This window comes from Scleropages formosus, chromosome 6, assembly GCF_900964775.1.
Source record: "Scleropages formosus chromosome 6, fSclFor1.1, whole genome shotgun sequence".
NCBI lineage: Eukaryota > Metazoa > Chordata > Actinopteri > Osteoglossiformes > Osteoglossidae > Scleropages > Scleropages formosus.
In genome coordinates, this window is record NC_041811.1 from 16905137 (window position 1) to 17133676 (window position 228540).

Below are 228540 nucleotides of genomic sequence, written 5' to 3' on the forward strand. Positions count from 1 at the left end.
ATGTTACAATAAAAGTTGTGCGTACGCCTCTATCAGGTTCTCCTTGTCTGGTCACTGAAAAAGCCATTAAAGTCAATAGTCAAAAAACTGTGTGAAGTTTGTCAATGGGATTTGCTTTGCTTTTGCTTTCTTGGTTTGTTGCAAGAATTGCATAAACTGGTTCCATCCCATCTTCAATGGGAGTGCGAGCAAATGTGGAACTAAAAGTCCTCGAAGGAAACTGGTATAAAGGTGTACCCTAAGGGCTGACAATAATTACTTCTTCAGAACCAGAAGTCATAAAGTATTTGTGTTTTGTAGCATTCAGCATAAAAGGCACCTAATAACAGCTAGTTGATCTGCGCTGTTTGAACCTGACAAAGTGGTAAATTGCAGTAATACTCATCTACCCTGAGGTAATTTTAGAAATGTCTTACCTGTTAAAATTACAGGCAGATTTCTCTCCGAACTTAATCAATTACAGATTTAACTTCCTTACAGAAAAGTTTGCAACCCTAGGACATTTATGGTGCATTTTTATAATAGCTTTGTGCGCACTAAAATGGCTATAGAAATTTGCATTTAAACAAGCAGTTTTCAGATGTTAAATATCCAATGGCGTTTCACTGGGTGGGCATCAAAATCAATTCAGTTTAGAGGAAGAAAGCCAATGGGGAGATGAAAAACATATGCTGGATAATTGAGCTCATTTATTTAATTTCTAAAGAGACTTCAAAATATAATGCTATAAAGAATCACGAGTTACATAGGAGAGAAGCTCTGACAGCAACAGGAATGCTGTAATTTTTCTTTTATAAAAGACTTTTCAAATGAAGCTCTCTCCTGCTTTATCGCAGAGCGTTAATCTTACTTGAAACAAGTGCCTTTACATCTCAATACTGTTCACGTATTGTATGTGATCCTAATGGTTTCTGACTGAACACTCACAGTACGTTTAGAATATTAGTGCATTCAGTGTCATTTGACTTTTTTTACCTATCCCTAAATTTGTAACTGCTTCGTTACTGCTTTATAGACATATATACTGTATAGAAATTTTCGCTACCAGCAAGAGAAAGGCCAAGGAGTTAGTCGGCTTTCTAAAACCGATTTGGAAAGCCCAAAAAGAGCCACAGACAACACAGGAATTTGGAAAGTACCATGGTGGCAGGGAGTGACAATTTTTGTTCACTAGTGTAAACTACAGAGGTGTGAAAGGACATCCCATCAATAATCTACATTATAACACAGCCAAGTGCCTTCCATGTGCTGATCCAAAAGGCACATTACCATTTCCTTAATTTCCCAGTTGTGATATTTATTTGACACCACAGACATAGCCATGTCAAGTAAAGATTGCTATTAAATTAATGCTTGAGATAAAGCAGAGCGCTAAGCTAAAAACAGCACATAGTGTAATGTTCAAGGCTCTCCCCTTGACGTACAAAGCTTGTTTCCAAACCCATCCATGCTGTAGTACCCTTGGTCAAGGTACGTTCCCTGAATTGATACAGGAAGAATAACCTGCTGTACAAATGATTAAATCATTGTAAAGCTGCTTATCTAATATTGCAAGTCACCTTGGAAAAAGGCGTGAGCGAAAAAAAAAAAAGGATAATAATAAAAAAAAAAAAACCTTGCGACCAAAAGAATGTAGCAGTAAAAATACAGCTAGCTCATTCAGCATGTTATTTTGTAGGGGTGGCCCTGCAGTGTGTAGCACAAGTGCTTCACGTTTCCTGGGCTGTGGGTTTGAATCCAGCTTAGTCAGTATGTAGGTAGTATGTACTTTTGTAGGTACTCTTTGTTTGTGTGGGTTTCTTCTGCTTTCCTCTCACAGTTCAAATAGAGATGTTTCTGGCGTACTGGTAACTCCAAATTGCCCCTGGTGTGTCTTTGTGTGAGTGAAAGAGTGTGTGATTGCACTGGGCTAGACTGGAGGCTCATCCAAAGTGTATCCTGCCACACACCCTATGCTTTCAGGATAGGCACCAGACTGCAGTGATAGTTGATAATGGATGAATGGCTGGTTAGGGAGGGGTGTGTGATGCAGCGGGTTCAGCCGGTGCCCACTGTATGGCACGTCTAGGGTTCGAGCTCTGTTTGGGGTGCCTTGTCACGGACTGGCATCTTGTCCTGGGTGCGTCCCCTCCCCGTCGGCCTCGCACCCTGTGTTGCCGGCTCCGGTTCGCCGTAACCCCGCTCAGGACAAGCGGTTGGTGACAATGGATTGGTCTTGAGGGGTCCAACAGCTAGTCTGAACTTGACATTAACTATGTTAAATTCTCATTACAATAAATTGGCGTATCTATTTGTGTATCCATCTATCTGCACTTGTAAAACACAGACTCGGGCTCACAACCATCAAAATAATGTCTTGTTACAAGAAGGTACACAAATTATTTAAGAATATTCCATTTTGAAAATTTTAAAAGTCACACATGTACAGCATCCTGGATCACGTACACTGAACAACAAAATCACATATTAAACGGCAGACAGCAGAAGAGAAATATGCTGTTTGGCATATACATTGCATATTAATGTAACCATGTTTTTTACAAGAAGAAACAACAAAAAAGCGAGTTCACTCCTTAGAAATATCTGTTTGCTATCCGAATGTTTGGAGCGTGAGTCCCTGATCCTGCTATGGTACTTTTAATCATTCGCGTCTATTCATATTGCTGACACTTTTCTCCAAAGCAACTTACCCATTTGTACAGTTGGGCAATTTTTACAGGAGGAATTCAGGGTAAAGCTGGACCCTTGCTCAAGTGTACTACAGCCAGAGGTGAGATTTGAATCTGCAACCTGTGGGTTCACAGGGAGCATCTCTAACCACCACACACTACCAGCTGCCTATAACATAATGCATTATCAATTATCAAGATATAGTACTTACCGTGTATTATGATTACAGCTCAAATTCCCCAGCTGTACAAACAGGGTAAATAATTTAAGCAGCTCAGTATTCAAACATAATACTGTAAGTTACTTTGGAAAAAGGCTTTTGATAAATGAATAAAAACGGCAGTGCTGAGGAAATGGCTCCCACCCTTCCAGCACTACATTTCCCACAATACCATAGTCACTGAAATGTTGAGGTTAATGGACACTGCCACAGCTACTTTTACATTTACATTCATTTATTTAGCACATGCTTTGCTCCAAAGTGACGTGTCCCAGAAAACAATACAAACGTGCATTACACCCACAGAAGGAGATCTGGATGCAGAAACGTGACTCTTGAGTACAGCCATTTTGTCATCATCATCATTATTATTATTATTATTATTATTATTATTATTATTATTATTATTATTATTATTTAACAGATAGCTAACCGACTCTGTAGGAATGACAGGACGTAACAATAGGCAATTTGTGATGAAAAGAATCACTCAGTGTCCAGTAAAGGAACCGGTGTATTGTCCCATTGGGCCATTGGTTTACCTTATTATTTTGTCTTATTATTGTATTTTATTATGTTGGTGTGAGGGATGTTGGATCCTGGAACCCAAAGATTTGTTTCTGTGCTTGTGTACTTGCAGCTTCTCTCTCGTCATTCTCCATTGCACAATCAAACGTAGTGTGTAGATTGTGATTCCTCTCTGTTTTCTGCGTCTGGCCGTTTCTGAGCTCACCATGTTGCAAAAGCAGATGTCATGGTTGGGAAGTAGATTCCATTATAGATCAAGGCCTGGTTTTTACAAAATTAATTCTGCAGCAATCTTTACGTGGTTTGCCTCCAGTTCTCTGAGAAATTCTTATCACACCTAGCGCAACTGTAACTTAAGGTTGCGAATTTAAATATGTGATTCACTGTCATGAATATAGGCATGTTTATTAATACTGGCAAGTATATTTAGTTTTATCACAGTTTAATTAATTTTAGATTTGAAAATGTAATTTGAAGCATTTGAATAACTGCAGAAAATTCTGAAACTAATCCCTTGAATTATAAATGTAAACAGCTTTCATGAATCATATTGCATTTTAAAAAATCATAAAATCAATATTCAAAACGTGCAATCATCAGTATTTTTGTATGTGCAAAATATGGTGAGGAAAAGTTTTTGCAGTTATCCAAAAATTCTTCTTGTTGACTTTTTTGTAATATTTTGTTGTTCTTCTGTGACAATAACTATATTTATTATGGAACTTAGAAATTAAAAATATGAACAGTTTTTGTAACATTACATTTGCAAAACAATTTCCAATATAATGAAACCTGGGGAAAATAATTTATAACAGCATGAAGCTTAAAACGTATGATTATATTGACGATTGCCATAGGGCTTCTGCAAGTAGCTTTCTGAAAAGTGTTGTTTTGGTGTTATACCTTTGTCTAGAAATTATATGAGGAAGAATTTAAGATTGCATCAACAACATCAATTACTTTCTTTTAATTCAACTGACTTTAAATTCATGTTCAAGAAACTCAATAGCAGAAAACACAAATGGGCAAGAATGAGGTGAGACTAATTTAGAGAATGTAGAATCATTGCATCAGACAAAAATTTTCATAATTTACTTTCAAAATTAGGTATTTTGTGAATTAGCATTCCTGAATATTTTGTCCAAAAATTTGACAGCTGGACAGAATACAAAATACATTTAATTGGTTTGTTTTTTCTCCAGCTTCCAGGTGTGTGTTTAAAATACAGAATTGTCTGTCATATTAAAAAATAATTACTTAAATTCATTTTAATCCAGGTCTGCACAGATTTGTTTTCAAGGTCTATTCGTTGTGACATTTACCTGGAACCAGATACACTCGGAATTTGAATATCAGTTCTGCAGAATTTGAAGTTACTTCGTGCGCAAGCGAAAATTGTGAGGCATAACCCCTTGACATAAGGAGGAAAATATGTGTGCTAATCTACAAGATGTGTAATATTAACAGATCTCTAGCCAGCATGCATATCTAGGGGCTTGTTTGAATTATTGAACTGTCACTGGGTCCAGTTGTCCTCAATATGTCCTTGTAATGTGGTGCATGCAGAGTACTACAAGATAAGGAACGACCCTTAAATGCTGATAAACTATGGTTTAAAACACAGAGATTACTCACACAAGCCCAAACATTCCCATAAGTTATGGATACTCTGGAAGCTCCATCATCTTAAGAGCACGAGGCATTGTTTTAGTAGGGAGTCACACAATGTTTCCTCTTCGCTTGTTTCTTGATTGTTCCCAATGAGATGAATGCTAAGAGGTGAGCAAATACAGCACAGTGTTTGATGTGATTTATGTTGTTGTTTTCCTAACATTGTTAAAGATGTTGAGCTGTAGAGATGTCTTTGAATTAGATGTCAACAAACGGGAACATGCAAAATACCACTCCACCGCGAACATTTTTATTTTTGCTCATGTGTTTAGAAAGATCCCATATGGCATTAGACACTCAAAAGCAGATACATGCTTTATGACTTCAAAAATTCTTACAATGTGTTGGGTGACATAGTGGTGCAGGAGGTAGCCTTACAGCTCCTGAGGTGTATGCTCGGATATGGGTTTGAATCCATCTTAATTTATATATAGTTAGCGTGTTCTTTTGGGTGTGCTCTGGTTTCCTCTCACAGTCCAAAGACACATGTTCTTGTAAATTATTGACTCTGTGTTGCACTTAGTGTGTGAATATGTGAGTGAATGCGTGTGTGTTGTTGCCCTGAAATGGACTTGTGTCCCGTGCAGGGAGTACTTTGCCTTATGCCCAGTGCTTCGGGGTAGGCTATGGACCACTGTGACCCTGAAAGTGGTTATTGATAACGGATGGATTGTGCTCTCAGTTGTTTTTTAATAAATAATCAGACTACTTCGCTTTAAAGTATCTATGTGCAAAACACACACAGACAGGGAATGCAAAATTATTTAGCACAAGGTAAATTGGTAACCCAAACCTAACCTTCTTGGGAAAAAAAATGTGTCTTATTTCTACCTACAACATGGCTACATAAATGAGAATGGATAGTTGTGTGTATGCATAGTTAGAAATGTTGTCAGTGAGAGACAACACACATTTCAGTGCTTAACAATGCTGAAAATGAAAAATGTGAGCTGGAGTTTGATGAATGTGATAGCGCTGGTTAAATGTATTATTAAACTTCATGGCAGGAGTATAAGATGCTTATCAGATAGATAAGCTGAAGGTCAGCGAAACAATCTCTCATTAAGTAATTGAGAGATTTTTCACTAATACTTTAAAAAATTGTGTAATTATTAAAATGAATATTGTATGAAAGTCAGCTGTTGAATTGTGAATGAATGGCATTATAATGCCTGTTTTTTTAATTAATATTAGACTATTTTGGTAACTGTAAATTAATCAGAACTGTGTGCTTCCACAAAAAAAAGCTTAATTTGTGCAAGGGTGGTTTGTGTCATAATAAGTTCACCATATGGCGTATATAACATCAATCTTTCTCCAAACTAAAAGATAATACAAGGATGTTAGGAGCAGTTATTCCAAAAATTAGCTTTTGGAACTCTTTATTCTGTGATTTAGTCCAAACCCATGAGAACAGTTATTCTCAGAATGATCATCTTAGAAAATATTCCCCCTCTTCGTTAAAAGCAATCCTTGCCTTTTGGCGTTCAATTCCGAGAGAAACGTCAAGCGACAAAGTCCCAGTGCTGTCATTATCGTCAGGCGAGGGAGAGGATTTAAAAAAAGATGCAATTAGTGCTTTAAGTAGAGCACCCATGAGGGCGGGCCCACTTGTCCTGTCCATGTGATTCAGCTAAATATTACATGGAGCAGAGGGCAAAAATCCAAACACAAAAGCTATGCCGTCAGCGACGAACAGACTGAAATTAGAAAAAAAAATATAGAGTTAATAAAGTCTTAGCTGCATTGACGCTCTGCAGGGTTTAGTGCTGTGCCCGAGGAAACACTGCCCTTGTGGCAGAGAGGGTCCACTAATACATAGACGCTGCAGTGAGGGGTGTATCCTGCACTGGAAAGGTCACATCGTGCCTGTAATACCCAGCTTAATTTCATGGAGGGATATCCAAGGCAAGCTCTAAATTGCTTCTTCTACAAAGCACAAATTGGTGAAAAGAACATGAGGACTTAAGTTTGATAATGAACATTTTTTTATGAAGTACTTGATACTTGGTGTAGTAATTTTATAGCCTTTTATAAACACAGTCGAGTAGGTGGAGGCCAAAAGCGTCTTCAACACAAATTAAGCAGAGACACCTAAGGAGATTAACAATGACAAAGAAGGATAGTAGTGTTTATGACTTTTTTATGGATGGTCTATTCTTTAGAATTCTTCAGTAATTAAGAAGTATATGAATAGAATACAGAAGTGTGAAATTTCAAGGTCCACCCGCTTTTCCTTACTGAAAGTAAGTCATACTGAAACTTGAAAATCTACAAGTATATGCTCCGCCAAGACACACCAGAGGGCTTTAATTAATGAACATACTCAAGTCTTTGTAAATGAAACACAAATCAAGCATAAATATTGTCACGGTCTTGGTTACAAAGAGCACTTTAGCTACAAGAAACCACTAAATATTGTGAAGAAATAAAAGGAAATAGTCTGTAGCATGCACCCTCAGTACGTAAGGGAGATTGCGGTTTAATTTTGCACTCGTTGCAGCTCTTATGTGTCCAGCACGTATGCAGAGAATTTGAAATAAACCTGTTCCAAGGAGTTCCCATGCTAATCTGGACAACAATGGAATTACAGTGTTCCCCCACCTTGCAAAGGTCATGCTTTCCTGAAAAACCCTTCGTAAGTTCAATTCTCGTGACTGAAATTATTTTCAATGATAAAAATTTGCATGCGTTCATGAGCCTGAAAATTGAGAGCCATTTATGCTAAAACATCTTCAAATCCCATTGAAATGGACACAATTACATCAGTAGTTAAGACTGGTTATCATAGCAGCATGACAAGGCAGTTTCCCTTCATTAATTGTTCTCTAATACTGTTGGCTGTCTACCTGCACCCATACATGGTCACAGTTTCAGACTTTTTCAAATCATAAGTATAATATGAATCCTAGGCTTTTGAGGATGTATCAGGCTACACCGCTGAAGACAACGTTTGTGAAAGTCAAGTCTTCTCATCTTTCAATTACTGACCTTTGTGAAAAAATCAAGCTCTATGAAGGTCATCAGTCAAGTGTTTTGTGTTTTATTGAACAGGTACAGTCATAAATTCTGTACATACTTTACATGACACAGAGGGAGAACAGATTAACTGACTATAATGTAGTGGCATAAATGAAGATGACTAGATCGTTTACCTTTTTTTTGATTTTAATTTTCATTGGTTTTTTGAAAATATCAGGATTAAATCACACAAATACTTACAATGATTCTATCTGTGCAGGGGAACGGTGGCGCAGCGGGTTTGGCTGGGTCCTGTTCTCTGGTGGGTCTGAGGTTGAAGTCCCGCTTAGGGTGTCTTGTGATGGACTGGCATCCCACCCTGGGTGTGTCCCCTCCAGCCTTACGCCCTGTGTTGCCGGGTTAGGCTCCGGCTCGCCATGACCCCGTTTGGGACAAGCGGCTTCAGCCAGTGTGTGTGTGATTCTATATGTTACCACAATACAAAATATCCTGCATTATAGGGCACAAATTGTTGAACTGCAACATTTTTAATATATGCAAATTGTAGTGATATCATCTGTGTATTCTCCATGAAAGCTGCCAAATTGTTCTGAAGTTGCTTTAGTATTCTTTACACAGGCTTAGTGCTTTGTAGCTGTGAAATAAATTCAAATCATCGGATGTCAGCTGTGATTACTTCAGGGAACATAAAACCATTTTTAAATCAGGCTCTGTGAGTTTTAAATAAATATAGATTGATATACTGTATACTGATGTTCTTGGTATTTGAAAACCTTAGCCTATGACTCATGTGTTATGTAAAACATACACTCCCCTCTCATAAGTGTGTGAACTCATTCACCAAAAAATCCTCCTTTGCAAATCTTGAAATGCAAAACAGAAAAGGGGTTTAATCTATGTATGTCACAGGATTAATTATTTGACCATTAGTTTCAAATGTGGTAGGATCGGGGCACAAAGGGAACGCTGACGTGACATTTCGACATTTCGGCAGACAATTCAAAATATGACACAAAAAGTAGCCCTTTGGAACTTCAGTACAAAGTTTCTGCCGTAGGAGAGAATACAAATGAGTGAGAATTAAACGAAAAATTGATTTTAAATGGTTTAGTAAAATGTTTGGTATAACGCGTTGGGAGTTTTCTGCGTTTTTACTCCAAGGGCTTACATATATTGAAAGAAAACAGAACTGCAAAGTTGAAAGTGGGAAATGCAGAACCCTAACTTTCTGGAATTTTCATGTTTGCCCTATAACATTATCTGTCAGACAAATATTCACTTAAAAATAAACAATGCTGCTGTATCTGTTCTACAATAAATGACTACACTATCACAGACTTTTATTTTGTTTACTTATTTGGAAAGTAAACATTTGAAAAACTCTATATTATTGTTTACACCTCCCATTTATAACACAGTGAGCATTTTCACTCCAGAATTACATTACAGCACACTTTGTATTCACGACTCAACATGAAATCTGCTGTAAAGGAATGTCTGATGGGGATTTACCATAAGCCAAGAGGCAGAGAATGCTGTTATGTACAACTGTCGTGCCTAACAAAACTGAATAGTGAGCGTAAGATGTGTTTTTCTCTGCCATGTACAAACCCCATCTCCAGAAAAGTTGGGACACTTTCTAAAAATGCAACAAAAACTAAAAACTGTAATTTGTTCATTCGCTTGGACCTTTGTTTAACAGACGAAAGGACAAAGAAAAGATTTTCACTGATGAACTTAATTCTGTTTGTTAAATATAAACAAATTTAGAAATTGATGCCTACAACACACTCAAAAAAAGTTGGGACAGAGGCATGTTTACCACTGGGTCACATCACCTTTTCTTTTAATTACACTTTGTAATCGTTTGGGAACTGAAGAAGTCATTTGTTGCAGTTTTTCTAGTGGAATTTTGGCCCATTCTTGCTGTATGCAAGACTTGAGCTGCTCAACAGTCCGTGGTCGCCGTTGTCTGATTCTCCTCTTCTTGATGCGCCATACATTTTCAGTTGGAGACAGATCTTGGCCTTTGCGCACCGAGATTTTCCCTGACTCCCTGAATATTTTCACGATATTATGAACTGTAGCTGGTGAAAGACCTAAATTCTTTGCAATCTTGCGCTTGGAAACACCGTCTTTGAACTGACTGACAATTCTCTCACGACGTTTGGCACAAAGTGGTGAACCACAACCCACCCTTGCTTGCAAAGTCTACGCCTTTGGTGGATGCTCCTTTTATACTCAGTCTTGATAACTTCATCTGTTACCGGTTAAACTGCTAATTGGAACCTGGTAGAACCTTCCAGAACAGTGTTACTTGTAACCTTTTCAGTCTTGTTTTGCCTCCGTCTCAACTTTTTTTGAGTGTGTTGCAGGCATCACATTCTGTTGTTTTTCATATTTACAAAATACAATTAGCTTTGTCAATGAAAACACTGAAACAGTTTTCTCTGTACTTTTATCAGTTAAATAAAAGTTCCATCGATTGGACAAATTACAGTTTTTAGATTTTGTTGCATTTCTAGAAAGTGTCCCAACTTTTCTGGAAATGGGGTTTGTATATAGAAGTAGGGATCAGAATGAGATTTTAATTACATTTATTCATTTAGCTGATACTTTTCTCCAAAGCAATTTACAATGTTAGAATTATTTGCCCATTCATACAGCTGGCTAATTTTAGGGTAAGTACCTTGCTCTGGGGTGGTACCGCTGGAGGTGGAGCTTGAACTCGCGACCTTTAGATCCAAAGGCAGCAGCTCGAACTATTACACTTATTTCGTTCACCATATGCAGTTGCAGCATTAACGTATGAAAATTTCATTACGAAAACGTACTTAAAGTAAATACTTGTTTCAGTAAAAGCAGCTGTTTTGAAGAATTCCGATGAAAACAAATCTTTTTCTGTGTTTACTGAAAGTTGCAAAATGATCAGAACAATTAAAAATTTGAGACTTGCACTGTTGATAACTGTTTTGCATCTTCTGAGACGTACATCACGTATCTAAAATGATACCCTTTAATAGACTGCCTCATCCAAGAGACAACACATTGCTTCTATCCATTTATCTGCGCAGCATGGTAGTACAGCGAATAGCGCTGCTGTCTCACAGCGCCTGGGTGGTGCAAGAGAACGTGGGTTTGATCCCTGCTCAGTCTGTGCGGAGTTTGCATGTTCTCCCTGTGCCTGTGTGGGTTTCCTCCAGGTGCTCTGGTTTCCTCCCACAATCCAAGGACATGCTGTTCAGGTTCCCCCATAGTGTGTGAGTGTCATGGAGTGAGTATGTTTCACTGATGCATGGATGAGTAACCCCTTGTAAGTAGTGTATCTAGTAGCATAATCACCTTGGTGAATAAGGTGTGTGGGCTAGTAACACTACATAGTATCCATTCTAAGTCACTTTGGACAAAAGTGTCTGCTAAGTGAATAAATGTAAATCTATTTCCTGACCAGAGAACTCCTGTCCCTTGTTATTGGTTCAGAGGAGCCATTCAGGACAACAACAAAGTAAACATAGAATAAACACTCATGGGAACATTTAAGAAAGTTAAATTAATGTAATGTGTTGTTTAACTTTGTAGAGAAACTTAATTGTGCTTAGTGCAAGGCAACATAGGGGAACAACTCCCAAGAGCCTATAATACTGACAATCTGAAAGTCAACCACTGAATAACGTATGTGGCACAGTGCAGCCCATTGCGGGACTGGACCATCCAGACACACCAGTAAATAGAGAGCCCATAAGAAACTATTTCATTTCATCACAAAGTAGTCTGAGACAGTGAGAGAGGGAGGAGTCAAACTCATGATCTACTTATCGGGACTGCTGACATTTCGGACCTTTGCCTTGCCTAGCCACATCCCCTGAATCCCCTATCACATTTATATGTCTATTTGGCTGATGCTTTTCTCAAAACTACTTACAACCCATTTATACAGCTGGGTAATATTTATTGTATCAGTTCAGGGTAGGTATACCCCTCAAGGGGGTTATAGCAAGAGTTGGATTTGAACCCATGTTCTTTGAGTCCTAAAGAAAGAAATATACCCATAGAAACAGAAGTCTGCCGCTCTTAAACAGCTTACAACATGAATGCCCTTGCCCTATCATAAATAAATCCTTACACATGAAGAATATCTAGCGGCACAGTATTGACCTGATTTGCAGAGCGAAAGGCAGGTGATCTTGTGAACTTTATACCTTTATATCGTAAACATACAGACAGTCAAAATTTCTTCATTCCAGGTGTACTCTGCTTCATACCTTATGTGCCCATGAAAGGCTTAGCTTCTCCATGAATCTACTTTGGACAAACAGTTAATAATAAATGAACATTTAGTATTGAGGGGGGCGCAGTGGTGCAGTGGGTTGGACCGGGTCCTGCTCTCCAGGGGGTCTGGGGTTCGAGTCCTGCTTGGGGTGCCTTGCGACGGACTGGTGTCCCGTCCTGGGTGTGTCCCCTCCCCCTCTGGCCTTACGCCCTGTGTTGCCGGGTTGGCTCCGGTTCCCCGCGACCCCGTATGGGACAAGCAGTTCTGAAAATGTGTGTGTGTGTATTTAGTATTGGCAAAATAATTTTTGTTGTAAATATATAATATATTGGTGTTGCTTTTAACTGCAGCCAACATGAAAACTAAAGATAGCTTAAAATTACACAAAAAAACTCATTTCCATAACTTCCAAATCAATCACATCAGTTGATTCATCGCTTAACTGTGTACAATGTTTGTCAGCTGCTGGTCACTCTCAACTTTTATCTACACAACCAAAAGGTTAAAAATAAACACCCCGTGATTCATACACACGTTAGGTTTTCTAAAAAATCTCAGATAAAGCAGCAATAATGTATAAAAAAAAAAAAAGAAAACTTGAATACATTAAAACTGAAAAATTTAAAATGACATGAAAAATATGCCATCTTCAGAAACTCAGGGTTTTTTTTGTTGTTAGATATTCATCCCTTAGATATTCATCCCTTAAACAAGGTGAGTGTAAGTTACTTTGTTACGTTATTACTTTGTTGAAAAAAAAAAAAAACACCAGACAAGCTATTAGCTCTGCATAAGGTGGTCCCGCACTCTTACTCCCTTTTTGTGTGTTTTATTGCTCAGTATTGGCTGGAGAGGAAATGCAGGTAATGTTCACAGGGAAAAAAAATGTTTGAAAATAGACAACATAAATGCAAATTACAACTTGCCATTTATTTTTGCAAAAATACAACTAAAATATAAAAATGGAAAAATATTCATATTCTCAAAAATTAAGTCATATGTGTAATAAAAGTTTGAAAACATTTTGTAACTGAGAAAAAATTGTAATTAATGAAAATGTGTAGATGGAAAGAATTTTAGGGACACACCCAGTAAAAAAAAAAAAATAAAAATATATATATATATATATAATATATATATATACACATACTATATATAATAAATTTTAGTAATAGTAATATTTGCTACAAAGTAGTCCTAAAATTTGATTTTGAAGATAGAGTTACATTACAGAAATGTTTTTTGAAGACATAGGTAACAACCATTAGTATGCCCTTTTATCATGCAAAACTCAAATTAACACTATTACTCATTATTTCTTATTGTATAATTATGTAGTTTTATATATACACCATACTTGGATATTGTTAACTCAGGAAAGGATATAGAACATACTCACTGTAAAATTATCCTTTGGTTAAAAAAAAAAATCAAAGTTTCAATAAAAATAAAACTGCTGAAACGCAGAAGTTCGTCAGCTGACTTCAACACTTTGATGGCATGGCTTAGTTCCTATCACACTGAGAAAAACTGAAAAGCAGAAAAATCTTGGAGGACCCCCACAAAGGCAAAGGCTTGTTAAATTGCATACAGTGAAGTGAAATGCCATTACTCATTATATTTTGGCTACATACTACACATCCGTATCATTGGCGTTATATAAGTAAACCACATTCTTGGGTGCATTTAAGCAAAGGAAAATCCTACTTGAGAAACCCTCTTGTATTAAGGTATTACTAAATGTGTAAACTTTCTGATTCTTTTCTTTCACTGCCTATCAGATGTTGGAAAATCATGAATCTGTGAGTAACAACTCTCAAAAGTAAAAATTAAAATGTGCACCCCAAAGGGAGCGATGTGGTGTTTAAAGCTATTAATCCTACTGCCATACAACAATGTTGCACTGCCACCCAGTGGCAATAACAAAATTTAGGGTTTTTGAAACATATATTTTATTGTTTTATTATTGCAGCTATGTAGAGTATTGACTATTTAAGACAAAAACACAGCGGTTATAAATACACAGCCCATGTACACATCATCTGCAGTAGAAACCGCTCCATGTACACACAGATAAACACCTTTTGCCTTTAATATTAAACATCTTCACACATTAGGCACATTCAAATATAAATCCAAAAAAATATACAGAGAGCAGAAAGTAGATCCCTCCATCAAGTTCTTCTGCAGATACAGAATATATGATCAAATACAATGTCTTAGGATTTTGGTTCTTCTGAACAAAATGTGTACAGTATTTGTATATTTGAAGTTTGCTGAACAAAGGAACAGCACTCATCACATATACAAAGAGCATCATACAAAGCTCCAAAAGATTTGAAATCTCATTGGGGTAATAAATGTAATTATTCCAAAAATATATCTTTCTGGAAATGTACAATACATACGGCTTCAGATACTTCTCAATAGATGTACATAACATTAGAATCCAGTATTTTGTGAAAAAGTACATATTCCATTCTACCGTCGCAGATTAGATGCAGTATTATAGAAAAATATCAACTGTCACCTGAATCCAGCTAAATATCATTGACATCAATATTTTGTGAATGCATAATCTCAAAAATTCTACACAAGGCAGAAAGTTAAGATGACAAAGTTGAGTTTCACGTTCAGTTCAGTAATATTAATTCAAAACGTTTTTGCTTATGGAAAGCAAGGAAATGATTTAAAATGAGTTTAATACAAGAAAAATAGACTAAAAAAAAACTCAAGGCAGTGATAATACAACCTTGCATTGCCTGGGGGCAATTCATTACACAAACTTGCTCAAAAACAGAACATTATTTGTGGACATAAATGTGAAATTCAAAGACAAATTGCAATTACTCAGGTCATAATTGGGGTCTAAGGCATTTAACTTCAATTAAAGTCCAAAATATACATTATAAAAGGATGAAACTACTAACATTTTGAATATTATGTATCCTAATCCTAGGGTTACAGGGAGGTGTCAGACACAACAGAAGTACTACACTGACCTCGCTCAGTAAATCAAAGCAGACAGAACATCCTGAAAAGATTTAAGTCAATGTGACACTGCAAAGTAAAAATTAACACATTTACACACAAACTGAAAACAGCCCTGACGTGATATACTGGCTAAAAAAAGTTTTTGTCCATAATCAGGGCCTCCAAAAATATTACTCTTATGAATTGCTCAAAAAAACAGATCAAGAGGCACCAAAGAAACAGAACAAATTTTGGTGTGTTTGTTTCTTGTCACTTCACAGGGTTACTGGGAAATAACATATTACACCACCGTTAGGTGGAAAGAAGAAGAAGAAGAAGAAAAAAAAAAAAAAAAAAAGCTTTTTCCAATATCAACAGGAGTTAATTACAAAGTAAAGTTAAAATCCAGGAGTAAAAACCCAAAGCTGAGGTAGCTGGTGAACTGAGTTTGGATGGATGGGGTAAATATTAAAACTGAATAAGCCCCAACATGTTTGTTTTATAATTCAATTTAAATCAGCTCCCATCTCAGAAATACTATCTTTAAAACGTTTTGAAATACAAAATGTCCACAAATAACAAAAAAGCAAAGAAATAAAAACTGTAAAAAGCATGTCATTAATTAAAAGCTACTATCAATATACTTAAATGTCATACGAATTTTCTTCGTTGTTAAATGATAGGGTACATTAAGTATATAAATGCAGATAAAATTTTATTTATATGACATACAATATTACAAGATACAATCATACAAAAAGTCATAGCAATTGCTGTACGGCCCCACAGGACTAACTAAAAGTATGAGATTAATGCATAGAATATAACTTAGTAAACAACTACATCATCAGCTCAAGAATGTCACTGCAATTCACCCCACCAGTTAACAAGAGGAAAAAAGGAAATTACAATTTCTTTTGATATGCTCTGTAACACAGTCGGCTTTGTAAATATGCAAAAGCAGGGTCTCCTGGACTCTTGCTTTTTAAAACAATTTTTAAATACTTTTTTTTTTAAAACATACTTTTGGGCTCTTTTGGAGTGAAAATGAACATTTCACCCCATCTGACATAACTTAAAAAAAATCATGTAAGGCTTATTGATATAAAGCTTCTAATAAAAGAATTATTCTGAGTTGCAACATAAAATTTACTTAATACAAGCCTATTGATGATTTTTCATTATGAACAGTCTAGTAAATGAAATAAATAAATAAAACTAGCAACCAAAGACCACTCCAAAATCATCCCTCTCAGAACCCTGCATTTTTTTGATATCACTGACTCACAACACAGTAACAGCCCTTACCTTCCAACAAGGTACCCAGAATTACTTGCAAGCTCCAACAACTAGGTCCTGAGTCTTCAACTCCCTTAAGATCATAAAATACTGAAAAATATTATTAAAAACTATACAGTTAATAAAAACATTTGTAGTTCCATATTAGATGAAAAAAATAACACAACCTTAAAATCATGTTCCTAGCAAGGAATGTGAACTGATTTGTAGTTTCAGCAAGCTCGGTACGATGGAAGATTTAACACGTCCCTTACATGGTCCCAGCTTCATTGAGCACTTCCTGACGGGCCCTTACAGGGCCACTTCATGTCATCTACGTTCTCCTCTCCTTGGTTACACGCTGCTGTCCTGCAGCAGGGGCTCAATGTCCTCATCACTGCCTGGGGGAGGGTTGTGGGGCTGTCCGTCGCTGCCACTGAGTTTGTGGGCATTGCACGTGTTCACTGCAGGGCTGCGGTGCTCCGGGATGAATAATGCCACTAAGAAAGCCAGGAGGACCGCACATGCCCCGAACACAAAGGGAGGCCCAGGAATTACTGATCCCTGCAGGGAGAGAACAAAAAAATTCATATACATAAATACATGAAGCTGAAATGGCTACAGCATGCATGACCACATGTGGTGTATGCTGTACAGTTTCACATCTAGGACCATGGAGTTCACTTCTAAGTCTAGCTCCCTGAAGGTTTATTTTGCTAATGTTTTTGTTTAAGAAGATATACAGAATTGTATAACACCTTAGTCTTTATGAGAGTACAGTCATGTTGACAATACAGTGCAGTACTGCAGTTAAAAAGATCAACCTTTGAACAAAAACAAGTTACAAGATGAAAACAGAACCCCAAAAAAAACCCAAAACACAAGTAAACCTGCCACCTTATTTAGCAGATAGGTTCTGGGGAAAACCTTGGACATAGCAATAAAAAAATCTAAACTTCATATGACATTTGACAAAAAAAAATCATAACATTTAATAAAAACTTAAAAAAATGAAAAATTAAAGTAGAATAAATTATCTCCATAAGCACCAATTTAATGTCGACTGTTGATCAATTCATTCCACAAATACAGCTATCCCTCAATATAATCCATTCTGGAAAATGCTGAGTATATGAAATTTTCAGATACCAAGAACCTCTTTTCTACTATTTGGGAAAAATAATAATGCATTTCCAGCCCGTCCAAAGTCCTAAGGCTTATTTCCCCAAAAATCACTAAACCTCTGCAAAACATCCATATAATACAACAACCTGCCTTTACTGTGCCGCATGTGAGTGGGCTGAGGACACAGAGAAGCAAGAACATGAGCTTTACCTTGCTTCAGAAGGGTTACATTTATTCATTCAGCAGACTCTTTTCACCAAAGTTACCTACAATTATTTACTCATTCATACAGCAGGGTCGTTTTCACTGGAGCAATTTAGGGTAAGTACCTTGCTTGAGGGTACTACAGCTGTAGGTGGGATTTGAACCTGTGACCTTTGGGTTCAAAGGCAGCAGCAGGAGAGGGAGATGGTTAAAAAGCAGCACTCAAGAAGCTCTCACACCCAGCCTAAGCTGTTGGACCCACAAAACCGTACCAGGTCCAGCAAATTTACAGAACGGTTGCCCGTTCAACAATGTATATATACACACAGTACAGCACTGTATTATAGGAGAGCCACAGCCCCCCCATTACCTCTACAATAACTATCAACCAATGAAATCAGCATAATATAAAACACTTCACGATTATGAAACACTCAGTGAAGTCATTAATGGGTATTTTTCTAGGGAGTACGTTTTGGAAACTGTTTTCTCCTCGTATTTAGATGTATGTTTACTCATTTAGTAAACGCACGTCTCAGAAAACTCTACAGAAATGCATTACAGCTGCTATCTTTGCTACCCTGCTTCCAGACTGTGTTTGGAAAACCCAGGGCAGTTTTTGGTCTCACTGACTTAGTGCAGAGAGCGCACAAAATGCACATATATAGCTGAACAACCAACCAAACTTGCTAATAATAATAACAACAACAACAACAACAACAACAACAATAATACCATATCCCAAATCATTCCATTAAAGGGCACCTAATGTTTTTTTTGGCCTCTGTATGGAATCACTCAAGAGCTGCTGACATCACCGCCACATTTAAAGGCCATTTGCTAGCATAGTGGTTCAAGCTGCTGTAACCTGACCATTAATAGGACCAGGATGTGGTGTATTAAGAAGTGAAATTATTTACAAGAGCACAGTGAAGTGACAGAAAATGTTGACGTTCTGAACATGTCATATTCTCATCAGCACGCTGTTTCCTAAGTTTGGCCACGCACTGTAGGAGTTTTGAAATGCCAAACAAAGATGCTGAATGCGCCAAGCTCATAGTCAAAGTCGAAATGACAAGCTGAGTTTGGGCTATGTCATTAGCCAAGTGAGTGTTAGCGCAGCAAACATGTAACGCTAGGTCCTCCACCAGCTTGTCTTTCAAGGACTTTGGGGTGGTGGCTGCCTACAGTGAGAGATACACCTCCCTTCCAACTGGCGCCAGCTCTCAGTGTGACCTGCGGTGTGTAAAATAACAATTGGCTGGCAGGAGTGTGAATTGCAGGAGAGTGTGCCTGCTGTCTTCAATTCTTCCTGGCAGACAAGTGCGAGGAGGAGGGGTTGAACAGCCAAGCGTAAGACATCACTGGCAATCAAGACACATTTGTAAGCGTGCATATGTATTTACATTCTTCAAAAAAAACTTTCACCGCAGTTAAGAAATAACTTGAGATCTAATGACAGATTTTGAAGAAAAAAAAAATTTAAAAACCACCGTGAACCTGCTTACCTCTGCAGAACGGTTTAAAGAGGACATGGTTGTACTCTGCACAGCCACCATCTCATTCAGCTCGACATTGAAGAGGAAGAAAATGAATCCATAGAGAGCTGGACCCAGTCCATTACACAGGCCACGGATGCCTGTAATTATGCCCTGCACGACCCCTGGGAAAGAGGAACAGCAGACACTCTTCAGTCTGACTCAATGACTGAAGTCATAAATCCCCCAGAAGTTGTGAATCTTTTATATTCAATTCTACAGTAGAGACTTAGGAAGATCACAATGTGGAAAATTATTAGATTTTGTAAGGCTTACAGAAAAGTTTTTCAGTCTACACACCTGAGTTAAAAACGAATGTCTATGGCAGTGCATGAACCAATAACAAGTAAAATTACAGCTACCACAGCTCAGATGGAAAGGGTTAATCCTCCAAATGAATGCATAAACCTCTTTAAAGCAATATCATTACAGGACATCTGTGCATTACGCATCCTGCACTTATCAGTGCTGTATTGGCTAAAAACAGAAAAATCGCTGAGAATTCATTAAAGTGGCAGCGTGACTTTCCCTCCCAGCTAGGCAGCTGTGACATCGGCTGTCATCTCACCCTGCTTGTCGGGGTCTGCGCTACGGGATACGAGCGCACTCACAGCCGGGAAGGTAATGCTGGACATGGCCGCCACAGCTCCCGCCGCCCACATCATCCTGAAAACGACATTATGCTCTTGTCAGTGCGATTCTGAACTCTACAGCCACCCCAGCCGTAGCCACAATTTCACTGGCATTCCTGACTGCAACTGAGGCAGGGTCATATGGCACAGTTCCCATGGAGAGAAGGTGCATTAGTATAGTCTGCAGCAGAGGGTGTGGCTATGGTCCCGCTCTTTTCTTTGAGCACTTGGTCCAAGGTGTATTATAGAAAGATAATATGTTTACAATATATACAACAGAGGACACAGGAAACACTGATAGGAAACAGGAAATACTGATTTTGGAGTTTGAAAAGCTCCTGTGGCAGACAGTCACTGAATGAGTAACTTTTACCTCCCACCATCCACATATTACATATATCCAGCTCTTTACTGAAGTTTCCATATGAATGACCAGTCTCCACAGTTGGAAAGCCTTCAGCAAAACAAACGCAGGCCAAAGTCTCTTCAAAATGCAACTATTACAACTTCCTACAACTGCTTCATGTACACATTGCAAAGCATATATTCAAGTGGTCTAAAATGAAAGTTGGCCAAATTTCATTTTCAGTCTTCAAATTTCATGTTCAACATTCCAAGTTTCAAAAGTAAATACAAAAAGCATAGAAGGTGCCTTCATAAAAACTGTTAAAACAGAAATCTCATGGCTAGATAAATGTACAATTTTGTGTTCCCACTTAACATTCACTTTAAAGTAAGTGACCTACCATGGTTCTGATCCAAAACCATACCAAGCCAGTTGAAGCATCTGAAAGCCCAGTCCAAGCAGGACCGTGTTCTTGTTTCCAATGTATTTCATTAAAAGGCTCAGTAATGCCGTCTGGAGAGAGAAAGTGAGATAAGTCCTTGCTGCCATGTCTGACTGACATTTACCAAACAAACATTTTTGTGCCTTTTCAATGTGCTTAAACAAGTGTCAGGCTTCACTGAGTCATTTGAGACACAAATTACACCGCGGGACAAGCAATCTGTCAGACAGTGCAAAAAGCACAACACTTATTTGCTCTCAGAATTATCGAATAAAATCGACAGCTAAGATGAGCCTGTAAAACACAAAGTGGTGGTCATTTGGGGCTGGAAAAAAATGTGAAAAGAAGGCTGCTTTCGCTTTTGTACGATACCTGGGCTAAGATGGAAAGGATGCCCACCATTGCTATAAAGGCTGCAATTGTTGTGGGTGAGAAGTTAATGATCTGAAAAAGAAAAAAAAAAAAAATTAATAAAAACACGATGTTTGACCTGTACTGCTGGAGTTTTATTTGTCAAAGCATATTTCATTTTAGGGCGGCTGATGCAAAAAGTCAAAATAGAACAGTTATCACTAGAGGGTAAAAAAAGCTGCTGAAAAGCTTTTGGACTCCGTACAAAGAGATTCAGATATCCTAAGTACAATTTAAGTCCATCAACATCACATAATGATACAGTATGAATGACACCAGTTATTAAAACAATCCTGCACAAAAACTCAGATATCAAGCTGTCATATCAAAGAACTATGACATTAAATTTACATTCGTTCATGAATTGGTTCATTCTGACAGATGGATTCCAAGGGGGTTCTTTTCCTCTATTTAGTGGAAGTTCCACATCAATGGCACTGCAGCTGTCCCCAGTGTCATTTTTCTTCAGTGTGAGAAAACACAACCTCATAATGTTTTTTTTTTTTTTTTTAAAAAAAGTTTCAAGAAAACAGGCAAAAAGAGAAGTTCCAGCTAAAGGAACACGATGGAAATGAGATGACCACATTGTGGATACCAGTAGTGAGAGATGGTTTTTAAACTACCTGTACATTAAAGAGACAGTATTAATGCAGTGCACCATATCTCAAACACGTTACAATCAAACAAAATGTGCCACACTACTATAAATGATTGAACAACAAGTGATTACCTGCAGAAGGTAGAGGAAGAAGCTGGAATACTGTCCAGCTTCTGGCAAGTAGGACAGAAACACTGTGATACAGATGAGTAAGACTGTGGAGTCCTTCCCCACCTTTCTCAGGGACTGCAGATGAGAATAACAAGGTCAAACACTAAAAAGAAGCAGTTACACTTAATGGATAAACCATTTTAGAGAGCAGTAAAAATAATGGATCTTCATTAGCCTAACGAAGGAAATCCAGCTATTATAACCTTAACATTTTAAGTTGCTCTGAAAAAAAGTGTCAGCTAAATGAATAAATGTAAATATTGTAATTTTTCATTCAAGCATCACTTTTACGGAAAATGTTCACAGCTTTACAAGGTAACACAAGAAATCAACCATTCTAAAAAAGGAAAACGGGGAACCAACACTCAAAAGCAGGCTCCTTTCATAGATATGATTAATTTCTCTCCACAAGTTCCTTTTTAAACACTGCACTCACAGCAAAGGGGTCAGCCTGCTGCCATGAAATTGATGCTCCCCAGGATGTGAGCTTCATCTTCCCCTGAAGTGATTCCGGCACAGCCAGGAGGATGAAGCAGATGTCCACAAGTGCTATCACTGTGGCCACCAGCACAACTAGATTGTCTCCGTAATGAACGGAGAGGTAGGCACCGATTGCTGGACTTACGACCAGGCTAGCAGCAAATGTCGCAGACACCTGAAACCACAAGGACAAGGAAATGTAACTATTGTCTCATAAACCATGTTAAGATTGAAGCTACACATATTTAAATTAAGGATTTTAACGAAGGGTTTTCTGGCTGAGGAAGATGATCACTCACCAATCCATATGCTGTGCTTCTTTCATGTTCTTCAGTGACATCTGCTACATATGCAAATATTACAGAGAAAGTGACAGAGAAGACTCCGGACACAGAAATCATGGCAAAATACCACCTGTGGACAAAAAAAAAAAAAAAAAACATGTCTGATCAATGGCTGTTACGTCAGCAAGATATTCATAGTCAATTTCATGCAAAAACATACAAGCAGGTAATAAGAATTTAAAAAATATAAACCACTAGGCATAGAAAAATCACTTCCCTGGCATGATGGCATGTGTTACATTTCTTTAAACTCAGATGCAGTTCCCTAGCCTCATATATGTACATACATATATTATATACACACACACACACACACACACACACACACTATATACAGTAGACTATATATACACACACAGACTCACATAGACAAACACACATGCACAAACACACCCACACAAAATTTGCAAACCCCTTGAAATTATCCTGATTTCTGCATGAATGGCTCCTAAAATATCAACTGATCATCTAAGTCACAATAATAAAGACATTCTTACTTAAACACAAACAACATGTTATACTGTCTGAACTGTTGAAACAAATTGTTTAAGCAATCAAGGTCAGTGATAGAAAAAGTATGTGAACCCCAATATTTACTAAGTAGTGGAATCTCCTTTACTGGCAATAACACCAGCCAAACTTTCTGTGGTGTTCACCAGACCTACACAATGGTTAGCAGCTATTCTGACCCATTCCTCTGTACTAAACTGTTTCAGTTCATGTATATTTTAGGGATGCGTTGCTTCACACCAAAGTATTTCAATAAGTTTGAGGTCAAGACCCTGACTTAGCCACACAGAGTTTCTGTCTGAGTGACTCTGTTGTTGATTTACCCCTGTGTTTTGGATCACTGTCATGTTCCATGAGAACTTCTGTTGAGTTTTAGATCACAAACAAACACCTCGACATTCTGCTTTAGAATTTCCTGACAATGTTTGGAAAGCATTGGTCGCTCAATTATTGCAAGTGGTTTAGGTCCTGAGGCAGTAAAGCAGCCCCACAGCATTATACTGCATCCACCATGCTTCAATGTTAGGATAAGGTTTTGGTGCTGGTATGCAGTGATTTGTTTTCTCTTAACATGAAGCGATGCACATTTACTATGAATTTCAACTTTTGTATCACCTGTCTACTGCGATGCTGTGATTAAATTTACTGAAGATCAGATCACATTTTCAGAGCAATGCATGCAGAAATCTAAATAACTCCAACGGGTTCATAAACGTATTCCTCAAAAAGCATACATAAAAGTACCCATCAAAAGTTTTAATACATTTGTTGGAAACAATTCCCCCCCCCCGCCCCAAAGGTGTTTGGTTTAAAAGTTTCAGAAGGAGATCAGATGACACAACCTTCTCAGTGCTTCTGCAGCATTTCTTAGAGATGGACACATTTACATTTATTCATGTAGCTGACACTTTTCTCCAAAGCAACTTACAATTATTTACCCATTTATAGAGCTGGGTAATTCAACTGGAGGAATTCAGGGTTAGTACCATGCTCAACAGTAATGCAACTGGACATGAGATTCAAACCTGCAACCTTTGGGTCTACAGGTAGCAGCTTTAACCACTACACTACCAGTTGACCCTACTTGTACGTCGCCTGGCTTCCACTCTTTTATCCAGTTCATTCCACACAGGTATTGCCCAGGTGTACTCAAACTTTTGACCGGCGTTACATGTAATGTGACTTTTGTCTATATACGTATAAGCGCACCATTCCCCAGATGAAACTAGACTGTAGTTCACACAAAATAAGGCTATTCACTGCAGAAGGCAGAAAGCATGACAAGCCTGTAACACACTAAGTTGGCTTTTTAAAAGCACACTAGAAAGTAAGGGTGGCCTCTTAGTTTCTTACCTGGGGCTTATTCTCATAAGGGGAATCGGCGCACAGGTGAAGAACACAGTGACCAGCAAGAATGACTTCCTGCCCCATGCGTCAGACAGGGCACCAATGAGAGGGGCACTCATAAAGGACAGCAGGCCCTGATGGCAGATAGGTGGGTGCAATAGGGGCAGATCAGCAAGTGACACAGCATTTCGAGCCACATTGCCACACCTCAGGCAACTGCAACAAGAGCTGTAATCCAGGATGGGGCACAAAGCCGCATGATATCATCATGATGTGTGCCTTGTTGTTAAATATTTATGTCCTTCGTTTTAAGGGCAGGTAAGAAGACAATGGAGAAATAACCTTCAAATAAATATGCATTGGCTATGGTCAACTGCACAAATGGGCAGATCATAGCCAGACTGTATTCGTCCCTTTTGTTCCTTGTCATCCATCTTACAGTGGTCAAAAATGTTTTTTCAAAAGAATTATTATGAAGGATGCATTCAAACAGTTTAGCCATGAGGTATATCCAAAGTGCATACAAACATGTTTAGCAAATAAAATCTAATACAAACAAGGAAACTGGAACATATGGGAAAACTGCTTGCAATAACCAAAATATTTCCAAATACAAAGATTACAAAGGTCATCTGTTCATTAAACTGTATAATCAGTAATATATATATATATATATATATATATATATATATATATATATATAATCATTCTGTAAAACTTCAAACACCTCTCATCGAAACTAAGTTTTTATAAGATTAGGATTTTAGGGGAAATTATGACATTTAAACAAAAATTTCTTTAAAAAATTGACAGAACTCCTTACCTTGACACCCTGAATGAGACCATTCATAAGAAATGTGTGTTGTGGAAACGTTTCATGTAGAACCTTAAAAAATATGACCAAAAAGAATCCATTAAAATGCACCAAAAACTAAAGCATTATACATTAATTTTTTATTGCAGATGTATGAATAATCTTCCAAAAAATCAGTGTATCATCTGTATGTGGCAAACAGCAGTTCCTGACTGCACAAACTGTTTACATAAATTGATTTACCTGATATACACATAGAAATACAGTAACAATGTTTGTGTAACTGTAAAATCTGTACAGTGATGTTGACATATGCCCCAACTTACAGTCAACATGGGTGTTGTCAGCAGACCCCAGGCAAAGAACTCCAGGAAAATGACTACCACCGCATGGATAACGCTAGCGCTGCCCACACCCTGCAATGGGGAAAAGCGGTCAAGGAGAAAAAATAATTCATGAGCTTTCTAATTAATTAAAGTGCTTGTTCATTAAGAGGTGACATCAGACCATGGGGTTTTATTGCAACAAAGTGTTAACTGAAGCTGAAGTTACTGGCAATGGAGTCTTGTCCAAAAAGCTGTCACAACTGTAATGGATGTGAAATCTCTTAAAACCATTTTCTTTTTTAAACTTATAATTTAAGGAATGATTCAACCAGAAGTTTAACTATGCAGAAAATGAAACTGTTGCACTCAAACATAGAAAACAAGCTTGGCCAGTTTTATTTTATCAAGTGCTGATTTAGATGGCTAACAAATGGGATGTCCCCATCCTTGATGGCTACATCTGTTCTTTGGGTTACTGTACCAGATGTCTTTTATGTTTAGGGTCAAGTGCTTCTCCTTTACATTGTTAAAACTCTACTATGTGAAATAAGGAGTCAGTGAAGAAAGTGCTCATCAGCCCATGTTTTTCCAAATTCTAATGGAAGTTAATCTCACATCAAAGGTCATAATTTGCATATGAAAGAGGAATATTTCTTTTGTTTCTTTTATATTATATGATTAGGAAGGGATTCCTATTGTAAATCATGACATCTGAGAGAATGTAACATTTACACCTGACTGTCAAGCAAAAATAAATGGATTTTAAATTTTGTGGGAAATATGAAATAGTTTAAAATAAAATAAAAAGTGGGGTTTTCTGATCTGTATTGCATATACCACCTGTAAGCAAACCTTTGTGTACCAGCTGAACTTTTAATTAGGCTCAGAACTGTTGACTGAATTCTGTAATTTAAAACATCTTGACATTTCTCTCTTTTTTTTTTGCAACTGGCTTTATACAGCGAAGAAATAAAGACACAATATGCATCTGACAAAAAAACAGTTCATTCATGTATTGTGTTAACCTCTTGTCCAATTTAGGGTTCCAGTGGTCCAGAGTTTATTGCGGAGGCGCAGGGCGCAAGACAGGGTAAACCCTGAACCAAACATGAACACATTACAGATCAATCACACACAAGTTACTGGCAATTTAGTATCATCAAACCACCTGAGACATGACTTTGGACTGTGGGAGGAAACCCACATGCACATAGGGAGAACATGCAAACCTGACAAGAGACTGAGCTGGATTCAAACCAAAGTCTAAGCCTATAGTCCAGGAGCTGTGAGGCAGCATCAGGACTTGCTGCATGACTGTTCCACTAAAAATTGATAATTTGAAATAAACCAAAATGATGAAGCAGAAGTCATCTCAGCGAGTCCTTCACATACATGTCTGTAACTAATCAAATGGTGAGCCTAAAACCTTCAAGAATGAAGCCCTTAGAGACTGGTGTTGTCTGTTCAATTACTTTCCTAATTTAGGCAAAGGTAGTCCTTAGAAACGTATAAACCCCAGCATGTTGCTAACTTGAAATCTGTTCCACATACAGTACTATGCAAAAGTCTTAGGCACTTAGATGTTTCACAAAAATATTTGTTTTAGACAGTTATTTAATGTCTTCTGTTGCGGCGAACCGGCTCAGGCTAACCCGGCAACACAAGGCATAAGGCTGGAGGGGGAAGGGGCACACCCAGGACGGGATGCGAGTCCATTGCAAGGCACCCCAAGCAGGACTCAAACCCCAGACCCGCCAGAGAGCAAGACCCGGTCAAACCCGCCACGACCCCACTCGGGACAAGTGGTTGTTGACGATGGATGGTTACTAAGCTTGTAGGAAGTTTATTAAGAGCATTATTTTTGGAAGATTTCTCACTTTACAGTTTTCTTTCCCCCAACCAAGTGCCTAAAACTTTTGCACTTTACTGTATCTACACTATATATGGCAGTAGATGGCGTAGTGAACAAAGACGCTGCCTTGCAGCCAAAGACCTAGGTTAGAATTCCAACTACTGCTACAGTACCCTTGAGCAAGGTGCTTACCCTGAATGGATACAATAACAATTACCCAGCTATCACTAAGTAGATTTACACTTGTCAACATAGAGAGAAAGATTACCTAAATGAATTTATATTAGTAATAAATTCCAATAAAGCAACACTATTAGACCTTCAGCAACAGTCAGTTTAACAGGTATTCAAACTGCTATTTTTATTTATTCATGTAACTGATGGTTTTTTCTCCAAAGCAACTTACAAGTATTCACCCATTTACACAGCTGGGTAATTTTACTAGAGCAATTTTAGGATAAGTACCTTGCTCACAGGTACTTCAGCCGGAGGTGGGATTCAAACCTGCAACCTTTGGGTGCAAAGGCAGCAGCTCTAATCACTATGCTACCAGCTGTCCTGTATTTTCAAAAAGAAAAATACTTCTAACTTTTCTCCACTGTTTCACTTTTTGCATCAAGACAAAACCGCTGTGGCTTATCAACTAGTGAAGTGCTAAAGGCTTCTGAAAATGTTATCTGAAATCTGGCAACACAATGGTTAAAAAAATAACTCATTCAGCTATATATAACACACACTTAACTGCATATTCCTCCCTTTAGTTTTTCTTTTATCACCAGTGCGGGTGCTGATGTGAGTGAGCCGTAACACACAAGGTTATTTTGAGTTGAGAGAACATTCGAGTTTTGCAATGATTGTCTACATGGCTCCTCTTCACAGCAGAGAAACTCAACAAGGAATCACAATGCAGCAGATCTGAGCCCCTCAAACACTGTTAATCAGTGTATGTCCAAAGCTTTTATTTTTTCATTCTTCCATTTTAATTAAATTATTTGATTCTCTTCTCCAGAATAACTTAGTTTTATGGTATATACAAAGATAATGCAGCAGGGTAATTTCTACTGCGTCAATTCTCAAGAGAACTAGGTGAAATTCGAACCAGAGTCAAGGACACGTTGATGCTGGACCGTTTCCACACAGCTGTGCTTTCCTACAGCGCTGCCCTTCACCATGAACGTGAACGTGAATAATGACCTTTCCCACTGTCATCTTCCCAAAACGATGCCTGGAAATGATTATAATCCTGAGGGACTGATGTTACGATTGCGGAACCACAACTTAACAATTAAGTCTTAAATCAGCTCAACTGGTTGACATTCAAGTGCTGGGCCTTTCAAATAAGAAGGAAAAAAATGAAACTTATCCTCACCTTTACGTTTTGCTGAAACACCTTATTCAGTCTTGCTGTGGAAAGAATTCATTGTGTTCCGATCGCATCGAAACTTTCAACTTCCCACACAGAACAGACCTAGAATCCTGCTACACTGGGGCGGCATGGTGGCACAGCAAGTAGCACTGCTGTCTCAGAGCACCTGAGTGGTGTAAGAAGATGTGGGTTTGATCCACGCTCAGTCTGTGGGGAGTTTGCATGTCGTCCCCGTGCCTGTGTGGGTTTCCTCCGGGTGCTCTGGTTTCCTTCCACAGTCTAAAGACATGCTGTTCAGGTTCCCCTATAGTGTGTGAGTGACAGAGTGTGTGTTCCACTGATGTATGGATGAGTGACCCATTGTAAGTAGTGTATCTAGCAGTGTAAGTTACCGTGGTGAATAAGGTGTGTGGCCAATAACACTACATAGAGTTCAATGGAAGTCACTTTTGAGAAAAGTGTCTGCTAAATAAATTAACGTAACATCAATCACTGCCCTGTAGGGAGTGCAAACAGGAGTGTAACACAGTACATACACACTACTGGGGCACCAGGCTGCTACACTCCACCACCTCTGCCTGCTTGGTGGTCCCAAACACAAGGTTCCCAGTTCTGACTCCAATGTGGTGGAACGACCTCCCCCTGTCACTCAGAACTGCTGAATCTCTGTCCACATCTAAAAAGGGTCTGAAAACTTGTAAAGCATCTTTTTTTTTTTTTTTTCCCCCCTTCACGGATCAGAATGGATCACGAGCCCACCAAACTTGGACTAAAGGTGTCCGGTTCCACAACCTGTCCAACTCGACAGGTAAAAATTTCTCCATTCTTCAGATTAAAAATCTTTATTCAGTAAATAAATAAATCCTTAAAACTGTCATGCCAATGTAAAATCTAAAAATAAAAACAAAAATCAATAACCAACTAATATAACCTGACTGAGTGTGACAGAAACACGTAAAATGTTTATAAAAATTGTCGATATTCGGATAAGTTATATATGCAGCTACTCTTCAAGAGTCTCTTCATGATGTACACAGCACAACATGGTGGAAAGAAAGAAACTCAGTTACTAACTGTACTTCTTAAGAATCATTATATTTCTGTGAGATGTTGTAACTCGCTTGAGAAATTAAACTTAAAGCGTCTGGTCTGCTAAATGAAATGTAAATGATTCATGCGACATTGGGGCGTTAGTTCCCAGTAAGTAAACGTGTTTGTGCAGAACCAGAACTTGCAGAAGCACTTCGTATGAAATTGGCCCGTTGGCTAGTTGTACTAGAAAAGCTCTTGCGAACTCACTGTCAACTGCTCTCTTTTTCATTTTTTTTTTCTAAGAAAAATAAAAAAAAAATAAAAAAAAACGAACCGACAACACACTGTGACTGTGACTGACTCGTTTTTTGGTTTCATTACGTGAAGCAAAACCGGTGCCTGGTATTTGACTACCTAACTAGCCGGTGAGCAGAGAACGCAACAACGAACCAATCGGACGCCAGTAGTGAGGTATAATAATAATAATAATAATAATAGGCGAGGGTAGGGCCGAAAATCATGGGTCAGTCGCAGGGATATAATAATCACTAAAGAATCACGTCAAGCGGTTAACGCCGGGGTGACGAGCGCGTGACCCGTTCGGTTTCCAGCACCAGGCTGCGAACATTCATTCACCGACCGAGTCCGAACTGTCGAGCATCCGAAGCCTTGAGGCTTATCGTCCTACGCGGTACGCTAGTTCGCCGTGTGGCTTTTGAAATGTTTATATCAATAAGGCCACACACAGTCACAGGTCCCGTTTATTTTAGCATGTTAATATTTTTAACTCGTGCGTTGGTTAAGTTTCATCATTGTGCTGTCACTATGAATGTGTATGAGGTAGTTCTGTTATCGAAACCCTGCGCGTTATCACTTACCCCGCTCCCCGGCTCTCTCATTATGATTTTTTTGACAAGCATGATGCGGTTGGTCGCCCCTTCCGAACTGTTCTCCTGGTTCGGCTCCTTACATCTTGTCGGAGTTATACAAAATCCATTTTGGGTGGATATCTTGGATTCGCCCGCTTCTTCCAGGGTGCTTGATTATTTTTTTACCTCGCGAGCACTTTTTGTTTCCGCACCAGGATAGATGGGTACGCCAGCAACACTACCAACTACTTGCACGGCTCAGCTGCCGTAACGGAGAACCGTTTTCCTGTCGCATACTTTTCATTTGCTGATCCTGAACCGTTTTCAGATTTTTTTCAAAAATGACTCGATAAGACACTGAGCTCAAGTTAGCTGATCCAAGATCGGTCATTGGGGAGTAATTCGACTCTTCCTGGTTGCCGCGTTAACTCCGCCGGAAATTACGAAGTAATTCTGACGCATTTCTGGGATACGGTGTCCATTTTAGGTCATACAGTCTCTTTGTGTGGCGTCAAGTTACCTGTAGAAAACGAAACTGACATTGTCAGTCCATGCGGTCCATGTACATATCAGTGTTATGTAATACAGTCCTTCTATGACATACACTAGAGCGTTTTTACAATTCATGTACCTGATTCACAACTTGTATAATGAAAAGTTGCCAATTAATGCAAACTGATTGCAGTTTGATTATATTTACATTTATTTAGAATAAACTTTTCTCCAGCGAGGTACATATCTCAGAAAACGGTGTAAAAAGTGCCATACACCAGCAAAAGGAAAGATCTGGAAGTAGACACGTGATTCTTTGAGTACATACAGTGTTTCCCATGTTTCACTCTTACCAGTATAAACAACTGAAAGTGAACAAATTCCTATTCAGTTTAGTAATCTCAGTTCTCCTCGTGAGTTTCATTTTTCAGTAGTCAGGCTGTTTACAAAACGGAGATTCTTGGGTGTGTCCTAGTGTGTTTCCTCTCTCAAATACAGAATTTACTTTTTTTGTGTGTTTCCCAAGAGTCACATTTATGATATAAATTCAGTGTGAGATGACTGCAGAGGAGGACTTAGTGGAGCCTGAAGTAACCTAATTGTTTTTTTTTTTTTTTTAAATTGGGGTTCCATTTCTGAGAAATGAAACCAACTTAAACTTGAGGAAAAGTTATACATATTTCCTGATATAGTACTTCAAATATTTATGACTTGCATGAACATGGTATTGAACTTGTGTCCTTTTTCTGCACCCTATATTACATGAGGTCCATTTACTAGAGCATACTGCAGCATTCCTGGAAGCCTTATTAATACCGATCGGTGTACTGGCCATGTGGTTATGCAGTCAGAGGTTCCCCAAGACACTACAACTGCAGCATTTGACACTGTCAACCACCGGATCCTACTCTCCATTCTTAGTCAGCTTGGGATCAAAGGAACAGCATTAAGATTGTCTGGGTCCTACTTATCTGACAGATCCTATCAAGTGGTCTGGCGGGGCTCCCGTTCTTCTCCTCTGCCTCTCTCAACCGGTGTCCCACAGGGCTCGGTACTGGGTCCTCTTCTTGATCTGTACCTCCTACCTCAGCCCGGTCATAGCCTCTCACGGATTCAAATACCACTTCTACGATGATGATGCCCAACTCTTCCTCTCCTTTCCACCTGGAGCATCAGACATTTTCGTGTGCATCGCTGCCTGCCTGTTGGACATCTCTGTATGGATGTTTGATCTCCACCTACAACTCAACCTCTTCAAAACAGAGATCCTACACCTCCCAGCTGGCCTGTCTCCCTGTCATGATCTCTTGATCAAACTGGACAACTCACCCGTTTTGCCTACCTCCTCGGCTAGGAGTCTGGGAGTGATGATTGACTGAAGATACGTCCTGCATAATATCCGCAGGAACCGTCCCTTGTCCAGGGCATGGTGACATCCTGTCTGGACTACTGCAACTTTCTCCCGTGTGGCCTTGTCACTACTGCCATCAAACCTCTGCAGCTGATACAGAATGCTGCTGTACGAGTTGTGTTTGATTTGCCAAAGCATTCCCATGTATCACCTCTACTCATTTCTCTGCACTCGTTTCCCATACCTGCCCGGATCAAATTTAAGACCCTGGTTATGGCCTACAAATGCATCAGTAGAACTGCTCCCAGCTATCTACAGCACTTTATCGTTCACTACACGCCAGTCAGACTGCTACTCTCTTCCACATCTGCCCTTTTGGTGGTCCCACGCACGCAAGGTAAAGAACAGAGGTTCTCGGTTCTGCCTACGTTGAATTGCTGAATCTCTGTCCACATTTAAAAAGGGTCTTAAAACTCATCTCTTCTGAACTCACTTCTCCCATGATCTCTTAAGATTATGTAAGGTATAAATGTTCATGCTCATGCTTGGATCAATCCTTTACAGAGCCACTCCTGCAGTGTAACGTAAATGTTTGTTTATATGTATCTTTAAAAAAAAAAAAACTACTTGGAGGGTGATTAGGAATCGGCGATATTCTGGTAAAGTTTTATGCAGCTACAGGTGTGATGAACATCGGTGCATATGGTGAAGGAAACTAACTGTACTTAAGAGTCACATCTGCAACTATGTCTATTTCTCCTAAGGTAATGCACAAACTGTATTTTCTATGAGATGGACATTGCTTTGGAGAAAAGCATCTGCTAAATGAATAAATGTAAATGTAATGTAAATGCATATGGGGCCAGGAGCTTCCAAATGCCTGGACAACTAGTGTGTACAGATGGTGAGATCCAGAGTGCTACTCTGAGTCATGAACAACAGAGGGACTCATTTCATATGGTAAGATCAGGTAACAGCGTACGCTGTGGTTTGTGGAAGTTATTACTGAACCATTTTTCCTGCAGAAAACAAAGTCAGGCTTGAACAGGCTCAAAAAAGTGGGGAGGGTCACACTGATATTGATCCAAGGCTAACTTCTCCAATATTTGTATATAACTCCTCTATGTACAATTCTACTACTTTTGCCCCCACCCGAAGTAGCTGCACCGCTGCTGTGGAAAAATGTCCAATGGTTCTGCAGTCAAAAAGGTCATTTTACCTCTTAAAACAGCTTTTAAAAAATTCAAACTTCAGAAGATTTTAAGACTTACATTCTGCCTGTGTTTAACTGAATGCTGTACTTGAAAATAAAGGTATCTGAAAGTTTTAAGAGGCAGAAAATGTCCTGGGTGGAAAAGTGATCCCCCTTCTTTCCTTTAGTTGTCATTTACAATCGTTCCCAAATTCAACTTTTTAACGTTATCATCATCTCATGACCTTTCTCAGGATTGGCAATGCATCATGTATTGTTGTTTATATATGGAGGTGAATCATTTCTGTGTCCAGTTTATTCTGCAACCCTATTTGTATGCTGCATGATTTATGAGATTCATTTACTGCTGGATGAGCAGTAATATTAATGTAGAAAGTATATGATAAATAGGGTTACCTGAATTAACTGTAAGAGCTTGCCAAGGTCTTTGATTGGTCGTCGCAAGGTGTCTTGTTTATCGTCGCTAGGCAACATGGTTAGTTTCAGTGCAGGGTTTCAGGGTTGTGAAAGGGACCACTTGTGAAGGAATCCACAGGAACTCAATAGAATTCACGTAATGTAAAAAATTTATTGCAATAAAATATTCTTACCAATACTGCAGATGTTTACTAAATACCATTTTATATGATCTTATTAAGAAGTATATAGTAAAATAAAAAATACAGAAACAAAGGCTACTACAGTAAATGAGCTGAATGAGTATGTGGAACTTTAATTTCTGTTTGTTTATTTTCCCTAAGCATTCAAAATGGCTTTAGCAAGTGGGCACTGGATAACCAAAGAAGTCGAAGGCAAACCACCAAGCCCCAGGTAAATTATTAAATGTGCCATGCTTTCAAAAGCTCTTGGCTGCCCTTTTTGCGATTCAGAGTAATTCATGGGTGAATATGCATTTTCACCTAACTTTATAAAATGTTAATAAGCTCTTTTTTTCTACTGATTATAGTTGATGCCTTAGTAGATTACTTAAACCCACTTAAAATGTTGCTCATGTTGGTCGTGATAAAAAAAAGTTGCTATGTACATCACTGAACTTGATAACAACAGTATTTAATAGAACTAAGCTTCTAGTGTTAATGGCTAATTTAAAGGATTAAGATTGACATAATACTCTTATTTTATTTTTTTATTTTAGACATGGTCATGCTCTTGCTGTAGCAGGGAACATAGCTTTCTTGTTTGGAGGGGCATCCACTGTGAACTCTTTGGTAAGTCAAATTTGTTTTTGGTTTTAGCTTTTTCTTTTTTAAAGGGGTATTGCAGGCTGACTGAGTTACAAAATGTTTTCAGAAGGTGCTGGGGTCAACCAAATGAAATAATCAATCACTTTTGAAAGAACTGTAATCTGCAACAGACAACTAACTGTACATCAGTCAGACCATTCGTGATTTCCTTCAAGAGTGGAAAAGGCTAAGTATTTATTTTATTTCAGAATATTGAATAATAAAACAAGTTTTCCTACATTTCACTATCAAAATGTTTACATTTTGATCCAGACTTTTAAACATATATTATTCATTATCAATATTTCCATATTTTGAGTAGCCAGACATTTGCTTTCACCGCAGGAGTGCTACAATGTGTACGTGTCTGTAAATACAAACACATCTGTATATGTACAGTCATGGAGAAAAAACCCAAGCAAGCTGTATGTTCGACATAATGGACATAAATATCAAGGGCATACTTGAGTGAGGTTTGATATTTTTGCAGAAAGCTGCATCAGGAAATTTATAGTTTCTGCACACTGCTAGATTGTTGAGTCACAGCAGGATTCTGAAAGTATGCATAACACCTAATGATAGTGGCTAAAATGGATAATGCATTTTTTAAACTCTTTTCACTAGTCACTATCTTGTTAAATTAATTACTTTCAACCAAATTTAAGCAGTTTGAATTTCCTAATTGCATCCAGTAAATCCTTAACTAGTGTTTTTCTTCTTTGTCAGGATAATCAACTTATATATTTAAATGATTTTTATGTGCTTACTGGTAAGTTAACAAACTTGTTTTTAAGATTTTTTTGCTATGCTTTGGCTGATTCCATTCACCACGATTCTCAATAGTTTCCTTTTCTCTCTATCAAAGATTAATGCATAGCATTATACAAGAAAATGACTGGACGTCTCTCTTGTTCTTTGCTGCAACACCTAATCATTACAGATATTTTAGTTTATACACAGTAACACATAACAATCCATAACTTTCTTCATATCAGACAACCAATATTGTGAATATTTTGATGAAGAATAAAATGACCATCTTATGTTTATATTTACAGTTTCCATAGTTTATTGACTCAGAACAAAAAATAAAAACCTGTTAAAGCATTCATAAAAATTATAATAAAATAAAGAGAAGCAATAGGTAGCATTTCCAAAAAAAATAATTTGAACTTATTTAATGTGAAAGTTCCTTAGTCATCCAACAAAATATTAAATGATTTTTAGAGTATATTTACAGAAAAAAATCATATACAGGGATTCAAGATGAATGATGAGTGGATGAAGATGAATATAAAACTTCTTGGAAATATTTAAAAAGGCCAGTATGTGAAATCAGACAATAATACTGTGCTTGTACATATCACATACATTCCCTAGGATTATATTTTCTCCAGAGCCTGTTCACTACGAAATACTGAAAAAGTTAATGAAAAAATTATTTGGGGTCCATTTCATTGACTACAGTGTGCTTACCATTTCTAATGATGCTCTTATAAACATGGTCATAGAAGTTCAAATTCCTAGTACACTTTATTTTTCTCACCTCTATCAAGTCTTATGAAGCTGACTGAATCAATGTCAGTACTGCCAAAATTATAATATGTGAAGAATTGAAAAGATGATTTAGCACTTGCATTCGTAAGAAGAAACACCACTGGGCTCAATGAAAAAAGTCAAGCTGTGAAGATCTTGCTATACCTGTTGCCAGGCAAGTGACGGAAGCAGTTTCCAAGGTATTACCACAGACATGGCTTGCCATGAACAGTTGAACAGTCTGCTAGTTAGAACCACTGGAAATGCACACGTGAAGTAGTGAAGCATTTAGCCTGAAATCCTGGTTCTGGATGACATTGGAGGACAAGTGTTTTGTTGTATTACATAACAAGTCCACTGTATAGACAGCCATCCTATTTCTTAGAGAGATTAGGTCAGGCCTAAAACAAAGGTAAGTATATTCTCTTCATGCCGTGCAGCACTTTAACGCCTAGGACTTTTAACCTCTCTTCTCAATCGAACATTTTCTACTTTGTCTTTTGTTGTTTTAGTTGTCTTTTTGTTGGCCTTCAGTTTTTTCTGTTGAATTTATTTTTCATGGTTCTATTCCCAACAGGTTGCCACAGCATACTTAAGACATTGCATAATAGCATAAAAACACTCAACAAATGGTATTAGTAATAACAACAATGATACACTGATAAAAATTGTGGGGGAGGCAAGAAGGCCATAGAAAAAATGAATTAAAACTCCAAAAGTTGGTACAGGCCAACCTGCTGTACGTCAGTCTCCTCCTCGGCATGCTTATATCTTTGGTTTAAGGAGTTTGTTATATTGTATCACTAAACTTCATAAAGGTATCTTATTTTATAAAACTGTATGTTTGTGCTGCTTTTCTCTTTTTAGTCTCACCTACAAATGTTACCTGGGAAGTGGTACCACAGAATGGAGATATACCAGCTGCCAGAGAAGGACATAGTCTTTGGTAAAGCCAAACTTTTGCCACTAACAAATATTTTTACTGGTGTATCTTGAAATTTGTAGTTGTTTAATTATTCGCCAACTCTTAGTTCTACACGTATAGTTGTCTCGATGTCCTTTCCTTAGTCATTTGAAGGCAAACATTAATTTGGTCTTGACTTTAGTGTGAATAAAAAAATTCATATTTAATAGTGAGTAGTGAAAATGCTTACTCAATAAACATACCAGTTTCTTAGCATAATGTCTGAACAATTTTTAGCTGAATATACTACTGTAAATAGTTGAAGTATGTAATCTCTCCCTGTTTTACAGTGTGGTTAAAGGGAAACTTTATTTGTTTGGGGGTTCTTCATATCCACAACCTAAAGAATGCCTCCCTGGAACCTACTGCTTTGACATTGGTAAGATCACATTGATATACAAATTATGTGCTGCACTTTTCTAAAAATGGTGAAATGCACATGGGTTTCAGAAGATGATGTACAAGAGCAGGTAGTCATTACAATATTGAATGATAATTTTTAAAAAATGACAGTTTCTTTAACATGGGAGAAGCTAAAGACCTGGGGAGTGTCGCCTAAGAGTCTGAGGCACAGCTCTGCAGTCGTAGGAAACAGCATCTATGTCTTCGGAGGAATGCTTGGTGGTTTCCTCAGCGATGACCTTCTGATGTTCAACACAGGTCAGGAGAATTCTTCTTGTAAGGTTCCACTGTCACGATGGAAAAAGGTTGTTTCGCTCAACATCAGCTACAGAGCAGCTTGTACTGTATGATTTGTACATTTGTTTTAACAATATCATAGGTGAAAATTTGCCTAGGGTGCAGCCTTTTCAGTAAATATAAATAATTTGTCAAAATGAAATAAAGTTAACTTCCAAAAAATATATCCATATAATGTAATTGCTCTCTTCCCTACAAGGCATAGTGTGCAACTGGCAAGTAAAATCATTTGACATTTACTTTCTACAACTAGTTGTATAATAACATGTTCACTTGCATAAATAATCTTGTTATAAATTCACTCATAAGTAGACTAAAATACTTCAGAACAATAAGTATTTAAATAAAATTAGTTTTAAATCAGTATATTTTTTTACACATTTTCAAGCATTTAAGTTAGAGGTAAGGTTTACAAGCATTTTTCTCCAAAGTTTACTGGGGTATAAGTCACAGAGTAAAAGTTATACATTACTACCCACCTCTGCAGTTCAAGTACACCTGTACTAAAATGAGAAATATATTTCCTTCGGGACTTTTTAGATTTGATTGTTTACATTTATTCATTTAGCAGACGCTTTTCTCTGAAACGACGTACGTACATCTCAGAAAAATACAATTTGTACATTAGGAGATCGAGATATAGTTGCAGACATCTGATTCTTAAGTAAACTTAGTTTATTTCTTTCCACTTTATGCAGCGATGTTCATCACATGATTGAGTAGGTGCATAAAACTCAGGATAGACTAATCCTGATCACCTTCCTACAATATCTTTTTAGGTACACAAACATTTACATACAATACAGGAGTAGCGACTGTGTAAAGGCTTATCTGGGCATGTTTAAAATGAATAAATATTTAAAAATATGACTTTTTGTAGCATGACATTTTTATCTGCAGTTTTTATAAACTGCCATTGGTGTAAATATTGCAAGTTGATTTCTTTGGATCTTATGTTGTTTATAATGGAATATAAGTAATTTTGGGTGTGAGTGATCAGATTTAAAAAGTTATTGAAAAGTGTTTCTAATCTTATTCTTCATAAGTTGTATATATGAGTAAACATTAATGACCCACTTTTCCTTGGTCCTAGTATCACTGACATGGACCCCAGTCAAGACTTCTGGATTGCTGCCATCGCCAAGGTAACTTACTTAATTCAACAAAAAACACACACACACGGTGTCTACGACTGCTCGTCTCGAGCTGGGTCGCAGCAAGCCGGAGCCTAACCCAACAACACAGGACACAAGGCCAAGGGGGAGGGGGGACACCCTGGACAAGACGCCAGTCCATCACAAGGTACCCCAAGCAGGACTTGAACCCCAGACCCACCACGCAGCCAGTCCTGGCCAAGCCTGCTGTGCCACCACGCCCCCTTCGACAGAAAACAATAAGATTAAATTCCCAAAATGCAGCATTTATTGTTATATAGGGTGTCTCAAAAAATGAATACACATAGGTTTTTACCATTTACTTGTCCTCCAAAGTTGAAGATCCCTAGTTATTGACACTGAACATTTTGAATACTTGGCATATTTAAGCATTTGCTACAAACCTGTCTTTGTACAAAAAATATCTACCTGTAATAAATTACAAAACAAGCATTTTTTTGTACATTAAAGTGTATCTATACATTTTTGACACCCTGTATTTTATCCATATTCTATATTCCAAATTCACAAATAGATGCAATAACTTTGCATTTATTCATTTAGCTGACGCTTTTCTCAAAAGCAACTTACATTGTTCAGTTTCCTACAGTTATTTACCCATTTGTACAACTGGGTGACAGGTACTGGAGCAACTGAGGTAAGTTTCTTGCTAAAATGTACTACAGCTGAAGACAGGGCTCAAACCTGTGAATTTTGCATCCAAAGGCAGTAGCTGTAACCATTACACTATTCAGTAAAGTTTTTATGTTTTTAGGACATTATGACATTTTTGTTTAATTCAATTTTTCAGTTCTGTACTGTCTCGGTTGAAAGACGGGTTGCACGTCTGACTGACAATTCAATTGACTTAATGGACCTGGTGTCTCTGGTGTAAGTAAGCTTTGCAGTAGATTGAATCATCCCGTTCGGTGAAGTAAGATTCAGTTTTACAATAACTAACAGATAAAAGCAGGTCTTCCCAGGCAATGAGAATATAAAACTGAATTTTAAAATGAAAGCAGACTTTTTTAACCGCCCTTTAGTAATGCTTAAAGAACGTTACTTGAGATGTACGTCTCTTTGAGAAAAGCGTCTGCTCAATGAATAAATGTCCATGTAAGTGTATTAATATACAGGGAGGCATAAACGCAGCTGAAGGGTGTGTGCAGGGAAACAGAATCCCATGCTGTAAGTCAGCACCTAAGAGACAATGTACTCTGAAGACCTTTCCATGGAGAGGTACCTTTATGTGCCGTGTTTGCGGTGCTCCCGCGTACAATGCATGTGGCATGTTGCTACGATGCTGTAACTGCAGACGACACCGTTCAAGCCGTCGTGCGAAAATTAATCTGATGGCCACCTGTCCCGTCCAGTGCATCGTCTTAACTGGACCCCAAAAGATATCTTTCCTCTTTGTTGAAAAAAGACAAAGAAGTACTGTAGATAAGGGTTTTGTCTTCTTGACAGATGTACAACTGTATTTCGTTTCAGGTTGAATGACTTTAACGTTTTTCAACAGCCCGGATTCAGAAGGGCTGGTAGTGAAGCGCTCAGAGCTGTTCCTGCCTTTGTCCATGAAAGGCGCAGGGTCAAATCCCACCTTCAGCAACGTGCTTAGCTTAAGCGGCTCCAGTAAAATTCCCAAACTGTATAAATGAGTGAATAGTTGTCAGTCACTTCGGAGTTACACGTCAACTAAATATAATTTAAACTTACATCCTTTTCAGTTTTTCAAAATCTCAGCAACAGTTTTATTGTCAATGAAATAGGCTTTGAGGACTGAGGTTTCTGAGAATGTATTATCTATATGTAAACACTACAGGTATCCGGTATTTTCTACTGGCAAATTATTTTCTTCCTTCTCCCCCAGCTATCCCTAAACTGAGCAATTTGATGACATTATCGCGGATTAAAAAGGGCATGTAAAAGGACGCTTTCTTCACCGACAAACTAACAAGAGCTGTCTGTCTCCAGATTTCAGCACAAATTTGCAGCAGTGGGGGAGCAGATCTACTTGTTTGGAGGTTGTTCACACAATAGTAGCTATTGCAAAGATGTCCACATGCTGAATACAGGTAACTGAGATTATTATTTACTTTGTGTGTAAAATTCTGTAAAAAGTTTGACTTTAGTATTAGCAAGTTTTATTTTGTATGCTTCTTATATAAGTTGTCATTAAACACCCTAGAGTACTGGCTTCCCTTGCATAATGAGTGTAAATCTTTCTTGAAAATCTGCTGCGGTGAATTTTCATAAAATGAATTCTTAATTACTGTTAAGTAAAGTGTAAACAATGTTAGGTTTTCCTCATCTAAATATGTTTACCCAGTTTTTGCAAACATACAACATTTCTGCTTTATGTTATAAACACAAAGAAAATGTAATAGAAAACAAAGTGCAGCACATCAGGACTACTCCGAACACATTTAAATCATGGCTGCAAACCCACATGTTCAAAATCACTAATACATAACATATTTGTGTTGTTCCCATTTTCTATCCCTTTTCCCTCACATCATTTATCTTTCTATTATTTTCTGTTTTTTCCACTGACTTCTTCTGGGGTGCTATGATGGCACAGCAGATAGCTCAGGTGGTCACAGCATTTGGACTGTTCAGTAAAGCATAGGATCCTCATTCTTTTGTTGTGGGGTTTGCATTTTTTCCTTGTGTTCACATGAGTTTCGTACCACAATCCAAAGACAGGTGTTTTAGGTTCGCTGGGTGATGAAATGCTTGCTTGTTTGTGTGTGTGTGTGCGCATGGTGCTACCCTTCAATGGACGGGCATCCCATCCAGATGGTACCCCACTTAGTCTTGTGCCCTATGCTTCTGGGATGGGTTATAGACCACCACTACTTGTGGTTACTGACATTTATTGAAAACTTTTCTTTATTTTAAAACACTTTATGAAATAAATTTACATTTATTCATTTACCAGATGCTTTTCTCCAAAGTGGTGAAACTCATAGAATATACAGTGTGTGCATTAAATATTAATATTATCAATAATAAATTATACCATATAAATGAAGTATTATCAATAACTACTGAGGAATTTCTCATTTAATTACTTTAATCACTCATAACAAGCATAACTTCAAGCATAAAACTGATAGGAAAGGTTTTCTTTTGTCTTTTCCCTTTTTCGGTATCTTTCAGTGTTCACTTTTTTTTTTTTTTTTGGCGTTAGGCCTCTTTATTATGATTGATGATGGTTTTAATCTATGACGAAAGGTCGCAAGATTTCGGAAACAAGCAGGTAAGCAAGTATGGCTACCAGTCAAGAAAAATGCACAGGAAAGCTAGGGCATTTGTGAAGAAAAGGCTACTGATCTTGTATTGTGTCACTGAAGTTCATCATTTAAAAAGAAATTTCTTTTCTTCTCAGTCATTTCTGGTAAGGATGAGAGGTACAAATTACATGTGTTCACAAGTCAAACTTGTCACATTACCATTCCTTACACGAAGGAAGCCTGTACTTCCCAGAAAGAATAAAAAAATCCAACATAACAAATATAGAGAAAACACATTCTTATTTCTTTTACCATAAGGTCCTGACACAAAATAACTTTACATGTTGTCGTGTCTTTTCATCATAGGATGAGAATAACTTCTCGCTCAAACTTACTTTTAAATTATTGACGTTTACTCAGTTCATTTTCACAGAAGTCACAGGGATTTATTCAGGTTTAGCTGTGCAGGATAGAGATGATGTAAACTGTGTTTTTAATGTATATCTTTATTGTACATGTTCTGAAATAAGGTACATGATTTAAATAAATTTTTTTATTGCATTTTTCTGTTATAAATGATAAAAGTCTTCTGATCAGGAAATTCACAAATTGTATATTCTTGTTATTATTGTATATTCAGCTGTTGTAATACACGCATGGGGTGTAACATCTTGTCCTGTGTATGCTGAATGTTTAATCTTGTAAAAGTTGGGTCCTTGAAACATATTTCCAGCATGACACTTTCTTTTCTATATGCACAGTTCCTCTGGGCCTTTTGTACTTAACTAGTGTCAAGATTAAATTCTTTGAATATTTAAGTGTTATTTCATTTCCGTATTTTAATATGATCTATAAATATTCAGCTAACAGGGTGAAACAAAGATTTTTTCCTTTTTTTGAGTCTAAATTTAATGACATTCTATTATTTTAAATAGTAGTGAAAACAGGTGAGGAGAAAAAACAACCAAACACAGAAATAATCTATATCTGTCTAAAGCATGAGGGGGCGCGGTGGCGCAGTGGCGCAGTGGGTTTGGCCAGGTCCTGCTTGCTGGTGGGTCTGGGGTTCGAGTCCCACTTGGGGTGCCTTGCAACAGACTGGCGTCCCGTCCTGGGCGTGTCCCCCTCCCCATCCAGCCCTGCGCTCTGTGTTGCCGGGTTAGGGTCCAGTTCATCATGACCCTGTTCGGGACAAGTGGTTTCAGACTCTGTGTGTGTGTGCCTAAATCATGATAATTATGATTTTCTGTAAATGCTGAACGTTTTGTAAAGTTCATCGCGGTGATGAGTTTTGTTTAAGTGGTGTGTTCACTACTTTAGACATAACTTCTTTCTCAAATGGTGCCTTGTGATAAAAGTAGCCTTGCACAGTGCAGTCCCTTTGTTGACTATCTGAGATTAGAAACCAGTGTGTTTGTCCTTTACTCACAATGCCACTGATGCCACAACAGTATAGGTTCAGTGTGACTGTAAGAAGTGACCCTTAGTCTTCACTGCAGACACGCTCACTTGGCAGAAGTGTGAAGTTAAAGGAGAATGTCCCCTGACCTGCACTGGGTTCTCTCTCACCGCCCATCATGACAAGGTATTTGAGATTAGTGCTTGGAAACAGTAACAGTAATCACTGCCAACATACTAATGGTGTCTCTCCTGACTGTATATGTGTCTTAGCACTTGTACACATGCATTTGAATTGATTCGACTTCTCCCTCTCAACCGTTTTGGTCCAGAACAAATGACTTGTTTGCCGGTTATTTTCATGAAGACTGAAAAATATTATACTTTTATGTAATATTACTGTGTACAAGGCCAGCGTGGTGGTGCTGGTGTCTCACAGTGCCTGGGGTGTGGGGTTGGACGTGGGTTTAAATGCAGCTCAATATGAGTGGAGAATTGAAACCTACGGTCCAACCCACACCCCAGGCATTGTGAGGCACCAGCGCTACCTACTGCACCACCATGCTGCATGCTTTGGAAAATGTTAGTAAAACATTGCCATTTATTTCATTATTATGTAATGAAGGTATTTACAGTAAGGGGGGGCGTGGTGGTGCAGTGGGTTTGACCAGGTCCTGATCTCCGGTTGGTTCGGGGTTCAAGTCCCCCTTGGGGTGCCTTGCGATGGACTGGCGTCCCGTCCTGGGTGTGTCCCCTCCCCCTCCAGCCTTGTGCCCTGTGTTGCCAGGTTAGGCTCTGGCTCACCGCGACCCCGCGTGGGACAAGCTGTTTCAGATGCGTGTGGGTGTTTGCAGTCATTCCGTTATGATCGATTTGGTCCTTTTTTTTATTTCTTTTTCTCTACCATTCATATTCAGGATATCTACTTTTTCGGAGGGAAATGCACCAACAAAACGGGAGCCGTTTCTTCAACAAGCGAAGTGCATAAATTAAGTATAGGTAAGTGAACAACCATATTTGAGCAATCAGTCTCAGAACTGTATGAATTGAACTGTTTCATGTGTGTAGACGGCGCCACCCAGTGTTGACTTTCCCCTTCTGTTACACAGCTGCTAGGCCATCCTGAGCTCTTCAGTACCTTTATTTAAGGATGTTTCTGTGAAATCACTACATGATCATCTGATCTTTCACTTGTCAGTGCTACACAACAGACCATGACTGCGCACGATTACAGGATGTGCTTATGTTTCTCATTAAATTCAGTTGTTGCAGTGTGGCAAGATCACAAAGCACAGTTTCTTGTGGCATTAGTTAACATAACCATTAACAACCACAAAGTGCATGCTGCTGTGGGCAATAGTTAGAATAAAAAAAAAATTCAGTCGCTCTGAGAGATTGCAGTATAATCTAAGCAAGAAGTTGATAGTTACATGCAATATGTAGTTACATGCTCTTTGAGTGACCCAGGGTAAGTAGTGTATCTAGCAGTGTAAGTTACCTTGGTGAATAAGGTATGTGGGCTGATAACACTACATAGAGTTCATTGGAAGTCGCTTTGGAGAAAAGTGTCTGCTAAATAAATTAATGTAAATGTAATGTAAATGGGGGGTGCGGTGGCGCAGTGGGTTGGACCGCAGTCCTGCTCTCCGGTGGGTCTGGGGTTCGAGTCCCGCTTGGGGTGCCTTGTGACGGACTGGCGTCCCGTCCTGGGTGTGTCTCCTGCCCCTCCAGCCTTACGCCCTGTGTTACCGGGTAGGCTCCGGTGACCCCGTATGGGATGAGCGGTTCTGAAAATGTGTGTGTGTGTGTAATGTAAATGTATATGGTTTTATTCATGCTATATGGTTGAATGTTATATTCTATTGCGCTTCAGGAAGAATGGCTGGGATTTTCACGTGTATCTTCGCTCAGTAATTTGCAGGCAAAATAACATGCATAATAAGTTGAAATACTTTTTTTTAAATAAAAGGTTTTGGCTGGATTTCTTTCCCTTTTCGGTTTCATTTAGCATAATATCTATTCAAAAATATGAATCGGTAAAATGTTAACGCCTATTTCTGTTTCTTCTTCATACACAATGCTTTCTTTATTACTTGAATAATTAAGACCCTGAAATTATCTGCCGCCTTCTGAACTTGTCTTTCATTCTTTGCATCACACTTTTTCAATTCTGTTAAATAAAATTACTACAATAAGGTTGAGGTGATAATAAAACAATTGGTTTTTCTGCATTATTGTATGCTTTCTTCATAATTTATTCTAATACTTTTTTCATTATTATTCTGTTTAAGCTAATGCAATACATTGTTATATGAGACAGAATATGTATAAAATTTTTGATGTACAAGTCTACAAAAATAGGAACAACAGAATATAAAAGGGAAAAAAATATGTGCACATATAACACATTTCTCCGAAACTACTTGTATAATGATTTAGCTGTTTATTGAGCAGGATAATTTTGCTGGAATGTAGCTCGATCGACTAAGGTCCTTGATCAAGGGTAGTACACCTGGAGGTAGGATATGAACCTGGGTCCTTCAAGTGGAGAGAAACATCTGCAAAATCTCCTGTCCCAGCAGAATCAAGCTGCTAAAGGGCAATGATAACCAGTTAATGGTAAATTTAAGCCCCATTTGAGGAGTTCTTGAGAATATTATCTGTAAACCAGGATTTATGGAAGTTTGGGAATAATTGTAATATGCCTAGTAATGTTCAGCACTTCTGCAGCTGTACATGTATTTGGTGACCTCGCTTTTCTCTGGCATTCACGGCAACCCGACAATAAAAACTTGTTGAAACTTTTTAAAATAGAACATTTTTATTTATATGTATGTAGCATTACTTTGAACGGCCAGAGGCCATTACTTTGATGTAACAGAGGAAAAGGTGTAATTCTGCTGTTTTCTATAGACTGTCATGAAGTACATGCTTCATGGAGAGATGTGTGTATGGGGATGCCTGCCACACACTGATGTCCACTCAGAAAGGTGCTTTTTTCACCAAAATGAATAAAGACAGACAGATGAGCAGTGTGGAATGTAGACATTCTGCTGAGCCCTACAGAGTATCAAAACAAGAACATCACCAGTCAAGAAATGATCCAAGAATGGATGCTAGGCTCTACTGCTGCCTGGACAGGCCCAAGTGTGTGTGTGTGTGTGTGTGTGTGTGTGTGTGTGTGTGTGTGTGTGCGTGTGTCCTCTGCACCGCTCCCTATGCGCCAGCAAGGCTGACAGCACAGCCATCCCCCTTATACGGCTGCCTCTTGTTAGGGGGACAAAAACTAGCTGTGTCATATTTTTATGCCGCTGGGTAGATGGCAGGACTTCCAGAAGGAAAAACCCACAAAGCTAAACCATGTGCAAGCAGCTGTTGAACAGCCATCCCATGTCCTGTTACAAGATCACAAGAATATGGAAAGAAATTAAAACAAAATATTGGTTCTCTGACATTCTTTTCAGTATGAGTATCTGCATTATGAGCTATGTACTCCTCAGTTACAAGAAACACCTTAGTGGACCTTTAGAAGAAGGTTGCATAGCCATTTGAGGCGCTGCTTTGCATTTTAAGAACCCAGGTTCAGACCCCATTCCAGTTGTCACAACCCTGAGCAAGGTACTTACCCCGAATGTTAAAAATTAACCCAGCTGCATAAATTGATGAGCAGCATAACATTGTCAGTCATTTCAGGGAAAATTGTCAACTAAATGTTTTCCTTAATTAAAATTTCAGCAGGTTGGTATGGTATATGGGATTTATGAGTAATCTGGTATCCTCCTGTCTCAAGGTTGCTGGGTTGATTTTTTTTAAAATGTGTGGCGCAAGTTCAATTTAAGTATTATTCACATGCTCATGTTTGAGATTCATTGGAGATTGTAAATTATTTGCTGTAATGTTGGCATTCATCTATGATAAATTTATAGCTGATTCATCAAGAACTTTCTTTTTGCTTGGTAAATATTACATTTACTTTATATACTATATACAGTGTGTATATATATATATATATGCTTTTCCTATATATTTCCTATCTGCCAGATCTAAGTTTATACAGTATTCTTTGTAGCAAACCTGTTTTTATCTGTTGCATTCATTCTGTAGCTGATCTCCATGGAGCAAGTATCTCATTTCACTTTCATGTATATTTGTGGAACACACTGTTCCAGTTCAGGGTTTAATTTATTAATGTTGACCGTAGATAGTAAAGCTGCATCACTCTTCCGCTCCCTGTGTGGGCGAAGCAGTCACCTTTCGGGTGCTTAATGTTTCATTGTGAGCTTGCAGTCCTGTCTCTCCTCTGTTGTCTCGGTCCGTCAGCAAAGATGAAATGGAAAGTGCCGCTGTACGTGGGGATTCCTCCAGAGCGTCGACACGACCACACTGCGTTTATCATTCACAGCCACGTGAGTGTGAGAACCAGCAGAGCAAAGCCTTGTTCTTAGTCCTACATCACCATTCTGACATAAGGCATCACCATCAGTCTTTCATGTTATTTGCACAATGAACACATTGTCCTATGCAAGTATATGTAATTACTGCAGTTAACATTACACATGCAGTAACCTCATTTAATATTTTAAAGTTATATTATTTGTATTATATTTTTTATTATTTGAATGCATATAAATGTAATTTACTATGTTCATTACAGTTCATTTTTGTTCACCCATGAAGACATTGTATCTTTGCAGTCTCCCAGTCTATATGTCCTAATGCTGTCTCCTAATGCACCTTATAGAGGACATTCTATTCTTCTAAGTTTTACTACATTTTTTTGGGGATGGGGCTTGGACAGCTTCTTAGGAAACGTAATATTATATCCAAATTTATATTTGCTGGGCCTCAGAAGGGTATTGTATGATTAAGATTCAATACTTTACAACAAGGCTGAAGTTTGATTTAACATGAGGGTTATTTCAAATCCAGTGAATTTATGGTATTTTCCTCTTAAGATGTATGTATTTGGAGGAAGAAATGAAGAGCAAGAATTCAATGACCTAAAGGTGATGAAATTAATCAACCCCTCTGAAAGACAGCCTGGTATGTTCTGTTAATATGCTATGTTAATGCTGTATTATACTATATTGTTATACTTTACAATATATCAGCTATGTTCTATGTCACAAAGAGCAGTAACTTCAGTGAATACACATTTGACAACTGGAATACCTCTTAACCGGTGCTTTATGTATTGTTCTGCTTTTTTGTGACAATGGCAATTGCCTGACAAGGTGAGCCATGCACTGTAATATCAGCCAATAATACATTTTCCCTAGTTTTTTGGTCAAGCTGCCTAATGCTTTCATTCTTTAAAGTGATGAAGGAGATCCTGTCTGAATTTGGAATTCAGGGAGTGAGCAACGGGTGAGTTATTCCTGCATAGTGTCACTATAAATTTTGTGAGGTGCTGTACATCTTCATCGGGTGTTGCATCACGGGACCACAGTGAAAGGAAAGCAGTGAGTCATTCATTTTACCCCTCACAAATATTATGACATATTGTGAAATCCACAGAAGTATACAGTAAAAGTTGCGTTGTTTTTTCCATTATAACTTGAAAACACATCCCCGTAGCCCGTAGCATTAATTCTGGCTATCATCTGGTACTGATGTGCTTAAAACCTTTTTGTTGTCTAAATTCCATTAGTGACTATGCATGACTCTTTTCTGGAACTATTTTGGTTTCTCTCTTGATTTTATCTGAAGTTTCATATTGCTCTTCTTTACTAAGATTCTCTCCAACAAAAATTCCTAATGTCAAGTATGAGCTAAGCAGCTCACCCTCTCCTGCAAGATTTGAAACTCCGTCTGCAAAAGTAAGTTTCAAATTCTGAGCCAAACTCTAATAAATATATTTCAGTGGTGGGTGTTTCCTCCTTATTTTGCAGTTTTTGTCTGTCATACTATTTTTAGTGTCTTCCAGCTCTAAAACTGTAAAATCTAATGCGGAAGTTAAGGCATTACAAGTCATGGGTATCTCATATTGCCGTCTCATCACATTATACTTCACATTTAGTCATAATATGCTGCGGAAACTAATCTAATGTGTGGATCTGCACATTATATGTAGATAACAGATGAGAGCAATTTCACAGCTGTTCGCAATGAAGCTATGGATATGATCCACAGAGCTTTTGCCATCCTGGATGCACAGTTCCAAAAGCTTGACCGGTACGTATATATGCGTGCTGTATGCATTTACTCATTCAAAGTACCAAGACCTCTTGTCTGGAATCCCTCCAATTTACCGTTGAAAGATGTCAAAATTTCCTCAACATCTGGCCACTATTTTCAAATATCAGCAGGCGTTTTTAATACTAGCACATTCAAACACTGTTTCCCGATGCTGGCACTCTTACAGATATTTTCTTTCTGAGTCTTACTGTGAAGTGCAAAACAAGATCTTTAACAAAAATTCATCCTGGCACTGATGGGTGTCCTGCTGAATTTCTGAAAGGTTTTTTTAGTTGGTTTTCTTTATTGGAGTGGCCCAAAACCCAGCCCCCTCTGGTATTAAATACAAAGCATCTCTCATTCAGCATACAGTCCTTTAATGAAGCTATCTATGCGTTTCTGATCTAGTGACTAATTAGCCTTGATTTACTTACTGTTTATTAAGTAGCTCATCCATTTCAAATTGTATTAAACTGAAAGCATTAGGGTTGACTTTAAAAGATAAGTTTGTCTTTCTCTTGCAGAATGCATGAAACACTAACTTTGGTTAAGGCCATGATTACAATACTTTGTGCCATTATTCTTAAACTGTAATAATATATAATAATATAAGTAATTTAGATTAATCAGTCCTTTATTAAAGTCCAGTATTAATTTATTTAACTAGTCTTTTAAGTTTCTGAATGACAAAATAAAGGGAATCTGTTACAGTTTGTACCATCTGAAACACAGAAAAAGAGTTGCTGAGATTAGCCATGCTACCTGAATTATACATCATCATTAGCATTAATGATTGTTGCACTCTCCGTGCCCATTAAATTACAATTTACAATTGAGATCTACATCGCTTGGGAGAAAAGTGTCTGCTAAATGGATAAATGTAAATAATTTTGTTAACTTTGCACATATAGGGGTGTCAAATTTCAGTTTTTTTTTTTTTTTCTAACATGCCTTCTTGATAAGCTTTTGGACCAATGAATGCTATCATGAATAAATTAAGAAAATGTCAAATGTGTTATTAGTAGGTTTCCTACATGGTGTCTTACTAGACTGGTTCTCTCAGCATTTGCCTAGATTGCCAGTCTGACTCTGGATACATTTTATTTTTTGTAATTTTCACTCATGGTTCTCCCATGGCAGTTGCACTGCCAGTTTATTACTTTTTAATATAGGCTGTGCTATCAATTTTTGCTTTATACTATGCAATGCTTTGCTACTGTTTTGGTTATGCAACCTAAATGTTAAATGAAAAACATTTAACCACTTTGCACTTTCTATTATATGATATAATGTACAGTACGCATAAGGCGTGAAAATGTATTTCTAATTTCTTGTATTTTCCCAGCTTTTTGACATTAAACTGAAAAAGAGGCAATATTTTTTCTCAGCAATGTGCTTAACATCCACAATTCAGTTTAATTATTGCTGATGTAAAGTATCTTCATTCCTTTTTTCTACTATGCCTGGAGCTTGCTCTGCACATAAGCACAGAAAGGAAACAAAACAGAACATACTTAAAATCACGTCATGTCTGAACCACTTGTCCCATACGGGGTCACAGGGAGCAAGGGGACACACCCAGGACAAGACGCCAGTCCACCACAAGGCAGCCCACGCAGGACTCGAACCCCAGACCCAGCGGAGAGCAGAACCTGGTCCAACCCACTGCACCACCGCACCCCCTTTACTTAAAATCTTCAAACAAAAAATACTTAAAATAGCAGAAAAAAAGTAAATGTAAAACTTTGGCTTGATTCAGAATTGTAAAATGGTAGATAAAATAAAAGCAATAAATATAATTTATGGATGCTGTGAGCTGGAAAGAGGAGGATAGCTCCCCACTGCTAGGGTGCCCACCCCACACAAAGTTCTAGGTAATGATGACCAGCTGCAGCCAATTGCAGGTCAGTCAAGATGCATATATAAGGCAGCTGGTCTGAAGCTTTGATAGGTTTAAGGAAGTGGAAGTGGAAGTGGAAGTGGAAGTGGAAGTGGAAGTGGAAGTGGAAGCGGTAGCGGTAGCGGTAGCGGTAGCCCTTTCCCTTTCCCTTTCCCTTTCCCTGTCTTCCTAAGTTAGCCTTAGGTTGGTTTGTGCTTCATGTAAATAAAAGCTTTCTATTTGGGGAAAGTTCTGCTATCTTTGGTCTTTGTACTGCCCATGTGGCCACATCCACCACAGAGTGAGGCACAGTGCATGCATCAGTTGTGCGGTTGATGTAAGCCAGGAAAAATTTGTTTGAAAACTGCTGGTAAACTTACCATGCAAGGAAATGATGCCAAACAAGTAATAGTGCTGATGGGAAATGAAGGCTGCCTACAATAAATTGCATTATACTGTAAATGTAATTGAACCATGTGTTTTGAATATCGGTATTACAGTGTGAAACTATTTAATGTGATATATAGGCAGGAAGGGGGGCGCGGTGGCGCAGTGACGCAGTGGGTTGGACCCGGTTGGACCGGGTCCTCCTCTCCGGTGGATCTGGGGTTTGAGTCCCGGTTGGGGTGCCTTGTGACGGACTGGCGTCCTGTCCTGGGTGTGTTCCCCTCCCCCCTCCAGCCCTTTGCCCTGTGTTGCCAGGTTAGGCTCTGGCTCCCCGTGACCCTGTAGGGGACAAACGGTTTCAAATTGTGTGTGTGTGTGTGTGTGTGTGTGTGTGTGTGTGTGTGTGTGTAGGCAGGAAAGTGTTACTGGAGTAAAGTGAATTGGAACAGTTGTATATAAACTTTGTCAGCATGGTTCTGGATGTTTGCAAATGGTGGTGGCTAGTTGTTCTTGACTGGTCAATTAGGCCAAGATATCACCTGGGGTTAGCTTTTGTGACCCTTATCCCTGTGCTTTTATCTTTTTCATTGTGTATTTAATTTGAATCTGTGTTTGTATACAGCACTGCTTGAAAATATGTGAATCCCTTGTGTCCCATAGTTTTACCACAAAATTATTTAATCAGAACCAGCCTTTCTCATCTGACATAAATTCTACAGTTTATTTTATACTAGAATAATGGCCATCCCTATAGAGCTTCCATAATTTAACGACTCATGTTACCGCGAGTTTAAATGGGAAAATGCTTATTATAAATAGTTGCATTCTGGGTAAAATGTGATTTAAGTGTTCAACCACTCAGGTGACAGACAGGGAAAATGGCATAACTTGAGGTGAAAGGGCCTCAAGGAAAAGGGGTTCTCGGACAGAGAGCGTTATTGCCCTGTCAGCGTTCTAATAAAATGTTTGCAACGAACACTAGCTGTGCATCCTTCTTCACCCCATCCGAACCCAGAGCACCATGTGCCCCAATACCTTCACACAACACATACAGTATACACCTCTACATATTAAAATCCACATCTAGGGTGATTCTGTGTATCACCTTTGTAAATGATGCAAACCGTTGATCCACCCAAGCTCCCTGTCTTATTCCACCCGTGGTCAGATCTGCCACATCCTGGTTTTCCTAACATATTTTGAGCCTACAGTGCACTGAATTTAACACTTTCGTGAATATTGACTGATGTAATTATAACTGATTTTTGTAAGTTAGTGACTTGTTCATGTGCTTTCAACGCAGTGAGAAGTCAGAGCTTGCTCGAGCTGTTGTTGCACTTCAGTACGAGAAGGAAGCCTTCAGTGGCCACCATCAAAAACAGAAGCAGGTTCGTAATCTGTTTTCATTTTTAACTTCTTAAATGAAAAAGATTACGTTTATAGGTTTCTTTACTCCCCTTTAAAGAATTATCAAAAATAATTATGTTACAACTTACAAATGATTGTCACAGAAGTGGTATGAAATTTATAAATCTTATTTTATTTAGAAATTCATGCTGATATGGTACTACTTTTAGAATATTTTGGAGAGCTTGTGTTATAAGCCTTTCAAAGCACCATTTGAACATAGCATGATGTAAAGGAAGCTGTTATATTTGTACTTCTTGTTTTGCAGGAACTTCAGGAAATGATTGAGAGACACAAAGCCCAAAATGAATCCTGGTTGCGCGCCTGGGCAGAGGAGAATGACAAGGAGAGGAAGGCACTGTGTAAACTGAGGGTTGGTGTTAGCACTCATTGTTTCAAAGAAGTTTTGTTCTAACAATCTTTAGATTATGCACAGGTTAACTATCGTGTTCCTTATCTGAAAATATCAGAAAATATGTACATATATACTGTAATGACTTGCATTACCGTGAGTTTGAGCAGGAAAATGTGTTTCTTGTAAATAGCTGAATTATGGGTAAAATAGAATTCTGTTCAACCGTTGGGGGGAATTACAGGGACTTTAAGGGGGTGAGTGTGTTTGTGCATGGAGAAAGGAGCAAAGCCTGAGAGGTGGTAAACAGGCTGGGAAGGCTGACTTGAGTTGTAGGTTGTTGAGGAAAAGGGGGTTCTCAGACCAAGAGTATTATTTCCTTGTGTGTTGGTCTTTCAATAAATATTTGTACTGGATGCTGTCTGTGCATCCTTCTACACCCCATCTTGATCTGCAGCACACTACAATACATTGCATTCAGAAAGTATTCAGACCCCTGCACTTTTAATTTTCGTATGCTGCAACCTTACACTAAAACTTTAAATTCATTTTTTTTTTCCTCATCAATGTACACTCAATACCCCATAATGACAAGGCAAAAACAGGATTTTAGAAAGTTCTGCAAATTTAAATTTCTTATTTCAAATTAAATGAAAAAATCTGAAATATAATTGACAAGTATTCAGATTGTTTATTTAGTGCTTAGTTGAAGAACCTTGGCAGCCATTACAGCCTTAAGTCTTCTTGGGTATGATGTAACAAGTTTTGCACACCAGAATTTGGGGACCTACTGCTATTCCTCTCTGCAGATCCTCTCCAGCTTTGTCAGGTTGATTGGGGACCATCGGTGGACAGCTTCTGTCAGGTCTCCCCATAGATGTTTGACAAGTCTGGGCTCTGGTTGGGCCACTCAAGGACATTCAGAGGGTATCATCTAGATTTCAAGTGTTATAGCAAAGGATCTGAATGCTTATTTATGTGATATTTCAGTTTTTTTTATTTTTAATATATTCGGAAAAATTTCAACAATCATGTTGGTTTTGTGGGGGCTGCGGTGGCGCAACAGGTTTGGCTGGGGCCTGCTCTGTGGTCGGTCTGGGGTTCGAGTCTTGCTTCGGGTGCCTTGCAGCGGACTGGCATCCCGTCTGTGGTGTGTCCCCTCTAGCCTTGCCCCCTGTGTTGCTGGTTAGGCTCCAGTTTGCTGCGACCCCACTTGGGACAAGCGGTTGTAGACATTGTGTGTGTGTGTGTGTCTTTGCTTTGTCATTATGGGGTACTGAGTATAGATTGAGGGGGAAAAATTAACTTAAATGATTTTAGCATAATGCAGCAACATTAAAAAAATGCGGAAAAAGTGAAGGGCTCTGAATAGTTTCCGAATGCACTGTATTTGTGCTGTAGGTGTGTTTAATCGGCTGTAAGGTAAAAATCCATATATTTCCAGTGAAATTTGTCTGAAATAAGTAAACAGATGTACATGAGTTACTTGTGAAATGCTGACACAAATATTTAGAAGACGCTTACATACATCAAAACAGAACAATTAATGATTTGTTTAAATCATAACATGTCGAATTCATTACTGTTTAGTGAACATCATATAATTTTTAAAACATTCTAAAAGAGATGTTGAGTCAATTGCATCTTCAGTTTACAAATTCGTGCAAGCAATATGATACTCCTGAAATCTATATAGACGTTTCTTTTTCTTTTTCTACACAGGAGGAAATTATGCGCGAACAGAATAGACTGAAAGAAGAACATTACACCATACAGAAACGCAGTGAACGGCTCCATTCGATTATGCAGCAGTTCAAAGGCATGTGACAATAATGTTAGTACTAGATCCTGTAAGTACTTGTATGATTGTTCAGTTTACTGTAGCATAGTGAATACAGTGAAGCAGAAAGACTGACAAAGGATGCAAATTGAGTGTTAATAGTTGTAACAAAGTGGATTGCATGTGTCAAAATACTGAGAACCGCTCCAGAGGAATCACTTCCTCCGAAAAAAAGGAAAAACTGAGAAATCTCCTACTTTGTGTTGAAGTTGTATTGGAGGACTGAATTTATTGTAGATTTAAATAAGCTATAAGCTGTATCTTTTGAATCTTGTTAATGCAGGAGTTTGCAAAGCAAATACTGGGGAGGTGTGAGGTGCCTCCAAGAAAATTTATTACAATTGCGTTCTCACTGAATAAAATTCTTTCATTCAAAATTCTTACTTTTAAATTTATCTACTATTCTGTTTTTGTGTATGTGAGGAAATGGCTTGAAACCCAATGTGGTATGTCTTCATTGATTAATCTGTGAAAGGACAGGAAGCATAAACATTACATTTATTAATTTAAATGCTTTTTCAGTGATGCTTTATGCCAAAGTGACTTACAATGTTAATCTACCTACAATTATTTACCCATTTATACAGCTGGGTAGTTTTTAACCACAGCAATTTGAGGGTATTTACCTTGCTCAAGGGTACTACAGCCAGATGTTATATTCAAACCTGTGATCTTTGGGTCCAAAGGTAGCAGTTCTAACCATGACACTACCAGCTGTCCCCTCTCATGTGAAAGTTAAGTGTATTTTCAGGTAAGGTGTAAGGATAAACATTTAAGCATCCTCATGTTTATATAAATTACAGTGTATTTTTAACGTGTTGTAACAGAACCTACCCAGTGGGGAAAAAAATAAAGATTTGCCTCTGCAACTGAGGTTTTAGTAAATGTATCCATAATGATGTAAACTGAATGTGGCTTCATGCTGAAAATATGCTGTACATGTTTCAAGTTTTTAAAAGTCCTGCATTGGACTGGCATCCAGGGTTTTCTCTACCTCATGTACTGTGTTTCCAGGACAGGGTTTGGAGCACAGTGATCCTGCACAGGACAAACAGTTGATGAAAACTTAACACATAAATCTTAAGGTGAACTTTGAATCAAGTATAGCTTTATGAAAGGCTTTTACAAAACCTAGCCTATGTATAATTTCAGAGATGTCTATGTTAATTAAGCTTCTATTGAATGTGATGTGGCGGTTAAATTTGTGAACAAATCGAATGGCAAACAGATTTCTAGTCCCAAGTGTGTTTCTGTGTTGAGGTATATAGGCATATCTCCATTCCCCAGCTGTAACTCCATTCAGATTTATTTTCTTGTTAATTTTACAAGTGATTTTTGGCTATTTTGTATTTCTAAATTAACTGAAGGTAGGGATTTTTTCGTCTTAAACTGCTGGGGGATATACAATAATTAAACTGCAAGAATAATAGAAAAATGACAAATAATTGACTTTTTACATTTCATTGTTCTTTGGAATTAAATTGAACTGTTTCTAAACAACAGTCTTTTATTTTCCGATTGACACTTAGTACACTTGTATATTGTTCTTTAGAAACATATAGCTGATAATGGGGCATTTTTCCATCTTTATTTTTCTCAAAAGTTATTCTGATACAGTACTTTAAATACACTCAGTCACAGGAACTGCTAAAGCTAGTTATTCACCTTTTACTGCAGGGCCACATATGCCAGAGCAATAATACGCTACTTAATATGACAGGAAACTTTTTACAGTACAAATTTTTTCCTTATTTTCGTAACGGGAGAGACATACCTTGTAAATTGTATGTCTTATTAGTCATCTGGCAGTGGTTTGGGTGAAACTGATGGTTAACGTCCTAAAGACCATGATGCTTTTATTAGATATCCAAATCCTGGCACGTGGCACAGTGCTGGTGTCTTGTGGCACCTTGGCTGTACATTAGAACATGGCTGGAAATCCAGGTCAGACTCTCTGGAGTTTCCATGTTTTCCCTGTGTTTGAATGCGTTTCCTCATACAGACACCTGTTTCAGGTCAATTTTTTTGTCTGAATTGCCTTTAGTGTGTCCAAGATTGCCCTGCGATTGACTGGCATCCTGTAAAAGGGTACACACTGCCTTGTGACTTATGTTTCAGTGATAGGTTCTGGACCATCACGACCCTACATTAAACAAGCAGTTAAAGATAATGAATAAATTCATATCCATAGTATATCATCAGTTTCACACATATGAATGAATTCCAGTAAGGTTCTGCATGCAGTAAGATACTCTGTTTATGAAGTGTGGGCTGTTTGTTTTCTTCTTCTTCATTATGCAATAGAATTCCTTTTAATTCTTCTGGTGCTGAATTGTTAATTTGAATGTTTATTTTTTTGCTTTCCAATATCTGTAGTCTTTAGTTTGAAAGCGAAAGACTAAATGGGATGTTGTGTGGTACGATATCACAGTGAGTATTGCTGTTCTCTCACAGTGCCTGAGTGGTTTGAGGATGAGGGTTTAATCCCCGCTCAGTCTGTGTGGAGTCTGTATTTTCTCCCTGTGTTCACATGGGTTTTCCTTCTACACTCCAAAGACTTGTGCTTCAAGAGAATTGGTGACTCTAAAATATATGTGTGTGTGTGTGTTGCTCTGATGTATAGGTGAGTAACTGAGTACAGGTGGTGTTTTCTAGCATTCTGTATGTACTGTAATCTAGTATTGTAAATCACCCTTGGTGAAAAAATAAATACTGCATAGTATTCAGTGGAAGTTACTTTAGAGAATACCATCAGCTGAATGAATAAATATGAAATGGTGATTAAATTGCTCTTTGTCTGTGAGAAAGATGAGTGATTGAATGCAGGTAGTACATCTGGCATTGTAATTCACCTTGGATGAAAAGTATGAATTGTAATGCAGAAAAGCATGAACATATGTCTTGGCCAGTGCCTTCAGTTAAAAAAGAAAAAAAAACTGATTCTGTAATTATGAACATTATTCAGTAACTCAGCCCATGATTTGGTGATTAAAGCAAAAAATCATTTAAAGATGACAGATTGTATGTTTTCATAGGCACATCTTATCACATAAACAGATGAAGATAACTTGAAAAACAGAAACTGTAATTACACTGTGACAAATGATCTGGTGCTTTTGTATTACAGATGGTCCCTGACTTACAATGGAGTTACTTAAATCGAAAATATCGTAAGTCGAAAAAGCATTCAATACACCTAATCTACCGAACATCATCACTTCTTATCTTTTAAGATGGCTGAGATCGTAGATTGCGAAAGTCCAAGTTCACATGCGATGTTCATTGCCGCCTTCATCAAAGTCAAAGTGGCTTTGTCATTTCAACCATATATAGCTGGTACGGTATACAGTTAAACGAAATAACGTTCCTCCAGGACCATGGTGAAACATAAAACAACACAAAGTTACTTACACAGGACTACATAAAGTGCATGTGTTCAAGACTTCTGCAAAACAGCACAAGACAGTACAGTAATTACTAAACAAACAAACAGAAAAAAAACTGAAGCTATTACAATATAATAAATACTATATATATAAACATAGTAATTAAAGTTTCTCCATCTATCCATCCATTTTCTTGCCCACTTGTCCTTCTAGGGTCTGAGTGGCAATAGGGAGAGCAGAGAATCCCAGACGTCCCTGTCCCTCGTAACTTCCTCCAGCTCACCCAGGGGGATCCCCAGCCGCTCCCAGGCCAACTCGGAGATATAATCCCTCCAGAGGGTCCTGGTCCGACCCCGGGGCCTTGTCTCAGTTGGCCGTGCCTGGTATACCTCCAAAGGGAGGCGCCCAGGGAACCACCTCAACTGGCTCCTCTCAATGTGGAGGAGTAGCGGCTCTACTCCGAGTTCCTCCTCCTCACCCTGTCACACAGAGTGAGTCCCAACACCCTGCAGAGAAAATTCTTTCAGCCGCTTGTATCTGCGAACTTATTCTTTCAGACATTACCCATACTTCATGACTATAGGTGAGGGTAGGGACGTAGATCGACCGGTAAACAGAGAGCTTTGCCTTATGGCTCAGCTCCCCCTTCACCAGTATAGTCTGGTACAGCGACCGCATTACTGCTGCCGCTGCTCCCAGTCTGAAGCTGATCTCACGCTCCCTTCTCCCCTCACTTGTGAACAAGATCCCAAGATACTTAAATTCCTCCACCTGGGGCAAATTCTCTCCCTTTACCTGAAGGGGGCATGCCATCCTTTTCCGTGAGAGAACCATGGACTCAAATTTAGAGATGCTGATCCTCATACCAACCGCTTCACACTCAGCTGTAAACCGTTCCAGTGTGTGCTGGAGGCAGCCATGTGACAGTGGCAAAAGCACATCATCAGCCGCGAAAAACAGAGACATCACCTTCCAGCCCCCACATAGAATACCTTCCTGACCTCGGCTGTGCCTTGATATCCTGTCCATGAAAACCACAAACAGGAGTGGAGACAAGGCACAACCCTGGCGGAGTCCAACACCCACATTGAACAGGCTTGACTTAATGCTGAGTATGTGGACACAGCTCTCGCTCCATGTGTACAGATATCGAACGGCCTGCAGTAGTGGCCCCGGCACCCCATTCCCCCAAAGCACCTCCCACAGAATTTCTCAGGGAACACGGTCACAGGCCTTATCCAAGTCCACAAAATATATGTAGACTGAATTAGCAAACTCCCATGCCCCCTCAGTTATTTGAGAGGGTAAAAAGCTGGTCCACTGTTCCACGGCCAGGACAGAATTTGCATTGTTCCTCTTCAATCTGAGGTTCAACCATCGGCTGGAGCCTCCTTTCCAGCACCATGGCATAGACTTTCCCAGGGAGGCTGAGAAGTGTGATACCCTGATAGTTGGCATACACTCTCCAGTCCCCTTTCTTAAAGATACGGACCGCCACCCCAGTTTGCCAATCCAAAGGTACTGTCTCCAAGGTCCATGCAACTTTGAAGAGGCATGTCAGCCATGACAGCCCTACAACATCCAGGGCCTTAAGCAGTTCTGGGCGAATCTCATCCACCCCCAGTGCTTTGCCACTGTAGAGCATTCGGAAATGGACTCTGATACCTCAGAAGCCTCTGGCCCTGACTCCTGTAAGGGAGGCATATCTCTTGGGTTTAGGAGTTACTCAGAGTGCTCCTTCTACCTCCTGACAATATCTTCATTTGAGGTCAGAGTTTCTCCACTGTTGCTGAGCACAACTTGAGAGAAGCTCCTCCGACCCCTCCTGAGCCACTGGATGGTTCTCCAGAACCTCTTTGAGGCCGACCGAAAGTCATTTTCCATAGCCTCTCCAAAACGTAACCCAGCCAGGCTCAGCCCAAAAAGGCAACATGGGGTGGGGCCATGTGGGCTCACTACCTGAAAGGTCCAGCATGGCCGCACCGTGGCCCCTCGCGGCAGAAACTGGCTCTTGGCATGTAGTTTCTCCTTAAGAGAAATTGCCTTCCTTCTCGCCAGTAGCGGGAGACACAGATGGGCATTTCGTAGTGATGGATGCACAAAACACAACATAGATATGGGAGGAGCGGTTATCCAAAAAAATGCTGTCAAGACAGTACACTGTAGAGTATTAGTTGTATACACTAGCGATTGTGTGGCAGACTGGGAGATTCGGATCGCTGCCACTACCCAGCATCGCGAGAGTGTATCGCACCGCATATCGTTTGCCTGGGAAAAAAATCAAAATTCAAAGGATGGATTCTACTGAATGTCTATCGCCATCTCACCATCGTAAAGTCGAAAAATCGTAACTCGAACCATCGTAAGTTGAGGAGCATCTGTATGCAATTACTTGAATGCCTTAAGTGAAGTTTTTCAAGTTATCTGGATAAGGTCTAACAGCTGATTGTGCATTTCTATAAAAAAGACAGTGATACTAAATAACATTGAAGAAACTTGAGAATAAATGAAGTTGAGAAAAACAAGCAAGACAAACAGCATCCAGAGAGATCGACTCTGTTATAGTGACAATGAACGCACCCCTTTCAACACTAAGGAGACAATTGGAGGACAGAAGTTTCTGAAGTCAACATTAACTAACTGGCACTCAACACAAACAATGCATCGTGAAGGGTTAATATTTTTCGAAGCAGTATGCCAGAATGTGTACCTGATTTACCATGGTCTAGCCATAGCATCACAAAATTTGAAGATTATAAAGCATTATGGAGTGCATTGTCCAACCCCATGTTTTAAAACTGGCACCCTTCTGAAGTACACACACACTTTCAGAACCGCTTGTCCCATACAGGGTCACGGGGAACCGGAGCCCACCCGGCAACACAGGGCGCAAGGCCGGAGAGGGAGGGGACACGCCCAGGACGGGACGCCAGTCCGTCGCAAGGCACCCCAAGCGGGACTTGAACCCCAGACTCACCGGAGAGCAGGACTGTGGTCCAACCCACTGCGCCACTGCGCCACCGCACCCCCTCCTTCTGAAGTAGCACAGAAGAATTAAAACAATTTTCAGCTGAAAAGCGGGGAAAATTTCAGTGGGAAGATGAAGCAGGTTGCCTCATGCAAGAAGCTTTTAGGGAATGTTATAATCTTAGCAATTACAGAGGCTCTGCAATTAAGTACAGATTCTTGTTTGCCAATCATTTTTTCCCCACTAAAAATGCCACTGTGCAGTGGCTTTACAGTATTATGTAAAGTTGTAGTAGGAAGTTTTAATTTAAATAAATAAATAAATAAATAAATAAATGCAAGATCACTTTACTGCATTTAAATATACTGAGTCTGCCTTCAAATTCCATATCTGTGGCCTAAACATATCTGAAAACTGCTAGTTAGATTGTTTTTATGAGAAGCTATGTGAATAATAGAAGGGGGTGGGGGTATAATCGTTTAAGTAAGTGACATAACGGCATAATGCTGCATGATAAACAATACTACGAACATCCCATTAAGCAGCCCTTCTCCAGCCGCTCGCATCCCTGTCGCAGTCGCCGTGGCGCACGCGCAGACGCGCGAGGACGGACCGTCGGATGACGGGCCACTATTAGGCAGGGAGAGCGGAATTTCGGCGCGCGAGCCATTGCCAGACAGCGCCGTCTCACTATTTGGCAGCTGCAGAGGTGCGGGGGGAGGGGTGGGCTAGGCCGTGGAGTCGGGCTTGTCTGCTCCTTTACAAACGGAGGCTCACTGAGACAGGGGGAGAGCGCGAGACGAAAGAAAGGCGCCCATCTGAGCGCTCATTTCATGAACACGACGGGTAAGCTTCTAGAAACGCCACTAGAGCCCTCACATTTTGACACTGCAATCCACACACTGACTCGCGAATTTTCTGCTTTTCTGAAAGACGCGCGTGCTTTTGGAGAACACTGGCTGTGTGTGCGACGCGACGACGTTGCGTTCCGCGGATACTAGTTCATGTTCGCTGGAGAAAACGCTCGGCTTGCGAGAGAGCGAAGCCGTTTCTTTGTTCGTGCGCGCCGCGTTCCCCCCCGCTGGCCTTTGCCGTGCTGCGGGGCGGCTCGCTGGCCGAGCGAGGCGCGAGCCAACATGGCGGACATTGACGTCGCTTCGACTGTAGCTAGCGTGTCGTGCTGCTGGTTCCTGTTGCGGGCGGGAGTGTTTGTCGCACATATGGAAAAATATGCAAAAATGTGTTGTGCACGCTCTTATCCTTACAAGTGCCCCCTCCCTAGAGAAGCAGTATTGCAACTGGAATACCGTATCGTCTATTTCTCGAGTCGATCGATGGAGGCGGTGGTTGGTAGCTTTTTAGCTTCACTCACTGTGACTGAAAAGAGAAAACAGTAGCTACTGCTGCTGTTCTTCGCGATAGCAGCATAATATAAAATATCAACGCAGAGAGGGATGAAATTTTGAAGAGTACACGAACAGGCAGATGTGCATTTATGCATTTTTCAGTAATTATTGCGTTGTGCGCTCATCCGTCTTTTCACCTGGCTGAAGTGTGGCACTGAGCGCTGCATTGTGTGGCCACTGGCACTGCGAGAGGGGAGGGAGACGCTGCTGTTTTGGCGCAAACTGTGCAAAACGAGGGATGCAGGTAGCTGCCTGCTTTACGGTACGTGGAGTGTGTAGGCTGATTTTCGTGGTAGGTAGTGTGTGTGTGCGCGCTGTGCGCGCGGGCACGCGCTCGCTCGCTCGCTCTGCCTCGCGCACGCTGCCGCTTATCTGGAGCTTCGTGACGAGCACCTCTGCAGAGCGCGTTTGCTACACAGCCGCGCAGTTTCGGACGTGAGCTCCAATGCAGATGTGCTCCGCGTGCCCCTCTCTCCAGCACATCTGTGCCCGTACTGCAGCCGGACCATCGCTCACAGCCGGCAGTCTCTCTGCGAAACACTGACAGTTTTCTGCTTGAGCTGCTTCTCGCCTTCAGTCAATCAATGCATTCGTAGAAGATTGTTGCTTCTAATAACAGCTGTACTCTACGTCATCTGCTACCTTCTTTTTGGCTTGTGAAAGACATCAGTTTTGCTCCGCTTTCTGTTTGGTGTCTTCTTCTTGCCAACTTAAATTTGCATCAGATGTAGTGATGTGAATGGAAGAAATCGGCGATTTAAGGGTTAAACCCCTAACCACCTGTGTTCAGTAGGTGTTTTACAGATATACAGGAACTGAACATCTTAATTCTTTGCTTGCGCATTATGAAGTTCGCTTTTATTTAACTGCTGTCGACTAAAGCGGCTTACGCTTTTAAGGTACTTAGCTGTGATTTAACAATTTTTACAGCTGAGTAATTTTTACATGAGCAATTCAGGGCAAGTATCTTGTTCAAGGGTAGTACAGCAGGGGGCCGGATTCAAACCTGCATCCTTCAGGTAGAACCCAGAAGCTCTAACCGCTGCACCACCTGCTGCCATTAGGTAATGAGATTCAACTGTTAACCACTGAGTCTTACACCCCCACAGGACTTCTTCGCTTACATTTACATTTATTCATTTAGCATACGCTTTTCTCCAAAGCGACGTGCATCTCGTAGAAAATACAATTTGTCCATTACCTCCTCGTAAACATTTTGCAACATGAGAATATAATTGCACGGTCTTTGGCGATGCTGAATGTAAGCAATCTTTAAGAATTTCTTGCTTACGTGCATTTAATGTCCCAGTATCCACATTTTTTTTTTAACCTGTCACATTCATAATTTCTCTGTTTTGTCCCATGTGCATTTGGCTTTGAAGCTCCCACAGTAAAATTAACAGCAGTTGTCACCAGCTCTGACCACTACGTAATCTTTTATTCAGGTGCATTAGAGGAGGGTGGGATATCTTCTCCAAAGAAAAGTGGATAGTCCTGTTGGTACTGCTGGGAATGTACGTTATGTTAAAGTAATTGCCCTTCTACACTTACGCAGCGTAACAAAGGAAGTTCAGCCTGTGAACCGATCCGTTTCCCTTATCTGCGCTTGCTAAACAGCCTTGTAAGGAAAGAGTGTGTGGATTGAGTTGGAAATGAAGGTTTTCTGCTCGCTGCAAGAAGGACATATTTTATGACTTTAACACAAACGCAGTGGCAGTGCAAGGTGTACGCGACCGCATTTTTTTCGCGCCGAACCTTTATTTCAGTTGCTGCATTTGGCAACGAATTCAGCATTGGGAAGTTGGAAACCCATTTGGCTCAGATAGTCTTTCAGTATTGTCTTTCACAGAAGAAAGCACACCTAATTTAAACCAATGTATTTGCCCTTGCAGTTTTTAAAGTGAACTCTTGCATACCTAATTATTATAGTCAGCGGTAGTGTAATTCGTTGATGGTGATAGACTGACATAGTTAGAACCTGTCTGACAAAACTTGAGTCAGTTCTGATTCATGGTATTCTTTTATGGCAGCTTATTGTATTTTTTACAGTTTGTGTTGCAACAGAGAATCCTTTCATGACAAAACCAGTTTTTGCTGTAGCATATTTAAGATTAAGACTACATGTTGCCCTGTGGTGGCCAGTGATGCGCTCTAAGTTTTGCAATAACTGGTTTTTCTTTTTTCTTTTTTTTTTTGGTCATTGGATCTCTGTGGATATAAATAATCTACTGACTGGACTACTTTCCAGTCATTAGATTTTCAGCAAAAGACAGGTGATGTTTTCTTTCCAATTGGTGACTTCAGTAAATCAGTTCTGCATACTGCTCATCTCATGTTCTTGCCCACACCTGATGTAGCCTCTTCAAATTTTTATCATGTGCTATGAGTTTTAGTACTGAGAATGTTAGTTCTACAAATAACTAATGTAAAATTTATAATCTTGTGCATTTTGGATTACATGACTTAGAAATTATCTAATTACCGACAATGCATTTGCATTGAAAATGTGTACCAGTGCCTTGCCTTTTGATCAAATGATAATTACAATTTTGTTTTATTGCTATTTGTAAACATTACTCACAGCTCTTTCTAGATGTGAACCTTAAAGACTATTCTAGAATTGTACCGCTATACAGAAGAATAGCTAGGTAGGCTAAGACTTCAAAATATTGTAGGAATACCACAATAGAAACATTGTATGTATGCCTTTGTCCTTGATTTTGTAGTGTGTGGGTAAATTTATTTTTTAAACTTTTTTTTGGTTGCCTAGTAACTGTATTTAGATGTTTTTGGCTTAGGCAAACTCTCACTTTACTATTTTGCTTCTTGTACGTCCTTTGTGTGGCAGAGGGTGGTTTTCTTCATATAGTTTGGAAAATTTTTCACAAGAGACAATGGCAAAAAAAAAAAAAAAATGTTTTTCCTCAGTTTTTGGAGAATCTTTGATTAAGGCAGATCATTGTCTGCCTCTGTGCAAAAAAAGCCAAAAGTGATGCATGCATTTTGTACTGCAGTGCCTTTCTGCTTTTATGGTAAGGGGGTGGACCTTTCAAAGTGACACAAGCATTTTTTCAGAGTTTTGACAGATTTTCTAGATGGTTTGGGTGCCATAACAAAATGTACTTAAGTATATAAAAATGGCCTTAGATTCAACGATCCAACTCACCAAAGGGTTTACATGTTTGGAAGTCTAGCAGATGTGTGAAAGCCTTATTTACTGTAATGCAAAATCTGTTGTAGTATCATTGTAATTAAAAGAACGAATCTCATTAGAGTTCATACAAAGACCACATGGGGGATCTCCAGGCTTATTGTTTCTGTTAAGTTTCAGGTATTGTAATTAGTATCAGCCCAAATACCCAAATATTCATTATCAGTGGGGCCTTTAGTTTTTCAATTAATGTAAATTGAAACAGAGAGCTCAAAGGGAGTTTCTCAAAAAATGTACTCCCTTATTCATGCCATCTTTCATTAAGATGTACTCCTAGAATTAAAAAGAAACTCCGAGCAAAATTAATGGCATTTGTCCAGTGGTAAATCTTGCGTTACACCCTCTTGTGCTTAGGGTTATGGTTTTTTTTTTTTATTATTTATTTATTATTTATTTATTTATATGTATATAAATCTGTCAAGAAGTGAATCCGATTTTGCTGTTTCATTACAAGATTGGGTGTTTGGTTTAATCCATAATGTGCCACCTTTTTCTCACTTCAACTCAGACCCTACATAGTGGTGCATCTGTACTGGGGGGAAAAAAAAAGAGCAGACATTTTCATACCTACATGAGTGACTGCAATTAGAGGAATGAAATAATTCCATTTTATTTACTATTTTCTAGCATTTACATTTTCATTTTGCAGATGTATTTCTTCATTGCAATTTAGTGTTAATCTGCCTACAATCATTTACTCATTTGTACAACTGGGTGATTTTTTTACTGGAGCAATTTAGGATAAGTACCTTGTTTAAGGGTACTACAGATGAGGGTGGGATTCAACCAGCAGAATAAGTTGTCCTGATTCTACCCACTGAAACTTAGTGTATTTTTTATTATAGCTATAGCCAAGGATTGTACAGAAGAATTTGTAAATTAATCTAGGGATGTCTGTATTAAGCTTTGTTTTGGATGTCAGTGACCTTGAGATTATGAGCAAAATCCATTTTCATACAGTATGGAGGCAATCATTCCACATTCATAAAGATTATTTAAGAAGGGAGCACGTTCAAGAGAGTTGCCAGTCTACCTAGGAGTGACTGTTCCAACAAGATCAGGCTGTATGATTCTCAGAAATTGTGAAGAGCCCAAAGACTGTATCCATTGATCTACAGGTCTCTGTCAACACAGGAAATGTACCTGACTCCATTGTGAGGCTTTCATTGAAGGGTCGATAGGATGAAGCATCCTAAGAGAACACTGCAGCTCGGATTAGGTGTTCTTGGGCAGATGAGCTCAAACTGAACTCCATAATGCACACCACCATGTTTGGTGAAGACCAAACATTGCATATTATGTCAAGGTCCTCCTACCAGCCATCACACATGTTGGAGGAGTGATCATTTTGGGGTTGCTTGTAACCACAGTGTGTAGATGCCTCATAATCTGTGAGATCACCATACATTCCCCTGCATATGAATGTGTTCTAGAGAAAAATGTGAGAGCATCTGCCTCGTGCTTAATGCTTGGATGAAAACGGATGGTGCAGCAGGACAGTGATCCTAAGCAAAGCGGTAAACCTAGCTGAATGCCTGTAAAAGAAAAGGATTTGTGGAATTGCCATCTCAAAGTGCAGATCTTAACCCCACTGAGATGTGGCGGGACCTTAAAAGTGCTATACGTAAACACATGACCTCAACCGTCAATGAGCTGGAGCAGTTTTATAAGCAGGAGTGGGCCAAAATTTGTTTGTCATGTAAGAGAGTGATACATTTATACAGAAAAGTTACTTAGTAATGGCTGCTGAAAGGATTCTACAAGCTGCCAAATCACTGGGTTCGCTTTTGCATCCGTGGCCTCTGCATGCAGACTAATTTATGGTTGAATATTGACAAAATGTGAACTCAGTTCTGTGTGTGTCGTACCACGCCAGATTTATATAATGTTTCGGGTTAGCGAGGACTAGGTGCTAGATGGTTCTGTCCTAATATGTAAAACTGCAAAATTGGAATAATTTTTGCTTCCTTTTTCCCAAGTCTGTCTTGATTAGCCTGCTTGATAAAGTTGGCAAGACGAAAGGTAGCCAATTAGTTACTTTAGTCTTGATATATAAACAAATATCCAAGTCTTGCCTCCTTTAGTGGTCATTGAGTACAGATGGGGAGTATTGTGGTTTTACTGAATACTTGCATAAATACTTGAATTAACAGCTCTGATCTGTGTAAAATAATAAAACTAATGTGTGAATTGAAGACATAAAATTTAGGAATGTTTACCGAGTTACCTAAAAAGTAGCTGCTGTTGACTTACACACATTAACATTTACAGTTTAATCAGTAACGTTTGTTAATATAAATTATAAGTTGTGTAGTCAATGAATTAAATTAAGTCAGTCTGAAAGAGAACTAATAATAAATTGTTTGCAGTAAGTGAGCACAGAAAAAAATTGATTTCAGATTCAACTCTGATTGAACAAGGATTTGCATCTCTCTCTGTCGTCAGTAGATATGCATGGTTTTACAAGCTGTGCAAACTCCTGTTTGTAACCCAGCTTTCGCAGAAACGGGGCTGCAGAGTCACTCGGCTGTATTTCTTCGGTCCGTAAAACCGTTGCGGCTGGTTTTTGCGCTTGAGCTTACGACCCGTACAACGGTTCTAGTAACGTTCCTCAGCCATCGTCGCATAAATGTTCTTCTTGCACTGATGCCGTCGCTTTCTCTTCCGGGCTACGGGTGTCCTCCAACATCTGAAACGGGCTCCTGGGCCGTGACTTTGCCCGCAGCCCTGGCAGCATCCTCCGTGCACCTGTGCACCTCGGGCGTGTGCTCTGCGACATGTGCCGACTTATGTGCGGCTCGCATTTCTTCTCGTGCTAAACGGGACTGCAGAGACTTAGTCGGTGCTTTTTCGAATGAGACTTGCAAATTCCCTTGGGGTAGAAGCTCAGACCGTGGAGAGTGGCAGCGATACCCACCGTTGCCATCAAGAACCGGCCGTTACGCACTTCAAAGTCCACACCAGCTGCAGCGACTCCTGCACATTATCCTAACCATACCTCTGATTTATGACACTTAAAATAGAAGAAGGTGCTGTTTTGTGAGATGACGAGACTTTTAATTCCAGTCCCAGTGTAGTTTTTAGCATGGCCGCGTACCTCGTATTGCTTGGTAGTGCTTTTCATAGCGCGTTTCAGCTGTTTGCCTTTGTTGTGTTGTACAAGTTGGCAGAGCTTTGCTCTTCGATCAGGTTCTCATTGAAATGACACGTAATGATAACAAATGACTCGCTCGTCTGCACAGTCGAAATGTGTTCATGCCACATTATTGACTGCGGAGAGGGCTTTGCCGGCGTTAGCAGCTTCAGCTTTCGGCTTTTTGGTGCGGTGCTTCTTGTTTTTTAAGTTTGGAATGCGTACTGTGTAAAAGTATTTATGAAGTACGTTGCCTTCTGCAAAGGTATGTGTCCTCTTTGTGTCATTTTGCATGTAAAAAAAGTATTTTTGGGTAAATTTTTCTAGATCCTGCAGAGTGAAATGGCGAATCACTTTTCCACCCATATGTATGCGTGTGTAAAATATATTATAGATGTCATAACAGGCCTTTTCAACAGGTGGCCTAGTGATTAAGGACATGAACTTGTAACCTGAAGGCTGCCACTTAAAACCTACGCTGCTATTTTAGTACCCATAAGTAAAACAGTTGCATTGAATTGTTCTAGTGAAAATGTCGAGCTGTTTAAATATTAAAAAACTCAAATACTAAGTTGCTTTAAGTAAAAGTATCAGAGAACAGAGAGCAACAAGTTATTGCTGTCCTTTAAGTTCCTCCTACATTTGCACAGGTTAAGCAGGTAGTGCTGGTGCCTCACGACTTTTGGGGCTGCCAGTTTGGACATGACTTCGAATTCAGCTTTTTCTGTATGAAGTCGGCATGCTTTTTTCCCTCGTGTTCGTATGGGTTTCCTCCCAAAGATGTTTCAGGTTAATTAGCGAGTTACATTAGTGCATTACATTTCTCTGCTATACGATTTTTGCGTGATTATAGAGACACTGAAGTATACCTGTCATTGCAAATCACAGAATACCAGTTAACAGTACATAGTATGATTCTTGGAGGAAAAACATCTGCTAAATGCATAAATATAGAAATTTCATTTGTTCTAAGGTTTGCAAATTGGTTTTGTTTTGATAAGGCCATATTGCCACCTTGTGGAGTGATCATGTAAATTCTGTGTTTTATGGTTGGAGGGACCAGTGATGGGTGATTTCCCCCCTGTGAACAGTGGGTTTTTGTTAATGAAGAAAATATACTCAATCATTTGTCTTGAAATAAGACAAGGTAGAAAATTTGTATAATTCATGTCTGCCCCAAAATCATCTGTGCAGTTAATGTAGGGTAATTGATGCTTTTTTTTTCTTTTTTAAATATTGTATAAAAAAAGGAAGCACGAGTTCTTTTAGTTAGCAAAAAATCTATTTTGGCATATGTTTGAAATTAAACTGCAAATTACTGAAATTTAGATTGGAAATAACACCTTATAAGCTGTGTAGATATTTATTTCAGATGTTGTTTGGCTATATCTGGCCAGTGGTGACACAGCAGTGCAACAGGTAGCTCCTGGGCTTTGTTTGGCAGCGGGTTCGAATCCATCAGTCTTGAAGAGTTTGCATATTTCCCTGTGTGGGTCTCCTTCAGGTGCTCATGTTTCTTCCTACAGTCCAAAGGCATGTTTCAGGTGAATTGATGATTTTCATTTAGCTTCTTTGTGCGTGTGACTGTATGTGTATGTGGTTTCCCTGCCTTACACTAGGCTTCAGATGTCTTTGACCCTGCACTGGGCAGTTATCGATAATCAGTTGATGTATCAGTTTAGTCATAAATGGTAGTGGTTCTTAAATTCTTTCAGCAGAGGGAATATATTTTTCAGCAATAAATCTGTTTATAAAACTGCTGGATATTCCCTGTAGATTGCGCATCTGAGACTGACAGCGTGAGATGTTTAATCGTTTTGTAGATGACACTGCATACACTGATGCGTATTTAGGAGGCAACACTATACTACAGAGATTATAGTTCTGAGATTTGAATCAAATGTGATTAATTTCCTTTTATGGAGAGAATTTTCTCATCTCTCATTTGATTAGGTGTTCTGTTATTTCATAATGAAACTGGAGTCTCGTACATCTTTAGTCTCAAATACTTCTAAATTCTTTGGAATATTGAATAATTACAGGAGTACAGAAGCCCTTCACTGTTTTCCATTGTGATGTTTGAAAAGGAACATGTTTAAGATTGCAGAAGTTTTTTAAATGAGTTCATTAAACTATGTGTACTGTCTTGCAAGCAAATGAGATCACATGACAATTTCATCATAAAGTACACTTAATTTTTTCTAGCTATACAGTTACTAAGTTGTTGCCACCAAAGTTTTTTTTTTTTTTTTTTTTTTTTTGTAATGAGAATATTGTAGGTGACATTTATTTTTCTGTTTCTGAACTCAATTACAAAAGCCAGTGTGTGGTCCTATTCAAGTATGGCACAATTCTTGAGTTCACCTGCAGTGTGGTTTCCTAAAGGCTTTAGAAAGCAATATTGTTTCCATGCTGAAATGTTGGCATATCCTGTGAAGCCCTGCTGTTATTCTACAGTCTGGCTTTATTGTCCAAAAAGAGACCCTTCCGCTGAATAATGTCGGACACAATATATTAACTCATGCTTTCTCTGGAACGCTTTATGAAGCCGCTCGGACAAAAGGTAATGCGTTATATCCATTCTGAGGAAAAGTATAACAGTCATTAAAATATGTTAAGGATTTTTGGGCTTTGAGACACGATTTTGTGTTTAACACTAACGCAATGCCAAATTAATAAAATACTAATCTTAAAAGAAAACGGAGGAATGGCTCTACAGATGACTTTTTCTGCCTTAGAGAAAGGATTGTTAAGAACTGCAGGCATAAGATTCATATTAGGGGGTAAAAATGACTATAGTTAGCATTCTCTGTACTTTGGTTTAGTGGCGGTAAAACAATCAAGAGTGAATAGCTTATGTTACGGTAAATATCTTGCTTTTTTCCCGAAAGATTTACAAGCATTATTTCAGTTTTTTTCTGTTATTCTGGACACTGCTCAGGGCCTGTTTAAAGCCCTTGTATAGTTAACAAGTGGACATTGATTTCTGTTGTCACTCATGTGCACAAGGGAGGAGGCAGCTCTTATACTGCATTGTAATCCTGATTTTTTTTTTACACTTCAAGCACAGAAGTTTTATACAAACATTTACTTGACTAATTATAGCCCCAGAAACAATTTTAGGTGTAGTGACATTTTAAACAAGGCTGCCTGTTTGTTTTCCAGGGCTAGAGCTCTGGCTGTCCTTCATTGGGAAAGTGGATCGAAGGTCCGAACAAGAGTGTTGGTGTGCATGGTGGGGTGAGGAAAGGACAGTCTTGTGACCCGTTCCCATCTCCTCTCTGGATTGGGTGACATAGACATTTCTCACCCTAGTCTGGCAGCTTGGCTGCTCACCTAGATCCAGATGAATGAAGACCCCATTCGGGAAAACAGCAGGCCAGCGATCCAGAGCTGATGCAGGTAAGACCGTTGTGTGCATCACTGGTTTTATTTATCTGCTCGGGTTTAGTTGAATCCAGAAGTCACTTCGCATAGTACTTTTTGAAAATAGCTTGCAGTTCTGAATACATGTTATTTCTACCGCAAAATTGGCATAACGAGTGGTCATCTGAGGTTTAAGAGAAACTGTTCACAAGAACGGAAATTTCAATTCAGAATATGAGCCTTGGTGATGTACAGTACCGCAGAAGGTGAGCAGCAGCCCATGCATGGCATGGCTTCTGCACCTCTTAGTTGTATCACAGCTGTGTGTCTCAGAGCATCTTTCCAAAATCTTGAAAGTTTTCTTTCTGGTGTAAAACCATAGTCTGTATTAGTAATGAGCCTTTATTAAAAACAAAAAAACTTCTAAAGAAAAGTTTAAAGGAAGCTGAAAAGGCAGAAGAAATCATGGCCTATCGGTTAGAGCTGAAGTGGAAAAACAGAATTCTTTTGAAAGACAGTATCATAAATCTGTGTGATTTCCTGTTTTATTGAAAATGGTGCTTTAAGAATAGTTCAGTAAAGAGAGGTAAGGAGCTTTTCATTGCATTATACTGCATTACACAATAATTATGAGAATTCCTTCGTTAGGTAGTTGTCTGGTGTTCTGGACATGGATGTCACCTGAGCTTTTCGCCACATGCAAAATACAGGAATTTTCCATGTTCAGTGGGGAAAATTGGGTGAATGTTTGATTCATACGGAAGGCATTTGTTTCTAGGTGCAAACAAAATAGCTCCATCATTAAGAAATGAGGGGCAGCAGGTAGCACTGCTGTCTCAGTACCTGGACTATGGGTGTAGGTTTGAATCTGGCTTAGTTTGTGTGGAATTTGCATGGCAATCTGTGTGTTTCCTGGTCTGCTCTGGGTGCTCTTGTTTTCTCCACAGTCTAGAGACGTGTTTCGGGTATTCAGGAGATGATCATTAGTACCATTAGTGACCCTGAATGAATGTGTGGCTACCATGCAATGGATTCGCATTCCATGCAGGGTGTACCCTGAGCTGCCTAGTGCCCTGCATTTCTGGAATAGACTCCAGACTGCTTAATCCTGACTTGGACAAGTGCTTATTGATAATGAGTTAAGTAATGGAAAAAAGAGCTACTGTCAAAATTTATAGTCTTTGTGTGTGAAGTCAGAGTAGAACTATTAAATGCAAAACTGGCTTGCAGACAGTTTAATCTCACATTTAAAGTCCATTTTTAAACTGTTATTGATCAGTTCCAGAATGCAAATGGTGACTATTTGAACATCTATTCTTGCCATTTTAGGGCATGCAGGTGTTTCTGCAGGTATGATGAAGAAAAAGAATTCCCACAAGTAAGTTCTTCTTTGGAATATATTTTTATTTTATGATTTTCATACTGATTTTTTTTTCTTTTTTTTTCCCCTGCTGCAGTTGTTTTTGAGTAGCAAAAACCATAAATATCCTCAAGCCTGTGTTTCTTGTTATGAAATTGCCTTCTTATTGGTGATTGGAAACTATAGGAAGCACAAGAGCAACGTTGGCCCCAGTAAGCCAGTTTCCCAACCCAGACGGAACATTGTTGGCTGTAGGATACAACATACCTGGAAGGAGGCTGGAAGTCCACCGACGCAGTGGAAGGGAACAGTCCTCGACCAGGTCCCCGTCAACCCTTCGCTCTACCTAATAAAGTATGACGGCTTTGACTGTGTCTATGGGCTGGAACTTCACAAAGATGAGCGGGTACAAGGCCTGGAAGTCTTACCAGACAGAATTGGTAAGTCCATTTCTTTAACAAAGTTATTGTTATTTGAGAAACAAATGTAAAAATTACATCTAGAACATAAGAATAGCTAAAGAATAACTTTACGTTTGGTTACATTTGCAGACCTCAGTCTTATAGAAGGAAAATGATACAGGTTTTGAAATTATTTTTAAGATAAATTTTGTATGTTGCAGCCTCCTCCCGGATCAGTGACGCCCACCTGGCAGATACTATGATTGGCAAGGCTGTGGAGCACATGTTTGAGACGGAAGATGGATCAAAGGATGAGTGGAGAGGAATGGTCCTAGCACGTGCTCCCATTATGAACACATGGTTTTACATCACGTATGAGAAGGATCCCGTTTTATACATGTATCAGCTTCTAGACGATTACAAAGAAGGTGACCTTCGGATAATGCCTGATTCAAGTAAGTTCACTGTAGTTGAGTTTTAGTGCAAAACTGTCAGTGTTTCTAAGGGTCATATGCAAAAAAAGTTACTCAGTGTAATAAATACATAAAAGGAGGATTGGTTATATGCAGAGTAATAAACTTACAAACAACATTTAATAGCTCTGGAATTCCAGAGCTTCGGGTTTGCCTCATTTAAGACTTTTATTAAAGTGCTCTGGTTAAATTCCAGCTTTGCAAGTTATAAGAGCTTAAACTGATCTCAGAATAGTGGTGTGACGTTGGATTGGGACAGATGGTTTAGCTTCAGCTGGGATCTATCTGTGCTTGCAGATGATTCGCCCCCTGCTGAACGTGAGCCAGGAGAGGTGGTGGACAGCTTGGTGGGCAAACAAGTGGAGTATGCCAAAGAAGATGGCTCCAAAAGAACTGGCATGGTGATCCATCAGGTGGAAGCCAAACCATCAGTGTATTTTATCAAGTTTGACGACGACTTCCACATCTACGTCTACGACTTGGTGAAAACGTCCTAGGTGTGTTGCTTGGAGGGGAGGGAAGTGGGTGAAAAAGTGAGAAATGATCTACAGACATTGCCAAATCTTCGGAGCTCTTCTCGTGACAACTTGAGACAAGGTGGATATTTCCTTTGCAGGCTCTCACTGGAGCCTGTGGTTTCCTGAGAGCTCTCGAACCTTGCTAACAAAACGTTTGTTAATTCCGCCAGAAGGGACGTCTCTGCACAAAGTAAAAGGCTTATTGGAAGAATTAACAGGAGGATGCAATCTTAAAATTTCAGCCCTACGTTGAAGCTAAATCTTTAGCATATCATGTCTTTCAGTGGCAAGAAAAACGGATTTTTAAAATCGCAACACACACTGCATTTACATTTTTATTTGAACATCTAGCAACAGAAGATAGCTGAAGTCTCATTCTAATTTTAACCTAGACAGAATTACTTCAGTGTCAATGGAATTGAATAATGCTTATGCAAGTCCTTTTTTTTATTTGGTTCATTGTAGTTGCAGACTTAAATAGTACACCCCATTGTATGCAATATAGAAAGCCTTAAGTAGAAAATCTTAGCAATTTTTTAGGGAAATTTCAAAGAATAATGTTTCATATTTATTTTTGTTGCCATTTCCTTTGTGGTATCTGTAGGGGATGAATAATTCAGTGTTTTCCTTTCAGTTCTTTAATTGGTTTCCTTAAAAGACATCGATTAGAATTCAATATACATGTAAGCTTTCTGCAGTTTGCTCTTAAACACTGATTTTAAATGAAGTTCCCCAGCAAGAAATAAAAAAAAAAAAAAAAAAAAAACCACATATTTACGACAATTTGTAACTTTAGTTGTATTTCTATAGACAACATAATAAAACACCAGCAAAGTCTTGCTGTTTTCTAACATGACTAAATCTGGGCATTTTTAATAATTCTTGTGAAACCTCTTAACTGGTTCAAAGTTCTAGTCAAAAGTTTACAGTGACTGTTAGATGTGGTTGTCAGGACCTGTAATGGCTTTTTTTTTTGTGTTACCCTTAGTTTTGGATGTTTTATTTCTGTATCATCCCAAACTTTGTTAGATCTGGAAGACATGTCAACATTGTCAAGTTCCTTACTTCACATGGTACAACAACATGCATTATTTGCAGAAGTGTGTCTTCGGAACATGTTGTATTTCATATAGATATAACGTTAGTAATAAGTAGTCTCACCTGATGACATAAGAATTCTGTTTTCTTAATTGTCCCGCATGATTTATTTTTTTCCTTCCACAATATGCAGTAAAGCCAAAAATGGTGTTCAAGGGATTGTGACAAGCCTATGAAAGATTTTGTTTAGGAAGACTCCCCCCCCCCCCCCACCGTAAAGCTTCTTCACTCCTCTTTGAGCCTATTAGCATGTGCCTCATTAAACCATTGGTGTAATATTGACCATTAGAACAAAGAACTAGGTTTTCCTTCTTTTTCCATCAGAACTACATTTACTGCATCCAAAATGTGCAAAAAAAAAAAAGGCTTCGCAGAAATCTGAAAGTGGCTTTTGGAATAATGTAAAGCACTAAAGAGTATAAATGTTGTTATTCATTATGTTAATGGACAGTGTTTCTGTGAATTCAGCCTCCACACACCTCGTTAATATTCTGCTTTTCCTCGGTGATGAAAAAGTGGTGTTTATGATTGAATACCTGCAACCTGGGCCTCTGAAGATGGTCATACTCACAATACATAGTTGACACATCAACTGAACTATCAGCATTAAGAGTTCAGTGATGATAGTAGTATTTCAGGATACGGCTTCGTACCCACAACCAACTAGTTAAAATTGGTGAGTATTACCACAGATTGTATTACCATAGCTCTGTGTTGCAGGGCATTGATATTTTATATTGGTTGACATTTTTTGTATGCTGGTGCTTGAATTCTATATGCAGATAGCAATAGATCCTATTAAACTGTTCTTGTTCTACAAAAAAAATCACTATTATGTTCAAGTACCAGTGGGTTTATTTTAACTTGCTATAGCCATCTTCTTGAGGCTCAGGTTTCGGAGCTGCAGTATGCACACCTGTATGTAACCCTGTGACTACATGTATTTGCCCCATTGCACGGGGTTCTGTCTCACTCCAAAGTGTCGGGGAGGAGGGCTTTGGAAAATGCAAGACGCATCCAGAAAAATGTGTAAGATTTGTAGGCTTTTGAAATTTTACCTACTGTAGTATTGTACTGTGTTTGATGTCAGTTCCATGTTGAAAGTTTTGAGGAAAAAAAACTTATTTTTTGCATGAGTAGGAAATAGTTCATGTAAGTTAGTGAGTTGCATGTGAATCAATCTTTTTTGTTTCATGTTCCCCCCCCCCCCCCCCCAAACAGTTATTTTACTTTTGTATATTAATTGTGATTTTTTTTTTATAATAATTGCTGTATAGGAACAAATCCACTGGTATAAATGGTGTGCCAAAAGGCAGGTTGCCAGTGTTGTACAGCATTTGAGGGATCATATCTCTTTTGCAAATAACACTGCTTTGAAGACAGACAAATCATTTTATGTTTGTGTCCTATGAGTGCCATAACTAAATGTATATGTCTAAGGAAAATGGCCTTATATTAGTGGGGGAAAGTTGTCTGCGAATGAGGTGTGCGTGTGTTTGTATTTGTATAGTAGCCGTTGTAGTTCCATGCCAGAATAAATTATGTACATTAAAACATATCTTTTTTTTTTTTCTTGAGGGAATTGAATACATTAAAGAAAAAAAAAATCAATATGGTCCCTTTGAGATGCTGTTGCTCTTGTTTCTTTTGTATAATACAGTGCAATTTGATGGTTACAGATACATGTATAGTCCAAGGGTCTTCATGTTCTCTTTTGTGTCTAGGTAAATGGCTCTATTCGACTGCTTGTTTTGTTTTCGAAACAATGTAGATAGTTCATGTTATTTGCATTTAGAGGTATACACACACTTAAACATGTTACTTAATTCTGTAAGTAATTTTTATAATTATGTAAGTCTATACCTTATAACATTTAAAAAAAATAAAAACTTAATGTGAAATTGTTGCCGTTTGGTTAAATCATCACTGTTACATGTTGGAATCGATCTTTTTTCAAACAGTTTGAGATTTGAAGTGTTCGTGACGAGGCACAAAAAAGCTTTAAAAGTTGCCATTTTGGAGAATTTCACCAGGTATTCATCACTGAAGTACTTGGCACATTTCTCAAAGGATATATGGCCACGCTAATGTTAATGCACCTGTGTCTCTTGCGTGTGCCCTATGTGCGCATCTCTGTGCCGTCTATTAACGCAGCCTAAAACTTCATTCCTACCAGTACATAATTAAAGCGAAACATAGTCAAGGCCTTTTACCTTCTGTATGGTAGAAATTACCTGTATGTAGTGTTTCACAGTAATGAATGGAAAACAAGGCATAAATTAATGTCTACATAGTATGTAAATGAGAGTATACTGCAACATTTCACGATGTACACACTATAAATTGCCAAATTTTTTAGGAACGCAGCTAATTATGATTGCAGAGAGGTCTTAAATTAGCAAATTTCTTAAATTCTACATATCTGGACATTATCAAGCAAAGCAATCTTGAGACTGGGGCCATGTTTCTGGAAATGTCAGCATTAAGCAGACGCTAAATTGGAACTTCTCAAGTGGTACTGTTGTCCTGCTCGAAGACCAGGGGACGCACAGTACGTTTTGAGTTTAGGATGAAGGTGTTGTGTTCAAAAAAAACTATTTGTCAGCCTCCTGACTGAAATTATGACCAGGTGTTTCAGGAGACAATGGAGTAGAAGTCTTAGATTCCTTAAGGCTCCTACAACGCAGCGAAGTAGGGTGGCTGATGGACGTTTGATTGCGGGGAATACGGTCAGCATGTCTGAGTTGGAAGCGATCCTCAAAGACGCACACTTATACGAGGCCACACGTTCAAGCCTCGCTCCTTCTTGCTGCAAGACCCTGAGACACGTACTCTACCCGAGTGACAGTTCATCAGGCTACAAAACATTAAAATACAGGTGAGGGGTTGTGTAGACTCCCAGGTATAAGTACTTTTTGCGCAATGCGTTCAGAAGCCATACTCAATTACGTAAAGTAATTATTTGCTTTTTTTCCCGCGTAAAGCTTACAACGCACTAAGCCGAATAGCTGGAAATCGCGACTGCGCAGTACTGAGTGGATTGGGCTCAGCGCGTCGGCTTCGTAACGAAATGAATAGTGTAATAACGCTAAAGGGGGCAAAGAGCGCCTCCCTCGGCCGCTCCCTGTAAACGCAGCAGAAGAGAAGCCCAGCCTTCCGTCTCGCTGTGACGAGCTGGAGAGTCGACCAGAGCGTTGCCTGACGCAGCGGACGGAGGAGCCGGCGAGCGAGCGAGTGGGACACCTCATTTGCACACAGAAAGAACGCGGTTGGACTCCGTTATTAAATCGTTAACGTTATTTCTTTGAGAACATTTAAAGTTGCCTCGCTGTCCTCTTCTTGCTTGCGCAGGCAGAGTCAGTCGCGGCTGTTCTCGGATAGACTAATCAAGTCTAGCAACATAATCCGATCGTCCGCTGATATTAACTATTTTAGGAAGCAAAACGGCGCGGCAAGATGGCAGTTCTAGCGCTTGAATAAAAACTGCGACGATCTGGCAAGTTTTTAAAAGAAAAGTTTCGTCGAAGTAACTTTCCCAGCACTTCAGTAATAAATAAGTGACTGCGCGCGGGCGCGCACTCTCGCTCGTAGGCGCTAACGCGTGCCGTGGCGCGCGGAGGTGCCCCGTTTCCAAGGAGGCGAGCGCGAGCCGGGGATATATAATTAATACGGCCGCGACGGGCCGCCATGGCGGAGGTGTTCGCGGGCCGCACGCTGCTCAACAAGGACGGCGACCTGGTGGAGCCCGAGGAGGCGCTGCGGAACAAGGTGGTGGGGCTCTACTTCTCGGCGGGCTGGTGTCCCCCGTGCCGCGACTTCACCCCGGTCCTGTGCGACTTCTACACGGAGCTGGTGGAGGAGACGGAGCCGCCGGCCCAGTTCGAGGTGGTCTTCATCTCGTCGGACAAGTCGCCTGAGGACATGGTGGAGTATTACCACGAGCTGCACGGCGACTGGCTCGCGCTGCCCTGGCACGACCCCTACAAGCAGTGAGTGAACACGTCTAACCTCGTTATATTCCAGACTCACTCTTTTTTAACTTTAAGTGGCATAAAATACAGCGTTTCCGCTTGGGCAGCAGGGGGCACAGTGGTTAGTTTCATCTTGCGATCAGAAGGTTCCTGGTTCGAATCCCACCGCATAACTCCACTGACAGACAGCTGTTACAAGTTGGGCTCATCGGTGTAAAACTAGATTTGCTAACGTTGTAACCTCTGCTCTGTGGACAAAGCAAAGGGATCAGTGAGGTCAGTAAAATACGAAGTTATTTCCACCTCCAGCAGTAGTACCTTGGCTTGAGCAAGGTACTCGCCCTAAAATGCTCCAGTAAAAATTACCCGGCCGGGTGTATAAATGGGTAAATAATTGTAAGCAGATTAACGCTGTAAATCGCTTTGGGAAAAAGGTGTCGGCTAGATGAGTGCATTTAAATGTGAGGAATCGAAGCTCGGATGCAACTTTTGCAAAGCAATGAAGTGTCCAGCGTTGGTCTTGTGTACAAAGGGCAGTGAATGACCCCTTAAGTTAATAAGTAGGTGAGGAGTGTGAGTCTCCCTGGGATGAGCTGATTGCACGGTGACAGCAGCGTAACCCGCAGTGTCCTACACCTCTGGGACCTGCTGCGGGAGAGCTGGGAAGACACGTCGCCTCACCTCCCGCTCAGACCCCCGAAACGGTAGGCCCGTGGGGCAGAAAAAGCGGTTGGCTGCAAGCGTGCTCTCGCCTCCGACTCGTGGAGTATACGTTATAAAGGTGTACTACGGTAAGTGCTGTGGTGCTGGCGGCCTGCACGCTGTTCCCTGTTGCAGGGGCCTCTCGGGTGCACGGCGAGCAGCTGTAAGCCTCTTTGTAAGGCCTTCAAGAGCTGCAGTCGCCCTCGAACAGATTACCTGCGAAAACGCACGGTCCGCAAGCAGATCTAGCGTTCGCTCGTCTGGCGCGCAAGGCATTACCGCGTGAAACGGGCTTTTCTTGTCGAAACGCTGTAGGAATAGTATAATTCTGAAGAAAAGGGTCAGCTAAACGAATAAATGTAAATGAGGGGGGCATTCATAATTAAGACTAGAATATCTTTAATATTCTTTTCCCCATTTTCATTTATTCGTTTTGCTGGCTTCAAAGTGACTTAATGTTAGGTTACTTTGATTTACTAATTTACATAGCTGGCTGTTTTTTTCTGGAACAGGTATTCCGTAAGTACCTTGCTGTGATTTCAAACCGTCACCTGTAATCACCGTGCTACCTGCTGCACCACTTTTCATGTTATATACTCATCCCTTACATAACTGCTACAACATGCCCTGGATTATTATTCAGTGTAATGTTTTTGCCTGTTGTGTGGTCGTTTTACATTTATTGATTTAGTTGACGCTTTTCTCCAAAGTGGCTTAGAATGTTGAGGTACTAACAGTTGTTACCCATTTTTACAGCTGGGTAATTTTACTGGAGCAATTTAAGGGTGCTGTAGCTGGCAGTGGGGAATCGAACCTACAGCCTTGGGGTCTAAAGGCAGCAGCGCTAACCACTACGCTAGACGAAAGCTGATTCTTTATTCTCTGCAAAGGCTTGTGTCTTACACTCCTGTGCCAGGCTGGGCACTTGGTCCCTCAGACAGTTTTCCATCAGTGGAGTCAGTCTGGATCTTTCCTGGCTAAATGTAGAGTCCAAATCTCAGCATTAACCTGGAGACAATGAGAACTAGTGTCCAAGTAAGGCTTAAGTGGTTACCATGTTAAGCTCCTTAGTTATTAATACCCATTTATACAACTGGATATTTTTTTTCAGGGTAACTACTGCACCTTGAGCAAGGTCGTTTGTTCGTGACGCTGCAGGGTCTGTGTGCTTTGCAGAACGGAAGACTTAAGTGGTGATCTTGTGAATGACATTTCTTTAGATCACCGACATCTGAGAGTCAAATTATGAAAACGTGTGTCCCAAATACACGCCGTCTCACACGCCGTGCCTGTGCGGTAGAGTCAGAACCACCACAACTCTGTGTTGGACAAGCAGTTATTGACAGTGAATGAAAATACCACATTAAAAGATAACCTAGAAATAATTTTTTTTTTCCACAAGTACTATAAAATGTATTTATTTGCTATTTAAATATTTCTAGGTGTTCTTTTTGGACAGCACGGTGGCCCAGGGAGTAGCGCTGCTGCCTCATAGCGCCTGGGTGATGCGAGAGAACTTGGGTTTGATCCCCACTCAGTCTGTGGCGTGTGCATATTCTCCCTGTGTCTGCGTGGGTTTCCTCTGGGTACTCTGGTTTCCTCTCACAGTCCAAAGACATGCTGTTCAGGTTCCCCCCATAGTATGTGAGTGACAGAGAGAGAGTGTGTTCTGCTGATGTATGGATGAGTGACCCAGTGTAAGTAGTGTGTCTAGCAGTGTAAATAACCTTGGTGAATAAGGTGTGTGGGCTAGTAACACTACATAGTATCCATTGTAAGTTGCTTTGGAGAAAAGCGACTGCTAAGTGAATAAATGTAAAAATGTTTTTATCCTGCCTGAGGACCAATATTATTACCCCCCCCCCCATAAGAAGCAATGGGAGTTAAATCCCTTCATGGCAGGAATTTGCCGAACAGGGTTACTTTATGGAACAAAGTAATGGCGTGAAGAATGGTTGGTAAAGGGGTTAATTATAATCCCGACAGTTTATCAGGGTATAACAGTATCAGGATATCACAAGGTATCATCATGGACAATCTGATTTTTCGTTGTCTCTTCTGGAGGGTATGTGCAGGTGTGGGATGGTCCGCAGGGATTTTTTCCTATTGCCGTCCTCTTGGGTCACTATGGTTACTGTTGCTGTCCCGAAACTTTAAACAAATGCGTAACCAGTTCAGAACGACTCTCGGCTCCCATGGGAACACGTGCGGTAGTAGAAAAAATGTATTTCTCCCCACACAAGTTCGAACACCATTGGGCCATTTGAGGGGATTATGAAGGTAACGCTCGCTCGACTGATTCGTTTCCAGGTCAATGTCAGATTATTACCATTTCTACTACTGTTTATGGGTTGCTATGAAAGAGTGTGTGTAGCTGTGGCTCCTCAGCTGTGGTCGAGGATGTGAAGCCTAGTTAATGACCCTCTCTCCTCACAGTGAACTGAAGAAGAAGTACAACATCACTGCCGTCCCAAAGCTCGTCATCGTGAAGGAGAGTGGGGAGGTCATCACGGACAAAGGGAGGAAGCAGATCCGAGACCAGGGCCTGGCCTGCTTCCGGAACTGGCTGGAAGTGGCAGAAATCTTCCAGAATTTTAAGGACTAGAAAGTTGTAGATGTTCAACTAAGCAAGGCCTGGAGTCCGTAGTTCCTCAGGGTTAGTGTTTTCTATGCAAGGTTCCTTTAATTGCAATGTAGAGATTTGTAAATGTTTACTCCTTTTATACTGTGTATCTCCAGAACAGAGTAATTTATTTTCTAAAGGCTTGTTTATTTCCTTTAAATCACGGGGCACTTGCAGTCGAATGCTTAGATGCAGCTTTTGTAGCCAGCTGAACAACTTGAAACAAAAAAGCTGAGAACAATAAGCACGATGGCACATTCTTAGATTTTTTCCTTGTTTGTAGCAATTGCAGGTAATGTGTGACACAAACAAATGTATTTAGTCTGTTATTAATTACATATTTATTCTCATTGGGTTGTTACAGTGAACCAGTAAAAATTGATTTTTTCTTAACCGTACATCCTCTTTGCAGCTCATCTTCTGTTGTTATGTTAAGGTATATCCCCATTTCAGGGTCCACCTTTCTGGCGTATGGTTCTGCTCAGTATGGAAACAGGGAAAATGCGATGTGGTCATACAAGAAATGTACTGTTTTTGCACAGATTCCTGCACATGCAAAGTTGAGAGCATGTAACCGGACAGTAACTTCACTACAGTTCGAGATACAGCTCTCTTGAAGGCTGTATGACTGGATAGCACACTGTAGCATAATTACATCCATTGTGTTGTTATGAATGACATTTTTCCGCATTTTATTAGATGTCATATTTACACTTAAAGTTGAAATGCTAATTTCACAAACTTTTCAATATTTGCGCAGCAGGCCAAAATCTCTTCTTAACTGTGGGAGAGCTGAGCATGGAGGACAATAATGGCAACACACATAGTAAAAAAAAAAAAATAGTTATGGTTTATTAAGAACACGTCTTTTTTTTTCTTTTTTTCTTTTTAAAGAATGAAATGTCTGCTGTATGTTGGTTTAATATCCTTATGCCTGTTTGAGGGAACAGATGCAGGATGTAAGGCAAGTTGGGAGTCATTTAAATTCTTGAAAGGTCCGAAATTATGTCCTAAAATGCCTTTTATCTGAAGCCTCTATATTTTGAGTTAAACGCACTTTAACTCTGAATAACATGTTAGTGACAGTTCCCTGATTCTTCCTGCAGGACAAAGTTTGCTCTCAGGTTTGTAGAACTCAACATCAGTCTTTATTTGTAAGAACACAGGTCCAGGGTAAGGGCAAAGTAAAGAACAAATGTACAAAAAAGACTTAAACTTCAGAGATGTAGTCTCTGGTCTTTTAGTCAGCACTTTCTAACTGTGAAGGAGAAGCTGAGTAGGAAAAATGGGAGATGTCACAACTGGATGTTTGCTGCAAATAGGTGTGTGTGTGTGTGTGTGTGTTAAGGGAGCCATGGTAACCAGCTGCTTGTGCCACGGTATTGTTAAAGTTACAGATTTCAAATTGATCTCCTGCTTAAAATAGTGCGTACGAAATGCTCTATGTCCTCTGCTGTCAGGTGTAAAAGTGAAAAGGATTCTACTTCTTGCTTACAAAGACCCGTCACGTCACGTTGCGCTGGTAAATATGAGAGCGAGCACAGTTCACCACTTGGCAATCTTCGGTGAAACCCTGCTCCAGTCTCTTGAGAGGGCCCACCTGGCAGAGTGCCGCCTTTAATGATTCCAGTGGAGATTTCCTTGAAACAGCAGACAGTTAGATGTCGCCTTTTGGGAGCGAGACGACAATTGAGCTTCGCAGTCAATAAATAATGATAACGAAGGAGCCTGGGGACATGGGCCGTGCTGAGCGTCTCAAGAAATGTGTGCTAGATGGTGAAAAGGCATGAACTTGTGAAATATTCCAAAGCAATTACAGTTATTTATCCATTTATGCAACCTGCCAATTATGCTGTTCACAGATACTACAGCTGGAGGGGGATTCAAACCTACACCCTTGGGAATCCAGAGCACTCACCATTATGCTACCAGCTGCCCCTGAATTATGGATGAGTTTTATCTACATATAAAATTATACATACATATATAGTGTTGTGTATGTGTGTCTATACATATGAAATGTACTATTACAGCACACATCAAAAGTTTGAGTACACTTGCTGGAGGGGGGACTAGTTCTCAGTAAGTGCATTCAAACTTTTGACTAGTAATAGCAGTCGTCAGAGCGATGACCAATTCTTGTCCCCAGCAAGGCTGTCTGAGACCGAGACCATGACCCTGCGTCCTCAGCGCTGGACTGTGGGAACCATACAGGCACAGCTCTTGTGCTCATCCCCTTGCTGTCTTGCAGATAACACTGTGGCTGGACCCAAATATGTTCCACTCCTCAAATATCCAGTTATCTGTGTATTTTTCCCCAGGAAAAACTGGTTTCAAGCAGGTGCACTCAAACCTTTGACTAGTATATAATTTTATGTTTTTTTTTTTGTAGCCTAGAACCGATGTGGTTGTCAAACATCTGGCTTTGAACACTGACCATATGTTGTGGGATCCATATATAACCGTGAACAGATCAAAGTGAGAAAGAAACTGTAGGTAACAGCAGTTAAAATTGATTTTCAAACCTCAGAAGTACTTTAAAAGGTTTCCAGATTCGCATATTTTGTTAGCGGAGGTGCAGATTCACTGAAGTTGTTATCTGCAGTGCCACCAGACCAGAAATCATTTATGGCAACTTTCATGCAAGACCACAGCAACCGGCAGCAGGCCCAATGCTGTCAATCAACAGCACACGCAAACCTTTACTGCGCTCTCTGCCTCATTGGACAACATGCTTCTCCTTGACATTTTGCAGTAGGTACAAATGCACATGCGCGCACACACACGCAAACTGAAACCGCTTGTCCCGAACGGGGTCACAGCGAGCCGGAGCCTAACCCAGCAACACAAGTCGCAGGGATGGAGGGGATGAGGACACACCCAAGACGGGACACCAGTCCGTCGACGGCACCCGAAGCGGGACTCGAACCCTAGATCTGCCATACGGTGGGCTACAAGAAAACGGAGGTGTGTTACATAAGGCATAATCAAAAAATGCAACTTATCGTTTCGCACTAATTGCCTTTGATTGAGGGCAACTGGTAGTATAGCGGTTAGAGCTGCTACCTTTAGCCCTGAAGGTTACAGGTGTGAATCCCACCCTGCTGTAGTACCCATGAACAAGGTACTTACTCTAAATTATTCTGGTGAAGTTACACAGCTGTATAAATAATTCTAAGTTGCTTTGGAGAAAAGAGTGCAAAATAAGTGGGACTGTGAACAACCTGGTTGGACTGTGCACAGTGGCCTGAAGAGGGTGCTCAGTGTACATGTAAATAGGCCTGAGAGCTCTAGTTTCCTTTTTTTTTTTTTTTTTTGTTATTTTTTCTTTTTTTCACCAGTAAACTAAATTATTTCTGTATCTTAGTAATGAATTTGACAAAAGTGTTTCTGCTAACTGATGTGCTCAGTCGTCGTCCATGTGGATGGAGTTTCCGTATCCCAAACGATGGTCCAAGCTGGTGCAGAGTGCGGCTGTAATGTTCTCCCCCATGAGAGACGGAGATGTGTCACTAGGTTAGGGGCGTCTCATTCACTGCAGCCTTACCTAATAACTAATAACACAACCGCTTGCGTTATTCAAACAATCCGGGCACCTGTTTAGCTCAGTAAAAGCAATGACCGTGCGGACAAGAAAAGAAAGTTGTGCAGTTAAAGCGCTGTTTTGTACTGTGCTTTCTTGAGCATTTATCTTTATTATAAATCACAAGCCGAAAACTATACTGCAAATAAAAATGTATCAACAACAAAAACTCACTCTGACACACACGCACTTTCTGAACCACTTGTCCCATTCAGGGTCACGGGGAGCCAGAGCCTAACCCAGCAACATAGGGCTGCAGGGGGAGGGGACACACCCAGGACAGGACGGGACGCCTGTCTGTCGCAAGGCACCCCAAGCGGGACTCGAACCCCAGACCCGCCAGAGAGCGGGACCCGGTCCAACCCACCGCGCCCCCGCAACAAAAACTCTCCAAATGTAAACCCTTCGTAGTTGACGTTAAGAAACTGCACTGGTGTGTTTGTGAGTGTCTCAAGTCCATGTTTGAGCGGGAGTCCCATGAGCACACGGTGTCATGATCAGCCATGCGGGACTGGTGATGACTGTAAAGTTATGACATAATTTCTACGATGGTCCTCGCAGACACCAAGTCGGCTGTTCTATTTCACGTGGCCCTTTGCCATTTCCAGGGTCTGATGATGTAACTACTCTTTGTTCTCCGTGCGTGAGGAGGTTTCGGAGCTCTCTGCTACATCTTGAACCGAGCCCTCGGGCGTCCTGCCGATGACAGCCACGTCCAGCCCTGTGCCCTGCTCACGTAACTCAACATGGTACCCAAAAGACCAGCTGCACTCCGGGGTTTGAAACGGATGGGTTTGTTCACACCAAACCCATCTCTCCAATAACGCTAATTGAGTTATTTTCATAATCCAAGGTTTAATATCCCCCTCTTTGCTTTAATGAAGACAGAAAAAAAACTGCCCGCTGTCTCTCATCATTATTTGCATGTCATGCAGTTTCCTTGGAGCTCAATAATATGATACCCCGAGATTGTTTTAAAGCTCCGATTCCAGTGCCAAAGTGAATTAAGCAATAAATAACATCTGGCATATAAATAAAAATACCAAATACGGTGATGAGGGAAAGAAAGTACAGCACATGCTCTTTCAGTTCTGTGGTTCTACGTGTTAGGACCGAGCTAACCCTCATCTGGTCCTCACCAGCAGATGAATCTGTCCTTTCTTTAACAGAATTTACATTGTTTATTCAACCAAAAATAACATGCGCAAGCAATATGTGTTATATATATATACAGACACTCACAAACACACTCATATAGTGTGTGTGTGTATATATATATATACATATATCACATCACTCAAAGGAGAAGCAGTTTGGTCTGCAGCATTCGGGTTTGTGTTAAGAGAGCGTGTCAAGGACAGGAGATATCTGATACACTCCAAGAATTCTGGATCACGGTCCTTAGGATTGGTGAGACCAAAGGGTTGGGGTTTGGCTGTAACGCACACTGTCACAAGGACTAGATAAGGGTTGGAGTGTAGAACCTAACCAAGAGGGTGTGCTTTCATCTTCACATCGCTATATATGGGTTAGGCTCCGGCTCCCCGCAACCCCATATGGGACAAGCAGTTTCAGATGATGTGTGTGTATATGCTGCTTTTTTTTCCCCACATACTTTCATTCTTGTTCAGGAGTTCCACTGGGTGTTACTCTGTGATTCATATTTGGGGAAACACTACTTGCCACGAGGGCATTCCAGCTGTTTGGACCTCCTTCGAGAGACCAGCCATCCTCCACGGCTTGTGCGGAGATCTGGTTCACCTTGGGGCAGACGCGGAGAGAGCAAACCCAAGCGGACTCCTCAGAAGCAGCATTCACCCATTCCCGGGGACCCTTCTCAGCTTAGAATTAGCAGTGGACACACAATCCGCCTTTGAGTGAGCCAGCAGTGCTTGGCCAAGCTTTGCATTTCCTGCACAGAGCTGAATGTTGCTCAGAGCAGACCTGGCGTGGGCTAAATGCTTACAGTCGGTTAGACCTGGGAAATGCTTGCTGGGCGATTCTACACCAGGAATAGGGTAGAGGTCCAAAAAAGGAAGGAAAAATTGATTCTGCATAAAATATTGACTTGAGAAACCGAAAAGCCTTGTGATAAACTCACAGCAGTCCTTTGCACTTTTTAAGTTATTTCTTGCGCATTTTCCACTGTGGCTTTGAACAAAAAAAAAAAAAAAAAAACTTCTTTAGGTGATGCATTCACCGTTCTTCTTGAAACTTTTCCTTTCTTCCCTTAGTTTTGTGATCAGACTTTCATTATTAATTTTATATGTCTGAGCAGAAAGTGTAGCAACCGAACCTGTAATCTCATGGGGTAACTCTGTTCAACGGAAGGTTTCCAGCTTCATTTAAAGCTCACCATAGGAGCTTTTTGATTACACTGGCATCCTTTTTTCTTGTTCATGTTCCTCAAATATGAACACAAGGGTTACAAAGTGCCTTTTCGAGGTAATCCATGAACCGCTCCAGCGACCCGCAGCTGAATGGCGACGCAGAATGGCCAGCGCGGAGTCTTTTTAGCAGCGCCTCGGGAGCAAGGGCACCAAGGGGAACCACTGTGAATGAGGCGCTGTGGAAACACAGCGGTTTGCATCCCCCACCCGTGTAAAACGGGGCCTCCGGCAAAACAAGGGTCTCACTGTCCCCCACTCCGCTTTCCACAGGTTGTGAAAGACTGTGCACAGGAGCAGGGCTTTGACCCTTGCAGGTGGCGGCAGGGCACACCCAGGGAGGGGACCCTGGTCACCTGGGATAAATAGGCTTGGGGGGTTTCTCCTCTGACATGTGATAAAGTACTATTTTGCAGGTAGCATGCAATATTATTACCATTATTAATTTGTGGTTAGCTGATGCCTTTACCCAATGTGTGTTACAATGCTCGATACACTACTGTGACACACAGGGGCGTGCTGGGTTTGTGACAGAGGTGCACGGGCTTTCAGGACGTTTCGCCCCTTTTCCTAAAATGCAACACCCATAAAACCACAATGTGTTCCTAATATTCTCACCAAAGGGGGAAAAAGTGACTTATTACCTCAATACATAAGATTTTTTTTAAAAAAAATCCCAGGAAGAACCGTAATGCAACACTAAAACAGGATTTCAAAGTAAATATCTCAAACCTCAGATTCAACAAATTGAAAAGACTAGCCTCAATAACATCCTCCCCCCCCAGACTCCCTCCCTTTATAAAAATTCTCCCAGTTGCTGCACCTGGTGCTTCTTTCTTCCTAATGAGCCTCATGATCACCTGAAGGGCAATACATCTATTAATTATTAATTTAACCGATGCTTCTCTCCGAGGCCACTTACAGCGATTTACCCACTTACACAGCTGGGTAATTTTTACTGGAGCAATGCAGCGTAGGTTCCTTGCTCAAGGGCGCTACGGCTGGAGGTGGGACTCGCACCTGTGTCCTTAAAATGCAAAGCAGCGGCCTTCAAAGCACTACACCGCCAAACTCTCCCAGATACGGGGAAATGTTAGATTCATCTCGAAGAGGTATTTGCCCTGCAGGAGGAAACCAGAGCACCCGGCTGAAACCCGCTGACTGGGAGCACATGCAAACTCCACATACTGAAGCCTATAGGAACCTATAGCCCAGGAGCCGTGAGGCACCGCTGCCACTCGCCACGCCACCGCCCTGAGTGACTTGAAGAAGGGAGAAGTCAAAGGGTTACGGGGGTATATGGCTCCTAATCTGTTGTACAGTCCTAATATGCCTTATCCCCGCATTCTGAGCTCAGACGCGGCAGTTAAATAAATTATAACAAGGCTGCCAGGCTCGCGCATCACCAGCAGCGTTACTCATGCGGGACTCCGTTCTTTCCGCGCGCTGTGCGCTCGAGATGCGCCGACGGTGAGGCAGCGACCACAGAAACGCAAACACTGACTGGCTGACTCTGCAGCCTCCGAAATAACACGCGTGCAGTCAGCTCCCGAGCTCATAAACCAGTCGGCAAAGTTGGGATTTTGCGAACTGAACACGTCCCACATGTGAACGGAGTCGGACAGAAGGACAGGGTGAGTCAGAAGAGCGGGGCCGCGCTCGAAGTCGAAGGAGCTCCGGGTTCCCCGGCGCACGCAGGATACCGGGGCGGGAAAGCGCTTCGGCTTCAGGTAACAAGGCTGCCTTTATATCGGCGAAGGGGGAGGAGCCACGGCGCGAGCGCGCAGCCTGGTCCGCGAGGTACAGTTACAGCAGAGCAGTGCGCTAGCCTCTCTATGCCGCGCTCTCTCTCTCACACACACACGCTCAAACTCTCTCTCTCTCTCTCTCTGTCTTCCTGCTGCTGTGTACAAACTCCCGTAACCTGCTGAAGAGGAAGAAAAAGTGACGCGCACACTCCGCCCCGACACGGCACTTGACTTCGCGAAAAGAGGACCTCATCGGAGCGGGGTCGCGTCGGAGGGAAGATGCGCGCGCGCGGCACTGCTTCCCTCCCGTCACCCGCCTCGGGACGGCCGCGCGGGTAAGCGGACTGCATGCCATGGTGCGGCGCGAGGATGCGGCGCGCGCTGCGCTGCGCTGCGGGCGCGAGGCGTTGCGGGGGTCGCTGCGGTCCGCGCACGCGGGGTTCGCGGGTGGACATGGATGGGTGGATCTCCGTGGAAACGCGCTGCTTGCTCGCAGTCTGGAAGTTTCCTGCTACGACCGCGAAGTTGAGTGTCCGCGGGAGGGGGCTGGGGGGGGGTTTCGGTTTGCCTGCCTGCGGAAAGTGGATGCGCTTAATTGTAAAGAAACCCCTTTAACCATGAATGTTAAGAGCGCAGAACCTGGCTGTGTTACTTACTTGTGGTACTTAATAATAATAATAATAATAATAATATTACCGTTGTTTCGCTGGCTTTGCCTATAGCAATGTCAGGTCATCTACTTGAAATGATTTACTCTTTTAAATGCCTTATATAATATATATACACACATACATACAAGTGAGCAATATTAACACATATTTGTCTTTGCTATAAAACTTACATTTGACAGCAGGACTGGAGACAGGAACACCTGAGCACTTAGTTCGGTACATAGTTGCACCTGCACTTGAAGTCATTACTTGAGACAAACTTTATCCATCTTCTGACACCTTTGGCCAAGACAACTTATAATGTGAGATTTGTAAATTATGTTGCTTACACTGATTTTACTCATTTAAGCAGCTGGGTTTTTTTTTTACTCTAACAGTTCAGGGTAGGTACCTTGCTCTAGTGCTGGAGGGGGGATTCGAACCCCGATCTTTCAGATTGTGTGGAAGGGACTCTGGATGAAATGGTTTCTTTCAAAACGGATTAATCCAAAGTATGAACTTGATTTTTGATGAAAATGCTGCGTTTATGTTTTTTTCCTGTCCTCTACAGGCATCCCGTTATGTACAAGAATACTGACCACCTCCTTAAAAATGCAGGCGAACACGTTCCGGAACGTAATCTGTCGTAAATGAGATGCAGATGCAGAAGCGAAGGTGTCGGTTGTGCATTCGGGACACCTGAATATCTTGCAAAAACTCAGATGAAGCAGCACGGCGGAGAGGATTGCCGGAATTTAAATTCAGCTAAAAAAAAATCGTTTTAAATGCAGTGCTCGGGAACACATTGCACAGCGGTGCAGGGGTGCGAGGGGGCTTCATCTGGTGGGGCCCATATTGCTGGCAGCGGAAGGTGTGACCGGCGGCCGAACTGGGGGAAGGGGGCCAAGGCCGCTGAGTGAACACGGCTGCCGTGGAAGCGTGATGGTGTGTCAGGGCACCCCTCGGTGACAGAGCTCCGCCTGTTTTGTGTCACATCCATGCACTCCGGTGTGGGACTTATTGACAGCCACAGTTTTTCTGTTGGTGCCCCCGAGAATCAACGCCTCTCTCTTTGCTCATGCGCTGCAACATTGAGGATCAGCATCTGTCTCTCTCTCTCTCTCTCTCTCTCTCTCTCTCTCTCTCTCTCTCTCTCTTTCATGGATGAATGTGGAAGAACACATGTGAATCAGTGAAGCTGGGATGCTGGGATTGCTTTCGGGGGGAGGCCTCAGGCAGTTGTTCATGAATCGAATCACCTGTTCTCCGGACGCCTGTCTGCAGTCAGACAGCAACAGCGCGCACCAGCTTCTTTTCCCGTATTATTAACGTAAAGAAAACAGAAGAAAAGAAAAGCTGGGAGAGCAACCGCGCAATGATTTGCGTGTTTAAAATAAAATAAATTCGATCTGTTAAGTTCACGGTTTTGCAGCGAACTTTAAAATGGAAACTTGTTTCAAAATGTCTGCCGGAAATTCGAATTTTCTCTTCAGTTTCGTTTGCGAATTCCAACTCAGGATGTGCACGAGAACGTATTTGACAGCCTGTGCCATGCTGCCCTTGCATCAGTGGACATTTGGCCTAATTAGCCAGAGCCATGAGTCCGGAACATGAGTCGTGCCCTCCGTCTCCTCCTCGCTTCCATAAAATATGCAGCAGCCCCCCCCCATCAGGTGTGTCTGTCGGGGGAGTAACAGTGGGGTTGAAGGTTTTCTTCTTCCCTTTTTCCCCCGCGTGACCACAGGCCTGCAGGTGGGGCCCGTGGACTCGCCCCCCCCTCCCCGTGCCTTGGCTGTCGGGTTCTGCCGGGTTTCTAGGTCACCTTGCTCAGACGCCGTTTGCTTATTTATTTAGTTTGCCCGCCGGCTCTGGAAGCTGCGCACAAGGGACCCTGCGCTCCTCTTTCGTGCCATCGTTTCCTTTCGCAGCCCGTGTGTGCAGGCTCGCCGTAGAGCAAAGCACTTTACTATCGCTCATGCACTGGGTGCCTTCGCTTTGCATGGACATTTTTGAAATGTGTTTTCACACACGTTCTCTCAGGTCCAGTGTCTGAACCTATACCTTGATGTACAATCAGAAATTTTTTTGTTCATTCAAATAATTTGTATGACATTTGAGATCGTGGATGACATTATGGTTACGGTTAGCATCTTGAACACGCACAACTTTTGCCTGTAGCACATGATGAAATATCCTGAAAAGACATAAAGAGGGCTATGTCTGAATTACTCCTTGTAGGCATCACTTTTAATGGACAAGTCATTTTAGACCTTAATTTTAATCCATATTATGAAGGGAAATAATCTTAAAATATTGCCCTGCTTGTGGAAGGGGCAGCAAAGAATTTAGTGTTTGTGAGCCACAGCCGTTTGGCCCAAAGGAGTCAGATTTGAATATCACCCTAAATCGCTCCTGTAAAATGAACCCAGCCATAAAAACAGTTAAATCATCAGCTGAACGTTGTAAGTGGCTTTGGAGGAAAGAGTAGGCTAAATAAATGTAAAGTCATGATCAAATTACAGCTAATCTAGATTAAATTACAGGTAGTAGTTTAAGATAAGCAGAACTGGACCAGTAGACTATGTTCTTATAGATGTTTTGCAATTTAAACAGTTCACAGTTCAGAGTCCATTAGTACTCTAAGTTTCATTTACGAACATTTTTGTGGTGACCTGTCAATAACTGAGAAACCATTAGCAAAGTTTAAGAGTACAGACGCTCCTTGACTAACGATGGGGTTATGTTCCGATAAACCCATCGTAAGTGGAAAAATCGCAAGTCGAGAAAGAATACGGTACCGCACGTACTGAACGTCATAGCCTAGCTTGCCTTAAACATGCTCAGAACACTTACCATAGCCTACAGCTGGGCAAATTTAAGCAGGAGACGCACATGGGCATTTAGTAGACAAGATGGGATGCGAAAATACAAAATTAAAAAGCTTTCAACACGGTATCGGTTGTTTACACTCGGCGTGATCGCTACAGAGACTGCGAGCGTGGTCGTGTGGATGCTGCAGCTCGCTGCCATCGCCCAGCATCGGGAGAGAGTGTCGTACCACATATCGCAAACGTGGGAACAGATCGAAATTCAAAAAGTCCGAATTCTACCGAACGCGTGTAGCTGTCGTATCATCGTAACTTCGAAAAATCGTAAGTCGAGCCATTGTAAGTAGAGGAGCATCGGTACAAGTCAATAATAAGAAAACCTTTAAAAACAGACATGCTTGAGGCAGGGAATATCTCATTTTCAAACATGGAGAGACTTGGACATAATGCATCAAGAGGAGCAAACGAGAAATATTAAATATTGAAAGCAAAGCTCTCTGCAGAACAAACGCATGTAGCAGCGCTGCCCATCTTACGAATGCGCCGCTCCCGCATCGGTGGTTTTCGGAAGCTCTCTTTTTCTTTCTCGGCTGTTGGCAAAGGGGGAGTGCGGCACGGACGAAGGGCACGTATGAAGTAAGCAAGCCGGTTGCGGGAAGTGCAGTGCGGCGCTTGCGCTAGAACCGTTGCCTTGCGCAAGGCTCCTCGGTGAATGCGCGGAAGCCCTTCCGAAAACTTGGCACGCGCGGCCGAAGCCATACGTTTCTTCGGCTGTGTTTTGATACTCCGATTTTCCGTTTCTTTTGGAAGAGGAAAACAGGCCTTCGGGTGTCAATGAATTCTCTGACGTGGCTTAATTTGCACCCGAGGAAACGATTCGGCTGTAACGTTACTGCTGCAAATGTGAAAATGAGTGCTAACAAGAGCAAATTGGCATTAATTCACAAGCTATTTATTCCTATTTTCTTTATTGGCTTCTGGAAGCTTCTGGATTTGAGTAACACATGTGTTCTCACATCTATACGTGAACGGCGCGTTTGAAGCGGCCCCCGAGGCTGAAGATATTGAACGGAGCCTTGCTGGGGATGCGAATTGGGGTGCGCCGGCCACCCGCCGGCCACCCGCCGGTGGCGAGGGCCTCTGATGTGTGCCTCCGATATGGCAGCATTGTTCCGAGCAGACGCACGCCGTCCCTTTGCCAAGCCGTGACTCAGTCCTGGCTCCAGACATCAAAGCCCGCTGCCTGCTGAGCTCCGTGCGTACTTTGGAGTCATCCAAATCCCCCAGACAAGGATTTGGGAGTCCCAGTTGGTCAGGGGTGGGTGGGAACAGCACATGTTGTAGTGAGGGATGGCTAAAGAGCAGCGCGAGGACTCGCGCCGCACATTCATTCGGGGTCCAGACGTGGCGGCGTGGATCACAGACAGCTGTTTGTGAAGTCGGCATTGCATCCGTCCGCCTCTTGGCCACCGCGGCAGTCTGTGCGTGATCTAATTCTAACGGTGGCTTCCGTGCCCAAACAGTCCCCGGTTGGGTTTGTTTTCCGTTCTCTATCCGGCTTGGCCGTCCCCGACGCTTGCGCTGCCGCCCAGCCCACCGCTGCTTATGAAACACCGCAAAGGCAGAGCCGATTGGCGCTCGCTGCGACATGACTACCCATTGTTGCACGCCTGGAACCTGCAGGCTCCTGACAGGTTTGTGGGAGGCGCTTAGAGGCGGCCAGACTCGAACCCCCGCAATCCCCCCTGCCCGCGCTGCCGAGCCGTACCAATTGCCGTACCACATCTCTGTGGAAAAAGGTTATTTTTCTGCTTGCGGAACCACTGTTCACATTCAGCATATAACACAGTTCCGACTCAAATTTGGCGAGAGCTACCGGCCTCAGCGTGTGTCAAGATGACCGCTGTTAATATTCAAGTCGCTCCGACACAGAGACACACACACACACACACACATTGTCTGAAACCGCTTGTCCCAAGCAGGGTTGCAGCGAGCCGGAGCCTAACCCAGCAACACAGGGCGTAAGGGTGGAAGGGGAGGGGACGCACCCAGGATGGGACCCCAAGCGGGACTCGAAACCCAGATACACCAGAGAGCAGGCACAGACCAAACCCGCTGTACCACTGCGCCCCCTTTCTAAGTCGCTCCCATCGATTTTTTTTTTAAAAGAAAAAAAGAAAGAAAAAAAAATTTTTTGAAAGCATACTTGAGTGAAGAGTTGGGTAGGTCATGTACCAAGTGGAAAATTAACCCCGGTGAAATGCAAGGACTGCGTGCATGTTGCTATCAACATTACTTGTATGCACAAAAAAAAATTCAGTGCTAAAACACCAAAAAATAAAACTGGTAAGATTTATGACTGCTCAAGTTTTGCCCACTACTGAAAGTAAACGTAATCGACAACAAAAACAGTAGACTGTGGGCAGCGTATATTAAAATATTTGTGTAAAAAGAATCTATGAATATCTTAAAAAAAAAAAAAACAGATGGTTAAATTCACATTGTATTTGAAATGAAACAGTCTTCAGATAAACCGACTCTTGGTAATCCCCAAAATCCAGGCGTCATGAATTCACTTCTCACGCTTGTTTAAATAAAGCTTTAATTATATATTTCCCTCAAAAACATTGTCAACTTTTACGAGCGTTGACGCACACATTAACAATTAAGCTGCTAAATCTTTCATTTCTTTTCTAAAATTGTATAAAAAAAAAATCAGAGTCCTTTAATCGTTACAGCATGTATTGTGCAGTCAGTTATTCCTTTAGCGTAATTAAGGAGTCGCAGTGGCACGTCTATTTTTAAACAGTTGTCGGGTAAAAAATCCGCAGCTGATAATGCTACAGTATGACATCAATACGGTATTCGTAATATGTTCTGTTGGAAGACAAGCAGGCTAATCTAATTAGAGCCTATTTTACAGTGAAACAGATGTTGAATACTTGGCACTGCAATAAGCAGTGAGCGCCTCACCAGGACTAACTAGTGAAAAGTCACCTAAAAGGAGACGTGGAGAATCAAAGGCGTCCTCTTACGAGCTCTGCTTTGTCCGTTGGGTATCGGGACACCCGGGACGGGTTCGATCGGCCGGATCGACGTCCTCTCGCTCGGCCAGACGTCCTTCCGAACGGCACCTTTACAGAGCGCTTCCTCCAGATGCCTCTTCCATTGCTCTGATTTTTTTTTGCTGTCCTAAGAGGAAATAACCTAACTTGCTTTCGACCCTACTCCACTCGGTCCATGTTGATCAGGTAACAGACAGGAAACGGATGCATTAAACAACACGCCTGATTGTGAAAGAATGTTGATATTGTTGCACTTCCATTTCACGCACTTTTTGCACAGCAATATGCATTCATACGTGTCAGTCTGTAACTTCTTCATTTAGACGGCTCGACGTTTCGTAAATTGCGCTCGGGCGGTACGTGTAGTCCACGATCAGTCGCTGTAAAGTTTGTGCGTTCTACCTGAGTCACGAAGTATAAAGGAGTATTTCGGGTGAATTGAAGAGTCTAAATTGGCCTTAGTGATTGCTCAGTAAAATACTGCCACCCCATCCACGGGTGTCCCGCCTAGCTTATAGCGCCCTCTGTTTCCGGGGGTCAGCCCCAGAGCACCGCAATCCTGCGTTAACACACGTGGCTATCAGTTGCGAGTGACATCAGGTTAAAGGCTCTGTTCGGGTGTGCGCAAGCCCCGGCACCGCTGCAGTGATTTGAACCGGCAGCATTTTCCGTACCAGACCTTTGACCTGATGCTGAACGGTACCCAGGTCCCGCTGTATTGAAATGAGGCATGATGTGAGGCACCGGCCTGCAGTTTTCTCCATTTACCGCAGTTAGACATACTACCGCTAGTAGTTTGGCATTTGGTCACAGCTCGTTGTTGAATCGGACAGCACGGAGGAGAGCGACCTCGCGCCCGGCCTCGAGCTGCCTGGGTCTTTTTTGCTGTATTGTTACGTTCGCTGCATGAACTCCAGTTCCCAGAGCCAAGAGAACTCGAGCGCTGCACCTTTTACTTGGCTCAGGATTTTCCCCACAGTCAGAAAAATACTGCAAACTCTAATTGGCAGATTTATCTTGTACATAATTAAGACGCATTGCAACTTTGTTTGGCTGAATGTCCTCTACTAACCTAGTGATGAAACGACATGAGGAAAAAAAAAAAAAAAGACTTTTTTATTATTTTTGTCGCAGTCACATGACAGCCTCGACGATATTTGGAATTCCACATATTTTTCTCAAATGCATAGTCCCCTTGAAAATTCATTAAAAGTGGAGATAGAGAGAATGTGACACTTCAGTTCACTCAACGCACGCCGCCGATGAAAGCGCAGAGAAGGATGACTATAGAGCCACCAACAAAAGGGCGTGACGGGTCCCGGAGGTGTGATATAACACACTCGACAAAAGAATACGTTGTGGGAGATGGAGAAAATCAGGTTGTTCCAGTTGGCCTAGCAAGCCTTTTCAGATACTTCCTTATGTAAAGCTGTGAGGATTTACTCAAGAACAGAAGAGGTAAAAAAAAAAAAAGTTGCTGCCGTCCGTTTTGTGTGGACGTTCTTGTTTGTTTGTCTGTCTTCCTCGTCAGTGCGGATGTAAGGAGAGCGCGGGGATATTCTAGGCAACGTTCGACATCACGGAACACCCGCCGGGAGAGATGCTCGTGGAGCTCAGCGTTCCTTGCAGACAGTAAGCCCCCGGTGGAAGGGAGACCGTTCCCATGCCGCACGGGGTCAGAGAACGCTGGGATGAGTCACTCTTCGTCAGCGGGCGCATCCGTCCCGCTCACCGCAGCGAGCCTTGCCGCGCCTCGGGAGGCCTCCTCGCTGATGTGATAGGAATCCTTCCGTCTGCTGCTTCGTTTCCTGTCCGCGCAGATGCCCGTGGCTTCAAGCAACGTGGCCAGCTGCAGCGTTGCGTGCGTTTTGCCATCTGAGCGATTGACTGGTCGCCGCATTTCCTTTTTACCTGTTGATTAATTAACTTATTGCTTTTTTTTACGCTTAGAGCGGGTGGCGCGGTGGTCAGCGCCGTCGCCTTCCACGCAAAGCAGCCGGTTTTAAGCCCCCGCGGCCCTCGATCGGCGTACGTACTCTGTATTGATGCGGTAAAATCCGTCCTGCCTTTCTCCAAAAGAAACTTGCTCTAATTTGTCTGTTTATACAGGGGGGTGATTTTACTAGAGCAATATAGGGTAAGTACCTTGTTCAAGGACACTGGAGCTGGGATTTAAACCTGTGACCTTTGGGTTCTAAGGCAGCAGCTCTCACCACTATGATACCAGCCAGGCTGCTGTACGTAGCCTAATGTACAAAGATGACATAATTTATAGGTCACTTTGAAGATGAGCATCAGCTGAGTAAATAAACGCTAAAATCCCTCAGAGCACTTTCTTCTCGGTTAGTTGTCCGGAAGCATCCCCGCTGATATCAGCGTTGCAGCTCGGGAAAGACGCGTGTTATTTTGCGCCCTAACCGATAATTTATTTTCTTAGGCATTAAGTGATTCCGATCACATGCCCCTGATTAATCGCACCGGCACGTAATTTATTCCGAATATCTAAAAGATAACTTGCGCACGTTAGGCAGCCGCCGCCGCCTCCGCCTCCGCCAAGTAGCGCACCAAGCGCGGCCTGCGTGCGAGAAGGAGCCGTGACATGATAAAGCAGGATGTATTTGTGTTTACGGGCAACGCGCCCCCCACCTTGCATGATAATGTGGGTTATACATCATATCAAATTGCGGTGCTTTGCGCTAAGGCTCCCTGAAGGGGTTTGGCCAAAGCCTGGATTGTGCCGGAAACGTCCGGAGGCGTCCTGCGCAGGTCTGCGTTCTTGTATTCGGCAGAGAGGAGCTCGGTGCCGGAATGCGGTTTGCCGGCACCGTAAAACTTGCGTTATCATGTATGTAAATGTCACGCAGCTTTATTTGCGCCTCTAATTGGATCCCCGCTTCGTCCGACGTGCCGTTTTTCCGCCAAGCTGCGAGAAACGGTGCCGGCAGCTGCGTTTCGTCCGCGCAGAAGCATTAGGGGAAATTATTCAAATGAAGCAGGGCTTCATTAACGATGATCTGCGTACGCGGCCGTTTTCCCTCAGCGACGTCGTGGCCGCCTCGCCGAAGACGGCGTAGGTATTTGTTTACCGTCCGTGAGCAACACGTGCACGCGTAAGAGCGCCACCGCTGCCCTACAAGCGCTCGCTTCGTTTCCGCTGTTCCCGTTATGGTTTTAATGAGCCCGGTCCTTTAAAAGCACCTCGTCGTGCCTCGTGAGAGGCCTCTCAGTGTCTCATTCTAATGCCTAGTGTTTGACATTCACAAGTGGTTTTCTCCTCTCTCCCAGGGCTTTGTGTCTCTTATGGTAAGCTGTTTCAGTCAGTAAAGGTTTTCGCTGTGTTTTCGGCGTGGGCTTTAACCGCCCCGGGCATCGTGCCGATGCGGTGGGTAGCGCCGGTGCCTCACGGCCCCTGGGTTGCGAGTGCAGATTGTGGGTTCGAATGCGGTTCGATCTGTGCGGAGTGTGCGTTTGCGCCCACGGTCCGAAGACGTGTATTTCAGGTGAACGGTGGTTCTCAGAGGGGGTGCGGTGGCGCAGTGGCGCAGTGGGTTGGACCGGGTCCTACTCTCCAGTAGGTCTGGGGTTTGAGTCCCGCTTGGGGTGCCTTGCGATGGACTGGCGTCCCGTCCTGGGTGTGTCCCCTCCGGCCTTACGCCCTGTGTTGCCAGGTAGGCTCCGGTTCCCTGCAACCCTGTATGGGACAGGCGGTTCAGAAAGTGTGTGTGTGTGTGTGGTGGCAGCGGCTTTCAGTGGGGGGCACAGCGGGTTTGGCGGGGGCCTCGTACGTGGCAGGTTGGGGGTTCGAGCTCTGCTTTGGGCGCTTTGCGGCAGACTGACGTCCTGTCTGGGGTGTGTCCCTTGCATCCTGTGTTGCCGGGTTAGGTTCTGGTTTGCCTTGGGATGTGTTTGTGTGATTGCCCACCAATGCACTGCTGTCCTGTGTGTCCAGGATAGGCTCTGGACCACTGCAACCCTCAACTGGACAAGTTGTTACGGAGTCGACGAATTTAGTCACCTTTATTACACATAGTCCTTTGTCTGTTGAAGGATCATGGGTGATTTTTTTTTTTTTGCTCCGAAAATATTGGCAGAATAAAATGTACTTACCCATCAAAGACTTTGATCCTCTTATCTGAAGAAGAAAAATCTGTGAATGTTTCTGCAGGTGAAATCCCCCCCCCCGTGCTGCAGTAGAGCTTAGTAGTGTTTTTCTGTGCTGGTAGTGCCTCATTAGGCTGTGGGTGTTTCGCAGGGATCCCTGGAAATACAAGGTATCTACAGAAAGTAAGGAAAGCGATTAATGCTTTCTCAGCCAGCTACTGTATAGTAAATAATGAACGATCCCTCGGCCTCTTCTTGTGCGTTCAGGAGATTAGCCGTCGCGTACGAGACTTAAAACGGCAGCGCCGCGTCCCCGCTAAAAGTGGAGCGTGCGACTCTGTCTAAACACGTGGTGAAAACGGAGCCATCGTGAGCTGCTCATCACGGCGATCTAGCGGGAACACGGGGACGGGAACAGATTTCCCCCTGCTTTACCAGCAATCGATCAGCACACTTCGAAGCTCCCCTCCTCCTTATTAATCACCGCGTTGCACTGTAACGATGCGCGGAAACTACAGAAAATCCATTTATCTTTTTTTATTCGGGTCCGTAGCTGTGTTTCTGCAGGCGTCATCGACATACGTGCGTAATATGGAAGGAAATTCCTGTAAGAAATTGACGTACGCCCGTGGTTTTGCACTTTCTGTAGTACGCCTCCCTCCTTTTTTTTTAATGCTTTAAAGTCACAAATTGTAGTTAACTCCTGCAAGAACAAACAGGCCTTTCTCGGGATGTAGGTTTATCCAGGCTAGGAAGAAACACAGCTTAGTGCTCATGGCTAACATAACTAATCCTTTCATTAAACCCAGCCTCCGCCAAGCATATACATAAGGGCTAATTGTGCGGTGAGTCAACAGGGACGCACAGTCAAACACACACACACACTCTCTCTCTCTCTCTCTCTTTCTCGCTCGCCTCCTTTCTCTCACCCCCGAGGGTGGCTCCAATGGAGGGTTTATGCCAGCGTGTTTGGTTTTAGACTACAGCGAAGCTGCTGTTCGTCGGCGGCGAGACACAGACGCGTCTTCATAAGGCTGCGTTTAGCATCACGTCTTCGCATGACAGGGACAACGTTGTCCGAACGTTGAAGGATTTTCGGGAGCGGACACTGGAGTGCTGTTAACGGTCATGTCTAGTTTACGGTCTCCTCCTGGGAGACGCAGAAAACCGGAGAAGATGCTTTAATGCAATTTGAACACGTTTCTTTGTCATCTTAAAATTGAATTATGGCCGTATGGGAGGATCAACAATATTGTCGTTGCTTGGTTACAGCACAGGGATAAATAATCACATTTCACATATCAGCGTTGAGTTTATCTATGCGGACATGTTTATGAATCCGTTCTATCTGCTTAGCTGTTTGCAGAACACATAAAAGTTAAATTCCCCGCAGGCTCAAGATTCTTAAATTCAGAGCCTTTGTCTTTCTTTAATATTGTCTTTGTGTTCTACACATTAAGTTAAAGCCTAAATAACAATTTTACACGTTATATTAATTCATCATCTGTGGGTGCATTAAGTAAACCACTTAAATAGAGTTATTGGAACTCTTTTTTGGATTATAGCCCCAGCACCATACTGAATAGAGCAAACATTTTGGTTTGTGGAAAATACATTATCTAAAATAGTGGCTGTTATTTGCACCTCTTCTAATGTAAAGCTGACCTGCATATTACAACCACTACGTCCAAATGATGGTTTTTTTTTTTTTTTTTTTTTTTTTTGGACGGCTTTGGAGTATATAGACAAAACCATTTGACTGACGGCGTTGTGAGGGAACGCATCATCCACCCCTGCAGCGGTCGGCCTTTGCTTCCAAAAAGTCTGGACCAGACTCGAGCAGGACTCTGAAGCGAGGAAAGGCGAACGTCGACTGACGGGTGTCCCTCCGTAACCGCCTACGGTCGTCGCGATGCAGCTCAACCTTTGCAAATTACCCCGCTTATCACTTTCTCAGAAGCGCGAGGTCTGCTCCTTTGTGAGCGTAATGAGACGATTTGTGCATAAAGGTACATCATATTGGCTTGCCCGCTATATAATTCATGCTTCCTCTAATTATCGTCTCTAGAAATAGTTCTTCTCCTGCCTCTCGTAATTAATATCTCCACAAAGGCACGGGAAAAAAACACGTCATTTATATTGCTGAAAAAGTTCAGCTGTGTCTCTGGAACATTTTTCTTCCGTGCGTGCTCCCACGAAACAGGATATTTAGCTACTTTTTAATGGGTTGTGAATGTGTATATTTTCCGCATGATTCAGACTCCACTCCAGTTGACGCAGCAAAGCCATCCAAGCCCTCGAACCACTGCCTATTAACTAAGTTGCAGCGGGATGTTGCAATTTGCCGTGGCTGCGAACATTTGTTGGGGGGTCCGCAGAGATGAAATCCGAGGACTTCCTGTGGAAATCTCCTCTTACATTTTGACGCTTCTCGCTCATTTGCATAAATTGGCTGGAGAAGAGTGCTCGTTGTTGTCGAGTGGATTGAGGGGGATTAGACACTTAATGAAATAAATACATTAATCTGCCAGTAATGGATATGTAAATGACATGCATTCACGTAAAATTAATCTCGCACTTTATCATCTAAGCAATACAGTGACTGAAAATAGTAGCGTATGAAATGTGGCTTTTGTGTGTGCGCATACAAGAGCGATGGTCACTTTGTCCATTAAGATGCTGGGCTCGGAGTCGGCCCATCTGTGCGCTCAAAGCAGCATCCGGGCACGCGCGTGTTTGTGCCCCTCCGTTCGTATTCCGTACCGCGCCCTTTCTGTAACTTCTCTGAGCGCTGATTTACTCTTTCTCTTTTATTTCAGGCAGCTTTCAAGAAGGAAGAAATGATGCCATCACAGAGGAGCCCGTTTCAGTTTCGCTCCCGCTTCAACATCGGCGTGCGAAGCGTGCGGCGATTTGTGAAATTTCAGTGATGTTCAATAGTTGTAATCCTGATTTCGTAGTGTGAGGATCTCGTTTGTCTTTAAAAGATTACGGCGAATTTACATTAATGAAATGATGACGGATTAAATAAGACCGTGCTATTTTGAACCGTAAAGATGTATGCTGCCGCGTTGAATGAGGACCGCTGCCTGTGCATCCGTCGCTGTAAAACACATCTCCGGTAATTTGACGTGACGGGGACATCCGCCGCTGGAAGCGACAGTGTGGCACAGCAGGGCGATATCGACCGAGGTAACGTTGGGCCGCGAGTGCTTAAAAATCAGGGCGGACGCTCTGAACGGTTTGCGCTCCTGGCACATCGTGCAGTATTAAGGGAGGAATAGAAACATTGACCGGTGTCCCGTCGGACGGCCGAGAGAAAGAGAGCGGTCAGCACGCCTGGAGATCTTCCTGCCTTTTTAATGGGGACAAAAGCCAGAGATGATGGAGAGCTACTGTTGTTGACGGGACTGGAGGCGGACGCTTCCGAAGATCGCGTCGAGCGGATCGGGCCTGGGAGCGAGGAGACGAGCCCGTGACTCGGAACGGAGGCGCAGGAGTAAAACGCATTCGGGGATCAACAGGAACCCGAAAGGGTAGTTTCACGTTTTTCTCCCCGCAGCGATAAGCAGAGCGGTGCGCCTCGTGCCTAATGTGTAATACAAGAGAAGCAGCCAGCCAGCATTTTAACGCAAACTAATCATCTGTATTTTTTTTTTTCCTAATTGAACCAAACGCATGCCACGTTATCGCATTGAAGTCAAGGCCTCTATTTGTTGAGCGTAACTCTTCGTACGCAACCGAAAAGCTAGACGTCGGCGTCTCTCCGTGCGTAAACTGACTTTCTCACCGTTTCGGGACGGTTCTTTCTCTGTCCGCGTATGTTCGGCAGGAAGCGGCTCTACGAAGGACTTCTTCGTGGCGTTTTTAGACGGGAGGAGGAAGCGCTAAAGACCCGAGGAGGCGACCGCGGAGCCCCGCCCTCCTATGGCAGCGCGGCACGAAGCTCGGCTGTCCTGATGTAGCTTGGAGCGCGCCATGCTGCGGAGGGGACTCCTGGCCTGGGTGTCCCGGCTGGGGCTCGTGCTGGTGGTGGCCTGCTGCGGCCTGTCCCTGCTCTACATGCTGGCCTGCAGCCCGCGAGCTGACGAGGGGCACCTCCCGCTACCGCGGTCCCACGTCCCCACGGGCAAGGAGGGTTACCAGGCCCTGCTGCAGGAGCGTGAGGAGCAGCACCGCCACTATGTGGGCAGCCTGAAGAAGCAGATCGCCCAGCTGAAGGAAGCCCTGCAGGAGCGCAGCGAGCAGCTGCGCGGCGTGCGGGACTCCCTTGAGCGGACGGGGACCGGAGGGGCCGCGGCGGCCCCGGCGGCCCCGGCGGGCCTGCTGGACGGAGCGGCGGAGCGCGGTGTCGCCGATCTCCAGGAGTTCTTCCGGAGCCAGCTGAGCCGGGCGGAAGCGCACCAGGGCGCGAGGCTGCCCAGCGAGTATGCCGTGGTGCCCTTCGAGAGCTTCACCCTGCAGAAGGTCTACCAGTTGGAGATGGGCCTCACCCGACACCCCGAGGAGAAGCCCGTGCGGAAGGATCGCCGCGATGAGCTGAGCGAGACCGTAGAGAGCGCCCTGCAGGCCCTGAACTCCCCACGGGATGGGGAGAACACCCCGCAACAAAAGGTGTTCTCGCCCGCTGCTTTCATCGAAGGTTAGTTGTCCGCTTCCACACGCGCAGCATGCGGCCCTTTCTGGATAGTTTTGTGCGCTTAACCATGTGTTTTACAACATGTCTATAACTGAAACTGGGCTCAGATCCAGGAGCAGCCTGGACGGCGTATCAGCTCAGTTAGCAAGAGTTTCTTTTCATGCAAATGGAGCACATGCTGATCGAACGGTGCCGAGTTCGCAGCGGAGAGCAACGGCAGTCGTTGTCAACGAGGGTGTCTGGAATCATCCGGCAAACTAGTAATTTAGTCCGTCGGTTTTACTTATTAATTAGAAAAAAAATCATACACATTAACATGTTGACAATGCAAATGAGCTTCAGCTGGGAAAATATATTGGCAAACAGAGTAGTACATGGTTGGGAATAACAAGGGGACTGTGCAGTAGCACTGATTACAATGTCACCCAAAGGGAAATAAAAATGAAGGGGCAAGAGCCTAACAACAATATTAAATAATAGTGTGGAACACTAATGAATTAGGACAATTTCTTCAAAAACTCCAGTTTGACTATTAATGGAAGCAGCTGTTTTGCCCATTGATGTATGTTTGATGTGGCGATCAATCAGCTGTATCGTGTTTACGGTACTTCTCATTTTCACATTACGGAAGATAGTATTGGCGATAGTGTGCAAAAGTATAGGCGTTTTGTTTTAAAACGATCACCGTGGTCTCTAAGGAAACGGGAGGTTTGGGTTAGGGTTAGGGCAGCAGGAGAACTCCGTCACTTACAGTATACGTTGGGAGGGTCTATTAATGACGGCAGTGCTGGACCGGACAACAGGGAGATGGTTCAGTGTCAGCTGAACAATGAGCATGTACCTTATTGTATTAATCCAGTTTCGAACAGGTTGCGCTGGTGAAACGCACTCTTGGAGTTTGCTTTGTACTGAGTTGTTGTACAACATTATTGATCAATTGATTTGCATTGCAACTGTTATTAGTCTCTTGCAGTTTTGCATCTGATGGTGATACAAGGGGAAAAAAGCATCTTCCTGTCTTCCTTATTGCACTTAATTACATTTATTTGTTCGCCAGACATTTTTTCTCCAAAGTGACCTATAAGCTATACTACTTATGAGCCACTCATCCATACACCGGTGAAGCACAATTTCCATCTGCCACTCACATATACACGCTATAGATGATTTTATAGTCAGCGAGCTATCTGGGCAGCATGTGTTTGAACTGTGGTAGGAAACCAGAGCACCCAGCGAAAACCCATGCAGGCACAGGGAGAACACTGACTCCACGCAGACTGAGCGGGGATCCAGCCCGCATTCCCTCACACCACGCAAGTTCTGTGAGACGGCAGTGCCGCTCTCTGTTCCGCTGTGCCACTTAATTGCATGGTAACTTAAGTAATGATCAGACAAACTGTTGAGTAAACTCGGTACTTTAACAGCTGCATGCCTGAAATGCACTGCGTTTACCCTGAGTTCTCTGTCGTGTCGGTGAGAAGTATCTTCTAAATAAATGATTGTAACTGTAAATGATAGAGGCAGCGAGCTTTTCTCAGGCTGGTTATGGACATGTCATGAAACATTTCAGAGTTTGTACCGCAGTGCCAATAGAAATTTTACTACTTTAACACTTTTACTGCTTCTCTGCCGGCTGAATCAGCTGGAGATCTCTCTCTTCAAACGAGCACCGCATTCAAATTCAAATAATAAACAAACACACATCAGTCAAACATCAAAATGGAACGCGGCGTCCGTAATGCTTTAGATGAAAATCCGACTCCGGACGAATCTCTGAGAATTTTTCCATACAAAGCCGTATAATGTAATCTTTTTTCAAAAGGCATGAATCATCTACCCTGGTGGAGCTCAGCTTTTCTAACACTATAACTCTCTGTCACATTGTGTGAAATGTAACTCCGCTGCAGTATGTGCCTTCTCGCACGAGGTAAGGTGCTGCATAACTCACCTGAAACGGGCAGAGTGAACATTTTTGGCGCCAGAGACTTTTTTTTTTGACTCTCCTTTTGACAGCAGCTGGTGTAGGGGTTGCAGTCGTTGCCTTGCATTCTGAAGGTCCGAGGTTCAAGTCCCCACTTGTGCTGATGGGTAAGGTACTTAACTCGAATTGATGCTGTTATAATTCCCTGCTGTATAAATGGGTAAATCACTGTAAATGTGTTTATCTAGTGGGGGTGTGGTGGCGCAGTGGGTTGAACCACAGTCCTGCTCTCCGGTGGGTCTGGGGTTCGAGTCCCACTTGGGGTGCCTTGTGACGGGCTGGTGTCCTGTCCTGGGTGTGTCCCCTCCCCTTATGCCCTGTGTTACCGGGTAGGCTCCGGTTCCCCGCGACCCTGTATGGGACAAGTGGTTCTGAAAATGTGTGTGTTTATCTAACATGTAAGTTTAGATGTACTGCAGTGTGCAAACCTAAAATGCCAAGTTTTAGGTTCCACCTTAGGCAGACGTGTCAGTTAATTAATAAATACACACACACACAAAGTGTACAACCGTTTGTCCTGGGCAGGATCGCGGCAAACTGGAGCCTAACCCAGCAACGCAGGGTGCAAGGCTGAAGGGGGAGGGGACGCACTCCGGAGGGGATGCCAGTCTGCCGCAAGGCACCCCAAGCAGGACTCGAACCCCGGACCCACCACGGAGCAGGCCCCGGCCAAACCTGCAGACTCTACATTTGTTCATTTAGTTGATGCTTTTCTCCAAAGCAACTTGTCATATTAAGTTATATGCAATTCTTTACTCATTTATGCATCTGGGTAATTTTACTGGAACAATTTAGGGTAAGTAGTCTACTCAATGGTAGTACTGCTGGAGGCAGGATATGAACCTCTGACCTTTGGGGTCCAAAGGCAGCAGCCTGAAACACTACACTACCAACTCCCTGAAGCTGACCTGCACGGATATGACAGTATACAAAATAATGTCTAGCAAAAGGCAGTTAATTTTTACTTTTAATTTCTCATTTTCTCATTTTGAAAGCATCAACTGAAATTAATAATTTGAAAAACCACTTTACTGGAGGAAAGGCTGTTCTTCATGAACTCTGTGAGACAATGTAGGCTTCTGTGGCAGACAGTGCAGGATTGAGGGTAGGACGTCCTGTCGGACGGTCTGCCGGATTGTTCCGCAAAGGAAATTAACGCAGATGTCTCGGATTCCCGTGGCACCGGGTGCTGCGAGAGCTCTTTGTCTCAGCGGAAGATCCGAAACCCAGAGCAAGCTTCTGCTTTGTTTAACCAGTCAGACCGGACCCTGACCCGAGCTTCTACTTCCTCTCCACTCAGAGGTGACACAGAAATAAGTTCTGGCTCTAGTGATTCATAAATAAATGTGATCAAGAGAAATGGGACAGCAGTATCGTGCCTGGGCTGTGGGTTTGGATGTGGGCTCGAATCCAGCTTTGCGTGGGATTCACATGTTCTCCCAGTTACTTTCATTACATACCATGGTTTCCATCAGTATGTATCAGAATCCAAATACTGTTACAGTAATCCACATCATTATATTTTTCTCCAAATAATAGTTTGACCGTACCATGTCTACATTAGGAGGTAATACGTTTAATTCAAACGAATGTGTTTCTCAGTCTGGGAAGGAAAAAAGTTTTCTGCCGAGATCATAATACTGTAAATCTACCCTCTGGAGGTTGATTCATCTGATCCTCGATCTACCATGGGAAACGCCTTATTTTATCAGCCTGTTTTTACGTAGAATTTCGAGGCCCAGCTCACACTTGGTTGTGATTGTAGATGGGAGTCCTGCCGCTGCAGTACCTGCTCCTGCAGGATGAGCTTCAGTCTGTGCCAAGACCTTGAACGCTGTCGGTCTTTCTCTCGTTGTCACCGGATCCGCTGCTTTATGCCTTCGGACACCCAGTTTAATGGAGAGCCAGTCGTGGCAGCACCATCTGCTTTTATGTAGTGTGACAGCTGCCCCAGCTATGAATGGCTTATATTTGACAAGACTGTCTGCTCCTGCTGGATGTTTTCCTTTCAGATCGTTTGTGGCCTTTTTCATCAGACTGGTTTTATTTTTATTATTAACCCGATGGCTTCATTCAAGGCAACGCGGTGGCGGGTTTGTCCTGTACAGCAAGCTGCAAATACGTACCCATTTGTACAGCAAGGTACGTGATAGCGTTCCAGGGTAAATGCTCTCGTCAATGGCACCACGGTAGGAGGTGGTATTCAGACGCAACATTTTCCAATATCGAGGGAACGGCTCTCATTGCTATACCACCTGCTGCTCTAAGAAAATGGAGATTTGTGGGCTTACTATGAAAATTATTCATGCACAAGACGGATAAAAACATTTTTTTTTTACGTATAAAGGCATAGCACGAAATAGCTGACTGATTTATCCCCAGTGGATACAATTAACGTAACAGTGGAGGATTTACAAGTTCCATTTTCTTTTTCGGTACAATCCCGTTTTAAAGCATGTTCCATTTAAATTAAAATAAAGTGAATTTGTTTGCTCTCACCAAATAATAAAACTTTTTTAATTTCAAACCGTTCCCACTGTGTCCATAAGCGGTAGCAGACGTCTGAAGAAATGGTTTTCTTACTTGTGGCATTAGACAGACAATAACGAAAATAAAATTAGCAACAGAAACATTTTTATTATCGCAGATACTCTTTTTAGCGTGCAAGCATTACAAATCCGTGGCAGAGTAGCTGCGAGATGGGGGGAGAAAGCCAAAAAAAATAGTTTCTTTCATACAGGACTTTATGCTATAATGCATCTCAGAAATATTTTTTGGATTTGTATGGCTGCTTCCTGTTATATCTGCCAATTTCTTGCCCGAAACATTGTTTTTTTGTGTAGCACTTTGCCAAGCTACAATACTGCATTTTTTTGCTCCTTTTCCAATAAAAGAAGGAATCCGATGTTTTTGCTTTAATGATAAACCGGAACTGTTTATCATACTCCTAGTGTCCGGAGTGTGATATTTGCCGTAGAATCAATTTTCTGTGACGGACTAGTTTTCGTCCGAGAAGTCTGCTTGTACGGAAGTGAAAAAATCGCGCCGTGACCTCGTGCTCTGACAGTTTCGCAGTTTTACTGCTCAGTTGCAAATAGACTTGTTTGTATGCCTCATTGCACTGTTTTGGGGAAATCAATATGTTCTTAGATTGAAAATCCTGCACCTTTCACCTGCTGTGATTTACCAACATACACTGTTGCGTCAACTTTTGGAAATGGAATACAAATGATGTATAAATTCGCTATGTGTTTCTTTATGGAAAGATTCCATAGTTATTAACCAAAGAGTGAGCGCCTTTGTTGCAGCGCTCCATGTTTTTATTATAATTCCCTCCTCGCTCTGCGGGGTGATCCGAAAGGACGTCTCATCAATTGCAACGTCCCACCTTGGCAGGGATCTCCCGGACCGAGAAGGACAAGGGCACGTTGTACGAGCTCACCTTCAAGACCGACCGCAGCCATGAGTTCAGGAGGCTGGTCTTCTTCCGCCCGTTCGGCCCGCTGATGAAGGTCAAGAACGAGAGGGTGGACACAGCCTACATGCCCATCAACATTGTGGTTCCTTTGGCCAAGCGAGCGGACAAGTTCAGACAATTCATGCACAACTTCAGGTAAAGGGCTTCTGCTTTTTCTGCACTTTTGTATCCTGGTCCTATTGGTTCACATTTTCTCAGTCTGGCCATCCAGTTGGTTTGTATGCCGAACATCTTACAATAATTAAGGGTGCTGCTGCAAGAGGAGGGACTGGAACAGTTACAGCAGTTATGTTGTACTTCAACTTTGGATGAAAGGCGACAGTGGACAATCATCTGGGCTTATAGTGCAGCAGTTGTCGAGTGGTCAGTCCCAGGAGGTGCCCTAGTGTTGCACTGTGGACTGACCCACTAAAACAAAATTGCTTCTGTAAAATATATTTGGATGAAATCTGAAAAGGCACCACGCCAAATGTCACTGCATTGGGCTCATTCGCCGTTGTTCTGACCTACATGTCATTTCTACAAAATGCAGTGGCTTTTTGGTGAATCCAAGCTAACAAGCATGAATACAGCATTTTGCAAATAATTATGGTCTAACAGATGAGCTCTGTCGGTGAACAGTACATACATCTCAAGTCTTTCAAGCCTCAGTTGATACCAACTATGTGGAACGCTGGTCCTAGTTGAGCGGCTTTTATTATCCCAACTAGTAGAAGAGTGTCTGGGGATTGTGTTTAGTTTTCTTAAATACCTGTAAATGGAGCTCTTGCGTTATACATTAGCGTTGTTTTACACAACCTCTACGAAAAGTTTGAAAACACTTGCTGAAACTGCGTTTTCACGAGGCCTTTGTTTGGTTTGAGCGGGTCGGCCACATGTCCTTGCAGCTCTTCTGCAGAAGCTCCCAGAGATGTAGGACACCGCGTTTTTGCTTTGTTTTCATTCTTCTGTCCATTTCAGCCCATACAAGTAATAAGCTTTTCCTCTGTGAATTTGAAGCGCTGCATAATAAAAATCAAGATTATATGCATCATGACAGGGAGAATGAAATGTTTCCGTCGATATCAATCGTTGTCTTCATGAGTAATCACCTTGGGATGGAAATCTGTGAAACCGTAATCTCACTGTACCACAATATTTATACAGAAGCACACAGGGAGTTGCAGGGGTGTGGTTTTCTTGGCGTGTAGAATGACAAAGCTTTCGGTCGCCAACCACCCACAGAGGCCTACAGACTTGCCTGAGAAGCATTATTCACATACTGATGACTTTCTCACACACAGGACGTTCTTTAATTTAGGAAATGCATACAAATTGCCTTTGTGTTTATCTGTCTCCGGTGACCCTGCGTCTTGTCTTTGTCGCAAAGTGTCGTGGGGGGAAAGGTTTAGCAGCAAAATGTATGTTCTAATTTAGTACCTGACTGTAAACACTTGCGCACAAGTGACTGATTTTCATACTGCCTATAGCACTGACACATTTATTATGCTCTTAAAACATTTAATATCTATTTTATGACAGCTTGCAACGCAGGCTTATCTGAGAGTTCCTACTTGGGAATTTGCACATGAATAAGTAATGGGTCTTGGCCACAAAACTACTTGCATTTGTGTCGCTGTACACATTCTCACGCAGAGGAAGCCTTGCTTCAGGCCACAAAATACTGCCCTGCTATAAGGTGACCAAATATTGCTGTACATTTCCATTTTGATTCAATTAAAAGCTGTTTCTTGTACGAAAACAAAAATCTCCGTTATGAGCTCACCAGTGATTACAAGGTGCAATACTTTTCGCATCCTTCCAAAAAAGGTTTTTTTGATATACTGTATTTCTAGGATCTCTAGGAAATTGCCCAAAACTTGTAATGTGGACAAAATGTTTTGCTGGGTCAGAGGAGGACACGGCAGAGGACGTACTTAAAGCCATTCTTGAAGCATCATTAGAAGTCTTCCTTTCGCAAACAGCTGGCACATTCCAACACTTTCGGCTCTGACAATTTTTCAGATGAAAGGTACCATTATCATCGATTTCCGACAGATGATTTCCGTCATCATTAAGCGCCGTCTTTCACTGCAGAACGTGTCTCTGTGTTCTACAACACTTGCTTCAAAACTTGTCGTGGACGCTCTGGTCCTGTGAACTCTGACGTAAGTCGTAGGTCTTGTGATGTCAAATGTCACTTTCTCTGAACGGTTCCATTGCATCATCTGTAGATCGCCGTTTGATTATGAAATATATAATGATACAGGTGTTTTTGTGGTGCTCCGTCATGGGGATCTGCCTTTGAACGGAGTTTCTCGTCAATTTCCGTGACGGTGTAGTCTCACCGTTTGCTATGCAAGACACAAAGAGGGGAGCACAAGATAAAAGGTCGTGTCAGTAGAAGCGGTTCCTAGCGTCCAAGGTATGCTAGTTTGTCCCTGTTCCGTCAAATATCCGTTTAAATGGAAATATTTCATATGTAACATTTACCTGACACTTTTCTCTAAGGAAATTGAGTGTTAAGGTACTTACACTTATTTACCCATTTATACAGGTGGGTAATTTTGCTGGAGCAATTTAGGGTAAGTACTTTGTTCAAGGGTATTAGAGCTGGAGGGGGATTCAAACATACGACCTTTGGGTCCAAAGGCAGCAGCTCTGACCACTACGCTCCCGGCTGTCCAAAGTGTGTGCATCTATGTTGTTAATGCCGGGGCAGAAGAAATACCAGAGAAACGTGCTTGTTTATTGCGCTTTATGAAGACGTCGGTTCCCCCTACATGTAATTTGGTTCAGAGTACGTAGCCGTATTTGTCGAAGGTGTAGTGAATTTGCCGTCTCATCGTGAGAATGTGTCTGGTTTAGAAACATGGAATTTCACGGGAGCCTGTCTGTGCAGGAGTGCTGTGGCAAGATGAGCTGTCTGTCCTTGGGAACACTCGTATGTGAATTGCATGGTGAAAAGGACTTTTAGTGTCTACCTACCCCTCCTGGGGCTACGTTGGCTGCCTTGTCTCTCAGCCCCTCATCTTCACTACCTCGCCTTTTAAAGTTGTTTAAAATAGTTCATTCCGACTTGCTCCGGATGATTCCGGTTTTGTCTACTGCTCAATTATTGACCAAGGTTTAGGTGATAAATATGCTGCCTGTTCGGTGCACAATCTGTTTAAGCATAATATTACAAGGTTTACTTCCTGAAATGAATAACTAGGATCAAGTCAAAAATATGCACCAGGCAAAGGACTCAATGTAATGTTTCTTCTGTTGTAGTTCTACATCAGTTTATTGGTGTAGGCAATGCACAGTTTTTTTTTTTTTTTTTTTTTTTGTAGCTGACATTTTTATCCTCAGTAACATGTCATTTTTTCCTTTGTAATGCTAGATGTATTTCTGGAAAAAACCACGTTAAATACCTTGCCCTCAGTACAACACTACGGTATCTCTTAAGCCTTTATCTGGGGGACTTTAATCGCTCAATCACTGCTCTTTCAAATATTGTTGTCCCAATTTTGGAATGCTTAAATATGCACTCAGATAGCGCTGGATCTTGCTCCAGTTAATTCTGTTAGTTAGCCCTGCCTCAACAAATACTTTCATTACAAACTATAAATAAAGCATAGGAAATCTGCAATTAAAATCTCTGCTGATAAGAAACAAGAATCCATTTCATAGCTGGAGATTTTGGAGACATACACGGATTTGACCAAAGTTTCTGCTCCGAGGACACGGTTTTCATTTTCACGGAAATATGATGAAATTGCGGGAACTGCAATACGTGTAGTATATTTTGAAATATAGGATCAGGTTAATTTAAGGACTTGAAAGAAAATACACAAGAGCGCATATATTAAAACGCGTGTTTCTTGTGAATTGGGTATTCCAAGTGTGAATAGTGTGTGAATCTGTGTGTGTGTGTGTGTGTAATAATAATAATATAATCTGTATATGTGTATACATACATATGCTGTACATGTGTAAGTAATTATAGGGCATTTAGTGTAGTGTGTCTAACACTGTAAGTCACCTTGGATTTGGGTTTCAGCTGAACTTATTTGGGGAAAAGCACCTGCTAAATGAACAAAGGTAAATGTAATTATCTCGCTCGGCTCCCTTCTCCCAGATTCGGTCCTTGTAAATGTAAAGAAATGCCTCATAGGTTGAAGCAGGGGTATTAAATGAAACTCCTTGTGAAGTCCAATTCTCATTAGACGAATGGCTGTATCTCAGGGTATGAATGATGAATGATATATCTTGCTCTGAATATGCTGAAGTAGTACTAAAGTTCCTCTTTGAAACAGGGATAACATTTTGCGTAGAGGCTACACATCAAAAAAGCAGTCAATTTTCTGCTAAACACATCCATTTCCAGGGCCTGTTTGATCATTTGCTCCCTTGTGTAACATGTTGGAATGGGGGAAAAAAAACTCAGTTAATGTGGGTGGTAATTGATTTTTACATTTGTTTTATTTCATTTTTTTCTCTACGCTGACATACTCGCAATTTAATTTAGCTGTAAGAAAAGAAACACTTACAGTGTGTAATTTGAAGTAACCGTTTTCCAGCATCGCCGTGCTGTTTGTGGGCTAGTACAACAGTACAGTGATACCTGCACTGCTTTGGGATACAAGATGAGGTCAGCTCAGGTTTCCTGCATCACTATATCTTTATTTCTATGGAGTCCAGAAGTCATTTCACTGTGGGCAGAATCAGCTTGTGTAGGGGACTTAGGGTAACTCTTTTTCTCACACACACACACACACACACACACAGACTGAAAGCGCTTGTCCTGAGCGGGGTCACAGCGAGCTGGAGCCTAGCCCGGCAACCCAGGCCGCAAAGCTGGAGGGGGGACACCCCGGACGGAACGCCAGTCCGTTGCAAGGCATCCCAAGCAGGACTTGAACCCCAGACCCACCAGAGAGCAGGCACAGGCCAAACCCGCTGCGCCACCTTACCCCCCGTTTTGGGTAACTCGTTTTTCCTTATCTGTGCCCAAGACAGGTTACCGTGCTCGTGTGCGTTGTGTGCGCGGTGCGCCGTTGCATCCGTGTCCGTGTGCGTGGGGGCACGTGCCGCAAGCTCTTCTTCCAAGCTTTTGCACTTCTGTACATCTTTTTTTCTAAAATAATGTCACATACTGGAGCTTCGGTGAAACATCGACCTGTAAAACTGGACGCCGCTGTAAGCTCCAAAGGCCACTTTGGATAAAATGTGTCCACAAAGCCCAGAAATAGCACGAGACCTTCGGAATGCCGGTAAGGTAAATTGACACGCAATCCAAGTTAAAAAGGAGCTGGTTGGGATTCCAGGAGTCTGGCCATCGGGGGGGAGGGGTGCGCTGGATGAGCGATGGTCTGTCGCAGCTGTCTGGTGCAGACAGACCCGCGCTGTGTTCGCATGTGTTAGTCCGCCCTTTTCCGTGCAAATACGGTTTCCGCTTGCGCGTCTCACTATAGCCCTGAGAGCCCAAACAGAAGAAGCGACAAACCGTCTGACTGTAGATCATTACAGATTAGCGTCGTTGTGTTCCCTGCAAAGTGCTGGGGTTAAAATCAATTCCTTTTTATGGGCTGGAGCAGCTCTGGCAAAATGAAATGTTGCAGCACTTGCCAGGCTGCGTCACGGAGAAGACGTTACGATAACATACTGTAAATCCCGATACTGTGCCGCCCGTGTTAAAAATGTCAGTTTGACAGAATGAGAATACAGTCGTAAGCAAAAGGCAAGATGAGGAGACAAAAATTTTTGAAAAACTGTGTTAATTTAAGGAGGGGGTGCGGTGGTGCAGTGGGTTGGACCACAGTCCTGCTCTCCGGTGGGTCTGGGGTTCGAGTCCCGCTTGGGGTGCCTTGCGATGGACTGGCGTCCCGTCCTGGGTGTGTCCCCTTCCCTTACAGGTCTTTGAAGGTCTAGAGGGAATGTATCAAATGTATGAAATGATATGCAGAAGCAAAGTGAAGTTACTATATGAAGATGTAATCATGTGAAATATGTTTTAGTTTTTACACCAACCTTCTGTTGAGACTGTGTTGAAATGTGTCGTTTTGCGTGATTTAACGGAAAAGTTGGTCTTTAAGAGTATGATTGACTGTCTGCATTTGTTCTGTGAAAATTCAGACAGCCAGGTTCCATAAAGAACCCGTTGTTAGGACATGGCACTAAGTCATTGAAATAAGAGAGAGGCAGAAGTTTGAGGCCCGATAAGTATATTTCTAGATGCGCGGTAATGCGGGATCGGTTAAGGACTGTCTCCGGGTAATTGGATGGGCAGGGCCAAGTCGTCTCACCATCGCGTCTGTCAAACCTTCTCATTCCTCTCCTGGCAGCTAATCGATAACCGCAGGGCACGTCCGGCACAAATGGGGATTTGTCTCTCCCGGAGTCCCGTTAGCTTTTTTGCTAGAATGTGGTCTCTAAAAAGCAGGGGTTAAAACAGTCTCTTGTGGCCTTTTGTGTGCAGCACTGCGAAAGATGTTGGCCTTGCGGCAGAGCAGTCGTTTTCGTCACGTTCCCTGCCATACAGGGAAAACAAAATTCTGGTGGGTTTAGCGCAAGGATTTGGATTTTTTTTTTCCTGTGTAGCTCTGCAGGGAATGTCGTCACAAGGCGCCTGAAAAGAAGAGGTTTAGCTTTAAGCGGTTAACCTCTTTCGTGTAAATTTTTAAGCAGCGATGACGGTAGAGCCGCATCTTTTCACTGAAGGTGTGGCAGGATACTCTTGGCTTTGCAGTAGAGTAGAGTATGCTTTCATGGAAGACGTGTAGGAAAGTTAATAGCAACTTCAAAAAATAAATCAGTACAGAATGTAACAATAAAATTAAGTAAGGATTGCGAAATTTTACTCAATAAAATGAATTTAAATAGAACTGAGGGTCCTCAGTCTAGCTATACAGTATGATAATTTTGTTGAGCATTACATGTTGCAAACGATGAATCCACATTCACCAATGTGTACATTAACATTTCCATTTAGCCATTTATCCATTTATCTGACATTTTCTCCAAAGCGTTGTGCAATATTAGGCCACTTGAAATGATTTATCAATTTATACGCATAGAGAAATGCTGGGAAATGATAACAGGTATTTGTTTTGGAATTAACTTGCAAGTTTATTTAGAGTGCACGGGTTATTGACTTTGTATGTTTCACACATCAGTTTTATTCACTCTGATTATTAGTTCATGATCTCAAGGCACTCTAGTTCTCTTTGATAATGAATATTTGTGATAATTATACATGCATTCTTTTTTATTAAACTGTCCTTTGTTGCAATTTTGACAACAGGTCTCGCATGTAATTGAAAGTGCCATGATTTTGAGCAATGTTCTTCAGTCCCATAACTGTTAAATCTGTTCTGGAGTGTGTGCAGGTGAAAGTCATGGATTATGAAAGTGTTTCTGGATGACGCCATAGTAATTCTGCGTGTCTGTCCTTTCTCAGACAGTTATCTTAGTTTGCTTCATAACGCTCTTCTTCGATGTTTCAGGGAAGTCTGTATTCGTGAGGATGGAAAGGTCCACCTTACCGTGGTGTACTTTGGCAAGGATCAAGTGAGCGACGTGAAGGCAATACTGGAAAACACATCAAGGTAAGTGACCGAGATCCTTCTCGGAAATTCTGACACCTTTTGTGGTTCACCACAGGAACACCTTGGTGAGTATGTCATCCGACTCTAAGGTGCGCAACACAAGCTGCGCTTTAACGGTCGGATTGGTTTGGGATGAGAGCCAAAGTCCTTGTCATTCCAGTATGCATTTGCATTCAGGGCTTTGCACCACAACATAATCTATCATTATGGCATTTCAAATTATAATTATAAATTCTCTGAAGGAGTGCAAGTGTAAGCAGCCAGGAAAACAGACCGACCTGCTTCGCTGCAGAGAATTAGGGGTCTCTCTAATCTGTGTTGATCTTGTTCAGGATGACTTGAGGGCACCAGCCCTCCGCAGGCTGCCGATTGCCATTACCACTGTGCTCTACCTAGATGGAATCCCACATTGTGTTGCGCTCCACTGAACCTCAGGCGTCAGTCCATAAAAGAAGGACACTCCTCCAGGGCGTTCCATAATAGCGCATCCCACCCGGGTGTTAATAGATCGGTCCTCGCCCCTTTGATTTCAGCATCTCCACTCTTCCGGTTCCTCCAAGGACTTTACTGTATTAATTCAGATTAGTCCTTTTGAGATAATGGATTCTGTCTTTGTCCGTAAGACATGTCAACAAGCTCTTCAGGGTCAGGTGCAGTCATAGTTGTACCTTTTGAGCCAGGAGACAATGTTTGATGGTACTAATATGTTATTTCCATCCATTCATCCATCCATCCATTTTCTATAACTGCCTATCCATTGTAGGGTCTTTGTAGTCCAGAGCCTATCTCAGAAGCATAGGGTGTGAGGCAGGGTACACTATGGATGGGATGTCAGTCCTTAGCAAGGAAATGACACACACTCATGCGTTCACACATAGGCATACTCTTCCTCCTTTAGATAATTTCAGTCATGTTTAGTACATTTAATGAATCCCACGTATGTTTAAAAAAATTACTGGTGCTGCATGTTGCACATTCTAACAGTTTCAAGTTAAATGAATACAGGAGATGCTTATTCAGCAGTCTGCTGAATTATACTTCTGTACTTGCTAACTGTAATTCTTCCCCCCCGCCGAGGAATGATGCCAGTTCCCTCCTACCGCTGCGGACACATCCGGGCAGTTGCCATGGCCATTTAATTTAAGTGCTTATAGATAACTCTCTGATCAAAAGTGCAGAATCATACTCGGTGCCATTAGCCTGAACGCAGTTACCCCGGGACATTGTGCAGAGTGGAGCATCGTCCTTGTGGATGTCGATAAGTGCTTAGGCTGCAGCAGTGTCGGTATCAAGAGCTGTTTGATGTAGATTACTTTTTTTAACGCAGAAAATGGCATGTTTGTGTCAAGGTCAAACAATTTATAGCCTCCGGCAATATTTTAATCACTTTTGTACTGAAGGTCAGTAAAATTGATTTCATTAATTTTTAGGAACGGGAATTCATTTAGGTAATTAGTTTATTCTCCGGTTCTGTTTGCAAAGATGCTGGAATTGATGGAACGTCTCTGAGTGGTGTATACACTTTGTCTCTATATTCCCAGATTCCCAGGCTGCTGCACTGAAACATCCAGGCCCTATGTAATGCTGTAATGCTTTCAATGAAGTCTCAGCACTTTGTATTATTTATGAAGCCAGATTCAGGGGGTGCAGTGACGCAGCGGGTTGGTCCTGGTCCTGCTTTTCGGTAGGTTTGGGGTTCGAGTCCCGCTTGGGGTGCCTTGCGACGGGCCGGCGTCCCGTCCTGGGCGTGTCCCCTCCCCCTCCGGCCTTACGCCCTGTGTTGCCAGGTTAGGCTCTGGCTCCCCACAACCCCGTGTGGGACAAGTGGTTTGGACGATGACATGACATGAAGCCAGATTCATAATTTCATATTTTGTAATAGGTGAAAACTGGCTTATTAAACCCACTTTAGCTTAAAATTGGTCTGCATTTGTAGCCCATTCTCAACTATCTATATTTGCTGTTCACAGTAGTCCTGAAAATGTTGTTTATCACTTTGATTCGCTATAGGTCTTCAGTATAGGTCTCCTTAAATGAGGAAATATTTGTTCGCTTGCATTGAACTGGAAGGTTTATTTTGAGCTTTCAGCTTGGCCCTTGGCTCTTCATCTCCAAATATTTACCTCATATGCACTCATTCTCTCATATTTCTCCCTCCCTCCAGTACCCAGACAGCAGTGTTTTCTTTTCTTCGCCTCTTTAATGTAATATTTCAGCCTCATGCCTGCAGACATTTCCCCAGTCACCTACGAATGGATAAATTAATACAGGTGGAAGGTCACGTGTTTCCTTTGTCCTAAGATGACCGTACGCTAGGCAGTTCAGAACTTCAGTGGAGCTATACCTTATGAAGTACCTTGTGAGCCCCTGATTTATTGCCAATCATGATGCTCTTTTGTCCATGTACAGACATCCAAGTCTATGTTTCATCCATCTCCTGTAAGGAATATTGATCATTCCTTTCGCATGCCTCCCGTGATGTCCTTCGAGACTGAACTGATGCACAGGTTAATGGATCCTAGACTTTCTTTGGGTTGCTCATTTATACTAGCAATGGCTTTTCACTCTGCACTTGTACATACATCACACAGCCTGCAGTTTACTATAGGGATAAAAGGTTCAATCACTCTTATTATTGAGTGTGGGAGAGCCAGCTTGGTCACAACTTGTCATCTGGAGCAGGGTTCTCAACCATGGTCCCTGCAACCCTTGATATGCTATTTTTCTTACGCATACGCTGTTGGTTGAATTGTCTTTCTTGAGCTGTTCATCAAAGAGATAGCACAGTTCATAGAGAACCTTTAAAGTGAAGACCAGTTTTTGATGGTGTAGCAGATTATCAGGAACAGGACTGGGAAACGCTGTTATACATAAATAAATAAATATTTTGCTGACACTTTTCTCTGAAGCAATGAACGACACTAGGGTCGTATGTTGGGTTCGTAAGGTTTGTCCAGTGTTTGGTTGTTCTCAGGAATAAATACAGAGTATGCAACATCTGCATTGTGCTTGGTTGCATCTGCTCTGTATGTCAGTTGCTTTGTAGAAGTCCAAATTTGCTATATTTTCTTGCTTATTTCCTTACTTTAGCCAGTCCACATTTTAACAGTTCGTGCTCAGTCTTTTTCCCTGATAGATAATGTTCACTATACTTTACAATTGTATATTTTACTTAAATATACCAGGGCTTACATATATACAAAAATATTATTGTACTTCTGTTTTTATGTAATATAAAGGCTCTATTCATGTAACAGCTTTGATTTTCAGATTACTAAACCTGGTATTTTCCTGGCACTTGATACTGGAAAAGTAGTTCAGATGTTGGACTCGGGTGAAACGGTTCAGACCGGCCAGAGAAAATGTCTTCATGATGTAAGAACTTGAGAATTTTGAAAAGAAAATGTTTTCTCATGGTCTTTATAGACAGCTTTAACTCTTTCGAATTCTGTATAAAGCACTCATAAATGCCTCAGTATGAATCTCGAGAGTCTGTAAAATTTGCAATCAACCTAAATATCCCTGTACGTAAGACCTCTTGTTCCCATGGGAGGAAACCCTTCCCTTCAGCTCAGTAAGTGACAGTTTGGGAGGGGTAGGCTGGCATCGTTGCCCTGGGCGTCACTGCCCATGTTGACAGCATTCTGGGTTTGAGTGCCTGTCTCTGTAAAGATGTTGGAAATAATGTCAACAGGCTATATATGCTCTTCTCCACTGATCCCGGAGCAAGCGTTCACGCTCGCCACAGAGGAAGGAAGGGAGGGGGATTGTAAATAACAGCCGCAGGAAAGGGAGATTATTGCCCGTGTGATATCCTGCTCCGACATTCTATCCAAGGGAGGGGAGCTGAGCTTCAGGTCCTGCTCCGACTGCAGGAAAAAGTGACAAACAATGGCAAGGACTGATCTTCTGAGCTCTCACAGTTTAGTCTCAGCAAAGTGCTCTGAAGAGCAGCCCTCGAGGTCAGATCAGATGTCCCCTTCTGCTCTCCTTTTTTGAGGAATGGTGCAGTTGAGGCGGTGCACTTGTTTTAACAGGTAGTTTTAACAAAGCGTATGGAAAATTGTGAAACTAGTGGAATTAAGACTTATTGCAGAAAATTCCACCTAGCACCCTGTGTTTCCAGGATAGACTGCAGGCAACGAGGACCCTGCACGAGACAAGCAGTTAATGAAAATGGAAATGGACCAGAAAAAATAATAAAATGTTTAAGAGCCTCAGGCTGAGGAACCGTAATTAAAGCACTCGGTGCTCTGTTATTGCCTTTTTCTCAATCCATTGCATAGACAACCGCCGCACTGACATATCCCCTCAGAAGGTTTTGACTGCAGCATTTTCTCACTTTTAACGTGAGTCATGCAAATGTTTTGATTACCTGCTATATACATTTGCAGAAGGAATGTAAAATTGCGTTCTCTTCCTTTTATGCAAGCCCATTAAACACTTTTCGGTTGTCCCTCTAGCCAGAGAACATCAAGATGCAGTGTGATGGGGTTCCCAGAAATTGAATCTAAGGCCTATGCTAGAATGAATAAGAGCCACGCCAGCATCACACTGACTGTGCAAATGACAAGAAAACAGAGGAATGATTCGTTCTGTTTAGTGTACTTTTCTAACGCGAATTCACAATGCTAAATGTTGCACGGAAGACGTGGGATCAAATCGGACTGAGCAAACCCTGTTAGTCCAAGAACAGAGGTTTGATGTCATCCATTTAAACACTCTGCTTTCATTTGATTAAAATAACTCTTTCAAACGTGCTGTGAATACCGATGCCTCCAAGATTCATTAACTTCCGCAGAATTCTGCTCGACGCGTTATTCCGCTTGTAAAACTGCAGTTTCACGCACAATATCAAGTCTTAATCTTCTCTGTCTGAAATGAGTAACGGAGGACAGTGTCCGTACATAAAACAGTGTTGCGCATTTTTAATGACATTAGTATAACTTATATTAATTTAAGTTTATGATCATGTATTTGCTGTTATTCAATTCAATTTATTTTTATAGAGCCCTCTTCTCGTACGGTGACGCGGAGTGCTGAACAAAGGATCTGAGGTATAATACAAATAAACAGGTGGCTATGGATTAAATTACTGCAGTCTCTACTCTATGTAATTATTAAAGCCGTAAGTAAGTAGTTGCACTTATCTACATGTATAAATTTACAATTACAACTTACAATTATTTACCCATTTATACGGCTGGCTAAGTTTATTGTAGCAATTTAGGGTAAGTACCTTGCTCAAGGCTACTACAGCCAGAGGTGAGATTCAAACTTGTGACCTCTGGGTTCAAAGGTCCTAATCACTACACTACCAGCCGCCCCTGTGTTACACACACACACACACATTTTCTGAACCGCTTGTCCCATACAGGGTCACGGGGAACCGGAGCCTACCCGGTAACACAGGGCGCAAGGCCAGAGGGGGAGGGGACACACCCAGGACGGGACGCCAGTCCGTCGCAAGGCACCCCAAGCGGGACTCGAACCCCAGACCTACCGGAGAGCAGGACTGCGGTCCAACCCACTGCGCCACCGCACCCCCGCCCCTGTGTTATTTAGTATATAATGTCTTTGGCGCAGCAGGCTTGGCTGGATCCTGCTTTCTGGTGGGTCTGGGGTTCAAGTCCTGCTTGGGGTGCCATGCAGCAGACCAGCGCCCCGTCCTGGATGCGTCGCCTCCCTCTCCAGCCCTGCGCCCTGTGTTGCTAGGTTAGGCTCCAGCTCGCTGCGACCCCACTCGGGACAAGCAGTTTCAGACTCTGTGTGTGTGTGTGATGGATGGTCTTTTGCTTTATTTATAACCCTGTGAACATGTTCTCAGTCTGCCTTCAGGATAGAGTGCTATGGAAAAATGAATTGTAGAAATTGTGCTTGCCATAGCCGGAAGATGAGATCTTAGATCCCGATGGGCGCAGGAGAGTTTAACTGCATGTCTGTAGAAGTTTTACTCCTGTCTCTGTACACGGCTGCCTATCATAAGAGCTGCCTCTCAGCACGGCCTCTCGCTTTGATGTGTTTTGTACGCAGCTCTCGGCCATCCCGCAGACATCCGGTTGCCCCGGATCATAGTTGCACGGCACCAGATGGCAAAGTTGCACCACAGGTTCTCCCACACATTCAGTCCTTTAGCACCTATCAGGAGAACTGAAATTAAAGCTCAGAAGTAGAAAGAACAAAGTCAGGTGGCCGAAGCAAACAAAGGCGTGTGTGTTTTTGTGAATTACTTCCTGAATTTACTAGTAAACACATTACAAGCATGTTTTTTGCCAGCACAGATGTGTGGGTAAATCTTCATTTATTTAGCAGACACTTTTCTCCAAAGTGACTTCCAGTGAACTCTATGTAGTGTTATTGGCCACACACTTTATTCACCGCGGTGACTTACACTGCTAGATACACTACTTACAATGGGTCACTCATCCATACATCAGTGGAACACACACATTCTCTGGGGGAACCTGAACAGCATGTCTTTGGACTGTGGGAGGAAACCAGAGCACTTGGAGGAAACCCACACAGACGCAGGGAGAACATGCAAACGGCAGACAGACTGAGCGGGGGGATCAAACCTGCATCCTCTCGCACCACCCAGGTGTTGTGAGACAGCGGTGCTACTCACTGTGTCGCCGTACCAAAAGGCTCTTGGCTTAGTCTTTACTGAGCAGCACTTCCTCAAGCTGTGCTGGAGGGTGGCCGAAGGAAATCCTGAGAAACATAAAGAAGGCAAACGTTAGCATCCAGTCCAAAGGTAAACACGCTATATCCACTGGATTTAAAGAAAAGCTTTTAGTAATGTTTTCTTAATATGTACACAGGTGTAACGCAACGTTTAAAGGACCTTGTAGATGCCCTCATACAGAACAAACACAGTTCCTTATCCGATGTAGCCATACAGTTCCGGCAAAAAATATTTGCCCCCTTTCCCATTTCTTCTGTTTTTTACAGCTCTTTCGGATTAAATTTGATCGGTCTTTCTGCCGCTTATAGCAGTATGCGAATGGAACCCGAGAGAGAAAAGTAACACCAGCATTTTTTTTTTATTTCATTCCTTCACTGTGGTAGATCACGAGACGTAGGTAAGAAAAGGTAATTTCCCCCTTCACTGTCATTAACTGGTTGCACCCCTTTTATCCGCAATGACTGCGACTAAATGCTTCCTCTAGCTGTTGCCCAGAGCCGCATATTGCTGGGCGGGACTTCTGGCCCATTTCTCCATGTAGGGCTGCTTTAGCTCACCAACTTCTGCAAGTTTTCAAGCTTGAGCCATTCTTTCTGGATCTTTCCACAGTCTCTCTATTGGATTTTAGTCAGGACTTTAACCAGACCATTCCGTAACTTAATTCCCCCCCCCCCCCGGCCGTTCTGAGAATGACTCACTTGTCTTTTCGGGATTTTTTCACAGCACTTCGTATACCAGTCTGCTCGCTTTGTCTGCTCGGAAACGCAGCAGCTGGACAACTTAAAAGGCAGAAAGTACTAAACTACTTTGGTATCATGACGCAGGTCCTAACACCCTGACCGCTAGTGGATATGCCTTCAGGCTCTTAAGAAAATGTATTAATATTTTATAGCCACCGGTGAATATTAGCTATTAGGTAATTGTGTTCAACAGCCCAGCAGACTACATCATTTTGGGAATGGAACTAAACAAACTTTTTTTCTGTTAAGTGTAGTGCTTGACATACAGTAAATAAATTATTCATTTATTGTATGCGATTTAAAACTGTGTTTAACAAAATAGCTTAGCCGTTTCACTAAAACATAAGATCGAGAAGACGGAATTGCTGTAGGGAGGTGTGGTGGCGGAGCAGGTTTGGGCAGGGCCTGCTCTCCGGTGGGGCTGGGGTTCGAGTCCCGTTCGGGGTGCCTTGCAGCATGCTGGCATCTTGTCCTGGGTGTGTCCCCTCCCCCTCAAGCCCTGTGTCCTGTCTTGCTTGGTTAGTCTACAGCTTGCCGTGACCCCCCACTTGGGACAAGGAGTTTCAGAGAAGGTGTGCGTGAATGAGAATTGCTGTAAAATCCCCCCTGAATCTTTAAACGCAATGCTCTCTTAAAATAACATTAAACCAGAATGCAAGTTATTAGCGATATGCCAATTTCATGTTGTTTGTATGTGTTACGGGCCAATAGCATTCGATAATATGGACGTCTTGAGTCAAAACCCAAGAGTCTGTAAGGTACTCCGTGATCTGATTTGGTTCCGTTACGCCCAAAACTCGGCTACTCAAACCGTCCGACTTCCATTTTACCCAGAGCCAGAAAGTGATTTTCAGCATTCTTCTAAGGTCACTCGAACGTTCAGGGATTAAAGAGACTCTTTAGAGCTGATATAGCTCTGCGGATCTCATTTGGGTCTTGTGACTCTATCAGGGAAAAAGATGTTCGCTGGAGTCTTTTCCCATGAGAAGGTGTTTGTGATCTTAGCCCGTTGCTGAATCAACTTCTATTTGTCTGTTGTGGCAGTTTAGAAACTAGTACAACATTCTTTCTCCAAGTCTTATTTTGGGCATGCAGTGAGAATACACCATAGAGTATTGCTCTCTAGAGATATTTAGCTGATGCTGTTCTCCAAAGCAACTTACAATTATTTACCTATCTCTGTAGCTGGGTATTTTACTGGAGTAATTTAGAATAAGTACATTGCTCAGAGGTACTATAGCTGGGATTCAAAGCTGTCACTTTTGGGTCAAAAGGCAACCAGCTGCCCTGTAGATGTGTACTGTTTTATCTGAAAAGTTTAGTATTTTTTCCTGCATCATGTGTCCACTTAATTCATTTGTCATTATTAGGTTCCCTCATTTCAGAGAGGAAATTGAATTTGCCTGCAAGACTTGTGCTTCATGGTGTCTTTGGCATTAGAAGAGCCCCCTTGACATTTTGTTTTCCTTTGCGCTAAGAGAAATTGGCACCGAGATGCACTTTCAGCGCTGCAATATGGATATTAAAGATCGTGGGCAGGGATTTGGTGATTATGTGATATACGTAGTCAGCATGTTTTATGAAGTGCTTTGGCTTAATATCGTGCTTAAATACTCAAGTACTTAATAATAATGTGCTTAAAAGAAAATGTTGATTAAAAGTGAAATATGTTCTTTGGCTTTGAAAGAATATTTGATGAGAAATATGCAATGGATGAAGAATTTTTTTTCCGTAGATAAATGGATTTCGCGTATTTGGTCTGTTGGTAAAGAATAAAGAAGCTCCGAAACGCCGTTAGTTTTTTTCCCTCGCAGTGTTCGGACTTTTCGAAGCTCAAAGCTGCATATTTCACCGTTCCACTGTCATTAGTAACATGGGCAGTGATTACAACGTACATTTCCAAATGTGAAATGGTTAACGGTTGTAGTGAAAGGCCGCTACAGAGATCCGACACCATGCTTAGACTGAACTATAAATCAGTTTACTCTACCGAAATGTAATGCCATTAAAACCCCGAGACAAAGAAGAGCTCTTTCTCTCCTCTCTGCTGCAGGGAGATTAACTTCAAGAACTTCACACTTATCCAGCTCAATGAAGAGTTTTCTCGAGGAAGAGGGCTTGATGTGGGAGCCCGCGCATGGAAGGGAAACAACGTCCTCCTGTTTTTTTGCGACGTTGATATTTACTTCACGGCCGACTTCCTAAACTCCTGTCGACTGAACGCGCAGCCCGGTGAGGGTGTTTGATATCTTTCCTTAGGATCACAATTACATACTTTGAGCCTATGTCTATGAGCCTTTCTTTCTGAGACGCACAGAAAGTCTTTCTGGGATTACCCCTGAAGTGTGAATATTATAATAATTTGGGCTGTAAATACAGTAAGAATGCTTTCCTGCTTGAAGCATTTTTCTCTGTTCTGTCCTCAGGTAAAAAAGTTTTCTATCCAATTCTCTTCAGCCAGTACAACCCAGCACTGATTTATGGGCACCGTGACAATATTCCACCGATAGAACAACAACTGGTAATTACATATTTCCTTCAGTTCACCTTATATTATAACAGAGTGGTAAACTATATAAGAATATTTTTTTATACGTGTGAGTTTGTAGACTTATTTAGATTTTAAAAATCCATTCACCGTAAAATCATTACTGTCTGTTCCTAGTTGCATGTATTTCTTATGGGCAATTTCACAGTTTCTTCTTTAAAAAATATAGTTTACTGAAGGTCAGGCCACTTTCAAAAAGTGTCTGCTAAGCAGAACATCAGTAAAAAATGTAAACATTGAACTGAAAAAAGAATGCTATCATGAACAAGCATCTGTAACGTTTATCAAACGCGATCAGCTCGGCAAAGCCTTCGTAACACTTGCTGTAACGCTCCACAGCTCTTCTAGCAGCAGTGTCTTTGTGCTTTGCAAAGTGACACAGAAAGTGCTCTTGGGAACTTCGTTTCTTTATGTACTAAACATTTGTGTTCCAATAATGAAAACGTCTGTCCACTGTACCATGTACCATGTGTCACACCCCATGCTTGCCGGATAGACTCTGGACCACCGTACTCCTACACCGGTCAAGCAGTTATCGATCACGAGCGAGGGAATGAAAGTACAGCTTTTAAAGGCATGCTAGAAATAGTATTTTTTTGTTACAAATATTAGAAAATGTGTTGGTGTTGTCATGCATGAAATCGTCATGCATGAAAATACTTTCTATTTTAGTTTTTCAATTAACTATAATGACAGATTTTTCACCCTGAACCAATTATTTATCAGTTTTCTTCTGTAAGAAATATTGTTCATTTGATCTTCTCACAATGGGGAATTTGCCTACTGGGGTGATCTGAATCAAAACCTGTCAGTGAAGGATGAGCCTACATGAATTTTTAAACTATTTGAAAATACAAGTGCATGCTTTAAATTTCTATTTAAATATATTTTATTATAACTTTATATATGGAGGAAGGTGATCCATCTAGTCTGAGTTTTATGCTCCGACTCATGTGATGAACACTGGTGCATAAAGTGGACAGAAACAAAGTTTACTTACGAATCGCACGTCTACAGTTGTCTCTTTCTTCTAATGTAAGGCACAAACTGCATTTCTCTGAGATGTACGTCGCTTTGGAGAAAAGCGTCTGCTAAATGAATAAATGTAAATGTAATGTAAATATGTAAATACACAGAGCTATTTCTGTTTTAATAGGTAATAAAAAAGGACACAGGATTCTGGAGAGATTTTGGATTTGGAATGACCTGCCAATACAGATCAGATTTCATCAATATAGGTAAATATTACTGCTGTTCAGTATATCTAACTTTGTATATTTTTTATGCATAACTGTATGGAAAATATAGTTCCTGCATATTTTTGCATTGTCTTGCTTGTCACTTTCATTATTTAAAAACTAAACTGTCATGACAGCTTCAGATGAAGTTTTGGTGCCAAAAATGATATATTCCTTCCACACCATCTGCATTATTACCGTCCTTGGAATATGAGCTCATATGGCAAGTGCGTCTCAGCTATTCTTCAGCCGTGTCATAGCCGTTTGATGAAATCAGATCCTGTAAAACAACCAGCCTGCACCTTCAGTCATTTCCCCATCTATTTTTTTATTACAATTCCTGAACTGTGAGACGAAATTGTCATATATTGTTGTTTTCCATTTATCTGTTATATTGAAAAAAACTAGCAGTACAGCTTAAACTGACACAAATAATGGCGCTCGGTATGTCCGTGCTTTGCTGCATAGTTGTCTCTATTTTCGGTCTAGCAGCAAAAATTTATTGACGTATAATATACAATTTCTGCTCAGAGTAAATATATTTTCATGTTACACGTTTGCCGTTCCATTCAACGCACATTGCAGTTTTACGATTTACAACTGTAAAAAGCTTTCCAATTTAAAGGATTTTTTTGCGTTGTGTTGCATGGTGAAAAAGCAAAACCCAAGGCACAGGGTTGTTCTTATTTCAAGGCAAACTTTGTATTTATCCAAAAACATATAATACTGCTACTCTCATAAAATATAAGATCTTAACAGTATTTTAACAGTTAAGGGAGCCACAATCAGTATGTTTACTGGGACCTTTAATCTGACTTATTTATACTATAAATTGTTTGTTTGGAAGCTTTTCCAACCAAAATTTCTGAAAGTCATGACTAGCCTCATAAATTACTGGCAAAGAAATGTCAAACTACCACACATACAGAAACAAAATTACATTTACGACGTGATTAATCTGACCTTTGTTTTCTTCAACAAGCTGCTTTATATCACTACTTTGCTATACCTCACACCTTACATTTTAATGAATCATAATCGCACTTCTGCTGGTCAGTATGGCAGTGGGAATAAACTATACCAATCCCCTATCAGCCAAATGTATTTGTGTCTGTACTTGGCTAGGATTAATGGAATTAAATTATTTGTTCGGGTTTGGGGTTTTAATAGATAGACGAAAGCTGTCGGCAGTGTTTTGGCCCAGGGCTTTGCTCAGTCAGCTTGATGGAGAGGATAAGAACTCAAGGACATACAGTAGCAATAACAAAACGAAACACTGCTATCCACCTTTCTTTAGTTTTATGCATTTAAATCACCCTGCATTTATTTCCTTGAACAAATCTCTTTCCTATGAAATACTGGCATTTTCACAGACGCGTCAAAAAACCCCACATATTTACACAATCCTAATGGCCTTATGATATAATATGGATCAGTAACATTAATCAATCATCAACGTAAAGTTATGACATTACCATTAAAGCTTTTATTTACAGTTCAAATTATATATACATGCCTATGTACCGCTACTATATACTGCTACTTGCAAAGACAAAAATCAGTATGTGTATAATGTGTGTGTGTGTATATATATATATATATATAGTGGTATACCATTAAAGCCATAAGTATTGTACCTGTAAATATTTTCAGACTTTCTGTGTATGTATCCACTCAATATAATTGTCATCACGACCTTAGTCGGAGACCTCTGCTAACAAATATGGTCAACGATGGGGTCTCTCAGTGGTGTCTTGTATGCTGACAGGTGGCTTCGATGTGGACATTAAGGGCTGGGGGGGTGAGGATGTGCACCTGTACAGGAAGTACCTGCACAGCAACCTGCTGGTGGTGCGCGCGCCGTCGCGCAGCCTCTTCCACCTGTGGCACGAGAAGCACTGCGCGGACGAGCTGCCGCCGGAGCAGTACAAGATGTGCATGCAGTCCAAGGCCATGAACGAGGCCTCTCACGGGCAGCTGGGGATGCTCTTCTTCCGACACGAGATCGAGGCCCACCTGCGCAAGCAGAAACACAAGGCTGCGGGCAAGAAGACGTGAGGGAGCCGAGGGTCCGGCAGACGGCGCACGTCGAAGAGCGAGAGGGCGAGAGGGGAGAACGCAGGCGCTGCTGGATAGGAGAGGAAGATGTCCTCTGTTCGAACCTCTCCCTAGATCTTCCCATCAGAAGAGTAAAGGCTGGATTACACTTGCGGAGATGGCTCATGACTGAGATAACAGTTTTGCCGGGTTGCGGGCACGATTCCAGCCGCTTTCGAGCCGTCGTTTTTCAGGCGAATTTCCAGACGATACAATCAGCTCCCCAAAATCATCTCTATTCCACTTCTGCAGTCTTTTTCCGCGCTTTGGCCTTAACCCCTACGGTATATAGTACACACCAAGGATCCACTTCCAGAGGAGAAAGCGGTATATGTGCGGTTCACCAATGCGTATTATGCATAACAAACCACTCTCATTTTTTGTTTGCAGCGATGCCGCGGTGTTGTGATGGTCTTACTAGAATAATTTTTAATTAACTTCGTTTCCCAAATGGACCATTCCTCGAATTGAGTTTGTCAAAAGCCATTAAAGTGTTTATAGTTGCCTTGGCGATTGTGAACTTGAAAGGAGACCGCTGAGAATTCACAGTAATCGTAAGAGTAATAGTGTTCGTGAGCAAGGATCCCACTGAATGTATGTGTGTCAGAGGAGGCTGTTTTTTTCTTACAAATTACATGAAGGCAGATTTGTAAAATCAATCATTTGTCTGGGTTGATCTGCATTGCTATTGCTAGTTGACAGTTTTCGTCCCCTTAGCATGACATGGGTGTTCCGTATTTAAAATACATAACGGTTGCAGAAGGTGACTGAAAGAGTGTCCCATCGGTAGGTTCTGTGTCTAGGTATGTTCAAACAGTAAAAGGCAGTATTTTTCTACATTTTTATATTAAATTTTCTACCTTGAACGTACCTTTGCGTGCATTTTTAGAAAAGCCCACAAAGGCATTAAGCGATCGGCCGTTGTTTCGGTTCTTAAATTGCTTTGGGGCGTTCTTGGGGTCTGTTTTGCATTCTTTGCTTGTAGTTAGAGAACCTCGAGCTGCTGAAGAAGACATGACTGTGATCATTAGCAATGTTTTTTGCTTATTAATCCAAATATATATTTTTTGACAAAAGGACTTTTTTTTTTTTAAATTATAAATAAATTAACTTGGTCCTTGAGAGCAAAAATATTATTTGAGCGTCTTAAAGACAATGCTTAGAAATAGTATAACTGCAGTTAAAATTTCTAATGGGAAGAAGTCCTCTTTTACGTGTCAAATGTATTATTTATTTGTGATTCTCACTGACTTGCTTGCACAGGCCATATGTTTTTTTTTTTTTTTTTTTTTTTTTTTTTTTTTTTTTTTTTTTTTTTAGTGTGAAATGCCATGTGATGTAGAGAAACTGAATGTGTTAACAGTTGCTGTGCATTTCTTCAGTGCTGTTGAGTTGTTCTGTTGGAGATCAAGTGCACTTTCCTTGCTTTGGTCAATTAGGAGTAAATCATGTAAGATGCTGCTCAGTACATGACACTTCCAAGATGTTGGATACATCCCATGGTTCTCGTCTTTCTCCTTTTCTGGACACTAAGTGGCTGTTCTGTTTACTTCCACTGTTTTGCATAATTTATTTTAATCATATTAAATACATTTTTAAAATTTATATGCTATCTGTACAAACCCGTAGGTCTCTTGTCAAAATATTTTTGGGTGACGTGTTATTGAAAAAAAACACGCTTTTGTTGGAGTTGCATTTTGAAGCATGGCATTGTACTGTTTGTACATGAAATAAAAAAATGCAACATCAGGTCATATAATATTCTTAATATATGCCTATATACTGTATATAATGTTTGTGACACACGATATAATCGTATGGAACTTAAGGTGCATTTTATGGGGATGAAACTGAAAACCAGTAAAGAAAACAAGGGAGAAAGTAAGATCAAAGTTTGGTTAATTACATGTTTGACGTTAATCTGAATTAATGTGTACAAGGATCTTACAGAAGGGTTAGTAGCACCCCCGATGAATTTAAGTTGGATATTCACATTTAATATTTGCACTCCATGTTGAAGTTAAAAATGTGGCCATCTAGTGGTACCACCTTCCAGGTTCACCTTCGTGGCTCTCAGTATACAGTACAGCTATTTTGAAGACAATACTCTGTTATTTAATTTAAGGCAATATAATTCCAATGGCAGAGATGCAAAAATAAAAGGCTAAAAGTGTGAAAACTAAGTATGATAGTTGTATGCGCATCTTTACGTCTCTTCTCCGGATTCTGCATGCAGGTGATCATGTCTTCAGTTGCGCCAAAGCCTTTGCAGAAAGCAGTCCAATGTCTGGTCTAATGATAAAGAATGACTCTTGTCGAGAAGCGGAGTGCTTTCTTAAATGTGCAGTTTTGTTCTGAGCGCAATTCTTTTTAATTGGTTTTACTGAACATTTCCCATTAGAATAAAAGCATGCACATTCTTGAAATGTTTTTGCTCCTTGAAAGATGGAAGAAATGCATCTAAAGAGTGCTTGAAGTAACAGAGGAGCTTTGCTCAGACACATCATGCTAATGTTGCTGTGCACCGTAGCACTGAGACTCCTTGACAAAATATTAAACGACACCTGTAACGCAGTTACACTCCCTATAAACATATCTGTGATATTAATAGCTTTTTATCTTGTCTTAAATTTATTAATTTAACTATTTGCTTCCAAAGCAATGTTAAACAACCTATAATTATTTACCCATTTATATGGCTGGCCAAATTTACTGGAGCAATTACGCTGCTCAGTACTACTACAGCTTTAGGTAGGATTCAAACCTGCAACTGGAGGATCTAAAGGAACACTCTCAGCTGTCTGCCAGTATCTGGCATTCAATATTTTCATCATCACCAGCTGTTACTTATCTTTGCTATAACTGGTTCTGGCTATACCCTGAGGGTCAAGGGTGAGATTTGAACATAATATACCTAACAGCCAAGGTACTTACATTCATTCAGCTGACTCACAATCATTTACCCACTTATACAGGTGGATAATTTTACTGGAGCAATTGAGGGTAAGTACCTTGCTCAAGGGTACTATAGCCAGAGGTGAGGCTCAAACCTGCAACCTTTGGGTCCAAAGGCAGTAGCTCTAACCACTACACTACCAGCTGCTTCTCTTATCTAGTGGCACAGATGAATAAATATACAATATTATTATTAAATTTATTCATTAAGCTGATGCTTTTCTCCAAAGCAACTTACAATGTTAAGGTTATAATTATTACAGTTACAAGCTTACAATTATGATTTATGAATTTGTATGTGATTTTGTGTATGTGATCTTATTATTATTTAAAAAAATGGTAGGAGGTTATCAGGATTCATCTGTCCTGCATTTTATGCACCTACTTGAGCGATGAACATCGGTGCATCAAGTGGAAGGTAACAAACTAGGTTTACTTAAGAATCACATGTCTGCAGCCATGTCTCTTTCTCTTAATGTAATGCACAAATTGTATTTTCGCTGAGATGTACGTCGCTTTGGAGAAAAGCATCTGCTAAATGAATAAATGTAATGTAAATATTTACCAAATTACACAGCTGGGTAATTTAGGGTAAGTACCTTGTTCAAGGGTACTGCAGCCAGAGGCGGAGATCAAACCTGCAACCTTTGTATCCAAAAGCAATAGCTCTAACTACTATGCTATCAGCTGCTATAATAATAATAATAATAATAATATCTGTTTTGAACAGTTATGTCCAATAATAAGGCTTTGGGTTGAGGAGAGTACCCTAGACAGGCATAGGTCCTAAGTAGAACAGACTTGAAAAATGGTGCCAAGGGCGTCCAGTAGGGGGCAGGATGAGGTTAATGAAGGTAACGCAATTTGAAAGCGCACAGTAGTTGTTCTCTTGTCTTCCAGCAGAGGCGCTGTGGTATCGCGCATCTTCACCGAAGCCCGTTAAAAGCCCTTCCCGGTCGGCGGGGATTCTCCGTCGACGGGACTGCTTTACACCCTGTTACCGCGTCACCGAGCGAAACATAAGAGAGTAACGGCAGAACGTTCGGTCTAACCTGGACACTGCTGCAAGATGTGAAGATTCATTTTGTTATTCAGATTTTATTTTCTTATTTTTAAATTATGTTTTTAAGGACAATTACCGAGTGTAAAAAATAAAAGTCTCGTTTGCTATTTCTTTGCACTATATATATATAATGGGACACACGCCTGTATATGTTTTGCTGGCTAGATCGGTATGTGTTTTCGCAATGACAAGTGGGCGGAGCGAGAACGCGAGGCGTTGCGTAGGGCGACTGCGATAGGCTGCGGCGCTCGTTCCGCTCAAGTACGAACATGACGCCGCTGGGCTCGAGCGCAGTCCGGGCCGAGCGCGAGCGGCTTTGACAAGGAACGGGGCAGGTTCCAGGGAGCGCGCCGGCTCTTCGTTTTTTTTAATATTTTTTTAATAAAAAAAAAAAAAAAAAAACAAAAACAACACTCCTTTTTTAAACTCTGTCTATGCGATTTTATTCATGTACTAATTCGGAGGGAAGCCGGTAACCTAAACGTGCTGTGTTGGAAGTGCGAGGGCTGTCGATCGCCATTAGAGTTCCGCGGTGGCGTGTGTCTCGTGTAACCTTGTTTCCTAGCCCGGGGAAGACCGCATTGCCTCAGACTCTGCTCCTTCCTTTATTTCACGTGTTTTAATGTTAAGTTCGAGCTGATAAGACTGACTCTTCTGACGGAGCGACGCCGAACAGGAAAAGCAAACATGTTTGAAACGAAAGGAATCCCATTCATCCTCCTTGACATAGCCTGCCTCATACTCGGTACGTGTGGACAACAATATATATATTCAACACTACAGTAGTAATAGTATTAGCAGTAATAATAATATTAATAAGAATAATGACAACGATGGTAATAGTGCTGTAGTGTTCCTCGCGCCGTGCCGTGCGCGCGCGCGCTGTCTCCGCAGCAGGTGAGCTGCCCTGGCTGGAGCGTGGACGCGCGGGGAGCGGCCGCGCGCGGGTTGCACAAGTCAAGTGCATGTGGGGTTATTTTATTTTCCAGTGTTTTGTTTTCAGTGTTCTGCACAGAAAGAAGGTCCTGTACACCAACTACCATTTAAGTAGTAACAAGTTAAGTGCACGTTTATTTAACCGAAAAAGAAAAAGTGCCATGGAGGATTTGTATCTGTGTGACAAGTGTTAATAGGAAATAATTATAATAATTATGATCAGCTTTGATCTCATGAGTCATGGTGAATAATGAATACACGTGTCTGTCTGCGGGGTGCCTCTCTCTCTGCCTCGCGGGCTTCACACACAGTCGGAATGTGTGCTTTTGAGGGAGAAGCTGCTTTATTTTTGTCCTCTCTCTTGCTTTGTCATCCCTGTTCATTTTACCCTTGTCCTGAAATGTCTTTTTTTTTTAAAGGCCTCTGAGATGCAGCCTCGTGCATATTTGATGATAGGAGAAGCAGCCCAGTTTATATCCTCTTTAAGTAGCATGTCTCACTGGAGGGTTTGGAGGAGCAGCACTATGCAGTTTTATTCATTGTGTTGCTAGGGTGTAGCCTTAGACTAATTAATTTATAGATGTGTGTGCGCATGTGTATATATATAGACTTTTTTTTTTTTTTTTAGTAGAGTCAGTGTGCAGAGAGGTAAGGGTGTGTAGATCCAGTTCGAAGGACACACACTGTGCTATGGTGCTTCTTTGTGCTGGACTCTCCTGGACGTGTAAAAAGACGAGGGACAGGAGGCACTTCGTGGTGAAGACGAGGCGATGGCATCCTTCCCCCTCAACCAGTACAGGCACCCCTTTCCTGTGATGGATCAGCCAGTAAACCAGTCCGTCCGTCCGTCCGTCCATTAGTCAGTTGTTTTTCGCTGTTGTTTCTAGTGTTCAGTTGGACAACAGGACCTTTCCTTTAATGCCCTGTGCATTACTACATGTGTGTAGTTATTGTTTTTTTTAATAATTGCCACAGTGTCTGATGCTCCTCGCATGTGACTAAGCCTTTTTTCCGTGGCAATAACCAACTAGATCTCCTTAACGGGATCTGCACAGGCCGGTAATCTAATTACTAAGCGCGAAGGTAAACATGAATCGTGTGTAGACTGTTGTTTGCATTATTTCTCAGTTGGAGCACCTCTGTTTTGTTGGAAAAGTCTTTTGTTTAGTGCGGATGTCTTGTGTTATTGGGTGTGTTTTTCATGTTAATACGTTATGGAGCGCTGAGTCCATCTGATAGGGGCGTGCGCGGTGCCTGTCCGGGTTGCTGTCCTAAGCAAACCCATATGTGCGGTGTAAAGTTACTCACCGTGGTGCCAGGAGAACTTCATGTAAAATCTGTGCGCTGCGAGCAAAGTGGGTCCAAAGGGATGCATGCCTTTCTTTTGAACCTTCTGTCAGTCAGTACAGGACAAACTGATCACTTTTTGATGAATATATATGTGTAGTACCATATACAGTATTGCTTTCAAAGGCATTAGTGTTCTTTTGTTTTTTTTCTCCTCCTTTTATGAGGACCGCTAATCAAATTACGTTTATCATTTTATCTGGATAAATGCAATCCTTACATCTAACGATGTCAGTTTACCCAAAAATTAAAAATGCTTTGTTGACAGGATATGCCAGTTTCCTTAGAGGAGCAAATGAGTGCAGCATTTTATTCTGGAGATGGCCCAAAAGAGAGAAACATCTGCTTTTAGTGGGAGAAGGGGCCAAAGAAATCAGTGTTAAAAAAATAAAAGACCAACAGGAATACAAGAGTGTGTGCAGAATCCAGTCACGCAACCAGTATGAAGACCGGGCTGTGACATATAAGTCTCTGTTTACAGTGCAGCTTTAATGATTGTGAGGGACGATTAAGGTTGCACATGATTCAGTTTTTATAGTTGAATAAAGACAAGCCGTTATCCCCTTCAGCCCATTATTTACAATGTTGAGTCTGTATGCGTATTCTGCATTTCATGTGATATTTTGATTATGTGTTATGTAAAAGGCTATTGGTAATATTTTTAGATTTGACGCCAGCTAAATGGATATGGGATGGGCTTGCAACAAAGGCGATGAGTCAGAGTGCACTGGTAAAGCTGGATCCTTAATACATTTTACTGAGAATTTATTAATTGTTCAGTGAATGTGGAACTTTGTCACTTTTTATGTTACCTGAGGTTTCTTATTAACTCCAGTATTTTTAAGAAAAGGTGCACAAGGTTTGTGAGTTTACTGTGCTGTGATAAGATTTGTGATTTTACGGTATAGCCATGGTGCAAATAACTATGCAATACATTGTGGTGTTCATGACAATATTTCAGGGCAAAGACCATGCAGTACACTTATGTCATGGTTTGAAAGTGAAATTAATGTATTCAGGAAAACATTTTAACAAGGGGGAGTTATTTTGAAAATAATCATTTAGATGGATTTCTATTCATAACTTAAGTTTAACAGCAAAGCTCCATTTGTGAATACTGTCATTAAGGGGCATTATTGCTATTATTATTATTCAACTTCAGCAATAAAAATGTCATCTGTAGAGATCAATTTTCTGAATCCCTTACACTCCTTAAAATGTGCTGTTTTCTTGCTTGCTTGGTTATAGAAATGGATTTTATATTTAATTAAATTTAAATTAAATTAGTGGAAGAACTATTGAATTACATTTATTTTTTATGTCCCAATATAAGTAGGAACATGCATGTCAGTAGGGTTCAATGGAAGAAGGAAATGTGTTTCTGTGTAATTAGAACAGATAGGTTGGGAATAATAAAGACATAAATGCTGTGATTGTAAGATTAGCCAGTTTTTTTCCTAAGGTTTTGTGCCTTTGTTGAAGAGAGTCAACCAACATTCTAAGCAGAGCAAGTTAGTACCCAAGTTTTTCTAACCTGTGCGGTAAATTGAGCTTGGTGTTTAAACAAACTGTGCTGATATTCACAGCAGCCAAACGACCAAATAAAAGTTGATGGTTTAAGCATGTAGTCAGGGCATTTAGTACTTTGGCATTTGTTCATAATTTAAATAGATGAATTCATGTATATTCAGCCAGTTTGTTTTGTGATTTGTAACTTGTAAACGACAAGAATGTGGAAATGGAGACCAAGGGTATGTCCTTATTTTCTGCTGCGAAGATACAAAAAAAAGAAAGTAAGGAGCAAAGTGTTGAAATCATCTTCCTGGGATCTCAGTTTTCCTTTTTTTTTTCCCCTCCCATATTTCTTTGTTTTTCTTCATAACTGCCAGTTCCTCCTTCAATCTCAGGCTGATGACCGAGCCATGGCATCGCTGTGCGCATGAACTTCTGCCAGATGCACTAAGTGCCAGTGGATCCAGATAACAATTAGTCACAAGCCGATGGCAACTTATTGGCTTAAGCCTGTACCCTCTGTTACTCATGAAGATTTACAGAACAACAATAGTATTTACTGTGTCCGTCATTTTAATCTCCCGGTTTGCTTCAAGGTTAAAGCACAGAAGAGGAGGCCTTCTATTATCCCTGAATAATTCTGCACCGCACTGTCGGTACAGCTGCAGGACCCTTTATGCACCAGTATTTTATTTAGAGAGAGCTTCAGCTGAGCTGAACTCTGTACAATTGACAGCCACCTGGCAGCCAATACCTAGTGTTATATTCAAAATTAAAGCACGACGACAAGAAGCCGCAACTGGGATGTTAATATTGGTGCTGTTGCAGGAGAAAACTGAAAGGTCTTGCGTGACACATGAGTGGTTGCACTTTGTGCACACCAAGATTCCTCTGTAAGCTCCTAGTGACAGTCTTTGCATACTGGTTTGCAGGTGAAGTTAGCTTGAGATCAACCTGACAAAGTACGCAAATTTTACAAGATTAAATGTGCGTTCTACTCTCTTTGTTTATTTGGTTAGAGAATCGCAAATACTTTAAAGGCAGTAGAAGAAAGTATATTAAATAATATGCGATTTAAGAAATGGAGAAAAGCTTTCTAATAGCCACCCAACCATCATTTATGTGTCGGGAGGCAAGGCACTGTTCACAGATCATCGGGTTGGGATAACTTCTGTTGACTGTGCCAGGGTACAGTTTGATGTTCTTGAATGTCTCTGAACAGAAGAGCAGCATCTGCTTGGTCTCTAAACACCTGTAAACTCTTTCCATCCACAGCTGGTTTGCCGCTTGCAGCATTTAACCTGGGCAAAATCAAGCCCTATCAGAGGGGCTTTTTCTGTAACGATGACAGCATCAAGTACCCGTTCCACAACAGTACCATCACCTCGACAGTGTTGTACACTGTGGGCTTCACGCTACCTATATGCTCTGTAAGTAAAACGAAAACACGGCTCGAGCTTGAGATTGTGTGGAGTGGCCTCAGTGTTTAGTCACATTGGCATGTCTGCTCCACATGTCGCCATGGAAAATCAGTGTGACCGTTCTCATGAGATATCCAACACAATCGATCACTGTCACCTGTCAGTGTCCCACATAATTACACAGATCATGCGAGTATAACCAGGCATGACCAAGGGATCATAAAGCTGAGTCTGCACTTGTTGGGGCCTCACACATCCTCCTTGCTATAAAATCCACATGCTTTAGTAACCACTGTTATGTTGAGTACAGTATTAAAAAATAACACCACTTTTACTGCTGCTTGACTCAAAATAATCTTGACCACTCTTCCAAGGAGATGCTGCCTGGTCACGAACTTAAACCCATTAGTTATATTGCGTGTGTTTGGGTTTCACAATCTTTCCTTGCCCGGTTCATCATAGCAGATTGTCAGTCTTGGTCCCTTGGGCATGTCTTTTTTCTTGAAAGCAAAATTTTTGTGACTGCATTGGGGCTATCAGGCACATTATTTTACTTTTGAAGGAATGGCTTGGCTAATTTGGCAATTTGTGGTTTTCATCAACTATGGGTCATCTTTTTGATGTCTGAGCAAAAATGCTATAATTGAAAACTATTGTGCTTTGATATTTTGGTGGAGAAGTTGAAATGCTCATGATTCAACTTGAGTGATATTTTACGATATGGAAGGTGTTTGTTTCGACTCCTTTGTGGCCCTTTAGTTTCTTGTTTATTTTTACTTTTAATACAGCTGTTCACATTGCTGTATGGAATTTACAGCAATATTGTAATACTGAGGTTTTTTTTTTTTTAACTTGAATTATGTTTATCATCATATAGCACAAAAAATAGGTGTTAACATTCTTAGTTAAAAAGAATGAAAAGACGCACACAGCTTGTAGTGAAGTAAACAATAAAGAGCTTAGATGCTTGAAACACTTAAGTTGTATGTAAGATTTCGGAGCAATGATAGAAGAGCACACTCATGCTTTCCTAAGATGTTTTATTTTTTGGGACAGATGCATTTCGGCAGGAAACCTTTGTCAGCGTACCCGTATGTTACAAAAGAAATTACATTTATGTACACTTGTGAAGTCATTGAATAGGAAATAATTTCATACTCAATGGACCAACAACTATATAACAGTGGAACAGGAATTAACAAAATGTAACTTAAAAACATCACACTAAATAGAGAATCGGTAAATGACGGATACAGACATGGAACAGATAATGGAACAACAAATTAGACAAACAAATTGGTCATTGCAAATAAAAGGATTACCAGAAAAGATTATAAAAACAGCAGCTATATAAATATCAAACTAGGCGACAGGTAGGCTGATTAAGGATAGGATACCAAAATAGAGGATTGCAGAAACGGTATAAAGGCGACATTTCTTCATATGTTCAGTTAAACAATGTGAGCTGGATGGACCCTTTGACATTTCAGTACATGTTCTATTCATAGAATCCATACAGGAAAACAGCTCAGCTGCTCTTCCTAATGTTTAACAATGAGACTTTCTAGGTAGACTGGTCTCATTTGGATATGAAAATCATCCTTAAGGTGAATTCTGCTAACTGAAAGACATAATTACCATTAGTTTTAATAGTAAAAATGTTTGTGTTCCCGAGCTTGAAAACTGACAAGCCATTTATGATAAAAAGAAAAACCACCCAGTCCCATGAAAATAGGGACAATTACTTCATTAGTTAAAATAATAAGGCACTTTACTCTGTAATGTACAGTATGTCTGTCTAGCTGTTGTAAAGTGTATTACAGTGCTCAGCTGTGTAAATCTGAGCGATTGTAGTGTATCCAATACTGTATGTTACATTAGATGAGGGTATCTGCTAAATACTAGTTAATTGCTGTATGTGGCTTTGGAAAAATGAATAAATGTAAAGGTGAAGGTATCTCACTGTTGTCCGGAGGCATGCAAGATCCCAACTCAGTCCTCGTAAACACAAAGAAATGTGTCATAAGATGAAGTAGGGTTATTCAACAATACTCCTCGCAGAGTGTAATTCTCGTAATTGCAGTAGGAGTGTCTCGGGGGATGGCTAATTGGAACAAATGCCCAAATGACCCACCTCGGGCACTTTTTGGTGTCGGCTCTCTAGTTGTTGTAGGCTTTTCAGTAACAAATCAGTTCCATATTAATAGCTCCCATAAACCCAGATCATAAGAGTATGATCAGAATCATTCATCATAAGATGGCTTCCATGGTATTTTTTTTTTTTTTTAGGATTTCCAGGTAAAGTCAGTAAAAAAAATAGCCAATAGATTTGTGCCAACACATTGCACAGCGCACTGGTTTTCAGAGTTGAAATAGGGTTTTCGGTGTTGCTACTGGAACGGAGGGTTAATATCCTTTTGTTCCACATTTTCTCCACATAAATAGTTGAGATATTTTCCTGGAACATTAAGTTATGACCCTGATTTAGTGCTGTTGATGTGAATTCCGCTGGAGGAATGACAGAGGCAGAAGTGGCTGTGGTTGTAATGCCAGAGTCTTCTCCCGTTGGCTTCCCTCTCTTTCTGTCCCAAGTTCAGTTGCTTCGCCCATCATTCCAGCGAGACATCCCGCTGCTCCTGTTGCCTCTCTTCTTCTGCTGGAGTCGGCCGAGCCTTCGTCTTGTGTTGCTCTCCATGGGTTGATGAAAACCTCAAACACACACACACTGAAACGTGCAGTAATGGCTTGTCCTCGAACATCGGTCTCAAATTAGCCGCATGAGGGCAAAGAGTTGAGCGAAGGAGCGACTCTCCAAAAGATGACTTCTACATTTTTTTGCTTTGGATGCAATGTTTCGGACACCCACTGTGATACTGGGGCACTTTGAGTCAGATGCAAAAAGTTCCAAGCGTTCAGTGGTACTTTCCTTGCAGCTTTTACTGGTAGTAATCACATTTGTCAGTGTTGGATCACTGTTTTCTTACTCTGCTGAAATACCATTTTGCTTTCTCTTAGTAGGAATAAAATGTTAATAAAAACAACACGAGTAGTCATTCAGGACTGATGTATTTAATTTATTCAGTAGTCAAATATTGCCCAGATCTGTTAGTTTTTTGTTGTTTGTGGAGTGAAGAATGTCAGTTGTTCTGTGTCAGCAATTTTTGTTTCTGAATGAAAGCCACATTTTATTGTCAGAACAGATGAAGGCTTAATTTAATTTCTGGTTCCAAAAGAGAACAAGTGTCAGTGTGGGGACGTGGAAAGAGCCTGACATTTTCAGTGGTAATGTGCAATAATAAGTGTGTGTGTGTGTGTGTGTGTGTGTGTGTGCTGTATAGATGCATAATATGGATTTTTTTGTGGCTAATTCTAGCACATCCTTTAATGTCACTTTTCATAGGATTGCTGGAGCAGTAGTTTTGCATGTTAAAATCGCATGCAAAAATTTCTTTTTTGTGTTTAACAACAGGGGTAAATTCAGAAAATTCAGAGGTGCTTTTGCTCATTTGTACCTGTTTTTAAACGGTGAAAATTTCCATCTGAATCCATCTCGCTTGCCAAATGTCCCGCAGAAGAACTTTTTCATTCTTGTCTTTTAAAGAGGTGTATTTACAGGTTTTCACAGTAAATTGTGAGTGTTTGTGTTTGAGTGACGACAAGGCAAACTATTGTAGATGTCATTAACAAAGAGATTCCAGTCCAGCTGAATCATCACTACATTTTTAGCTGTTTGTCATCCTTTGAGGATAATCTCTGTAATTCTGTAACAAGTAAGCATGCATTGTTCAATTAAACATTTTAAATATCAGGAAAAGACAAGGCACAAAAATAACTAGTTTTTTTTTTTCTACATGTGTAGATGTATTTTTTTGTTTTAACCCTAAAACAGTAGAGGGATGACACACTAAGGTAGTTTGTTTTACTGACTACCCTTCTGTGGAAGTAGGAGGGTATGAAGCTCATTTCCTCCTGACAGACATGTCTGTCGTGTGTTACCTCCTGGTGAAGAGGAATGTTGGACGTGCTATCGCAGGCCTGCTGTGTTTACGTGCCCCCAGCCTATAGGATGCTCTTCGTAATCCCCTCATCATCTGCACTAACTCCATTTGTACTTCGGCAGCCTGCATGCAAAATTGGCTTTTGAATGGATAGGTGCTGGCACGAAAGATGTGTACAGAGGTGGTTTACTAGTGCTGTGTGCCTCATTGTTTCTTATCTTTTAGATTTTGTCTGGCAAATGGAATCACTGATAACGGCTGATTTAAAAAAAAAAAAAAAAAAAAAGTTGTGCAATAGCACTCAAACATGACACTGGTTTTTAACTAAGATTTTTTTTCCCCCTGCAGATATTATCTATGCAACCATTTATTACTGTATTTTGACATGTGGTTAGCACTCTTTACTCCGAAGTAGGTTGAGGCCCACAGCAGCTTGGGAGTAGTGAGCGTAGGCGCACACCTCAGATGTTGTATGCTGAGAGAAGCCATCTGCTTCTTTTTGCTGTCTGGGCTTCTTTGGACAAGAGAATACACAAAATATAAACCTTGTGAAAGCTGTTGTCTGCATTTGCATACAGTGACAACCTTAACCATAGGCAACTTGACTGTGTTTTGCTCTCCTTCCATTCTTTCATCAGGTGAGAGGGACATATGTGCAGGTTGCCGAAAATGACCCATCGTGTTGGTCGCGCTTGGGGGGGGGGGGATGGTCGAGCTCTCTCTCTCCATCCAGCTGCATTCCCTGTCTATTTTAAACTCTGCTCATCATGAGGAGGACAGCTGGGTGGTCTCTGGCCTGCGGCTCCCCCTTGTTAATTCTGCGCTTCTCTGTTCTCTCATTGCTTCCGCTAGTGGGACTCCCATTCGCAACACTCACACTGCTGCACAGTCCATTCAAACGAGGATTTTTCTGTAACGATGACTCGATCACCTTCCCCCTTAAAGAAGACACCATTCCCTATCAGTTGTTAGGTGGGACAATGATTCCCTTCACACTGCTTGTTGTAAGTGATTTTTTATTTTTTTTCCCCTAAAATGCATCCATTTTCTTTTTTTTTTTTGCTTGTACTGGTGTGCAGCAATTTGTCTTGCCCCTTAAGTACATTTCCTCATCTGAAAAATAAATGCATGACAGAATTGAAATTATTTTTTTTAAAGTAGCTTGAATATTGATAATGACAAGCAACCTTAAAAGTCTGTTGCATACATGGTGGTTCTAGGTGGTAAAGTTGCATTTATTTTTCATCTGGGAAAATGAATGCTTGAAAGTATGTGAACCCCTTGTGTCCCTTAGTTTTACCATGAGACTGATATTAAACGAGAACCAGTCTTTCACATCTGACAGAGGCACCTGACATGATTTTTGAGGAAATCGTGTGTACGAGAAAAACGGCAGTAATGCAGGTGCAAAAATAAGTGAACCCCAAGTTGCATCAGTTAAATCAAGTAGATAAGCAGAATCAGATTGCTTTACACGATCCTTTATTCATTTAGATTTTATCTTTTTATTTTAGTATTTCAGCCAAGAAAAATGACCATCCCTATAGGGTTCACATACTTTCCAGCAGCACTGTATGCTTTCCTGCTGTGCATTAACATACTGCAAATGAAGCTGATATTGATGGTTGAAAAGCTTGTCACTGAATCAAAACCCTTCCTTGAAAGGTTATCCAACCGAAAGGCCTTCTTCATTTGTACAGGCCTTCTTTCAGCTGTACAAAAATGGTGATGGTATGCTATGAAGTCACACACTATCCATAACTGCTTATCCTAAAGCAGGGTCATGTTGGTCCACAGCCTATCCCAGAAGCATAGGACCTTTTTGAAGTGGCATTTCTGTGAAGCTGGTAAAGTCAAAGTCCTTTACCACTGTTTTGTCTGCCAACCATAGTTAAAAACAGCGATCTGCTGTGACATTCAGATTTCCTTGTGATGCTGAATGGACGCCAGAGTGTCCAGGTGAAAAAGAAACAGTCGCTGGTTAACACGAACTTTGATTTTAATTTTAATTTTTTGCCAACTGAAGTCCAGTGTTGTGATTGTGAGAAGTGCCAATTCAATATCTAGAAATAACAAGTAAAGATAAGATAAACAAATTGCAAAGGACTGAAATTTTCACAGAAGCACAAGGCACATGCAAAAATAGCCTTTTTCATGCTGTGTAGAAGCATTTTTAAGAGAAACATTTGGAGAAAACCAGTCTAGGTAGAGCAGAACAAATATGGATATGCTGTAAAAATCCCAAGTTGCAGCTCTAGTTTCAACAGAAAAAAACATGATCGCAAAGCTCGAGCCCGCTCCAAGACAGTGTAAGGACACCATGTGCTATTTTTGACAAATTTTTCATGAGCTGCTCCTTTGGGAACAGGTTCGACTCCAGCTCTGCACGTGCAGAGTTTGTTCTCGATGTGTTTGCAGCGCAAAGACACAGGCAGAAGAAGGCAGTGTGAACCACCTCTGTACCCCCCTTTTGCAAGAAAACCACGAGTGGTGGCCATGAGTCGAATTCGGCTCGACAGCGCTTGCCGTACCTTACCTTATTTGTGACCTTAACGGTGTACAAAAGCACAATGGAAAGGCTCATCTTAAGAAATGCATGTGACTCCTTTCAAATAGTACACTCAGATTAAGTGCACTCACGACTTGGTGCAACACAGCCCGTCCTCCAATATTAATCTCCTCCAAAATGAAGTATTTAATAGATGGGTAAGAGTAAACTTCAGTTCATTGTCAGTTTGTAAAGCACCCACAGGGACAAAGCACAACGTGCGGAAATACCAGGAAATGATTTGACACTTCACACCACTTACCACAACACAGAGGGGGGAGGAAAAAAAAAAAAAAAACAAAACCAGAGCATAACCTAAATGAAGCCAAATTATACTGGAAAGTAGTGTCATGAGTGAGAGCTGTGCTGTATTAAAGCCTTGGTGGAACTTCTTTGTGATGCAGAAGGTGTGTTTCAAAGCAGGGACACCAGTGGACACACCAGTCTACTGAAGGGATGGAGGCGCCGCACCGCATCGCAGCCAGTTGGGCGGCTCTCGTTGCTGGCACCGCGGTTCATGATCGCAAACGGTGCCAGATACTCTGCTGTCTTTATTTATGCAACACCGAATTTGGCAACAAAGGTCTTATCAACCCAGAGGTTTTGGGAATGTTTGTCAGCTGATCCCTCTGGCTTGAGACAAGGAAGAGCGAGGTGCTTCTACACCTCCCTACTGTGCCTGTCCGCATTACAGGTGCCCTCCTTTATCTGCCCATCGTCGTCAGAATGTCACTGCTGAAAAGAGATGGATTCGGAGAGCAGTGTCACCGGACACGATTAAATCACACGCTATAGATAATTTGGTCACGCAGCTCATACCCTTTTAGACTTGCACAGTCAAATGGGCCTCGCTGGTTGAGAAACTTGCAGAACTTGTTTACAGGCACAACAATAACTTGGCATGACCAATTTATGCTTGGCACTTGGCTGTGTGTGGTCACAATATGGCCGATAATTGTTCAGTGGTTTGACTCTTGGGGTAGCTGGTCATGTAGGGGTTGATGTTGCTGCCTTTGGACCCAGACATCAGCGGTTTGAATCCCACCTCTACCTGTGGCATCCTTGAGTAAGATACTTACCATAAAATTGCTCCTGTAAGAAATTAAGTGGCTGTATAAATGGGTAAATAATCGTAACTAGCGTATCATGGTAAGTTGTTCTGAAGAAAACACATAGCCACACATTGACTGAAACCACTTGTCCCAAGCAGGGTCGTGGTAAACTGGAGCCTAACCCAGCAACACAGGCCCTAGGACCGGGACACACCGAGGATGGGACAACAGTCTGCCGCAAGGCACCCCAGGCAGGACTCAAACCCCAGACCCGCCAGAGAGCGAGCACAGGCCAAACCTGCTGCGCCATCGCACCCCCCACTTTGGGGAAAAGTGTCAGCTAAATGACTGAGTGTAAAGGGTAGCATAATTAGCTGGTAGTTTCCATGGTTTCGTTTTACATCAACTCATTTAGAAGACACTTGTCTCTTAAGCCACTTAAAATGAATACTGTGATGCATTGAGCCAATACCTTTTTACCCAAAGTGTTACAGTGCTAAATACAGTACAGTACACTGCCTATAGCGAACCCCTCGCCTACATGCCACAGCAGCGCGCTCTCTCTCATGCTATGGGAAATTTATTCAACGGTTCATTTGAAACGTGTCTTTCGAGCGTGGGAGGGAACACACGCAAACATGGGGAGAGTGTGCAAACTCTACTCAGACTGACCAAACCCATGCACTCTGGCAGTACCCAGGTGCTGGGAGGCAACGGCTCTACTCCCTGGGCCACCGTGCCATCATAAACATATTCGCTGTAAATGCACTCTACCTTATTTTATTTTGGAGGAGAAAGTAGTCAGGTGTGGAAGGAAGCTGCGGTCAGGAAGTTGGATCATTTATGGATTATTATAGCAACATGTAATGAATCCGTCTGTTCAGCCACCTTTAGAATATGATGTTATGAAGGTCAGCGAAGCACTGAACATCCTTAAAGGTAAAAGGAATAACAGTTCCACAGCACATTTCAAAAATAAATAGGAAAGGGATTTGTGCAGTATGGCCTTTCTCACGTTCTGTGGGAAGAGATTTTTCAGCTACGTGGAATCTGGGGAAGGAAGGGTCAGTAATACGATATCCGCTCCAACTGTCTGCACGTCTGCAACGTGAACGCTTCTGCCAAGGCTTGGTGTTCAGCAAAGAATGCAAGAAAGATCCGGAGCAGGACCCCTAGCTGATAGCTGCGCCCATTCACATGAGCGCACGCTGATCTGCTTTAGCACTTTGTAAAAACCCTCAGTCCTCGTGTGACTTTGGCTCCGAACCTGTTCTCTGTGTTCGCTGTTCTGTTTTGGAAGTAGAAGCAAAACTTCTAGAGCTTCCTTAATGAATCTCATCTTCCACGTAGATTGAGGAAATGCACAAGAACAAGTGCTTCCTCTTCAGCTTACTCACTCCGTGGAGTATTTGTGTTACCCGTATCCTGGTGTTGCGTTGGGAAGGCGCATCATTTACGTACACGTTGCTGAAGGAAATCCGTCGTGAGTAAGAAGACCAGACTATATTCGTCCTAATAGTAACATTTGTAGATGAACAAATTCCTCACGGTAATCCTGCACATTTTGTGTTTGTGAAACGTCTTTGAGGAGAACTCGGTGATAGCTGCACCGGAAAGTACCACTTTTACCTTGTTCCCCCGTAGTTGCTTTGCTCCTGTCGAGTGCCCAGAATCACTGTCCCTGCAGGGTGCTTGTAGAACCCTCCTTTGTTCCCCCAAAGCACCCGGCATAAGCTTTGAGCTTTCGCTCGGGTCCCAGCGAGTTGCACTCCTGCAAACTGCTTTGACGCAACTGTACGTTGTTTAATCCGTGTCCTTTTCCACAGATGGTCATTGGAGAGTGCCTTTCGGTGCATTTTAAGCGCATCAAATCAAAGTCGTCCTTCAACAATAGCTATGTGGCGTGTGTGTATAAAGCAGTGGGCACCTTCTTGTTCGGAGCTGCCATGAGTCAGTCCCTCACCGACATTGCCAAGTACTCCATAGGCCGACTGAGGCCACATTTCTTAGATGTATGCAAACCTGTGTGGAGCCACATCAACTGCACGTCTGGGAACTACATCGAGAACTTCACCTGCACGGGAGACAAGATAACGGTCAACGAGGCCAGGTGGGTGAACTCTGTTCATTTGCTGTATCAGAACCCCTTATAGCACGGGCATGTTACTCGGTAGAGGAACGGATTGCTCAACTGGAGGTTGCTGGCTCAAGTCCCAGGAGAGACCCTGCTGTGCTGTTTGAATGAGGCTCTTGACCTTGAACTGCTCCAACAAAGTACTGTATGCTGACAGAAATAGGGAGAGTGACACCTACGCAACAAAAAAAAAAAACTTGATTGATATGTACACATACTGTAGCTACAATAAAATATTTGTCTGCGTAAATTAATACTGAAGTTCAACTGCTCTTGCTAAACGACAATTATTAATATTTATGTCCAAAATATTTCTCCGGCACCCTTACATCAGTTAGAATTGGCATCTTTCAGATCCTTAACCACGGCACTAGGCTAAGAGCACTGTCTGTGTGTTTCCGTTCTACTTGGAGGGGATTCATCGTAATCCTGTCACTACGGAAGGGTCAAAAGCAACAGAGCAGATGCGGTATATGTGCGGATGCCATTCAACAACCACAAGGAGAATCAGAATGCCAACAATGTCATTTTCTTTATTTTCAATTATATGTAAGCTAAACTAGTGGGACAGTTGGTAGTGTAGTGGTTAGTGCTACTGCCTTTGGACCCAAAGGTTGTAGGTTCAATACTGACCCCTGGCTGTAGTTCCCTTGACCGAGGTACTTACCCCAAATTGCTCCTGTAAAATTACCCATTAATTGTAAGCTTGTAATAACTGTAACCTTGTAAGTTGCTTTGGAGAAAAGTGTCACCTAAATTATGTATGTAGTCCATTTACATTTTCAAAACTATAAAGAGATGCAGTAGGTGTGGTGCCTCTATGTAATATAGTTAGGGTTCGAGCGTTTGCAATGCGTGGGGGTCATTAATAGAACAAATAAATCCTCCGTGGTGGAGCGTTAATTATAGCTTGGAAAATAACGGGATCACGTTGCGTCAATCCATGTGTTTTCCGGTGGACCGAAGACTGAGGTTATGCTACCGCGTTGTTGACGTTCTCCGTCTCCGTCGCGCCGTAACGGACGGCTGTCCCCACGCTCCAGTGTTCCTGTGTCATTCCCCAAATCAAAGGCTTTGAATCCATGCGAAACCCCGAACCAGAAGCAACGTAGTGCAAACACACTCTTTGTTGGGGAACCGGATATGTGTCGCGCACCATCGCCGAAACCTTCGGCCTGCCGTGAGGATTTTCCACCCGACCCGTCTTGGCCCCGTGTCGTGACTGTGCCCACAATAGGCGGCCGGCGCACTTTTAATTCCACACTTCTCCTTATCGGCGCTATCAGGGCGGAATCCTGCGGGGGCCACACATAATTGCTTAAGTCAACAGGAAAGCGCCAAGTCTGTGCAAGAGCGAACCACATTCTTGCCCTGAATCATCGTCCTCTGTGGCCTTTATGAAATAACGGATTTGACTCCTGGCGTGCTGCGCTGGCAGGAAATAGGTGTGTTGCTGGTGTATTTTGGTGAACAATGAGAGAATATATCAGTCATCAGCGCTGTGGCCTCTCTGGACGCAGGGTGCTAACTGTGGCTTTTCTCTCCCGCAGACTCTCCTTCTACTCGGGCCATTCCTCTTTCTCCATGTACTGCATGTTATTCCTAGCGGTGAGTATCTTCTCAGCCTTTGATCGCACTATCGCGGTATGAGAAAACATAACAAAGACAGGTCCTTTAATAGTTTTTGTCCGTTTGTACTTTTTTTTTTTTTTTTTTTTATAAAGGAAAAAAAAAAATATATATATATATATATATATATATATATATATATTTTTCAGCCCTTGCAGTACATTGTCATAATTACTACATTTACAATTACTCACTCAGCAGGTGCTTTTTCCCCAAATATAATTATGACATAAACAATATTGAGCAAAATCATTTTGTTTTCCTTTGTTTTCCTTTTACAGATCCAGGTAATTAAACCAATAGTCTTGATAACCCGAGTTGTAACCTAGTTGGACTGAGGCTCATTTCAGCCATAAAATGTACAGCGGTGTCATTTCTTCTCATTTTCCGGGATGACGATGCATAACCCCAGGCAGAGATAGCGTGACAGACTCCACGTGCTCTGCTGACAGGAAGGATGAAGTCGCTCAGTATTGCCCCGAGCAAACCACGCAATAAAGAAGGAGAGCGTTGAGTAGCACGAAGATTGCTGTTCGCGCACCAACATTTTCCCGTTGTGATGAAATTAAGTGCAAGAAGCGTCGGCCACCCAAGCCTAGGTGCGAGCGAAAAGGAATCGAACCGTTACATGTGGGTTCAAAAACGTTTGCGTCACATGCTGCCCGCAGTGCTGCGGCGTAACCCTAAAAATAGTTGTCCATATTCATTATGCTTGTCGCACGCCTCCCTTTCAACTAGGAGCAAGATGGTGAACTCAGTGGTTAGAGCTGCCCCTTGTGCTCAAAGGACCCGGGTGTGAATTCCACCCCTGCTGTATTACCCTTTAGAAGGGTACTTACCCTGGAATAAAACAACAGTAAAAATACACATGCATTAAACAGTAGATAATTTAAAGTAGCCTAGCATTGGCAGTTGCATTCACTCAAAGCTGCTGAATCCCTCAGTGTCAAGTCTCAAAACACACCTTTCAGACTTACTTCTCTCCTCATCTCCTACCTGCTCCATACATTTTACATTGTCTTACTCGTCACAAATACCTTTGTGTTTTCCTACCAATTCTACATGCAGCTATTAATATAGAGAACCCGATCGTTTTCAGCATGAGGCTGCTGGTAGGTGAGCGATGCGTCTGTGAGCGGGACTGAGTGTCGGAGTGTTTACTGCGGGACGGCAGCGCGAGCAGAGCGACTAATGAGGGCGAGAGCTGGGCAGAGCCAGTTAAGTGGAGTAAGTGGAGATGAGCCTTTGTATGTGCGAAGGGGCAGGGCTACAGGAGAGAAGGGCCATTGTGACGCAGGCGCTGGCTGCCCGCAGGGGGCCGGGGACAGGTGCGCACCCTGAGAGACGAGAGCAGTTATACCTCAGCCGTTTAGTGTTGCCATGGAGATCTGGCAGACGAGTCCTGACTATTAATGATGCGACTTGTGTTACAGGGTCAAGATATAAACCGTGCCCTTAGATGGGTTTGAACCTGTAATAGTACATTGCAAAGTTTTTTTTTTTTTTTTTTTTTAAAGTATCTTTTAGGATGAGAGTTTAAGAGCTGCATAATTCCCAGTCACACAGTTGTCATATACAATGCAGTGGAAAAAGTATTTGCCCCCTCCCTGATTTTATTTTTTTTTTGCATGTTTGTCACAGTTAAATGATTGAGATCATCAAACAAATTTTAATATTACACAAAGATAACCCGAGTAAATACAAATTGCAGTTTTTAAATGATGATTTCACTTAAGGGAAAAAAGCTGTCCAAACCTACCTGGCCCTATGTGAAAAAGTAATTGCCCCCCGTTAAATCATGAATGAATGATCTCTGATTAACCACATTTTTTTGGAAAGCTGAGTTACATTTCACTTGCCACACCCAGGCCTGATTACTGCCAGACCTGTTGAATCAAGAAATCACTTAAACAGAACCTGTCTGACAAAGTGAAGCATGCTAAAAGATCACAAAAAGCAACACATCATGCCACGATCTAAAGAAATTCAAGAACAGATGAGAAACAAAGTAATTGACATATATCAGTCTGGAAAGGGTTACAAAGCCATTTCTAAGGCTTTGGGACTCCAGCGAACCACGGTGAGAGCCATTATCCACAAATGGAGAAAACTTGGAACAGTGGTGAACCTTCCCAGGAGTGGCCGGCCTACCAAAATTACTCCAAGAGCGCAACGACGACTCATCCAGGCGCTCATAAAAGAACCCAGAACAACATCTAAAGAACTGCAGGCCTCACTTGCCTCAGTTAAGGTCAGTGTTCATGATTCAACAATAAGAAAGAGACTGGGCAAAAATGGCATCCATGGGAGAGTTACAAGGCGAAAGCCACTGCTGACCAAAAAGAACGCAAAGGCTCGTCTCACATTTGCCAAAAAACATTTTGATTATCCCCAAGACTTTTGGGCAAATATTCTGTGGACTGATGAGACAAAAGTTGAACTTTTTGGAAGGTGTGCGTCCCGTTACATCTGGCATAAAACTAATACAGCATTTCATAAAAAGAACATTATACCAACAGTCAAACATGGTGGTGGTAGCGTGATGGTCTGGGGCTGCTTTGCAGCTTCAGGACCTGGACGACTTGCCATAACTGATGGAACCATGAATTCTGCGCTCTACCAGAAAATCCTGAAGGAGAATGTCCGGCCATCAGTTCGTGACCTCAAGTTCAAGCGCACTTGGGTTATGCAGCAGGACAATGATCCGAAGCACACCAGCAAGTCCACCTCTGAATGGCTCAAAAAAAAAACAAAATTAAGGTTTTGGAGTGGCCTAGTCAAAGTCCGCACTTAAAGCCCATTGAGATGCTGTGGCATGACCTTAAACAGGCCGTTCATGCTCGAAAACCCTCCAATGTGGCTGAATTAAAACAATTCTGCAAAGAAGAGTGGGCCAAAATTCCTCCACAGCGATGCGAAAGACTCATTGCCAGTTATCGCAAATGCTTGATTGCAGTTGTTGCCGCACAGGGTGGCACAATCAGTTATTAGGTTTAGGGGGCAATTACTTTTTCACATAGGGCCAGGTAGGTTTGGACAGCTTTTTTCCCTTAATAAATGAAATCATTTAAAAACTGCATTTTGTATTTACTCAGGTTATCTTTGTGTAATATTAAAATTTGTTTGATCTCAATCATTTAACTGTGACAGCCATGATCTTTGCACATTTGTATAGGTGACTGTTCAGCTCTATAACGTACCTTGAAGTATCAGAACTATCACACACACACACATTTTCGGAACCGCTCGTCCCATACGGGGGTCGCGGGGAACCGGAGCCTACCCAGCAACACAGGGCGCAAGGCCGGAGGGGGAGGGGACACACCCAGGACGGGACGCCAGTCCGTCGCAAGGCACCCCAAGCGGGACTCGAACCCCAGACCCACTGAAGAGCAGGACCCAGTCCGACCCCACTACGCCCCCCCCATCAGAACTATCATGCAGACTTTATTTCCCCTTTCCCTGTGAAATCATACATCTCTGTGAATAATAGGCTTAACTTTTTTTTTTTTTTAAATCTTTGTATGACATACTAGGAAAACATTAAATCACCTATTTTGAAATCCTAAAAAGGAAACTTTCTCCTCCTTCATATATGACACGCCTGTTTTCATATCGTACGAGGGAGACGGTCCACACTGAAACAGACCTTTGACACTGTAGTTGCATTTTAATCCAGTAAAAACCTACGCCTTGCTGATTTGGTGCCACATTCTCGAGGGCTGTTCTCTTTTGCTGTGCCTTTGTGTGAACCCCCCCCCATTAAAGCATAGGTTGAACCGCCTGATCACATCCAACAGAGGCCTTGAAAAGAACACAACAGACATCTTCACATGAAAAAGCAGCCGAAGCTGCAGCACATTAGTAGGAGCTTTATTCCAGTGCCTCAGCGCTGCGTTCCTGAACCGTATTTCCTCCGTTTCGCTACATGTGGCAGCAGTCCAGCGAGAACACGCTGAACCAAACCATCTGCGCAATTCGCCCATGTAGTGGTGCCACATCAGGTCACGAAATCTACCTTTATACACAACCAGATGCCTCCTCAGGCTTCTTTATTCACTGCTCCTCCAACCGCTTTGATTATTGGAAACAAAGGACAGTTCAAGCTCAGGTTATTTTTTATAGTATGGGGTGTAGAGACTGGTCCTGGTTTTGTGTGTGTCCCCGGGGTAAATACATTTACACAACAATGGAATGCCACGGTTACCTTTTGGACAATCCAAAAATGAAATGTGTATTGTAACCAAGTGGGAGTGAACTCGGTAAAACAGTGTCTTTTGTGGTACAAACTGCGTCCGCAGCTCTTGGAGTGAAGTTCACAAAGGTCATTTGAGGAACTGTGTTGCGCTGCAGTTCACACTGTCCTTGTCAGAAACTGGAAGCTCTTAGTAAATGCGCCGGTCACTGGTGGGGCTTGGAGGCCTTGGTTAAGACAGTGGTGCGAAGGAATGGCGACACACAGCAGCCTCATGGGAAACACACCTGCTGTCCCAAAAAGGGCACCTTCCAGGCGTACTTTTTAAGAGCGAGTCATTCAGCTGCCCGGCCAGAACTTTCCATCCTGTAAACTAGTCCCGTACATTTATATTTACTCATTTAGCTGACGCTTTTCTCCAAAGTGACTTACGATGTTAATCTACCTAGTTATTTACCCATTTATACAGCCAGGTAATTTTACTGGAACAAATCTTAGGCTAAGTACCTTGGGGGAGGTGAGATTTTCTTGCTGTATGCCTGTGTTAAAGCGCTCTGTGTCACTGCGTGAGAAGAGCGCTCTATAAAAATAAAAATAAATTCAAATCTGCAACCTTTGGGGCCAAAGCCAGCAGCTCTAACCACTACACTAACAGCTGCCCCCGTACCAGTATGAGCACTGAACGCGGGGTTCAGCTAATCTTTAATTTTCCCCACGATGCTCACTTTCATACAGGTTATGATTTGTGATGGTACATCCGACTCTTGCAGCCTAAATAAACACCGCAGTAACGTTCTGCTCTCCTGTTACACCACGAGAAGCCATGCTGAACTGTTGGACAAGTTGTCTAGATCAAAGATGTGACAAATGACGGTGTGGAGCGTCCATCAGTGGACTAGTGATGGCGGTCGGGTGTTTAACCCCCTTAAATGTCCATTGCAGCTTTATGTCCAAGCAAGACTTCAAGCCGAGTGGGCGAGGCTCCTCCGGCCCACAATCCAGTTCTTCCTGATCGCCGCCTCCGTGTACGTGGGTCTGTCGCGGGTGTCCGACTACAAGCACCACTGGAGCGACGTCCTCACCGGGCTCATCCAGGGAGCGCTGATGGCCGTACTCATCGTAAGTACATCTACTGCAGCAGTGGCCCTCACGTTCTCCGTGCACATCCATCGTCAACAAGCGCTTGTCCCGAGCGGGGTCGCGGCCTAACCCGGCAACACGGGGCAAGGCCGAAGGGAGAGGGGACACACCCCAGGCGGGAGGCCAGTCCATCGTAAGGCAACCCAAGCAGGGCTGGGACCCCAGACCCGCCACACGGCAGGCACCGGCTGAACCCGCTGCGCCACCATGCATTCTGTGTGCATATGCAAATCTGTTAGCCCCCGTACTCCAGATAATGTTCTGAAGAAAAAGCTGGAGCAGCCAGCCAGGAAAACAAGGCTAAGAATCACTGACTTGCTGCATCAGCATGTTTTCTGCCTTTGGTTCAATTTATTATTACACCAACATAATAGAGCAGAGGAATTTCCATGAAAGCAGCAGCAAATGGCTACACATTTCTGTCCTGTGTTTTAATCCGAGGGTCCATTTATAAATTCCAATTATGGCCGCAGAGGTCGTGTCAAGCAGCAAACCGAAATAGGTCAACAAGTCCAAGTGAGATCCTCTTCCACAAGCATGAATGAAGACTGCTTGCAGGCACAGTAGTTTGGTTCGAGTGCTACGGCAAGGGCTCGTGCTGCAGCTTCTGTTGGGTCCCTCCCCTCAGTCTCCCTCCCGTCCGCAGGTGGCCTTCGTGTCGGATTTCTTCAAGAGGCCCGTGGAGCCAGAGAAGGGCGAGGAGATCCCCCACAGCAGTTTACAGGAGAGCCCCACTAATGGAAACCACTATGGGAGCGCCCACTGAGGGGGACAGGTGCCGCAGTGGACAGCTTGTGAATGTAACGCTGCTTTTTGGCTCTCTGGGACCTGTACTGCACGCCTGGAGACTCAACTCACTGTGGACACATGATGTCAAATATTGCCTTGGCCAGACTGCTATTGCTACTACCAAAGCCTCCTATGTATTGTCACCCACTAAAAATATATATACCGGGGGAAAAAAAGAACCCTAATATACTAAGGGAAAAAGCAAGTTTTTTTTATTAAAAAAATTAAAATGTCATGTACAAATGTGTTTTGAGTGTGTTTTGGGAAAACATTCATTGTGCTTAAACATGAATAAAAATATCCAACAGAAATTGCCCTTCAGAGTTCGCAGAAGAATGAGAATGCAGGGTGTTGCATGTGTACAAACTAACTGCACATTTTATTAAAAAAATTTTTTTTTTTTTTTTTTACAAGTACAGACTGGCAGCAAAGACGATGTCCCTCTTGATTTTTGTGATACCTGGAGTAACAACATGGAAGATTTCATTAGAATATGTACTGATTTTAAACCTTAGTCAGATTTGCAATAAAAGGAAACATCTACCATAAAAGTTTATTACCACCATAAGCTATTCAAGTTTGCAAATCCAATTTCCAGCACTGCAGACTGAAGTATTTCTGTCTCACTGTCTACCTCACCATGACCACATTTCCGAAATCTACACTCTTATGGGCTCTTGTTCCACAGTGACAATTGAAATCCAAGCGAGTCTCACTATGGCCAGTTTAATACTGAACAGTTTTTCCTGGCATTAAACAGGGAACCAGTCCTGCTTCCTAAGGCCTCGCTGAGCAGGGGGTGTGTGCTGCTCTGCAGAACCCCGAGCTCTTTGCACTTTACACCTCAGTTAGCTTCGACTGGCATCATTTTCCTATTGTAGATTAAATTTAAAAAATAAATAAAAAAATAATCTGCTGTATTTTCCAGCACTTTGATTTCTACTGTTTAAAGGAGTTTTGCTATTCCCAAACAGTTATTTCTCAGTACCACCTATGTGCATCAACAGGTGTTGAAGCCCACAGTGTCCCCAGTGAACACACTCCTGAAAAGAAAGTACAGCTGAAGCGAAAAGCAGCGTATCCAAGGGTTTTGGTGCCCTGTGTCTGTCAGTCCTCACCATTTGCAAACCCAACACGTTTGACCCAAGACAAGCAAAGAACACGGGACTAACCTTCGGCAAACTTATTCTCCAGCTCCGTGTTTCCTATGGCCTTGGCTGCCTGACACATCTGCCTCAGCAGCTCCTCCAGACGCCTCATGCAGCGGATGATGCTCCCTGCGCACCAGGCCGGGGGGAGAGAGAGAGGATGAGTCATGGCACAGTTAACACGCCATGAGAGCCTAAACAGAACACACACACATCCAAACAAAGAGCACCGAGGGGCGGGAGGGGACAAGCTGCACTTCACAGTGTTTTGCCTCCACCCTGAACCAATTAGATGCACCCAGACCTGTTCTGGCTCTGGAATGCATTTCGCTCCTGCAATTACATCATTGAAGAGGGCATGGAGGGTGACAAAAGAGAGAAAAAATGTATCGTAATAAAAACTATTAGCATTAGTAACCCTTCAGCGTCAGCGGAAAATGTGCCGAGATCGGCAGCACAGGGCTGCACCTAAGACTCGGGTCCTGGTGGATCCGATTCACCGGGCATCCTGTGACATCTCAGCCTGTTCCCGGCAGCCGACTCGGTGTTGCGGATACACCCACCCCGCTGCCTGCCTGACGGCGTCGGCCACATTATCAGTGGAGGAGACCCGCTGCATGCAGGTGGAAAGCTCAAAACCACACGAATGGATAACATTGAGAAAGAATTTCTGTCCTGCTCTGTACCACTAAATATGCTGCTGTCATTCTGATTTTTCTGGGAGGTAAAAGGCAAAACAGCAAGCTGAATAAAATGCATTTAACAGCGTAAACACGTCTGACCAGCAGTCGCACACAGGAATGTGTACCTGCCTGCCTGTCAAAACTCATTCAGTGGCTCACAGTAACACAGCACTGACATATTCTCCTTTCATATTATTTCTTTTATACGCACGTTTCTCAAATTATACTTCTTAATATAATAAACCTGAAGTGCAATTGGCTCCAAAACCATTTAAAAGCTTCACTCCTTATTAACATCTCTGAATGTAGTGCTCTGAGTCATGCTGCTTTAAACAAAGTTAATAAGTGAAGCTTAATTAGAAGAGGAGGAAATACAATAGTCCTGCTGCCATGACGGGAATCATAATGCATCTGGGGTCCTGCACTTCTTCAAAGTCACCAGCTGCCTGGATAGAATGGAAGCAACGAACCCACTGAGTTTCCTCCCTAACAAACCGGCCTTGGTACAACAGGGCACAGAGACTCTGATGTCACCTTCAAAAACATCCGTCATCTTGCAGATCTGCGCGAAGGTGGCGCCGTTGGCCCAGGTGTACACCACATCCATGAGGTGGGAACGGAATGAGCTCAGGTACGTTTCCTCGTCCACCTCCAGCTTGGCCTCAGCTGACACTTTGGCTATGCGCTTGGCACATTCCTGAAAACAAGAAAAGGCGCCAAAACAAACAGGAAGTCACTGCAGCTCTGCAAAGCAGCACATCCAAAACATTTTATAACGCAGACACTTCATAAAATGTTAAGTATTTTCTAAATGTGTTGTGGTGGCCTTTGGTGTTAAGGAAACGGGGTGTAAATAAACTCAGCCAGTAATTGCTTGGTCCTGCTTGGAGAGAACCCTGGCAATGGCAGTAAACAGCCGACAAGCACGTGCAGACACCTCCATGACGCCGTAGTGATTTTACCTGCATTTGCCGCAGCGGTCCGGCTAACTGCTCCGTCAGCTTGGGCAACTCGCTGGCCTGAAAGGGGACGTTACACCAGTTCAGCGTTCCGCAGAACGGACACGGGTAACAACACCTAAATTGGAGTTCAGCTGCTTTGACCTAAATCACTTCTGACAAAGGAGGGTCTCCGCACGCTGTGGACGGCTAAGGCTCCAGCTACTCTCAACCCAGGTGTGGTCTTGAGCGGTTCCATTGCTGCAATGTCCTTTTTAGTGCAAGGTCAGAAGGTGAGAGCACTTTCCAGATGGTCACCAACCACTGTCGAGCTGGCGGATTTTAGCAAAATACGAATTGTGAACAAGGACACAGAAACAAAATCTCGAACACCAAGCCTAACCCCTCACACAAAGTTACAAAGATCAGTGGCCAAAAGCCCTCACTTTACAAAAAAAAAAAAAGAGTCAAAATATAAGCGCATGAATGTAATTTACTACGTTAAAAGGCTTACTGTTTCCAGGGTGCATCGTTCCTTTTTGTTTACCAAACACTGAAAAACTTGCCAACTTTAGTTTTCCGCAGTGCTGCCAAAGAGACGGCGAGGAGCTACGATGGGGTGAGCATCAAGGACGCGGGATGAGCGGACAGTGATGTAATTTAACCTGATGAGACTCAGACTATCATGATCTTGGCTCCCAGAGCTACTGAGGAGGAAAAAGGAAACAAAATAAAGATGGCCACTGTGGTACGTCATGCAATAAAAATTGCAACAAAGGAGCAAAATAACCACCCCAAAGACGCGCGACGGAAACTTTCCAGCGAGTGGCGGCCCTTTTGTTTGTCTGTTGTTGGCAAGCGTCTAATAGCCAGCTGGCGACCACAAGAGCCCTCTAAACACTCAGCCAAACCTCGAGTAGAGCTAACTGCTGGTGTGAAACCAACCATTAAAACAGAAAAGGCTGTACACTCATTCCTCACATTACGGCGTTGATTTGTTCTGTGAAACTGCCCCGTTAGTGAAATCCCCGCTGTGATGGGTAAAGTTGCCATTAATTCTTAGGGGGGATCGACTCAAGGGACCGTATGTCACCTCCAGAGCAATAAAATACACTAGAACACATAGAGTGACGGGGGTGTTATGATGACGCACGGGGTCCGGGTGCTTTGCAGAGTGAAGACACAGCAGGCAGTGAATAAAACACCTATTGTGCAAGTAACGTTGCTGAATGTAAGGCCGCTGTACGAAAAGGAGTTTTTATAATAAGTGTACGTATATATAAATGGCCAGTTTTATTTTCTGAGAAAAGAAAAGACACGTTCAACTTATAATTAAATAAAAAAAAGGGTGTCCGAAACCCCCGATGTAAATACGATTTAGAGCAGAGAGAGGAGAGCACACCCGTGCATGCGTTTGGGCACTTTCACATTGGTCAATTGAGTATGACGCAATTTCCTATTTAATAACTAGAAGCGTATACGTCTTTTCGTTTGCAACGTACGGGTACGCCGATGAAGGCTTCCCACTGCAACGAGTGTGTCGCAAACGATAAAAAGATTTTTCGGTAACCTCGAACACGTGCCCCCATCTTCGCTCTAAAGCACTTTTCATTATTGCCATTTTGACAGCTTATGAAATCATTTTGAACATCACTGCATACTTCGGTCCTGTTTAGCACTGAAAAAAAAATTACCAATTTGTAGCCAGTCGCTAATTGGAAATTCTTGGTACGACTTTCCAAGACTTTAGTCTCCCAAGTTTAAGTCTCCCAACGCGTATATATTTCCACCTTCAATTTAAATCAGGGAACAGGAAGAAAAAGCGACTTCCACTAATGCCCATGCAGCAGGGTGCGTGCAGGTTCACGGCGTGCGGGAGATGCCCTCTCGTAGCGGCCGAGCTCCTGGGGAAGCAGGTGGGCCTCTTCCACACTTCGCTGCAGAGTCTTTCAAAAATGAAAGCATGTGTCGTGATCCGCTTAAGTACCGCTTTCTCCACATCAGCGAATGGGAATCACAGGCACAAAGAAGGGACCCCGTTCTAACCGCAGAACAGCGATCCGAACAGTTGTTTTACTTTCGGGCTGTTCTGGGTAGAAGAGTGTCGCTCACACGCTACGAAGTGAGACCGCGGTGCATCGCTGAAGCGCAGTACGGCCCGGTGACCCATGACCCTCGACCCTTCCCTGCCATCCCTTTCAGCTGCACAAACACGTCCCGCGGCAGGATCCGCACCGGAGCCGCTCAAAGAATCAGCACCGCACATCCCACGGTGCCTGGCGGCCTGAGCGTCGGCTGGGAAAATATGCTATTGTCCTCCCACCACCCAAGGCTGCCTGAGCTTACGCTGTTTACTCTGGGCAGGAAAAGATCACGGACGGTCCCAAAAGCAACTCAGCAACTGGTCAGCACTTTCTGAACTGAAGTTTCCCAAAATCACCAGACAAACACCGAACATCACATTTCCTGAATTCATCTGTCGGCAGGTCAGTGAAAAAATACGGCAATGCTAAATTGCAGATTGAAACAGCGGTTCCCCGCCAGAAAGTCTGAGGCATTCTATTTAGATAAGGCTCGGCTTAGCCCAATTACTAAGAGGACGAGAAAACAAATATTTCTGGGAACTTTATGGCCTGAATCATGGAAGAACGGAAGAGTGTTTGAGTGAAGAAAATCAAGTTCAAAGTAGCAACTCTTACACAAGCTGGAATATCATAGATAAATGAAGTAAGCGCTGGAGCATGATAAAAAAAGATGAGATTTGCTCCTACAGCTTCATCAGTGATTTAGGGCACGATGTTAGGCGTTACAATGATCAGTGCAGAAAAATATATGTGACACATGTGAGCTCCACCCCACCCCCGAGGAAAAGGCTCTAGCGATGGCCCGGGAAGAGCACATTCCACTGCAAACTGCAGTTCACAGCGAGAAAAGGCAGCGGCGGCCCATCGAGACCAGGGGCACCAAACGTCGCCCTCGCAGCCCGTGGCTGTGCGGCTTTTCACTCAAACCTATAGTACGTTTTCGTTAAACGTCCCACCGAACTGACCGTTTTTACCACCAAAATAACACGTTGAAAAGGTCTCGTTAGAACCGGCATAAGCACACACCAACAAGCATGTGTGCCAGGACTTTGAGTCTCGCTAAACACATTCAGCGCAGGGATATATGGCGGAAAAAAGACGTTTACATTTTCCTGGAACACGAAGCAGCTGAGCAGTGCCGTCGCCTGTTCGGAAGTGAGGTCGTTGAAGAGGCCGTTGAACATCATCTCCGTCAGGAGCAGCTCATCTGCACTGGAAAAAACAAGCAAAGACATGTACGGTATTATATGTGAAAACGCTGAGTCATTTCAGAACAAACACGTCGAGGAGTTAATCTGCAGGAAAGGTTCGTTTGGAAAGCCTTGCTTTTAATCAAGCGACCTGCCATCTGTACTTCGCTCTTCACTTAGTCTACATTTTTTTATTTATAATGCAGCATCTGATGATGTTGCCCCAGTGTGAAGGGGTCATAACTACTACCGCAAAGATATTTATTTCTCCTCATTTCTATTAGTATCTTGCAGAAAATATCAGGTTTTTCGCACGCATTTGGTCACTGACTTTCAACTAAAGAACTTTTTCGCTGATGCAAACTTTTTTTAAGAAATATTTAGGCTGGGATAACAAAGTGTCACCTGATGCACTGACTCCAGTTGCAAACAGTTAAGTTCTGCTTTAAGGTGCAAGGTGGACAATTACATTACAATAAAATACAATAAAATTAACATTACACTGTGAAGATTGCCTCCTTAAGTAGTGCTCTAACGATCTTTACTTTATACACAGCATTTAAAAGCATTAAATATTGTGTGCATATATATGGGTCAGAACTCTTAAGCGGTTTACAAAAAAGAACAGCAGAAACTGTCCATTACTTGTAACCGCTACGGCGATGCGAGGTCGCACCGTTACAAAGCCCACGCTGGAAACATCAGTTGTGAGGTAGGGTGCACAATGGACGGAAGGGCGGTCTATCGCAGAGTAAGAACACACACGGACACACACCACTGACAAATCAGAGCTACCGCTTCACCTGAAATACATCTCTGAACTGTGGGAGTGGGAAGGAATTCACCTGGAGGAAACCCACGTGAATACAGGAAGAACATGTCAACTCCGCATAGACTCGATTCAAACCCACATCTTAACAGGCAGCATCGGAGTGGTGAGACACTGTACCACTCAAGAGGGATAGAATAAGGCATTTACATCTATTCATTTAGCCGACACATTTCTCCAAAGTGACCCAGAATGTTAATCTACCTACAATTATTTATTCATTTATACAACTGGGTAATTTTACTAGAGCAACTTAGGGTAGGTACCTTGCTCAAGGTGTACAAGGACTTTGAGTTGTACCATTGATTAAAACTGTTGTTGTCCAGGGCTGTTCTGAAGTTTAGGCGGAACGTGCTCTAGTCCACTAAAACAATGGCAAACAGACTTCATGATGAGTAGCAACCACAGGTTAACCTGACTGACTACTTCTATGCAATTTAAAGAGAAATTAAAAAGTGCAGTAGAACCAAAAGCCTTCAAGTCTTAAAATCAAAGGCATTATGCTTTAGGATTCACAACAGCGTATTTTCAAAACTTCAGCTGTCATTTGTTTTTTTTCCTCCGAATTCCTGCTGGAACATATTTCCACAAGCCTCGGCGAGGGACCAAAGGCACCCCGTACCTGCTGATCTCACAGGCCACGCGGCCCTTCATCTCGATGACGTCTGAGGATGTGGCAAAACCCAGGCGACGCAGCACACGCTTGCGGCACTTGAGCTCGTCCATCTGCAGCACGGTCCGCGCTCGCTTCAGCTCTCGCTTCGCACTCTTGATGTCTGCCGCAATCTGGGGACAATTGCCAAATGAGAAAAACCGCTGGCAAAATTGCTTTGTGCAATGGACAACTGGCGCAAACAAGCAAAACGAATGTGTATATGAGGCTGAAAACCGGAACAAGGCAAGAGCCTGTAAATTGGCCATCGTTCCATTCCAATTAAACAGTATGCGTCACTGTAGCAGATGCTTTTAGTATTTGCTGTAATTGAGGTGTAAACCAAAAATATATACTTGGCATAACTGGTTCTGGTAAAGACTATGATGTAATATTATGATGGGATTACTCAGACTTATTATAGCATTCATTGTGTCAAAAACAAAAACAAAAGTCTTCTAAAATACAGCAAGCAGACCAAGACCCTATTTAATGATGCAACATTTTTCATTAAAGATAACCAAGTAACAGTAGCTTTTAAATTCTATCCCCTGGCAATGCCCTTCACTGAAAGCTCCCCTCAGTACATTAGCCATGACAAAAAAAAAAAAAAGTAGAAATTAAGAAGTGGAACTATTTTTTAAAAAAAAAAAATCCAGGAAGCAGGCAAAGGTCAGAGTATTGCTAAAAACACATGGAGTTTTAATGTTCCAAGAGTCCAATCAAAATGATTATGTTTCCACTGCTGCTCCATACACAGAGATCAAAACATAAACATTCTTTCTGACCAATTTACATCAACAGCACCCTGCAGCCAGACACGAGAAAGTCATTTTCATGTGAACAGACCAATGGAGTCGAAATATGTTCCCCATTAAAAGAAGCCTTATAAAACTTGATATATGTTAAAGAGGAACCGTTATTGAAGTTCCCTGAGGATTCGAGATGTTTGGGGGCTGAGCAGGTGTAAATCCCGTGAGGTCCCGTGAAGATGGTGCAGTGTGCTTTGCGCTCTTCCAGACATTCCCATTGCCCAGCACAGAGATCAAACTGCACTTCTCACTCACAATCAATTAGCGACGATGAAAAACAAAATGTTCTCACACACATCATTTGAGGTCAGAGCCACATAGTGACTCATTTTACAAGGTTATTATAAATTGGTTCAAGGACTGAGCTTGATATTTATAAAGGGCTGCACCAGTATAACTTATTTAAATGGGTGTATTTTAAATAATTGTAAAAGTAAAAACATGTAAAAATAGAAACTTCATTAACTTTTGGAGTGAAAATTCAGTTACTGGAGTGATTACAAAATGCTCACTCTGTCCCTTTCTGCACACATGGATTCCTTCTCACAAACCCATTTAAACACAGAACTGCGATTATTAGCAGGTTAACTTAACAGACTAACAAAATATGGAATATAAATTACAATAGATAATCCATAATACCTCTGTTCTTAATATTTTGAATGACAGTCAAAACACAAACCTTACAAGTTTTTTGAAGTTACCATGTTGGTTTCTTCATGAACATGTATAGAGGTGTCATGAAAGGAAGTAAATGTACAGCATCTGCCTTTATATGCCACTTTAACGTGACCACCATCATTACTAATATCATTATTACATTACTATTCTTTTCATTTAACGGAACCAAGGTAGTCCATAATTTCTGTGTTGCAGTAAGTTACAGCAAGGAGATAATTACCTAGGCACCAAAGAAAAACAAGTAAATGAAAAGAACAGGCTGATGATCCTGGAACCCGTTTCTTAGTGAATACTGAAGAACTGACCTGTGCCTTTTTTTCACAGAGCTTGTAGACAGACTCCAAATTGGCATCGTTGTGCAGGGGATGCGAGTACATTCTGAGCTCAAAGGCCTCCACCTTCTGGATGATCTTCTTCAATCCCTGGTCCTTGATGCCCATGTCATCAATGGGATCCAGAAGTGGCACGCCATCAGGGAAGCGCTTCTGAACCTCCTAAAGATATGAAAAAGCACCCAAAAGCCAAACACAGCATGAAATATAAGGCTACAGAACAAAGGAGTGCACTGGAGCTAATGGAGACGCTAGACAATGCCTGAGCTACTACCGTAATAACAGCGGCAATGCTGAAGCGGAACAAGACCCTGGTTAGTGAATCTATACGGGACAAGACGACTCCTAGACACCACAAAATCCAAGGCCGTGTTGATGGCATTACAAAAATTTAGAAGGGCCACACACTAATAAACAACCAAGATTATGTGAGCTTAAGAGAAGATTAGACATGATTGTTTACAAATCTGGTTGTCTCACCTGCAACGACTTCAGCACACTCTGTCGGCTATCAAAGGGCCGCAGGTCTTTGGGGATGTAGAGGCGGACAGAGCTGATACTTGTGAGCAGATGAAGCATTACAGGAACAACCTGAATTGGACAAATAATCACCATTACAGACAGCAAGACAGTAATCAATACGCATGTAAACAAACCCGTCTACCTCACCATGATATATGGTCATATAACAGTGTACAGAATTTCAATATGTATTACTCTGATGCACCAAGGAGTCTTTCTGGGCTTTGCAAACTGCTACATTCGTATGTCAGAATAAAATAATTAATCCTTTCTTTAATAACTGCACTCAGAAGAGGATGACTTCACAGGACACCACTGCCTTAAACTCAGTTCAAACGTTTTAACATTAATCATGGGCCTCGTTCATAGACGTGCTCAAGTGCCCCCTCCTGTCTGAGAGTCCTAATGTATTCAGCCTGTGGTTAGCCATGCATACTAGTGCTGGCGTTCTGAGGAAGTCATAACCATACATATTGAATCATGATCAAGCAGTCATTGCATGTAAAAAAAAAAAAAAAAAAAATTCATAAAAAGTCAACATGCTCAAATAAAATCCAGAGTTTATAATAGGCAGCTGTTTACAAGAATTGGACAACATTGCACAGATCGGTCATATAATAAAACGCATGATGGCTAGTGCATACGGGCTTGTTAAATAAAACTGCAAAACTGCATGAAACATCTTCTAAAACCAGTACCTGACCACAAAATGCCATTTGACCAGTAAAATGACAATCTATGTTGCTCACTGTAGCGATAAAGCCGAGGCATAGTTGCTCAAGGTTTACACACATATATAAATTGAGGTTATACCCCACTTCCAACAAGAAGCTCAGCAACTGACCACCAAAACACAAGCGCATCATATCTTCATTATGTATGGTCCCAAGAGCAATGTCACTACAACCAGGCCCAGTTTTTTGAGTCACATGGAGATATCTCATATCTGACCAATATACAGGCAGTCCTCAGATTACCGGATTACGAACGAGTTCCAAAAAAAAAAAAAAAAAAAAAAAAAAAAATTAAAAACTTTAATGTTCGCTTTTCCAATGTTTGTTGTCATTTCACCTTTCTCCAGTTGCTTTATTTCTTCCCACTTCAGTTTCAGTCGTAATTGCTTTCCTTTTCTTTCATGCATCACCATCACTTGCATCACATTTACACTTTGGTGCCATGGTTTTGAGGGTAAAAAGAAACAAAAAAAAACCTCAAGCCAAATACAGTGACACAAAACGGGACACTTTACTAGCAGCATGATCCGTATCATACTGAGCAGGCAGGAGACTGAGGTGTGTGTGTGCGTACGTGTGTGCGGGGACCCAATCATGGAATCTTTATTGTGGAAACACGAGAGAAGGCCGGGTTCGGTCGATGCACAAACGCGTAGATCTTGGGGAGAATCCGATGTCGTAGTCAAGGAGGCAATGCAAGTGTAGGGAGGCGTGGACGTCAGGAGCGAACAAAAGTATTAAAGCCAAATACAGTAACACACACAACACTTAACAGCAGCGTGGTCTGACTGAAAAGAACAAAGTCTCTGTCCCACCTCGGGCTCACGTACCCACGAGCCAACAAACCGACGTAGATGTTTTGATGGGTGTCGCAAAGTAGCGCCCGTTTCTTATGACGAATCACTGTACGTAACTCGAATTTTTAATATAATAGGCTTTACGGGGGGGTGGTACATAACTACGGATTGTATGTAAGTCGGACGTTCGTAACCCAGGGACTGCCTGTATACTAAACACTAGTGATGCAGCAGGAAAAGAAAGCCACGGTGAGTATTCTCACATGCATGCAAGGGCACACACATATCACACCGGGCCCGTCGACCCAGCCTAGACACGCACTTGCATCTCGCCCTTCTCTCCAGGTTTGCAGGGCCTGGCAGCCTCTGTGGCAGCGTTCCTCACACTCTCTTTGCTGCAGTTGACCAGCACCTCCACCACATAAAGGGGGTCCAGCTCTCCTGTGCCAGCCTGTTGGACAAAGGTATAACCGTCAAAGGAGCACCACAACTATCTGACGTTTCCCCAACAGGGTGCGTGTGGCAATTTCTAAACCAAAGTCACTATACAAGGCTACAGTGTAACACTGAAAGCTAGTGGCATACATTTTTCTGTAAAACCACTTGCTTTGCGTTGCTGTATTTGTGTTCAAAGATTCTTGGAAAAGCATTAACTTACAATGTTACACGGCAATTTACGTAATGTAAAAATGTTTATATTAAAAAGTATGCCATGCTGTGCACAGGATGTTTGAGTGAGCCGGGTACCATCACAAAACGATACCTGGACAAGACGACACTGTGGTGTGAATACCATTATGAAAATTACCTTAACATTTGACTTCTTAGAGAAATTGACGACAACCCCCCATCCAAAGTCATCACCTTCATTTTTCACCTTTCAAAACAAAATCTGGAGTTACCAACCACTGTACAAACCACGTGACAAATGTGGACCAAACTGACACAAATCTAAGTATCATGTATCAGTTGCCCTCTTCCCCCTAGCAGGTTCAGTGATGTAGAAGGCCAGAAATTAAGTAGCGTACCTACCAGCCATTACAGCAAAATACTACAACTATGCAGAATTATCATACAGAGAGAGATGGAAAATGCCTTTAAACTTCACCTTCACTAGTCTTCCTGGTTGCAGGAAAGGCAAGCAGTATTTGGGTTTGTGGAGGTACTCCTCGATATCCTTCCCTAGTTTGGCCAGCTGCTGTCTGATTTTGTAGTATGTGACCACACTCTCCTCATTGGGGATTTCTATGGCATTGTACTGTTCCTCCAGCTTCTTCATTTCTGGAAAGAAACCGAGTTCCATAAAGTCACAAAGTTCCAACCTTTTGTGTAGCTACGTACAAGAAGATCCCATTACATAGCTACACGATGGGTCACAGATATAGATCTTAACCTCTATGATTTGCTTTGACTTGAAAATGCACTCACCTGATTAAGTTAGTTTATAACATTAACTTAAAGTGTAATGCAGCAGCACTATTTAACACTGATGTTATAATTATTGTTGCGACAAAGGACAACATTAAAGTTCTTATACTAGGGTACCTGCAATAAAATTCATAGAAATGTTTCCAACCAAGGTATTATGAGGCCACCGAAAACATCTAACATGAATGAAAAGTTCAGTCCGAACTGAACTCGGCCATTTGGCATTTAACGCTCAGCGTTGTGCCACGTTTGCTTCTGTGAGTGTGTGGACGGAGCATCCGGCAGGAGACCCACTCTCAAGGACACCAGGGACGGCTCTATAGTGCTGGAACTGGTAGAAGGACTTCTCCAGCATGTACTCTGGATTGATCTCCTCCACTCGCAACAGGTTCAGCACCATGTTGTAGGTCAGGTGGAAGGCGCTGTTGAGGGGGTCCGCAGAGCCCTGGAGTGGGCATGACAAACACAGGAAAAACAACTCGCAGCTGAGGACAGGAATGCTCATCTCTTCAAACCTGTCTCACTTTGCATATATAACAATAAAACATTTATCTTTCCTTGAAGATTTTAGGGCTGTGTGACATATACAGCGTGCTTAAGTAAACTTGTCTCTTTCTACTTATCTCTGTGACCAAATCTAAGGACATTAACATTAGTAAAGGAATATTAATTAAATGTGACTTCAATAAGTTTGTCGGTGTCACATTGTTTTACTCAGTGGGTATAACAACTGAGCGCCAAAACAATCTGAGGGTACTTTCAGTGTCCGAAAAAAACGAGTCTAAATAGAGGCGCTCGTGGAAGCCTGCACTTTCCAGCTGTCTCGCTCCGTCACATCCACCATGATGTTAAGATTCCTTCCCATTTGACACCCCTAAGCCCCGACAGCTGAGAGGGCAGCAGCTGGTCTGTGTCAGACGTGTGCATCCAAAGAAAATAAAGTGATGAGGATGAGCTTGTCAGAAGACCTTGTTCTTCTAGAGTCATTAAGTGCTATACATGCAGTTTCTCCTGCTGAGGGACGATGGAGGCAAAGCAACAGTTAACGGTTTAGACAACCCAGCTCTCAGCCTCAAACTGTCACACAGCTTTGGCTCTTAGAAAAGTAACCAGTTAGCCACGAGAGCAAAAATATGACACTGCACAAAAGAGAGGGATACATGTTTGACGCACGGTGAGCGAATTGCATACTAGAGACATCCATCCGGAAACAGGTTGAGTAAAGTTTGCCCATGTAACACTTCTCCAAACGTAAGCAGCAGCTCCATCAACAAGTTGTTACGCCCTGCATTACACACACTAAAAGTGTAACAGAACATTGCTGATACGTTTAGGTAATCTAAGCAGTTGAATACTTCCTCTAGTTTCATTTCGGGGGGACAAAAAGGGCATTTATCTGGAAACAACTTGAAAAACTACAAAGTTCTCCTGATAATGATTTGCTATTATCTTAAATGCATTACTCCAAATACACTTTACTCTCCCTCCCCCAGTGTAAAACATTGCGCAAGGCTTAATGGATCCAAATAAGCACAAGAGAAATTATGACCAGAGAGGTCCGTGACCTCCAGAGTGCAGAATGAGAACTTTTGGCACTAAATCTCTGTATAAATTAATGAACTCTTCAGCTGCATATGAAAATTTCAAAACATTCAATGAATGATTGCCATAAAGTATTTTCCAAGGAACTTGGCTTGACTTAAGGATACAGCAGACGTTTCCATGACCTCTATTTGGACAAATAGCCTTGACAGCAACAACAACAACTCTCTGAAGGTAAACTGGAGCCACTACAGTTGAAGTGACTACCAATTCGGTGACACAGATTTTAACTGAAACTGCAATGGAAATGAAATGCACTGCTATGCAAAACACATGAATGTAGTTTAATCTATAAATAAACTCCACAAATTAGGAATTTTTCCTTTGGAAATGTTGCTATGGGGAAAAAGGGTAGCTGAAAATCCAGCATGACACATGCTATGACTGAAAAAGAAAAAACTAAGAATAAGTGTAGCTACATACCTCTCCTCACAAGGAACAAATCTGTCTTAAAAATGTCAACAGCTGATTGCCTGGAGGCCAAAATTTTAATCCAAGTCATGTGACAAACAGCTACCATCTTGTGCGGTGACCTAATTTCCATTTGTCTCTGAAATTCTTGTAGGTTTTCACATCATGCAAGAGTTTACGGCCATTTTGCGGCAACACGCATAAACAAATAGGCTAATTAAATAACATCAGTTCTACCAGAGCAAATGTCCCTAAACAGATGCGGTGCTTGGCCACCAACCAACAACTCATTTTTAAATCAGGAATTCAGTGCTGGGAATCTCAGGAGATCAAGCACGACTACACATGACGAAACAAGCATAATCTTAATTTTGCCCACCCATTCATTAGCTTGTAGGAACTACACAAACATTCCCTACAGTGTGTAGTTAAGGTTGCTTAAATACACTGTTGTACTGAAGTCGCAATGCATAATATAGGCCCTGTGACTGCACTGTTATCTGAACATTCAGTACAAGCCAAAAAATAGCAAAAAACCAAAAAAACTACACACACTTATATTAACTTGCAAAGAATACAGCAGAGATCCCTGCAAAGGATGTCAAGTCAACAAGAAAATGCATTAGAGGAGCCTACCGTTCTTCATTCTTAAAGGGTACAAGTCACAAAGGACTCCGACCTCCAAAACAAGTCATACTTTGCATGAATTGTTGCAGTGTACGGGGAAGGAAAACTTGCTTTGAGACTGTACTAACACATACATGTGAATAATAGGGTGCTGCACAACACAAAAAGCTAAACAACTTATCGAAATGTGTATCATCTGAGGAACACATACACTACAGCTTCCTCAACTTGAAATGTAGAAGTCTGACAAGAGCTTTTAGTGGCAATCGATGCATTCATTATACCTGAAACATTTACGTAGCCATATGCAATGATATGCAAACAACAAGCAAAATGAAATGGCATCTAAAGGCCTCTGTTATTCTATCAACAAAACAGTTCAGCTCAAGACTGAGCGAGGGATACGTTCACTGCTCTGTCATACCTCCTTTCACCACCGGTGTTTCTCACCCAGCAGAAGTATGAGAATGATTTTGTGATAGAGTGGGCAAAGAACTGCCCTGCTCCGCATATTGTATACAGAGTACCAGTAGGTGTTTAGAGGGCACCTTGAGAAGCTGCTTTCCCACAGTAGGGCTCATCTTCTCATCCACCATGAAGATCACGATCCCCCTCTCGTCCATGCCTCGTCTCCCAGCACGCCCAGACATCTGAATGTATTCACCAGACGTAATCTGAAAAAGAGCGAACTAATCATTCAAGACCACATTCATGGACAATCTGGAAGTCAGGTCCTGCTGCAGGTTCCCCTAACTCAAATCAGCAAGTCCAATTGTTCAGGAAGACTTTGTAATAAACACAACTAAACATGTTTGGTATAGGTCTTAACCTAGAATCCATGGACCCCTTGGAGGTCTGTGGATGGGTTTTAAGGGGGTCAATGAAGTGTGGGTTTGCTCTGAAAGTAACACTGATTCAAAGTTAAGATACACCTGCCCTATTTACAATCCATGTCAATTCCACGTGAAGTTAAAGTTCAGTTAAATTCAGAGCAATATTTTCTCAAAATTTATTTACACACATTTTTTCTACATGGGATTTCTAAGCTTTTAGATTCTTAGAGGGGTCCATGGCCTAGAAAAGGTTGTGAACTTCTGGTTCAGGCAATTTCGTTCAGTTCATTCTAAAGCACAGCATTACCAATGAGGACACAATTTTGGAAACGAACATCACAGGAACAACAGCGACTTGCCATGACACATACTATTGCTCAACACAGTGATGCAAAGACCTTCAACTTTAAACCGTAACCCAAGTAGCAACTAAAGGAAAAAACAGTCGCACACGGGAATAAACCCTGCAATGCTATCCTTTTGTTTTAAAGCTCTTGTATGCATGTACTTCTGGCACATTTATCACTACCAGATGTTCAAAACAGCCACTTTGGACATCAGATTCCTTTCCTGAACTCCAGTGAATGCCAGGAGAAAACGAATGAGAAGAAGTTTTTATTCATAACAGCTTGACTTAAGGCTTCTTTCTCCAATAAACAATACGTGGCTGTTCACTTAATGCCAAATACTGATTTTGAGAACAGACACGTTATTAGGTGAATGTGAACTCAAATGAACACTGGCCTTGTGTACTGACAATGACTATATAAAGCTGTTTAGGGTCTGCTGTGAACAATCTTGCTCCTCACATTCAAGTATTTTGGGATTTCTGGAAGAAGAAATCATATATAATACAATCCACAGCATTTTACTTTTCCTCCTGCAATCTGGTGGTATACAGTGAGTAATGACCTTATTTTCCTTTACATTGTCTAGCAAACGTGGGAATGAAGATACAATCTAACTAGCCAGTGCCATTATTGTACTGCTCCAGTAAATTAAGTCTTATTTTTTACTTCAAAAGTATAAACACTTTTTTTCTTAAGAAACAGACTATACAGTACACATTGGGAGCCTCTAAAAAGCAAACAAATGCGAGCTGACACTTTAAAAAACAATTATTATACCATGTTAGTGCTGACATGCTTACACAATGGAGAAGGGAAAGCTGATATTTAGTTGTATTTATTATTTTGGAGGTATACAAAAGTGAAGAGTTTACCCAGCGGAAGTCCTTCCCATCAAACTTGCGAGCACTGGTGAAGAGCACTGTGCGAGCTGGCATGTTTATTCCCATGGCAAAGGTCTCTGTGGCAAACAAGGCCTGAAGAAGGGCAGGGGGGCACACGATTAATGACTTATTAAACTATGTCACAGAATGCCAAGCAGGAGCCATAAAAATTATCAAATATAGTTAGATATTGGGAGATACTATTAAGTGATACTTTACAGTAAATGTTTGACATCCCACCTTCAGCAGGCCTTCTGAGAAAAGGATCTCAATGGTCTCCTTCAAGATGGGCAGGAGACCGCCATGGTGGATGCCAATGCCTCGCTTCAGCAGGGGCAGGACATGCTCCACCTTATCCAAACAGATGTATCAGTAATTAATCACACAATCATTTGCTTGCAACAGCTGTGCTGCAAATGACGGTAAAATACCCGTTAGAGAGAGACATGTAAAGTACAGCAAACATTCTGCTGGTAACACACACAGCAGTGTCCCAAACATACACTGACAGGAACCAAAAACCAAGACCAGGGAGATAAGTGTAATGGAGATAAGCGCATGAGACTCTGCTGCTGCTGCCCATGGCCGAACTCAGACAATGCGTTTTTGTCCTGTGGCGGCGTTATCGGACACACTGCATTATAAATGGTCTGGCTGCTTTGGGGTTATTTTGAGCCTGTGGCTTTGGTTTAGTTAAACAAGTCATCTCAGAACATATATTTCAGAGTAAAGCATTTAGATAAAGTGCTACACAAGAATAAGGCTAAAGACACTGCTGGTGTCAAACATGAGTAAGTCAAAAAATGGCTGCACACGGAGCAATGGGTGCGCATCTCCAACACATACAAATAAACAGTTACTCTATTGTGATAGTAACTTAAGATCATATATTACAAGAACCAGGAAATGAAATTCACATAAACACCTACCAGAGAACAACAGGAATTAAAGTATGCTGAAGCACAAATATTTTCTGTATATGTTTACACTGGCCCTTTCTCAGTGTATTTTACTCCACTGCAATGAGAGAGAAACACGCATCTACTTCTAACACTGCAATAAAAACTTAAATTTAATTGCAAGCTTTCATGTGGAGACGTATCCTGCGCTGTTCTTTTGTAACGACCCTACCTAAGCAGCAGATGCCCACAAGTCCGTCAAAAACCATAAACAGACAACAATATATCAAAGAGCCAAAAGAACAGCGTGTGCATGTTAATAAATGACACGAAGCGTAATGGAAGGCGCAGGGGTGAGCTTAGGGGAGCATGCGGAAAACGCTCCTTGTTCACTTCAAACGGCCAGCTTGTCTCCCTAAACAAGCAAGGTGCCCCCGTTTACCCGTTCCGCTCTCTCCTGAACGGCAGAGTGCCATCTGAAGATTTTATGCAGTGTTGCGTTTTACTATATGTAACATAGGAGGAGGAAAAAAATGCAGGACATATTCACAAAGGAAATAAACAGATGGGGAACTCCTCCTAATCAGCAAGGCAGCCAAAGAAGAAAACACTGCACCCACTCAACCTGAAAACCATACTGCGGTGATGCAAAGCGGTTCTAGCGTGATGCACAATGCTTCATTAATTCTGGAAGGAGTTGGGGGTGACTGAAATCCTAAGGCATGTTGCTGGCCAAGCACGTTCACTTCTTATTTGATCATCATTTTGATCAGAAGCAGCAAAGCCTGGAGGGCCTGTTTGACCCCTTAATAAACATATGCCACGTTGCAGATATTTATATTACCGCATTTCCATGCTGGCTGCTTCCCGTAAACTGCGTGTTTATCATGCAGTCAGCTGACAAGTTAGCTAAATGGTTTTACTAAACCTACACTGACTTCATTTGTTAAAAGCCAAGTCTATGCTAGATCAGGATACCAGCTTTAAAGTAAATATAAATGAGAAACAAATTAGCACTTATACAACTTAAGGTCTGAGACTAAATACAATTTTTTAAAAATTTCAAAATAACTCTGATCTTGTCGGTATTTAGAAAGTTAAATTTCTGTAGAGTTAAAGGAAGATTATGAGTAAAGGGTTCTATAGGAATATCAAAATATACAGGCCCAACACACTGACACGCAAGAACTGACAATATGACTACTAGGAATGCCAGTAAACTCTTGTGCACAAACTTGCAGCACTTACCTGTGGAAGTTTTTTGTCTTCGTCCGACAAGCAGTCAATGGCATTGTTGAACACTTCTTCCACAAGCTTCTTCTCTTCATCTACAAGTACAACACAACACAAAGGAGCTCACAAATGTGTCGACTGACTCATTACAGGAAACCCATAAAACACAAAGACCCATAACGAATCAATTTCAATTAAGGGCAACCTGCCGTTTCCCGGATGTACATTGATTCATTTGGAGTCGGGGATGACTCATCCCTATACTGAACTGCATACATTTTTAATATGAATGATATATTTCAGTACAGCACTTGAGACATCAGAAATCTTGGGCAGAGGCTCAAACAATACTCCAATGACATCAACAAAAGAAAAGAAAGTTCCGCAGCTGGCGTAGGTTAAAGTCTCCTTTACAAAGAGAACAAGGGCTTGATCAACAGCGAAAGGTCTAATCTGCAATTAAGCCTTAATTTTAAACTACTGCTGCTTATGCAAATAACTGTGTGTCTTGTGCAATTCTGCAGTGTCTTAGCAGTAGCAGATAAACCCAGAAAAATGCAGGTAGCATAGTGTTAAGAGCAGTTGCCTTGAAACTGGAAGCTGCGAATTCAAATCCCTACTCCTGTCACAGCATCCTTAAGCAAATTGCTCAATTCCTCTAGTAAAAATTGTCTGGATATATAAATAGAAAATTACTGAAAGTAGCTTCACTTTGCAAGCACGTAATCAGTTCTTAGAAAAACGTTTATTTACTTTCCTTACAATCCCCTTTAAACAGAGCCTGCAAACGTGCACAAAGAGGACAAAGTGAACCACACTTGTGAAAAGACAGCGTCTGATCAAAAAGCTGACACATAAACCTTCAAAAGTCATGGCAACTAACCGCACCCCCCCCTTCCATGCAGCAGGCCTGAGATCTGCACACGTCTGTGCTCGTTGTTCTGCCAGCTAATCCTCCTCGGGACCCTGCTCTGCTCTCCTGGCTGCCTCCAGCACGCAGGCAGCCCTGCACTCCTACAGCAAGACACACTGCACAGACCTCAACAGACCTCAGGGAGCTCAGTGTTCAGTCTTAATATATGTGGATCTGCTGGGATCTAGGCAAATAGAAAAGTACGCATGGTGCCGTTTATGATACCCAGGAACACTGCACTGGGACCAATTTGCGAAAAGTAGACCTGGTAGCTTGCAATTATTTCCATATTCAAAAGTGTCTCGGCCACGGCATCCAACAAGGAACATGAGCACGAGAGCAGGTTCTCACTTTCAAAAGAAGCGAATGGAGACTCAGATCATTGCCACACATAACGCAAGGCTGTGCGTGGTTCCTAAACTGGAATCCGGAAGAAAAATAAATGTCTTTGCATGAACAATGTCTCCTGAAAATCCCTCTCCACAACACGAGTTCCCAAAAGCCCAGTAAACGCAACCTGACAATGCGAGCAAAGTGTCTGTGCCGGACAGATCCGGAGGAGCGTTACGTCATCCCATCGCTCGGCTGCCCAACACACTCCCATCCCTGCCCCCCACCTCAGTTGCGTGCAAAGGGTCTGAAGGTCCAAAAGGAGAACAGGGAAAAGGAATCTTCTCTACGCTGTTTGTTGTACAGATATCCTATGACCGTGTAAACAACAGTGGTGGGAGTTAAAGTACAAGGACGCGCCGTAAGAATGGAGAAGCGTCCACTCTGTCCATTAGTCATTGGATTTTAGTGTCCAATAACCAGAACTTAAATTACGAGTTCTCCATCTTTAACCTTCCCAGGGTTAGAAACCTGCATAAGACCAGCGCAAGAACAAATCACCAACAGCCGAGTGAGAAACCAGCCTATGTTCTATATAAGACAGCAGGTGGCACAGTGGTTAGAGCTGCCACCGCCTTGCACTTAAAAGACTGGGTTTGAATTTCCACTGTCATACCAAGGTGTAAAGTACTGACCCTGAATTTCTCCAGAAAAAAAAGAAATTACCCAGCTGCATAAATTTGTAAATTGTCAGCAGAATATATACAAATATTGCAGGGCAAAACACTTTTCAGAAAAATGTCAGTGAAGAGAATGAATGAATGAATGAATGAATGAATGAATGAATGAAAAAAGTGAGAAAAAGAGTGAAAAAGAACGAATGAAAGAACGAACATCTCCAGAGAAGCACAAACTGAGAACAGATTGAGTCATTCTGGATCTGTCTACAAGAAATTTATTTACTTTAGTGGGGGGGGGGGGGGGGGGGAATCTCCAGGCAAGCAGCATTTCTAACTGGTTTCATATTACAGCCTGTATTTAAATATTTATTTCATTACTAAACAGATGTAACGGTCAAACAACAGATAAATGCAGGCAGAATTCAATTAAAATGTTGATAAAACAAATTATATTTAGAGATTTACGTAAAGCAGCTGGTTAAAAAAATTGTGCAAAGTGCCAGAACCTTTTTTCCCAGGACCATATTTCACAGAGAAATAGTAATTAGTTTTACAGCCCATATTTAGCAAAGTGAGGGCAAAGCATTTTCAAAACAATGTAAAACCAGTCAAACCTACGTGTTCCTTAACGCGCAATTACGGTCGGAAGTGTTCCAGCTTGGAGCTGCTTCTTTGTCAATCACTAAAAATAAAAGGGGAAGACTCCCGGGGTGTCTATTTTTAACATCATTGTTTCCCCCCCAACTACCGGTTTCTCTCAAAATGCTACTTTAATTGGAACACAGCATTGAACCCTTGTCCCTGGATGACCATTATCGCAATCCAAAGCGACAGTTACAAAGAGTACTTTTGCTCCAAGGAGCTGTTCCTCACCGCAAGGGGCTCCAAGTTTGCGCGACACTGCTTATGCAATGTGCTGCCCATAAGAATTCGCGACTCCGTGGGTTGCATTCAACCCAGAGTAACATAGAGGGAGCCCACTGTCTGGAGCATGCTCTTGCACTCCAGTGCTTGTGGTATCTGGAATGTGCCTGGATGACAGTGTGCACTCTGAGGGTAATATGAAGTAACTGCAATGACAGACTGATTTCACGCACCTGAATTGAAATCCAGCTTGGCCACCTGTATGGCATATGCCTCGCACTCCTTCTTACTGAAGCTGAAAATAATGACAGGCTGAAAGTTTCTTTCCATAATCATCTTCACAATCTTGAAAACGTTGGATGGACCTGTGGAAACAGCATACATGGTTACCAACTGCGCAAAGCTGACCTCAAGTAGCTCGCAAAGCAGGCGATTCCTCTCACGGAGGATGGGGGAGGGTGACAATGAAACAGTGGTTATGGAAATTAAGTGAGTCTTGACACCTGGATAGGAGAATTAAGATCCTGAGTGCACAGAGAACTGGTTTAAATCATTAAAAAGGACAGGGTGCTAAATAGATTAGGAGGGATCACTTGGCCAACAGGTCACAGGGTCAGCAGAGAGGCAGAGACAATCACCTTTGGTGCCCCCTTTCCGGCCTTTGGGGTCCCACTTTCCACCGCTGCTGCCTGAATCCCCAGCATCTCGCAGCACCTGCATTGCCGTGTTGAAGTTGTCTTCTCTGAAGTCTCCCTGAGACCACAAAAAAGCAAGAGAATGGCTGTAAATCAGACCAAGCAAACTCCCAAAACAAGCATGTTTAATGGGAAACCCATGACAAGTGTATGAGGAACAATATCAGATAAAAATAATTTCCCCCTGAAGGCTGTCCACAACCAGTCCAAGAGCTTCCATAACATTATATAAACTTATAAGAAGAAACCAGTGTTATTTGGATACATGAATGAAAAACTGGCAAGACAAAGCCTGGAGTAGATGATTCTTCTCATGATTCCAAGCCAACTTCCAAGTCCTTGCCAAAGAGCAAACAGCACAGAAGATATAGCAAAGTTAAGTTACAGGAAGCCTGCTGGGCAATGAGGAGCTGCATTTTTCCCGTTTTAATGGAAAATTATGGCACTTGGTAAGCTTCGAAAGATTTTGTAATCTTTAAATAAAGAATACTAACTGAGGACAAAAAGAAAATACATGTTCAAGTTTACTGAGCATAACACTAAGGACCATATGGCAGGGAAATAAAACATTTAATTTCTAGCAAAAACAAGGCAAGCAAGTCAACAATAGCTTGAAAATATATGCATATGGTTTTTCACAAAGTATCATGACAGCCAACGCATTTACGTTAATTCATTTAGCAAATGCTGTTATCCAAAAAGACGTAACAACTAAGAGTAAACGAAAGAGCACTGCACAAGACATCAAGAACTTTACATATAGCTACTGCGCTGTAATGAAAGGAAAGTTTGTCTGATACAACACACAATACACACTGCATGGACAACATATTAAAAATTAGAATATCGTTTTTTAAAAGAACACAGTACAGGATCCTTTAGTGCTGTATTTGTTTTCTTTTCTTGAAGGTACACTAAGCAAGCAGTGCAGCTACATTACTCACATTTTCATCCACCACAAGATGAAGTCCATCGCCACCCGCTGGAAAGATGTAGTGCTGCAGCGGAGTTGGGCGGTAGTCCGTGTATACCACATGACACGGCTGTGAAGGTAAAAGATTTAAAACGGTCAAAGGACTTAATCTTCATTTCACAGCTGTGATGGAATTCCCTTGGACACCAACTTATTAACCGAAATGGTTCTGAAGCGTACTGCACAGCGGTGTTTTATCCGTAATTAAGAACATGGTTTCCATCGCATCCGTTTAACACATTACCCACTTGCAGAGCTGGAAATCTTCAAGTCGTTTTGAGTAAAGACTTTATTGAAAATTCATACCGCTGAGGATTAAATACCTCAAAGCCATGGCCAGAGACATTGCTTGCTGTGCACCAAAAAGACCCATCCAGTCTCACTTTGAGGAGACTAGAAGCACACCTGCTTGTGAAGGTGACAGATCCACTCAGCGAACTGCCTTGCGTTGGGAATGGTGGCAGAAAGGAAGACATAATGCACATTATCAGGAAGCAGGATGATGGTTTCCTCCCAAACAACACCACGTTCTGTAGAAATAAGACCCAGAACACATCACAAGTAAGTAAATATCTCACACAAATTGAGTGGATATTAAATATGCAGCTAACATACACACAGAGAAAAATAGGAAGAGTGGGAAATTTCTACTTAATGCAGTCACCTCACCATGATTCAGCTAATCATATTAAAACTCATCTTAAACATGGTCTTCTTTTGATTAAATGTAAATTTAAATATTGATCTAATGCTGGGCGGCACAGCGGGCTTGGCCTGCGCCTGCTCTCCGGTTGGTCTAGGGTTCAAGTCCCGTTTGGGGTGCCTTGCGACGGACTGGTGTCCCATCCTGGGGGTGTGTGTCCCATCCCCATCCGTCCTTGCGCCCTGTGTTGCTGAGTGAGGCTCTGGTTCGCTGCAGCCCCACTTGGGACAAGCGGTTCCAGATAATTTTGTGTGTGTAGTCTCATGCCAACTGAATTTCGTCTATAGATCGACTGATGCTCCGAAAAGCTTTTCACAAAAGCACAACACTGCTGATGCTTTACACAAACCATAATAAAGCTGCAAGACGACACTCTTGCCTGACAAGGATATGGCAGAGTCTGCAACACACACACACACACACACACACACACACACACCTTTACACTACTGACCTTTTATCTAATTACTGTAGGACTGCCAGCCATACCTGAATCCCTCATGTAATGGATCTCATCAAAGATTACCCAGGCCACCTCCCTCATCACCTCAGAGCCTCTATACAGCATGCTCCTTAAAATCTACAGTCAAAACAATGAACACAGGCACAAATTCGGATTAGCAAAATGATAACGTACAAAGAACAGCTAATGACCCTTGACAAGTGTTACCAGTACCTCAAATATCTAAAAAGGCAACTTTTACACAGCTAGACATTTCAAAAAGTATCTTTCTAAATGGCACCATGTTGACATAGAGTATAAAACACACACCACAGATTCATGACATAATTAATAACCCAAAACAGCTCTTTCCAATAAGAGAAAAACATAATATGGATGATATGAAGATAACAGCAGGATGACGCTTACCTCAGTGGTCATGACCAAGCAGGAGGCTGTGGGGTTGATGGTCACATCACCTGTCATTAGACCCACATCCTGGAACTCCTCGTACATCTCTCGGTATTTCTGATTGCTCAGGGCTTTGATGGGGCTGGTGAAAATCACTCGCTGCTTCTCTCGCAGAGCCAGGGCAATGGCATACCTGCATGCAAAAGAAGCTTCTACTACACTGGCTCCTTGCATTGCAAACATCCAAGTCATATACTTTCAAACAATTCACTTCCCCATTTTATCACTTTACTTTTAAATGCATCTTATTTGCAAACCTGTGTTCTCAAACTTCAGAGTAGGAGTGAGACACTATTCAACTCGCTACCACAGCGTTTACAACTTGTGTCCCGTGTTCCCGAGCATTAAAGATCGACAACAGGATCATGAGCATTGCACATTTTATCCAATAAATCAGTCAACAGTCAGCACAGTTTGAAGAAACAATGCATTTTATCTTCAATTCTTTTAAACTAGTTTTAATGTAGCTCAAATTTAATATTAAAAGATATTAAAACAACAAGTGCTGCAAGCTATTTCTGTTTAATTTATAACAACCATAGCTTTATCTGAGGTTTTTACAGAACAAACTAAAAGGAGGGAAATTTGTATTAAGCTTTTATTAATTGTAACTTAGTGACAAAAGTGACTTTGGACTTAAAAACAACTGGAATTAAAACAGACTTCCAGTCCCAAATGTTGTGTTTGTAAGTCAAGGGCCCAGTGTACAATCGCAGCACGCTGGTGAACGCTTCAGCCTAAAACCCTCAGTTTGAGACTACAGGAATTCCTGTGACATGATCAGAGGGCAAAATACTTTGATTACTAATCACCAACTATTATATTCTTAGCGGCACGAAGATTTAAATTCAGGAATGTAGCAATTCGTATTATTCACCTTACAGAAGAGAATAGCAGCAGGAATCATCTGAAACCTGCAACACCTTTTACTCACAAAATAAGCTCTTCATGTTGTCACTAGTTTTGGTACAAGAGCAAAGCATTCCATTTCCTTAATATACTTTGGTTAGCATACTACAGATGTAAATGTCTTGAGAAATTACACAAAAAACCATGGTAACCTATAAAATACTCACTCTGCACACACAGTCTTTCCCGCAGAGGTGTGAGCAGAAACTAGGACAGACTGGTTATTGTCAATGCACAGAATGGCTTCTCGCTGAAAGGGGTCCAGAATGAAGGGATACTCCTACAGGAAGAAGCACAAAGACACGGGGACATTTTTACCACGCTGGGAAATTACTCGACAAGTAAAAACAGAGGATTAAATACCAAATATGACATTGAGAACTGCAACACAACCATTTAAAAACACTGAGCACATCTCCACATGGTCAAATGTACATTACAAACACTGCCTTCCAAGACTAGTAAATGGAAAAACGCTGATAGACCCTGCACCGCGACCTTGCTCAGGACGAGCAGTTATTGAAATTGGATGGATCATAGACAGCATATTAAAAAAAAAAAAAATAGAAAATAAAAAAAGACTGCTGTACCTTTGCTGCTTTTCCCACTCGAGGCTTCAGTGGTGTGTAGTTTTCACTGGCTGGCAGGGCGACCTGACCGAGAGGCGAACACCAAGTCAGAGATCCTTTCAGAGAGGACTGGACTTAAAATCACCACTTTGCACTGAGCGGCCTTACCTCATGGGTGCAGCCTTCCACAGTCTCCACCTGTTCCACCTTCACTTGAGGCATGAGCTCTGCAAGGCTGAAAACATTTACATCCTCACAAGTCAGCACTAATATTCCTTAAATATCATGCCTACTGTTTAGGTATTTTGCATAAAACAAAGCAATCATTCAGCAGACGCTTCCATCAAGGGGGCCTTAGAAGAGCACAAAATACAGCGAGTACTTTGAAAACACATACAAAACTAAATTAGTACTGTCATTCTCAAAAATACGCGTATTCGAAAGACAAGAATCTGACTTCACAACAATTTGCATTTAATACCCTGCTCTGGCATACGAGGCATTTCTTTGCATCTACAAAGACTGAATTTGGATTTCGCATGCCTCCCAACAGTTGAACAGCACGAGAGATTTACGTTTATTCATTTAGCAAGTGCTTTTCCTTAAAGTGACAGACAGTGAATATTAGGTAGTTTACACCTATATCCAAGGTGACTTAGGGTGCTAGATACACTGCACGCGCACACATCGTCTGAACCGCTTGTCCCATTCGGGGTCGCGGGGAGACGGAGCCTACCCGGCAACACAGGGCGTAAGGCTGGAGAGGGAGGGGACACACCCAGGATGGGACGCCAATCCATTGCAAGGCATCCCAAGCAGGACTCGAACCCCAGACCCACTGGAGAGCAGGACTCGGTCCAACCCACTGTGCCACTGTGCCCCCCAGAGATACACTGCACTAAACTCCAATCACACAGACTAAATACTGTGAGACACCATTGCTGCCTGCTACACCAACACATCCCCCAAACCAGAGACTCACATAAATGTGCAGCTTTACTTGCAGTTACACTTTGGCTCATTCTGCATTAAGTTCTTGACCTCCATGCACCCTTCTGTGTTAGTTTCACCTCTTATCTTGGTAATAATGACCTTGTGAGAAAAATAGATGTAACTCCCTCCCTAAATTAGTAAAGTTTTATAAATGCCATGCTTTTATTGAGACCCGTTCCTTACTTTAGCTCTTCTGCAGATGGCGTTTCGATCTTCGGCTTCTTTCCGAAAATGACATCATCACCATCATTTTCGAATTCTCTCTTTCCCTGAGCGGTGGAGCTGTTTTCCGCTTTATCCGGACCATGATTTCCTTTACTAGAACAAAAAATACATAACTATTACAACCACACTCTTGTAATATCTAAAATGACACTGTAGTCTTCCCTTAGCCATTAACACAGTCATATAGTCATCTAATTTTGTCCTGAGCAGGGTCGTGGTGATCCGAAGCCTGTCCCAGAAATTTTGGGCAGAAGGTGAGGGTGAGCTGTACCCTGGATGAGACATCATTCAACTGCAGGGTAGCCCCACACACACTATGGGCAATTTCGTGTCACCAGTCCACCTGAACTGCATGTCTTTTGACTGTGGGAGGAAACCAGAGCATCCGGAAGAAACCCACAGAGATACAGGGAGATGCCAATGCCACACAGCAGGTATCGAACCCATGTTCTGTCGCACAACCCGGGTGCCATGAAGCTGCAGCACTACTTGCTGTGGCACTGTGCAGTCATATGTGCAAAAAAAAGTAAAATGTCCATATTTGCGCAGGATAAATGTGGAATGTAAATATACTAAACTGAATGAAGTGGAAAAACCTGTATATTAATTCTAATGAACAATAATAATGTGAATTGCAACGACAAAATGGGGTCCGATTGATTCTTTCATACACAAAATCCTTACCTGGAAAACCATCAATAAATCACAAGTAAACGTCTCATTGTTAATAACCTGTAGATACAGTTTAAATTAACCTCTTGTCTTCTGAAATGCTATGTACTTGTTAAAACCCTATTGAGGAAATAAAATAGGTTGATGATGTTAATCAATGTCATCATCACACATGATTTAATCAAATATTATAACTAGAACAAGAAGAGAAGAGAAAGGGAGAAATAGATACCACTTACAGCTGAAACCCAGTGTAACTCAATGAAAATGATTCCTTCATAACTGCATATGATAATACTAACTAATGCTACTACAGCGCCCAGCTTTGGCTGGTAGAGCGACCCTCAATATAGCGGGAAAGAAGAGACCAGCAGTGCAGCCGAGTCTTTCTGCTTCATAGTTCATTCAACACACATGATTCGGTTCGACATTCGTGCGTTTTCCTCTCAGCCTCACACTAGTGACTAGCGCCTCGTTCACACTGTCACACACGTGGTTCTGTTTATTTATTTTTTTTAATTTGTGACCATAACTAACCGCACTAAATGTGTCCCTGCGAAAGTCGAAACCGTTTAAAACAAAATGTAAGAACATTTTAACTTGGCACAGAGCAAAGGACAACGTTATTTCTCAGTCACTCACACACAGGTAACCCGGCTACGTCGTAAGTTAGCATCGCACAGCTAGCGGCGAGAACCGGCCGCCGCCTACACACAGCTCCTTAAAACATAATGTAAACGCACGGAACGAATAGCAGATATAACAATAATCATACCCTGTCTTCTGTCCCGGGGTGAGCTTTTTCCGTTTACTTGAACTTGCTTGTTCGTCTTCAAACACGCTGAACAGCTCGTCTCCGAAGGCGTCCGCCATGGCTGGTAGTCACACGGCTGTCGCCTACAATTCCCACAATACACCTCGGGGCCAAATGCTTCCGCTACAGCAATTCGTGAAGGACAAGCTAGTGCCTTTAACAAGGAATGAATCGAGTAGCACGGTTGCTTCTTTGAAGTAAATACGCCGGGGAGCTGCGATATATAAATACTGTACATGTAAGTAATGCGTTTCGACCATCGGTGTAAAAGTTCCAGCAAAGTCTTTGGTGAGCAAGCCTAGCGATTCGCAAACGCGTTAACTGAACGACGGGACGGGCGATATCGGCCCGCTAGGTGGGAGCGCGCTTGACACGCGCTGACTTATGCTGCCGCCGGCATTAGTGTCTGAACGTGTCCGTGAAGTCGGTGTTCATCTCAATCATGGGCGGGAAGAAGAAGAGATCGGCGATCGCGGGTGCGGTGTCACCGGCCGCGTCGGGCAACAGCTCAACCGCCAGCGGTGGAAGCGGGAATGCGGACGCCGGTACGGCGGAGCGCAGCGCGCCGCGGAGGAGACAGCAGCAGCAACAGCAGCAGCAGGGCGCGATCCCGGGCAGGGACAGCAAAGCGAAAGGTGTGTTGTTGTGTGTTCGCTCTCCTCCTTCTCCCCCCTCCACCTGCTGTGACTGACATCAGCACAGAGATTATTGGGGAAACAGTAGAGCTCGTATGCAAGTATGGGGCAGCAGGTGGCGTAGTGCTAGTGGTTAGAGCCCTCACCTGCTGCATGTTGTGGGCTCGAATCCCACTCCTGTTCTATCCACCTTGATCAACAAGGCACTTACATTTATTTATTTAGCAGATGTTTTTCTCATCTGTCACAGGCTGTGACTTCCACTGAAATCTATGTAGTGTTACCAGCCCACACACCTTATTCACCAAGGTAACTTACACTGCTAGATACCCTACTTATACTGGGTCACTCATCCATACATCAGTGAAACACACACACACACACTCTCTCTCTCTCACTCACACACTAGGGGGGAACCTGAACAGCATGTCTTTGGAGTGTGGGAGGAAACCAGAGCACCCAGAGGAAATCCACACAGACACGGGGAGAACATGCAAACTTCACACAGACTGAGCAGGGATCAAACCCATGTTCTCTCACACCACCCAGGCGCTGTGAGACAGCAGCGCTACTGGCTGTGCCACCGTGCCGCCCCGCTTACCTTGAACTGGTACACTAAGTACCACTGTATAAGTGGGTACATGGGTTGACCCCTGTATTAATGGATTATTATCATTATCATCATCATTATTATTATTACTATTATTATTGTTGTTGTTATTTTTATGTGTCTGCTGAACCCAAATGATCATTGTATTTATACTGTTGTAATGTTTGCCACTTCTGCATTTTAAGGTTGCACAGGATACTTTATCACCTGCAGGGAAAGGGCATGGTGTTTGATGTGGTGTAATATATGGTAATGCTATGGTATTTGTTTATATCCTAGGGTAATGGCGCATGTGCTGCGGTATTTCCTACGTGCATGGATGGGTAGATAATAACTTTATTAATCCGAAAGGAAAGTGCATGAGGCCGCAGTGGAACCTGTACATGTCAGGTTATTAATATCTCGCGTGAGGTGGATGGATGAAAGCATGGAAGGGTGTGCTTATGCTCCGGTCTTTATTTTTGTGTTCGTTCTTGTGATTATACTGCACTGGGTCGCTGATAGTGGTACCAAAGAATTTCTCCTTTTGTCCTCGGTGAATTCTGTTCCATTCTGTTTTATTCTGTATGATTAAAGATGCTCATAGACGTGTTCCGTCTTTTGCTCAATCTGTGTACGAAAGCTCCGAAGACCTATAGCTTCGCCAGCCCTGCTCAGGGAGACTCGGGAGGAGCGCTGGCCCACGATAAGTCTGTCCTTAAAGTAAGTGCTTCTCCTCTTTAACGGTCAGTCCACGTTTACCCACACGTCTACCCATCGTTGTTGTGCATGGGGTCCATCTCCCTTCGGTACAGTTATTCTCTCCTCTCCGAAGGTTATTATTCAAGCCGATTTGGAGAAGAGGGTAATCAAGCTGATCAACGAATACAGGCTGGAGAATGGAGACAAGGGACCAGTTTCCAGAAGACTCACCGCTAAAAAACTTCTGGTGGGCGAAACACATGGGGTTTCTGGTCCTTTTCTTTTAGCCCATGTTGAAAGCGTGTGTTCGGGGGACACGGTGTCACCAGCCTGAGAAGCGGTGTTGATGGTGTGCGATTTGTTTAGGATCTGTACACGGCCCTGCAGCGATTCCACTTCAAGAGAGAGCACATCGAGGAAGCCATGAAAAGCAGCGTGTTGTACGGCGGGGATCTGCATTCTGCTCTCGACTGGCTTTGTTTGAACCTCCAGGACGGTACGTGCTAAGTGGAGCACCGTGACTCCGACGACAAGTCTATGTTTAACAGTCTAATTTTACGGTGACGAAACTTGGGAAACGACAGAATCCTTAACTGGTTATTGAATGTGGGCCTTATAATTTCTTTCAAATCTGCCACGTGTTTCCAAACTCACCGAACCTCTCTGGACTCCTTCCTTCTAGAGGAACTTCCAGAAGGCTTCAGTCAAAAAATGCAGGAGGAGAAACAAAACACGAAGCCAAAATTTCAGCCTCCTCCTCCGAAACCGCAGACTCCCAAAGAGCCGGAGAAGCAGAAACCAAAGGTATATATGTATGACTCTGTGAATGAATGGGAAAACTGTATTAACCCTACAGGGAAATTACTCTTGGCTGCACAACACATATACAAGGAAAAAGGCAAAATATGATTACATTTATTCATATAGCTGACACTTTTCTACAAAGCAACTTACCATGTTTACCAACTTTCAATTATTTACCAATTTCTACAGCTGGGTAATTTTGCTGGAGCTATTTAGGGTAAGTACCTTGCTCAAGGGTACTACAACCGGAGGTGGGATTTGAACCTTCAACCTTTGGGTCCAAAGGCAGCCACTCTAACCACTACACTACCAGCCCTAAATGACTATATATAAATGAATATGTATATATAAATCATCCATCCATCCATCCATCTTCCTCCGCTTTTATCCGGGGCCGGGTCGCGGGGGCAGCAGTCCGAGCAGAGTACTCCAGACCTCCCTCTCCCCGCACACCTCCTCCAGTTCCTCTGGGGGAACCCCAAGGCGTTCCCAGGCCAGCCGGGAGACATAGTCTCTCCAACGTGTCCTGGGTCTGCCCCGAGGCCTCCTCCCAGTGGGACAAGCCCGGAGCACCTCCCCAGGGAGGCGTCCAGGAGGCATCCGAAACAGATGCCCGAGCCACCTCAACTGGCTCCTCTCGATGCGGAGGAGCAGCGGCTCTACTCCGAGCTCCTCCCGGGTGACTGAGCTCCTCACCCTATCCCTAAGGGTGCGCCCAGCCACTCTGCGGAGGAAACTCATTTCTGCCGCTTGTATCCGCGATCTCATTCTTTCGGTCATGATCCAGAGTTCATGACCATAGGTGAGGGTAGGAACGTAGATCGACCGGTAAATTGAGAGCTTCGCCTTACGACTCAGCTCCCTCTTCACCACAACAGACCGGTACAATGACCGCATTACTGCAGACGCCGCACCGATCCGTCTGTCGACCTGCCGCTCCATTTTTCCCTCACTCGTGAACAAGACCCCAAGATACTTAAACTCCTCCACTTGAGGGAGCAACTCCCCCCTAACCCGGAGGGAGCAATCCACCTTTTTCCGACTGAGAACCATGGCCTCGGATTTGGAGGTGCTGATTCTCATCCCCGCCGCTTCGCACTCGGCTGCAAACCTCCCCAGTGCACGCTGCAAGTCTTGACTTGATGAAGCCAACAGGACCACATCGTCCGCAAAAAGCAGAGACGAGATCTCGCGGCCACCAAAACAGACACCCTCCGTTCCCTGACTGCGCCTAGAAATTCTGTCCATAAAAATAATGAACAGAATCGGTGACAAAGGGCAGCCCTGGCGGAGTCCAACATGCACCGGGAACAGGTCTGACTTACTGCCGGCAATGCGAACCAAGCTCCTGCTCCGGTCATACAGGGAACGAACAGCCCGTAGCAACGAGCCCCGAACCCCATAATCCCGAAGCACCCCCCACAGGATGCCACGAGGGACACGGTCGAATGCCTTCTCCAGGTCCACAAAACACATATGGACTGGTTGGGCAAACTCCCACGAACCCTCCAACACCCTAGTGAGGGTATAGAGCTGGTCCAGTGTTCCACGGCCAGGGCGAAAACCGCATTGCTCCTCCTGAATCCGAGGTTCGACTATCGGTCGGATTCTCCTTTCCAGTACCCTGGCATAGACTTTCCCAGGGAGGCTAAGGAGTGTGATCCCCCTGTAGTTGGAACACAATCTCCGGTCCCCCTTCTTAAAAAGAGGGACCACCACCCCGGTCTGCCAGTCCAGAGGCACCGTTCCCGAACTCCACGCGATGCTGCAGAGGCGTGTCAGCCAAGACAGCCCCACAACATCCAGAGACTTGAGAAACTCGGGGCGGATCTCATCCACCCCCGGAGCCTTGCCACCGAGGAGTTTTTTGACTACCTCAGCAACTTCAGCCAGGGTAATGGACGAGTCCCCCTCCGAGTCCCCAGCCTCAGCTTCCTCTACGGAAGGCGTGTCGGAGGGATTGAGGAGATCCTCAAAGTACTCCTTCCACCGCCCGAGAACATCCTCAGCTGAGGTCAGCAGCGCACCACTTCCACTGTAAACAGTGTTCGTGGAACACCGCTTCCCCCCTCTGAGTCGCCGGACGGTTTGCCAGAATCTCTTTGAGGCCGACCGAAAGTCTTCCTCCATGGCCTCACCGAACTCCTCCCAAGCCCGAGTTTTTGCCACGGCGACTGCCAGAGCCGCGCTCCGTTTGGCCCGTCGGTACCTGTCAGCTGCTTCAGGAGTCCCATGAGCCAGCCAGGCCCGATAGAACTCCTTCTTCAGCTTGACGGCATCCCTTACTTCCGGTGTCCACCACCGTGTTCGGGGATTGCCGCCGCGACAGGCACCGGAGACCTTATGGCCGCAGCTCCGAACAGCCGCACCGACAATGGAGGAGCGGAACATAGTCCATTCAGACTCAATGTCCCCCACCTCCCTCGGGACCTGGTTGAAGCTCTGTCGGAGGTGGGAGTTGAAGACCTCTCTGACAGGGGCCTCCGCCAAACGTTCCCAACAGACCCTCACTATGCGTTTGGGCCTGCCAGGTCTGTCCAGCTTTTTCCCCCGCCATCGAATCCAACTCACCACCAGGTGGTGATCAGTTGACAGCTCAGCCCCTCTCTTCACCCGAGTGTCCAAGACATATGGCCGAAGGTCAGAAGAAACGACTACAAAGTCGATCATCGACCTCCGACCTAGGGTGTCCTGGTGCCAAGTGCACTGGTGGACACCCTTATGCATGAACATGGTGTTCGTTATGGATAAACCGCGACTAGCACAGAAATCCAATAACAACTCACCGCTCGGGTTCAGATCAGGGAGGCCGTTCCTCCCAATCACGCCCCTCCAGGTATCACTGTCGCTGCCCACGTGGGCGTTAAAGTCCCCCAGTAGAACGACAGAGTCCCCAGTGGGAGCGCTTTCCAGCACGCCCCCCAGGGACTCTAAAAAGGCCGGGTACTCTACACTGCCGCTAGGCGCATAAGCACAAACGACAGTGAGAGACCGTTCCCTGACCCGAAGGCGTAGGGAGATGACCCTCTCATTCACCGGGGTAGACTCCAACACATGGCGGCTGAACTGGGGGGCTATTAATAAGCCCACACCAGCCCGCCGCCTCTCACCTTGGGCAACGCCAGAATAGTGGAGAGTCCACCCCCGATCGAGCAGAGTGGTTCCAGAACCCAAGCTGTGAGTGGAAGTGAGCCCGACTATATCTAGACGGTATCTCTCAACTTCCCGCACCAGCTCAGGCTCCTTCCCCGCCAGTGAGGTGACATTCCAAGTCCCAAAAACCAGAGTTGGCGCCCGAGGTTCGGGTCGGCCGGGCACTCGGCCCCGACCACCGCCCAAATCACAACGCACCGGCCCCTTATGGTTTCTCCGGCAGGTGGTGAGCCCACCGAAGAATATATAAATCAACAAACAAATAACTGCCATAAACAAAAGAAAGAGAGGGGAAGAGAACAGCAGTACAGGTGGTCTTCCACCTAGGAAAGGTACGACTTACCATGATCCATACTCACGACAGCTGTCCCATCAACGCCATTGTATTATCTTCAAGTGCCGACATCTGGTCGTAACATGTAATGAGGACCGCTCCATCTGCCGTACTATAATATTGGCTTGCTGTGCTGGATTTTTTTTTTTTTTTATTGTTTGGGTGTCTACGAGCAATAGCGTTTGGTTTACAAAACTCTATGTTCGTGACTCTAACCAAGTTACTTTTATTTAAAATGGCTAGGAAGCAAAAAAAAAAAAAAAGTGAGCCCTTCTGGTGGTACTGAAATGAACCCAGCCTTGAAATGGAGCGGGGAAGAGTATGTGGCCCATCAGGATGTCGGAGTGGCTCTGATGACGATGCCACCGTCCAACTCGGTGGGGGGTATCTCTTCCGTCTCTGTCGCAGGAGGCCGCCGTGCAAAGCGAGAGCGCCACTGTGAAGGAGTGGATCCTGAGATACGCTGAGCAATCCAGCGAGGACGAGGCCGAAGAGGACGGTGAAGATTCAGCCAAGACCTCAGAACACGAAGATAAATTTGACCCAGTGAGTCACATTTCTATATAATTCAGATTAACGGCACTTTTTAAGCCACCGTTGAAGGTCCGTGTACTTGCTGCTCTTCAGTTCCATTGAAGATCGTGCAGATAAAGTGCCTCCACAACAACGAAAAATTTTTTGTGATGTTTTATAACCATGCAATTCACACGAAAATGTGTTTTAATGGATGCAATGTTTCACTTTTTCTTTCGTGTTGTCGACTCTTGGTGACGCGCAAATAGCACCTCCCGCTTATGTGGATTTAGGATTGAAATGGCTCTGTCCGCCGATGTCACGATGGACCCATAAGATTACATGAGGTTTCCCAGATTCCACAAGGAAATAATTTTAAATGAATGTTTTTACCCTTTCCTGTGACACTACTGTATATAAGTGTGATAGCTGGACTTTAAACACAGTACAGGACAGGAAAAACAGACTGGAGGAGAGTTTTAAGGATACGATGGATTACATCGATACAACACAATAACGATGAATGAGGTCAATTCTGGATTGAGTCAGGTCAGAACTTTCACGGGAAGTGCAAAGGACGAGACTGAGGCTTTGACATCGACTTGATGGCACTTGGCAACGTTTCCAGCAGAGAGCATGGTTTATACTTTCTGCCTAACTGACACGGGTGCAGCAGGTAAATTGGCGACCAGCAGAGTCACGACTCTTGATACTATGTGATATGAAGGGTAATAATATTGTGTGTGTGTGTGTGTGTGTGTTGTGTGTAGAACGACAGGTACTTGGTGCTCACAGCCCAGCTATTCGACGCTAAAGAGCTGGCGGCCTCGGCAAAAGCGAAGAGGGACAGGGCCGCCCAGAAGACGGCGCAGGATCGAATCCGAGTCATCCAGCAAGGTGGGCTCAGAGGGGCAGAACCACCACCCTCCTTTCACTGTGTCCTGCTTAATGCCCTCAAATATTTTCTTACCGTCCTGTCTTCAGTGCTCTTAAATGTCTCTAACGTCCATAGTGTCCTCAACATCCTCATTGTCTTCAAATGTTCTTAAGGTCCCTAGTGTTATGCAAGTTTATAGCTTGGATTTTTTTTTTTTCTTTTTTTTTTAAAGCATCTAACATATATAAATTAAATTAAAAAAATTACTCATATCCCTACAATAATTTTCTTTTGGATTATTGTAGGGATATGAGTAATTTTTTTTAATTTAATTTTCTATGATAAAGGATGCCCATTAATTTTCTGCTATGTAAGCATGTTCCATGTGCTTATTTGTCATGTCTTCACTGAGGGTTCTAGTGAAAACCTTCCAAAAGTGTTGATACTAATGACATTGATGCTGTGCTAACTGTATTGCAGAGATGAAGCCTTTGGAATCACATCCCATGTTTAATCCAGCGATCAAAGTGACCGATGCTCCGAAAGAAGAGAAGAAACCAACTCCTGTCGAGGAGGGAAAGGAAGACTTGAACATCAATCTCTTCGAGCGTGAAGATCCACCTCCTGCAGAGAAAAGTATGAAGGATGACCGGATCTGCCAGCGCGTGACAGTAACGCACCGTGTTGCCGCTCTTGTCCTGCTCAGCTGTGTCAGTGTGTTTTGGCTGAGATGGCGCTGTGTTGTCCCTTTCTCCTAGCGGAGAAGAAGAATGAGCCCAAAGACATCCGGAATTTCGACTACACGGCCCGGAGCTGGACGGGCAAGTCTCCCAAGCAGTTCCTCATCGACTGGTGCAGGAAAAACCTCCCGAAAAGCCCGCCGCCATCCTTCCAAAAGGTGCCTGCCGGTCGGTACTGGAGATCCAGGTGTGTCCTTGAATGCGCCGTTTCAACGAACACGTACCACGTTTTTTCCACGCCAGTGTTTATGATCAAATGCTTTTTTGGTTCCATGGAAATGATCGAATGAGCCACTGTTTCAGTAGACAGTACATGTGTACCATGGTAATTAAGTTGCTTTAGCCAGCGTACTCTCTTCTATTAAAATTGAGAATCTCTTCATGCTTCCAACAACCCAAAGTCCACTTTAACAGTGTAACAGCGATGTAGAAGACAGAGGTCCGAGACAAATGCTTTGTTTCCCCAGAGTGCGCGTACAGAAGGCAGATGACGTGTTGGAGGTTTGTCCCACCATCCTTACTGAGGACGGCATGCAGGCTCAACATCTCGCGGCCACCTTGGCCCTGTACAACCTGGTTAAGGGACAGGTGCGGTGGAACGCTTTCCCACACTGAAGGAGTACTGCATGATTTATTCTTCCATTGCACTGCATCGTCCTTATGACTTTGTTAAGCGATACTCAGTCTCGTTGGGTATAGGGTGGGTTTCCTCCGGGTGCTCTGGTTTCCTCCCACAGTCCAAAGACATGCTGTTCAGGTTCCCCCAGAGAGTGTGTGTGTTCCACTGATGTATGGATGAGTGACCCATTGTAAGTAGTGTATCTAGCAGGGTAAGTCACCGTGGTGAATAAGGTGTGTGGACTCATAACACTACGTAGAGTTCATTGGAAGTCGCTTTGGAGAAAAGAATCTGCTAAATAAAATACAGTAAATGTATAGGGTATATTATACTGTTATCACCTTCTTTTCCCTTCATATTCTTGTGTACACTGTTTTTTTGCAAATAAGTTCACTGTGTATGATCAAGGTGTGCATGGCTCTATAAACTGCGTGCAGGGTTTTGTTCAGTTCACCTATCCTAGAACTTAACTAAAACGGAGAACATTTACATTTAGCTGACACTTTTCTTCAAAGCAACTTACAAGGTTAAGGTTACAGTTATTTACCCATTGATGCAGTTGGGTAATGTACTGGAGCAGTTTAGGGTAAGTACCTTGCTCAAGGGTACTACAGCTGGAGATCGAACCTGCCACCTTTGGATCCAGAGGCAGTAGCTCTAACCACTATGCTACCAACTGTCAATACAAAATATTTTAACTTAATTTGGATGAATAGGGGGTGCGGTGGCGCAGTGGGTTGGTGCAATATTTAGTCTGTGTGATTGGAGTTTAGTGCAGTGTATCTCTGCGGGGCACAGTGGTGCAGTGGGTTGGCCCGGGTCCTGCTCTCCAGTGGGTCTGGGGTTCGAGTCCTGCTTGGGATGCCTTGCAATGGACTGGCGTCCCATCCTAGGTGTGTCCCCTCCCCCTCTGGCCTTACGCCCTGTGTTGCCGGGTTAGGCTGCGACCCCGTATTGGAACAAGTGGTTCAGAAAGTGTGTGTGTGTGTGTGTGTGTGTGTGTGAATGAAACCTTTAACTTAATGGCTGAATTACAAAATCATTGTAACATTGTTCAGTAGACATAATGAACACTACATACTTAAGATGTAAAACAGAAGTATCAGCAGCTTGATAGATTGAGATGGTTTATTATTAATAATAATAATAATAATTTGGCTGAGGCTTTTCTCCTAAGTGACTTACAGGTTTGTATACTATGCTACCTATAATACACACAGACACACCGTCTGAAATCGCTTGTCCCATACGGGGGTCGTGGGGAGCCGGAGCCTAACCCGGCAACACAGGGCGTACAGCTGGAAGGGGAGGGGACACGCTCAGGACGGGACGCCAGTCCGTCGCAAGGCAGCCCAACCGGGACTCGAACCCCAGACCCACCGGATAGCAGGACCCGGGCCAACCCACTGTGCAACCACGCCCCCCCCATGCTATCTATAATGATTTATTTATTTATATAAGAGGGTAATTTTCACTGTCAGTGCAGGGTAGGTGCTACGGTGGGAAGTGGGTTACAACCTGAGTCCTACAAGGAAAGAGCTCTAACCACTAAATCACCTGTTGACTTCCTGCTGCGACAGGACCCAGCACACACGGGGGGTACACGAGGATGGCTGAGCTGTACTCGGTAAAAATGGGATTTCTTTCTGTCCGTCTCAGTCGGTGCACCAGCTTCTACCGCCCACCTATCGCAGTGTGTGGCTGGAGTGGCGCGACAGCGAGCAGCAGGAGGAGGAGCAGAGTCGCACGGAGATCAACAGGCCGCGGGACCAGTTCATCGCACGGCTACTGAACCGCCTCAAGCTGGAGCAGCAGAAGAACCAGCCCTCTGGTCCCCAGCCGGGCCACGGCAGGGGAGGGGAGCCCGAGGATTCCTGGGAGAGTCTGGCCTCCGCGGAGGACGAGCCCCCTGCGAAGGAGCCGACGCTGGATCCGGCAAGGGAGGCGTCGCCCCGCGCCCTCCTGCTGCGGCAACGCAGCTCGCCTCTGGCACAGCGTCTCCTGCGGGAGCGTGAGCAGCTGCCCGTGTTCCAGCATCGCGAGCGCCTCCTGGAGGTGGTGAGGAGGCACCGCGTCGTAGTCGTGGCTGGGGAGACCGGCAGCGGGAAGAGCACGCAGATCCCTCAGTTCATCCTGGAGGACCTGTTGGCCCAGGGCCCCGACGGGCAGTCCTGTAACATCGTGGTGACCCAGCCTCGAAGGATCTCTGCCATGAGTCTGGCTGAGAGGGTGTCTCAGGAGCTGGGCTGCGAGGACGGGCCGGGGGCTAAGGTAGGACCCGGCTCACGCCTCCGTTCCCGCCGCCTCTCGTTCTCCGCCGCCATCGTTGGCACCTTCTGCGTGTGGAGTTGGGACGGGTTTGTGACTCTGCTGCTGTTGTGTGCTTTGCAGACGTCCTTGTGCGGGTACCAGATGCGAATGGAGACCCGGTCCGGAGCCTCCACTCGCCTGCTGTACTGCACCACCGGAGTTCTGCTCAGGAAGCTGCAGCAGGACAGGCTCTTGAGTTCCTTAACCCACGTCATCGTCGATGAGGTGATGGCTGATTTTTTTTTTTTTTTTCTTCCAATATTATAACATTGGTGTAAATGACAAATTAAAATCGAAACCTGCCAAACGCGGTTCGTGCTCCAAGGGTGTTCTGCCGCACCGCTTGCTGTCGATCAGGTTCACGAGCGCAGCGTCCAGTCGGATTTCCTCCTGATCATCCTGAGAGACCTCCTGCACAAACGCTCCGACCTCCGCTTGGTGCTCATGAGCGCCACGGTCGACTGCGAGAAGTTTGCCGGCTATTTCGACCGTTGCCCCGTGGTGAGGATCCCAGGGAGGACCTTCCCCGTGGAGGTGAGCGTTTCCGTCCTCTCCTGTGCGTGAGAGAGTCGCTCGCCGGCAGTTGAGTCCTATGCGGGCAAGAAGACGTGGAAAGGCTCGTCGTGCACACGAACACTCTCCTTATTCGAAACTTGATGGCCTGCGTACGGGTTCCTCTCACATGGTGTTGTATGCCGCTACATTTTTCCCCTTTTTTTCATTAAAAAAGTTTTATATTCCCTAAGCTCGTCCGCATCGAACGGTATCTCTAAGCGTTTTACTCAAACCGTTCATAAAGTTAATCTAGAGTCCAATAAATTTTTAGCGTTTCACAAGGATTATCTCGGTTCAGAAAGTATTTCTTTAGGGGTGATTGTCCGGAGGGATCTCATTGGACTTTATTTGGAAACTCCTGTAATAATTGCCCTGCGGAAGACCGGCATCCTCAAGCCCTGCCTTGTCCTTGGGTGGACGGACAAATTAGTGTAAGCGCCTCGAGGTTGACCTGGCTTTCTTGACGCAGGTCTTCCATCTGGAGGACGTGGTGGAGGAGACGGGTTACGTGCTGGAGCAGGACTCGGACTACAGCCAGCACTACCTGGAGGAGGAGGAGGAGGAGGTCAGCGTGAGCGTGACCGCGAAGGGAGGGAAGACTCAGACCTACCAGGTGAGCCTGACCGAGCGGAGTCCTGGGTGCCGTGGCTCTCCTTCACCATTCCGCACGCGCTCACGCCGACGTCCGCTGTGCTCTAGGAGTTTGTCGCGAGAGACTCGGGAGGGGGCTGGGGAGGCGGACTCGACCTAGACAACTACAGCAGTCGCACCCGCCATGCAGTTCAGTACATGAACCCCAACAAGATCAACATGGACCTCATCCTAGATCTCCTGAATTACCTGGGTAATCCTTTGCATGACACACGCACAGATTGCTCACAGGACTAACGTTTTTAGTGTATACCCCTAACTTTTGTCTAAGTATGGTCATAACTGTCCACGTTCTCCTGCTGTAGATAAGTCCCCCCAGTTTGCAGGACTGGACGGTGCTGTTCTGGTCTTCCTGCCTGGACTTGCTCACATTCAGCAGCTGTATGACCTCCTGTCCTCAGACAAACGGTTCCGACTCAGAGAGAGGTGATTCCGGCGCGTTCAACAACGCGCAGCTTTTTCACGCACCGCTCACTCTCTCGCATACACTTATGCTGATGCCATGTTCATAGGCTTTAATTCAGTTTTGATCACGTTAAGACTCAACTCGCAATAAGAGTCCATATATGCTCAGTCTGAGGCTCGAGTTCCATATTTCTTGCTGAAAAGTATGTGCATCCAGACTGACCTGAGCATCCTGCAGGTACAAGGTGGTTGCCCTTCACTCCACATTGTCCTCCCAGGATCAGGCTGCTGCCTTCACCATTCCTCCCGTTGGAATACGCAAGGTATTACACCCTGAAGTATACTTATATTTTTACATCTTTTCACGTAGCTGACCCTTTTCTCCAAAGCGACTTACAACATTAAGCCACTTACAGTTACCTACCTATTTATACAGCGGGGTAATTTGACTGGACTAATTTAGGGTAAGTACCCTTCACGAGGGTACTGTAGCTGGAGGTGGGTCTCGAACCTGTGTCCTTTGGCTCCAACGGAAGCAGCTCTAATCACTACGCTACCAGCTGTCCCATATTTCAGTGTGTTTTGCATGCTCACTACTGTAGACATTTTATATCGCATTTACTTTAGTCGTTTAGCAGATGCTCTTCTCCCTAGTGAGCCAGAGAACACTACAAAAGTGCATTATGTCACCAGATGGAGATATTTTGATTCAGACACATGATTCTTGAGTACAGTCCGTTTGTCATCATATCGCCATGCAAGTCAGTACAAGTAGCTGCATATGGGTTTTTTAAATGATTAAACAGCATAAACGACGTTTATCGATGACTTACGAGATCAGTGGAGAAGTGAGTCCTCCAGAGGTGGGTTTTGCGATCCTTCTTGAACACAGAGAGAGATTTAGCAGTTCTGAGTGAGAGAGGGCGGTCATTCCACCACATCGGAGCCAGATCAAAAAACCGAAGCGTTGGCATAACATACATCCCCTAATATAATTTCTCATTACACAGAAGTGGGGCGTGTGGCATCAAGAGGTCAAGAAACTGTGGTGCTGACCCTTTTTTCATTTTCAGATTGTGTTGTCTACTAACATCGCAGAAACAGGGGTCACAATACCAGATGTGGTATTCGTCATTGATACTGGGAAGACGAAAGAGAACAGGTAATTTATATCCATCTAAGAGTGGCGTAAAATGAATGATGTGTGGTGATTTTTTTTCTTTTTCTAAGTGTTGTCTTCGGTTAAGGTCTGACATTGCTTGTAGACGTTTTAATACATGTAAATTTACAATCTTACAAGTACAACAGCTGTAATCAACCTTTTTAAAATAGATTTATGTAGAAAATTACAAGCAGCTGCACATGCAACGGCGGCTGAATATTGTTTGCTGTAACATGTTAAATAGGTCGGCACGATTTTTTTTTTTTTTTTTTTTTTTTTTTTTTCTTTTGGTCTGCTATTCACTGCTTTGGCAGGGTAGAGGGTACAGATTTCTGACCAAACACTGACCCAACTCCAGGTACCACGAGAGCAGTCAGATGAGCTCCCTGGTGGAGACCTTTGTGAGCAAAGCCAGCGCCCTCCAGAGGCAGGGCCGGGCGGGACGAGTCAGGGATGGCTTCTGTTTCCGCCTCTACGCTAAATATCGGTAAGGGGTGGAGGGTCTGGCTACCACAGACATGTATTCTCAAACGGCAAATCGCTCGTGCTACCACGCTTATTACCTTATAAATCAGTGCATTTCACTTGTACAATAATTTCTCTTTGTAGATTTGAAGGCTTCATAGACTATTCTGTGCCAGAGATACTGCGAGTTCCATTGGAGGAGCTCTGCCTTCATATCATGGTAAATAAAATGTTTGACCTTCCATCAGTGTTTATATATAGGCTCCTCTGCTTTATATGGGAAAGAAAGAAATTACAAAATAGTTTAATGTAGTAGCTGGAACTGTTGCTTTGCAATCAAAGACCAAGGTAAAAAGTTGGTTAGGTAAACTTAACATTGTAAGCCACTTTGGAGAAAAACATCAGCTAAATGAATAAACAGTACACTTAATTTATTTAGCTGATACTTCTCTCCAAAGTGGCTTAAAATGTTAAGCCTCTTACAGTGATTGACAGCAAGGTAGTTTCTACAGGAGCAATTCAGCATAATTACAGTACCTTGGTCAGCAGAAGGTGGGTTCAAACTTGTCTGTCAAGTGCTAGGCAGCAGCTCTTCCACTCTGCTACCTGCTGCCCTGTATTAATAATAATAATAATAATAATCAGAACGAGCTTTATTGCCAAGTATGTTCACACATACAAGGAATTTCTCTTGGTGACAAACTTCCACAGCACAGACAGAATGACAGTGACAAGACACAGATGAGAAGATAGAATATGTGAATAAAGGATAAAAAATATATATAAAAATATAAATTAGACAATATACAAAAATAGTCGCTAGACATTATATTTATGTACAGGTATGTTCTATACAAATGCAAGGGAATGTGAGTAAGACTGATGATGATAATAAGAAGAAGAATACATTTTATTAGTATGTAAGAAAAGTGTAAAAATGGGTATTTAGGATGGCATTTCAGTGACAAATTGGAATCTGTGTACTTCCAAATATCCATGCAGTTTTCAAACCAGTACCTTGCTCTAACCTACACTGTTAGCACATTTTATGTTGAAGAGATAATTTTTTATGAATACTGACGCATTTTATACTTTAAAATACATTTTTTCTTGACAGTTTCAGTAATAAAGGATCTAAGGAGGTTTGTCTTTATTGCTTCATGTAGGTACCTGCAGTCATGAGAAATGATGGGTATTTGGTTTGTGGTTTGGGCAGAGAAGTGAAGCAAAAAAGCCAATAGGTGGCAACTCTGCTTAAATATGACTCCCGTAATGAGTGTTTTCGCTGGAACGGTTTGCCGTGCAGCCTCTCATTAAAGTCTTAAAACACACTTTCTGGTTATGTGCTCCGTGGCATTACGTTTATCCAGGGGGGTTCAGCACCTCCTAAAACGCCCAGGTGGGAAACGTCTGCCTGCAGCGTGGCCTCTGGGACCAAGCAAGAAATGTTTGGGATGCGGTTCTAGGATTTCTAGGAAGCTGCTCCTCCCCAAAACATGGTACCATTTCAAAGAGCGGAACGTTCTCTGTGAGGTGCGTTAGAACTCGGCCACGTAGCCTGCGTAGTTCTGGGGAGGCGCTTCAAAATGCGTGTCCTCTCGAGAGGACAAAAGAGGGTGCCGGCTTCCAACAAACAGGTGTTCAGTTCATGCTCTTGTCCCAACTAACAGGCATGGAGTTGATGAACATGGTGAACGCAGTTCTGAAAGGACCCAGTTTTACAGGGCCTGTGTATTCCAGGGGAGCCTACAGGTTTTGCAGGGTACATTGTTTATTACTGCCTAACGTATACATGGAACGAGGGGGTGCGGTGGCACCGTGGCGTAGCGGGTTTGGCCTGTGCCTGCTCTCTGGTGGGTCTGGGGTTCGAGTCCCTCTTGGGGTGCCTTGCGATGGACCGGCGCCCCGTCCTGGGTGTGTCCCCTCCTCCTCCGGCCTTACGCCCCGTGTTGCCGGGTTAGGCTCCTGCTCGCCGCGACCCCGCTTGGGACAAGCGGCTTCAGACGTGTGTGTACATGGAACACCGGCTAAGATGTAGCAGGCTTGTCTGCTTATAATGTGAGCTGCCTTACCGTATTTGGTTGACCTCTGGTCCCGTAGAAGTGCGACTACGGCCCCCCTGAGGACTTCCTTTCGCGGGCGCTGGACGCTCCGCAGCCGCAGGCCGTGAGCAACGCTGTGAGCCTGCTGAGGAAGATAGGGGCGTGCCGGCCGGACGAGCCCACCCTCACCCCCCTGGGACACCATCTGGCCACCCTGCCGGTCAACGTGAAGATCGGCAAGATGCTCATCTTTGCCGCCATCTTCGGCTGTCTGGATCCTGTTGTGAGTTTACCGCTAAGGAAAGCCATTCTTGTTAATTTACCATGCGGTTGATTCAGAGGCTGTAAATACTATAAAATAGTTTTATATACTGTAAACTTTTATACGTGTGTAAGTGGATTATGTATAATTTGGATATCTTTATGGGGGCGCTGTGGCACAGTGCGTTTGGCCTGTGCCTGCTCTCCGGTAGGTCTGGGGTTCGAGTCCCGCTTGGGGTGCCTTGTGATGGACTGGCGTCCCGTCCTGGGTGTGTCCCCTCCCCCTCCAGCCTTGCGTCCTGTGTTGCTGGGTTAAGCTCTGGTTCGCCGCGACCCCACTCGAGACAAGCGGTTTCAGTCAGTGTGTGTGGGGATATCTTTATTTGTTTAAATGGGATAATTCTTTATCCTTTTCGAGCTGAACGTAAATTTTTGTTGAATGAAAATGTCCGACACATAATTTTGACTGAACTGTCCCGTACGGCAGGCCACTATAGCAGCAGCGATCTCGGAGAAGTCCCCGTTCGCAACCCCCATGAACAGGAAGGAGGAAGCAAACTTGGCTAAAGCAGCTCTCGCCGTCGCCAGTTCTGACCACCTCACCATCTACAACGCTTATCTGGGGTACGTGCCCTTTTTTTGGGTCTTTTCCAGTGCGGCCTTGCAGGAACACCTGTGCTTATTCAATCCTCCCATAAATACGTAGGACCAGCAGGCAGAGGAAAAGGAAGGAGACTGAACATGTGGCTTGTGACCAAGGGCTGCTTGATTGGGAGGGCGGGGGGTTTGGGGGTTTACAGGAATAGCTCGACCTACCCTCGCCGATCCCAGATCCCGGTGCTGTTAATGGTGTCTCTTGTGCTCTTCTCCATCCGCAGGTGGAAGAACGTGCGCAGCGAGGGCGTGCGTGCGGAGATGGCTTACTGCAGGAAACACTTCTTAAATCGCAATGCCCTCCTGACCATCGAGGTACTGGCCTCAACTTATAAAGGAGAACCTGAAATACTTGTGTGGGAAATGTGTTCGAACATCACCGTATTAACTTCTAGCGTGACATCCCAGCGCTATGGTTGTCCCCACCAGGAAGTGAAGCGGGAGCTGATGCGAATGATGGAGCAGGTTGGGTTTTCGTCTCCGAAGTCCAGGAAAGACCGCTGGGACCCAAAGCCCTCTGGCGGCCTGGCGGCGCAGGAGGTTCCCCTGCTGAACGCGGTGCTCACCGCCGGCCTGTACGACAGCGTGGGCCGGATTCTCTACGTGCCCTCTGTGGACATACTGGACAAGGCCGCCTGCACGGTGGAGACGGCGCAGGGCCGGGCCCAGGTGCACCCCTCCTCCGTGAACCGCAAGCTGCAGACGTACGGCTGGCTGCTCTTTCAGGAAAAGGTAAGTCCCGTATGGTCCGCTTGCCCTGAACCTCTCTGTTCCGCAGACACACATTTGTGTATGCGATGAGTTGATTTAAATGTGGCACTTCATTTAACAAGCAAATTAAACTTTTCATGGTTTAGGGTACCTGTATGACAGAATAAAAAAAACGTATGAACGTTAACCTCTGAATGTGTTTAAATGTGACCACGTATGTGTGGTTGAGGGGGGCGCGGTGGCGCAGCGGGTTTGGCCGTGTCCTGCTCTCTGGCGGGTTTGGGGTTCGAGTCCCGCTCGGACGCCTTGCGACGGACTGGCGTCCCGTCCTGGGTGCGTCCCCTCCCCCCTCCAGCCTCGTGCCCTGTGTTGCTGGGTTAGACTCCGCCTCCCTGCGACCCCGTATGGGACAAGCGGTTTCAGATGATGCGTGTATGTGCGGTTGCATTTTGCAGTGTGTGTGAGGTCATCTAGTCAAGTGATATGTACTGCATCGCAGATGATCTTTAGGCATAAAAAGACCTGAGGACATGTGACTGTTGACTACAGGTGAAGTATTCCAAGGTGTACCTGCGAGACACCACGCTGATCTCGCCCTTCCCCATGCTGCTGTTTGGGGGGGACATTGATGTCCTGCATCGCGAAAGGCTCATTTCGCTGGACGGCTGGATTCACTTCCAGGTCAGTCAGAGGGAAGCACAAAGAAAGAAATGTCCCATGTTGTAAATGCCTGAACGCAGCAGTTCATGGCTCCAAAACATGCGTTCATTTCTGCTTTTCCCATCTTATTTTTGTCACATGTTCCTTGAACATACCATAGTTATGTATGCAGTAACCCAAAAAAGTATGACTAAAAGCAGAAACGCATACCTTTTGTTTGCTGTTGCAGTGAAGATGGGATTTTAAGTATTCTGGTATTGTTAAATGCTCAATATTTATTTCATTGCACACATTATTATAACAAGTGTAAAACTTTACCCAGGAAATTACTGAAAGGAATCATTTTCTTGCACCAGTGCAATTAACTCACCCTGAAAGTACTCATCATAGGTTTAACTGACAATCCATATATTAAACTTCTTTTTCACTTCGGTCCTAGAATGTGTTTCTAGGTTTTCGTAACTCTTTCGTGCCTTTAATGCCATGGTCACCAGCCACTATATTGATGGGTAGACAAATTGCTCTAAAATTATGTAGATCATTCTTGTTCTTCTAAACTGAGTCACTCGGTATTCATTTCGAGCACTGTCATTGTACGTATAAAGTTCACGAGAAACAAATGTTCCCCAAAGAGAGCGGAAAACGGCTCCTGAGGGTGAAAGTTGGAATGAAGGCCTGCATGGCTGCCCCTCGCCATGATGAGGGCTGCAGTTCTAAGTCCAGTGCGAGACTCGCTCTCCTCTTCTCCCTAAGGCTCCCGTGCGAATAGGGGTCATCTTCAAACACCTGCGGAAGCTCATCGACTCGCTCCTGGAGAAGAAACTGGAGAACCCCAAGATGAACCTAGAAGGTAACTCACCCCAGTCTGTACGAGTAAATCCCCAGAGCTGTGTGGAAGGAGACTGAAAGCAGCATACTGGCAACTCTGGGCCATTAACACAACTGCTCTGGGCTTCACCTCTTTGGTCAGTTTCTTCCCGACAAAGGGCTTAGAAAGGCTGTAGTACCAGAGATGTGTCCTTGTCAACGAAAACCTCAACACCAGAAACGACCGCAGAATACGCCGTCATTACTATTGGCTCGTTTTTAGCTGACGCCTTTGTCCGAGGCGGCTTAGGATGCTGGACACGCTGCAGTAAAATACAGTAGTTGCAATGATCTATTTCCCGCACGACCGAGCAATGACACACTCGCACACCGAAGGTCATCTGAAGTCAACAAATCACCTGAAACACACGTCTTTGGACTGCGAGAGGAAACCAGAGAACATGGGAAGTCCACACCGACCGAGCTGTATCCAAATCCACGTCTGAACATGCAGCCTACAAGAAACACTGGTTTTCCTCAAAGAGATAATATGAAAATATCAGAAAGGAGATGTAGTACAAAAGTAATGTAAACTATATTTATATTTGCTTATTTATTAAACGAGGGGGGTACGGTGTCGCAGCGGGTTTGGCCGTGTCCCGCTCTCTGGCAGGTCTGGGGTTCGAGTCCCGCTTGGGGTGCCTTGTGACGGACCGGCATCCCCGCGTCCCGTCCTGGGCGTGTCCCCTCCAGCCTTACACCCCGTGTTGCCGGGTTAGGCTCCGGCTTGCCACGACCCCATCTGGGATGAGCGGTTTCAGACTACATGTGTTATTTATTAAACTTTTTGTCATGCTTGTCCAAGGCAACTTAAAATGTCATATAATCAACCTTACAACGATTTACCCATATATACGGCAGGGTATTCTTACTGTACCAATTCAGGGTAAATACCTTGCTCAAGGGTATAACAGTAGTAGTGAAGATATGAAGTGGGAGCCTTCAGATTACATGGGAAGAGCCCTAACTATTACACCCCCAGGTGCCCACAATAAATGATAGTGAGAATTATTTAATTATAGCACTTCAGTTAAGTACCTGAAACACTGCAATGGTCTTTCAGTGTAAAGTTGTAGTTACAGGAGTCACATGGGTCCCTGTCACTGCTATAACCTGCAGCAGAATTAAGTCTTCAGCTTGTCCTCAACTCATCTGACCTCATCCGTGCTTCTTTTTCTTCCAGATGAAAAGACGATACAGATAATAAAAGAGCTGATAAACACGGAGAAGACGGTTTCATAGTGGAGTTCCTTGGAAGTAATGATGAATAAAGGGAGAACATTAACTGTGGAGCAACTCGGAGAACAAAAGCCTGTTTTTTCTCTCCCAGTTTCGTTCATTTCTTCTGTGAGCTCAATAAAGATCGCTGAATGAGAACACTGAACTTTGCTAAGGTATCGTGAAAGTACTGCCTCTCTTGCCTGCTTGATCTACATGGTTGCTATTGTCTTAATGTTTTGCTAAACCGTGCAAATTATGTTTAAAATCCACCCCTACCTCACTTCACAAACTGGATCTTATTTACAAATGCATTTTTTACCTGCAGTTAGGAGAAACCCCTTCTGAGCAGGATTTAGTACCTTGCTTTGTTGACACAGAAGAACAATTGAGCAGCATGCCAGCGGTTATTGTAGTTTTCATGCAAATTGTACTGGTTCAGCAACAGCTTATGATTCTCACAACGGACCAACACTAGGAGAACTGCCTTGTAGTAAAGTGTTTTTCTTGTTTGTTGGACTGGGTATTGATATTGTATATCAAAGTACTTTTATTTTTTTTTTGTACCACAACTCCCCTTTATTTTATCTTTTATCATTTAAAATGGGTGACTTACAACAAGTCACCTACAGAAACAGTTGCCAGGAATGTTTTGAACTAGTAAATCTGGGGAAGAGTGTGAATTAGTTAAAAGGTTTAGCGGAAATACTTGATCAGAATCGTTTTATCATTGAAGTTTCTGATGAATATTGAAACATTTCACACCATGATTTTTCTGACATTTTCAGTAATAAAGGATCTAAGGAGGTTTGTCTATCGCTTCATCTAAGTCACTGCAGTCATGAGAAATGATGGCTATTTGGTTTGATTTTAAAACGCCGGTGCAGGAGGTTCTCTGAGGAGCGTTAGCACTCGGCCCTGTAGCCTGTGCATTTTGGGGATCAAAATGCTCAAAATGTCTTGTTTTTCTCTCTTCCCAACTACAAGGCATACAATTCATGAAAATGATGAATCAAGATCTTTCTACTTCCAGTAGGAATTACTCATTCACTCAATTACCATGAAGACTGGTTCTTTGTCATCATATCTATTTGGAGTGAATAGGAGAATTTAAAGAACTTTAAAACTAAAAATATAATTGAAACTGTTGCATTTTTCCCTCTTTTTTTTTTTTTTAGCAGTAATAGATTTGCTTCCATTTTATGATGAAAAACACTCAAGCACAGTAATTTTTAATATGTTCACTTTGGTTAACCACTTTCAAAGTCACTCCCTTTGCAGGGACAGAATGATAATTGCTTAGCAACAATGTTGTGTAAATGTCAGAAATACAGGCAAAAAACTACTACATACCACTTATTGCCAGTACCATGACAACTACTATATGCATTGATAGATTAAGTTAAAAATTAGAGTAGAGTACTCAGCTGTATTATTATAGTCTTTGAATTGTGTAAGTGCATAATCCATGTAAATCTCTCATCCAAAATTTAACAAGCAAAACTAAATACATTACATAAAAGAACTAGAGACTGTCAAACAATTATATGCAATTTTGCACTTAAGCAAAAATAAAACGGCTTCAGACAATGTGCGTGTGTGTAAAACATTTGTTTCAGATGGAAAAATTGAAAACAGCATATTCTAAACAGTGTTAGAGGAAGTTCACACACTACACCGCTTGCTTCCTCTGGCATTTATGTGCTGATGTGCTGCCTGACATTCTGCAATGTGCATTTTGCTGTACAGTGTTAGGGTTCCGCTTCATCCAGGGGATGCAGGCATGTCATTAACAGGGATTCACCTGTGAACGAGCACCAAATAACATGCGTCAGCCCAGATTTCCACCCTTCAATTAACTCCACGATGCCCTTTAACCCTATTTTATGCATAATTCACATTGCTCACACGTAAAACAGACCTTATTAAATGCTTTAATGGTATTAAATCTGGATAGATTCTGAACACATGATATGCAGCTTGTAACAAGTTTTTCTAAGGCAATACTTACATTTTACTAAGATCTTATTATGCTGTATTCAGGTTCGGCAATGGTCGAGTACAGAACTTCACCTTCGAGAAAGAAGAAGGTAGAGGTTTTGTATTTAAAGTCCAAGAGGCTGTCACAGTGGCATCTGTTCCTTCTGAGGAAGCTGAAAAGAACCACAGGGTCCTCCAAGCTACTGTCGACTTGTACTACTCCATAACTGAGAGCATTATGACTTACTGCATCATAGCATGGTGTAAATACTCCAGCTCAGACCTACCTTGCTCCAGCTCACCACCTTACATTGAACTGTCTGGGTAGAACAACGCATCATCGGCGCTCTACTACCAGAAACTCACGTCCACCACTGCTTGGCCGGAGCAGCTCGAATCATTACCGACCCGACCCATCCTTAACACGATTTGTTTCAGCCCTCCAGCAGGAGGTACCGATACATACAAGCTAGACAGCTAGGCTCAGCAATAGTTGCTTTCCCAAGGCTGTCGTGCGTAGAAACTCTGCCACAATCTAGACTTTGTTCCCCCCAGCTGCACTACATTCCCTCCACATGGGCCATAGCTCAGGTCACTACTTATTCCCTGTATTTACTCTAATTGCTCCACTGCTTTGGTTTCCTTGCTGTTTCTGCATCGTGTCGTCCTTGTTTTTAATTAAACACTTGAAGGATTTCCACTACGCAAGCCCTGTTGTTAATCTCCACTGGCATTTGTTGCAACCATTTAATAGAAAATTTACAGTACAATTTTCAGTAAAGGGGAGTTGGATTTACCTGACTTGTATACAGCACTGCATTTACATTTATTCATTTAGCAGACACTTTTCTCCAAAGCAATGTACAACTCTCAGAAAAATAAAATGCACTAAAATCTATACAACACTAACGCTACAATGGTGTTCTCTGACCTGTAATACAGCTGAATTGCAATACTCCAATAATGTCTGTTCTTATATTATTTAGTAGCATTACAATTATTAATCCACCCAACAATGCAGATACAGGGTTGAGACAGAGCATGTTTGAAACAAACATACCTTCAGGTGCAGGTAAGGGTCCTCTCCTAAAACCAGAGGTGAGGGTAAAATCGGTGTGGAAAGAATTTTATTACCAAACAGGTCTTTTTAGAATAATATTACATTTACATTTATTGTAAATAATGTAATGTAATGTAAATATAAGAGAGAACTTCTTGCTTCTTTGCAGAATCTCACCTGGCAGCCTGTGGTGCCACACTGGCTGTTCCCAGAGCCCTCTGAGTGTTGTAGAAGTTCTCGTAGGGTACGGGGGCTGGACCACAAAGTAAGAGAAAGGCCGTGAGTAAGACTGATGCCAGCACATTTATATAACAAGTGGCGAGTGATGATCCTGGAAGCGCCACAGTTCTCCATACCAGGGTACTAATAAACCAGTAAAACCAGTTAAAACCATAAGAATTTAACAGTCTGATTAACTGCAGCTACTGTACTGCAGGTGGGTCCTACCTGGAGGCTTGTTCCCAGTCCTTCTAAGGTTGACAAAATGCTCAATGTCTTCCTTTATGTCACAGCACTCCAGGGATCTCCTGACCTCCTCGTACAGCTGCGCTCACAGAGAGCAGAAACACGGGTGAGACCTATCAGTCACCAAGTAGCACTTGGTTTTAATAAACTATTTATATAGTTTTAGGTTAGTTGCATTAACAATAATTCATTTAGCTGACACTGTTCTCCAAAGCAACAGACAATGATTTACCCATTTATACAGAAGGGTCATTTTTACTGGAACAGCTCATGGTAGGTAGCTTGATCAAAGGTAATGGCAGCAGGAGGTAAGATTAAACCCAAGTGCTTCAAGTCGAAAGGCAACAAGCTCTAACCAATACACCACCTGCTCCCCCAACACCAGGCTGTAGTGCTACACTCCAGAGGTATTGAATTAAATTGATTTAACGCTGCAATAACAGAAAAACCTTTGGAAAAAGTTCCTGAAATTAAACATTTTAATATATTTCTGTATGTTTCATAGCAGTATTGATTCATTGACAGTGTTGCATGTTCACAATATGATTTCCATACTTGTATGTTTTGTGAATTGGTGCCCTAGCTAAACAATGACGGCCAGCTACCGACTTTAAAGGACCAACATGGAGACTATAAAGGCAGCTGACAAAAAGCCTTTGGGGGTGTTTGGTAAAGGACTAGCTGGAAGTGTAGCCTGGAGGAGGAGGAGAAGATGATGATCATGATGATGACACTCCATGAAGCAAACATAGTCCACGTATATGAATAGAAACACATATGTGTTACAAATCCACAATGCAAATACACACGATAGTAAATGCAAATAGGACAAGGAAACGCCAGCCACTGACCTCAGGCACCAACAAAAAAATGTCCATTCAATTTGTCACAATGCATTGTGTGAGGTCCTTAGGATAATGTGCAGATATATTAGTTAACAAATGTGGTATATGTAATTTCAGTATAAAATCTTGAAATGAATATATGAAATGCCAAATACTGGGTGGCAAGTAGTCTATACAGCAGCTAAGACCAGTGTGTTGGTCAACAAGATGCGAGTGCAGTGGCAGAGAGGGACTTGTGATGAGGAGGACCGCAATCATCATCACGTCAGTGGTCAAACAACTCTGAGTTGGTATAATGCAACTGTGAAGGGCTGAGCTGCCTTGTGTGCAAGCAGAGCTCATCTGCATGCAGAGCACGTGTGTGTGTGTGTATGGGTCTGCCTAAGAGAGAAAGCAAAAAAAGAACAAAAGGAGGAACTGCTGCAACATCTAGCATCACCCAGCTAGATGACTGAGCTCGCTTCATGTGAATTCCAAGGCTTTTTGTTGACAGCTATACCCTCTTGTGAAAGGAATGTATAAATGAGAAAGCTTTTGGTTGCAAGAGACTTTCTTTGGTTTTCATATTAACTCCCCGCTTGCCACTTTTAACCATAAGTGATAACAATGCGTCTGTAACAATACGACTGTTATGAACAGGTTGCCAACTAAATGGGTTGCCTGGCCACTGCAGAGTAGCTGATACCTTAGTCCAAAGCACCTTTGTCATAGGTTGTTAATGTGCAGATATTGCATTTAAGGTCACAATGCAACATCCTTTCCTACGATCTTGTCTTGTGACCTTAAAAGCACATTTGCATAATATTAACCTATGGCTAAGTTGCTTTGGAGAAAGGTATCAGCTAACCAAAGAAAAATATTATTATTATTATTAATTTGTAAAACTTGTGTTTACTTGATGCTACTTTGTTTTCAGTGGTCTTGGGTTCACTGTATTATAAAACACCACACAATCAATCTCTGGATTTTCTTCCATAACTTAAGCTCCTCTTTTCCCAGTTTACACATATCCTCCGATGTGTACCCTGTCAGCCAGTGGAAGAGAATTACTCACCCATTTGCAGCTGCAATCCTTTAGGATCTGACTGATCATCATATTTGCAAGAGCTTACCCACCCACTGGTGCACAGGCCAGTTGGAGTTCCTTGGACCTCAACTCCACAGATAACTAGCATTCGGGACATACCCACTCAGCACCACCACATTCTTATTATTACTGCTCTCTCTCTCTCTCTCTCTCTCTCTCTCACTCTCACTCTCACTCTCACTCTCACTCACTCACTCACTGTCAATAGCCACTTGTCCGGGAGAGGGTCGCAACGGTCCGGAGCCTATGTAGAGTACAAGCTGAATGGGTTGCCAGGCAACCTCAGAACAGCCAGATATGTCGAGGAATTTGGTTCAAATAGACATACAGTTTGCAACATCAAGGCCTTCATTCCTTCCAAGTATCCGTACAAACAGCGTGCTGGAAGGCACCTCCAAAGAAAAGCTCTCCAAACAAAGCATCTTAACGATCTTATGCTATAAAGGAGAGGGACGTGTTCATATTCAGAAGCGGAGAAGTACCAAAATACAGCACCAGGGACGGGTGCTTAGTGAGTACAAAGGGCGAGTGCTGAAACAGTCTGTGCGAGACAACTTGCAGGTAACGCAGAAATCTGAAGAAAAGAGGAGTCCGACAGACAGCACCCTTGGCTAGATAACGGCAGTTCCATGTCATGCACAACATGATTCCATCAGACAAAAGACAAAACATCTGCTTCATCAATTTTCCTCTCACAGACACACACTCTTTCACTCACACACTAAGAGAAATTTAGAGCCACCAATTCACTTGAACACGTCTTTGGACTGCGGGAGGAATCCCATGCAAACACAGGTAAAACATGCAAACTAAGGCTAAGTTGGATCCCAATTTACATCTATGTCCACAGCCCAGGGACTGTGAGGCACCAGTGCTAGCTTCTGTGCCACCATGCTGCATTTATACAGGGAAAAAAAAAGACGCAAAACAGAAAAAAAGCCTGTATCTATCATATGTATGTACATGTTGTTAAGCGATATGGGTGTAAACCCATTAAAGCGCTCGAGATGAAAAGACCCTGCACTTTTAAACATGTATGAATGTAGAAAGAGCAAAGAAAATTCCCACCTCATCGCTCGTAACACACTGCTGGGAGAGCTGGTTGAGGTGGGTCCAGACGACGTTCCGCAACGTGTTGATCCTCTCCACTTCCTGCTGCTCAAAGACCTGTGCAAAGACACCGCAGGCTCGAAGTTAGCTGAGCTGTATTCCCTCCTCGCCGCCTTTCACCCATATCTGTAACCAAAACTCTTCGGGGGGGGGACTGGCTCACTAATGTGACTCCCTTGTTTGTCACTGCATTGCTATAATAACCAAGTTGCGGCGAGCCAGAGCGTAACCCGGCAACACAGGGAGCAAGGCCAAAGGGGGGAGGGGATGGCTCCGGGAAGGGCTCGAACCCCAGACCCGCCGTGCCGCCGCACCCCCCGCATTGCTATAATTCATATCCAAAAACCTAAACAAAGGATTAACTGTCTACATTCAGGGCTACAATTGATGCAGGGGGACAGGTCAACCACGAGGTGACCATGCAGGTGCAATTTTCAGGATTTCCTACACTCGCTCATCACCCTCATTACACCTTACCTCACACGCCTTGATGTGTTCCTTCAGCCAGTCCTCTCGACTCTTGCTAAATATAGAGACGTTGTTGCTGTACATCCTGTCTGCAGAAAAGCAGTGACTATTAAGCGTCTTTCAATATTACAATTAGATTCAGTGTAACGAAGGATCTTCAAACCTCCATTACCTGCTTCTTCTGCGGTTTGTTTTGCTAGCTGTGCTTTTGCATATAACTGGAAAAAGAAAGTGAAATTATTACTTTACCTATAAGGTCTGAAATAATTTGCCATTTTAGAGGATCATTTTTATTTATTAATTAATTTATTCATTTCAGTCCTTTTGCCCAATGTCACTTACGGTGTCAGATAGTAAGCTTCACAATGATTTACCCATTCCTGAGGCAGGGTGTTCTTATAATATCAGTTCAGGGTAAACAGAGGGTAATAACACAAGAGGTGGCACTCAAACTAGCAACACAAAGTTTAGAAGGCAATGATGCTAAACACTGCGTGTTGCCTGGAGCTCGCAAAGTGCTGTTGATGAGGAAACCTAACCTTCTCTTGCTGCTTGGTATTGCTTGTGTTGACGCTGCGATTCATCGTCTGCTCCGCCTCCTCTTTCTCACGGCACTTGTGCTCATACGTTTTCTTTGACTGATGGTGAGAATGGGGTTAAAAAACATGCAGAAACAAGAATTCTTCTTCGCACTGATCTAGTTCTAGGACAAGGTAACATACCAAGGTAACAGTCCTGATACTATGTGATATGCAGTCCTCTGCTATATTCCTTGTGGACTTTATAAAATCATAGCAATATCCATTATATTATTCATGCATCTCCATGGTTCAAGGCACTATAATTGGTCTTGTAAATTCATTCGTTTTTAAAAAAAATGGCTGGAAATTGAAGGGGTTAACACAACACACTGTCAGAATCTTCATAATTTCTCTCTGCTGGGACAGAGAGAAAACAATCATACTTTGTGCATCACATCTTCTCAATGGGTTTTGTTTTTGGTGAACTGTGTAACTAGTCATTTTCAATATACCCATAACCTCTTCTTATGTGTTATGCGTTACGTAAACATTGAAATGTAGTAAAAATTGTCTTACTTCCATGGTTTTCTTATACTGCAAGGCCTTCTGCTTGTGTAAAGCATCCATACGTTGTTCAACCTGAAATAAATATCTTTTTAATGTCATTTTAATCAAAGCAATATTAATAGGAAATACAGACAGTGATATATAAATGCATGTGCCACCATAATGATGCATTGCATGAGGCCCTTAAACACTACGGTAAGATTCTTGCACTTCAGTTGCTTCCATCAACATTGATCTCTAAAAATCAAAGCAATAAAAACAGTTACGCATTGCTCACACGGATCAAATTCTAACCTTTTTTCGCATTTCCTTCTGCTTTTCTCGGAAATCCTCCAGTTTCTTAGCCTCTTCCCGTATAGTTTGTGCCAGCTGAAGGTGTGACAAACTTATGTTTTCAATTTCTGCAACGGGAACAAGCATGGTCATTTATGACAAATTCACACATAGCAGGAATAAACGATCTGATCTTCACCAACAAACTATAAACAAACAACGTAGTGGCTTCGCTGAAAGGAGGTTCTCGACCACCAATCGGGACCGTATATACATATTTCAGGTGCATTTCTCTCAGACTCTAGTGCAACACCCATGCAGACGGAACAATGAACGTTAAACGCTGCTGCACTTACGAAGTTTAAAAACATCCAGTGACCGCTTCAGCGTGCTGAAAAATATGAAGAGAGATTGAGACAGTGAGACATTAGTCATACTTTTGCAACAGCCAAATTACAGTACCGCCTGCTACACCCAGAATGCACCTATTTGCTACTGCGACCATCAGCGAGTTGTGGAATTTGTAACGGACAGCTCAAGCATTCTCATACACTAATTTCGGAACATGCGTGACTCAGTCAAAAAATGCTACTCCCAGTTTTTCCTCCAGTATATTTAAGGTGTACCAATTCTTTTAACTAAACAACTCTTAAAATGTGTTCAGGTTATTTCCCCCCTTTGGGATGGTCCTCCAGGTTCAGTGCCAATGCCAGGTCTAAATAAGAAAGTGCACTTATGGCCGCTGCTACAACTGTCATCGTGACCGCTGCGATAAATGAAAGCATTTATTTAGCTCTCTTTCAGCAATAAATCAAACCCATGTCATTGCTTCTGATTATGAGACTACTCCCCGAGTAAAGACAACAAAATATATTTTGGCAAGCAAAATGAATTTTCTTTGCTAGGAAAACACTGTAAAAATGTGTGAAAATGAGCACAGATGTCAAATACATACTGTGTTCCATACATCTGGAGATAAACTCCAGGATAAACCCAGCGCATATGGATACAGACCACGCCAACATTCAAATTAAATCTTATCCGTAGTGGCTCACGTCTGCAACTTTTCCACTTCTCTGGTGAACTCTAACAAAGTAGCTCTTGACAGCAGTGCTTATTTTTTTTTTTTTTTTCTTTTAACTGCAGAACAAAGACACTGTGCAGATAGACACTGGGCGATGCCACCACATCAGTTTTACTTACTTCATTTCATTATGGCCACAGACTTTCTTTGATAAACTCTGCAAGTCTTTGGCATATTTCTCTTCTACTGAAGCCCTATAACACAGACATAAACACAAATATTCACTACATATTGGGGGGGGGGGGGGATCACATTTACATTAAATCATTCAGCAGACACTCTTCCTCGATATGACGTACAAACACGTATAGTAGCTGATGCCTCTGTCCACAGTCACTTAGAGTGCTAAATATACTACACTAATCACAGTTATTCACACATGTATATAGCAAAGCAATGTAACACACACACACACACACACACACTATCGGCCTTTCAGAGTCACACATTTTTTTGGGTCTCAGTGGGTCTTTGGATGCCAGCAATTGTGTAATGTTTACAAAACCTTTCATCTGAGATTCCCTTTAAGTTGCTTTTTTATTTAAAATACCTAGGAACTGAAAAAGTGAAAGGCAATAGATTCAAAAATTAAATTTAAAATTACAGTTCAGTATGCTGCACTAGGGGGGTGCGGTGGCGCAGTGGGTTGGACTGGGTCCTGCTCTCCGGTGGGTCTGGGGTTCGATTCCCACTTGGGGTGCCTTGCAGCGGACTGGCGTCCCGTCCTGGGTGTGTCCCCTCCCCCTCCGGCCTTACGCCCTGAGTTGCCGGGTTAGGCTCCGGTTCCCCGCGACCCCGTATGGGACAAGCGGTTCAGAAAATGTGTGTGTGTGTGTGTGTGTGTGTGTGTGTGTGTGTGTGTGTATGCTGCACTATTTTTACCATTCTAAATTAATATTTTAAAATAAACAATGCCCTACTAAAACCAAGGTATTCCTGCATGTTAACTGACAATATTATTGTAACGACCCGCGTTGCTGTGTGTTTGGGCCCGAAGATTTGCTTCTTGTACATAGTTGTATTATGGGTAAATTGTAAATAGTGTCCCGTCCTGGGTGTGTCCCCTCCCCCTCCGGCCTTACGCCCTGTGTTGCCGGGTAGGCTCCGGTTCCCCGCGACCCCGTATGGGACAAGCGGTTCTGAAAATGTGTGTGTGTGTGTGTGTAAATAGTGTACAACCACTGGGGGCACTTCTGGGGGAAATTATGGGGTGACTGTCTACCAGTGTGTTGAGGGGAGAGAGAAGAGAGAGCCTGGGGGCGCTAAGCAGGATGGGAAGGCTGGCTCGAGGCGCAGGTCCCGGAGGAAACGGGGTCCTCGGACCGAGAGCATTATTTCCCTGGTGCCGGTGTGCTAATAAAACGTTCAAGAAGAACGCTGCCTCTCCGTCCTTCTTTGCCCCATCCAAACCCACGGTGCTGCACACCACATTATTCTTATGGTTCATAAAATACTGTGTTAGGGGATTTTTGACTAAAGCTCAAGTCAACAAAGACATGGTCATCGGAACATAACTGCAGCGTAAGCCATTTGTCCTGAATACTTCTCAAAAAAGTTTGTGAGTAGGGGACTCCCTTTACTGTGCTTTTACTATTACAAGCCAGCACCTTCTGCACTTTGAGAAACTGAATTTATGGAAGTAAACACAGAAACAAAAGTGAACAAGCATCTTCAGCAGATTAACGTGTCAAATGCTGTCGAGACATTACCACAGCAGGTTTAATTTAAAAAAAAAAAAAAAAAAAAAATGCCTAGCAGTAGCCGAGCCTATCGCTACTGGCAACCTTCAATCAAAAAATCAGAGCCTCCTTTTCAAATGCGCTCCATTCCAATGCTCCTGTAAATGCAAGTGCAAACCAAGAAGCTAAACAGCTTACTTCTGCAAGAACAATGTGGCCCATTTTTTCCCCAATCACAAAAAGATTAGGTCTCAGGTTTTCATGCTGAGAAAACTGAGAAGTAGTGTACTTCCATTTTCAGCCTTACATAAACCAAAATTGCAAAAGAGCAGGGGTGAGCAGGCTTCACTGGGCTTGAGTAACATTTATAGTAATAAGTGGTTAAATCACTGTCAGGATTTTAAATTCTACCTGAGGCCCTGCTCTTATGTCACGGTGTCTCGTGATTCACCTGTACAAATATTATGGAGAGGCTGAAGTATACTGTATACAGAGTGTCTAGTTCTTTGGCCATCGATGGTCTCCAAAGTAACTTACGTAGTCTAAATTAGAAATGCACATTTATGTAATTACAGAATAACTAGAATAAGGGCTGAACTCAAACCCTAATAATCGCACTCGTCGAATGTTTGAAAAGCCAAGAAAAATATTTAACTACTGAATCTTTTGTAGATATCGAAAGGCTTTGTAAATAGCGTTCATCTTAACAGGCTTTATTCCCAGTCTTTCCCTGGGAATAAATGATCACACATATTGCATAATAACCACAGAAGTTAAAGTCATAAGCATATAAAAGACTGCCCATGCATGTCAAACTCTCAGAAAAGACTCAGCAAACGGTACAGAAAGTAAATTAACACTTCCTTAAGAGGGACACTTGGGCTGAAAAGAGGAAGTTAAAGTTGTCGGCTGTTCACTCGAAATCTCCAAAGTTACCTAGACTGCTCTTTATGAAGAAATATATGTTTCAGTTTAAAACACTTTCTGTTCCGGCAACTACATTGTTTAATAACTGAGAGATCACAACAGATGTGGGGGGGGGGGGGGGGGGGGAGTATAGGAAGCTATATTAAACTGATGACAGAAAAGCTGACGTTTCGGTTGAAGGATACTAAAGAAAATAAAAATGCTACTTGCAATGAGGTTAAAAAACCTAGTTATACGCAAGCACACATAGCAAACAGTGAAGCAAATCAGAGCAAGGAGCAAAAAAGTCAGAGGAGGTGTGCAAGGGGACTCACCTGGCTTTCATGAAGTCCTCTAACTCCTTGCATGTTCTCCTGCCATCATTCAAGTGCTGAACGATGGCATCATAACCGCCAGTGCAAGTGATTTCAGTGTTCTGTCAAAAAACGATAACACCCACGGAAATTAGTAAACACAGGGAATCAATAGAGTTATTGTGAGACCATGGCAAAAAATACATATTTTGTTCACTCTAGATCCTTATTGGTGGGGGGGGGGACTTTGTGCAATGCTATGGATTTTACGTTAAGCAAAGCTACCTAACCACACTGGGACTATATCATAATGCAATAGGATTCAAAATACAGCAGCTTTGGCAGATATGATGACACCAGTTAAGACTGTCCAAAAAGGAAGAAAAAAAAAAAAAAAAACATTAAGAGCCTTTTTCTACTGGAAAAAAAAAATCCTGATTTGTGTGAAAGCAACTTGAATGCATTCAATTACTGTCACGTGTCATTTTTTAAACTGATAATTTTTACAACAGGTATGGAGCTTTTGCTGAGGGGCCCTACAATCTCAGGGATCCTGGTTCAAAACCCACTCCTGGTCTAGTACCCTTGATCATGGAAGATACTTACCTTGATATGATACACCTAGAATACCCTGCTATGTACTTGGATTTATCATGACAAAGTAATAACAGTAAGAGAAGATCACTGAAGACAGTACTTCTCTACCAAACAAACTTAATTTATGGCATAATATGGTGACTGTGAATAAACTCAAGATTTAGTGTCGCTAGCAACAGCAGCAGAGCATATTTTCACTGAACAGGAAGAACAATAGAGCTCAGGGAAACACGCACTTCCAGTTGGCACCAAAAAGGGGATATTGAAAAAGCAACACAAGGTAGAGATGCAGGACCAGATTGAACCTCAAATGGGAAGTTGTTAATGGGAACTCCTATTGTATTGTTGGGGGCGAAGAAAGGGAGGAGACAGATTACTTTTGTGAAATTTTAAAAAAAAAAAAAAATTGTTAATGTGCGCAGAAAAGAATTAAGAAAAGTAGTTCTACCCACTTCGAAATTATAGCAATTAAGTGTAAACCTATGTCATTTTAGTCTACTGAATGCAGACATGTTATCACGGCACTTCTGTCCCATCAGCACAACAGAATGTGAATTAAAACGGAGTGCATTTGTGATATAGAAGGTAAATTAGATTAGGTTTGTTTGCAAGAAGGAAGAGAGGCCAAAGTGTACCATTTTATGGTTTAAAACATATCAGATGCAGCAAAGCGGCAGATAGAGCCTCTGTATAAACCATTTCCTTCTGGTTACAATTTAATCTATTCTGAGCAGTAATGGACCTGATAGTAAAAACACTCAAGTCTAGATAAAGGAGGAAGTGTCCTAAACGTCCTCAATGTTGCCCCCCGAATGTCATCTGCATTTCAACGCAAACTTTGTTAACGGTCACAACAATAAATGGAGATTCAAACGGAAAAGGGTGACTGGAAAGTATGTAATAAAGCCGAGTTGTGCAAGATTGCCGAAATAAGGGCATTTCCTTCCTGGCGGCGATCATCACTTATGGCCCATCGAGTGCATCATTTTGTAACTGAGAAATCTACATGGAAAAGTTCAGAAATGGAAATGAAACATAAATTTAGATTATTACAAAAATAACTGTAAGTGATCATCACTTAAAGGATACTACAGTTTAATAAATACATATATAAATAGACTGAGTACTAAATATCTATAGTACTGTAGATGTATATATTCTATAGGCAGCATATTCATATATATGAATATACTGGTGTATATACTGTACATACATAGTGATGTGAAGCCCTCGCCTCCCTTAGTTTGACCAAAAATATCGTTATTTAATGAGCAGCATCTTTCAAAACAGGTGTGTCACGACCAATTCAATATATGTTGCTTAGGGGGGAAATCCTGTGCGTGGGAGAAAAACACAGCAGTAGGGCAGGTGAAAAGTAAATGAAGCGCAACAGGTTGCATCGACTAAGTAGCAGGTAAAGTGGAATGAGGTGTGACGTGAATCATAGTCGTTTATTTTAAAATTTATTTAAATATTTTATACAAGAAAATGAACATCCCACCATGTGACCACGCATCTGACTTACCCAAAAGTTGTCCTTAAAGTGAAGCTCTATCATCATGAGGGAAAAGTTCCGCCGCGTCGGTCCACTATCCGCAGCCCGTCGGACTGTCATCCGCAAGCAACATAGACTAGAGAGGCGCGCTGGCCCGAGCGCGTGAGTGCAGCGTGCGAGTTTGCGCGCGGCGGCGTGCGATCGCGGCGCAGGGGTGGGTCTCCACGGCCACAGCGCTATCACACGCCTGTCAGACGGCGAGCTGCGAGTTCCTCATACTCAACTGACTGCTGGTGAGCGCCGGGTCCTAGAGTCCGCCCTCCCGTGCGGAAATTGGCCAGTTTCTCGCGTCTTCCACGCGAAGGTCCGCGAGCGTCAGGACCGAACTTGGTCATACTTTGTGCTGAAGTCACATGTGACACGCAGCCGTCACACTATAGTGCGTTCGCGAAAGTTCCGCAATGCAGTTCCCTCCTCTGTGCTCGCCACCACGTAAACTTCATTTTTTACGGGCTGGTACATCGTGAACCCCCAGGCTAATGTCGGACATTCCGTGGCCTGTTGCCCCCCCATCAGCGATTTGAGAGTGGATGGAAATTACTAGGACACGTTTAATGTAAGAGCAGATTTGGCTACAGTGACTTAGTGAGCGGAACACGCGTGCGTCTGTTTGAACAATTCACCGGAGATGCGGGTTCAAGTTCACGGTAGCCTCTGTTCTAAAAACTCACACGGCCTTGTGGTCCAGGTGTGTGACCGCTGTGCCGCCAAGTCCCGTGAGCTTCTGCAAACGTCGACTGGCAAAAGATTTTTCTCCCCATGGCGGCAACGTGGAATCCGTCTGGCCATTTTTGCGCAGCGGTGCGACGCGGCACGGCACGTACTGCGGGCCTTAGCCTAGCCTACGGGGCCGAAATCAGGGTAACACCCTGGGTGGGACAGCAGTCCGCTGCAGCGCAATCACACGCATTCACTCGTTTACTCACGCAAACACACCCGGCGATTTCAGGATCACCAATTCGCCCGAAACACGTGTCTTTGTCCCGAGGAAGCGAAGACTACCTGCTGCACCACCGTGCCTCCTCTAACAAAGAGGAAGCGCGAGGTTAAAATGGTAACCAGGAAGCACACAGTTAAATTAGTGTCACAAGCACCAAAACCCCAGATGCTACATTTAGGCTGATGAGAAATCACTTTTTTTTTTTTTTAATAAACATGTTCAGCAGTTACCCTACGGAGAGGAAAGAAGTTTGTTAACGTGACGAAATATGGTGCGGGATCCAAACGGTTCAGGCAGCTAATTCCCTCCAGAACGTGCAGGAAAATTGGTTCCACAAGACCTGCGGAGGGGAAAAATGTGAAAGAAGCAAACGTCATTTATTTCCAAAACGCGCGCTGTGCTAGAATGAAAGCTCTTTTTGAAATGTAGGTCAACGTGAAACAGAATAAGTTTGTTTGGGACAAACGCTCTGTTTGAAGAGCCTGATGATGTGGCAGAGCGAAAGGTGTCGTAGGCCCTGCCCGGTGCTCCCGGCCAAGGGCTGATCTCAGATTTTACGGCTCCATCTCATTTTATCCGTTTTCCTCAATCAGGTCTCGTTTTCCTCGTTCCTTCATGGACCCTGACCTCCGAAGCAAGTCGTCTAAAGAAGCTGTACGGTTAGCTTGACGCCAAAGAACCGGTTACTCCTGGGACTTTGAACCATTTCAACCGCATCTAATTTTATACACAGCCAAACTGTACGTGTGCCATTTTAAGTAGTTAGAAAAAATTCGACACTGCAGTTATGCCCTACCCGTGAACAGCAGCAGCGTAAGACTTTTTAAAAAAAAAAAAAAAAAAAAAAAAAACACCCAAGCAGATAACCGTTTTTAGAAATACCGCAGTTTAAAGTATTTTTCCGGTGAGGTCAATGCAGTATAGCAGCAAAGCCACTACTTGTTCAGATCACAACAGGATTGTTTCAAAAGCTCTTAGCGGACCTCGCACAGGTTTACAAACATACTGTAATCAGAAGCCAGTGCAAATATTGGCAAGTTCTAGAGCTTTCTAATAGTGCGGTAAGATCCCGTTCATAGCATTTTATGCTGTTTATAGCTCCATCTAGTGAATTTTCTGTAATAGTTTGGTGCAAAACTGTAATTTACACCAGCTCTCCTTCATTCATTTTGAAACTCAGATTAGGCACACTGGCCACTTTTTGAAGAGAATATCATCTTAGATATGACACTAAAAACCTCACATTCATATAGGGACTAGGC

General features: G+C 42.6%; 9 protein-coding genes across 13 annotated transcripts; 6 read left to right on the forward strand and 3 right to left on the reverse strand.

Annotated features, from left to right (window-relative positions):
• Positions 1 to 16340: 16340 nt before the first annotated feature.
• On the reverse strand, positions 16341 to 31382 carry mfsd14ba (major facilitator superfamily domain containing 14Ba). Its single transcript, XM_018736636.2, has 12 exons — positions 31009 to 31382; positions 25881 to 25970; positions 25564 to 25626; positions 24747 to 24874; positions 22839 to 22953; positions 22496 to 22714; positions 22021 to 22134; positions 21252 to 21323; positions 20838 to 20950; positions 20028 to 20125; positions 19430 to 19584; positions 16341 to 17156 (listed from the first exon to the last, which is right to left on the reverse strand). The coding sequence occupies exons 1-12, from the start codon at positions 31048 to 31050 to the stop codon at positions 16947 to 16949; spliced, it is 1419 nt and encodes a 472-aa protein (XP_018592152.1). The 5' UTR covers positions 31051 to 31382; the 3' UTR covers positions 16341 to 16946.
• Positions 31383 to 34553: 3171 nt separating this feature from the next.
• On the forward strand, positions 34554 to 56634 carry LOC108925041 (acyl-CoA-binding domain-containing protein 6). Its single transcript, XM_018736748.2, has 18 exons — positions 34554 to 34608; positions 34796 to 34865; positions 35191 to 35263; positions 37682 to 37760; positions 38069 to 38157; positions 38292 to 38438; positions 39571 to 39622; positions 41606 to 41706; positions 44367 to 44452; positions 45183 to 45264; positions 48586 to 48671; positions 49221 to 49308; positions 49584 to 49632; positions 50000 to 50084; positions 50339 to 50439; positions 54012 to 54096; positions 54384 to 54488; positions 56190 to 56634. Exons 6-18 carry the CDS (start codon positions 38393 to 38395, stop codon positions 56292 to 56294), a joined length of 1071 nt encoding a protein of 356 aa, XP_018592264.2. The 5' UTR covers positions 34554 to 34608; positions 34796 to 34865; positions 35191 to 35263; positions 37682 to 37760; positions 38069 to 38157; positions 38292 to 38392; the 3' UTR covers positions 56295 to 56634.
• A 6619-nt stretch (positions 56635 to 63253) lies between these two features.
• On the forward strand, positions 63254 to 77837 carry spina (spindlin a). 2 transcript variants are annotated; one of them, XM_018736624.2, is made up of 7 exons: positions 63254 to 63507; positions 73577 to 73619; positions 73727 to 73813; positions 75107 to 75155; positions 75324 to 75577; positions 75760 to 75993; positions 76309 to 77837. In XM_018736624.2, exons 3-7 carry the CDS (start codon positions 73762 to 73764, stop codon positions 76506 to 76508), a joined length of 789 nt encoding a protein of 262 aa, XP_018592140.1. In that variant the 5' UTR covers positions 63254 to 63507; positions 73577 to 73619; positions 73727 to 73761; the 3' UTR covers positions 76509 to 77837. The 2 variants fall into 2 exon arrangements, with proteins under 2 accessions (XP_018592140.1, XP_018592141.1); XM_018736625.2 differs by lacking the exon at positions 73577 to 73619.
• Positions 77838 to 80748: 2911 nt separating this feature from the next.
• nxnl2 (nucleoredoxin like 2) lies at positions 80749 to 85314 on the forward strand. Its single transcript, XM_018736746.2, has 2 exons — positions 80749 to 81616; positions 84737 to 85314. Exons 1-2 carry the CDS (start codon positions 81315 to 81317, stop codon positions 84903 to 84905), a joined length of 471 nt encoding a protein of 156 aa, XP_018592262.1. The 5' UTR covers positions 80749 to 81314; the 3' UTR covers positions 84906 to 85314.
• A 15244-nt stretch (positions 85315 to 100558) lies between these two features.
• Positions 100559 to 135254, forward strand: csgalnact1a (chondroitin sulfate N-acetylgalactosaminyltransferase 1a). Of its 3 annotated transcripts, none has more exons than XM_029253221.1 (8): positions 100559 to 100642; positions 106105 to 107927; positions 113302 to 113518; positions 120853 to 120954; positions 130433 to 130611; positions 130806 to 130900; positions 132084 to 132165; positions 133934 to 135254. In XM_029253221.1, exons 2-8 carry the CDS (start codon positions 107264 to 107266, stop codon positions 134221 to 134223), a joined length of 1629 nt encoding a protein of 542 aa, XP_029109054.1. In that variant the 5' UTR covers positions 100559 to 100642; positions 106105 to 107263; the 3' UTR covers positions 134224 to 135254. The 3 variants fall into 3 exon arrangements, with proteins under 3 accessions (XP_029109054.1, XP_029109056.1, XP_029109055.1); XM_029253223.1 differs by lacking the exon at positions 100559 to 100642 and adding an exon at positions 105065 to 105251; XM_029253222.1 differs by lacking the exon at positions 100559 to 100642 and having other exon boundaries at positions 105866 to 107927.
• Positions 135255 to 138512: 3258 nt separating this feature from the next.
• Positions 138513 to 161178, forward strand: plpp1a (phospholipid phosphatase 1a). 2 transcript variants are annotated; one of them, XM_018736758.2, is made up of 6 exons: positions 138513 to 139025; positions 148347 to 148498; positions 152921 to 153204; positions 154779 to 154836; positions 159995 to 160171; positions 160839 to 161178. In XM_018736758.2, the coding sequence occupies exons 1-6, from the start codon at positions 138968 to 138970 to the stop codon at positions 160956 to 160958; spliced, it is 849 nt and encodes a 282-aa protein (XP_018592274.1). In that variant the 5' UTR covers positions 138513 to 138967; the 3' UTR covers positions 160959 to 161178. The 2 variants fall into 2 exon arrangements, with proteins under 2 accessions (XP_018592274.1, XP_018592273.1); XM_018736757.2 differs by lacking the exon at positions 148347 to 148498 and adding an exon at positions 143351 to 143505 and having other exon boundaries at positions 138536 to 139025.
• Positions 161179 to 161363: 185 nt separating this feature from the next.
• Positions 161364 to 191030, reverse strand: mtrex (Mtr4 exosome RNA helicase). The gene is made up of 27 exons (XM_018736756.1): positions 190862 to 191030; positions 189373 to 189507; positions 188365 to 188431; positions 188218 to 188280; positions 187795 to 187907; positions 186677 to 186851; positions 186295 to 186385; positions 185508 to 185632; positions 185074 to 185172; positions 184073 to 184187; positions 183668 to 183799; positions 180663 to 180742; positions 178756 to 178866; positions 178507 to 178608; positions 177000 to 177125; positions 174106 to 174256; positions 173492 to 173664; positions 173192 to 173260; positions 172706 to 172834; positions 170811 to 170921; positions 170304 to 170492; positions 168476 to 168639; positions 166941 to 167046; positions 163775 to 163831; positions 163347 to 163509; positions 162154 to 162258; positions 161364 to 161441 (listed from the first exon to the last, which is right to left on the reverse strand). Exons 1-27 carry the CDS (start codon positions 190957 to 190959, stop codon positions 161389 to 161391), a joined length of 3102 nt encoding a protein of 1033 aa, XP_018592272.1. The 5' UTR covers positions 190960 to 191030; the 3' UTR covers positions 161364 to 161388.
• Positions 191031 to 191323: 293 nt separating this feature from the next.
• On the forward strand, positions 191324 to 212764 carry dhx29 (DEAH (Asp-Glu-Ala-His) box polypeptide 29). The gene is made up of 27 exons (XM_018736759.2): positions 191324 to 191535; positions 192768 to 192847; positions 192960 to 193073; positions 193193 to 193322; positions 193509 to 193630; positions 197526 to 197663; positions 198401 to 198527; positions 198988 to 199143; positions 199266 to 199434; positions 199715 to 199835; positions 201526 to 202137; positions 202258 to 202401; positions 202534 to 202710; positions 203201 to 203344; positions 203431 to 203575; positions 203688 to 203808; positions 204026 to 204110; positions 204861 to 204949; positions 205308 to 205436; positions 205559 to 205634; positions 207515 to 207739; positions 208205 to 208341; positions 208596 to 208686; positions 208801 to 209103; positions 209632 to 209763; positions 210496 to 210592; positions 211793 to 212764. Exons 1-27 carry the CDS (start codon positions 191343 to 191345, stop codon positions 211849 to 211851), a joined length of 4116 nt encoding a protein of 1371 aa, XP_018592275.2. The 5' UTR covers positions 191324 to 191342; the 3' UTR covers positions 211852 to 212764.
• A 497-nt stretch (positions 212765 to 213261) lies between these two features.
• Positions 213262 to 226553, reverse strand: pstpip2 (proline-serine-threonine phosphatase interacting protein 2). Its single transcript, XM_018736829.2, has 15 exons — positions 226309 to 226553; positions 224208 to 224308; positions 221407 to 221481; positions 220560 to 220594; positions 220225 to 220331; positions 219940 to 220002; positions 219382 to 219480; positions 219015 to 219060; positions 218852 to 218931; positions 218333 to 218431; positions 215315 to 215411; positions 215045 to 215120; positions 214868 to 214893; positions 213839 to 213900; positions 213262 to 213631 (listed from the first exon to the last, which is right to left on the reverse strand). The coding sequence occupies exons 1-14, from the start codon at positions 226396 to 226398 to the stop codon at positions 213845 to 213847; spliced, it is 1050 nt and encodes a 349-aa protein (XP_018592345.2). The 5' UTR covers positions 226399 to 226553; the 3' UTR covers positions 213262 to 213631; positions 213839 to 213844.
• Between the last annotated feature and the right edge of the window lie 1987 nt (positions 226554 to 228540).

What these genes read in the sequence shown, in the direction of transcription:
- mfsd14ba (XM_018736636.2), bottom strand. Translation starts at nt 31,050, where the DNA reads ATGCTTGTCAAAAAAATCATAATGAGAGAGCCGGGGAGCGGG. An exon ending in GAAGCACAGCATATGGATTG is followed by an intron (nt 22,715 to 22,838) that starts GTGAGTGATCAT and finishes TTGTGGTTTCAG; the next exon opens with GTGTCTGCGACATTTGCTGC. An exon ending in CGCAGACCCCGACAAGCAGG is followed by an intron (nt 19,585 to 20,027) that starts GTGAGATGACAG and finishes CCTCTTTCCCAG; the next exon opens with GGGTCGTGCAGGGCATAATT.
- LOC108925041 (XM_018736748.2), top strand. Translation starts at nt 38,393, where the DNA reads ATGCTTGGTGGTTTCCTCAGCGATGACCTTCTGATGTTCAACACAG. An exon ending in TGTCCACATGCTGAATACAG is followed by an intron (nt 41,707 to 44,366) that starts GTAACTGAGATT and finishes TCTTCACTGCAG; the next exon opens with ACACGCTCACTTGGCAGAAG. An exon ending in TCACCGCCCATCATGACAAG is followed by an intron (nt 44,453 to 45,182) that starts GTATTTGAGATT and finishes ATTCATATTCAG; the next exon opens with GATATCTACTTTTTCGGAGG.
- spina (XM_018736624.2), top strand. Translation starts at nt 73,762, where the DNA reads ATGAAGACCCCATTCGGGAAAACAGCAGGCCAGCGATCCAGAGCTGAT. An exon ending in GCGATCCAGAGCTGATGCAG is followed by an intron (nt 73,814 to 75,106) that starts GTAAGACCGTTG and finishes TTGCCATTTTAG; the next exon opens with GGCATGCAGGTGTTTCTGCA. An exon ending in TCGGATAATGCCTGATTCAA is followed by an intron (nt 75,994 to 76,308) that starts GTAAGTTCACTG and finishes CTGTGCTTGCAG; the next exon opens with ATGATTCGCCCCCTGCTGAA.
- nxnl2 (XM_018736746.2), top strand. Translation starts at nt 81,315, where the DNA reads ATGGCGGAGGTGTTCGCGGGCCGCACGCTGCTCAACAAGGACGGCGAC. An exon ending in TGGCACGACCCCTACAAGCA is followed by an intron (nt 81,617 to 84,736) that starts GTGAGTGAACAC and finishes CTCTCCTCACAG; the next exon opens with TGAACTGAAGAAGAAGTACA.
- csgalnact1a (XM_029253221.1), top strand. Translation starts at nt 107,264, where the DNA reads ATGCTGCGGAGGGGACTCCTGGCCTGGGTGTCCCGGCTGGGGCTCGTG. An exon ending in CACCGATAGAACAACAACTG is followed by an intron (nt 130,901 to 132,083) that starts GTAATTACATAT and finishes CTGTTTTAATAG; the next exon opens with GTAATAAAAAAGGACACAGG. An exon ending in ATCAGATTTCATCAATATAG is followed by an intron (nt 132,166 to 133,933) that starts GTAAATATTACT and finishes GTATGCTGACAG; the next exon opens with GTGGCTTCGATGTGGACATT.
- plpp1a (XM_018736757.2), top strand. Translation starts at nt 138,968, where the DNA reads ATGTTTGAAACGAAAGGAATCCCATTCATCCTCCTTGACATAGCCTGC. An exon ending in ATAACGGTCAACGAGGCCAG is followed by an intron (nt 153,205 to 154,778) that starts GTGGGTGAACTC and finishes TCTCTCCCGCAG; the next exon opens with ACTCTCCTTCTACTCGGGCC. An exon ending in ACTGCATGTTATTCCTAGCG is followed by an intron (nt 154,837 to 159,994) that starts GTGAGTATCTTC and finishes TGTCCATTGCAG; the next exon opens with CTTTATGTCCAAGCAAGACT.
- mtrex (XM_018736756.1), bottom strand. Translation starts at nt 190,959, where the DNA reads ATGGCGGACGCCTTCGGAGACGAGCTGTTCAGCGTGTTTGAAGACGAA. An exon ending in TGGAAGGCTGCACCCATGAG is followed by an intron (nt 188,281 to 188,364) that starts GTAAGGCCGCTC and finishes CCTCTCGGTCAG; the next exon opens with GTCGCCCTGCCAGCCAGTGA. An exon ending in TCTGTCACCTTCACAAGCAG is followed by an intron (nt 185,173 to 185,507) that starts GTGTGCTTCTAG and finishes TTACCTTCACAG; the next exon opens with CCGTGTCATGTGGTATACAC.
- dhx29 (XM_018736759.2), top strand. Translation starts at nt 191,343, where the DNA reads ATGGGCGGGAAGAAGAAGAGATCGGCGATCGCGGGTGCGGTGTCACCG. An exon ending in TTGTTTGAACCTCCAGGACG is followed by an intron (nt 193,323 to 193,508) that starts GTACGTGCTAAG and finishes CCTTCCTTCTAG; the next exon opens with AGGAACTTCCAGAAGGCTTC. An exon ending in CGGAGAAGCAGAAACCAAAG is followed by an intron (nt 193,631 to 197,525) that starts GTATATATGTAT and finishes TCTCTGTCGCAG; the next exon opens with GAGGCCGCCGTGCAAAGCGA.
- pstpip2 (XM_018736829.2), bottom strand. Translation starts at nt 226,398, where the DNA reads ATGACAGTCCGACGGGCTGCGGATAGTGGACCGACGCGGCGGAACTTT. An exon ending in AGTGTGTTACGAGCGATGAG is followed by an intron (nt 215,412 to 218,332) that starts GTGGGAATTTTC and finishes CTGTGAGCGCAG; the next exon opens with CTGTACGAGGAGGTCAGGAG. An exon ending in GACTGGGAACAAGCCTCCAG is followed by an intron (nt 215,121 to 215,314) that starts GTAGGACCCACC and finishes TTTGTGGTCCAG; the next exon opens with CCCCCGTACCCTACGAGAAC.